The sequence below is a fragment of the Muntiacus reevesi genome, chromosome 1 (genome assembly GCF_963930625.1).
Source record: "Muntiacus reevesi chromosome 1, mMunRee1.1, whole genome shotgun sequence".
NCBI classification, from domain to species: Eukaryota; Metazoa; Chordata; class Mammalia; order Artiodactyla; family Cervidae; genus Muntiacus; species Muntiacus reevesi.
The window spans coordinates 204073177-204361534 of record NC_089249.1 but is presented as its reverse complement, the minus strand read 5'-3'; the positions used below and the strand labels follow the sequence as shown (position 1 = coordinate 204361534).

The 288358-nt window shown below is 38.4% G+C and overlaps 2 protein-coding genes and 1 pseudogene across 2 annotated transcripts in view; 1 reads left to right on the top strand and 2 right to left on the bottom strand.

Annotated features, from left to right (window-relative positions):
* The window catches only part of SLC12A2 (solute carrier family 12 member 2), a 92883-nt gene extending 84641 nt beyond the window's left edge, over nucleotides 1-8242 (top strand). The window contains exons 22-27 of the mRNA XM_065918177.1: nucleotides 52-174; nucleotides 1667-1778; nucleotides 2996-3082; nucleotides 4402-4537; nucleotides 4840-4907; nucleotides 7436-8242. Of these exons, the coding sequence (XP_065774249.1) occupies nucleotides 52-174; nucleotides 1667-1778; nucleotides 2996-3082; nucleotides 4402-4537; nucleotides 4840-4907; nucleotides 7436-7571 (662 nt within the window). The 3' untranslated portion in view covers nucleotides 7572-8242. The remainder of the gene's footprint in view (nucleotides 1-51; nucleotides 175-1666; nucleotides 1779-2995; nucleotides 3083-4401; nucleotides 4538-4839; nucleotides 4908-7435) is intronic.
* An 11979-nt stretch (nucleotides 8243-20221) lies between these two features.
* Nucleotides 20222-20317, bottom strand: LOC136156794 (U6 spliceosomal RNA; annotated as a pseudogene).
* A 35438-nt stretch (nucleotides 20318-55755) lies between these two features.
* Nucleotides 55756-274631, bottom strand: FBN2 (fibrillin 2). Its single transcript, XM_065934320.1, has 65 exons — nucleotides 274337-274631; nucleotides 273405-273487; nucleotides 267964-268062; nucleotides 264771-264866; nucleotides 260810-260905; nucleotides 217521-217718; nucleotides 207054-207179; nucleotides 176721-176846; nucleotides 162556-162708; nucleotides 160906-161139; nucleotides 159838-159975; nucleotides 157327-157446; nucleotides 155496-155621; nucleotides 154525-154647; nucleotides 152767-152889; nucleotides 146546-146698; nucleotides 144090-144143; nucleotides 142411-142536; nucleotides 139408-139533; nucleotides 134046-134165; nucleotides 128320-128457; nucleotides 127693-127743; nucleotides 127103-127228; nucleotides 123180-123407; nucleotides 122528-122653; nucleotides 118847-118975; nucleotides 117944-118069; nucleotides 115722-115847; nucleotides 115115-115237; nucleotides 114823-114948; nucleotides 114380-114505; nucleotides 113180-113302; nucleotides 110608-110730; nucleotides 108781-108906; nucleotides 103692-103814; nucleotides 103011-103133; nucleotides 100359-100520; nucleotides 99561-99629; nucleotides 98993-99118; nucleotides 97455-97580; nucleotides 96696-96848; nucleotides 93359-93427; nucleotides 92320-92445; nucleotides 92019-92144; nucleotides 91194-91319; nucleotides 88948-89064; nucleotides 87016-87144; nucleotides 86463-86582; nucleotides 83608-83733; nucleotides 82802-82954; nucleotides 81839-81904; nucleotides 81408-81533; nucleotides 80704-80823; nucleotides 79612-79734; nucleotides 79035-79166; nucleotides 76659-76784; nucleotides 74907-75113; nucleotides 73853-73978; nucleotides 72124-72246; nucleotides 71348-71464; nucleotides 70647-70775; nucleotides 68850-68969; nucleotides 61946-62177; nucleotides 59748-59919; nucleotides 55756-57651 (listed from the first exon to the last, which is right to left on the bottom strand). Exons 1-65 carry the CDS (start codon nucleotides 274588-274590, stop codon nucleotides 57277-57279), a joined length of 8739 nt encoding a protein of 2912 aa, XP_065790392.1. The 5' UTR covers nucleotides 274591-274631; the 3' UTR covers nucleotides 55756-57276.
* Between the last annotated feature and the right edge of the window lie 13727 nt (nucleotides 274632-288358).

The window sequence follows — 288358 nt, the reverse complement described above, 5'->3', positions numbered from 1 at the left end:
TACTTTAACATTTACCTCTCTTATATCTTATTTTTCTGCTTAATCCTTCAGAATCCAAAGGCCCTGCTGTGCCTTTAAATGTAGCTGACCAAAAGCTTCTTGAAGCTAGTACACAATTTCAGAAAAAACAGGGAAAGAATACTATTGACGTCTGGTGGCTTTTTGATGATGGAGGTAAGGTTGCTAAACCAGTTTTTTTTTAACAAGTTTAAATTTTTTGAGGTTGTGGGGTTGGTATTAGGAAATAGCGTGTACTCTTTACTCACTGACCCATTCCCCATTAGGCCGGCGTTCCCCAAAGCATTAGGATTAGTTCCAGAATCAGGCGTCACACTTAGTTGTCATATTTCTTCAGTATCCTTTGGTTTGAAAGTTGCTCAGCCCTTCCTTGAGCTTCATGACTTTAAAATTTTTAAAAAAACATTAGACCATTTTGTAGAATGTCACTCGATTTGAAGTGCTGTTTAATGATTCATAATAATTAGTTTCAAATTATGTATTTTGGGTAGAAATATCACAAGAGCGATGCTATGCCTTCTGTCTGCATCTCATCAGGTGGCTCATGATGTTGATTTGTCTCATCACTGGTGAAAGTAGCTTTGACCTTTGAGTAAGGTGGCTTTCACTATGTTTATATACTGAAAAGCTATTATTGCCGCCTTGTATAATTACAGGTATTTGGGACATGGGCAATTTCTTTGAAACCGTGTAAATATTCTATTGTTGTTGTGATTTTTGCCACCATCTTGAGCATCCATTGATATTTCCACCTGAATTTATTCTTGCTGTTGTTGTGTGTATGTGGTTTCCAAATGATGATTTTTCCAATCCCATCATTTCTTCCTTGTTGATTCGTTTTATCTGGTGTTTAACTGTAAAGAAGAGCTTTCTCTTCACTTCTATCTGTGTGGACTTAACAGTCTCCAATTTTATTCAGTGGGTTAGCATTTTTCATTTTTATAATTTATTTTGATGTCCCAGATTTGAGCAGCAGTATCCTCTTTAGGCTAATTTCTGTGTCCATTTGTTATGTCCCGATCATTCTTTATTTTATGATAAAATATGATGTTACAGGCTCAATTTTGTACTTTACCTGCACCAGCACTTGAATGACCCTTTATCCAAAGAGCCTTGATTCCTTTCAGTGAAGAACGGTATTTAGAAACATAGGTCAGAACATCAGACATGCCCGTTTCTACTACGGTGTCACTGCTCCCATGCCCTCTCAGTGGACAGATGTAGGAAACACACACAACACTTACTTGTACATACATGTGTAGATTGAAACCACTTCCATTGCCAGCACTGCAGGGTTTGCTCCAGCTTCTCCCTTTTCATGTTTCTCATTGTTGAGAAACATGACTCCCATTAGCTTCAGTGAACATTCTTTTTCTCAGTCCTGATATAATTAAATTTCCCTACCCTGCAAGGCCAGTACCTCATTTTTTGCTTTCATAACATGGGCCCTGTCTTCACTGGACCTCCCTCCTTATTCAGGTCTGCCAAGTGGATTTTTGACTGAATCATTATAGGCAGGAGAGAAAGAAAATATTTGTTGTATACTGAGGTGTGGTAAAGGAGTTTTTAGCAGCTAACTTGAATTAAAACTTTTTAACTGAGAAATCAATGTTAAATATAAATGATCTGTTCTATTTTTATGACTCAGGTTTGACTTTACTGATACCTTATCTTCTGACTACCAAGAAAAAGTGGAAAGACTGTAAGATCAGAGTATTCATTGGTGGAAAGATAAATAGAATAGACCATGACCGAAGAGCGTAAGTCTGTTTCAAACTGACGAGCTTCTATCTAGTAGTTTTCATTATTTCAGTATCGGTTTGGTAGGGTAACAATCAGACAGTACAGAAAATGTCAGTAATGTTGCTCTGTTCTGTAGTGAAGTTGAAGAGTCTAAAGTAAAACTTAATTCTCTTTAATTTAGCCTTAATGTTCAAGTTTAGATTCTTGGTTTTACTCACATGTAATATTTTTAATATGTTGACATTTTAGAACATCTTTAAATACTTGTAGCATAGAAGCATTAATCAGCCTTTTATGAAAAAAAATTAGGGTAGAAAGTGCACAAAAGTTACATATTTATATGTGTATTATACTTTTCAGACTTCTAGACAACAGAAATGCATGCTGGCATTGTCCATTCTCTGATTTCTGAGTGTCCTGTCACACAATTCTAGTACTGGTTTCAGTGCTTCTCTAAGTACCCTCTGTCTCATTTCTGATCATTTCATAATATATTGTACATACTGCTCCCAATTTCACGTTTGGAAAGAAAAGCTTTGATCATGTGATGTCTCTGCCCCAAGGATTTTTAACTTCTTCTCTGTTACATACCATAGAAAGCCTGTGTGACAGTCAGGGCCCTTTATAATCTGTCTTGTTTCCTTTCTGTCTTTATCTCCTGTTCCCCCAAATATGCCTTATACTTCAGTTTAATTTCTGCACCCACCCCAAACATACATATGATTTCAGACTTTTACTTCTTTGCCTTCTCTCATCTCTCTACTACAAATAGTTCTTCACTAGCCTCCCTTCTCTGTTAAAATAACTCCATTCTTTAAAACCTAGTACTTATTGTCACCTTCCTCATAAGCCTTCCCTGTTTCTTTCTAGTTGTTACAAATAACGGTTTACCAGTTTTTCTTGAAATCCATGTACTTACTAATACAGATTAACTAAAATTAAAAAACTAGGTGCCATTCAAATTTAATTATTGTCTTCCTCTGTCCATTGGATACTAAGGAAAAATTCAGAGAATTTAAAAGAATACAACATAAGTTTCTACTCAGAGAATTTAGACATCTACTTTGTGAATGAGTAGTATAAATTAAGTCAGATTGACTTTGCTCAGCACCTGATACACTTTTCCTGTAAATCATTCTTTTCCTATAAATCATATGGAGTCAGCCCTAAATAGAATAAAAATATTTCTATATATAGCCTTCACGTATCTCAGTGCTATTCACTTTTGTTCTAGGATGGCTACTTTGCTCAGCAAGTTCCGGATAGACTTCTCTGATATCATGGTCTTAGGAGATATCAATACTAAACCAAAGAAAGAAAAGTAAGTTACTAGTTATTATTAAAAGTATATTTTTAAATTATTATTAAAAGCAAGTTATTAGTTATATTAAAATATAAATTATTTTATATAAATTTCTGATTCTTTTATGGATGACCTACTCAGACACTGTAATAGATCATTTAACTTAATTACCTGGGGGTTTTGCCTGCTTTTAGTTACATGTGAAGTCAACATTTTTTTAAGCTAGCAGATAACTGACTGACATTGCAGATATTAAAGTAAGTCCAAAATGTTTTCGATAATTAGAGAAAAATCCAATTACTGATTTACAAGTAATTTCTGAAAATCGCTAGTGCCACAGAAATTCTAAGTGGTTCTTTAAATTTCCATTGTTCATTGTGACCACTCAATCCCTATTCCACATGTGTGTTACTTTCCACTATTTTATTACCAAAATGAGAAAAAAAAAATCTAAGAATCTGCCTATAGTTACTGCATTCAGAATTTATAAGAGTTAAGCAAAAGTAGATTTCATGGAATATCCTACTAAAAATGGTATATGGAAGTTGTTATAATTATATGTGTTTATACTACTGTACATAATTTTAGTTACTCTCAGTTTTATGTTGAGTATATGATGAAGTCGGAAAAAAGAATTCATTTTAAGTAGAAAACAGCAAGGTATACTTTGTAAGGTTGTAGTCATGGAGACTGTTTTTTCTCATAGAATTATATATACTAGGAGCTTTGTATGAGACTGATACTGAAAAATACAATTTTCACATTCATAGGGGGTTAGAATGCTATTCATGTTCTTTTACCATCTTTTGTCCTATTAAGTATCTTTGGATCTAGAGCTTAATTCTGCATCTTCTTAATTGTTTAATATCTCTCTTTTCCTCACTTCAAAATGTTATAGTACCTTTTCTTACACTGCTTTTATTCAGTGATACTGGAACTAGGAAAGCGATTGAGTGTTTTCAGTAAGGGAGTAACACAATTTGACTTATCTTTCATGGGTATCATTTTGGCTAATGTGATGAAATTTATTTAGGTTGAGGGAAGTGGGCATAGGAACAGGAACTGATATAAGGAAATCTGCATTAGCAGTTAAAATCGCAATTCTCTTATTATGACTATGGTTCTAAATTTCTAATCAGTTAGAGAAACTAGTGATTGCTATTTTCAAAATAAATTGCCAGAGTTAGGGTAAGGAAGGGAGCACAACAACTGGAAAACACTAACTTCTGAAGTTTATAATTACATTAACTTTTCAAGTTATAATTTAATGTTTAAGATCTTAACTGTTAAGTAATTCAACATAGGTTAACTGTCTGTATTCTTTTTTTTTTCTTAAGTATTGTAGCTTTTGATGAAATGATTGAGCCATACAGACTTCATGAAGATGATAAAGAACAAGATATTGCAGATAAAATGAAAGACGATGAACCATGGCGAATAACAGATAATGAGCTTGAACTTTATAAGACCAAGGTATTCTTTCTCTCCTGCTTCCTTTTCATTAATATTCCTTGTGGTTTTTTTAGAAAATACTTAAGAAATAAATATCAAGAACTACAGTTGGCTATGAAAAGAACTAGTTGTGTAAACTAAATCTACTTTAAGTTGTATATTTGGATAGTGCAAAGCACTGATTTTGCTTTTTTTTAAGTTTGGGAATAGATATTTTTATTATACCAAAATTGATTTTGGGCTTTTTTTATCTATAGTTTTATGTACCAGGGAAAATTCCAGTTTTCGAAAGGACTAAGAATGACTGTTATGTTTCATTTCAGACATACCGGCAGATCAGGTTAAATGAATTATTAAAGGAACATTCAAACACAGCTAATATCATTGTCATGTAAGTAATACCTATACTAAAATTTTCCTGGGTGTCCATTTTATGATAATTCAATTAGGATTCATTTCTTCTACAAAAAATATATCTATAACCATAATAAATTAGTGGTTATGAGAGAAAAACAAACTTTTAAAATATACTTTGCTTTAAGCATATGAAGAAATCATTTAAGATAGGAAAGATAAGCAAAAATATTAACCTTAAGCTTGTATAAATCTAAATAATTCCTTATCATAATAGCTTATTCTGGGATTTTTTTCCTTTATGTTTTTTCCCACTTTTAAAAAATTCCTTAGCTTTGGAAATACCACAGCATAACCATCAACATTTGTTGGGTAACAAGGCTGCAAGTTAAAATTTGGTTGCTAGACAGTTCTTCATAGAAATAATTCCATCAGGTTAGGTCGAGGATTAAATTTAAAACATGGTTCCTATCTCAATTCCCACTCCTAAGTTCCCACATACAAAATGTCATATAGACACAATGTCTTTGCATTGAATATAGATACTTATGCTCGCTCTGGCTTTTCCTTCACTAAACCAGGTTACCTAGATCTTTATTGAACCCAAATTTTCTATGTCCTGGAGCCTGGTCCTAGGTAAACAAGCCTCAGATCTCTGGAAGCATATCAAATTATGAAACTAAGTAATACCAAAAGATTTGTATTTTGACTAATAACAAATATTTAATACACCAGGAAATTTCAAGTTTTGTTTATGGTTACCAAGTATCTGTAATGGAAGTCACTAAAACATAGGAATCTAGAGAAAAACACTCTATGGAGCAACTGGACACACTTTCACTACCTACAAATGAAAATGAAACCTCAGAGATAGGTACAAGAAATTGAACATTAATATGTAAAATTAATTATGTTTGAATTTCATTCATCCGTATGTAGTTACCACTATCAAAATTCAGATAGAAATATCCCTTTCTCCTAAAACAATTTTAAGGAGAGATTTGAGGTTTAATTATAGATACTAACTCAGCAGTGGCCACAGGACTGGAAAAGGTCAGTTTTCATTCCAGTCCCAAAGAAAGGCAGTGCCAAAGAATGTTCAAACTACCACACAATTGCACTCATTTCACATGCTAGCAAAGTAATGCTCAAAATTCTGCAAGCTAGGCTTCAACAGTATGTGAACCAAGAACTTCCAGGTGTTCAGGCTGGATTTAGAAAAGGCAGAGGAACCAGAGATCAAATTGCCAACATCCACTGGGTCATAAAAAAGGCAAGAAAATTCCAGAGAAACATCTGCTTTATGGACTATGCTAAAGCATTTGACTGTGTGGATCACAACAAACAGGAAAATTCTTCAAGAGATGGGAGTACCAGACCACCTTACCTACCTCCTGAGAAACCTGTATGCAGGTTGAGTATCAACAGTTAGAACCAGACATGGAACAATAGACTGGTTCCAAATTGGGAAAGGAGTGCATCAAGGCTATATATTGTCACCCTGCTTTTTAAACTTATATGCAGAATATATCATGTGAAATGCCAGGCTGGATGAAGCACAAGCTGGAATCAAGATTGCTGGGAGAAATATCAGTAACTTCAGATATGCAGATGACACTACCCTTATGGCACAAAGTAAAGAAGAACTAAAGAGCCTTCTGATGAAGGTGAAAGAGGAGAGTGAAAAAGCTGGCTTAAAACTCAACATTCAGAACACTAAGATCATGCCATCCAGTCTTATCACTTCATGACGAATAGATGGGGAAACAATGGTAACCCTGACAGATTTCATTTTCTTGGGCTCCAAAATCACTGTAGATGGTGATTGCACCCATGAAGTTAAAAGACCCTTGCTCTTCGGAAGAAAAGCTATGACTAACCTACACAACATATTAAAAAGCAGAGACATTACTTTGCCAACAAAGGTCTGTATAGTCAAAGCTATGGCTTTTCCAGTAGTTATGTATGGATCTGAGTTGGACCATAAAGAAGGCTAAGCACCGAAGAATTGATGCTTTTGAACTGTGGTGTTGGAGAAGACTCTTGAGAGTCCTTTGGACTGCAAAGAGATCAAATCAGTCAATCCTAAAGGAAATCAATCCGAAATATTCATTGGAAGGCCTGATGGTGAAGCTAAAACTCCAATACTTCGGCCACCTGATGCAAAGAACTGACTCATTAGAAAAGACCCTGGTACCGGGAAAGATTGAAGGCGGGAGAAGAGGATGACAAAGGATGAGATGGTTGGATGGCATCCCTGACTCAACGAATACGAGTTTGAGCAAGCTGTGGGAGTTGGTGAAGGACAGGGAAGCAGTACATGGGATCACAAAGAGTCGGACACGATTGAGCGACTGAACAACAAAAATTTGCTATTCTTAAGATATTTTGTAAGAAATACTTTGTTCAAACTTGAAAAAAAAAAAGGGAATATATGGTATAGTAGTTGTTACAGCATATGCTGTAACTAGTAATTTTTAGTTACTATTTCTGTGACTTATAGTTTTTATCATTTTATTCTTAGCTTAAATACATTGTTTAATTTCCTGTTTTTTTGATAACTAGGAGTCTCCCAGTTGCACGAAAAGGTGCTGTGTCTAGTGCTCTCTACATGGCATGGTTAGAAGCTCTGTCCAAGGACCTGCCACCAATTCTCCTAGTCCGTGGGAATCATCAGAGTGTCCTTACCTTCTATTCTTAAGTGTTTTATCTACACAGTGGACAGCCCTCCAGACGGTACTTCAGTGCCTAGTGAAGTAACTATCACTGAAATCTTCAACATCACAATGGCGAACTGTGACTTTTTTTCACTATTTCATTAATTTGAAAGCACACAGGGAAGTTGCTCCATTGATCAGTGTATGGAGACTTCAGTTTTAGTCAGTTCTGTATTTCAGTCTCAGTGATTGATGATTCCTTGTTGGACTGAAGCTTGTGAGAGTCAAGTTTTTCCTTTGCTACTTGAATAGCAATAAAGGGGTGTTATTTTTTGATTGATGAAAGGAGTACAAAAAGCCTTTAGCCTTGAGGTGCCTTCTGAAATTAACCAAATTTCATCCATATATCCTCTTTTATAAATTTATAGAATGTCAAACTTTGCCTTCAGCTATTTTTATTTCTAATCGTTCCCACCTTAAAATGGACACCACTTTTCTTTTTCCATTGACCAATTAGTGTTGAGTACTGTATGTTTTCTATTACTTTTGTAAATGTGTTTGTTAGATATTTAAGGCAAGAATTAGGGCAAGTCAGTGAAAGTCAAGGAAAAAAAATGAGAACCGAAAAGTGACCCCAAGGTTAGGTTTGCATTAGGATGTATAATTGTAGATCTAGAAAAAAAGGCCCAATAAACCTTTTTTTTAAAATCTCTAATTGGCTGTTATTTATATATTTTTTGATTATTATTTCTTGAAACCTTAGGGGAGGTTGAAGATTTATCGAGTACTTCTATATATATACCATCCTGAAAAATCACGTATTGTCATTCTTTAAACAAAATCTTTAAGATCATTTATATTTATTAGAAGAAAGATCTGTGCTAATTTAGAGTTTTCCTCAAATCTGAGGGACTTTTACAAAATGCTAAAAGATTTTTCTGGTTAAAATTAGACAAAGCATTGTCATCTAATAGAATATTTCAATAAATATATGAAATATCACTATATCGTCCTTTTTATACATCATTAAAATATTTAATGTTTCATCAAATGGTTAAATGGACCACTGGTTTCTTAGTGAAATGTTTTTAGGCTTAATTCATTCAAGTACATAGTCTTAATTAATATACTCAGGTTTGAACAGATTATTCTGGACATTTAAATTTAATCCATTCTTAATACTTTAAAACTTTTGTGTTAAGAAAAACTGCCAGTTTGTGCTTTTGAAAAGTCTGTTTTGACATCATAGTCTACTAGTACAATTTTGACAGTGCGTATGTACTGTTACTAAAAGCTTTATATGCAATTATTAATGTGAAGTTTTTTTTGTTTTTTATTCAAGGAAGGATTTCCTAGAAACATTTCAAGGGATTATATGTCTACATATCTGTATGTGTGTGTGTGTGTGTGTATATGCATACACATATGCATATGTGTATTTATAATGACACGATGGTTTTTTGCATTTTAAAGTGATCAAGATTTATCATATTAAATTTTTTGTTTCAGTTATGAGTTCAGAGATTGAAAGACAGGTTTCATGGAGAACAAATGTGATTACTGGAAGGGCATGTAACTTCACACAGTTATCATTCAGTTAGGAAATGGAGAATGTTTCATCTAAAGTACTGTTCAATGTGTTCACTGGTGTAAGTTTCACTGGTGAAGAATTTATGTAGGTGTTCATGAATCTCGATAAAAATCTATAAAATTACTACTGTTGTTCAGTAGTGCAATATCTTTGCTGCATGAGTATGAACTAAGTTAATATCATAACAGATCTGACAGTAATTTTAAATTCAGAATGTTAAGAGAATAAGGTAATTGTTTTCCTAAAAACTTTTTTCTATGTTATAACTCACACCATTTTACCATTTTTTGGAGGTTTTGTAGTGTTTAAGAGGAAAGACAATAGAAATGTCATATTCAGTAAACAATATCATGTCTCAACTTTTTAAATGGATAATAGGGCATAACTGAGTGCTGCTATCTTGAAATGTGCACAGGTACACTTACTTTTTCTTAAGTTTTTCCCATTCAGGAAAACCTCGTTGTGATCTGTACTGCAGGAACCAAATGTCATGCATCATACATATGTGTATAAAGTACATAAAATATACCTAAATATACATAATGGGGGAGGGTAATATTATCTGTGAAATAATGTAAGAAGCTTTTCACTTAAAAATAAATGCATTACTTTTACTTAACACTAGATACCAGGTCAAATTTTTCAAGGTTGTTTTTGTGCTCTGATAAATTTCAACAATTAATTCTTAGAAATGTTAGCTAGTGTTGAAGCTATTCTACTCTATTTTATTTATGCTGAATTTGATTATTTTAATGCCAAAAATTTTAAGTTCTAATCATTGGTGATAACTTGGGAAGTAAACAGTTATGCAATGGCATATGACCGCTCATTATTTCTCTAGGTAAAACTTCAGTGGGTTTAGAGAATGGTGGTGTTAAGCTGATTATTAACAGTTAATTAAATCACATATTTATTTGTCACATTATTTCATTTGTATTTTAGGTTTCCTTTTACATTCTTTTTTTATGCTTTTCTGACATTACATATTTTTAAAGACTATGGAAAAATAATTTAAAGATTTGAGCTCTGGTGGATGTTTACTAAGTTTGAAAATGTAATATTTTGATAATACTGTACTATAGCTGTCACACAAATGCTTTTCTAATGTTTTAACGTTGAGTATTGCAGTTGCTGCTTTGTACAGAGGTTACTGCAATAAAGGAAGTGGATTCATTAAAACAATTTAATGTCTATTCATTTTATCCATTTTATAAATCTATGTAAACTTTGTGATTTTTACCTCATTTATACAACTTATTTCATGGATGTCTTGAGTTTTTTAAAATGGCTTTTACCCTACTATTCATGGTTTGGAAAAGTTGTTTGAAGTTGTTCACTCTCCTTAAACCTTTGGAGTAATCACTAATTTTCTTGACAGATTGAGCTTATTCAGACACAACTCATTTTGATATTTTGTAAATCATTTAACTTTTCTAATTCTGCTTTATTTGACTTTTGGTTAAATCATGTGTTTATGAGTGAAGAAAGTAGAATATTAAAATGGATTCACAGTCTCTTGAGTATAACCTGATTCATTTCTTCCTAAGATTTTTGGCAAAGCTAATTTAGTTTTACAAAGCATTTTCACTTTACTATTTGAACATTACAGTAGGTGTATTATATGTGCAGGACAGCAGTTTCTCTGTCTTCTACTCTTGAGAAAGTAGCTTGGAGAATTGTAGCGAGTTTCCCAAGATCATGTGATAAATCAACAAAGGATGCTGGTCTAGGGCACAGATCTTTCATCTTCATGCATATCACCATTTTGCAGTCACTGCTGCCTGATCAATAACTTAATTACTGGTTTAGAATGGTCATTTCCAAACTACTCATACTTACCTGCCCAGGAAGTTTGTGCTCAGGTAATACAAATTACAGTTACAAGTGTATATGGCCACAGGCTACCTAATAGATCTGAAACAAATGTAAGTGTCCATTATATGATCTTTGCTTTTTGCTTATTCTTCAATAAGCTGCTATTCAGGTTTATTCACTTCTTTGTGGAATAGGAGGGAGGGTTAAGAGAGAACTGAAAGGCAGCTATGATTGTGGCATTTACTATCAGAGCATCCAGTGGTTTTCAAAACAGGAATGTAATTAAGTCTTTGAGCCAGCAGAGTTTTTTGTTTTTATTTGGGGAATAAAAGAACAGTCTTTGTTTATGTGTCAACAGGATGTTTATAGGATTAGAGGAAATAGATGACAACTATTTGGGTAAACAAGTAGTTAAAACATTAAAATAATGGTTAAAACAGCACAAGTCTTAGGATATACTTATCAGAAAGTACTGTTTAGCTAGTTCAGAGAGTAGGTACATAAAAGGTGTTGATGGATTAACCAATCAGACATACTTTTGCTTCCCTGGTGGCTCAGAAGTTAAAGCATCTGCCCGCAATGCGGGAGACCCGGGTTCAATCCCTGGGTCAGGAAGATCCCCTGGAGAAGGAAATGGCAACCCACTCCAGTATTCTTGCCTGGAGAATCCCATGGACAGAGGAGTCTGGTAGGCTACAGTCCACGGGGTCGCAAAGAGTCAGACATGACCAAGTGACTTCACTTTCACTGAAATACCTGAAGAGCTCAGTCTCATTGCTCTTTATAGAACTGGAAGCAATGGTCATAGACCTATTTTACCTGTGGCATAGGAGTTTCAGGTAGGCTGTTAAATGGCAGCATTAAGGAGAACTTCAGCCCATTTTTTTCCTGTTGAAACTACCACTGAATTTTGTGTTGGACAAGGTTACTACTATCTCAGAGGAAAATGTGAATGTGTCTGAATTTGTCTCCTCCTGCAGCCTTACTTGTGGCTGTTTTCCTCAGATCAGGAGCTCATTCCCACAAATAATAGTTTACACATATCTTCTGTTCCTCTTTTCTATCATATGAATGCCAGTTAGCAAGATATTTCATCCAAAACTACAAATGAAAAAGAAATTTACTTTTCTGATCCACATGAAATGCAAAAACAGACACCTCAGACTCAGTACTTGTCAGAATTTCATTAGAATACTGCTAAATAAGCTTTGAAGGTAAAGAACTGTGGAGAGTTTATTCTAGAAACATTGAGTTTCTAGATAATTTCATATCCAGTTTATATCTAAGAACAGACAAACTAAGGCAGTGTGTTTTGATTTATATATAGTACACATAAGGCATATAACAACTACTGCTATAAGGTATGTTTGCTCTTTTACATTCTAAATAAAATTAAGTCCCAAGTAAGCCATTTTTAAAGGAGGTCATCACAGTTTGAAAAGGAGTACGTTTTAGGAGTTTGTCTGTATGACCAATATAACACAGGTTACTTTTATTTCAAGTGCACATTTTTGCTTACGCCATGAAAACTCCTTTGAGTTTCCTAGGAATGTTACTAGTCAAGATGTTTAAAAGATGGCAAGGACTATTTGGGAATTGGGGTGGAGAGTGGTAGGATGGAAAGTTACACTCCAAGAAAGGTTCATGGATTGAGAAAGACTGCTTTTATGGCTGAAAGTCTTGCATTCACTCTTCTTTCTGGGAAACTGAATTGTGAAGAATGGAAGTTAGCTTGTTTTTTGTTTTTTCTGAATTTTAAAATCTGTTGATTTTAATAAGCATCTCCTATTAGTTACATGGTACTAATCTCAGAAGTATGACCTATCGCTTTCAGGTAGTCTTTTTCTATGGCTGTTCCATCAATAAAGATAATCCTTTGTTTACTGTATACGCACCTGTGAATTTAACACTGTTGATGTAAACTTCACACTTGATGTTTTTCAGAGATTTGACAGTAGGGAATAACAGGTGTATTATATACTGAAACAGGTGTATTATGTATTGAGAACAGTGGTTCTCAAGCTTTAGTGTGTATTGGAATCACCTTAAGGGTTTGTTAAAATATAATTGTTCCTGCCAGTCTCTGTTCTGAGTGAAATTCCTCCCCTTCACAACACAGCTTTTCAGTATAACCCTCCCTTCTTTATGGTTCCCTTTATCCTTTACCCATGCCTATCGAGTTTCTTACAGAGTACACTTATTTCCATCTCCTCTTAGCTGTGAATTCAGATAATGACCATTCTTCCACATTGCTGAGTGTTTTCTATTTGTATTAGATCATCTTTAGTGGTAGGAATAGAACCCAAAGCATACTAACAGAAAAAGCAGTCCAGGAAGACAATTGAGATCAGGGATTCAAGTTTGTGTAAGCAGGGACTCAGTATCATTAGAATTCTGTCTCTACCTTTTCTTCTTTCTGGTTTGCCTCATTAGGCTTGACTTGATTCTTCAGGTGAGATTGTTAGGGCATATTGTGCTCTATGGCTTTGATATGGCTTTTTTGATTGGAAAAAAAAAAATCAGTCTCAGTAGTTCAACAACTGTAGTAAAAAAAAAAAAAAAAAAAGGTGGGGAGGGGGGCGGAGTGGGGGGCTATGTTGGCAACTAGTGCCCTGAGTTTCTTGGGTTTATGTAGTAGCTCAGAAAATTAAGGAAGGGCTGCTTCAGCTCTTTGATCTACACTGATCAATGACTGCCTACTTCAGGTGCTGGTGTGCCCAAGTTCCAGAGGTTGATTCAAAGGTGAACAGCTCTGTAGGCCAAACCCAAGCCACTGACACCTTGACTAGGCCCTCCAGCTTTGCAGCCAAATGCTCAATATCCACTCCATTCCTTGCTTTCCACCCTACTCCCCACCTTCCACCCTCCACTTCCCAGCTTTTTCCACTCCTCTCCCCACCTTCCACCCTCTCCCCACATTCCATCCCCCTACCCCCATGTTCCACACCCACTCTACCTTCCACCCCCATCCCTGACTTCCATCCACTCCCCACCTTCTACCCTAGCCCAGCAGTCCCACAGCCATCCCAGCCTCAAACTTTCTGTTCACAGGGTATCTGGCAGAGGATTCCTGATTCTCTAGTCTACAACAACTCCATTTGCACACCCCTCTTGTCCTTACTCCTTAGGCTAGTATCTCTCCAGAACTCCCACCCCAGTCCCTGCCCATTCCAGGGGGCAAAATCCCCCAACCCAGAACAAGAATAAGTCTTTCTTTCCCTTCCCCTTTTCCTGACAATGGGTCCTCATGGCTTGTGGGAAAATGCAGAAAAGCTGTTTTAATAGGCTCCACATCACAGAAGAGTCTGCTTTTCCTACAATATCAAGAAATATAATAGCCATTTAGAAATGCATTTAGAATGGCAACAGAATCTTCCCTCGCCAAAACAGAGTACTATACTTTTTCTAATTGAAGCAGTTTGGTTGATTTTTCCAACTATGTTGCACTAAATTCTCAGCAGATCACTCTGTTACCCTTGAACCATGCCCAGACAATGGTAAGCCCCCCAAAGTTTTAAAAAGTGTAACAGAATTAACTTCTCTAGAAGACATCCATTACCTTTGGGCTACAGTAGGGGAGCCAGTGGGCACTGGTGGTATCAGTATCAGATGGAAGGTCGTTAAAATAGTTCTAAAGAGAGATGTCAGGGATGAAGGAGGATTGAATCAAGTTGAGTAGCAGAAATAATTAAAAGGAGAGTTTAGATTCAGAAATTATATCGAGAAAGAATTAAAGGCAATAGGATTGTAATGAGGTTAGGTGGAGAGACTAGGGGATGAGATGATGAAGACATCAAGGTTTCCAGCTTAGGTTATGGGTGGATCTGAAATTGAAACAGGAAGCTGAGCAAGTTTGGGGAAAGGTATGCATGTGGCAGCAGAATAAAGGGGTTGTTTAGAACATGAGAGGATCTGGAACCCAACATGACAATTAGCTATTGATCCACTGAAATAATTTACCAAAAATATCACTGAGATTAGAATCTTCTTTAGAAGCAATATGTAAATTATGTTGATTTTATTTCACAGTTATAGTTTGTTTAGGTTTTCTATTTCTTGCTGTATCAATTTTAATAATCCTTCATTAAATGTTAATTCCTATGTATTGAAATTTATTAGCAATTTGAGCATGATTTTATAATTTCAAACTCTATTCACTTCATATATTCCTCTCCTTATCACATTTTTTCTCATTTCTTGATTGGATTTGTTTCTGATCCTTAGAAGAAACACACTTGAACTTACTTATCACCTTCATTAATTTTCACAGGTGTCATGGCTGAAGAAATAAAAAGAAAAACAATGCTCTCTACATTTAATTCTCCCCTTCCTAAATCACATGGAAATCACATGAAATATCTCTTAATCCCAGAAAAGTACACTCTAAGATATAAATCCATGAAAATATTCATTAATTTCCAAAAGGTATCACTATCTTGCAAATAGCAATATGGAGATAAAGGAAAAGTCACACTTCTATCTCCAACATGCTTAACTATTTCAAAACATCAAAGATACTCTTCTATTTCTAAAATCATGCCACAGAACTAGCTCTTTGGCAGAAAGCTGCACATTAGCTCAGGTTACACAGAGAGAGAGCTGACATGTTCTGTTGGATGAACTTGTAATACTGGAATAGCTGTTCAAGGAACTATTTAAGAAAGTCACCAGTATAGTACAGTGAAAGGAATATTATTTTCTGGTTACTACAGGAGGCCATATTTTTTTCAGGGAAGTTGAGTATAGATATACTGGAAGGTTGTCTGGTGAGAAGAAATCAAAATGTAGATGTGGCTTTCCAGGGAAACTGACCCTGGCCCCTGTTCCTGTCCTGACTGTTATTTACTGTGATCACAGCCCCTCTAAAGTCTTGCTCTTTAACTCTATTTGAGAATAATACTGTCCACTTCAGAGAGGGGTTATGAGATTTAAATAAATTATGTAAACAAGTGGCATATGGACAGTGTTCAGTTGATGTAAGCTCTTTCTCCCCCATTTCTCCTGAATTAGAAATAAAATGATACTCAGTTAATCACAGCACCATGAGTGACTATTTTCTTGCTCACCCCCTAGCACAATCCATCGCTTGATCTTATTGATGTTTTCCTTCTAAACAACTCAAATCTCTATCTCTGTTCTACCAATAGATTTGCTATGACTTCAGTTCTGATTTCCAACACTGGGAGCCGCACAACGTTAAGCCTGCTCTAACTCTAACATGATGAGAAGAAACCATTTGGGATTATAAAGCCAGGGCAGAGGAGTAATTCCCTCACCTGGTAGAGGTGGACTTCCTTGGGTATTGATGTGGACCAAGTTTTGGGGCTCCTCTCTACTGAAGGCTGTCTTCCTCCATATCCTCTGAACATGTTGGATACATTCCTGAGGAATTAAGACACCACTTTAGAGCTGCATTCCTTGACTCTGTATCTTTTGCACTGTTTCCTATGCTAATTCTTCAGCAAACCCATGCAAAGCCCACTTAAAACTAAGTCCAAATCTTTATTCTCTTCTAGTCCTCTAACTTTGGAGAAGGCAATGGCGCCCCACTCCAGCACTCTTGCCTGGAGAATCCCGTGGACGGAGGGCCTGGTAGGCTGCAGTCCATGGGGTCGCGAAGAGTCGGACATGACTGAGCAACTTCTCTTTCACTTTTCATTTTTATGCATCAGAAAAGGAAATGGCAACCCACTCCAGTGTCCTTGCCTGGAGAATCCCAGAGATGGGGTCGCACAGAGTCGAACACGACTGAAGTGATTTAACAGTCCTCTAACTTAGACCCAAACCTTGTGGACTGACCAAAAAGACAATATAAAAAGATTATATAGTTCTCACTTGTCTCTTTGCCTCCCATATTAATTACATCATTCTGAAAATGAACCTCTCCTTAAGTTCATTTTCAGCTCCCACTGTCCTGTGAGAGCGATCTACTTCTGCCAGACTAACCATCTGCAGAGGGCTTTTGCTTCCTTGCAGTTGAACATTCCAGTTTAACTGCCTGGTCTGTCCTTGACCTTACTCAAGATGATGCTCAGAATCATATGCTATGGGAAGTTTTCTGATTCCATAAGGCTACATTGGAGGTCCCTCCTCTGCTCTACCCCTCTATGCTAATCCACATGCCCCTGCCATAGCCTCGTTGCCTGCACTGGAGTTGCTTTCTTTGCTCTATGTTTTTCACACCAGTGTGGAAGCGCCCTGACCGCAGTGACTTTATGCAGGGCTTACAATTTAATGGGCACTTAGGCCTGGCGTGCTGCGATTCACAGGGTCACAAAGAGTTGGACACGACTGAGCGACTGAACTGAACTGAAGGTTGCTGAATGTCTAATTAAATGAAGAGAATGATAAGCAAAAGAACTGATTTGTTTTTTATCTTATGAACCCTATGGACCATGTAAATTGTTTTCCATTTAACCTTGACTGATAGGTACTATTAGGAATATATGGTGGACATTCTAAGTACCCACCTAAAATCTAAGGGATTTTCACATCCTTTCTCTTTCCCACTTTACTCCATTCTGACTTCTTCACTGATACTATGGTATCAGTACATTTTTGAACTAAATGAGAGTGCTGAGTTATTTTTAAAATTAACAAATTTGTTTGTCATTGTGAAACAGCATCTGCCATCAATGCCTTATCTTGTCAAGTATCTAAGGACCAAGTGTCTCCCAAATCCATGCTCTTATACAAACTTTATGAATGAGAAAAACATTTACATAAAACATTACAGATGACTTTTCCCAACTGGCAACATTTTGCTCTTTATGACACAACTTAAAAGACAGCTTCTTTGTGAAACTCCTCTGACATCCCATTGCCAAACCATTGCAGCCCTCCCATCTTTTTTCTTGGCTCATGGCATTGTTATATATTTGATTTTCCAATTAGATTAAGTAATTGATGTAATCAGTTTCTTATCTCCAGTGGCTTATCTTAGTTGTGAGCAGATAGAAGGTTTCACTACAGGATTTTTGAATGAGATAATTAATAAATTATATAAAGGGGAAGTCTGCTGATGACAGGACAATGGATGAAGTTATAGGCATGGAGCTTTGTTAGGACCGGAGCTTCCTGACGGGTGATTTGGTTTACCCCTAACAACTACAACTAATGGTAACAACTACACAGTAATAACATGCATAAGATGTTTCTTATATGTTTGAATTCTTGAGGCCGAACCTACAATAACTACTCTTTCGCATCAGTAATTTAGTCTCCTTCATAGTAATCGCTAGGATATAATTATTTGAAGAAGGGGTCATTTAATAAGTGGTTATTGGTTATTATATCTCTAATACTTTGGCTTCCATGCTGGCTCAGCAGTAAAGAATCCACCTGCAACGCAGCAGACACAGGTTCCATCCCTGGGTCAGGAATATCCCTTGGGGAAGGAAATGGGAACTCACTCCAGTATTCTTGCCTGGGAAATCCCAAGGATAAAGAAGCCTGGAGGGCTACAGTCCATGGGGCACAAAAGAGTTGGACACAACTCAGCAACTAAACAACAACAAATATAAATAAGAAGACTCATGAACAAGGGGAGGAAGCAGAGAATAGCGAGGGAGGATGATTGGGGCTGGGGAGCTGGGCAAAGTCACCCTCCTTAAACGTATTTTTAAAATGTCAACCCCAGCGATATAACACCCAAGCTCTGTGCCAGAAGTCATTTTGGGGGTGAGCGTGGAGGGGCAGCCCTGGGGCTCCAGCCCACTCTGATTGAGGGTGACAGAGTTAGGGTGAAAAGCTCAAGTCCAGAAGCAAAAGGAGCCAGTGTTTAGTTAGGTGCCAAAGTATTTGCTTAAGAAATTAGTCACCCCCTTGACCACGCCCAGGCACCGGCTGTTATCTTAACTGCGCTTTAAACGCTTCTCGGTGGCTTTTGTTCTTTGAGGATTATTGAACATTTCGGTCCCACAGGTGCCCTGTTTTGAGAAAACTGTGTCGAAAAATACACAAATAGAAGCAGATCCTCATTTGTTGTTAAACCTGCAGTCTTTCGAGAGGTTCTTTTCTAAGAGGTAAGACAGAGGGCTGACATAATCCCAGGATCCTAACTGAAGGGGATTTTCCTGCTTAACCTGAGTCACACTAAATTCAGGTGCAGACCAACTAAAGAAACCTTGACTCCACCCGCCTGCCTTCCTCTCCTCGTTCCCTCTTTCCTCTCTTCGGGTCCCCTCTCGTCCAGTCAATATAACTGTCATTGTGACTTAGGTCTTACCTTTTGGAAGTTCTCCAATTTCACCATTATTTGGTGAAGAGTGTCTTGGGAAAAAAAATAACGTAACCTGAACGTATTTTCTATTAATAGTTTAAAAAAGATCTTTCGTCCTTATTTTGACTTCAGTGTTATCAAACGCCAATCAGAGCGAACTGAAGACTGACTGGCTAGGATCTCGTCAGCTCTCTGCGGTTCAGGGGCGAAGCAAGGTGGATCTCCCCCTGGCCGCGAAGCAACCCCCTCCCACCAGGCAATGCGCTCCTCTTCCTCACGTGAGACCCAGCCCCAGAAGGCAACGCGAGCCTCTCCCTCACGCGGAGACCCAGACCCAGAAGGCAACGCGCGCCTCGCCCTCACGCGGAGACCCCGCCCCACCGGGCAATTGGTTCCTAGCTCACCTCACGTGGAGACCCTGTCTCACAAGGCAGCGAGCACCTCTCCCCCACGCGGAGGTTATATTTGAGCGGTGCGTGCCTTGCCCGCGAGAGGGTGTGTGAAACTGCAGGATGTGTGTTTTCTCTGACAGAGGCTCCCTCGTGTGGCTCCTGTCGACAATGACATCTGTGACTTCAACGTTTACTTCATTCTCTTTTGAGAAGGGAAGAAGTCTTGGATCCTGCCCTCAGGAGCGGAGATGATGCTTTTTTTTTCCTTAAGCACATTTTTGTCTCCCTCAGAATAGAAAACTTTGTTTTTCTTAGACTAACGTGGACTCTGGCGGAGTAACTAAACTGCCTGGGAAACAATTTGGGATAGAGTTATTGCAGGATACTCCAACTCTGCTCTTGTCACATAGATGAGAGAAAGGAGTCGCTGAGACCTCTGAATACCCACTAGATTTAAGGCTTTTTATGTCATTATTTAATCTTAGAGTATCTCAAGTAGGAATTGCCACTCCCACTTTTATAATTGAAGTATAGTTGATTTACAATTTTAGTTTCAGGTGTACAGCATTGTGATTCAGTATTTTTACAGATTATACTCCCATTAAAAGTTATTACAAGCTAATGGCTACAATTCCCTGTGCTGTACAATATATCCTTGTTGCTTATCTATTTTCCAAATAGAAGAATGTGTTTTCCTGACATCCTTGCACAGGGGCCTTGCTAATCTCTGTATTGGTCCAGTTTCAGTGTATGTGCTACCAAAGTGAGCGCTGTCATCCCCTTTTTATAGAAGAGGAAACTGAAGTTCTCAGAGGTCCAGGGTCTCAAAGTGGTGTAATGGGGGTGGGGGGCGGTTCAAGAACTTTGTCCAGAGCTAAGTCCAGAGCTTTGCACTAATGAGACCACCTACAAAAAGGTAAAATTTTATACTCAATTTCCTCTCCCTAGAGATGTTACATTCCAGAGAAACTTCCTTATGTTTCAAATCCAATAACCTCACATCTGAATATGTCACTTTTGGCTTTTGTAAAGTGTGCTACATTTGCACATTTAGTCTCAAGAATAGTTATAAGATTTTTTAAAATTTTCTTTTAATTTTATTTTATAATTATATATAATATATAGTATAATATTATTATATATTATATAATTATTATATTATATAATATATAAAATTATAATTTTATAATTTTAATTTATATTTTATTTTATTTTAATTTATTTTAATTTTCTTTTAATTAATTTTTTTAAATTTCAGTTTTACTGATGTATAATTGACAACCAAAATTGCAAGATATTTCAAATGTACTAGATTGTGATGGTGTAGTAAACATCGTGAAGGAATTCTCCCCAAGTAGTTAATTGTGCTGTTCTGTGCTTATTCGCTCAGTCAAGTCCCACTCTTTGCAACCCCATGGACTGTAGCCCACGAGGCTCCTCTGTCCATGAGGAGTCTCCAGGCAAGAATACTGGAATGGGTTGCCATGCCCTCCTCCAGGACATATTCCCAACTCAGGCATCAAACCCAGGTCTCCCGCTTGCAGGTGTATTCTTTATCATCTGAGCCAACAAGAAAGTCCATAGTTAACTAATACATCTGTTATTAGTAGTATTAGTATTATTGAGAGTTAACTTATAAAATGAGACCGAGGGAGATGAAGTGGTATGCTTAAAGTTATTACAATTAGCAAATAAATTTCTTTCTCAAGTCTAGTGATGTGAAAGCCATTTTGATTCTCATAGCAGGCTGTCTTACATCTTCTTTTAGAGTAGATCTTTTTTTTTTTAGTTTGTCAAATAAGAAGATCACTAAATTCCTTCCTAGCCCTCCAGTGCTGAGGGTTCTGATCATTAAGGGCTTTCACGTGTTGTCTCTCCTTGTCTTCAGTGCTTTGGTCTGGTGATGTTAAGGTCATAGAGAGGTTTAATGATTTACCCTTGCTTACGGAAGTGGTCTCTGCACCACCCAACCCTGGCATGCAGCCTCCCTGGCTTGTAGCCTTGCACTGTGGAGTAGGCATTAGCATTTGGCCTCACTCTGCCCCTTTTCTTTGATGAGAGTTTATAGTTTCTTTCTTGTCTTATCTTGTTTTGGTGGGACTAACCCACCTGAGGCTTTTGGGTTGGACACCTGACTCTGGCATAGCTAGTCAAAGTGTTAGAAAAACAAGCTTATGGTCGAAATTGGGCCAAGGATAGGCAGCCATAGGGTTTGCTAACCCCTTGGGGGAAAAGTGTGCTTTTCACCTGGGCTTGAAAAAGGAGTTTTTATGAACTGGATGCCTATGCCTCCCCCAAAATTCGTACGATGAAGTGCTAACTTCTAACGTATTTGAAGATTGGGCCTTTTGGAACGTAACTAAGGTTAAATAAGATGGACCTCAAATCCTGTAGGATTAGAGTCCTTATGAGAAGAGGAAGAGACATCAGAATGTGTTCTCCAAACCCCCAACATATGCACACACCAGAGAGTCCTTACTTGGAACTGAACCCTGTTGAAACTTTTCTCTTTGACTTCCCAACTTCTACAACCATGAGAAATAAAATTTTGTGTTTAAGCCACCCAGTCCATCATGTTTTGTTATGGCAGCCTGAGCTGGGAAAGGAAGTGGTAAAAGCCCAGCTGGGAGCCACTAGTTGTCATCTCTGCTGCCGAGTAAAGAAGCCGACAGATGGAGGAAGAGCTGTGAATGGGTGAGAGTGGGCCTGGACACTCGACTGATCAGTACATAAGCTATTATTTTTGTTTAAACAGCTATAAAGAGGCATAATTCAGATACCATACAATTCACCCATTTAGAGTGTATAATTCAGTGTACACTGAGAAATATGTACAACCATCACCAGAGTCAATTTCAGGATATTTTCATCACCTCAAAAAGAAACCCTATCCCATTTAGTTATCACTCCCCTTTCTCCCCTTCTCTCCAGTCCTAAGCAACCATGCTTAGCAACCATCTTTCTGTCTCTACAGAGTTGCCTATTCTGGTTATTTCTTATATATGGAATCATACAATTAATATATGGTATTCTGTGTCTTCTCACTCAGCCTAATGTTTTCAAGGGTAATTCATAATATGGCAGGTATAATTTCTTTCTATGGTGAAATAATATTCCATTGTACACAAAAACCACATTTTATTAACCCACTCGTCAACTGATAGATATTTGAGTTGTTCTCACTCTTGCTTATTGTTAGTTACACTTCTGTAAAATTCATATACATGTTTGGGGTAGATTTGTGCTTTTATTTATTTTGTGTATATATATATATATACATATATATATATAACGGGGTGGAACTTCTGGATCATGTGATAATTCTGTTTAATTGAATAACTGCCAAACTGTTTCCCAAAGTGGCCACACTGTTTTACATTCTCACCAGCAGCAAGTGTTCTCATTTCTTTGCCAGCACTTACTATTATTTGACATTTAAATTCTAGCCATGCTAGTGGGTGTGAAGTAATGTCTTATTGTGGTTTTGATTTGCATTTCTCTGGTGAATAATGATGTCAAGCATCTTTCCTTGTGCTTATTGGCTGCTTTCTTGGAGAAAATCTACTTAGATCCTTTGCCCATTTTTAAATTGAGATGTTTGTCATTTTATTATTGAGTTGTAAGAGTGTTTATAGCGTCACTAACTCAGTGAACATGAATTTGAACAAACTCCGGGAGACAGTGGAGGACAGAGGAGTCTGACATGCTGCAGTCCCTGGGGTCACAGAGCCGGGCACAACTTGGTGATTGAACAACAAAAAAGAGTGTTTATGTATCTCAGATACAAGTCCCTTATCCGATATAATAATAATGAAAAGTTTGAAATATTCAGTTCAGTTCAGTTGCTCAGTCGTGTCCAACTCTTTGCAACCCCATGAATCGCAGCACGCCAGGCCTCCCTGTCCATCATCAACTCCCAGAGTTTACTCAAACTCATGTCCATCGAGTTGGTGATGCCATCCAGCCATCTCATCCTCTGTCGTCCCTTTCTCCTGCCCCCAATCCCTCCCAGCATCAGGGTGTTTTCCAATGAGTCAACTCTTCGCATGAGGTGACCAAAGTATTGGAGTTTCAGTTACCAAATTATAGCACAGAGTCCCAAAGTGAGCAAATGCTGTTAGAAAAATGGCACTAATAGACTTGCTCAATTCAGTGTTGCCACAAACCTTCAATTTGTAAAAAGTCCAGAATCTACGAAGTACAATGAGGTGAAGCAGAATAAGACAAAGTATGCCTATATTTGAAATTCAGTTCATTTTTGCCTGTTGAGCCAATATATTTTTGTTAGTCTTAATCCTGCTTTTACTTTAAGTACTTGGAACTGAAAGAGCGCTAACCAATATTTTTCTCTAGACTACAACATAACTGGCTTCCCCAAAGATTGAGATTTAGAAATATATTTTAGTGTTTACAAAGCTATCACATGGTCTTATTTGGTCCTTGCTCACCTTGGGAGGTGTGAAAGTGGATATTTTCATCTACATCTTAAAGGTGAAGAAACTTGAGACTTGAGAGGCTACATGACCCAGGCTTTGACTTCGTAAGGGGCATATCTGGAACAGAACCCAGGTCTTCTGATCCATAGTTCAAAGCCCTTCATATAGTGTTGTCCTGAGAAGCTCACTGGGCTTCACAGATGTACTGTCCTGATGTGCCTGCGAGAAGCATGTGCAGGACAAAGAAATATTGCCCCAAACAATGACATAGAAGCAGGGTCTCAGAGAATGAGTCATGACTGAGTTAAAAACCAAGAAACTAAATTCTAGTGCCCATTCTAAGGGAAAACCACAGAAACTTTTTTTTAAGTCATAATTCTAAACCGTATGAAAAGTAAAACCTCATACGCCTGCCCCCCGCCAAATGGTTTGGGATATTTGTGGTAGATAATTTACACTATCTTAGGAACTATACAAACTCTTTAAACTGCAAGGCCAACATCTAAGGAAGCCAATTTGGCATTGATTTTTAAAATAAACATAATTATAATGAGAGTTGAAGCAAAGGAAATTAAGTAGAGTGTGTGCTGTACTTGGCATGTATCTAAAGGCTCAGTTAGGGCCAGTGAGGAAGGTCCATTACTTGGCTTGAGTGCTGAAAAATTTTTTTATAATTGCTCTCCGCTGTAGGTCATTATGTTTTTATTTAAAAACTGTTTCAACCACATTTTCACATTTCAGTAGGGTGCTGACAAACATAATTGTGCACATTAATAGTGTCAACTTAAAAGGAAGAACGGTTACAAAATTCTCCATCTTTCTCCAAACTGAGTCAAATTCAAATTGCTCCACTTAAAAGATAAATGCATTTCTTTTTCATTTCTTATTCATCTGTGCATGATAGGCAGTGATGGAGAATGAATAGTCAGTGCCAACAGTACTCTGTTTTGGTCATCAAATCGCCTGTTAAGGCCGCGGTTCACAACTGGAATGCAAGTTTCCTTGTGACTCAACTGAAGGAGGAGTGGTAGTGATGAAGGTGGAGGGCTGTAATCTGTTTTATAGTAATTTGTAGTAGGGAGGGGTTAGGAAATTTCTCATTCATTAACGTCCTCCCCTATTACAACTAAAAGCATTTTCTAATGACTCCACGTCTATTTGAGAACCAAAAATCCTATTTAGATTATGAATTATTGCATATGAAGATTACAAAAAGGAAAGCTTTTTGTATTATTTAGAAACATGTGCACATAGACATTAATCTATGAACCACTTATGATGACAGCAGAGATAAAAGTGTTAAACCCAAGTTGAAAGCCAAGCTGGTGTTCAGAGGGGCTATCTGCTAAGTGAAGAGGTCCAGAGATCAAAGCAGAAAGTTGAGGTAGGAAAAATAGCCCACACTTAGTCCACGAGCTGGCAAATACGGTAAATACTCATTACCATCACCAATCTATGTCACACAGACACTCAACCAAGTGGGTGCAAAGCTTCCAGGAAGGCCCCCAGACTGAAGCGCTTTCTTACAGCTTGCTGCCATCTGAAACTTCCGTGGAGGACAGTTCTACTGCTGGGTGTGGGTCAGAACAGCTCAGACACAAGTTACCAGCACTGCAGAATTCCCTTCTTCACTGGTTGTTAGGAGAGGCATCCAGCCCCCTCAGAGTAATAGTCAGTCTCCCTTTTACATTTCTATTGTCCTTCTGTCTTATGGGGCTGGGCAAAGAACCAGAAAGCAGTGTCTGTCTTTATTTTCCTTAGGCCATCCTCCTTTTTCTCCAGCCATACACTGAAGACTAAGTTCCTTATCTCCTCCTTGCCTCAGGACAGATGATTCCTGCTCAAAATTGATTCTCAGTGGATTTTGTTAAACTGAATTAAACCTGCAATCTGTTTTATTTCATTTGTGGCTCTGTTTACTTTACCTCAACAGTAATGACAATGCAGGGTGGTTTTGTAGTAGTTCTTTCTACTGAAGGGTCCGCCTCTGGTTTTTGCTTTTGGAAGTCGAGAAGTTATTTCTTGCTTCTTCTAGCTGAGGCCCTAAGTGTGTATTTGGCCATTGAGAAATAGTCAATTCAAGTAGAAGTGGCTGTTTTCTAGAAAGAGCACAAAAAGCTGAGCCAATATAAAGATCTCTTAAGAAATTTTAAATATCTTTTTATAACAAGAAAGGAAATGCAAATATTTATCCAGGAAAAATGTTCCTTCCAGTGCAAATTCCCAGTGCAAATTCAAAGAAATACAAATTAAAGCAAGTTTGAAGTGCCATTTAAAACTACTCAAATTAGAAAATATCTGAACATGATAATCAAATATGCTAATGTGTTTGTAGTGAGTCAGATTTACTTTTACAACTGTCTTAGAAAGCTATATGACAATATTAATCAAAATCTACCAAAAGGATCTTAGTGAACACAACTCTACAATGGAAATGGTGGCCCTAAACATAAAAATGTTTATCTTGTAAACTTTGCTCCTGGGTTTTTTTTTCCTCTGAAAGCATAATGGAAAAGAAATTAAAAACTGTATATGAAGATGCTGAGAACGTCTATTGCTAGTAGTATTACAGATCTGGTTACCTGAAAATCTTCTCACTATAGACATCTTGAAATGATAGGTAAAATATAATAAATCTAAGTTAAAATAACTGAATTAGAGTTACATGTATCAACATGACTAAATTTCAAAACTACAATATTATCAGAAAAACTCATATACAGTATGATGACATTTAGGAAAAAATTTAAAAGCTAAATAATGTTGCATATTGCTTTTTGATGCATACATCTATTTTTTAAAGTGTACATTCAGGAATAATATCAAATTCACATTACTGATCATCTTTTGGAGGGAGCTGGGAGTATTTTATCAAGAATGGGTCTGTTACCACATCTTTAAATTTTCTTTTTCTTAAAAGCAAAAGATCTGAAACAATGTCAAAAACTGTTAAGATTTGACAGTGGAACATTCATGTTAGAAATGTCTTATAATAAAAAATAGATGTTCACTCCAATATTTTAACAATTACAAACATTCTAAACGTTCAGTAAATTTTGGAATTATTAGATAAATTATGCCATTTGAATTTTATATATTATTTTATCATTAAAAATGAACACTTGTCAGGCACATGACATAATCAGAGTAAACCCAGGTAGTTTTGTAAAAGATTAAATGGAGAGAGTCATTTGAAGGAATATCATTCTGAAATCTAATAAATTTTTAGAGAATCAATTTAATTCTCTTCTAAGAGCTCTCAAGACTTTATTAGGAGTTCCTTCATTCTGAAAACACAGTAAAAGCTTTTAAGATTATCTTTCTGTATATCTTTTTATTACCTCAGAGGCTAGTTAGCTACCTGGGAAGCCTTTATTCCCCCTTTCTCCATATGTTTAACTTGACTCCAAGACCAATCCTACAAACTATATTTTCATCCCTTCTTTCTCAGATTTTGAATTTTTTTCTATTTCTAGTAACTCTGAGCCCTTTCCAATATAAACCACTCAAACATGTTTCAAAGCCTTTCATTCTTCCTTATTCATTGTCTCAATTTTGCAAATTTAAAGGTCCTAGAACTGAATTGGCAAAGAAGAAATTCTTAGCCAGTGGAGGAAAGGGAGTGGCTTTACTTACACTGCATTAATAATTTATTTTTCCTGCTAGTTAAAGCAAGTGAAACATTTGTATCTATTGTTGAGCAAAGAAACTTACCCTATAAAATTCATATTTACTATAACAACTATTGATTCAAACTGAAATGGTCCCTATTTCAATGAATAAGGTGGGCTAGGTATTTAAATCCACCTTTCCGGTGGAACAAAAGTAAAAATACACGATGAAATATGAAAAAGTATTTATGAAAGCAGCAAGATGCTGAATAGTAAGGAATTACTGGGCCAATATCTAAAAGAAGGTGGAGAATAAAAAAGTTGAAACCATAGTGCCCAGAAGGCATTTTTAGTATATTTTCAATATGCATTTCAGTTGTAGGACCTCAAAAGTCACATGGGACAGCAGGCAGTTCATGGCACACTCAGGGTGTGAGCAGAAACTCTTAGAAAATGCTGACAATCTTAGAGAGCTTCCCACTGTGAAGTAAAGGAGATCTGGAAGTTGATCTGTCCAAACTCCTGACTCCAGGTGAATATACTGACATAATGAGTAAAGGAAAACAAACAAAAAACAACCTATAACCAGAATTTGCAACTGGAATTGCTTTGGAGTCTAAAAAACTCTATCTATGAGCCTAATTTATAATTACCCCAGGATAGTAATACATAGAGTCTAAAGAAAACAAACCAAAACAAGACAAAAAACCCAAACAAACAAACAAAAACAACAAACTCATAGATACAGAGATCATTTATTAGCGGTTGCCCAAGGTGGAGGGTAGGCTAAGTGTGTTAGTCACTCAGTTGTGTCCAACTCTTTGAGATTCCATGAACTGTAGCCCTTCAGGCTCCTCTGTCCATGAAATTCTCCAGGCAAAAGTACTGGAGTGGGTTGCCGTTTCCTTCTTCAGGAGGGTGGGTTAAGGGATGGGATAAATGAGATAAGGGAATCAAAACTTAAGAAAAAAACTAAGTTGTGTTTTTAATTACATTTGAACCAGAATCAGAGGCGCTGAGGTGAGGCTTCTGTGGCTTCGTATGTTGAGGGACTATAGAAGTGGAGGTTACTTAGGCTGTTTGGGCTCCAAAATCACTGCAGACGGTGACTGCAGCCATGAAATTAAAAGACGCTTACATCTTGGAAGGAAAGTTATGACCAACCTAGATAGCATATTAAAAAGCAGAGACATTATATTGCCAACAAAGGTCCGTCTAGTCAAGGCTATGGTTTTTCCAGTGGTCATGTATGGATGTGAGAGTTGGACTGTGAAGAAAGCTGAGCACCGAAAAATTGATGCTTTTGAACTGTGGTGTTGGAGAAGACTCTTGAGAGTCCCTTGGACTGCAAGGAGATCCAACCAGTCCATCCTAAAGGAGATCAGTCCTGGGTGTTCATTGGAAGGACTGATGCTGAAACTGAAACTCCAATATTTTGGCCACCTGATGCGAAGAGTTGACTCATTGGAAAAGACCCTGATGCTGGGAGGGATTGGGGCAGGAGGAGAAGGGGACGACAGAGGATGAGATGGCTGGATGGCATCACCGACTTGATGGACATGAGTCTGAGTAAACTCCAGAAGTTGGTGATGGACAGGGAGGCCTGGTGTGCTGCGATTCATGGGGTCACAAAGAGTTGGACACGACTGAGCGACTGAACTGACTGACTAACTGAGGCTGTTCCTAAACATCTGTGAGTAACTGTGAGCAGCAGGGGAGGAGCTGGGGGAGAAGTGCACATCACGTGTTAACAGCATTTTTTTCTGAATGCTCTCCTTCCCTGCTTTTAGTTTTGGAAAACCCCTTGCCTGCTCTAAAGTGAACCAAGCCGCCTCCCCCAGGGGTGTACCCTGGCCAGGCCATGAGTTGTGTCTACTTTGATCCCAATTCCAGGAGGGAAACGACCCCAAAAAGAGCTGAAATCTGAGGGTTGGAATCCAGGCTGGCGGTGACGATGAATATACTTCCAAAGATGAGAAAAACCTTACTTGTTCTAAATCATCTTGCTTCCTGCCCAACATGCAAACTGGGGTCCTTGTTTTTTGTGAGGGGTGTGCAGTTTATCCTGGTAGGAGGTAAAGACACTTTATGTTTTATTGTTTGTGGAAAATTAACTGTCCCTTCCCACATTATTACACAGGAATCTTGCAGTCTTGGTGTCTGAGGAACACACCCAGGGGCAGAAACAGTTCACCAGAAACTGAACTAACACCAAAGTGTGGAAGAGAGCCATTCCAAGACAAAAGATGTTTCCCAGGGCCAAGTGAGGTGATGGAAAAATAAAATGCTAGACCAGTACATACATAAATGTAGAAAGGGTACCTCTTCTCCAGCTTCACACAGTACTTAGGGCTTGATTTTGCAAAGTGCCTTTCATACAAACTGTTTCCAAAACCACTTTACAGTTAATAAAAAGCTCTGTATTAGCCATTTGTTGGTATGCAGTAATAAATCATGGTAGAAGCACAGGAAAAAATGACATCCAGGAGATGACAGAGCTGTCAGCTGTCTGTGGGGTGGGACAGGTTGAGGGTCTGGGGTTGGGGTACCACAGAGCTGATCTACATAGCTGACTCCACTTTTCCCAGGTCTTAAGTAGCTCTGTCAAGCAAGGATAACTATTTTCTGAGCAGTAACCACAGGCTTGGCTTCTCAAAATTTCTCCAGCTTCTCCCACCTCCCAGTCCAATTTTCAAGGCAGAGGTATCAAACCACACATGATTTGCCATTTATTAGTCAGTTTTAAGTATAACTAAGTTGAGGGTGAAGGCTTGAAGACAGAGACACGTGGTACAAAATTCGAGAGAAGAAATTTAAAATTTTAGCCAAGATCCGCTGTCAATATCGAGCCACCGTCAGGCCCCAACAAAAGATTTTCAAACAGTGAATCTCGGGGAAATGGAGTTTATTCTGGAAATTGAAATAGAAACTGCTTTATTAGTTTTATAAGGTAGAGCAGTTTTCCCAGCTTTACATTGAGGAGAGCAAGCAATTTCTCTTCAGTGATTGTGAAATAGAAACAGTAGATGGCGATGTTGCCCTTATTTTGGGGGGAAAAAGGGCATTATGGACTCAATGGACAGGAGTTTGAGCAAACTCTGGGCGACAGTGAAGGACAGGGAAGCCTGGTGTGCTGCAGTCCATGGGGTCGCAAAGAGTTGGGGTACGACTGAGCGACTGAATGACGACAACAAAGAGGGGCTTGTTAGAAGCTGGTGAAATGTGAGGTGCTGCGTGCTAAGTCGCTTCAGGCCTGTCATTCTCTTTGCGGCCCCATGGACTGTAGTCCACCAGGCACCTCTGTCCATGGGATTCTCCAGGGTTTCCATTTCCTTCCCTAGAGGGTCTTCACAACCCAGGGATTGAACCCAGGGCTCCTGCACCTCCTGCATTGCAGGCAGATTCTTTACTGCTGAGTCACTAGGGAAAGCATTTAAAATCTGGAGTTAAAATGTTTCAGTTGTGTTAGAAACGCACACATTGTCCCACTAGAAGTTGAGAGCTTCTCTCAACTTCATATGAGCCTTTTATAGCTCTCTGCTGTTTTGAGGGTGTGCTTTTATATTCTAAGTTGTAGCCAGAAGAATAGGTACAGGCAAGGAACTTACACTAACCCTGGGCCATTGGTTCTGACCTCATCAGAGGAAGCAGTCAGAAGCTGACAAAATAAAGTTTTGAAATAAAGTACTCCAGATACTTGTTTGGAAGAAACTGGTAGACAAATTGTAGAATTGATATACTTCTACAAAAGTGAATTTCAGGAACTAATTAAAAAAAAACAATGGTAATAATTATATTACAAACACATCCATCATTTATTGAGCATTTGCTATGAGTCAGGTAGTAGGTCAAGTATTCTATGTGTCTGCTGTTATGTAGTTCTCAGAATAATCTATAAGGTAGTAATGATTATTATCATTACTCCCATTTTACAGATGAGGTTTTCAGCATATTGAAGGATTTTTCCTGGGCTTTATAGTTAGTCACTGGATTGGTCAGAATTCAGTTTTAAGCTTGTCTGACATTTTACCAGTTTCTCTGAACTATAAAATGAATATGTCTCACTGTGTCTAAAGTCAGTCAAGATTAAGGCAAGTTTCCTGTTTTCAGGATGAACCTTCAAAGCACATATATAATATATGTAAATATGTACATTTCATGAATGGGAAATAAAGAAGTCTGTGGGGCTGGAGGAAACACTTTTTTCTTAATTGTTAGATCTTTGAGTATCCTACCCAAAACATTCAGATCAAATTTGTGCATGGGTATAGGTGTGAATAAGTACTTTATATATATGACATTTAAGGGGAAGGAAATAGTAATCTACTCCAGTATTCTTGCCTGGGAAATCCCATGGACAGAGGAGCCTAGTGGGCTACAGTCCATGGGGTTGCACAGAGTTGGACACAACTGAAGCAGCTTAGCATGCGTGTGGACTGAAAATTCAGCCTGCTTATTTTTTAATGGTACTGTTGCCAACCTCAAAAAGCTATGTGGTGCAAAGTTTTTACAAATTGCCATCTCACAAATCAATAAAAATATTTCTTAACCATTCTACTCAAGTATAAATTCATGTCAAGGAAACACTTTTCCCACAGTGACACTGGGCAGTAACCTTTTCATATTATCAAACTGCTCTTTATTGTGAGTCCATCATGATGACTTAGCATTAGAGCTTAGCAAGTTCCACTTTCAGTATGGGGTTAAAGGCAACAGTGGATAAGCTCACAACCAGTACAGGGAAGTTCATTTAGAGTCTCCACAGTACAGAATATATGTACCTCCTTTGTGAAGTCAAGGAATTCGTCAGAACCAATCAAATCTTCCTGAAATACCGACGTGATAGTAAAGAATTCCTTAAGCGCGTCCTTGTGAAGTTAGTAGCACTTCAGATAAGCACAGTGAGCAAAATATTAAAAAGCCCTTTAAAATCTGCCTTTGGAATATCTTGACTTTGAGGGCTCAGGTTGGAAGAGTTGAAGAGGCAGAAAAAAAATGTGCCAATCTAATTCCAAGTTGGGATTTGCTCATGCCTCTTACTGTGTCATCAAGGCCAACCTAACCACTCCGCATATCTTTTATTTTCTTCAAGGCAGTTTATGAGTCTTCATAGGAAAGGAGATAAATCTGAGTGAATACAAACCCCACACATGATACTAGAGTCCAGGCCCACCCCCTCATATTTACAACGTTGGGGGCAAGAGGACAAATAGATTTGTTCCATATTATCTTCTTTTAGTTTTATACATCAAGCTGAAAGCTGTTGAATAAAATATGTTCTATCATCCTAAGTTGATAAGTATACCTTCCTAATGTCTTGGAAGGAGTCTGGATTCTCAGAGTCCCTGAGATCCTGCCCTAGAACACAAATACACAGGGAGAGCCAACTCCTGGCTGCTTAAGAGACCCTCTGGGCAAGTGTGTGAACACCTCAGTCCACATGTCCATGTTCTGTCCATTCTTCTCACAAACACCTTCCCCTTGCCCTCTACCCCCAGGGCCTCATGAATTTTGGAGGAAAGACACAGGGAAGCAGCTAGTGTGGGTTCTAGAAGCTGTCTGCAGCTAATGGAGTGGGAAATCCAGGGACCATGTTTGCAGTTGGTGGTTTGAGGGCTCTGGGTCATCATGCTCTCTTGACCTAGCAGACTGCCCACTGCATGGAGAAAAGCACAGCAGAGGATGATCAGGGCAAGACCCGCAAAGCGCAGGGCCTGACTGGGGCTCTCTGCTGTGGATCAAAATGCACCAAGTGCTAAGATGCTCCATAATTAAGTATGTGTAAAGGTGGGCATGCCAGGTGGCTCCGTGGGTAAAGAACCTGCCTGCAATGCAGGAGTCGCGAGAGATAAGGGTTCGATTTCTGAGTCAGGAAAATCCCCTGGAGGAGTGCACGGCAACCCACTCTAGTATTCTTGCCTGGAGAATCCCATGGACAGAGGAGCCTGGTGAACTGCAGTCCATTGGTTGCAAAGAGTCAGACATGATTGAAACAACTGAACACACACAGCACATTTGTAAAGGTGGGCTTCCCAGGTGGCGCTAGTGGTGAAGAACCCTCCTGCCAATGCAGGAGATGAACGAGACGCAGGTTCGATCCCTGGGTCGGGAAGATCCCCTGGAGAAGGACATGGCAACCTGTTCCAGTATTCTGGTCTGGAAAATCCCATGGACAGAGGAGCCTCGCAGGCTACGGTCCGTAGGGTCACGAAGAGTCAGACACAACTGAAGTGACTTAGCACACATATGTAAAGGTAAGCTTCCTCTGTAGAAAAAAAGGTCATGAGAGAGGACAGAAGGCAAAGAGTAGGAAAACAGGCAGGAAGCAGAGGCAGGAGATTGGCAAGGTGATGAGTGTGCATGCTCAAGCAGAGGAGAGCAGAGATGAGCCAAGTGAAGTGGTTTGAGGAATAGTATCATTTTAGAATTTGTCCCAGTGGTCTCCTTTGGGGGTGCACATTTCTGTGACTTGATTTCACACCCTGGCTGCAGTTTTGCCCCGTGGAGGTGAACACTGCGCATTCACTGATGATGCCGTAGCACTATTCCCATGCGGTAACAGCCTGCTCCGCTTTCATAACCCCCTTGGAGCGAGGCGTCACCTCCCTGTCCTCTTTCCTCTAAGAACTCAGTTGTTTGCCAGACCTCAGGAGGTCATTTCAAAATCCACATCTCAGGAAAAACACAGTCCTTTGGTGACCACAGTGTTGAGGGAGCCTGGCAGAGGCTTTGCCAGGAGGCAGGCTGTTGATCCTGGCAGGGCTTCTGCCCTGATGTGGACAGGGCACGGGAGACCAGCCTCCCCTCACTCTTGCTCTCCCTTCCTGCTCCCCTTGCTGTGCCGTAGGCTTGGGTTTCTGAGACTCCCAGTGGGTGCCAAACAGCTTGTCTCAAGCCCGGGGTTTGTGGTCTGTGCCCGTGGCCTTAATGTGCTCAGATAAACTTGACCACAGACCCACAGCTGGAAGATGACTCAGGGCCAGCTGCCATGGGACACTGAGCCATTCAGGTCTTAATGAAAACTGGAATATTGCAGATCACACCTAAGGTGTACGTCATATAAAATGAATGTGGTAAGAGGACGTGAAGTATTAACTGGGGTTTCCCACCTCTTTCCACCCTGATGCTTTTGCCAGCTGGCCTCAGACCAGAGTCTGGCATTGTCCCTCAGACCCGGGAGGAACGTCAGGAGGGATCTGGAGAACAAAGACTGCAAAGTCTCGGCTCTTACTTTCAAAAGCCTTGGGTTCAGTTCTTTAAGGAGCTTGAGAAAACCAACCACAACTAGTACCAACTCATCTCTGACTGTGGTTGAGAAGATTCTGAACCCAAGCCTATCCTTGCATTTTCTGGGTCAGACCTGGAGAGGAAATACCAATATCTCCTGTGGGTTTGGTGATCCCAGAGAAAAGAGACTCTGTGAGTTGATTCCCAGAGTTCAGACCCGGAAAGAATCTCCATGTCCAGGGTGTGCTCTGTGAGGCCAACAGACCCGGGGAAATTCATGGGGCCTCCAGCAGACCCAGCCTCATCCCTCAAAATACTATGACAGAGCACCCCAAAGTTTCAGGGGCTCTCTGATTAGGGTGTGGAAGAGAGTGGACAGACAGCCTACAGTCCCTGGGGACCATGGCTGTCAGGTTAGACAGCCACGGAGTAACTCCCATGGACCTGACAGATGGAGGCCAGGGGTCCCTGGAGATGTAGGTATCAGTGGGACAGCCAATCAGGCGGACTATTTTCCTCTCTGCATGCCATGGCCTTAGGTACCTTCCCCAGCTCTTCCCTCTCTTAGTGCCAGGGTTTTAGTGGTGAGTTTGTGTGGGTAGTCTTGTACTTATATGTGGATAATCTTGTACTTCATTTGCTTTATAACTTTTTGAAAATTATACTTTAGTATCCCTCTCCCAGACCTAATAACTCACTTGGCATAAACAAATAGGCAAACTTGTCTGCATCTGTCTAGCCTTTCTTATTAGACCGAGTTTGTTGGGGAGGGGGGTACTTGTTGCCATCTTTCCTTGGTTGCAGTTCCAAGAGAAAAACATCCCATTTTAATATCCTGTTTCAAGTAGGTGTTATTACTACCATAATACACACGAAGAAAGTGAGATTCAGAGAAGTAAGTTACCTTGCCCGAGGCCACTCAACCAGTGGTAGTAGAGATGGAATTCACACTTCAAGCTTTCATGTTTCCCATCTTTGCTTTTCCATCACACCACACAAAGTTCTCTACTGCTAGCCTGACTCAAACATCAATTTTTATAGAAAGAAATAGTCCAACATAAACATTCACTGTACCCATGTATGCATGCGCGCTCACACACACACACACACACACACACACAAAGAAAAGGGAATAGGAAGAAAAATCTCCACCCAATCCAAACCAAAACAAAACAAATTCAAACCTTGTAAAATAATAAGTGCTTCTTTCCATGCTTTCATCCAAAGGCATAATCCGCATTGAGCTCTTGCCCTTTCTTCCACCCCTGTCTGCTCTTCCTCTTGTGTTTCTGAACTTGGTTCATGGCAATACCACCGCGCAAACAAAAGCCCCCTCAACTTAGAAACCAGGTTGTCATTTTATTTTTTACTTCTTTCTTTCTTACTCTCCTCTGCTAGTGTCAAACTGTGAACTTTCAGAGTTGGAGTATTCCTCAGTAAAACCTTCCCTCTCTTTATTTCTTCTGCTGATACTTAAGAGAGGTCTTCAGAACTTTTTTTTCTTCTTCAATATTCCCTAAAATAATTTTGGAAAACTATGTAACCTCCACATATTATCACTCTTCCCTCTAAAATGTTTTTCATGATCTCAAATATTTGTGAAGAATCTAATCCAACATATTATGAATACTGACACGTGAAAAGAAAAGCATTTAATTCTTCACTATTACTCTTTAAATGTATCCAATAAAATCTAAATGCTAATGATTGATACTTGCCATCATTTATATTAAATAATATATATTTCAACAAATGGTGTTGCTACACTTGAATGTCCATATTAAAAAATCCGAAACTCAACCCATACCTTATGTTTACATAAGAATTAACTCAAAATTATCATAGGCCTAAATTTAAAACCTAAGACCACAAAACTTTTAGGAGAAAACATAGGACGATTGTAACACTGTAAACCTGGGTTAGTAAAGTGATTTCAGATGTCACAACAAAGCATAATGCATACAAGAAAAAAATTGATAAAGGAGACCTTACCAAATTAAAATTTTTTGCTCTGTGAAAGACACTCCAAAGAGGATGAAAAGACAAGTCGCTGACTGAGAAAAAAATATTTGCAAATCACATGTCTGGCAAAGGACTTGTACCTCTCCAAATAATAATAAAACAACCAATCCAATAACATTATGACAAACTATTTGGATACCATTAAATATATATATATATATTTGATAATATATTTGATATAAATATATTTTATATAAATAAATATATATATATGACAAGTACATGAAAAAATGCTCAATGTCTTTAAAAATGCAAACTGAAACTCTAATGTGATACCACTGAACACCTATTAAAATGACTGAAACTAAAAAGCAAAATGCAGAAAACAATACCAAGCACTGGTGAGGATGCATTGTTGGTAGGAATAGAAAATGGTACATTTTTCCATTGTGTTGGCTGGCCGCAATGGGAAATGGACAGCCAAAAGTGTGACAGTTTCTTTAAAGTTAATTACATACTTGCTGCTTGATCCAGCAACCCACTTCTAAGTATTTACCCAAGTGAGATGAAAACCTATGCTCACACAAATGTTTATAGCACCTTTATTCTAATGACCAGAAACTGGAAAAAACTCAAATATCTTTCAACTAGTGATGTATAAGCTATGATATATCCATATGATGGAATACTACTGAGCAATGAAAAGAAATGAACTGTTGGTGAGCATAGTAAAATAGTTGAAGTCAGACCTCCAAAGGTTGCATTATTTCATTTATATGATATTTTGGAAACGATTCTAATACTGTGTCAGCAATTACTGATCAGTAGTTACTGATGCTTGAAACTGGGGGAAGGATAGACTATAAAGGGTCAGTGTATGAGAATCTCGGGGCAGGGCAGCTGTTCTGCATTTTGGTTGTGATAGTGAATACATTTGCAAAAATCAGTAGAACAGTAAACTCCAGAGAGGAAATTTTATTGTATGTGAATTTCTAAAATTTATATATACATATATATGTATGAACTACATCTTTAATAATTATAGATTTCTACACCATTTCTTTTTATTTTTAAATTTATATTTCCATATTACCTCCCCAAGAATTTTATCCTAATGCAGTATATCTTCATACTTGAAAGTCTGTTATTGATAACCCCATTATACTTCTCTTCTGCAAAGTATATATAAGTTGAAAATTAATACATCAAAAGATTCCTTTTGATCATAAGTCTATAAGAAATTCTAAAATGCTGATTAGATAGAGTTATTTCTGTCATTTATAGTAGTTCAAAATGTACTGAAACAACAGAAATATATCTTAAATTTTGGTAATTAATGTATATAAATTTATATTAAATGACTTACATAAAAAGTAAAATTTAGGGGAAAATGTATTTGCCAATCAGATGGATGTTTATATTTTGAATTGTCCCTTTGTTTTCAACTTCTCTATCCCCACCCCAAGTCTTTTTACTCTGGGACATTACACCATAGTAAGATTCCTGGTGGTGAGAGAGGCCTTTCTTTCATTAAGCAAGAGAAGGGTGTGTTCTGGAAGAAGCAGCAGCCCAGACACCGCAGGCCTGTTTTCAGAATGACCAGTTTGAAGAAAGAAAACCTATGAGGGTGGAAGGTCTTCCTGGGTAGAACTTAGACTTGGAAACCTGCTGCCTTTGAGCTCAGACTTCCCCATCTCTGCCTTGGCCATTTCAGTAGCTTTAATCCCCCACCTCCCTTCTGTGCTGTTCCCCATTCAGTCATCAAGCTTATCTCTCAGAAGGACAAACTGGACCACTTTCCTCCTTGGATTAGAAAGTTCACTGCCCAAATCTTCCCTCTCCCTTCCCACCCTCCAGAAACAGTACCCTCTTTATCTGTCTACCATATCCAAACTCTTGAGCTGCTCCCTCCATGATCTGGGTCATGAACACCCCCATTGTATCCTTGTCTGGCCCCACCTTCTCTTATCCCCCTCTTTTCCATCCAGTCTGAGTGTTTTGAGAGCATGTTCCCTGCAACTCTCAGCTCTGAGCTCCTGAACCTTGCAGAGAGCCTGACATGTAACAGGCTCTGCGGGAGTAGCAGATCATTGAAATTCAGAGAAAGGCAAAGAAGCTTTCTGGTATTTCTTTCCAAATCACCATAAGATGTTGCAGTGTGGAATAAAAAGAGACAGAGAGAGCTTACACCTATCAGACATTAAGGTTTATAGGCCCATTTAAAAATGATTTGTTCATGCCTGTGTGGCATTTTAATATTTCTGTGAAAAGGACATGCCAGATGTGAGCCTTGCCTTTTTAGGCTGTAATATCTGATTGGGAAGGGCCACGTGTGTGTTCTCCCCATTTCTTCACACAGGGTGGGCTCTAAATATATATTAAATGACAATGAATTGCCAGAGGGTTAGACTGGTTTGTTAATCTTGGCACTGGGGTTAACCATGGTGATGTTAATAATGAAATTCCTGTTTTTGAACCCAGCCCCTTTTTATCCACAATATGACATAATGTGGCTTTGAAGTCGTTTTATGAAGAGGAGAATGAAAAAAATGTTAGTGTTATAAAGTCCCAGTACTGTGTTTCTCCTGAATCCATCTTTTAGCTGGATTTCCATTAAAAACCACTTGCTTTTGCAGCAGATGGGGGCCTCTTCTTTTCTTTCAAGAAGGAAACTTGAAAGTGGAGGGGGAAATTGAGTAGAAGGGAAAACATATAGAGTGGAGATTCTACAGCAGATTAAGCCTGCATGGAAAGACAGGACTCTGAATGAAATTTGTGCCACCAGAAAGGGCCAGATGAGTCTCGGAGGTAGGGCAATGTCATAGAGTCAAGCGACAGCATCAGTCACTACCCTTCACAGTGGGGCCAAGGTCCAACCACAGAATGCCTGTGGGCTCCCATGAGAGGCTGACTGGCATCCTTACACTATTTCAATTCTACTTATTGTAAAAATCCGTAAGTATTTATTCAGTTTGGCATCTCCATGGCCTTTCCAGATATGTGTAGTGGGCACATTTGATCCTTTGGGAAGCCCTGGGGCTTCCTGGCAAGGTAAGTAAAGAAAGCCATTAGCAGAAGCAGTGATAGGTCTGTGAGTTACTTACCATCCATTGTCAGCCTACTTTTTCCTATGGCTCCAGGCCAATAATTGCTCTATGGCACACAACTTTGTCAGATCTTCCCAATTACTAAGATTCCCAATAGCCTTAAAGAGTTCAATGAATAAAAGTATAAATTCTGTTGATGGAAAGGCTCTGAAAATACAACACCCCCCATTTGTGTGACTTCATCAAGACTCATTTCCTGAATGAGCAGGTGCAATCTATCAAAGAATTGGGTGATCTCAACCATCTTGTGCAAGAAGGTAGCCCCTGATTCTGGCATGGCAGAGTATCTCTCTGACAAACACACCAGGGAGATGGTGGTAATCAGAGCTAAGTCTGAGGCTGACTTCCATAGCCATGAGGTGAGTTCCCTGCTTACCAGAGCACGCATGTTGGGGTTAACTTTACCTTTTCTAAGTTGTGTCAAAGTATCTACTTAGATACTTTCTTTAGAACCGTTCCTTCAAATAATGTAATTTGCTCATCCTCCTAACACCTATAAAGCAGATCAACATGCTAAATTTTTAACTGAAAGAAGACAGTTCTATACACAGATGGGTAGAACCAGGAGAGATGGTAGGAGGGTCACAAAGAAATAGATGTGTTCAGCAATAGAAAAAAAATGGCCGCTTCCTTGTTTCCTGTAGCGAACTGGATATGGTGCAATCCTTAATTATTAAATGCCCTGAGAAGAAAGTGAAGGAAACTTGGAGGCTTTCTAGTGTCCTACTTTGACCTGGTGGCAGCTGGGAAGAAAGAGGTGGATTTAAAGGATGGGGGGTGGGGTGAGGAAAGTGAGAAGGAATTCCCAAGGGTGGAATTGCTGATGTTTTAGCTATTTGGGGCCCGGGTTCCTGGAAGTAGGGAGGACACTGCTTTTCTGGGAGAGGAAGTGTGCTGAAAAGGGCAGACGGGCCTAAATGTATGCCTAGGGGCTCACTGCCATGGAGAGGAGAGTGTGGAGTGTTTATTCTGAGGAGCTGGGACAGGAAGAGAACTGTGGCCCAGATCATATCTGTGTCTTCTCTACAATTTCCATCTCTGACCACCAAGGTTTCCTTGACTAAACATCGTGGCCCCTTGAAGAACCACAGTACCCTATGTATTGTATGTATTTCTTTAAGCTTCTTCCCTTATTCATTCTGAATATCATAGTAAGAGCTGGCGTGGTGAAGGAAGCTCTAAGAAGTTGTAAGCTTCTGAGTTAAAGAGTAGAAGACAAAACATGAATTGGGATGAGAAATAAACTCAGGTCAAATTGGGAGGGACCGCAGGGATGATCTGGATGCAACACTTTCACTGTAAGGAAAACAAAGCAACGGCAAAAAAGTTTCTTGCCTGAGTCACACAGCTAAAGTAGTAGGAAAATCAGAACAAGAATCCATGCTTAGCAATTGCTAATCCAGTACAATTTCTCCTCCACCAGGCTGTTTTAGCAATGGGTCCATACTAAACTCTCTGTGTGTGTGTGTGTGTGTGTGTGTGTGTCTGTGTGTGTGTCTGTGTGTGTGTGAGAGGGAGAGAGAGAAGGAAAGAGAAGTAGAGATCAGTACCCATGTGCCCACAGCATACTAACACATACTTTTATGCTGATCTATACTAATCCTCAGCAATGACACTCTTGGTCATTGCCCTTTCCTGGCTCTGGTGACGGACACATACAGCGATGCCTGCTCTTTTGGCTTCTTTGGTGAGGCTGACTCACTGACTTCATAAGTTGATGGGACTTGTAATACATTTTATGGCCACTGGACTGTTGATAGGAAAGACCCTCCCCAATCTGTGGCTAGGTGTTACATGGTCTTAAGGATGGGCAGCAATGCAAATTCCCACTCTGAATATGAGTGCACCTTTCTGAAGCCCTGTTAACCATCTTATTGCTCTGGCCCTACCAAATTTGTTGCAGCAACAGATCTCATTTAGCACCATTTTTAGGGTCTCATTATCCTCCATAGACAGACACCATAAAGAAAGATGTGAAATTAGCTTATTAAACAACAATTTCCTATTTAAAAAGACAATTTTAAAAAATCTCCTATGAGCAGTTATTAGAGATATTAATGCCAAACCAGGTACAATTAGCATGTGCAGGATCTCACCACACTGCATCTTCATTTGTGCCAAGGGACTGAGTTTGATTCTTTCTAAACTCCGCTATTGGCTGACCTTGCTGGGATTAGGTCATTAAACACCAGTAATTTTTACCCAGATTCTCTGCAGATGCTACACATCAGACCAATCATTTATTTTACTGTCCCTCTTTGCTAAAGCATCTGTTGTAGGTGGCATTGTTCCAATCCCACTAATCAACAATTAAGCTTTCCCAGGAACAAAGAGTAGTCCTTAAAATTTCTTGAACTTCCTTGGCTTCCTCTGGGTGCACTATACTGGGAAACACGGCCTAGTAAAATCTGAAGGGTGTCTAATGCTACCAAAAATGGGTGTGCTGAATCTTGCATGGTGGTCTCCCTGGTTTGCACCGAGGGCAGAATCCCACATACCACAAACAATGTGATATACAGATGGGGAATGCAAGCATGTCATGAGAAGGGCCAATTTGTGGGTACAGTTTGATAATGCAAGAAATGCTAGGAAAGCATAACCATTTAAACCTCACATTGTCCCACTGTTAATTGCTGGAATCCCATAGCAAGAACTTCTACTCCCTGCCAAAAAATCATTGTAGTTTCAATATTAACGAGTTAGCCATGATGTCTTTATAAAATATGCTTTTAAAATTAATCTCCCTTAGGCAATTTCTCTCCCTACTCTTTTTTTTTTTTTTTTAACCTAGAGTGTTTTCTGACTCCAGTTCATTAATAAAGTTCATATGACTGGCTTCATTCAATGACACCTCACTTTCCAAGCTGATTATGCTGCTCAGGTATTGTATAATACTTGGGCTTTTTATTGCATGTGCCTATTTCCCCCCACTGTATCAAGAGTGACAGGAAGAAAAATAACTCACAATTCTGAAACGTTACCCAAAATGAACTTTTGGAGAAGAAAGCCCGGACCATTCCTGGATCAGGGTAAAGCCCACAGGCTCCCAAGACTTATACTTTGCTTTCCTTTGATCAAGGTATGCTCTGGGTGTGTTCTTAAGAACTTTACTTTTTCTAGAAGGTTTATGGAGGGAGGGGCTGGTATGGCTAGAAAAAAAGAGCTGACATTTCTGGGTTGGCAGGGATTAAGTGCTCTTTGGCAGCTATCTGATGACTGAGGTATACAAAAAAAATCAGCCAAATCATTGAATAAATTAACTTTGACATGTAACACTACAGATAGTTGGAGGTCACACTGAAAGCATTTGTTCCACCTCTTCTAACCTAGACTTTCTCCATATGGAAAGAAGAGGAGAGACAAGCAGGCATTTGAGGTGGAGTGTTCATGGGGGAGTGTTTCCTGCAGGGAAGCCAGCACCAAGCAGGGAATGGACTAGACAGATGCTAAGCACCTCCTCTGTGCTGACTCTGTGCTCAGAGCTCTAAACGTCTTACTTCCTTTAAGCCCTGTGACACTTTGGGGTAGGTCAAGAGTAATTCCTACTTAGTCACTGAAGTGAGGCGATTTGCAGAACCATGGAGATAGCACACATCAGAGCAGGACATCAAACTCTAGTCTTTCAAACTCCCTTCATCTTTGTTCTTTGTTCATCTTTGTTCTTACCTGTTCTTTACAAGAAAGGTCTTTTCATGTTAGTTGATAGCAACTTTTTACTCAGGGATGAAGAGCATTTGAAACTCATGTTTTTTCCCCCTAGAATGTCCAGAATTTACTCACATGAAAACCACAAATCCAAATCAATCCCCCTCTCTATGAAACTGAAATAAACACTCAAAACAATCTCAAAAGCAGTTTTTATACTTAGAAATGATGATGAAATATTTCCTCAAGGGCACTGCTGTAGACTGAATTTTTGTGTCTACCTAATCCCTCTATCTGATGGCATTTGAAAGTGGGGCCTTGGGGAGATGAATAATAACCTTATAAAAAAGACCCCAGTGAGTTCCCTTGCCTCTCTGACCACGTGAGGACAGAGCAACAAAACAGCCGTCGATGAACCAGAAAGTGGAATCTCTGCTTGTGCCTTGAACTTGACCTTCTCAGCCTTCAGAATTGTGAGAAGTAGATTCCTGCTGTTGGTCAGCCACCCGGTCTGGAGTATTTTTCGTTTGTTGGTTTTTTTGGTTGTTGTTGTGGGGGCTTTGGTTTTTTAAGTTTTTATTGGAGTATGGCTGATTTACAATGTTGTGTTAATTTCAGGTGTATAGCATAGGGTCGCACAGCGTCGGACACGACTGAAGTGACTTAGCACACATGTACAGCAAAGTGAATCAGTTACACATACATATATATCCACTCTTTTTTAGATTCTGTTCCCATGTAGCTCATTACAGAGTACTGAATAGAGTTCCCTGTGCTATATAATAGGTCCTTATTAGTTATCTATGTTAGATAATAGTTGTGTATACAAGTCAGTCCCAGTCTTCCAATTTATCCCTACCACCCCCCACCCTTACCTCTGGTAACTGTGAATTTGTTTCCTTACATCTGGAACTCTATTTCTGTTTTGTAGATAAGTTCATTCATATACTTTTTAAAGATTCTACATATAAGCGGTATCACATGATATTTGTCTCTCTCTGTCTGACAGACTTCACTCCCTATGACAATCTCTAGGTACATCCATGTTGAGGGTATTTTTGTTGTAGCTACTCCAACAAACTAAGACAGGCCACATCAAATAAATTTTACCTTCCTCTGCCAATCAGGAGATAACATTCTTTTAGACCTTGTGATAGCTAAAGGGGAGCTATTAATATATCTTATTTCAGTCTCATGGTGACTTCTTCCAAGTTGCTAGGGAATTGTGCATCATTTTAAAACTGTTAACTCTGGAGGAAGAAAGAAAACCATAAAACCATCTAGGAGTCTTATGGCAGGTGTTCCACTACCTTAGGGATTACAATTTGCAAAGCTGATCCTCTAACCAAGCCTTAACAGAAGGTTTTCCCTCTGACTGTCCCCCAAAGTGTCTTCCCATGCCTTTGGGGGAATCCTTCATCGATGAGCTTAGAATGCGGTCAAATTGCTATATTAGTACATCAATCAATTGTTTCTCCCAGAGTTTGATGGATGTTTTCTACTGTTTTACACAGATAGAATGCACAAAGAAGTATGCAGAGCCCCATGTAAAATTCTTCCAGAACACAAAAACTCAAACCTTAAAAAAAAAAAGAAAAAGGCAATGCTACAACAGAAAATAACATTGTCATCTGTTTCTTGTTATTTTCTTATCTGTGTCTCATCCTTCATTTTGATAGGTGCAGTTTTGTTTTTAAACTCCTGTCTTTTGACTCGAGCACTTCTGCTGTGCTTTTCCATACCTTTTCACCACCATTCCCATCAGTAAGCTTTTAGCGGGGGATTGTTTGGATTATTCACCTGGCTGCTCGAGTCTAAGTGCCCCTGGCATTCACAGTGCTGAGTCTGTGCTTAGAGTACACGTGTGGAGAGTGCCGGGTTTGTAAGCAGAGTTTGGGGATTTGGTTGTTTCACTTAGCATTTCCCACGGGGAATGTTATTTGAATATTGTTAGTTTTTGAAGCATCCTGTGACAGGTCTGATTCATGACTATCAGAACCGGATTGAATTTTTCAACACCTCTTTTTGGAAGAGGTACCTTTTTATTTGGGAGCAGGTTGGAGGAGGGGTTCATTGTGCTGCTGGTTTCAGACCAGGATTGGAGAAGAGGCACAGAGGCTCTTAGGATGTCTATTAATTGCTTGCCAATGCATGTCCTTTCTCCTGAAGTTACCAGTACTGTTTCCCATAACTCATTCTGAATATTGTCAGATCTTTCTATTAGCTCTTTTCCTTTTCTTTTGTGAAAAGGAAACCACATGGTGGTGATGTTTTACTGATCCAGATTTCTTTTGAATCCAGATTTCTTTTTTGAATGTCTTTTTTTTTTCTCCTTGTACATATTTATAGGAGGATATGGGGAACCAGATGAGTTGTAGCACTGTTTCCAAGAGCCTGGTTCATGCTCTGCATGCGGAATGGACATGTAGAGCAGAGGAGGACTCAGAAAACAAAGTGATTCAGAAAAATCTTGTGTTTGGGTTAGCTTTTCTTTGCTTGACAAAGACCACGTGACTTCTAAATATTATGCATTTTCATTGGAGATGGAAATTAGGAGAAAATATATTTTTTTGGCCACTTTTTCAGATACTCTTGATGCCAAAGCAAGCCATACTCTGGGGCAACACTTTCTGAAGGGCAAATGCAGCCTAATGGGAGGACTTATATCAACCCGAGGAAAAGACAATGTAAACCTCTAGCTTGGAAGAAACACATGGTAGTTTAAAGAAATCCATGCCAACAAACTCTGTCTTTTATGGGGCTCCTACCAGAGCAATTAAAAAGGGATACACTGCAATTGTCTGGTATTTTCATGATGTCATTGGTTAAATGACAGCAAAGGCTATTCAACACCATGGAACCCGCCTGTCCTGGCACAGGACAGCAGTCTTTGTTAGGCTCAGTCATCATTCAGGGATGTTCCTATTTCAACATGATCATTAACTCCTATATTTTCCCTTTAATTCCATACCTATCTTGTCAATAAACTGTGTGGGCAGTACCTCAGACATACCGAGAAGCACTTCCTTCCTACTACCTCCACCACATCTTCCCTGGATTACGGCTGTGACCTACGTCCTCCAAAAGGTTGTCCATCATAACTTGTATTTTCCAAATATTCTATAGTGAATGTTTAAAATGATTTTTATTTAGAAATTTTAAAATGCTATTTAAAAAATAAAAGATTCTCAGACTGAGCTTGAAAAATGAGCCATAAAAACCTCTTCCCATGAAACATGTAATATTAATAAGCACCAACCATGAAATTACTGTTTCTTTGTTGACTGATTAATGTATATGAACATTAATTTTAATTACAGTGTTTTGGTTTACTTATTCATGCACAGAAATGTTAAGTTTATGAGAGCTGGTTATTATATTTGGCCAGGCATGTATTGCAAGATGTTTACTCGTGCTAATTTTATAAATTTTCTTTATTTACTTATAACTTCATTATAAGTAAAATACAGGTTTGGAGAAGTTATATTATCTTGAAATTACTTCAACCAGTGATAACTTTGGTTTTTATAAAGGTCACCTAATAAAGCTGTAGTTTTTTTTTTTTAAGGAAAATAAATTTAACAGATTAATTATTCCTGCAGTATGATATCATAAATGGAAGTTTCTCACAATCTTTTAAAGATGCTTTTTAAGAACCATTACAAAGTCAATATAATGAGTAATTTCTCTGTGAAGATCATGAATACACATCTATAGGATAGATGGAAATAATCAGTGGCCCTAACACCATGCAAATGAACACTTTTAGCTTGGGAAAAAATTTGCAGTAAAGTCTCACTTGAAAAGTACCATATCCCAAAACAGTTTATGTGACCTATATGAGAAAAGAATCTAAAAAAGAATGATTATACGTATATGTATAACTGAATCACCCTGCCATACACCTGGAACTAAAACAACATTGTAAATCAGCTATATGCCAATGAAATTAAAATAAAAAAGAAAGCAAAGCAAAAACAGTTTAGGTGACATTGGAGATAGCATGTTTTGGAAATCTGTGTTGAATGATTTAAAAAGTGCAGAACATACACAGGTTAAAAATGCACGAAAGGAATGTAAATAAAAATGGTTTATAAAATGTGAATGTAGAGAAATAAAATGGACTAAATCAATATACTTAGTTATGATATAATTTTTAAATAGAGTGACTAAATTGGAAAAATAGAAGTAAATATTATTGTTTTATACAGTTCCTAACATTTATAAATTCAACTTGGCCCCACACTCACACTCTCCTTTTAATAGTCTCAGTTTAGAAAATGGGAGCTCACACTTGGGATTGCCTCACATTCAGGCTCACAGGTCACACAGGAGACATGATTTGTTTGAGGATTTGTCAGGTGACAGCTATTGGATAGAATCAGGGCCAGGGCTTGGAAACACAACTCCTCATCCCGGCTTTTTCTGATTCCAACACAATTTGTTTCCTCTTTTGCAAAAGATCAAGTAACTGGGCAACTAGATTCCTTGAAGCAGAATTTACTGCTAGTATTAGGAGCACCTTGGAGAGACACTTACATGTCACTGGCTTTCCCTTCATTCATTAGCCCTCAAAAGAGACTTGAAGAAGTGAGGGAAGTGGATGTTTATAGTTTATGGACAAAATCTATGCTATAAAACAGAATTGCTTTTATGATTAACAGGAAAAGGGAACTTACAGATATATAAACCTTTGGGGACATGGTTGATATCTTTCCTCTATTTAGTTTTTGCTGTAAAACAAATACGAGGACAAAGTTAGAAACATAAAGTAGATCAAAACAAATTTAGAACAGACACCGGAAAGCATTTTTTTTTTCCTATTCTGAAAACCATTTGCATGTAGGATGGCCAAGCAGACCCAGGGTGAAGAATTAAATTGCTAGGTTGCTGGAGGAATAGTTAGCTGACATAACTGGTATATGGAGAAGATGGTCTTTTAAGATGTGAATTAGTTTTGTTAGGCCAAGTGCATTTACTCCTTCAAAAACATCTTGTGTAATTATTTATCCTACACAAAGCTTCACGTGCATGGACTCCTGCAGTTTAGCAGAATATTACAGAAAAAGCAGAGGATGACAGCCTGGAAAGAAACAATTAGAGTGGCTGACATAAAACTATGGCATTTGGTTTATCTCTTTTACTTAGTTGGGCTATTTCCACCCTTCTTGGGGCTGTTGGACATAATCCTTAGGGATGGTTAATGGTTCTTATTGCAGTTTTCCTTGGTCCTTTCTGAAATGTAAAAATCTACCTCCTGGGCAGAGGAGACCCCACCTTTCTCCAACATATGCTTCGGAAACAAAGAGGCCTGGCTGTGGTTTACCTCTCCTGGGACAGAGTCCAGTGTGTCCAACCCAACTCCACCCTGACCAAACTAAAGGGATGGAGAGGATGCAAGAAATAATGAATAAAAGTGGCAAAGCTCTGGTGAATGGCAGACCTGAGTTGGCTTAGATACTCATGATCAAAGAGGGCACCAGGGGTGAGAATGAGGAAAAGGGTTCCTTCTTCTTGACATCATTGAAGCAGCTGTTGGTAAATTGTATGCCCTACATTCTAGGTCCTGTGTTTGGAGAGTCCCACACTTTATTCTAATCCTTATAATAACCCCAAAGTGAAAGTCACTCAGTTATGTCTGACTTTTTGTGACCCCCTGGATGATACAGCCCATGGAATTCTCCAGGTCAGAATACTGGACTGGGTAGCCTATCCCTTCTCCAGCAGATTTTCCTGACCCAGGAATTGAACCAGGGTCTCCTGCATTGCAGGTAGATTCTTTACCTGCTGAGCTACTGGGGAAGCTCATGATAATCCTAACAGTAGGGTAAATATTAGCATTCTTAAAGTGCAAGCAACAACTTACTCTGACAATTAAAGTAACTGGTTGAAAGGAGAGCTCAGGGAAAACTGAAGAGCTTTGGGAAAACTGAAGAATTTGGCTTAGAAAGAAGATAGAAAGTAATAGCTCCCAGGATCTAGATTGCAGGTCTTTTCCAATGAGTCAGTTCTTCACACCAGGTGGCCAAAGTATTGGAGTTTCAGCTTCAACATCAGTCCTTCCAGTGAACACCCTGGACTGATCTCCTTTAGGATGGACTGGTTGGATCTCCTTGCAGTCCAAGGGACTCCCAAGAGTCTTCTCCGACACCACAGTTCAAAAGCATCAATTCTTTGGTGCTCAGCTTTCTTTATAGTCCAACTCTCAAATCCATACATGACTACTGGAAAAACCATAGCCTTGACTAGACGGACCTTTGTTGGCAAAGTAATGTCTCTGCTTTTTCATATGCGATCTAGGTTGGTCTGGAGAAGGAAATGGCAACCCACTCCAGTAATCTGGAGAATTCCATGAACAGAGGAGCCTGGCAGGCTATAGTCCATGGGGTTGCAAAGAGTCAGGCATGACTGAGCAAATATCACTCACTAGGTTGGTCATAACTTTCCATCCAAGGAGCAAGCGTCTTTTAATTTTGTGGCTGCAGTCACCATCTGCAGTGATTTTGGAGCCCCCCAAAATAAAATCTTCCACTGTTTCCACTGTTGCCCTGTCTATTTCACTTCACTGCCATGAAGTGATGGGACTGGATGCCATGATCTTAGTGTTCTAAATGTTGAGCTTTAAGCCAACTTTTTCACTCTCCTCTTTCACTTTCATCAAGAGGCTCTTTAATTCTTCTCTGCTCTGGCATAAAGGTGGTATCATCTGCATATCTGAGGTTATTGATATTTCTCCCGGCAATCTTGATTCCAGCTTTTGCTTCATCCAGCCCAGCATTTCTCATGATGTACTCTACATAGAAGTTAAATAAGCAGGGTGACAATATACAGCCTTGATGGACTCCTTTTCCTATTTGGAACCAGTCTGTTCTTCCATGTCCAGTTCTAACTGTTGCTTCCTAACTTGCATACAGATTTCTCAAGAGGCAGGTCAGGTGGTCTGGTATTTTCATCTCTTTCAGAATTTTCCATAGTTTGTTGTGATCCACACAGTCGAAGGCTTTGGCATAGTCAATAAAGCAGAAATAGATGTTTTTCTGGAACTCTCTTGCTTTTTCGATGATCCAGCAGGTGTTGGCAATTCGATCTCTGGTTCCTCTGCCTTTTCTAAATCAGCTTGAACATCTAGAAGTTCATAGTTTACGTATTGTTGAAGCCTGGCTTGGAGAATTTTGAACATTACTAGCATGTGAGATGAATGCAATTGTGCAGTAGTTTGAACATTCTTTGGCATTGCCTTTCTTTGGGATTGGAATGAAAACTGACCTCTTCCAGTCCTGTGGCCACTGCTGAGTTTTCCAAATTTGCTGGCATCAGTTTGTTTCAAAAATAAGAACTGTGTAATCTCCCTCTAAGAGGAGAAGTTACTGGGCCTCTGCTCCTACCCACAGCACTAGAGAAGAAACAGCAAGTTCAGTTCAGGTTTGGATGGGGGGCATCAGTGTGACAAATCCAAATTATAGTCAGTCCTCCCAAGAGTCTTCAATATATATATATGCTCTTATCTTGGGTAAGATCTATGAGGCAAAAAGGTGCAAAAAAGCAGCATGAGAAGAGAGATGAGAAGATACTGCCAGAGTGACCCACAGAAATCTGTTCAGAGGATTTCCAGTGATCATTACTGTGAAACAACCCACTCCTTAGATGAGGCCCAGCTCCTCTTGGGAGGCCCATGGTGTTTGTTGGTAGCCCACCGCTACCCAAGGTGGCAGATCCTATGGGGAGGCTCAGAATCCTCTCACTCCTTTCACTTACTCACTGAATATTTTCTGCTCCTGCTCTGTGAGTTACTAGAACTATTAAGATACAGATTCATCTAGGTTGAGTTCCCAGGTGCTGATACATGACTGTGGGTCTTAGGAGCCAGCCTCAGGCCTATTATCCATGAATGCACAGGCCTGAGGGGGTTTCCCAGGTGGTGCTACTGGTAAAGAACCCACTTGCCAATGCAGGAGACACAAGAGATCCATGGTCGGGAAGATCCCCTGGAAGAGGGCCTGGCAACCCACTCCAGTGTTCTTGTCTGGAGAATCCCATGGACAGAGTAGCCTGGCGGGCTACAGTCCATAGGATCGCAAGTTGTTGAGCACGGCTGAAGTGACTTACACACGCATGCATAGGCCTGAGGCTCCAATTTCACCACAGCATGAATGCGTTCCCTCAGTACAGGGGTGCTGGGGTCCGATAGGTGAAAGGAAGGTGGTAAATGCAAGAGCAGAAACCTAGGCAGCTTGCACAGGCCAAGGGGCTGCTTTTTTGACACATTTTCCAGGAATTAGCCATTCACAGCCTCCACTGCTATTTCATTAAAGGAACTCACACATGTAGCAGTAGTTGTCTGGGGAAGGCTATTAATGCTAACTCTCCCTATGGTTTGCTCTAAAAAGTCATGTAAAGCGTTTTCCTGTTTTCCTTTGGAAAATGTCTACACTACATCCTGACATTTAATCTGCAGCCCTAACGGGGGTGACTAATGTGAGCTGTTGGTTCTTGGCTCCTTCAAATGTAAGCCAGCTTAACCTAGTAATATCTTTTTTAGTCTCACAGGAAAAGGGAAAAAAATGACAATTAAGCAATACAAGCAACTAGCGTGCTTCCCCTAAGCATTCTTCATAAAACAAATGTGTATTTATTTTCTTTTTTGAAGTTTTGAAGGTCTGGTTTAAATAAAACATTTAACCCTTTGAAAGTCAGAGCTCTAGTATGCCTTTAAAGCAGTGTATGATTTAGATGGGGTTTGCTCTGTGGCAGCCGGTATCTTGGCATTCCAGTACGTATCCAAACCTCTGGTCTACAGGAGGTTGGGAGCAGTTGCACAGAGGGTGGGGTAGACAAAACAAAAAGCAGTGCTTGAGTCGTGCTTGGAAGACACTTTTGGATTCAATGGGAGCCAAAACCATGGGAACTGGCCTACATCCTCAGGGTTTAAAAGAGATCCAAGTAGGCTTACCATGGAGTGGAAATATGAATAGCACCAGACTCCAACCGTGCACTCAGGGTTCTGGTCTCACTTCGGTGGAAACTAGCAGTGAATTAGCTCAGTTACGACTCTGGACCTGAGTTTCCTCACACATGCACAAGTGGGTTTCCAAAGGCCTTTCCAGCTCTGACTTTCCATGACACTACATCATTCCAGAAAGGATTATCAGTGTCTGTCTGTGTTCCCCTTCACATTTGGTTTCCTAGGCATCTGTAGGTAAGAGGGCTCTAGCTGTTGGTGGCTTGAGCTTCAAGGGCTGTGGCCAGTGACTCCGATAAGTGAAGGCAGGGTGGAGATTATAAATGCTCTTGACTACGTCAGGACTTCTAAGGATACCCAAGGGGTACAGATCACTTATCCCATACAATTCAGGGGGAAGGTTGCAATTTCAGGGCCACACTTAGTAAGGAGATTTGTGTGAATATGGGGGTGCATTGTAGGAACAGTGGGAGGAGGAGGAGGAAGAGCAGGTGACAGCTACCAAGTGCTTGCTGTGTGCTGAGCTCTCCACCGGCAGCACTGCCTTGTAGTATCTCACTCCATCCTCTCAGACACTCTGCAGGGGAATATCATTTCAGGAAAGAAACCAAAGCTCAGGGATGTGATGTAGCTGGTTGGAGTGAGTCTTTTCTTTTATCTTTTGTTTACAACGAATTGGACATTCATGACCGAACAAAAGTGCCTTGCATGTCACACCAGGACACCCAAGAGACTTCTACCCATCCGTCCATCCAAAAGTGGGGTGGACAGGATCTCAGAGGGGACATATCCAGGAGAGTCAGTGAGCTTGTCCCATTTCCCACTTGATAAACTCAGGTCTGCCTGATCTGAAGATCTTTTTACCTGCAAAGTGATACTGCCTTAGTGGCTGAAATGCTGAATTTAGTGGCCTGTTCATTGTGCTTCAGAACTCCTGCTCTGTACATCAAATAGATTTTCAAAGAGAACTAAGGTCAGAAACACATACTTCTTATTAAGCAAGAAAACCATGACTTTGTATTTATTTGAGAAAGCAATCATACTAAAAAAAATAGAACCATAAGCTAGATATCAAAGGCAGGCTGGCTGAGATTGCAAAACAGATGTCACCTTCACTTCCTATGTGGTGTTAATGAATCACCATCTTTCCAGTCTCTTTAGAAGTAGGGATTTCTAAAGTTTCCCTCTTTTTTTAAAAAAGAAAAAACATTGGGCTATATTTAACTTTCCCCAATGGATTTGTCTCTGTCTTTAAACAGACTCCAGTAATGCCCTCAGGGTCCCAAAGACGTGTGATTCTTTCCAAAGTCTTTGGAGCATGGAAGAAAGTTGGTGTTTGAATAAATTATGTACATTCTCTTGTGGACTATCGTAAATTAGGAGCAGCATGGAAAGGAGTGAACAGAACTGATTCTTTCAAAGAGAAAGGAAGTTTTCAGATTTTCAGCCTATTCTTGAGAAACATGAGTATTTCTAAACTATTTATCAAACCATATGAAATTACCATTTTGTAGGTCAAACATGGCCAAATATTGGCAATTCCTCATGGTTCGGTTTAACATATAAATTAACTCATTTCTCTTGAAGCATCAAGGATATGAATCAAAGGTCTGTAGGTCTCAAACAGACAGATGCTCTGTAAACTTTGTGTTCCCCACTTTCCACCCTCAGCATTTATTCTTGAACCAAGAAGGCAAAAACAAAACCTCAGATGACAACAGATTGTATGAATTATCCTGTTTGATGTCCCAAGATAATGAAAAAGGGCAGATGTTAAAATATAGAGTAAATCCTTATATATTACTCTAAGTTATTTTCAAGGTTCATGTGCAAATGTAACTAAATTTCATCTACTACAAGTGAGGAACAAAGTCAAAAAGTACTAATGTGGACTAAGGTTTTAAAAGCTCCAAATCTAAATGCTAGTGGAAAAGGAATTTATGTCAAGTGAAGACCAAATTATTGCTTATTGTATTACTATTACATGTACTTGCTGGATTTGTTTTAATATGTCTGGGCTTACATTATTTGTCTTGCGTGAAGTTTTCTGTAACTTAGCCAAGGTAATTTCTGAGGAGACAGTTAATGAGAAAGACAAAATGGTACAGGATATATCATTAGCATTTAGTTACCAGAGAGGCACAAACTAATCATAGCTAGAATCAGTGCTCAGAATCAGAGAGTTGCAATAAAGCTATCAGAGGTGCCCCAAAAGGTTCTTCCCAGAAGGATCATCTTTAGGTAATCATTTCCTTCTAGTACAATCCTCTGAGTAAAGCATCCAATGGTCTTTTTTTTTTTTTTTTTTTTTAACCCCCTCTTTTGTGAGAAGCTCCCATTGGTGTGCATTCTGGAACTTCCTCAAGAGCAAGTTAAAGCTAAATTAAGAATGCTGTTGTTGCTCAACATCCAGAGTCAAACTTGGTTCCAGGTAATTTCATATTACAGCGTTCACGCTGTACTAGTAACAGATGCCAGATAAAACTGAAGATGCATGTTAAGTTTTACAGGATGCCCCAAGGCAAATACTTCCCTTATTCCATGCAGCTTAATTTCTGGTTGGCTAAGAACAGCATTAAAATCAGTCATAGTATTTCCTTGTTTTCTTATTCCTCAGATGAAGAATTTCAGCACACACATTCTTAAACTTTGTATTGAATTAACTTCGGGGACCTATCTGTGCTCATTTCAGCTGTGCTATCAGATGAGAGCCAAATGACTTCTCCTATCTAGACACTTGTCCACTGAGGACAGTATGCAAGACTGCAAGAGAGAGGAAGCTCTGGGTTATTTGCGGAGAAGGTACCATTTGGCCTGCGGGATGCCTGCTGTATACTTTTGCTTAAAAACTCAAGTTCAGAAAAACCCTAAGAAGGGAGACTCTTCGAATGTTTCACTTCATCTTGGGTGCTTTGACACGATGGCAGTCAAAGCACAGGTGAGGATGAAGTCAACAGAGTCTGGGGTCTCTAGGATGATGAGTCCTGGGCAGCCTAGTGTCCACACGGAGGTGAACAATTAACTGCCGTGACTGTGTGCTTCTGTTTGAATATCGCCTCAGCTCGTGAACTGTCAGCTGAACACTCCCGCTTGTTTTGTGTCACAGACTTGACAGCAGTCCCTTGTTTTCTTGTAAAAAATGTGCCTGGCTCTCCTTCTGATACTTGCATACAGGTCCCTCTGAGCAGAGCCCCCAGCCCCTCCCACAAACACAACAGGGGTCGTGGTCTCACAGAACTCTCAGCCACAAAGCTACCCCAAAATAAGCTTTATTGCAAGAAAAGTGTCATATTTGATACACAGACCTACGAAAAACAAACAAAACCAAAAGCCGTAAGTTTTTCCTCACAAACACTTGATTACAAATTTACACTGTTTGTTTTGTTTCAGTTATCAGGAAACAAAACAAAGTCCCGAACTGGGTATGACCGCTGACGAACCTTTGGTCAGCTCAGGTGTGAGAGGAACAACCCAGAGCCTGCATGTGCTTTGGCCGTTTCACAGATGAGGTTTGCTCACTGCTCCAGGGACAGGTTCCTGGGTTGGGAAGGATGCGGGGACGTACGCTTACTAGCACGTCCTAGTACAATATCTCTTTAAATGACTAAAAGCAAACTAAACATCAACTCATTGTACAAACATCTTTCATATACAATAGGCTATGATAAAACGAGACATATGGTGTATAACTACAGTATTAATGAAAATTCTAAAAAAAAAAAATGGATTAAAAAAAAAACAACATATATTCCTTGGCTGGACTGCATGGTTTGTTTGCACATATGGCAATCCTGAAATAGCTTGAATGTAATAAATGCACCATTAATCTAAGACAGCACCAAACACTACAGAATGCCAGGTGTTCCTTGCCGAAGGAACGGCAGTTCTTCAGCTGCCTACAGTACCACAAGTATGCAGCATGCCCTGGGTAAGAATGAGGTGTTGTGGGTAGCACATGTGCTTCCTTGAGGTTATGAGAAGGAAATACAGTACGGTTTGGCCTGCAACGCTACTGGTCTCACAAGCAGTCAAGGTATTTTGCTACAGTGGTTGTGCTTCATCCTCTGTTGCCTGGTGTGTCTGCTGATGTGGAGTATCATCACAGTGAGCTGCTCTGGCTTTGATCTCCTTTATAAAGGATCTAATGACACATTGATTACTGCCTATTCAGCTCTGTGAGGCTTCCTTTAAAATAATCAGATGTGTACCAGTTGGACGACTGGCAGAAAACCAAAGGAAACATCTCTTGAATCTACTGAATTTTTTTTTTTTTTAAAAAAGCACCTCTAAAAGAAATAGCTCAAATTTATAAATCTAAAGAAAAACAAGTGAGTTTCCCTTTTTGTTTACATAGTTTGTTCATTTCTCCATATATTACTGCATTAAAAATAAATAAACATCTATATTTTTTTAATTAGCAACTATAGCAAAATACCCAAAGTGTTACAGACTGCTAACAGGAAAAAAAAAAAAAGCTCACATTATTTTTGTGCATTTAGTGCCATATGCTGATCTCTTGAATATTTAGTTTTTTAATATACTTTAAAGTGAAGTTATATAAAAATACAGTAACCACGGTTGCCTTTGTACTCAAATCTTTGGCCACACCAGAGTCTACATTATCCCTCCCTGTGAGGGTCAACATTCTGAAGTCTGAGACAGGGAGGAAAGAAACAAAAGTCTTTTTTTTTTCTTTCCTCTTTAAAACTAGTCATTGATTTCTCAGAGGCTTCTGAAGGCTGGCTGTGCAGGGATTTGAGCCTGGAACCAAGTCTGCAAGGGGTTAATAGAGTTGAATCTGCAGCCTCATTCTGAGAGCCTCCCCCAGCTCCCCTAGGAGGTAGTCATCCTCATTGCTGTCTTCCAGTTTCTTAAGCTCCTTTTTCTTGTAGAGAGGGACGCTAGTGATTTCCAGTGTGTACATGCCAGGCACGAGCTTCCTCTTGGCTGTGTGCAAGTAGCTGAGCCCATTCCTTTGGTGAATGCGGAAGACGCCATCGTCATTCCCCTGCGAGATGACATAGCGGATGTGGTTGTTGAGCGGCTCGATGGCGGGCATGAATTCTACGATGTGCTCCTTCGCACCAAGGCCGGAGACGTTAAACTTCATCATCACCGGGCTGTCCATGTCGACGCTCTCCAGGCTGATCTGTTTAACCTGGAAGAAGAGCAGGAAACCGTGTGGGAAGAGCTTTGACTGCACAAACCGAGGACTTGCAGGAGCCGGCCATGGGGGGGTGCAGCCACAGTGACATACTGTCTCTGCCTGTCTGCTTGTAACTTACCCTCGGCTGGGAGAAAAGGTCACTTCCACCGAGTGTGCCCTGTAAATCTTTACGACTGTTCCCGCACCTTATCCAGGTAAAGTTACAGGGCTGAGTTGATGGGGAGCACTCATATTTCAAGTTTTTTTGGGGGGTTTATGAAATATCATGCTTATTAATAATAAACAAGAGACAACTTAGGAAATGATGGTAATTTTTTTGTTGTCGGAGTTGAACGAGAAGTGCAGTTGTTTTAACTGTGCTTAGAGGGATCTTCACTCTGAAAGCCCAGGTAGATTTTCTGGCCACAAACCACATGTGAGTGTGTTTGCTGGGAGCTGTCAGTGCGGGGTGGGTGGGGGGGGGAACTCCAGAGTCATCAGGGTTCAGGTTTGAACCAGCTTTGGTTAAAAGCCAATGGGGCAGGGCCCAGATATACCAAGTCTCCCTCGGTCAGACGTATGGGAGGTTTAAGAATGCTTATTTCAGTAAGACAGGGGCAAAAAAAAAAAAAAATCAATGCTTTGAGTGGGTGCCAGCCAAGAGCTTGGGGACTGTGGTACCAAGGTGTCCCCTTCAGCATGCAGCCCCCTAGAGCCACAACAGGAGGATTTTACAAGCAGAATTTCTGGATCTGTAGTTTGGCTTACTTAATGAATAGCTCAGCTGCCATATTTAAACATCAGCTTGGTACCTTAATCTATTTAAGATAAATGTAATGCTGGCCTATGTACTATTATAAAACAGAACCAGAGATTTTGTGGCTAGAGAAGTCTCATCTTACACACTTCTGAGGCCCAGAAAACTGAAGCAAGTTGCTCAATGCACACAGCCAGTTAGTTGCTGACTAGGTGTTTTGATGGGGAATTCTGCAGTGACACTAAATGACGAGGATGGTCTCCCTGATCTCTGGGGGAAAGCACCTCCAGATACTGGGTATTATTTGGAGAACATGCGTCAATATTTATGCCAGGCACCGTTTCAGAAGCTTCACAGTAATCACTCCATTAATCTTCTTGCCAGCCTTTGGAGGTAAATATTTTTATTTCCATTTTAACAGGTGAAGAAATTGAGGTAGAGAGAGGCTAAGTAAATATGCTCTGTGTAACATGGGTAGTAAGTACAGAGGGTCAGGGAATAAATTCAAAACCAAGAATCTGTGGCCCACCCATTTAACCACTCTGCTAAATACCACAAACAGAAAGAAATAGCAGCAGCAGGCAATTCAGATTTTCAGCTCCTTACAAAATACAAGTTATTTGGAGATAAAACTTTTATGGAAGGAACATCTGTCTTATAAATGTCACAAAATGTGACACATGGTTGGCTTACCTACAGAAAATTAAGATCAGCCCAGTATACTACATATGTATACAACAGAACTGCACAGATTCACAATAAATTCATTTTTTGAATCATTTCAAAGTAGTTATTTCCTAGAAGGACATCTTATTACCTCCTGGCACAAGTCAAAAGTGCCAACATGTGATCTGAAACTATGAGTCTTAAAGTCCCCCAGTCCTTTCTGTTAACTGCTAAGTCGCTTCAGTTGTGTCTGACTCTGTGCGACCCCATAGACGGCAGCCCACCAGGCTCCCCTGCCCCTGCGATTCTCCAGGCAAGAACACTGGAGTGGGGTGCCATTTCCTTCTCCAATGCATGAAAGTGAAAAGTGAAAGTGAAGTCTCTCAGTCATGTCCGACCCTCAGCCACCCCATGGACCAGCCTTCTAGGCTCCTCCGTCCATGTGGTTTTCCAGGCAAGAGTACTGGAGTGGGGTGCCATTGCCTTCTCCGGTTCTGAGTTAAAAACACCACTAATTTTAACTTACTTGTCTCTGCCATAGTTTGTCCATTAACTAAGCTGATGAATTTCACGAGGTGGAGGTTTAGCTCCACTGAGGCTGAAACCTACATAAAAGCTTGCTGCAATAGTATACATGACTCCATATGGAAAAAATCTGGTGACTAAATAAAGTGAAGTTACTCACAGTAATGTGTTTGGATTCATGAACACTTCTCTTCTGTCTGTTGTCCTTCTTAGAGTAGCCGTTGATTTTGCACTCATAGCACGCTTCCGGGGACAGAGCATTCTCTTCATCCACCTCTGTATCCATCGATAGGTACTGCCCTTTGTTAAATCCCATTCCTGAGACGCAGTGGCTATTTGCAACGAGATGCAAATTGATGTCAGACTTCATCATAACTCTACTGTTTTCCAGAGGTAGAGCAGAGGTTTTTCCGAAATAAGAAACCCACAAAGCAAACCATAAGATCATAAACATAAAAACCTAATAGCCTTGGTAACTTTTCTTCAGCACTTAATGCATGAGATTCTCCTTTATTTTAAACAGCAAAATTCTTCCAAGAGTGAGCCCCAAGTTTCCTCAATCTTCAATCCTGATTAGACTGAAGCACTCTGTGTAGTTAAATCGAGATGGTAAAAGTCAAGTATGAATTTTCAGAGAGTGTTAGAAGTTCTGTTGATTCCAAAGCCTGAAGCCTACATTTGCTGCTTACCAACTGACACTGCTGAACTCCTATTTTGATTAGTGAAAGAGTCAGCGAGCTGATGCTAAATGACCCTTGTCTACACCAAGATTTCTGCTTCAAGCATTACTATGTACCCACTGTGGACATACTAGTCCACAGCCCTCAGTGTCTGACTCACACACTGTTCCCTCTGAGGAAGATGACTCCTGAATTCCCATCTCCCATGCTGTGGAGCACTGGCTTCCTTGAAGGAAGGGGGCAGGTGGCCAGCACCTCAGCTGACAGGACTTGAGACGGCTGCACGTGGGAAAGTGGGACTAGCTGAGGGGACCCAGCCTTGAAGAGACAGTGTCACTCCAACCTGGCAAGTCCTCTCTGTGCAGCAAAAGGCCAGATGAGCGAAGAGAGGGACAGCTCCTTCCTCATGGAGCACGGGGCTGTGCTTCGTCACTCGGTCGTGTTCCACTCTTTGTGACCCCATGGACTGCACCCCGCCAGGCTCCTCTGTCTGTGGGATTCTCCAGGCAAGAACACTGGAGTGGGTTGCCATTTCCTTCTCCAATGTGTGAAAGTGAAAAGTGAAGTCGCTCAGTCGTGTCCGACTCTTAGCGACATCATGGACTGCAGCCCACCAGGCTCCTCCGTCCATGGGATTTTCCAGGCAAGAGTACTGGAGTGGGGTGCCATTGCCTTCTCTGAGCACAGGGCTAGTACCTGCCAAAATTCATTTAAGAATCTGGGTGAAGCCATTTCCATTTGTATCTCTTAGCCCAGATGTCTGTGATTGACACAGGAGCCACAGTATTTTTAAACATTTGTTGTCTCTGGCCTTAAGGGATTTATTCAGGCCATTTTTTTTTTAATTTCTTTTTTTTCCATTTATTTTTATTAGTTGGAGGCTAATTACTTTACAATATTGTAGTGGCTTTTGTCATACATTGACATGAATCAGCCATGGATTTACATGTATTCCCCATCCCAATCCCCCCTCCCACCTCTTTCTCCACCCCATCCCTCTGGGTCTTCCCAGTGCACCAGGCCCGAGCACTTGTCTCATGCATCCAGCCTGGGCTGGTGATCTATTTCACCCTAGATAATAAACATGTTTCGATGATGTTCTCTCGAAACATCCCATCCTCGCCGTCTCCCACAGAGTCCAAAAGTCTGTTCTGTACATCTGTGTCTCTTTTTCTGTTTTGCATATAGGGTTATCGTTACCATCTTTCTAAATTCCATATATATGTGTTAGTATACTGTATTGGTCTTTATCTTTCTGGCTTACTTCACTCTGTATAATGGGCTCCAGTTTCATCCATCTCATTAGAACTGATTCAAATGAATTCTTTTTTAATGGCTGAGTAATATTCCATGGTGTATATGTACCAGAGCTTCCTTATCCATTCGTCTACTGATGGGCATCTAGGTTGCTTCCATGTCCTGGTTTTTATAAACAGTGCTATTCAGGCCATTTTAAAAGGCAAGAGAATGATACCCATATACAAGTTCGAGTCCTATGCTCACCACAAAGCAGGGAATCCACACGCCTTCCTGGAGCTTCTTCCTCCCACACCCAAATGCTCTGATCAATGCTTTTCCCTAGTCAACTTTTAATCATCATTTACCTTCCCCGAGTGCCAGGCGGCCAGGCACTGGACCCCGCTCACTTTCCCGTGTGTGGGGAGGTGGAGGGCCTTACCCCTGTCCCACTCTGTAGTACCCAGGTGGGCAGCCGCAGAGGTAGCCCCCTTCTGTGTTGGAGCAGCCGTAATTGCACGGGTTCTTGGAAGATGAGCACTCATTCACATCGTGGCAGGCACTGGAGAACTGGTCGAAGGAGAACCCAGAGGGGCAGGCGCACTTGTAGCTCCCCAGGGTGTTGTAGCAGGAAGCGGAGCCACAGGCATTGGGATTGGAGCATTCATTCTCATCTAAGAACATAAAGCAAGAGACTTTTAGAAGTGGAGGGGAGGGAAGTGGGGCAAAGAAGAGCCCCAGTATCAAATATCTATGATTTTACAGGGGAAGTCGCTTTAGACCCATAGTTTTAAATGTTTACCATGATGTTTGATTTGCAAAGCATATGAAATTAAAAAAAAAACAAAAACAAGACCCGACAAATTCCCCTAAAATTATGGCTTAAACAAAAGCTCCCCCACGCTTTTATATTCTATTTGTACTAGGTTTTTCTGAATACCCTGGCAGCCTTTGGGCACAGATATTTGCAGTCTGACTCCTGAGTAACTCTTCTATTCACTTTTCAGAAGGTTACTTCAAAAGTCTGTGCCTCAGACAGACTCACAAGGACAGAAAGTAGATGACTAGTTGCCCGGAGCTGTGGGAAGGGAGAAACAGAGAATGACTTCTAAGGGCTACTGAGCTTCTTTTCAGGGTGAAGATGTTGTGTTGCTGACGGTTATACACTGCTGTAAGAATATACTTAAAAACCACTGAACTGGACATTTTAAAAGGCAAATTTTATGGTATATGAATTATATTTTAATGTTTAAAAAGCCTCAATTTATATCTGTATTTTTTATCCATTCTCCTAGCAATTTACAAAGCATTCATTATATACGTGGAGAGAAAAGTATATAAAAAAAAATCTAAATATTCTAAACGAAAATAACTGAAGTAAACATTAGTTGAACCTATTGAACCAATAGCCTCATACACTTTTAAACCACTTGAGAACCTATGGTGTACATACTTTGCCTTCTGATGTGGGTTTGTGCCAAGCCATCAGCTGACATGGGTTTTACTAGTTTAACGACGGATGCTACACCATAAATGCCTGACAGCAAGAGCATTTCAGGTTAACACTTTCAGCTACTCATCATTTTTACAAAATCAAAGTTTGACTGTGCTTTTACCTTTGGAGATGAGAGTTTTGCTCTTAACTGTCTGGTTGATACCTAGTCTGTGGCTTGACCCCTGTGGGCTTCATCATTATCCAAATTTCACCCTGGGCACCAGTCAAGTCTGGTCCATGAAATTCTTTCAGATTCTTGTGACTGTACTAGAGCATAATGTGCTTGTTTACCAAATACATGACAAGTCCATGTTTAGCTCACGTGGGGAAACAGGTCCATTTGCAATTAGGTGTGCTCTTGGGACACAGCAGCTGGAGCGAAGTGCTTATCTGCAGTAGCTCAGGGAGATTACGGAGGATGCAGATGGAGTCCCGCTGGAAAGGCCTCTCACACACGAAATTATACTTTATTAACTACGATACAGAGGTTGTTGAAAAGGCCAATATTATTAGGCACATTTCTGTCTCATGAGTACAGTTTCGGAATTAAACCAAACTGCCAAATACAGCATTCTTAATCACTGGATATGAAACATACCATGATTACCTAATACGCACAAACCCTCGGCCTTCATTTCACAGGGAAAAAGCATATGAATAAATTCTTAATAAGTAAGCTCGCTGTTGTTGCTCAGTTGCTAAGTCGAGTCCGACTCTTTGCGACCCCGTGGATTGCAGCCTGCCAGGTTCCTCTGTCCATGGGGTTCTCCCAGCAAGAATACTGGAGTGGGTTGCCATTTCCTTCCCCAGGGGATCTTCCCAGACCAGGGATCAAACCTGCTACTTACGACATAAATATAACTACTATTTTATTTCTATATATCAAAGATTTGGAATTCTGCCTCAAAGGTTCATCTGCTTTTATAATTAAATCTGACACAATTTTTATATGTGGTGTTTCTCTCCTGATACAGAATGTGAGTTAGGTTATAGTTTAACAAAATGATCCTGATATGAACATAGTATTCAGTTCAGTCGCTCAGACATGTCCGACTCTTTGTGACCCCATGAACCGCAGCACACCAGGCCTCCCTGTCCATCACCAACTCCTGGAGTTCACCCAAACCCACATCCATTGAGTCAGTGGTGCCATCCAACCATCTCATCCTATGTCATCCCCTTCTCCTCCTGCCCACAATCTTTCCCAGCATCAGGGTATTTTCAAATGAGTCAGCTCTTCGCATGAGGTGGCCAAAGTACTGGAGTTTCAGCTTCAACATCAGTCCTTCCAGTGAACACCCTGGACTGATCTCCTTTAGAATGGACTGGTTGGATCTCCTTGCAGTCCAAGGGACTCTCAAGAGTCCTCTCCAACACCACAGTTCAAAAGCATCAATTCTTTGGCACTAAGCTTTCTTTATAGTCCAACTGTCACATCCATACATGACCACTAGATAAACCATAGCCTTGACTAGACAGACCTTTGTTGGCAAAGTAATGTCTCTGCTTTTTAATATGTTGTCTAGGTTGGTCATAACTTTCCTTCCAAGGAGTAAGCGTCTTTTAATGTCATGGCTGCAATCACCATCTGCAGTGATTTTGGAGCCCAGAAAAATAAAGTCAGCCACTGTTTCCCCATCTATTTCCCATGAAGTTATGGGACCGGAAGCCATGATCTCAGTTTTCTGAATGTTGAGCTTTAAGCCAACTTTTTCACTCTCCTCTTTCACTTTCATCAAGAGGCTCTTTAGCTCCTCTTCACTTTCTGCCATAAGGGTGGTGTCATCTGCATATCTGAGGTTATTGATATTTTTCCCGACAATCTTGATTCCAGCTTGTGCTTCTTCCAGACCAGCATTTCTCATGATGTACTCTGCATAGAAGTTAAATAAGCAAGGTGACAATATACAGCCCTGACAGACTCCTTTTCCTATTTGGAACCAGTCTGTTCCATGTCCAGTTCTAACTGTTGCTTCTTGACCTGCATACAGATATCTCAGGAGGCAGGTCAGGTGGTCTGGTATTTTCATCTCTTTCAGAATTTTCCACAGTTTATTGTGATCCACACAGTCGAAGGTTTTGGCATAGCCAGTAAAGCAGAAATAGATGTTTTTCTGGAAATTTCTTGCTTTTTTGATGATCCAGTAGATATTGGCAATTAGATCTCTGGTTCCTCTGCCTTTCCTAAAACCAGCTTGAACATCTGGAAGTTCATGGTTCATGTATTGCTGAAGCCTGGCTTGGAGAATTTTAAGCATTACTTTACTAGCGTGTGAGATGAGTGCAGTTGTGTGGTAGTTTAAGCATTCTTTGGCATTGCCTTTCTTTGGGATTGGAATGAAAACTGACCTTTTCCAGTCCTGTGGCCACTGCTGAGTTTTCCAAATTTGCTGACATATTGAGTGCAGCACTTTCAAAGCATCATCTTTCAGGATTTGAAATAGGTCAACTGGAATTCCATCACCTCCACTAGCTTTGTTCATATGCTTTCTAAGGCCCACTTGACTTTACATTCCAGGATGTCTGGCTCTAGGTGAGTGATTACACCATCGTGATTATCTGAGTCATGAAGATCTTTTTTTGTACAGTTCTTCTGTGTCTTCTTGCCACCTCTTCTTAATATCTTCTGCTTCTGTTAGGTCCCTACCATTTCTCTCCTTTATTGTGCCCATCTTTGCATGAAATATTCCCCTGGTATCTCTAATTTTGTTGAGGAGATCTCTAGTCATTCCCATTCTATTGTTTTCCTCTATTTCTTTGCATTGATCGCTGAGGAGGGCTTTCTTATCTCTCCTTGCTACTCTTTGGAACTCTGCATTCAAATGGGTATATCTTTCCTTTTCTCCTTTGCTTTTCGCTTCTCTTCTTTTCACAGCTATTTGTAGGGCCTCCTCAGACAGACATTTTGCTTTTTTGCATTTCTTTTTCTTGGGGATGGTCTTGATTCCTGTCTCCTGTACAATGTCAAGAACTTCTATCCATAGTTCTTAGATATATGTATTGGAATCTTAGAACATAGTATTAGATACTGTGCTAATGTGGAAAAATTACCAAGAAAGGCAACTAATCGAATAAACTGCATTTAAACATACCACTGACAAGAACATTTTTATACAGTTAGAACTTTTGGAGGCACCATGACAGACGTCATATTTATATCCTATAAATGTACACCATAGCATAATTTTATAGGCATAGGTAATCTGAATGTGAAAATATGTTCCGGTTTGAAACCTACTTTGAGCTGACTCAAGTCTCACTAAGCTATGTTCAAATTATTTTGAAACGGACATAGAAGGAACTAGAAGTTGCTAACACCAAGTAAACCAAAGCTTCATATATTAAGATGTAATCATATGCAAATGTTAGTAATATTACCTTATTTTCAATTTAGAATAATTATAATGCTTGCATATGTTCCTAAATCTGTAAAATCTATGTTTCAGAATGGTATAAGTGTTCTGTGGTAACTGGCTGAACACTTCTTAAAGTATTCACTTGAATTTAAAGTGTTTTTCAATCCTAACACTTCAAATGCTGTCATTTTTCTCACACTGGCAGCAGTATTAACATCACTGAAGGTTTACAACTTACTATTACTTAAGTTATCTGATGTACTGTTTGTGTCCATTTACAATGGGACCCCGGTTAAATGTGTCTGAGATACTTCATGGGATATTCCTTCTTCAATCATATGAATAACTGAAGATATTCATTCTCATAGTGACAGATAAAAATGATTTGTGACCTTTCAATTTGCATTTTGTTATAATATTGCTATTTTGCTAACTTGTTGCTTTTATTAGTTCCTGATGGTTGTTTGATTCTATTGCTGAAATATATTTGAGTTATAATTATAATGTGCTGTGGGTTCAAAATTGCAAGAGAGTTAGAATTTATTAGTGATGAGCTGGATTGCTCAACCCCACACAGAAGAATCTCTAATATTTCAAAATAAATCCCTGCTTCATCTTACTTACCCGGAGGCTTGCGGCTTAAAGGTGCCCATTTTAGCAGAGCAAGCTAACATTTATTCTTCCAGTTGGGGTATCTGCTTATGTATCTTCAGCTTTTAATTCATCTCTGAAACCACTATCCCTCTGTCGATGGGGGTCTCTACTGATTAGAAGGTCCACTGGCTTCTGGCTGAATCCCAGCGTGAGTTGCTCTGGGGTGACTGCCTTGCTTAAGTACCTACTCCAAGGATCCCACCAAGAACAACTTGGGTACACCACACAGCCCTCACTTTAAGTCAGGCCGTATTCAGTGAAAACCCGTGTGTCTATTTTCACACTAAATGCTTACAGGCAGAAATTCCAGGAAACTTAAAAACTCAGAAATTGAGTTGATCCTCCATGCACATTCCAATTTCTACTTATGATTACTTTAAAAACAAGGATTTTATTTAAACTGATACATGTGAAATTTTACAGATCATTCTTCTGCTTTAAGTTCTGTAGAAGTAACCAAGAAGTCCATGGTATTAACTGAATAGGGGGGTGAGCCTCTCATTTTATAAACAACACAATATAATAAAAATCACTTTGCACACTTAAATTAGTTACCTAAAAAAGGACCATTTCCTATGTTCTGAAGAATGTCCCTATACTTTATCTGATGAATCAATACATTGGGGCATAATAACTTCTGCAACATCTTTTTTCTATGAAGAGAAAAGAAGGAAACTGAACTTATAAAGTCATTTTGATCGACAGCCTAAGTCATCATTTTGATAATCCTTTCAAACTCTATCCTTAACTCCCAGATCATCACTGGCTTTTGCATTTTCCCCATGAGAGTGTGTTGCTGATATAGCTAAGCATCTATCTTTGGACTGGCACAAAACCACAGCAGAGCTGCGCCAACTTTCAGAGTTGCTTTCCCACCTCTGAAATTTGTCTTGATTTTCTCAATTCACTAAACTGTCATTAGAAATTTCTTTTGAGAAGATCATCACGGATAAAATCAAATTAATTTACTTAGTGGCTCCAGTAGAGTAAAATGCTTGAAATACACGTGGGGTAATTTCAATCACTACAGAGAAACAGGAAGCAACCTGCTGCTTCTCAGCAGGCCCACTGTTCCCCCTTCTGCTCAAGCTGTGCCCATATCTACTGTCACACTGTTGGATGCTGCGTCTAGGAAGGGCATTCAAATGGAGCCAAGAAATTGGGCGTATGCTAAGTCAGCTGGCTATTCAAGTTGAGCGTACCAAACTCTCCTTAAAAGGAGAATTTCCATGACTCTATCAGTGCAAGAAAGAGAGTTGAGTGTCTACAGATTTTATTTTACAAATACTTTTTTTGTCTGGAGTTTTCAACAGTATTTGCTATAACTAGTTCCTTTTTCTACCTTAAAATTCTCTATATCCCCTTCATTAAATATGTGACTGGAGAGCACAGATGAACGATGCTCATTAATTTGATCTGATTCCTTTTAGATTTATATGAGCAGATGGATGGGCAACCCTTCAACCCCAAATCTAAAGATACTAAATTACTGATTAAAAAAAAGCCTTTGACCTTAGCAAATGAAGATGGTATAAATGAATCTTGACATCATCTTCAGAAACTTAAAATTATCAGCTAGCAGAAAATCAAAATTATCAAAGCTCTAACTGAGTTACCTTTTAGGTACTTAACATTTTAAGGTATATTATGTATATTTTCAAATACACACAAGTATACAAAGTAGTTTAATGAATTCCCATGCATCAGTCCTAAGTACTGGTTTTTTAAGTTCTAGGGTTTAAAGGCTACACTGAAAATGACAATCTTTATTGCTCATTTGTTTTAGTAAAAGATAGTTTCAGGCAAGAAAAGCAGATGCCATGTAACAAGCGAGTTCTCACCAACACACTGGTTCCACTGGTAATGCTGAATATATCCTTGCGGGCAGCCACACCTGTAGCCTCCCAGGATGTTCTGGCAGCCATGTTGGCACCTATGGTTTCCATCACATTCATCAACATCTGCAAAAACAATCCGGGCAAGATTTGTATGTCACCTTTCTTCTACTATTCTTAAATGTACTCCAAACACAACACGGGGTAATGATTACCAGAGGAACAAACAAACAAGACACCCCGAGGGGCTGTGATTTTTCCCAAGTCGCACGGTTATTAAGTCAGTGGTGGTACAGAGAATGGCTCTGAGATAAGAAACCACATCATTCTTATGCTATCCACCAGCCATGCCACGTCAGTGCTTCAAATAATATCTTAATTTCAGCAAATCAACCATAGCAACCACAAATGTTGTGCATTTTGGATGGATTAACTACATATGGTATGATTTATTTGGTAAATGATATAAATATATTTGCATCACATATTCCAGTAAGTTCAAAAGTGATTGATATGTTAATTCTCATTTTCGGGAAGATACAAGCATTACAGAAATACCTAAAGAAGTATGATGGTTGGGAATGCCAAAATATTTGTTACTTTTTGAGACTAATTAGATGCAAATTTAAAGTATTTAAAAACATTATTTTTAGACATGATATAGTATTGTGACACATATGGAATAATTTCTTTGTTCATACACGCAAACTCTTCTGGAATGACAACTGAGGCTTTGAAATTTACCCATAAAAAGAGAAATGAAATTGGCATGTCTGATATATGTGTAACAAATTTATAGGGATAATTAATAAATTGTATCTTATGTAGATAGTCACAAGCTGAACTCACACATGGCAAGCAGCTGTATGGTCAGAATACTTTCAAAGTCTCAATGACTTCAAATACAAAATATTAAAATAGAAATTTTTAAGTTGAATTTTTTTGGGGTTGAAGATTAGATACATGTAAAAGTCCTGTAGTTCTCAGACTATATTAAAACCTCTAAATCTATTTCTAGAGTTCGAAATCATGTATTTCTAAGAATAATTAATTCAAGGGTGACTAAAATCAGTAAGGATGTAAACTGCACTAGTATATAAAAATATAAAGGGGAAGTACATGATCTCAGAACCTCTGGCCTGAGTATTTTGTAAAAGCTACCAATCGTAGTATATTTATCTCATACGCTAGAATTTGCAATGAAAATACTGAAGAACATTTTATTGGTCATTGGCAAATTCCGATTTTATTCCCACTTAAATTTTCCCTTGGATTTAACAGGAAATATCTACTGTGATGAAGACTTTATAGGAAATGCCCTTTATAGAAAAGACAGTGAATCGGGACTCTCAGACAAATAAAACCGCCATCAGTTTTCCCCAGCGCTTTCTGTGATCTGCCCAGTTCTCTATAACTTGTTCTTCATCTTATACTTAACATTTATATATTTTACATTCAAGTATCATGGAACAAACATCTGATTTCTTTCTGGTTTACTGCAACTAAATTAGGTACAGAATTTGTTTTCAGTTCAATTCTTTTCTTAGATCAGTAACTAGGTAAACAGTTATTTCAGAAGTCCATGTGTACTCACAGAATTTTTCTTTCATCACATTAAGGTCTTCCTCTGTCCCCAAAATGATATGTGAAAATTTATAAGCAAAAAAAAAAAATCAACTTCTGGATTTTACTTTGTTAATCTTTGTTGTTTGAGATGATCTCAATTTCTCATTGAGTGGCTTAGAAATTAACAGAAAACAATTTGCTGTATTAGAATAAGAATATTTAAATAAATAAACTAACCTTCACAGTTCAGTCCAGTAGCATCAAGGGAGAACCCTCTTTGGCATTCGCAGCTGAAACTCCCAGGGGTGTTTTGACAGATTCCCTTTGCTCCACAAAGTGAAGGTTGCGACCCACATTCGTTGTTGTCTAGCAAAGGACAAAAGGGAAAGAGCATCAGGCTTTCCTATTATTACAGGATTCAAATCTTACTACATGAAGTAAAAAGTAAAGTATGAAAGCCTAAGTTTCACAATGCGAAAACAGAGTTTACAGAAAAGTATGCTACTATCCTTGGCCATACTAAAGACAAAAAAGTATTTCAAGAGGCTGGAAATCAGAGCATATTTTGGCTCAATTGAGGACATGGTTTTCGATAGCACAGACTGAAAGTTAAGGTTAAGACCTGTGTGTCTTCTAACATAAAAAAATCCCAGCATGTTCATTAGCATGTTCTAAATTATAGTGAGCCTTTTACTCATATTTTATCCGAACACACACTATATTTAGAATGCAAAGTAAAGGCACTGCTTGGACTACACAGGACTACTACACTTGGATATTGCTCTTGTGAAAAAATAAATTATTAACATTTTTAAACCACTAATTATGAGGGACTGATTTTAATATTAAGTACTGGGCCATTATTCTATCATTTTTAACTACAGTTTTAGGCTTCTACCAGTAGTGTGCAGAACTTCCCTTCTGTAGTTTTGTCTTACCAATACAAGCAGTGTGATGCTGTGTGAAACCAGGCGGACATTTACAGGTAAAACCTCCCAGAGTGTTGACACACAGGAACTGGCAATTGTGCTGTTTGGTTTGACATTCATCAAGGTCTGCAACGAAAGAGAAGCCAATGAAAATCAGAGCAGAGTTATCTGGCTATGCTTCCCTTCTCATGAAGCCATGGAGAGGTGTGCATGTTCTACCAGAAGTATTCTGTTTAGATTTTTGTTGGAAGCTTTATAGATTTCCATATGCATAAGGCAAGGAGTTTCTTTTCACATACTTAAGCAGCGTAAATACCATGAGCTACTAAGACAGGATGGTTAAGGTGATATATAACAAAAATTTTTTAAAAATAAAAAACTGAAAAGATGAATTATAGTGATGTTCATGAACTGTTTTCAAAGCTAATGTTCAAAGGTTATAATATTTATATTTAATGCACAGTTGAGTACATGGCTCGTTAGTTAATCCTAATTAAGTGAAAATGAAAATTGCTCAGTGTGCCTGACGCTTTGTAACCCCACGGACTATACAGTCCATGGAATTCTCCAGGTCAGAACACTGGAGTGGGTAGCCTTTCCCTTCTCCAAGGGATTTTCCTGTTCCAGAGATCTAACCCGGGTCTTCTGTATTGCAGGCAGATTCTTTACCATCTGAGTCACAAGGGAAGCCCCAGTAAAAGTGAGGCATATGGTAAGATCCCCAATAAACTGATTTTCAATCTGAAAAAAAAAGGAGAGGGTCCCACATTTAGACTCTTCATCACCTTTGCAGGTCTTCCCGTCCTCCTGCAGGACATAGCCCCGGGGACACGAGCACTGGTAACTCCCCTCCGCGTTCTTGCAGATGAAGTTGCAGGGTTTTGGGGACTGCGAACATTCATCGAGATCTGAGTAAAAGTGATGTGAGGATTAAATTACTGGTTAGAAGGAACGACCAGGCTCTTTCCTCCCTCCACATTCTCACTCATTGTTTTCCTCTTCAACTTAAAATGGAAAACAGCCAGAGAGAAACGAGGCACAGAACAATTTTCTCTAAAGTAATTTACTGGTTTAACTTTGTCAGGCGATTCTTGGGCAAATATTGAAAATATCCAGACAACTGGGTTCAAAAAAAGACACCAGATTTTTTAGATTGGTGCACTTCGGTTTACAGTTTGAGAGTCATAGAGTTTCTTCTCTTTGACATGTGGATGTGGCGAATGTTCTCAGAGTCTCTGGGCTGATACTTCCCCAGGAATTGCTTGGCATCACAGACTGTGCTGGAGACCGTGCGCTTCCCCTTCCAGCTGCAGTCCTCACCTTGGTCCACCCTGTTCTTGGGCCCGGGAGGCTGAACTGCACACAGATTCCATTAGCAGGCCCTCCTGCCCTCTGTCTTCAGTCTGGTCCTCAGTTTCTTGATTCCCTTCTCGCAAGATGGGCTGAGGCTGACTGAGTCATGGGGTCAGAGGTCACGGACGCTCTAAAGGCAGGCCTCTGGGAACAACTTTCTCCATCTTCTAGATTTCAGTAATCCTTCCCTCTTATCTTTGGCCCAGATGTGGAACAGCCCCAGAACTCAGCACTATTCCTAGTATTTCCTGCACACTCTGCTCACACCTTTATACACTGTCCTTTTGTTAAAAAAACAAGTCTCCTTAAACTGTCCTCATTTCAATATGCCACCTCTTTTCTGCTAGGACAGCGAACAATCTACATTTCCTCTCTAAAAGACATTGACTGATGCCCAAAGAATGTTAAAAGCTCATGACTGGTAGCCTAGTTTCTATTATCTTGCCCAAACAAGTGAGTTGAATGTTTACTAAGATTTAGATTGGTTCTTCTTACCCTTTTCATGCCAGACATGCTTGTTATTAAAACAAGTTGATATTAAGCTGATGAACTATGAAGGAGAAAAAATTTTTTTCTTTAATGAAAACTAAGTGTTTTGGAAAGACTCAATAAAGGCAAGCTACCACCCGCTCCGTGGATGAGACAGTAAAATAAATTAGAAAAAGAGATTGTAAAAATGTAGAAGGTTTTCTGTATTGAGACTGCTTTGCAACTGGAAATTTTAGATGATGCTTAATTGGTATATTTTATGCAAAAATAGCTGCAATGAGAAACAAGCAAAAAGCATTCTCTCCATATGCAAAAACATACTTTCACAATCAAAAGTCCTGGTCTTTCATTTAAAAAATGACAAAACAAATATGCCTTTATACATCTTAAACTAAATGTAAAATGTTGAAAGTACATTTTTTTATTATTTTAATATTTCCCTACTTTACAGACTTTTTGATAAATCTAATACTTCTGTGTCTCACATTACTAGACAAGGCCTTGGACAACTCCTATGATATTAAGGATCTCACTAATGAAAGGAATGGCATCACTTTAGCAAAATGTACAATCCAAACACCATAATAAAAGATATTCTACTGAGAGTAAAGGACTTGTAGAAAACAGCAGTTAACAACCACTCAGATGCAGAGATGCCTCGTCTTTCCTTACCTACACACGAGGTTCCGCTGATGTCTGTGGTGTAGCCAACCTTACAGAAACACCGGAAGGAGCCCATGGTATTGATGCACTGACCGTTGGTGCAGAGATTTGGCATAACTTTACATTCGTCAATATCTGTGCACCAAAAACCCCAAGGCAAAAACAAACAGAAGTTAATACAGATGCAAGAATAAAACTGGTTAGAAGCTAAAAGAAATTAAGGAATTGAGAGATAACTAAAAACCAATGTTCATAACTGTGCTGGTGTACCTTTTCATCATTCAACAGAGTGGCAACACAGAAGGGAGAGATAAAAAAAGAATCTGAAGTGATAGGAAGAGACAAACATAAGAAAGACTATGTTGAATTTGTTCTGCAATCTAAGCATGAATTTTGGGGGGGGGGATGCTATCAATAGAAAGCTACCCTTCTGAAGTTCCACTAATTTGGAATTTGTGATGGTATTCCATGAATTGGCTTTAAATTCAGTTGCATTAGACCCTAAGAAAGGGTTTCATTAACAATGTAATCAAGCGTAAGATCTAGAATCTTTATAGGAATAGAGGAAAATGTTATTTTTATGACATTAGCATATTGGTTGTACCAAAAAACCTGGAAACTATTAATCATTTGTGAGACTTGCTGGTTTGTAAATATACTGCAAACAGAATGAGTTCCTGTGCACAAACAAATAAGCAACCTTTACTTAAATGAAGCACGTATAGCTTGTGGGCTGCAGATGGCCTCTGGGGTCAGACAGATACATTCCATTCCTTGTTCCATTCCAACCTTTAAAAAGGCTGTGATCTTGGGAACACTTATTTATTGTTACTTAAGCTTCGTGCTTCAGTTTCTATCTGCTAAAATAGGAATAATAAGAGATTCTACTTCTTAGATTTGATATGAAGATTATGCCTCTTAAAGCTACTGAAGCATTAGTGAAAAGCATATATGACCACACACATATATACATATATTTTAGCTATTATCCTATTTCCTTCAAATTAATGTGAATTAATGTGCACTGTGTTGATAACATGCATGGATTTCCTCAACTCCTTACCTCGTCCATCAGTGGTATAGCCTGGGCCATGAGGACATATCTTCTTGTACTGGGCAGTTCCAGGGAGTGGGCAGAGTTCACACTGATGACCCCAGCCTCGCCCCCCATCGCAGCAGCATTCTGACTTTGTGACGAGGTTACGGCTGCTGGATGCCATCTGACACATGGTCTGCAACACCTCTGCAAAGCAGAGGCCCTGTCGATTGTCTGAAATGACAATGCAGTTAAAAAGCACCAGTGTCAAGGGACTGACACTTCGTTATCTGGGTCTTTACATTAAAAAGGACAGTCAGTGTTTTCCTTCATAACAATACTTTAAAAATACCAATTTATTCTGGTGGTGCGGCATCTTAGTTGTAGCATACAGAATCTTTAGCTGCCACATGTGGACTCTCGGTTGTGGCATGTGGGATCTAGCTCCCCAGTCAGGGATTGAACCTGGGCCCCCTGCAATTGGGAGGGGGGAGTCTTAGCCACTGGACCACCAGGAAGTCCCATGGCAATACCTTTTTAAAAGTTAAATATTCTTTTATGTGAAGAGTCATATTGCTTAAGACAATGATTGGAATGTTCTGCTGGAGGTTCCTTTCACAGTGCTCTTTTGCAACAGTTTATTAAATTTAATAACGGGTACTAAAGAAAGAGAGGTGAGTTTTTTCTTCTTTTCCTCAGCAGCTAAGTGACAGTAAACTACCATTTCTATAGAATCCAACTGAAAGGAAAAAATCAAAGAAAAATACTTCCCTTTAAATAAGCAAATGAGAAGAGGATTTGTTTTTGAAAAGCAAATTCTGGACTATGTTATCATCTTGGTACATATTCAATCTAATCTCCTGTATTTTAGACATCTAAAAGACTGTTTAAACATTGGATTAAGTAGTTTTTTAAATTATTATAAATAAAGGGATTTTACTGATATAAGTTGGCAAAGAGATCTTAAATGGGGTTTTAAGAACCATCCTAATGAACTGTTAGTTTTATGGGCAGAAAAGTACACTTTCTATGTAGGTCATCTTTTCTATTTCCAAAAAGACTGATGGTTAATGAAGATCCAGATTGAAGATAATAATAAACAAAATATGTTTTCATGACTAATAATTACCTAGGATTTGAAGCAGATGACATCATTCTGAGAACAATCTGATGTAGCTGAAATGTGCTGTTTTTGCATCAAAACCCATGATGAGTGCTATTTCTTGGTTTGCCTTAAATTTGACTACTTCATACTTTTACACCTGCTCATAATTAACTAAATGGTTTATGATATATGCATTTTATCATTAAAATGCCTGAGACTTATATTTTCCGCAAGAAAATATTTTGTAAAACACTTCTCTGTATCATAAAATAAAAATTAACTCTCACTGCATTTCTGAAATGTGGCATTTTCTTTAATATTATTAATACAGCAAAACTTACCTCACATAGCAAATATTTTCCTTTGGAATTAAATCATTCCCTGATGTAAGTTTTACTGGAGTCACATTTTCCATAGAGCTTAATTAATCTTAATTTTGGAAAGACTACTTAAGATGGTTATTTACATTAAGCATGGATGTATGTACTACACACACATGTACACATACATCATTTTAATAGATGTCTATCTTCAGGAAGAGGTACATGGATTACTCAGATTGGGGGATCTATTTTGCAGACAAGGATATATATATATATAGAACTCTCTTGTGATTACATCACAAAACACATGCTTTATTCACCAAGTAAAATATACTCTGTTTATCAACTTACCAAGGCACTCAGTGCCAGAAGAGCTGGACTGAAAGCCTTCATTACACTCACATCTATAGCTCCCAATAGTGTTAACACAACGCCCGTTTTCACAGATTCCTGGTTTGGTCCTGCATTCATTTTCATCTTTAGAAAAGCAAATAATATGAGTCATGAATAGACTGTAAAGTTTACAATTTACAAACGTATCTTCTAATGGTTTATATCTTGCTTAAAACTTCTTCATCAAAATACTAATATGATAGAATATGAATTATATGAATTATATTTAAATTTATAGTATTATATTAAAAATATAACATTACATTTAAATTTATCATATTTAAATTTACCTCATCCTTCCAAGATGGGTTCGAGGTTAACAAAGTGTCCCCCCCCCACCCTCTGTCGCTTTTCTCTCTTCCTCTTTTCGGGGAAGAGGTGACGCTTGATGGAAAATTGGAAAAGTGGCTCCAAAAAGGATTACCAAGCAGGAGAAAGAACTTTGGGAAAGAAGATACCAATTCACGTGACAGGAGAGAGAGGCTGAGGGCAGAGCGGTGGCAGGTGTTAGGGAGAGGCGGAGAGCACTCAGGCCAGGGATAAAGGACAAGCTCCTCCCCTGAGTTGAGTAAAAATCACAGGAGCCATGCAGAGTGTTAGGGCAGCTAGAGGGAGAAGGAATTTAGATAGCACTGCTCTTTTAGTTTCTGACAAATAATATATCAGAACAAAACTGTTACATTAAAATTCCTACATCTTTACTTACTGTGTTTATTTGACATTTTGTACATTTTGTTTGAGGTATGCTTCAAATCAATGTTGTCAGAGGCCTGAGAGCTCATGACAAATCCCTTTGATGAACTTCTCCTTTCATCTATATGCTTTTTAATCTTTAATTTATTAATATTTATTTTGCATGCACTTGCTTTTTATCAACATTTGCTGTGGATATCTTGTTCCACCCCTTTATCTTCCATCTATCTCACATTTTGATTTGGTACATTTCTTGTAAAAAGTACGAAGCTGCACTTTCAAAAGAATATTTTAAACTACATTTGCCGTTTAACCAGAAATTTAAACTATCTCTATCTATGGTGATTACTGATATGTTTGGAGTCTTGTCATGTTATGCTGTTTAATATTTACCAGGCTACTTGTCCCCTTCTCTCAATATTTCTTAGATCAGTCTAATTTTTTCTCTGCCCTACTGTCGTCCCCAACTCATGTCTAGAAATTGTAATCTTCTATTCTTCCAATGGTAGCCATGAGACAACTTCAACACACACTGCTAATAGACATTTTTCTATTAACATCAAGAAGTGTCTGTTTGAATAGCTTCTGGCCATAGCAAGTACCCTTGGTATGACTTTACTCCTTTCTTCTCTCTCCTTGTGCTAACTGCCATGCTGAAGCAGTCTAGAAATTCTGATTTGTTATATTTCTTTTATGGAACACCAGCATTTATTTATTTATTTATTTTATCAGCATTTATTTAAACCATATAACAAAGGTTACTGGTTTCTTGGCTTATCATTGCTTCCTCTCGAATTAACTTTAAAAAATATATTGGAGGATACAGTTTGGACATAAGATACAGAGGGTATGTGGGTGATAAGTGTTCTAAAACACGTCTGACAATGTGATATTTTTGTTTTATCACTAGATTGAATATAAAGTTGTAGTTCAAAATTATTTTCCCTTAGAATGCCTTGAAAAATATTGCTGCTCCATTGTTTTCTTCTACCCACTGTTAACTGTCACTTGTAGGAAATCTGGTTTTGCTCCCTGGGAAGCTTTAAGAATTCTCACTTTGCTCCTAGTGTTCTGACACATGGTTTTTCTTGTTAAAGGTATTTTTTTTTCTTTTAGGAAACTTTCTGCATAAATTTTAAAGTATATACAAAAGTATTAAGCAAAGTTATGGATTTAAAAAATTGTATAGTGTTTCTTGTTTCTAGAATATGAAGGTTTAAGTCCACCTTCTTGATCTAATCCTGTCCTACCTTTGATTAGTTTTTCAGCTGACTGCTTTGAATTCAAAGTGCATAACAGAAACGTATCTAAAAAGATCTGATTGCTACAAATCTTACATTTATTTTCTTTCTTTTTTAAAAAACTTTTCCTGACAATGGAAACAAATGTTGGAAAATTTCTCTTGATTGTAACATTTTCCAAGTTGCTACAGAAACCAATTAACAATAGAAAAGATTAATAATATTTTACCTTCCGCATTATTGTGTTAGGAACTTAACAGATTCTTGTAGTTTTTTATTTCTTTGGCTATTTGCACAGAAAACAATACACAGTATTTTCCACTGTGATAAGTAAAATTCCTATGCTTCTGACTGGGAGTAGGAGCGTTAAGCAAGCAGCCATCATCCCGAACAGCCTTACCTACACAGCCTTCTCCGTCAGGCCTGCGGGCCATCCCAGGCGGGCAGATGCACATGAAGGTGCCAATCAGATTCTTGCACATCATGCCCCTGGATTCACAGTCATGCAGCCCTTCAGCACATTCATCCAGGTCTAGAAAATATTTTCAATAGGAAAAACAGGAAAATAAGACAAATTCATGAACAGGCTATCAATGAGTATTTTGAAGTCATACGTTTGGTCTTCTGGCTCTCAAAATGTAATCTTCTTATGTGACAGAGAAAGGAGGAGCCCAGTCTCAACTGCTGGCTATATTCTAGAGTTATAAAAATTTCAGCACTGGTCCTCAAGATAAGAAGTTTAGGAAAGGGCTATCTTTGCTTTAGTAAGAGCTCAAGAATGTGACATCTTTATTCTTTACTTGACTGGACAGACTATCAAGTATCTTGTTATTTAGAATGGAAATCTACCAGCAATGCTGTAAAGAATACATTTCTGCACAGCTCTACAAGAAGACAGCTGAGAGCTACAAAATGATTAAAATATATTTCCAGCATTACGAATAATGAGCCTACTCCTCCCTGGTCTGGGGCCTTACCTTTGCACATCTTCTGGTCTTCCCTGAGAGCATAGCCAATCGGGCACGTGCATTCATAGGAGCCGAAGGTGTTCATGCAGCGGAAAGCACACAGCAGTGGGTTCTGGGCACACTCATTGATGTCTGATCAAGGAAACAGGCAGGTATGCACTCAGCCTAGAGTTCTAATTACTCGCTTAAATAAACACTGATGCATTTATTTGGCAGTCACACAGAAAGTAATAGGATAACAGAACTTCCACTTTTGGTAAGGAGAATTGGGCACCTAACTAACTCATCCGCCAACAAATAACAACTATAAACTCTGAAATAAATACAAAAACATCACCTGAAGTGGTTTCTAGCGGTGAGTTAAAACTCAGTAAATACACGGCAAAGTAAAGGTGCTCAGTTTTTTTTTTTTTCCTGCGGATCGCATCAGTCCTGGCACAGTAGCATCTGCCAGCTAAATCTCCAATAGGAACTCTCTGAGCTTCTGTCCTGAGAAATCAGGGGAGGGAGCCTTGGGGCAACCAAGGCTGCTGAGAAGTGTGGAGGAATCCCAGAAATGAGAGGGCCAGAGGGGGAGAAATACTTTTTTCATTTTTTTGCATAAACTCAGCACAAGTTGCTGACTTAACCATGCCATGTGTGGGCCAAAATCAAAGAAGCTAGCCACTAAGGTTTAAAGAGAATAATTTAAATGGGAACCACTGTCTTCCACAGACCTGACAGTCCACTTTGTGTAAATTAACTGCCTGCTAAGACAAAGACATCAATATTCTCTGAAATAATGTAACTGATTCCAGAAGATATCAGTCACAATAGCCAGCACATAATTCAAAATTAACCAACAGACTGAGGAACCAGGAAAATGTGACCTAATCTCAAGGGAAAAAATAAGCAATAGATGCCAATTCTGAGAGGGCGGAGATGCTGAATTATCAGACAAGGGCTACAGAGTAGCTTTCGTAACTGTGCTCATTGTGGTAAAGGAAAATAAGTTTGTGATGAATATAATCATCAGTAGAACATAAGAACAATATAAACAAAAGCTGAGGCATTAGAAACTCTTTCTATATCAAGAAGAAATGATACTAAAGTATCACTTGCCTTCACAATTCATCATGGGCCCTGGCTCAAAGCCCTCATTGCAGTTGCATTCAAAGCTCCCAATAACGTTGGTGCACGTCCCATTCCCACATGGGTTGCCAATTGAACATTCATCAGTATCTGAAAAAGAATAAGAAAGTGACACAAAATGTGGTGGTTTTTGTTTAATAAAAATATGCCCAGGAATATCCATCTGGCCCTCGCATGTGTCCCAGATCTGTGCAGGACACACAGGACTCTTGCACCCCCACCCTTGGTCTTGGCTGGCCAGCCTTTATGCAGGGCAGAGAACCCCGAGGGTCAAGTGTGAAATGCTCTGAACTTTCAGACAGCTGTGTTTGCCCTAAAAAAAAAAAAAATCACAAACCCAGGGAGGGATGTGATCTTCTGCTACAAGAGCAGAAGTGGAAAGTCATAAAGTAAAATAGACCTCTTTCCCAGTTAGTGGTTTTGGCAGCTATAAATCTCTAGACACATCAGAGTTTGTGTATCTGGTTGAAGGCAGAGATTGGGCAACTCACCCCATCTTCAAATAAACCCATGTTGCTGGAAAATGTAGAATGGGAGAAGAAAACGCAGTTATGGCTACTTATCTTGGCTTTGTAAATCCCACTGCCACCCAGAGTGCCGGAGAGACCTTCTGCTGAATATAAGAAAGAAAACAACCTTAAAAGTGTGAAATGTGACACTAACTCGGCACTTACCCACACAGCGCACTCCAGTGTAATCAAGGTTGTAACCCATTGGACATTCACAGCGAAAAGACCCATCTGTGTTGATACACTGACCGTTTGAACAAATGCCTGGGCTCTCAAGACATTCATTAACATCTAAAATACAGAATCATCCATGAACTTTCTTATATAAAAAGATATGCCAAAACTACATGTATCTATTCAAAAGAGGCTTAAAAAAGTGTTAAAACATATGAGCATTTCTTTTATCAGAGAAACATGTATTTCAAATGCTGCAACACAGTCCTATGATATAGTGCATATGATATACAATAAATATCATATATGTGCATTAAATGCAATACAAAATATGTTATACAGTAAAAATAGCATGATTATACAACAAACGTACAATATTGTATTTATGTAAGACTATAAAAATAAAATATATCAAACCACACCTTCACGGGTATCATGAAGACTAGGAACAGTTCCATGGCCATAGGGACACAAATCCTGGAATGCCACTACAGAGAAAAAGACAAATTCCTGATTATCAGAGAGTCTCAACCATCAGAGAACTTAAGAACTGATTAATGATATACATAAAATTAGACTTATTTTTCCTCTACAAAGCTATTTTTAGTAAGAGTCTTTATTTTGTAATTTATTTCAAAAGCAACACCGAGCATATTGAGAGAAGGTCACCTGAGCTTGGGGTGGCCACCTATGGGTACCACTCAGGGTGTCTGAGCCTGTCTGCTTGCTCATTTAATTCTGGGCAGCCAAAGAGCCTTATTCACTCCAGTATTGTTGCCTGGACAATTCCACGGTCAGAAGAGCCTGGTGGAATACAGTCTACAGAGTCGCAAAGAGCTGGACATGACTGAACAACTCAACAGAGCACTCTGCCCATCACACGCAGAAGCCACCTCTGACCTAGAGACCAGGCCAGTTCCGAGCCTGCTGGGAACAATCATACCGTTCAGCTATGCAAATAAAATCTGTGAGGCTCGTGGTCTCTTCTTGCAAAGGGCTACTGTGTTGACTCAGCTTCCAAGAATTTGATATAAGATTCTGGGAGCCCCAGCCTGTGATACAATACCCACGTGGGACTCCTGCAGCCAGCTGGAATGTAATTTTCACCCCCTCCTTGGATCTACTGCCCTTCACCCTTCAAATTCATTCCTTTCAAAGCAAGTAATGCTAACCTTGGGGGAAGCAATGAAATAATGGGGTAACATCCTGCATTTACACATTCTGAATATGAAAGCTGAAAGAAGTTCCTGATGCTATGGAGCTCACTGATCCATGAAGGTCTGTAAGTGAGGGGGTGCTTTCATCTTCAAAACATTCATAATTACTTGAGTTCTGCTAGACAGTCCAAAACTAGTACAAAGTGGCTTTTATCTCACTACTCTTACCTTCATCATCCTTGGGACACAGCTCACAGGGGTCCCCCCAGCCCTCTCCTGGCATCTTGCTACAGCAGCATTTTGCCTTCGTGGTGTTGAAAGCTTTGGGTACAGAACACTTTCCATTTTCAAAGTTTGTGAAACAGAAGCTCTGGCGGGTATCTAATCAAGAAAGCAAACATCACAGACCTCCTTACTGGTCATTTAAAAAGATGGAATAATTTACACATAGTTCTGTTACTGATAGAACATTTCTCATGGGTTGAACATGTGGTGCAGATTATATTCACAGTTAAAAGACAGGCCTGGAAATTCTTAATTGCTGATGTCATTTGCCAGTTTAAGTTGACCACTCTATAAAACTGCATTTAATTATATATCTTAATAATGTGCTTCAGAAATTTGAGAGATTACGCTCAATATTAAAGTGATTTCCATGTCTTCTTTACTCACTATTACATTATAGCCTAACAAAATAAACCTAGGTAGCTTTCAGTAAGTTACGTCATATCAGAAGCAACTCATCATCAATGTACAGAAAATTTATGCCAACAACAAAATGAAAATGATGAAATAAGACAACCATTTTTCTTTTAGTATGGAATTTTTTTAAAAAATGTAGAAACAGAGCGAATAATTCAAAGCACCTTAAAAATTGTCCAGTGCATATATACTCGGGACCTTATGTTTTAAACTTACAGATGATGCATCTGCCAGAGACATATTTTTAGTGACAAGCACTACACATCATGGCTTCCTGCCTAGCTCTGAAGTTTGAGGGCTGATGATGACAGAGAAGTCATTTCAAAACTTACCGAAGCACCTCCGTCCATTATCAGATAATACAAACCCAGGGGGACAGATGCACTGGAAGCCCCCAGGAGTATTGGTGCAGGAACCAAAAAGACAGATGTTGGGATCTTCATCACACTCATTTATATCTGCAGATCAGCAAGATAATTTACTGATTTAATCAAATCAATACACTGCTCAATATCTGAAAATAATTTGTCCACATTTTAACAGTTCACTAGCCATTGGATATTCAATGTGAAACAATATATTACACTGTCTATATGATTAGCTTATCTTTACAATAAACTGTTATTGCTTCAAATGTCAAAGGTTATATCCAGTTTCAATGATCCATGTGACCCAGACTTCTAAGTCGGTCTCCAGTTCTCTGGACTTAACTTAATACAGATACAGGAGGTGTCTGTATGTCCTGCAGGCCTGAGAGGACCACTTCCATGTCTCAGGGGCATCACATCCTCAGCCCTGGTCCTCTTCTCTGATACCCCTCGCCCTCAGCAACCCACAGTGGGGAGCTGGAGTCACATTCTTTCCTCTCCTTAATCGTTCAACTTTCACAATCAAGCAATATGTGGCCTTCTCATTATGTTCAAACTCAGCATCTGGATTATCTGCCACCCGGATTATCACATCTCCCAAATGGACTGCTACACTTCCTTCTCTCCCCTCCACACCGCCACAAGGGTTTGCTTTCTAAAACACGTACCTATTTGAGAATCTGTGCCTACAGAACCAGGGAGCTTAGATGTTGGGATGAGAATTTTATCATTTCCACCTCACCCCCAGAATGATTCCTTGAAACAGACAAAGATTCCTTACCAGTGATATCTGGCCCCTTTTCACTGGAAGTGCTTATTTAATGGGTCCTTTTTAACTAAATGAATGAACACTACACGATCCCAGGCACACGAGAACACAAGTTCCACGAGGACATTACGCGTCTGTCTAGATCACTGCTGTACCCTCAGCATGGTCTAGCTCAGGGTCTGGCACATACCGCGTTCTCAGTTTATACTGGCAGAATTTTAGTGAGTGAGTCATATCACTTCCTCTCTAAAAGAGCCTGCACTGCGCTCTGCCACCTGCAGGACTAAGAGCCATCTCCTGAGCTGGTCACGTCTGTTCTGCCTCTGTTTGCAGGCTGCCTCCCTGTTCCATTTCCCTGTTTGATTAGTAAACTTATCAAATTCAGGGACCCCTCAAATGTCGCCAATCCTCATGCTAGGCTTGCTGACCCGCTATCCTCTCACCACCACCACCATTATTCACAGCCTCCTACTGTGACCCCCATCCTGAACAGAGCCCACTGCAGTGTCTGTCACATTGGATTGTAAGGGCGGTTTTACAACATGGGGTCATTTACAAAATCTGTCTTTTCTCTTAGGCAGTAAGTTACCTTACTTACTGACAAAAGCTGCATTTCTGTATTTCCAGCATCTAAAAGATGCTGCATGTCCATAGTAATGTCCATGGAATGTCAGAATGGATGTGTGTGTGTGTGTGTGTGCGTGCATAGAATTCGTGGTAGGAAGCATTTCATCTAGAAAAACTGGTAGAAGAGATTCTAGGCTGAAAGAAATAGTCTTACAGTGAAGTAAGTTAATTGAAAACACATTTTTAAGACATGCGAAATAGTGGTGGTGTTTATCAGTGGATAAAGAAACTAAAATACTCCCAAGGTTAAAAAACATCTAATTGAATCACAGATTATTTTTTCACTAAGATAAAAGGTAGCCAAGTCTTTCTGATACAAAGAGGCACAAGTATTTTTATTTCTCTCCTAATGGCTCACACACTGCTATTATGCTTATTCCATAAAGAGATGGATCACAGAGGTGATGAAGATTAAGTATAAAGAAAGAAGATGAAAGAAAAGATCTTAAACTCTTCAAGAAAGTTTTTGTTAAGATGCTTCTAGTGTTATTATTATTATTTGTAAATATTAAAACACTAGAAAATCTTACAATGAACTATACAAATCAGACAAAAATGGGGAAAAGATATAAACACCAAATTAGAATGACTAACGATACCCATTATTTGTAATTATATGATCTGAAAAATAATTAAATTTACTATGTAAACTGTTTCCTTAGTTTCTGTCTATATAAGTCCTTTAAATGTGAACAGAAGAGCTATACAGAATATAAGAAACTGAGTAATTCAAAGGCAAAAAACTCTCAGCAATCATTTCATGTTAGAAGAACCACACTAAGATGCTGGTGCTTCTGAATTTCAACAAGACTGTTAAAAATAATTTGTACAAAAGTGAAATAAAGTAACTGTAAAAAGGTCAGTCTTCATCATGCCCACCAGGCAATTCTGGGACTCACTTTTGATGTGGTTACAAGATTTCTTGTACGCTGGGAGGGTTTCCACAAAGAAACATCTGTTATGACAAATGGATTAATATTTTCTGTTTTGACATGCGGCTTTCCCAAGGAAAAAAATGTCTCAGCAGCATTGTCAAGATTTTCTGCTTCACATTTCTAGGACTCTAGACACCTTTAATAACTGTTTTAAAATTGGTTGCCAAAGATTACAATTTTTGTAGACACTCTTTAAATTCAGTAGAAGGTCTCTATTGACATTTGGAAAAAAGATTAGAGTGCACTGAAAATTCTTTGACTAGTATAAGATTTCTGTTAATGAAAAAATCCCTCATCCTCAAATTCTTTATTCCCACCATTCCACCTTCAAATCATTTCTGATGGTTCAATAACACAGATGTAGGCAGCTAGGCATTTAACTCCCTGGGTCAGTATGCTTACAGTGGTCTAGGTTTAACATACACCCACAGAGTCTGTACCAGGTCTCATCATACTAAACGGTTCATGGGCTCAAACATCAGCCTTACCGATGCAGTTCTCGCTTTTCACTTCATAACCTGGGGGACAGATACATCTGAAAGACCCCTCCAAATTCTGACAGGTGCCAGGAGAACAAGAGCCGGGTAGGGCAACACACTCATTTGTATCTTTAAAGAGAAACAAGAAAAAAAAGATGACTTACAGATGACATCATTGTTGCCAAATGATAGTAACATGAATTCAACTCAAGCCCTCTGAACTGCCAGGTTACTATGGGGAAATGTGCCCTCAGAGATTTTTGACACCCTGAGTATTACTCATTAACAAAGGTTAATTTTCCTTTGTCTACTTTAATTGAGACACAGATAGCCTCGAGCTCTATCCCAACCAAAACATTGCATACAATTCCAAATCTTTGGTTTATACCTTTTACCAAAACTTCCCAAGAAACTTATCTTGGCCCACGTACTCAGATGACCAAATGAAATGCAAATGAGCCCCAAAGTTGGCTGTGCTGAGGGTAGGGGGAGTCACATCATTATTTTACAAAACAAAACAACAGAAAGACTTTATTTTATTGTTTGTTGTTTAGATACTTACCTATACAGTTCTTGCCATCTGGAGTAAGTTCGTAACCTTCATTACATAAACACTTGAAGGAGCCAACTTCATTAAAACACCGTCCATTTCTACACACCTGACCAAAAAAGGAACTGCACTCATCTATGTCTGTAAGTAATAAATAAGAGTTAGCTTTTCAGAGAGAGTTCTTACATATATTTTGTATCACAAGTTGCAACTTAAAAACATATTTATTGGTAGACATTTACAAAAACCCTACATTGCAATCCCTCATCAACAGAGAAAAATGTCTTGTATCGTAAGGATCAGGTGATCACATAGACCTCTCCTGCTGGTTTAAGCTTTCCGTTCTTTCCAACCAAAAAATAGCTCTTTTCCTGGATTTAAGAGGACACATGGATTTAACTGGATTGTCCAGTTTGTAGAGAACTGTATCTGGAGATAAGCTGACTGTATTCAAAGGACAAATAACAAAGCATATAAAATATAGAAAAATCAATTATATGAAAAACACTCTAGAAATTGCTGATATGTTTTGCTTACAAAAAACAGAATCTGAAAAAAAAATGTTCTTAACTGTTAGGTTTGCAGTTAAGCTTAGGGATGAGTAATTTTTTGTTTGTTTACAGATTGTACTTCAATCAGAGTATATCTTTGTATATATGTATCTTTCCTTCTCCTCAGCCGTATAAAGGGTCTGAGAAACTATAGACAACAAGGTGGTAGTTGAATAAAATGTCCAATCAGGTCTGAATTTTTCACAGGTGAAGAATTTTGAAAAACAAGGAAAATTAAGGAATATATATTGGAATAAATTAGGAGGTGGGTTTGACCTCCTAATGGTGATGCTTTTCCATAAAAGCAGGAAGAGCCTGAGTTACTTTCACATTAACTCATGGGATTATGTGAAGTAAGAGATTGTGAGAGAGATTAAGAGATTGTGAACTAAGAGATTAAGAGATATTGTGTTGGAAAGCACCCCTATAGAGTCTGTGTGCCGTGCTTAGCTGCTCAGTCATGTCTGACTCTCTGCGTCCCCATGGACTGTAGCCCACCAGGCTCCTCTGTCCATGGGATTCTCCAGGCAAGAATACAGGAGTGGGTCGCCATGCCCTCCCCTCCAGGGACTCTTTCCAACCCAGGGATCTAACCAAGGTCTTCTGCATTGCAGGTGGATTCTTTACCCTCTGAGCCACCAGGGAAGCCCTATAGAGTCTGGCACGTGGTAAATGAAATATCATTAATGCTTTTTGTCGTATCTTTTACTAACTTCTCCACCAACGATAGGATCCTCTTCCTCCTCCTCCAGTCACTTTCAATTTTTATTTCAATCACTGCCTGTTAGAGGCAAAGACTAAAATTCTGTGCCATGGAGAGAAGACAGTTTTATCTTCCACTGAGAATTTACAGTCCTTCACAGAGATTAAATAAGCTTCTAAGGCTGGTTCAGAAACCTAGTCACCATGCTTTCTTCCTGTGGGAAAAGGCAGCCCTGGATTCAAGCCCTGGATTCAAGAACTGGCTGAAAATAGTTTCAAGACACAATATGTTTCTAAGCTGGAGACTGTCAGTGTTTGAATATAAATCAAGAATGGATTATATGAAATACTTGTAATAAACCTGAAACCATAAGAGGTCTGCCTTTGATACCATCTAAGTGGTTAAAATAACCCCAAACCATAAATCAGTCCCAATAGTTTAAAGGCCATCTGCATGGCCTTTACCCTTGAATTGATTTGACTGACGTAAGTACTAAACCCAGCAGACTGTCTTGTGATTACTGGAGGCAATACTGTGACTTCAGTTAAGCAGAAGTTAGTCAATGATATTACATCTCTTATGGCACATGCTCGCAATTTGAATAATAAAAATTTATTCATTCTTTGCCTTTACTCTGTAAAGGATGTTCTGTAGACAAGAAACAGAAGCAATGAAGGACTGAGTACTTACCCATGCAATCATTATTATGAGTGAGTGCAAAGCCTGGGTAGCAGAGACAGTTATAGGATCCAACGGTGTTTTTACAGGTTCCATTTCCACATGGATGCCGCTCACACTCATCAACATCTAGGAAGAAAACATTCGCTCAAAGGAATTCAGTTTTTAACCAGAAAAATGTAGCCTATCAAACTTTTAGATATATTTTTTTAAACTACTGGCTTACTTAAATTTTTCTCATTCAATACTAAGAACCCACATTTATTTGAGGAAAGTAAGTATGAGGTAGAGAAAACTCTAAAGTAGAAAATTATTAAGAAAAATTGGCACTTGATAGCTTACAGGAACATATAAGACTCAGAAAAGAACTGCACTAATAAGCAAGTGAGATTAGTCTACATTTCCTTAGTGAGTTTTTTTAATGAATAAGTTTGCTTGTCAATTATGGGGAAATAAATCTTTTGAAACACTGAAACAATTTGTTCTATCAAGCATTATAAATGCTTCCACAGAAATTTTCATATCTTAATTTATCAGCACAACAAAGGTAAACTTTAACTTCCTAAATTTTATGAATCAGTGGACTCTAAATTGAAGAAGTCTACTAGAGTTCAATGTTATTAGCCTTCAAAAACATGGAATTAATATTTAGAAAGGTCACAGTCATATAAAGGAGGAGACTCCCTAGACTATGAATTCCAGGCTGCTAAAACTCTTCCATTGTGAAAAAAGGGGGTATTATTGTTCCTTCAGAAAGAAGCTTTGTTTAAGAGAGATATTACTAAGGAATCTAGCTGATTTTCATCATGGGTGAATTGTTAAAACTGAGGACAGATTTTCTCCATATGAATTTCTGAATCATAAATATCACAAATATATATATATATATATATATATATATATATATTAGCAAATCATATCCTCTTTCTCAGAAAGAACAGCCAGGAGAAACATATAAGCAAGCCATCTTAGACAGTTTATGCAAATAGGGCCACATCCTCCATGTGTCCTTTGCACAAGCATTCCCTAGAGAATTTTTCCTGCAACCACGGAAGATGTCTGCAGGGGATCTCTTAGGAGGCACTGGAAGAATGGAGACATTCTCCAGGGGGTGCTCGTGTACAGATATGCCATAAAGGAAACTAATTCTGCCGTTCTGCTGCACTGAAGTCTGTACGATTCAAAAAGATAGTGTATCTTGAATACCAAAAGAGTAGATGCACAACTTCAGCTTGTTCTACACTGAGAACATGCTAATTATAAATAGTCAACTTTTAAATTTAATTTTCCTCCTGCAAGTGCAGAGTGCTTCAGTAGAGATGAGCCAGTGGTTGACATCAGTTTAAGGAGTTAAGCTGAGTTCCAAGGTGAGTTCCGAAGTAAAGCTGAGTTCCAAAAGCCCATCTGCTTTTGAAATCTTATTAATCATCAGCTCAGCAAGTACTTACTGAACACAATTATTGCTTAACTAGCCATCACATTAGCTACTGTAATGGGGCTTTTCAAAGTTTCACCATCTTTGCTTCTAAAAACTGTTTTTAAGAGTTGAATCAGCCAAGCAAGCAGATATATCTCATATGTTCAGTGATCTGGGGGAAAGAAGCACATGTACATATGTGTGTGTGTATGTGTTCATTTCAACACTGTCACCGTTACTACTCCCTTGCATGCTAGCATTCCCAAAGGCTTTTCGGAGTGGAAATGTGCCTGTGTGCTAAGTCACTTGAGTCATGCCCAACTCTTTGTGACCCTGTGGACTGTGGCCTGCCAGGCTCCTCTGTCCATGGGGATTCTCCAGGCAAGAACACTGGAGTTGGTTGCCATACCCTCCTTCCAGGGGATCTTCCTGACCCAGGGATCAAACTCATGTCTCTTATATCTCCTGCATTGAGAGGTGGGTTCTTTACCACTAGCACCACCTGGGAAGCCCCTTGAGTGGGAACAAAGAGGGGTAAATGGAGACCTGGTACCACGGCGATTTCCATGTATCACTAGTGTCTGAAAGCTCAGGTTAATAAGCATGTGAAAGCCATCTGGGGAAGAAAGCTGTGACCACTGAACCCAAGAACATATTGTGGTGCGTCCTGCTTACAAATTTTACACTGACTAAAACCATAAACAGTTTCACATAGCTCATTTTTTGTTAAGACTCTTTCGGACAGAGAAAGGGTAGTTACTTGTGGCGGGTGACCGAATGGTAATCTCTTCTGGAGTCTCAGCTCCATGACACCCCCTGGAAATAATGTTCCCCTTCTTACCCATGCACATCGTCTGGTCCTGAGAAGCCTTAAAGCCATTGTGGCAGATGCACTGGTAACTTCCTTGTAAATCCACACATAGGCCATGACTGCAAACATTAGGAATTTCTAAACACTCATTGCGATCTAACACAAAAAAATAAAACACATGTTACACATATCTGATCTTTATTAAGATTCCTTCATTTTTTTCCCACAGGCATTGTTTCTATAGCCTGCTAGTAATTATTACAGATAGGCTGAAAACGAACCATAACAAGAGTTGAATAAAAATAAGGCAAGGCTTTAAAGTATACAAGCCTCTTTTTGAATCACGCAATCTTTTTACGTGTTGATTGGTATATCTCAAGGACATTATTTTATTTTAGTTCCAATTCTAGGAAAAATCCATTGAGAGTTTTCTTTTCCTAACAAAAGAATCTAAAAGATATGGTGAAATAGATTCAATATGAATGAACAGATTTACTTGGAAAATCTCCTCAAAATTATATTTGAAAATATCTTTTTTTTTTAATAGGAGAGCATAGGCAGTTCTTTAGTGCAGGAAGTAAGTATACAGAATGTGGTGAAAGTAGTCAAAGTGTTGGTCACTCAGTTGTGTCCAATTCTTTGCAATTTCATGGACTGTAGCCCGCCAGGCTTTTCTGTCCATGGACTCCAGGCAAGAATACTGGAGTGGGTTGCCATTCCCTCCTCCAAGGGATCCTCCCTACCTAGAGACTGAACCCAGGTCTCCTGCATTGCAGGCAGATTCTTTACCATCTGAGCCAGCACAGAGGCCTACAGTGGTGTTCAGTATCAAAGAATGAGTCATTCTCTTCTTACCTACACAGGCTCCGTTGGGCGAAAGTTTGAAACCTGCAGCACACTCGCACCGGTAGCTGCCTGGACTGTTGATGCAGTCTGCATTTCGCTGGCACAGGTTATCGCCATTGCTGCACTCATCGATATCTGAAAGAGCAACAATTCCATTTTTAAAACTTCATTATGGCATCAATATTACATTCACCTAATCAATTTGGTGATCAACTCCTAAATGTTGTAGTAGAAACAGTAAGTCAGAAAACTAAAAACCAGTTTTGTCTGCCGAACTTTCCTGGATAAGGTCACTCATTGCTCAGATTACCTTCGCAGACCAGCAGCAGGTCATTGTAGCTGAATCCCGTAGGGCATTCACAGCGGAAACTGCCAATCTGGTTAATGCACACACCATTTGCACAAATGCCTGGAATCTCTTTACATTCATCAATGTCTGCAATTGAACAGATTTGATCAAATATATGGTTCTGCTTAATGTATTTATCATAAAACATTGAATAATGCTAAACACACACTCAGTCTCAAAATTCAATCCTATACTGGTATGAGTGATTTTGTGGTTTACGAAAGCATATGGACTACAAAATATTATTTCCTTTCAACAGTAATGAAAGAATGGAAGCAGTTGATCAAATATACCGAGTGATACTAGTGTCAATAGAGCAAATGAACTTCCTAGGGAATCAAGCTTCCTCTTAAGTTACATGTCAGGCTTACCTAATTGTTATTACTCATTTGATAAAGCCAACTGTACTTTCCTAACTTTATGTCCTTTGCTATGTGTGCATTGATAATGGCCATTTAAAATTATATTGTTCATTTAATCTTTGAGGAAGAAAAGTAGACTGTGCAAGAGAAAGCACATTCAGAAGAAAGAAATTTATATAATGAATAATTCTGCAAATTCATAAGTAGATAGGGAGAAAAATACTGTAAAAATATATACAAAACTTAAACATATACTCATGAAAACAGACAATAAAGGTTAATAAAATAAAGTGGATTACTTAGAATCATGTATTGATAATACAATATTCATAATGAGAAAAACTAAAGCTTTAGCTTGATATGTATGTAATCTTGAGGTAGTCACATAACTATTGTATCATACTCAATCACAAGGATGGCAACCCACTCCAAGCTGATGAACTAATCCCACTATTAACACTTAACCAAGTAAACATGCTGTTTATCTGTAAACATGCTGTTTCTTTCTTGTCTAACTATATCAGATCCAAATCCAGAGTGTTATCTTGTATGATACTTTAAACTTAAAAACCACTGAACAAATTTTTACAAAATGCTACATATATGTATTAAAAGAAACATAATCTAGAAAAACTCACCAACAGCTTTTCCAGTGTGAATGTCAAAGGTGAATCCAGGGATATTTCCACATATGGTTTTAAAGTCAGCTTTAGAATATAAACAAAGCAAATACACTCTTAAAATTCTCATACTCCTTCAAAAAACCCTTTACATAGTATTACTTTAACTGACAAATATATTTTATATTATTCACAACAAGACACTTTAATTCAATTACATTTATTTGACTACAATATCAGTTTTTGCATGGAGTGAATGAGTCTAGGCATTCTTTTATCATTATTATTATTGCTGTTATCATCATTAACATTTTACTGCTCGGATACTAGAAAATAAGTAAATCATTATGAGTTCAAAATATCTACTTAAGGCATTTAAACTCTTTTTATTTTGATATGCAGGGCTTTAAAAATGGTCCAACGTATGTAAATTGAAAAATTAGGTTAGTGTACAATTTAAAAAGGAATTAGAATTGCACAAAGGCATAGGCATGCAAAGATAATTTTGTAGTGGTGAAACATGTTCACAATGAGTAATGAATGAACCATGACTTTTTTTTAACATAAACGTCTGTTTGTTGGAATGTGAAATTTGAGGCATCAAAAACAACGTCTCATGGAATAAAACAGAAACTGTGAGAGTCACTCGGAGAAGGCAATGGCACCCCACTCCAGTCCTCTCGCCTGGAAAATCCCATGGACGGAGGAGCCTGGTAGGCTGCAGTCCATGGGGTCGCTAAGAGTTGGACACGACTGAGCGACTTCTCTTTCACTTCTCACTTTCATGCATTGGAGAAGGAAATGGCAACCCACTCCTGTGTTCTTGCCTGGAGAATCCCAGGGACGGGGGAGCCTGGTGGGCTGCCGTCTATGGGGTTGCACAGAGTCGGACACGACTGAAGCGACGCAGCAGCAGCAGCATGAGCGTCACTACTACACGTAATTCACCAAACTAACAGGACCTTAAAAGAATTCTAATTTTTAAGTAGCATAATTCTTCGAACGCCCACTGCTACAAACAGGAATAAAACTCTGGAAAACAGTATCAGGTAACATACAGAAGACTATAATCTAAGTGCCATCTGAGAGCCCAGATTGTTAAGTGGGGAAAACACAATCCCTTCAATAAATAGTGCTGGGAAAACTGAGAGCCACTTGGCTAAGGCTGCAAGTGGCCACTTTCTTACACCATATAAAAAATAAAACTCTGAACAGATATAAGACTGAAAACCATAAAACTCCTAGTAGCAAACATAGGCAGGATGTTCTCCAACACTGGTCTTTGCAATATTTTTTTGAATCTTTCTCCTCAGGCAAGGGGGGAAAAAGCAAAAATAAACAAACAGGACTATATCAAACAAGAAAGCTTTTGCACAGTGAAGGAAACCATCTACAAAAGGAAAAGGCAATCTATTGAATAGAATGAGACGTCTGCAAATGATATATCCAACAGGGATTAATGTCAAAATATAAAGAATACTCACAACTCAATGTAAAAAATACAAATAATCCAGTTAAAAATGGGCAGACCACTTGAATAGACATTTTTCTAAGGAAGACATACAGATGGCCAACAGACACATGAAAAAATGCTCAACATCACCGATTTATCAGTGAAATGCAAATGAGGCATCACCTCATAGCTGTCAGAATGGCTGTTATCAAAAAGATCACAAATAACAAGTGCTGGTGAAGATGACAAGAAATGGCAACTCTTGTATACCACTGGTGGGAACGTAAATTGGTACAGTCACTATGGAAAACAGCATGGAGGTTTCTCAAAAATTAAAAATAAAACTGTCATAGTTCGGAAATTCCATCTCTGAGCATTTATCAGAAGAAAACAAAACACTAATTCAAAAAGACACATACATTCCTATGTTCTCTGTAGCATTATTTACAAGGGCCAAGATACGGAAGCAACCTAAGTGCCCACTGATATGCAAACAGATAAACAAGATGGTATACTGTATGTGTGCGTGTATATATATATATACACACACATATTATTACTCAGCCATGTTGTTGAAATCTTGCCGCTTTCCACAACATGGATGAATCTAGAGGGCATTCTGCTAAGTGAAGTGAGACCGAGAAAGACGAGCGATGTATGATTTCACTTATATGTGGAATCTAAAAAGCAAAACGAATGAACAGACAAAACAGAAATAAGAATCTTTGTTATGAAGAAAAACCTGGTGGCTGCCAGAGGGGAGGGGAGTAGGGGGTAGGGCAAAATAGATGTGAGGGATTGAGAGGTACATATTTCCAGCTATAATATAAATAAATCACAGCAAAGTAATGTACAGCAAAAGGAATACAGTCAATAAAATTGCAATAAAATTGTGCAAGGATATATGGTTACTAGACTTATCGTGGAGATAAATCCATAATATATATAAATGTCAAACCACTATGCTGTAATCCTGAAAGTAATATGATATTATTTATCAATTATACTTCAATACAAAAGAGAAAATCCATTTGCCCATTGAATTTGAGCCACTGAAAAAGGCCCTGTATGTCACTTTTCACCATCTCTCCTTAATTTCATCTCATCATGTTAAATGAAATATTTTAATAACTGTACCCTAAATAATACTATATTTGGTAACAAATGCATAATCATTGTTTCATATTTGTCCTATTGGTTCAACTCTTAGTATCTACAGCTATTAAGAGTGACTACTTTTCAGGTCATGAAAGAACCTGAGTGGGCAACAATTTTAAGATGATTCTGTTGCTCTGGTCTCTATAACCTTTCAGTTTTTCTTTCAAGAGAATCTGTGTTTGGAAAAAAATTTTATTGTGTAACGACCAGTTCTCTTTTCTGTCTAAAAATTTCATGTAAGTTTGAGGGAATGGATGCATAAGGAAAACTCTTATACTATGTTGCTTTTTACGTAAAGTTTGCTCATCAAATCCATTTTTTTTTTTTGCATATTTTCCAAGACCAAACTTAATGAGCATGTTGGAATCTAAATAATCACAATTTGTCAAAATGACACCTTCTAAGTATAACACAATGACACAAATAGATTCTCAATAAATACTTCTCTTATGAAGAGAAGAGTAATTAAAGCAGCATGTTTAAATGAACTGGTGTTATAAAATTCTAACTCTTCGGCAATGGGGCTTATTTTCAGGATCCAGATTTTACTCAAGGGACATCTCAGAAATTAGTGTTTGGACCTTAAAGAGGACTGGATGCCTGAGAAACAAACCAAGCACATGAGCTCTTGGATACCTGCAGAACTATGTCTGCTGTTAGTAGCCCTTTGCGTTCGCCCTGGTGTAGCGTACCTCCCTGCGTCACTAGCTCGGCCGCCTGCAGAAGCAGGAGCTGTGTGCTTACCCGTCCCCGGCGTTGGGCATGGTTCACAAGGTTTGTTCCAGGCTTTGCCCACGTTGTATGTGCAGCAGCACATCCTCTTTGTCACATTAAAAGGCAACTCATTCTCACAAGTGGTTCCATTATAGCTCCGGTAGCAGAAGCTTTTTCTCATGTCTACATAGAGAAAAACAAAAATGCCAACCCATCCTGCCAGCAAGCAGCTAATAAAAAACCCCATACACCTGGAGACACTAAAATTCCTCGACTAACTCTGAAAAGTTTCATGGTCATGTGTAAGTATCTTAAAATAATTCTGTAAGTTGAACACAAATCATTTTTAGTTAAGCGTCTTTCCTGTTTTTAAGTAAGGGATTTCACTTTTAATTTTCTTGGGGGACAAAGTTAATAGACATTTCTCTATTCAAATGCATTTATTTAATTTAAAAAGCACTACATATTAGATTTTAATTGTTCTCTTATTTGTAAAACAATGTTCAATTTATATGAATGGAAAATAAAAGTATTTAAGAATATATAATTATAATAGTTGTTAAAATTTTCTATCTTAGACTCATGCTTTATAACATGTAACCTTATAGCCAAAATATATTAAAAATATGATACACAGCCATAAGTTTATAAGACTTTGAAATACTTTACTATTCATAGAGATTTAACTTCCAAACTTTCTGAATAATTATGACACATTTGCCTCTGAGAGATAACTGATGACCAGAAAGCCAGCAACAGTGACCTCCTCAACTTCAGAGCTTTACCTACCCATGCAGTTGTGGCCTCCATTGACCTGCATGTATTCAGGTGGGCAAATGCAGGTGTAATTTCCCAGGGTGTTGTAGCAGGTCCCAGGTCCACACACACCAGGATGTGCAAAACACTCATCAATATCTACGGGATGCAAGAATATCCATTAATTAGTAAATATTTTCCCCATGAATTTAAGTGACTTAAACAACTGAACAAAGCATATGGCTGAGCCCCCCAATTTTTATTTTTATAGAATTCATCCTACTTTTTATAAAATTTAGAATTTAAACCAATTACATAGGAAACACCCCAAAAATACATTTATGTCACATACAAGATGGCCTTCTTCAGAAAAATAAAAATCTAACATTTAAAAATAAAGGTGATCAAAATAAATTATTCCAAAGTGGCAAAAAAATAACTTCAATGGTGCCTGTATTTTTAAACTGAAATTTCATACTCTTCAGATGGAATTGCTTTAAAGCTACTTTCCTCTTATGTCACTGAAATCAAATTTTAGTGCCAACTTTAAACTGAAGGCACTTAGAAAAGCCTTTTTCTTTATAGCTCCTTTCAAATTAACACCCATTCAGAGATTCTCAAAGTAGCACAGTTTCTGGTTATTCTCCTTATTAAAGCATATTTCTTCCAGATGCGCTTATCTAAAATGTTCCAATAGAAAAGTTATAATGGAAATAATTACACTACACGTTTAATGTTTATTTTTAGAAACATTCATTCATTCATTCCATAAACAAATACTGAGATTCTACTGTAAGTTAGAACTTATAGCTATAAAGATGAATTAGATGTGGCCCTTGTTTCAAGAAGCTTGCAGTCTAGTGGGAAGACCAGGCCCCTAAAGGATGATTACGCTTCCACAAGAGAAATGGGGGATGCAACCAAGAAAGGCATCTGCATAACCTTTGAACTGTTTCATGTGATGTGTTCAACATTAAAAAGTTACTGAAAGTATTAACCTAACGGTCCCACTTCAAACATACGTATTTTTCTTTATAAAATATAAAGTTAAAATATGAGTTAATTTGAGTTAAACTTACATTGAATGCTTTCATACTATTTCAGCTTTCTCCCTTTATCATCAACCCATTTACTCAGAGAAAAATAATAGTAAGTTACTGCAAATAATCTGTAAATTAATTTAGCTATCATCATACAGGGCTTCCCTGGTGGCTCAGATGGTAAAGAATCTGCCTGCAAGGCAGGAGACCCAGGTTCGATTCCTTGGTCAAGAAGAACCCCGGAGGAGGGCATGGCAACCCACTCCAGTATTCTTGTCTGGTGAATCCCCGTGGACAGAGGAGCCTGGCGGGCTACAGTCCATGGGGTCACAAAGAGCTGGACACAACTGAAGTGATCTGGCATGCATGCATCATTATACAACCTAGAAGCACTGACGGAAAAGAAAAAAACTATGAACCAGTCTCATCATATCCCTTGATAAAGCTTGAAGATGGACTCTTTTCTCCAGACTTGACCAGTAATTTTGTTTTAAATAGCACTAATAATTTTTAGGTATGAATTCACCTCACCTTCACAGATGCGGGTTTCCTCACTGAGGTAGTAGCCTTGAGGGCACTCACACTGGAAGCTACCGAAAGTGTTAATACAGTTTCCACCCTGGCAGAGTCCTGGTAACTCCTGGCATTCATCAATATCTGCAAAACGGGAGACAGCTCAGATACTGTCACGAAAGACAAGAGTCACTATGAGAGCTTTCAAATGCATGGTATTGTAAGACCTGCAGACTTCCATGCATCCAAGTGAATGCACACTTAAGACAGGAGGTTTATTGTGATCATGAATTCCCCTGGCTTAGTCATGGAACTCTGCTATAATCTGAAAAGAGGAATAACTAAATCTAACAATGATGAAAATTGGGGATAATTATAAAAAGAGTTTCCCTGCAGAACAATCACACACCACTGCAATGGATCAAGTCTTTCTGACTTACAAATGATTTTTCAGCAAACTGGCAACTGTCTACCTGTAATTTTGCAAAATCATCTTGTCTGGACTGTTGCACACTAACTTTTCTACCAGCATTTCTCTAAAAATAAGCTCTTGTTTAAATCTGGTGACCATCAGAGGTATACTCACCTTCTAAGATGATTGTAATGGGGTTAGGTCTGAAGCCTTCACCTCCAGGACACAAAGTGTAATATTCAGCTACAAAGTGAAGCAAAGAAAAAGAAATTTGATAACCTGTGTGCAAGAGGCTGAGACAATGAATTAGTACTTAACAACTGCCAAGCTCAAAGCACATATCCTAAGGGATGTATCTATGTTTTCCTAGGTGCCTTTTCAAACACAGTATCTTTAAAAGAATATTAACATCCTACTTGAAATATGATCATTACTTCATAAATTACAAGTAGAATAACAAAACCCATTTGTTTTTAATTAAAGAAAAAACTACTTTCAGACAATTTATATCAACAACTTATTTTGGCTAGTAAATGAAAACTCAAAAGATTCAACAATGTTAAGTTTCGCCTATGCTCATATCAGGACACACATTTCAATTTAAGATATAACCTGGTTGGATTTGAGGAATACAATGCATCTATGATCCTGAACTAAAACAACTCTGGAAAAGAAGCAGGAAAGGCCTTTATCTGTGATACCAGGGAGAACTGATATTATCATCCTTCACAGTGGATTGTGGTTAAAAATTGTTTTCTTTTCTCATCATATCAAGAAAAAAAAATAAGAAGAGAGGAATTCAGATTCCTTTTCTATGAAGGCTCCTTGGCTGGTTTCACCATAATCACTGAAAGTAGTCCAGATTCAAAGTTCGGACTCTCACTCCTCCCTCGTCCCCAGCACCAGAAGAATTCGGCAGCTAGCCTTCAGCTACCGGAGGGTCCCTGTCCTCTTCCTCGGCTTCATACTCACTGCTATTGACAGGCGGGCAGGTCTCGCAGGGGTTCCCCCAGGCCTTCCCCAGAGAGCAGCAGCAGGAGGAGCGGCTGACGCCCACCCCAATCTCAGTGTTGCAGGACAGGCTCCCGTCGCCCCGAGGACCGAACTTCAGGTAGCAGTTGCCTACGCGGTTGTCTGCAGAGCAACACAGGAGTTTACAACGGTCCTTACAGTAGTAAGAATGTCATTTTGGAGAAAGGTCACTCAAATGATCAAATTCAAATTCTGTACATCAACTCCCTGCGCGAAATCATCACGTGCTTTAGAGTTTTTCCAAGTTGTAGGAATTAAATCAACTACAACACTTTCCCATGTTTAGACATCCATATAGATCATGGGCTGAAGAGAGTAAGCAATTACTCACCTGGGACATTCTAGACCTTTAATAAAATGAATGCAAAAAAAGTTTCCTAATAATCAATCAGTCTATATCATGAGTTTATCAACAAAGGAAATGAAATCCAGTATAAGTTAAAACAATGTATCCTATTACAGAAAATAGTGATAATGTAACCTCCTTCCTCTCCTTCCCATACTCTTTATTCTCCCAAAGTTTCGCTTCAATTTGCACATCAAGTTTTGCAAGTTTTGGAAGAGTCAGTCTGTTACAAGTTTAGAAAGGATATTTAAGAGAATAAGTGACTCTCTAACTTTTTCTTGTCTCTGAGTATCATCTAGATCACCTCATTAGTTCCGTCACTCTAAACACGATCAAATTTGTGGTTCCATCTTTCACCTCTCTCTTGAACTCCAGATCTTTCTGCCAAGTGCCTAGTATTTTATTTCTCCTCTTAGATATCTAAGAGCTATTTTAACGTTACCGTGTCTAAAGTCAAACACTTGATACTTATGCTTCCACATAAAAAACCTGCTCCAATCCTCTCGCAGGCTTTTTTGCATTTTCAATAAACAGAAAACTCATTTTTTAAAAACTGCTCAGGCTCTAAACTTTGGAGTCAAACTTTGGCTCCTTATTCAATACAGTTAATATGATTTGGCAACACTACCTTCAAAATATACCTGGAATCTGATGACTTACCACTGCTTTCAACATCACCGCAACCTGAGTTCAACCCACCATCACCCTCACCTGGACTACTGCAACCGTTTCCTAACTCATCTCCTGACCCACCTACAGTCTGTTTTTCCTACCATAGCTTCCTTCAGAAGCATTACCTTGGGTCAGGCCACTTCCAAAGGCGTCCCATCTCAAATCAGAGTACAAGCCAAAGCTCTTTACAGTCTACCAAGTAGTTTTCATCTCCAGCTGCACATTATAATCACTTGGGCAGCTTTTTATTCTTTTACTTTCTTTTCTCAATTCTTTGAAGTTTTATTTCTGTTGCCAAATCTCAGGTGCTAACACAAGTGTTAACTCATGGTTCTGTTCTTACTGGGCTTGTATTCATTCATCCTTCCTTCTTTCCTCCCTACCACTCTTTCCCTTTTATCCCTGCTCTCCATTCTCCTTCCTCTTCCCCTACTCAAATACTGGAAAGTGCTTAATATTACTTTTTATGATCTGTGCTGTAGCAAAATTAGTATTTTAGGGGGGGGGGGTTTGGTGCACGTTTTAAATTTCTATGAATGGTATTTTGCCTCATTCTATCTTTATAACATGCTGTCAACTCCACAGTGCCCAACTGCCATTCTTTTTTTTTTTTTTTTTCATTTATTTTTATTAGTTGGAGGCTAATTACTTTACAATATTGTAGTGTGCCATTCTTTTTTAATCAATCCACTCTCCAAAAATGGTTTCTAAATTCTTGCCACCACAAATAACAAGGCACTGAACATGTTTCCTTGTGTTTCTGGAAGGGCCTGTGATGATATTACTTTCCTTGATATAAAGAGCCTCAAGAGGAACTGCTGGTTCTCCTCTTAGGAACTGTTATCTGCCATCTGTATCCAACAAACCTTTTTACTTTTCATATTTGTGAGTAATTTTGAAAATAATTTGCATAAGAAAAAGGCACAAACAACCTTATTAAAAATTTTAATGGGAATTTAATCATAACTAACAAATTTTATTCCATATTTTCCTGGTTTTGAAGAAATATATACCTATATAAATATAGGTTTTTCTTATACCTATAGAAAGACAGGTTTTTCTTATACCTATAGAAATACAGTTTCTTTCCCTTGGTTTTGAAGAATTATATAACTAATGGTATAAATACCATTAATTGCTTTGTCAACCGTCATGCATGAACCTGAAATATATTCATTTTGTAAAACTGAGTCCACATTTCAAAGGCATCTATCTGTCCTAGTCAATGCACTGGAGAGGGAGCCAGGCAACTTGGGGACACTGCTTCGGCTCTGCCATTTGCAAGCTCTGCGACCTTAAAACAAGTGACTGCACCTCTAGGGCTCCGGTTCCCAAGTCTGTGAGAGGAGGATGTGGGAGCAGATGTCTCAAAAATTCCTGTTTCAAAATATGACTTGGAAGATTAGCAGGATAAAAGTGACCATGTATTTTGGCAATCTAGTCCACTTAAGTTAGTAAAGTAGTACTATTTTAAGTTAATTGTAGCAAACGCTCATATCACAGTTCGTTACCAAGAGAGTGTGAGGATTTAACTCTGTGCTTCTATCTGTTGGTTTCATATTGCTTTTACTTACCAACACACCCCACACCGGTGGGGTTCAGCTGGAAATCGGGTGGACAGTTACACTCATAGCGACCAGGAGTGTTGACACACAGGCCGTTCACACAGTTTATTGGATCTGCACACTCATCAATATCTAGGAAAAACATTTAGAATGCCCACATCAACATCATTACTTTCCTTGTGCGTACTGCTGTTCCAAAGGATTTGGTGGAAATTCTGAAAGTCAGCAGACTAAAAATCTTTAGGAGGGACTCAGCACAATGAAATACTTGTACACACCTAAAGCCATTTCCATATATCAATCAGACAGTATTCACGATGGTGTCATTTAATATCTTTAATAAATAAATATATAAGTAAATTATATTGAAAAGTTGCAATTCTGAAGAAAATCACTGTATCATTTCTTGCTTGAATTAAAATTAAATATATGTATAACTGTACACATATGTGGGCATCATAAATATACACAGAGATATTTTACTAATTTCATGTTGCATATTTAAAATTAAGCTGTTTACATTACAATAAATCAATCTCACAGGTAGAAATAAATGTATCAGAATGTAATTCCCTTTTTCAATAACCTGAGGCATAGCAGTCTAGGCAGAAGTTTGGGGAACTTTTATGTCTAGCACAAAAAGTTTCATTTCAATTAATAACAAGACAATTAAGCCCTTAACTGGCATACCTGTACAGTTCCCTCCTGTTCTGTCCAATTCATAACCATCATCACAGATACAATGAAACATTCCAGGCAAATTATTACATGTTCCAAAGACACAAATATTTTGGAAGGAGCATTCATCAATATCTGGAGATTAAAAAAAAATAGTAATCTCTTGATTATAAAGATTTCAATTTACTGGATGACATTAATAAATTATTCCATCTCCTCAGATATTTTCATGGAGCAAAAAATTTTCTTTTACTTTGACCAGAGATGTCACGTAAATAGCAACCAACTAACATTCAGATGGAGCAGAGACATAAAAGGATATTATTTCATTTTATTGACGTATTTTAACTGTCTTGGGTTGCAAAATACTTAAGAAAAAATGGGCCTGGGGCTTAAACATTTTTTTTTTTAATTAAGTACAAACATGTGAAGGGAATAAGATTACAAAAAAATGAAAAATAAAAACAAATTCAAAGATTCCTATAATGAAAACATCAGAGGTTTTAGAAATATCTACAACATGAAAAATATATAACATTTTAAATATTAAATGTATCTTTTAAATTATTTAAGTTTAACTTATTTAAACTTTTTTATTCTGTAATCTGACCTGTTTTAATAAGGTCAGTTATAAACAGAAAAAGAATTTTTTCCCCAGTAGTGTGTAATAAGATCATCATTGCCCCACATTCCTTCAATTTCATTAAAACATCTCTGTTGGCCTGAAGTCATAAATCAGGTTATAAAAGTCTTCCATGAAGCTTTAACTCAAAATAAATGAGAAGTTATTACTCTTCATTCATATGAAAATGAAGGCATATGTATGCCTGTCCAGCTGTAGAAATAATCTGTATTTTTACTCATAGGAAGAGGATGGACATTTTTGTACACAAATAACCTCATATTCTGAGAATGCAGACCAGGCATGCCATTTCAGGCAAGACTAGACAAGTCATTCTAAAATGCTGTCTCAAGACAGCTATATCTTAAGTATAAAAGGGTCCTTCATGATAGTCAAAATAAAGCATTTCAGTTATCTTATATTTAAAGTATGGTTCAAGCTGTGTTTAGAAGTTCAACTGATGTGTAAAGTTGTCTTTACTTGTGTTGGAGCAATAAAGTTATTCTTTTTATATAAATGAGTAAAGACTCATTAAGTTAGTTTATAACTGAGTTGCATCAAGCTGTAAATGTAAATGTATTATCAGCCCTATGTGTATGCATTTTACTTTTAAATGAATTTTATTACAAATAACTTCCTTTGGAATAATGAAAAAGTTGTGTGAAATAAGGTTTTTTAAAAGAATATTGTCTTGGTTTTATAAAGTTGATGTATACTCAGAAATTTGAACAATATAGAAAAATATTGAAGAAACAGAAAAGATAGGAAACAATACAGAAAATAAGACAGCAAAAACAAAAATCACTCAAAAGTGCTTCTATCCAGACTTATCATCATTGGATGAACAATATTTCAAATACTGATATTTCTCAATGCATATTCAGAGAGAGTGAACCATGTTCAAACATCAAATCAATTTTTCACTATGTCAGTAGCTTCTGAAATACTAACAAAAAGAATTGATGAAAAACACTAAAACCTTATCACCTTTTGGATTTATGTTAAATTCAAATGATTTTAAGACAGTATTTAGTGGATTCTACACAACGATGATTAAAATTAGCATGAATATATATATATGCTTCCAACTCATTTTTGTTATTCATATTATTTTCACTTTTTAAATGTTCATGCCATTTACCATAATCTCTAAAGAATTTAGTACTAATTCTTTAAAATCAACAATGTTTTTATTGTCACTTCTCCAATTACTGCTTTCTCCCTCCCCATTTATATTCCTTGATTTGGCCATTTCATTGCTGATAAGTTGTGTTGTTTTCTTCCCCCAAGACATAAAAAGGAGAGCCCATAGGTGCTTTCTTTCTGAATTATTTCACATGTGAGGATACGTCTATTGTCTATATAATTAACTCTGAGGTATAATATTCTTGTCACATGTGTTCTTATAACTGGGAGGGCAGCATTCTAAAGTGTATTGGGTTGTCTTGTTCAAGGCTTGTCTTTTCTATCTGGAGTTTGAAGCATCTCTATGACTTAAGCTGACAAATACAATAAAGCTAAAAATTTGTCTTATGATTTACCCCTTCCTGTATATTCAGTTCTTTCTTCTATTTTAGGAAAATGTTTAGTTGTTCAATATGCTTTTCTATTCAACTTTTAGGAACTCTTCACTTCAGAAACACCCATTATACTTAAGCTTACGGCCTTCGCCTTTTCTTAATTTATTTCCCCCTTTTTTTTTCACTGTGATTATCTCACTGGTAATTACATTTTCATCTCCTCTATTCTTTGCTGGGTCTATTTAATAGTTCTCTTATTTTCCTTTGTTGGCCCGTATTTTTTGTTTCTGCTGATTCTGCAATGTCTTTTCTGTTCTTATAATTACTTTGAACTTGCACAATCATATGTTTTTATTAAGATTATCTGTAGTACAACACACCTACATGGAATCTGCTCTTGTTCCTTGACTAATTTTCTTCTACTCTGAATTGATTATGTATTTTGTATGTTCTTCTTCTGTTGTTATTTCCATAGACATAACAGCATAGTAGCTGTTGTTTCAGTTTACATATACTTTACTTGGTCAGCTCTTATAAGAGTTTTTATATACAGTCGGTGCTTGAACAACAGAGGTTTGAACTGCATGTGTCTACTTAAACATGGTTTTTTTTTTCCAGTAGTAAATATTGCAGTGTATGTAGTACAGCTACACTATCTGTGGTTGGTTAAATATGCGGATCCATGAAAACAGAGGAACGGGGAACACTGAGGACCAACTATAAATTGAACACAGATTGCCTACCAAGCTGAGGGTAGGCGTCACCAGCCCCCGCATTATTCAAGTGTCAACTGTACTCTGATATAGTTTCGATGGAACTTCTTGACATCTTCCCTTCTTTTGTAACCTTGGGATTTCTTGGGAAGATAGTTTGGGGTATGGGTTCACTAAAGCTTCTATTCTGTGGCCCAGGGTTTCACAAGGTGGGGGAAGGTGAGAAACACGGACGGGAAGACCTCTGCTGGGTTCTGTGTGGTCTTTGTTGATGAACCTGGCCCCTGATCTCTCTTCAGGCATCATGAGAAATGCTCTGTCTGGGTTCATTCCACCTGATGGGAGTCCTAACCTGTCCCTGAGGAGGTTCCTGCAGGTTTTGCATGCTTCTATTTCGGTGAAGAATACTGAGAAATGGCCAACTCTAGCAACCTTTTCAAGTCTATAGAAATTAGATGTAGATGCTGAGTGCACAATGTTGACCAGAGGATTAATTCAGAGGGGCATAAATTTATAGTAAGATGGAAAAATGTCAAGAAACTAAAGTATTAACTCAGGATAAACTGTCTAGATGTGCTAGGCCTCATAGAAGAAGAAATGACAAAACAAAGGAGAAAAAGGCAGAATCACAGAATTACATTTTGGGGATCTCAAAAGTTGACATCTATCTAAAATCTAAATGGAGCAGAGGGTGAGCTACGTGTGCGATACTCTCAGACGCCCTGGCAATTGGGATTTCTCTACATGGAAGTGACATATTTTGGGAAAGTCAACACAGGAAAAAAGTACAGTAAATAGAAACTATTTAGTATCACCTTGGGGGAGGTTCTGGGGAAAATTTTAGAAGGGCCTAGGCCACAGGTACTGGAATAGAACCACGAAGGGCAAATGTTGTCAAGTATAAAGGATTAATTTTGAAATTTTATGTTGGCAAAAGTGTCTGAATACTGCTAACTTGTTCCTTTTCCCACCAATTCTTGTCTAGCTGACGTGCATAATAAATCATGTAATTCCATGACCATACTGACTCACACTTTCTACTAACTGGCTTCAATGCTTAGAAAGAAGCAGGACTAAGGGAAAAAAAAGTTCATTCTACAGCTGCTCTGTATAAAATGGTTTCGATTCTGCTCAACCTAGTAGGTCAAAGTAGAAGCACAAAGGCTTTCAGTTTCTAGTATTTTCCCAGAGTCTACTACTTATTCTCTTGTTCTGATTCGATCCAAATTTGTAGATATTTATGGAAAATTCCATGATCTTTTAGGCACACTTTCTCTCTTGAGTGATGCTTCTGGTGGTGGGGCAGAGTCAGGCTCTAGTTCAAGCTGCCCCAGATTGTATAATTTTCATTTGGTTGGTGAAGTGTATGCCTGTGTGTGTGTGTAAGCTGGCATTTACTATTTCTGTTCATTTGACTAGGGACTCACGTAGGGAAAGCCTATAATCTGGTTTCATTTAAAAAATCTTTGCCTAGCAGCCAGCCTGAGTTATTTTTTTAAGGCTTTTTATGAATCACTAATTTCGTTAAAAACTTTATGGCATATGAATCGTTTTCAGTCCTCTCCTTTCTTTATTTACATTTTAATGTACTCTTGAGAACACAGTGATGACCCAAACTCGATGCAATGTGAATTGAGTCTCTAATGTAAAAGAAAATTCAACTTCTTTTACTTGGAAAGATATCACACTAGTTACAAAGTCCCATTTCCAGGAAAGGGGGTGATGTCATAACTTAAGAGGAAGGCAACATGACTATTCAGCAAAAGGTGTAGTTCTTGATGAGTTCCTGAAGAGGACCTCCAGTCCCAGACATGCAGATGGTCGACTCAGGTAAGAAGGTAACGCCAAAAATGAGCTACCTAGATTCTGACAAACACATTTACATAGCAGTGATTGAGGTACATAATGTATCATATTTTAAAAGCTGAACAGTTTATCCACATGTCATTCATTTAGTGATTAAAAACAAAAGAAAAAGTAAAAAAAAAAAAAGAAATAGTTAAAAAAAATTGAATAAGCCAAAGTTCCAACTATTGGCTCTTGGCCAGGAAAACTTCATAAGAGATGAAAGCCGCCTTCATCATTATTCATTCGGCAAAATAATCCATGCTTAAACAAATGACTTTTATATGTGCAGCATGTGCTGTGTATTCTGCTTCCAGGTGGAGCCCGTTCCAGCCCTTTTTGTGGTTTCATTTGTTGCAGTTGATCCAACTTGGAAATGAGTTGGAATCCTGGTGACCCACCTTGGCAGGACCTGCTGTCTGAGGCTGGCGTGAAGCCCATCTCACACTCGCAGCGATATGCGCCTGGGACATTGAGGCATTGTCCATTCTCACAGAGATTTATGTTTTCTGCACATTCATCAACATCTGTTGAAGGAGCAAATTACATCTCTATTAAAAGTTTCAAATCTCCTGACACATTTTTTTCTCTGTTCCATAACTACACCAATCTCACTGGCCTGAGTTAGTGTTCATTAACATCAAACAATTATCCATACACACCTAAATAAAGGTATGCCATTTGACAGTAAAGCTATTTAATCTATAACATGCAATTCCATCACAATAAACAGGAGGAATGAGATATGAGATGTTTCTCCCATCTGTCTCAGTTCTCTTTAAGGCTAATTTGATGCATCAGTGCTATAGCAACATCATTTAGAGATAGCCAAGAATGTTGGACTTAATCTTAAAATGGCATTAATTCATTTGAAAACATTAGAGTTAAAATGAACAACTCTTTCTTTCATTAATTCAAGCATTTCTATGCAAAGCATTTCTATTCCTCTATGGGAATGAGGAAAGTTTCTTTCATGCCATTACGATCTCATTAAATTTTAATTACACAAAGAAGAATCTCATTCTTATTTTAATTACACAAATGAGCATTATTCATAGATCTTAAAGACAATTCATTTGACTCTATCACATGGAAAAAGGGGTTGAGGGCAGAAACCAATGTTTATTGAGGGCCTAACACTTGCCAGGGAGTGTGCTAGTTCCCTGATATGCATGTTTTCATTTAGTTCACCAGCCCTGTGAGGTTTAGAAGAGGAAGGACCCGAGGCTAAGAGTAGCCGACTGAGCCGTGGGAGTCACAGTGAGCTAATGTGCGGTTGAGCCAGGGTCTGAGTGCAGCTGTGTCTGACTCCAAGGCCAGGCCCTTGCCTTCACACCACAGTGCAGACATGCTGAGAAAGACGCAGCACCCAAGGCTTAAAAGGAAGAAAGCTTTGCAACTGAATACACATCTTTTCTTAAAGAGGTATTAGAGAATTTTAATCTGAGTTCTTGACGTCAATAACCATAACAAAAAATTCTCTTTTAATTTGGGGTTAAATGCATGTACATTAAACTGAGAAACACTTATCTTTCAAGCTGAGAAGTATTGTTCTTTATGTCCAGCAAGATGATTCTAGCCTTTTACATGAATATAATGAATGGATGTTTTATCCTCAAAGAATGTAGTATGAATTTAGTCACATTTACTGAGCTCTTATGAGGCATGTTTCTAAGCTCTTTACTTATATCATTCCATTTAATCCTTTCAAAACCATATGATAAACTGAGATTTTTATAAACACAATAAATAACCGTGATCGGGTAGGTCATAGATTTTAAGAAGCTGAATAGTTTTCCCACATGTCGTTCATTCAGTGATATAAAAAAAAAGGGGGGAAATAGTATCATTATCGTTACTGCCACCGTGTCCATTCCAAAATGGAGAAACTAAGGACGCACAGGTTACGGAACTTGCTTAAGGCTCACAGCCAGTAAGCAGCGCAAACAAGCTCTGAGTCCAAGTGGTCTGAATCAGAACCTGTGTTTTTGGCCATCGTGTTAACTAATGAATAAAAGGAAATGACAGTCATTAAGACCACATAATAGTAATAAATGCCATTATTTTGAAAAATTTCCCGGTTTTTGTGTTTAATGTAAGCAAAAATACACATTCACCTACAAGTCAAGTCTAAAGACAGAGGTAGTGATTTCAACCTCCTTTAACTACAGTTTCTTCCAATGACAAAAACATATACAGTGCTCTGTGAAAATCAGGACCTCACCCACCTGAGCAGGTAAATCCATCTCCAGTGAACCCTTCGGAGCAGGCACATCGGTAGGAGCCTGGGGTATTAACACATTGAGCATTTATGCTGCACTGGTGGGTTCCATTAGAACATTCGTCCAGATCTGCATGTCAAGAGAACACAGCAGTGAAGTTCAGAAATGAAGGTGGAATATTTAAACACCTAGAAAGATCTTCATTTGCTTAATTTAAATGTAAAGTGGCCAAATGGAATATGTTTTAGTTGACTGGTAAAGTCACAGTTCTAATTTTCTAAGACCTCTGATCTATGATCCAGAATGTTCACGGTACAAGCATGAGCCAAAATAATTAGTTCAAGTGTTTTTTGAGCTATCTAATCAACTAGAATTATAATGTTTAAAAGAAAACCAGGGCTAGATTTCCTTCTGATTTCTACTTAGGGGGAATTTTATCATTGGCTACTTTGTCACTAAAAGTGTGGGTAATTTTCAAGATAATATTGAACTTCAGAGCAGGACAATTACCATAGAGTTTTCAAGTTCATTTTATAGATGAGGAAACCAAGATATGATTCTTGAGCTCACAGAGCCCCTGGTTTAGTCACTAAGTTGTGTCCGACTTCTTTGTGACCCCATGAACTGTAGCCTGCCAGGCTCCTCTCTCTATGGAATTTTCCTGTCAAGGTTACTGGGGTGGGTTGCCATTTCCTCCTCCAGGGGATCTTCCAGACCCAGGGATGATGGAACCCACATCTCTTGGGTCTCCTGAATTGGCAGGCGGATTCTTTACAGACTGAGCTGCTAGGGAAGCTCATGGAGCCCCTCGTCTAATGGAAAAGACACATGCTAAACACAGAAAATTAAATTAAGCACTGTTATACACATACCATGAAGAAATATGAGGAAATAAGAAAAGGAGTCTAATTTGGAATGCAGGAATTAGGAAAGTCCCACTGACAAATTATTTTTAGTTAACTTTGCACCTGAAGGATGAGCAAGAGTTGACGTGCTAAAGAGAAGTAGGGATGGGTCTTCCCTGCAGAGGGAACAGCACATATAATGACATTGAGAAGGAACAGCACTTGGTGTGACAATTAAAGGAGGTCAGAGTGATAAAGCACAATGTAGGAGACTCAGGATAATGGAAGGTGAAGCAGGAGAGATGGTAGCAAGATGACACAAGGTCTTCTAATCCATGTGAAGGAAGCTGAATTTTATCCGGAATTCAATGGGCTAAAATGATAATTATGAAGAAATCAGACCCATAGTTTAAAAAATTGGTCTGGCTGCTATGTGGAGAATGAATTGCAAGAGGACCAGAGAGGGAGCGAACAAACCTATGAGGAGGTATTTTAGCAACTAACAGAGAGGAAGCGGCTGGGGAGACAGACAGAACAGCTGCATCCAGAGCAGGGGGATGGAGTTGGAAAGAAGTAGGTGGATCTGGTGCCTGCACGTGGTTAAATCTCTTGTATTGAAGGCAGGCTATTTTCCAATAGTTGACCAAAGTGACAGATGGACAAGCAGCACCAAAAAAGGAGGCTAGAAAAGGAGAAAAACAGTGAACAAAGGGTACTAGAATAATGGGAATGGGGATATGGCTGAAAAATCACTGGATTAACGATAGAAAGATGTCCGGACTAGGATAGGGAGCTAGTGGACTTAATGATGCCACGATAGAATGTTCCTTAGCAAAGTTATTTAGAAACTATGGTAATTCAAATTCTAGTCAGCTACAAACATATGACAAGTATAAAACAACTGAGTGGATAAGAAAGTACATTCAAATAAACTAACATGTTTTTAATAAGAGATCTTAAAACTATCACCGAATCCTTACCGCAGGCTTATCAGGTTTTAATGAGGAATTATGGGGAGGCCAGTTTCACCTGCTTTAACTGGCATTTTGAATTGAGCTGGATAATTTTTATATGTTGGAACACACTTTATTGTTAAGCAGCACCATGAATGATACCAAGAGGAAAATCCAGTTCCCTGCCTCCCAGCTATAAAGGACTTAATAGCCTCTGGTCAAGAACCATAAAACTTGGAGAATGGCAACTGTCTTCCCATGCTCCTTCTAATCTGGCCTCTTGGAATCCAAAACATTTAGGTTTTCCTGGAAGAAGAATTCTATTTTCTATTAAGAAGTTTGCTATCAATCAGTTATTACAGACTTAGGTTATCTGAAAAAAAAAAAAAAAAAAAAAACCCTTTAGATTCCCTTCATTTATTTCACTGGATTTTATATTTTATGATTACTCTAGAAAAAGACTGAAAAAATATATGAGTCATTTTTCATCCTACAGCTGTTTGGATTTCTGGCTGCACATCAAGTAACTTAGTGAACAACAACACATTAAAATGCAGATGCCAAGGCATATTGTTGTAATTTGATCACTTATACAAAGGTTAAAGGAAACTCTTGGACAGGAATTATCTTGCAATGAAATACAGCCTTTGATTTTCAAGAGAATAAATGAAAATAAGAGGCATGTTCCTATTCAAGAATGTGGGTTAACAACTGTGCAAAGAACAGCCCCTAGGAATTTTGCGTCTTAGCAAAGCTTATTTACATTTGCAAACTACTCACCAATGCATTTGATGCCATTTCCAACCCAGCCTTCTCTGCAGCTACACTTGAAGCTTCCTGGGACGTTTAGACATGAGGCATGCATGTCACAGTTGTGGGCACCAATTTCACACTCATCCACATCTGAGAAACCACAATGAATGTGGAGACGATAAGAGACAACCTAATTAATTCTACTTTCAAGAGATGTCTGTACAGGCAACGTTTTAAAGCAAACACAGAGAAAATAACCTGACTTTTAATTTTTAATATGTTTAGGCTCCAACAGAATCTGGAAGTGCATGATCCAAGTCAAACAAGGCCTTCCCTGAAAGAAATTGCCAGCCACAATATACAAAAATATTCCCTGGAAATGTTATCTGGAAAACGACCAGATGCTTATCAGTACATGTATACAGTGCCTTGTGTGTGTTGTGTGTGTACACATATACATTTATGAACATGCAGAGTTCTTTCCTTATTTGCTCTTTTCTGTAGGTGTAGGCTTTAGGAAGGTCTGGGCTATAGTCTAAGTCACTTACCACCTGGCTTGAGCAAAATACCCCTACAAGAACCTTGAGCAGTGATGGACATCTGGCCCAAAGAACTGACCCTGGGACTTCAAGCCCCATCCCCTCTTTTAGAAGACTGAAATTATTTAGTAGAGAGAAAGAGATAAAGTGGGTGGGATGAACCAAGAACAAAGGCAAAAAGAGTAAACTTGGGTAGGGAGAAAAGAAGGCAAAAGCAAATGGAAAGAGAGGAGAAAAGAAGAAAGGAAAAGATGAGGCAAAGAAAGGAAGAAAAAGAGTCTAAATATAACATTTAGATTAATTTCTGTTAGTTTAAACCGAGCTTCCTCCAGGTCCTTTGGTGCTCCTTCTTTACATGTATCCCCTGTTGGGGCAGCAGGTTAATTAGGAAAGTGATTGCTGCCCCGAGAGCACGTGAGAACCATGGGGCCTGCACTCCACACCCACCCTCCCACTCTGCGTCCAAGCCCATTCACAGTGAGGTCTGTGGCTCGGCGGCTCAGATCATGCCCATCTACCACAGAGCAGGGCCAAACACATCACACGGGCTCTGGGCGTTTCTCATCACGTTACTGCTACAGCCCGACGTGGGTGAAAGCACAAGGCATCCCAGCGAACAAGCGGTTTTGCAGGTTAACCTCTGCAATGCAAGAAGCTGGAACGCAGGGGATACAAGCTTGACCCCTACCTGTGCATCCTGTGGTCCCTTTCTTCACCGAATACCCCAGCTGACAGTGGCAAATGAAGGAGCCCTTGGTGTTCTCACATTCCCCGAACATGCAGATGTTGGAATTTAAGTCACACTCATTCACGTCTAGAAAATTTTCAATACCGTGGTTAATACGTATTCATTCCATAGATTAAAAAGCTGTTTTAAAAAATGAATAGAATAATATTGAGATATACAAACAAAATTTCAAATATAATGTCTAATATCTGCAGGACCCAGTACTGCAGATAAGTATTCTGTCTTTAAGGCTTTTCTTTCAAACAATTCTTCCCTTTCCGCTTTTACACCTTCTAATACAACAGTTTGAATTTTGAAAATAACCAAAAAGCTTTGTCTTCGTATGTGTATATATTTGTGTGCATACTGTACATAAATATTTATCCCGCTCGCATGATACCCACCAATGCACGTTTTCATGTCCATGGAAGCCATGAAGCCATCATAGCACAGACAACGGTACTCTCCGGGAATGTTGGTGCACTGCCCACCATCACAGATATCAGGATTATTTTCACATTCATCAATATCTGATGACACAAATTCAACATCAAATGAAAACATGAACGGCTTTTACTAAGCTCACGCATCTTTTTTCCATCCAGTTTCACTCAAAATATCTGGAGCCAGATTCGTAAGATAAAATTAACCAGACACACACATGCACACACAGTCTGAGTATTTTCCTTTCTGTACCTGCGCATGACCTCCCATCTGGCATCAGGGCATACCCTTCGCTGCAGCTACATTCGTAGCTTCCTTCCGCATTAGTGCACTGCGTGTCGCAGCCTCCATTCATTATCATGCACTCATCAATATCTGTGAAAACATCACCACCACGTTACTTGTCAGAGCTACTTCCCCCCTTTTTTTTTTTAAAAGAAGAGTTTTTCTTTTTAAACAGATAAAGTTTAAATAGTTTTGGATTTTCTCTCCACACCCAGCCCCCCATTCATTCATACTGATTTATCACTGTACCATTAGTCTTTCTTAGTTCCTTCCATTTCCTTTTAGACAGTGTTTCATTTGACATTTATTTAGCTCTACTAACCTATGATTAAAAAACTCAGAAACACAACATGAGATGAAATATACACAGACAGAAATATACGACGTTTTCTAGGCTAAAAGCAGAGATTCTTCTGCAAAACCACCAAACCATGGCATCTTAGAGATCTGCCCCCATACTTGGATTCACTTTTAGGACAAAAGACTCCCATCGACTTCATTATATATTCAGTACCAGAAGCACTCCTAGGCTGACTTGAGGAATACAAGCTCCAGACCCGCTTGGCCGCCTTACCTGTACAGCCCTGCCGGTCTGGCGTGGCCTGGTACCCAGGATTGCAAGAGCACTGATAAGTTCCAATCATGTTTACACATTTCCCATTTCTACACAAATTGTCACTCAGAGAGCATTCATTAATATCTATAAAAAGATACACAGAATTAACGTTTATGAAATCACAGTGTCATTTTAAACTATCAAGAATATGCTGCATTGAAGCAATGGGCTTTATCATTATCCAAAGGGTTTTATTTATTAATACTTCAGGGGGAAGTGAGATGATCTCCTGGGGAAATTTAAAGAAAATGCTGCAATAATCTATATTTCTCTTAGTTCTATCTACAACAGTGCTGTCCGCTGGAAGTTTCTATGTTAACGGAACTGTTTCACATCCATGCTGCCCCATGTGTAGCTGTTACTGAGGGCTTGAAACGTGGAGAGTATGACTAAGGAACTGAATTTTTAATGTTATTCAATTTTAATCAAATTTAAATAGCCACATGTGGCTAGTGAGTACCACATTAGACCCCCTGCACTTAGCACATGCCAGAAATAAAGCTGGATGATACTTAATGTATGAATTCGCAAGCTCAGCTGGTCCTAACAGGATGGTCACTTGTCTAAATAACATGACGGCTCCGGAGGGAAGATGGCTGGTTCCCCAGAACAGAGGGGCTAGAAACAGGGCCCTCATTTTTCAAGTTTTCATGGCATTGTGTTTAGTGAGCCTGGACAGGTGGATTACAGATTATATTGACTGCTTTTAAATAAGATAACTATTATAAGATGGGCAGATATCTTGGAAAAAAAAAAAAAAACTCCTGAAAAGATCTGTGGAAGAAACTAGTACTAATAATGCAAAAATAGAAGAGCAAGAAAATGGTAGAGAGACATTCCTTGCACAAGTTACCTGTCAAACACGATCTAGGAAAAAAAATCAGATATACCAAGAAATTCACTTTGAATTCTCAAGATCACAAGGATGATGTGATAGATTTATGTTCATAGCCATGAAATATTTTATTGAACATGCAAAAATACATATCTTATAATGTACACTATAACATTGAGGGAAATTTTTCAGCTATAAAATCCAGTCATAAAAAATTCATTAAAAATATGAAAATTAATTAGCGAAATAAATTTCTGAACTAAGAAACAGATCTGAGTCACTAGTATCACAAATATGAATAAATATTCTGCAATTATCTGTGTGAAATACCTTTTTGTACTATTATTAATGTGGAATTTAAAATATTTAAAACCTTTAAATTCACCTTTTTATAATGACTTTGAAAAATGAAGCGACTCATAATTACAGAGAACAAACTAGTGGTTAGCAGTGGGGAGAAGAAAGACGGGAGGGGCAAAATAGGGGTGGGGTAAAAAAAAGAATTATTGTGGGATTATATGAAAGCGCATATGCAAAACTTTTAAAAATTGTAAAGCTCTATAAAATTTAAAGACTCTTTCCTTCAGTAAAAACATTAAAAGTTTAAAAAGTAAATAAAATGCCTGGTCTATGATTTAAGATTCACCTAATCATTAGCCCAGTGATATAAATATGGGTTACAAATAGACAGGTGTAGACAGGGATGTGTTCAAACGCTTTTATTTGGGAGTGTGGGATCTGTTTTATTTTAAACTGTTTAATTTGCTTACACCTTCAAGAAGATCTCCTGTGAAGAAAATGTTTCCTGGCTAAGGCAACGTTTTAAAGCCCGTGGACTGCTTCAGGACCAGCGGTGGTCTTCTCTTATCGCACCCCCTTCCCTGCTGCACTCAGGGCCAGGGAAGCCTCGGGGCTTCTGTGAGGAGCGGGCAGGAGGGAGCGCACGTGCTCACACGCAGGTGAGCAGACCAGGGCATAGGGTGGATTCTGTGCACAGGTATGCTCCCAGGGGAACTGTCAGGGAGCAGCCCCTCCAACAGGAGCTGCCGTCCCGTCCCAGCTGACCCGGAGGAGGGAACCACAAGGCCTGACACAGGGCAGGCTCCCTTCCAGAAAGCTGGTAACAAAAACGAGGGGAGCAGGGGGAATGCCACTCACTTGAGCGCGTCACCAAAGCATTCTCTAAAGACACACAGCCTGACTCCAGATGTGTGCGCTCCGAACTCCCAAATTTTAATCAGCTAGATTTCATATGCCCTGAACAAGTTCACTAGAAAAACCTCTGATCTTTATGATCTTTACAGGTTGATCTGGGAGGGTTTATGTGCCGAGGAGACAAACTTACCCACACAGTCCTCACGTGATGGTGACAGCTCGTGTCCCAGCGGGCAGTCACACTGAAAGCTGCCCTCAGTGTTCACGCAGGTGCCACCCCTACAAAGGAGAGGGTTACGTTCACATTCGTCAATGTCTGAAAGGTAAAAACGTGAGAGCCATTAAAGAACTCTGAGGAAACACTGTTCACGGACACAGACTGGGAGAAAGATTCGTTATCTCAGTCATGGTGATTCAAATGTAGGAGCTGGGTTAACACCAAATGGGATCAGGTTCTCCTCACTTTCTCTATGTTTAGTAGATTTAAGTATCACGTTCTCCTTTGAAAGACAGTGAGCTCTCAAGGCATTTACTTGTATGAAATGACCAGGCTCACAAGAGGTAAAAAATAAACAGTGTTTGCTTTTCATCAGTCTAAACTCCAGACATCCTATATCTCTATCTCTAATCAAAGTGATAGAAAAATCTTAAGACTGATCACTTTGTATATCCCATGAAATGAGTCCTAAAAGTTGCTAATAAATGCAACAGTGGGCTAAAAGGTGGGCAGTGCCAAGAGCTTGTGTAATGACACATAAGTCAGGAAAAGAAGATGGGATTCTCATAACAATAAATAAATTTGGGGTCAACATCCAACGTCATACATTTAAAGTGAATCCCTGCTCAGTAGTTAGTCTGTGGTGATTTCAGATTCTATAAATAAACAGAACTCAGTCTCAATATCTTACTGCCATTAAGGTGCCAAGAGGCTGGGGCTCCCTAAGAGTTAGAGAGGAGCAGATTTCCTGTCTGACATTTAGATCTGTGCTCTCTCGCCACAAACTTGCCAAACACACTGTTAACAGCTCGGAGACAAGCCATGGTCGCACTAACGAGTCTGTGCTAGACCTGTTTCCAAAACTGAGCGGCTTACCCATGCAGTTCTTCATCATCATGAACCCGCTCTCGTAGCCTTCGAAGCACTCGCACTCAAAGCTGCCCGGCGTGTTGACACAGATTCCGCTCCCACAGAGGTCAGGAGAAATCCTGCACTCGTCAATGTCTAATCCACAGGGTTTAAAAGAAATTCAAAAAAACCAGAGTGAGATGAGAAGGTGTTAAGGAACAGAGAGATTTGGCCTTCTAAGTGAAGGTGCTGGAGGAATCGGGTGAGCAGGAGGAGGATGTGTTTTCAGGAGATCCCCTAGATGGGGACAGGGCTGCAGGCACATTCCTTTCCCCAACTGCCAAAACTGTCACAGCCAACGGGCAGGTGCTGTCTTTTTGCCTTTAAGAACTCTGAAATTGTGGATTTCTCTTTACGGTTTAGAAATGGTAACAGAAGGATGAAACAAGCAACTACGGTATGAGAGGACCAAGGCAAGTGGCAAATGAGGAAGCAGTGGCCACATAGATGGAGTCCCATGCACAACCCAAAGGCCATGCTACTTCTGATGCACTAGCCATGTCCACCCCTGGTGGGGGCCTGTGGGGGCTTCTGCCTCTGAGCAGGGGTGGCTGGGCTGGCCCCAGGGACAGCTTCAGAGGTGGATGCAACTACTGAACTCTGAGCCAGAGAACACACATATATGGCAGGGTCATGGAACATACTCCGTGCTTTTGTGTAATATTCAGGTGGAAGAGCCTACTGATCTGATTTTAAAATCGAAAACAAAGGACAATGATGGGCTGTTCTGTTTGTCACTTTTTATACAGCACAGTGAATAAGAATCTTTAATAGTAGCACATGTATTCTCAAAAGCAGGATTCTCTGAGAAATCTCCCATTCCTAAAACTCAAGATTTTCAACAGAGCAGTCATATCTGTAAAATATAATTAAGAAAATATGACTTGTTTAACCATTTTTGTCACAGTGGGGAAAATGTGACTGCCAGCATATGTTTATTTTGGTGAATTTTAAAGTTTTTCTCTCACAGGATTTTATAAATGACTAATTTGCACATGCTTCCTTGGGCAGAGGGTGGTCTCAGTCCCAGCTTCCTCCCGGCTTTTGGTGTTTCTCTATTGATTTTCCCAATTGCAGGACATATATCCTGAAAATCCAGGTACCTTCTTTTGAACAAAAGTCTTAACAAAATCAATTGATTCAATTAAGCAGGTAAATAATGTGCATGCTAATTACCATATTTTTTATCTATCAGTATCTAGGAACTGGTAATGAGAACCATATGAAAACACAGAACAAGTTCAATGGCAGAGGAGGGACAAATTCTGGCTGCTGTCATGTGGTGAGAGCTGCACAGTGCAGATTTTGAGCTCTGGAACCAGAGAGCTGGACACAGATCCCACTACTGTCATTTTCTGGGTGCAGGGTCTTGGAAAAATCATTTAATTTCTCTGGGCCTTAGTTTGTTTATCTGTAAAATGGGGCGTGTGTCAGAACCTGTCTCATAGGAGTAAGTGAATTGACATTTCTTTGTCTTATAAAGAGTGCTGTACATATGATAAGCTCTTCTCTGTTAATAATTAGTATTCTGAAGGGGGTGGTTTTTTAATTGATCCTGGAAGATCTGCACAGAAAATCTAACTTTAAAGATGTAGAACAAATAGAAAGTCAAGAGATAAAATGCCTAGGTAAAGAAAATTAATGCACTTCAGAGAACAGAGTTCTCTGAAGAGAGAACAGGGTTACAGAGAGGCTGATGATGAATGCAAGTATAGGCAAGACAGGAATGGTTACTCTGGTGACAATGTGGGGAGCAGTAGATGGGCCTTCCGTGCTATGAAGAAGGGCAGCCACCCATGTCCTACTGTCCTTTCACACTATAGCCCACAGCCGCGCAGTACTGTTAATAAACTTCTCTCTTGAACAATTTAAACAAGGCAAGTTTCAGAGTCATTAAATGATGCGGCTGATTTCACACCAAGAACAGAGCAGTCAGAACTGGAGAAGCTTCTTTATCCAGGTCTAGGGTGGTCTGAGTCAATGGAAGTTACACAATCTAAGCCCTACTTTTTAGCATGAAAAACCTGGTGGGTGTGAAACTGAAGGATCTGACTGGGGGAAATTACGGGGTGGGGGGTGAAAGATGCTGGAGGAATCCGCAGTGTAGGAGAGACTATGATATGCTGCCCAGATCCTGCTTCAGGAAGGAAGTATTCACACATCCTTGCCCTCTGCTTGTGGGACTGTGGCTGCCAGAAAGTCCCGAGGTGGGGGCTACCTTCAGGAGAAACCTCAGCTAATAGGACAGCTCCCCACATTCACAGCCTCCACCGGGTAGATGTACCCAAGTATTCATCATGCAGCTATGTCAACGCCAAGCCCCTATGTCCTAATTCAAGACAATTCTGATGTGAAAGGTCTTCCAGAAAGATGCAGAGCTTCGCCACTGGGGGTGCTGAGAACCACACTGGGACCGCATCACAGCCTAACTTTTCCTTCAGGCCCCTTCTGCTTCCTTTCCCTTCCTCCCCAGGTCGTTGACCCCAAAACCAATTCCTAATAAGATTCCAGCATGCTCATCTCTGCTCAGAGTCTGTGCCCTGAACAGCTGAACCTGCATCAGGGATAGTGTAGAAGAAATACTTGCAACAGTCAAATGACTGTGGAAGAATATACAAAACCTTGTCACTTATCTGTTGGGAGAGGGAGGGGTCAAAATTAAGTCTTAGGTTGCAATCCTGAGTGACACGGTAATATTAATACATGTAAAGAAGACCCTAGACAGAGGAAGCGGGGTGGGAGAAAGGGAGATGAAAAAATAAACTGTCTAGATCAAAGTCAGAAATTTGAGAGTGGAACTCAGGAGGAACAGAGGGCTAGAGACAGCACCTTGGAGTCAGCTCGACAGAGGCCATTCAAAAAGACATGGTGGCAGACGCAATTCTGAGAGGCAGATTGTGGAGAGAGCTGACGACTCTGGAAAATGCCAAAGGCAAGAAGACTCTGTGAAGATTAGAAAAGGAACATCACCATCATGACAGGACAATTGAGAGAGGGAAACAGCATGAAAAGAAAGAGGGACGAAAATCACGGAGAAGGTTTGGCCGGAGATCAAGGAGAAGAGGCACCAGGAGAAATAATTTTTGAACCTAGCAAAGGTGACTTGCAAGAGTATATATATATATAAAACATATATATATATATATATAAATACACACACACTCAAGAAATTCTGATGTGCCTTCCAGATGCAGAGTGGTGAGGGGCACTGAGAACCACACTGAGACTGTGTGATCCGTGTGTATGTGTGTGTGTGTGTGTGTGTGTGTGTGATATGTGTGTGTGTGTGTGAGATATATATGTGTGTGTGTGTATATACATATATATATGCAGCAGAAGAAGGGAGAACAGCATTCAAAAGTGCACGAGGCTACAAAGCAAATGGGAAAGGAGAGGGTGGGATGAATTCAGAGGGTAGCACTGGCATCTATACACTGTCACGTGTGGAATAAATAGCTCATGGGAAGTTGCTATATGGCACAGGAGCTCAGCTCGGGGCTCCGCGATGAACTAGAGAGGTGGGATGGGGCGGTGGGTGGGAGGGAGGCTTCCGAGGGAGGGATGTACGTACGCATGTAGCAGTACTTTCAAAACGGCAAAAGAAAAGAGAGCCAGGGTTTACCTAACACAACAGAGGAACAGGCTTACCTGTGCAGTTCCTTTCCTCCATGTCTAGAGCAAAGCCACTGTTGCAACGGCACTTGAAGCTGCCGATCGTATTCCTGCACTTCCCATAGGTGCACATCCCGGGAAACGCTTTGCACTCATTGATATCTACAAGCAGAACAGAGCTGGAATCAAGAGCCGGTCGAAACCAAAGAGGAGGTCCATCATTTTAAATTAAGAACCTACCTTGATGGAAATTAATGTACTCAAGTGAAAGTGGGGTGGTGGTGGTAAATTTTTAAGTGATTACACGGACGCCACACAGAAAGTTTCAGTTGTGAAAAAGAGTTTGTATTTGTAATGAAGCGTTCTGATCCCTTTACTTCTGACCACTTGTTTTGTAAAGTTTAGGGGGGACAGAGAACTTTTGGCAACAGGGCTGCACCTCATCAGGTTGTGCTGAGAAAAGCAGTGGTACAGTAGAAGGATGTAAGAAAAGTGTTATCAGCTGTCCCAGTGTCTTCATTTCAGTAGCAACTTGCATAGGGGATTTATGCTTCTGGGCCATAGGCTGGTTCTATGTTCTAACAGAGAAAAGAAAGTGGGGAACCAAACATTTAAAGCAAAATCAAGCCTCAGAAAACGTGGAAGGTGAGCTTTCGTGTGGAGGGGCCCATGCGCTGCTGACGGTTACCTTTGTAAAACGGCCTCCCGGTCAGGACATCCCCTCTGTTCGCAAAGCCGGGCCCTCGCGGGCACAGGGTCTCGTACTCCTTGGTGCCAGGTTTGGGGCACTCCTCACACTCTGTGCCCCAAGCTGCCCCGACCGCACAGCAGCAGGCGTCCATGCGGAACTTCCCAGGCACAGGATGGATGCATTCGTCCTCATCCCACTTCAAGTAACACTGCTCCATGCGGATATCTACAGGGAGGGGGAACCACAGACTGAGGTTAAGCTGTCAAGAGTCACTGAACATTCACATACTGATCACCTGCTTAGTCCCTCCCTGGCAGGACTGGTATCAATTCTATCAGAGCAGCTTATCTCTTTTGTTTGCAGAACATTTCCCATTTGCCTATACAAGTCTTTTCCTGAAACTATCTTACATCCACAGCCACAGTGAATTACTGTAGCAAAATTGAAATAGTGACAAAATGTATTTAACCAAGGTATAAGGATGAAGAAAATCCAATACATCCTCTTAGAATGTTACAAAGGTATCATTTGCAGTGATATTACCACTAAAAATTTATTTTAGTAACTGAAAATCAATGATATAAATTCATACATAGCATCATTTAGTTACTGAAGGCAATTTGATTTCATTAGTTATTTGATCATACTGTTGCTGCTGTTCAGTAGCTCGGTTGTATCAAACTATGCAACCCCATGGACTGCAGCACACCAGGCCTCCCTATCTCTCACCATCTCCCAGAGCTTGCTCAAACTCATGTCCACTGAGTCAGTGATGCCATCCAACCATCTTGTCCTCTGTCGTCCCCTTCCCCTCCTGCCCTCAATAGTTCCCGGCATCAGGACCTTTTCTAATGAGTCAGCACCTTGCATCAGGTGGCCAAAGTATTGGAGCTTCAGCTTCAGCATCAGTCCTTCCAATGAATATTCAGGACGGATTCTCTTTAGGATTGACCCATTGATTCTCCCTGCAGTCCAAGGGACTCTCAAGAGTCTTCTCCAACATCACAGATCAAAAGCTTCGATTCTTTGGTGCTCAGCTTTCCTTATGGTCCAACTCTCACATCCATACATGACTACTGGAAAAACCAAAGCTTTGACTAAATGGACACTTGTTGGCAAAGCGATGTCTCTGCTTTTTAATATGCTATCTAAGTTTGTCACAGCTTCTCTTTCAAGGAGTAAGCGTCTTTTAATTTCATGGTTGCAGTTACCAACTGCAGTGATTTTGCAGCCCAAGAAAATAGCCTGTCACTGTTTCCATTGTTTCCCTATCTATACGTCATGAAGTGATAGGACCGGATGCCATGATCTCAGTTTTTGAATGTTGAGTTTTAAGCCATACTGGTACTACTATATTGTCATCTTCAAAAGGTACTTTACTTTTTTCTAAACTTTGGAGATAATTTAAAATTTCAAAAATAACTTTTTTTTATTATTGGACTTTGAATATTTCTAAACAATTCCATATGATTTTACAGTCATACTTTGTATCAAATTTAAATATGCTGTCAAAAATTAACTTAAAATAAAATCTGTGTTATTATAATAACTAAACTGTATGATATTGCAAACTTTTTACTTACTGCTAATTTTAAAAACAACATATTAAAAAGCAGAGACATTACTTTGTCAACAAAGATCCATTTAGTCAAGGTTATGGCTTTTCCAGTGGTCATGTATGGATATGAGAGCTGGACTATAAAGAAAGCTGAGCGCCGAAGAATTGATGCTCTTGAACTTTGGTGTTGGAGAAGACCCTTGAGAGTCCCTTGGACTGCAAGGAGATTCAACCAGTCCATCTTAAAGGCGATCAGTCCTGGATGTTCATTGGAAGGACTGATGTTGAAGATGAAACTCTAATACTTTGGCCACCTCATGCGAAGAGCTGACTCATTGGAAAAGACCCTGATGCTGGGAAAGATCGAGGGCAGGAGGAGAAGGGGACAACGGAGGATGAGACGGTTGGATGGCATCATCGACTTGATGGGCATGGGTTTGGGTGGACTACGGGAGTAGGTGATGGACAGGGAGGCCTGGCATGCTGAGGTTCACGGGGTCGCAAAGAGTTAGACACGACTGAGTGACTGAAGTGAACTGAATTCTAAAAATCTTCTTTTAAAATACTTTAAAGATCTTCAAATATAATAATTTAAAAATATTTACTATATAGCTTTCTGAATATTTTTAAATATATAATTATTTGAACACTTATTTAATTTATAATTTTAAAATACCTACTTAAAGACCTTGAAGATCTTGGATTATAATACTACCATTGATCACAATTTGTCTACAAACTCAATTTCAAATATGAGCCTATGTAAAGCTATTTTACAAACTAAAAAGTTATTGTTTCATAACACATTGGGAAAAAATTCCTTAGGTAAATAAAAAATTGTTCAGAGACAACATAGAATTATTAGAAGTTTCTTTTTCAATCATAAAGCTTAACTTTAGTCAAGGATGACACTGATAAATAAAGTCAACTAGGTATTTCTATAATACAATGTTGATAGAGTTGCTTTATTTACAATCTTTTAAAAAATGGAGCATTAAGAAAATTTTAAATTCTGAAGACGGTAAAGGAAGGGACAGGATCAGTCGGTGTTTGCACACAGAAGCCACATAACTTTGCCACGACTTTCCCCACTGTCTTGTCTAGAAGCATAGCTGCAAGGGACTGGTGAATGTTAACTTCAAATACGAGTCTCCAATTTTTCTTCTATGTTTAACATGTAAGTTCTCTTATTATGTTGACTCAGTATAAAAGATTAAACAGAAATAAAACATCTGATTAAAAAACTTAAAAATTTTTTTTGTGCGCGTAAGTTTTTTTTTTTTAAATACACCAGGCTCACAGAAGTCACTCAGGAGTGAGCAGCTCACTGGATGTGTGCTGCATGTGCGCTCAGTCACTCAGTCAGGTGGGACTCTCTGTGACCCCAGGGACTGTATCCCACCAGGCTCCTCTGCCCATGGAATTTTCTAGGCAAGAATACTAGAGCGGGTCGCCATTGCCTCCTCAGGGGATTTTCCTGACCCAAGAATTGAACCCACATCTCCTTTATTGCCTGCACTGGCAGGTGGATTCTTTACCATTTGAGCCATCTGGCAAGGCCAGGTGTGTGAAAGTAGAAACTTGTAAATATATTGGTATTTGTACACCCATGCTCATAGATGCCTTATTCACAACAGCCAAAAGGTAGATGCCACCCAAGTATCCATTGATAGCTAAGCAGACAAAAAAAGTGTGGTACATACATACAATGGAACACCACTCAGTCTGAGAAAGTAGAGAAATACTGATACATGCTACAACATGGATGGACTCTGGAGACACCACACAAGTGAAACAAGCTAGACACAGAAGGACAAACATCATCTGATTCCTTTCATATGAGGCATTTAGAGCTGTCAAGTCCACAGAGACAGAAAGCAGAAGTATAGATACCAGGGGCTGGGAGAGGGGATAAATGGAAGTTAGTATTTAATAGGTTCAGAGTTTTCAGTTGGGGAAGAGGAATTTTGGAGATTAATTTCTGAGCAGTATCAATTTTCTGTATTACACAGAAACCATTTCATTGAAAAGTGAAAGTGAAAGTCGCTCAGTCATGTTAGACTCTTTGCGACCCCATGGACTACCCATGGAATTCTCTAGGCCAGAATACTGGAGTGGGTAGCCCTTCCCTTCTGCAGGGTACCTTCCCAACCCAGGAATTGAACTGGGGTCTCCTGCATTGCAGGCAGATTCTTAACCAATGGAGCTATCGAGGAAGCCCAAATTCATCTATTTGAAAAATATTCTCTAGTGAGTTCCTCCAAAATACTTCATTTAAAGCAAGTTTTCCAGCTACCAACCTAATAGATTTGGTCAGGCCACCCCAAAATAAGAAAATGTATGCTTGGTTCATGAATCTTACCCAAACACACACGGCCAGTTCCATCCAATGTAAGGCCTTCAGGGCACTCACAATGAAAAGATCCTTTGCTGTTGATGCAGCGTCCATTTGGGCAAACGCCAGGAAACACCTCACACTCATTAACGTCTGCAGGGAAATGAAGCAAGCAGAGGAATAAAGATGTCACGGATAGAAAAAGCAGGTGTAATCTTACTTCCTGTATAGCATATTCATTCTGCAATAATGTGGATTATTACCTCAGTTAAGCAGATACATTTCACAACGAAGCTACCGGGTCTCCTGGGTACCAGCTGTGAAAACTACCACAGCCTTGCTCGTCCATAAAACACAGCCAAGACAAGCTCTTTGCCAGCTGCTCTATGCCTTAAAGGCGAGGGATGAAAATTTACCCCAGTGCATAAAGAGGAGAAGTGGGAAACTCAAAGCTGTTTCCTAAGAGTATTATTCTAAAACATTTGTTGACAATATAAGAGTATTTTTATTAAAATTCCAAGGTTTTTGAGAATGATAACTATCTCCAAAGTATGGGAGAGAATGTCAATTTTAAATACTTTCCTAAAGATTCAAGATGTTTTCAAAAACCTACTCACCTTCACAAGTAACACCTTTTATCCTGGCAAACCCTCTTGGGCAAGCTGTATCTGTGAGAATGAAGGACACATTTTTTTCCACATTACAAAAGAAAATACAACTGTCCTAAGCACAACAAACAGAATAATGGAATCAAAACTGAACTAAACAAAAACCACAATCCGGGTTTCAGAGGCAAAGGACTCCAGCTGCCTTTGTTCAATTCAGTGGAGCTGTGGTAACTCTCATCAGTTTTGACCCATATTTGAGATTCTCATAATTTTCCCTACAATTCCTTTTTTTTAATTTTCATGCTGTCAACTGAATCATAAGTAAACAAAAGATTTAAAGGAAGAAGAGATCATTTTCTACTGGGACACACGCAAACAAGAATACTGGAGGATACGGACAGTCATCCAGCCGCTAAATTCTAGTTGACTTCCTTCCTTGTCTAAAATATTCAGAAGGTCTGCTTATAGTAAGAGGATAAACCCAACACATATTTCAAGAAGTGAATACACTTTACCAGAAAAGATACCATATTAGGGAGGGTAATGATCTTACGGTCTTCCTCATTAGGTAAATATATAGAGAAAGAGGTGCTCAGCTGAGGAGGAAGCCCAGAATCCCCCTGGGCAGGCTCCTACCTAGCTCACAGCGCTCGCAGGGGCTGCCCCAGGCGGCCCCGAGCGTGGCGCAGCATTCGGACTTAAGAGTAGCTCCGTTGATGTTCACCTCACAGCGGTTGTCCTGGATGTTGAGCCAACAGGTCCCTTTCAGGCTGTCTGAAAAGGAATAGCAAACAGTGGGGAGTTCTCATCTCTGAAGAAAATATAACCCAGTTCTATACACCAGAAACATTATCTGATACTATTAAACACCAAAACAGTTATCTTCAAAACTTTCATATATCCTAGACACATGTACATGCATTTAAATGCATATTACATACATGTAAAGTTCACATGATATGGGAATTAATACAATTATATATCTGGGTATTCTAGGAGCAGCTGCTACTGCCCAAGACTTCATACTGGGATTTGCAAATAACAGCCCATGACTGTTATAAGATCGTTACTCGTACGAAAAATACTGGTTAGATTTATTCTTTATGGCAAATACTTTGATATTTAAGATTTTATCCAATGGCACTCTGCAAATAATCTCCTTCTCTCCCAATTCCCTACCAAATAAACCACACACAATGGTTCTTCTATTACAGAGAAAACTTCTGTACAGTTTTTCTCTGACTGAAGATAATCATTTGATGAATAATTTGAAAGAAATAAATCTTAAAGTTAGAAAAGAAAATAAAACCTCTAAAATCACCATTAAGACCCACCATGGATATATTTGATGTATTTTCTTTCAGGATTTTTTCTATGGTATGTATGTACAGTTTTATCTCTAGTTCAAAACGTAATACATATTAATGATAAACTATTTGAAGAAATAGCAGAGAAAATTAAAAAACTACCTATAATGCTACCATCCAGATGCAACTACTCCTAACTTTTTAGACTATGTTTCCACACCAAATTTAAGTTCCTCCTTAAATGATGGTTTAAAAAAAAAAAAAAGATTTTGAAGCAGAGAAAAGGAATCCCAAGTTAACAAACCAAGTATTAACTGGGTAAAATAAGTCCTGTGATGATTTCCTTGCAGTACTGTGGATCTCAGTTTCGAGTGTGTAACATTACCAAGTTTCTTACTAAAATGCAGATTCATAAGACTCCAGGCACGTGGCCTAGGAGACAGCATGTGAAAAGCTCTGAGATGGTCTCTCTGCAGGTTATCAGTAAAATGATTGAACAAAAAGCTTAATAGCATATTACAGTCATAGACTTGGAAAACAATAAAGTAAAAACATATTCCTACAGCATTTACTTTATTTAAAACTCATTTAATAATAAGGACAAATAAGGTTTTACAATAAAAACAATATAACCAGAAACACAGGAGGATTCTTTACCATATGAGCTAGAGAAGCCCAAGAATACTGGAGTGGATTCCTTCTCTAGGGGATCTTCCCGACCAAGTAATCAAATCTCAAGGGTAAAACAAAGGAAACACCTCTGTCCTTGACTGAATATAAAAGCGATGGGGCAAGGATGCGGAGAAGAGATGGGTAGTCTGTTTGCTTTTTTCTATTTTGAGATTTAATTTGGATAATAACTGCACAAATCAAAGAGATTTGCTCATGTGCATTTGTATCAGCTATCAAATTATAAGTTTTTCATAGGTTTAAACCAGCAAATTCCACAGCATAGAGGAAACAGAGATGATAGTTTAAGGCTACTGTGTATTTAAATGGTCTTTTAAGAAGTGGGTTATTACTGATTTATCATCTTGACTGTAGTCATTTTAAGATATACTGTGATAAATATTTACTAATATTTACTGAGGCAGCAACAAGCACTATTAAAGGCTTTCCACATGTTAGTTTATTTACCCGTTAAAACAACCCTATAAGATATAGACAACTTGCAGATGAGAAAAGTGAGGCACAGGGGTCAACTAATTTACCAGAAGAAGGTCACCCAGCCAGGAGAGGGTCAGCATCAAGATTCAGGCTTGCACTGTATGATTTTAGAGGTCTCATTCCGCAACACAGTGCTTCTTTAGACTGGTATTGTATCAACACTGAAAACTCACAAAATCAATAGACATACATACACACCCAATCCATCTCTCCTTGTTGCTTTTTCTTGTGTGTGTGTGTGTAGGTACATATGTAACTACACACACATGCAGTCACAATATAGATGTAGTTATATAGTCAGAGGTTGGTTAAGCTCTCCAAAAAAATAAAGCAGGGTAAGCAGATAAGCTAGAGGCTATAGGAATAGTCAATAATAATAATAATAATAATGGTGGCTTGGCTTGGGGGTTGTTGAAATTGATGGTGAGAAGGGGTTGAAATATGGAAAAACTTTGAGTACAATCAACAGGATTTAGATGGATTCAACCTGCTGCTTGAGAGAAAGGCATCAAGAATGACTCTAATTATAAAAATAGAGTTACAATTTGTCAAGACAGAACTGCTTCTAGGAGACCCAGATTTAAGCTTAAAGACAGAAATTTGGTCTCAGACATGCTGTTTGATATGCCAATTAGACACCCCAGTGGAGATACCATGCAGATAATCAGAAAGACAAGTCTGAAACTGGTGGAGAGATTAAGGCTAGAGAGAGAACTAACTGTGAGAGTTAATGTAGAGGCCATCTAAGCATGCATGTAAAACAGAGAAGCAAAAATATCCCAGGACCCCAGGACTGACCTGTGAGACATTTCCAATTGGATAGCAGGAGAAAATGAAAGATTTAACAAAGGAAACTGAGGAAAGAGGCCAGGAAAGTGAAAGGAGAAAAAGAGAATGCCAAAAGGAAAAACTTGAGAGGGGATGAGTGGTGAACTGTGTTAAATACTGCTAATAGACTAAGATGAGGGACAAGAACTGACCATTGGATTTTACAACAGAGAGGTCACTGCCCCTGTTGTGTCTATGAAATGTGAGGACAGAACTCAGATCTAAGCCAAAGATGAGGGAAATGGTATGGATTATGCAGAGCCATCAGATGGAAGCAGTGTAATGCAGGAAAAATTAATCAAATATATTGTTCTGTTATATTTCATCACTTCAATCAGAAAATAACAGTCTCTTCAAGCAGTCTATAGAACAGCTGAAGACTAGTTTATGTTTACGAAGCTTGCAGAATATGTTCTAAATCCTGAAATATTCTTTGTACCTACAGACTTAATTTTGGGGATCTCCAAAATCACTGCAGATGGTGATTATAGCCACGAAATTAAAAGACACTTACTCCTTGGAAGGAAAATTATGACCAACCTAGATAACATATTAAAAAGCAGAGACATTACATTGCCAACAAAGGCCCATCTAGTCAAGGCTATGGTTTTTCCAGAGGTCATGGATGGATGTGAGAGTTGGACTGTGAAGAAAGCTGAGCACCGAAAAATTGATGCTTTTGAACTGTGGTGTTGGAGGAGACTCTTGAGAGTCCCTTGGACTGCAAGGAGATCCAACCAGTCCATCCTAAAGGAGATCAGTCCTGGGTGTTCACTGGAAGGATTGACACTGAAGCTGAAACTCCAATCCTTTGGCCACCTCATGCGAAGAGTTGACTCATTGGAAAAGACCCTGATGCTGGGAGGGATTGGGGGCAGGAGGAGAAGGAGACGACAGAGGATGAGATGGTTGGATGGCATCACCGACTCAATGGACATGAGTTTGAGTAAAACCCGGGAGTTGGTGATGGACAGGGAGGCCTGTCATGCTGCGATTCACGGGGTCGCAAAGAGTTGGATACGACTGAGTGACTGAACTGAACTGAACTGAATTCATTTATATTCTGATTAATTTTAAATTTGTAATCACATCAGGGGATTTTTATTCAGTTCTAAATATAGAGATTTAGTTCCTACCAAGGGGCAATTTGCAGGCTAAACTCCGATTAAAGCCATTTGACAGTCTTATGTAAAAAGTACATTCATAATATTTTTTATGTATATTTTACTATTTAGTTTATTTTTAAAACTTGAATTTTTAATGAAAAAAGCAGATAAAATGAAGTCTAAAATGTAAACATTAAGTAAATTTCTCTCAGAGCAGTTTTTGGCTGAGATGCTCAAATCTTATCACAACGAATGAACACACATAACACACTGGCTTAGAAAAATACTGTGGGGTTTAGGTGTCCAACATAATAACTTGGAAATAAAATGTCTTTGTTTTTTTAAATTAATAATTAACTATAAGAGTAAGAGGCCAAAATCCTAGAAGTGTTTATGTTGAAGCAAAAACTCTAAGGTATCTTTGATGCCCAAGTGGCATACAGATTTAGGTTTCTGAGACATTAATTGACTAATGCTGAGTTTATTTCCTTTGCATAATAAAATGATTCTATCTCAGTTGGAAACTGTGGCTTAGCAAAAATATTTCTGCCTTACCAGATCCAATCCATATGCCCTCCCCCCACCCCCAACCAGGAATTCTGTGAGAAAAAAAGTAATGCCCTAGGCAGATGGCAGTCTATTTTCTAGTATGCAGAGTGGAGCAAGGCTCAAATTTCACCAGCTGTACCTCATTGGGAAATTGAGTGCTCGAATTTCCAAAGGGAAGGTTTTCATTGAAACTTTGGACTTCGTCATTTCTCCTTCCTGTGACAAACAGGTACTCTAAGTATCCAGCTAAATACTGTTAGCATCAGATATAATATGGAAAATACTACTGTCTTTGGCAAATACTAAACTGAAAATTCATATTGAATAGATAACAAACAAAAACTGCCAATTTATTTGACACTATGTAAAACTGTAACACCTCCCTAACTATTTGGAAATATATATTTAGTTCACTTTGAGATCCCACGGACAGAGCAGCCTGGAAGGTTATAGTCCATAGGGTCTCAAGGGTTGAACCCGACCTAGCAACTGAACCACCACCAAAAGTGGATACTAGGTAAAAATGTGAAGTATGTATATCTAGTCAGTGTAGCCTTAGACACTAGAAGCAGGAAAGAACTGCTGAGATCGTTTTTTTCTCTTACATAAGCCGAAGAGTTGCTTATAGTAACATTATAATAGACCTGACTATTTCATTTTATTTATGTCCTACTGCCTTTATCAATGGAGATGGAAATGGCAACCCACTCCAGTACTCTTGCCTGGAGAATCCCATAGATGGAGGAGCCTGGTAGGCTACATACAATCCTACGGGGTCGCAGAGTCGGACACAATGGAAGTGAATGAGCATGCACGCCCGCCTTTATCAAGAACTGACCTTCTATGTTTTGAGATACATTGAAACATGTTAGTTCTGGGGTTTTCAAATCTTTCTCTCTTAGAGATTTTCCAAAGCAAGAATTCTTTGGCATTCATAAAGTTATGATTGATAGAAGAAATTAAAAAAAAATCCAACAAATTCTATTTGTTTAAAGTTTCAACTCCTCAAGTTCTTGTCCTGTTAACTAAGTCCAAATGCGATCACATTTGTGTTTACCATTGAAGGTTGTTTATAAAAAGTATGCAGTAAGGATTTGATTGTATTGCTGCCTAAGGCATTCCTGGGGAATGAATATAAATATGTGTGTGGTATGGAAACGCTTATAACTTATGGTGTAATATATATATACACTTACACAAAAGGAACGCTTCCTAGAATCTAACAAAATTTAAGAGTCTGTCTAGTTTATACTATCATGTCTTACTCCTACCTGGATAACAAGAGAAAACAACTGAAGTAACTCCTGAATTATTAGCTTCCTGTGATCATGTACTGTTTAAGTCTTGGCGTCTCTGCTTATCTTTGGAGTGAAACGGAAACACCAGCACCACGCACAGATCTTACCAATACAGATCAATCCTGTCGAGCTGAGTTTGCTGCCAGGAGAACATTCACAATTGAAAGATCCAAGGTTGTTCCTGCAGGCCCCATTGACACATGGGTTGCTTTCACATTCATTTATATCTACAATCCAGAAGGAAAAGATTCTGTTAGAGTTGCCATGTGTTTCTGGAAAATATTATTCCAACAAGCCATGCTATGCCAGAACGTCTGGTAAACTTGGCTCTTGTAATTTTAATATGGATCTATGAGGCATAAAGTGAATGGGGAATGGAGACGTGCATTTTACAGTGTGGATACACATGTGCACAGCTGGGGGACTCAGCGGGACTACAGGAATCAGCCTGTTTTGAAAGGGTTCAGTATCTTTACTGTTTCACTACAACTTTACATAAATTGGATTAATTTTCTCTGGTAATGAGATATAATTTTCCTGTGGGAAATTCGATCTGACTCCAGGAAAGCAACATATTCCCAGGTGCAATGTGTGCTGCGCCCGAAGGTGACTGTTTCCTTCATTGCTGATTCCACGAGGTTTTGGAAGAATTTAAAAAGCCTATAGTAGAGACAACACATCGCAATCCTGGCTTTAATTCCAAACTCCTGGATACAAATCAGGAAATAAGGGATGAAACTTTAACACCAGGTGTAGCCTTCTCTTCTAGCTCTTATTATCCACCTTCCTGTTCACATTTCCATGCTTGGTTTGAGACATTTCAAAAAGTATTTATTTATTTGGTTGCTTTGGGTCTTATCTGCAGTTCATGGACTTAGATGCTTTGTTGCATGTGAGAACTTAGTTCCCTCAGTGGGGATGGAACTCACATCCCCTGCATTGCAAGGCAATAGATTCTTAACCACTGGACCACCAGGGAAGTCCTGGGGTGAGACATTTTAAAGCACAACTGATTGTGCTAAAATAAAAAAAAAGGAAAAATAAACTTTTAATTGTATTAAATAGATTTTTACTATCATTGATTTGAGTCTGAAGTCAAATTGCATATCATAATCTAAACAATTCCTGTTGATGGTCAGAAGTATGACAGAATTAGAGTAAGACTATATTCTCAAGTAGTGACTAAACAGGATGTTAAACCAATAAAATTAAGTAGTTTAACTCAAGTTAATTAAAAATAAATATAAGATTTAGCTAAACTACTAAAAACAACATCAAAGACTGACTTTCAGTATAAATTAAACAATTTAAGGAAAAGATACTCAGATTTCTTTCTATAACTGGTTAATTATCTGAAACAGGTCAACATACTTTAAGACACCCTTTTGTTGAACGCTATAGTTTCTGAATTCACCACAGTATTTATTTATTTTTCCTAAACACCTCTTTAAATTAAACAGTAATATTATATTGAGGAAAACATGCAAATAACTAGAAGATCATAACATTTACTCTTGAACATCTCAAGTCAAATATAAACTAAATTGGTTCTGAAAAGGAAGAGCTCACTGCTGATTTTCAAGTCTGTAGACTTGAAATGCAAACTTAAAAATCCATGTGGAAAAAAAAAAAAAAATCCATGTGGAAAACAGTTATGTTTCCTCTTTGCTATTTCAAAACTACTAAATAAATACCCAGGTATTTAATGGATTCTTGAAATAGAAATTGTTTTTAAGAAATATATGGCATTTTTCTTTCAGGTCCTTTGTAGCAAGAAAGCCTCTTAAAAATACAATAACAGGTTTTGTAAATACAGCACAGATTTGGAATAAAAACATCTACTCCAGAGTACTAAATTAAAAAAAAAAAAAAACCCACAAAGTAAAAAACAAATCAGATAGCCAAAAAAGAAGCAGATACCTAATCTGAAGACAGACTATATATCACCTATTAATTTCATCTGTTAAGAACCTCCCCCCCAAAGAAAAATGTCAATATCATCAATGTGCAAAATCCCTACTTTATATTAAGCAATTATGAACTCAAAAGCTATAAACACATGCAATGACAGCTACAGATATCAACTGTTTAATTTTTCTTTAAATACATTGTTTTTATGTTATAAATGTCATGGAACCAGGAACTGAAACAGTTCACTGTACATTCCTGGAAATAAACTTCAAAGCACATCTGGTTTACATTTAACTAGTTATGTCACTGGAAACACAATCTAAACCGCAGTGCTTGCTGTAAAAATTTTAACTTAGACTCTCAGGGCTCAAACAAAAAAAGTAAAATAAATTTTTGTAACTTCGGTTTGAAATATCAGAGAAACTTGATTACTGCTTTTTAATACATACTTAAAAAGACTGTTGAAAATATGAAGACAAGTAAAATTAGTGCATATAGCAAATACATAGAGAGAAAGCTAGAAGTGACAATGAATTGGCTAATGACTCCCTGCCTAGTCTTTGGAAATTAGTTTAGAAAGAATGGCATGCAGAGAACTGCTTCAGGCACACAAATTTATTGTGTGAGTGCAAGGCTGGAAATAAGGAGGACACCCAAGGGAAAAAGACTTCCATGGCCTTCAGGTCTACTTCTTTTTTGCAAAACACTTAACAAAATGCAAATAACTTAATAGTGGGAAGAAAGTACAGAAATAACACTTACCTGGTTGAGTTTTTCACAATAAATAATTTTTATTTCCACCAATGTCATAAGGCTAGAACCCAAATATTTCTCTATCATTTCTCTTCTATTTATATAACATGAACTTCTTTCTTATGAATGACAGATATAAAACATCTTTCATGTTAAAGAAAAGGCTAGCTTATCAGGAACAATTATTCTTTGGCAAAATAAGTAAAGACCACACTTTTAAACCATCACTGCTCCTTGATTTGGTATTACTATGCATTAATATTTATGTAATCATCTAATGTCATACTGGGGCTACCCTGGTAGCTCAGCTGGTGAAGAATCCACCTGCAATGCAGGAGACCCCAGTTTGATTCCTGGGTTGGGAAAATCCCTGGAGAAGGGATAGGCTACCCACTCCAGTATTCTTGGGCTTCCCTGGTAGCTCAGATGGTGAAGAATCTGCCTGTAGAGTGGGAGACCTGGGTTTGATCCCTGGTTTAGGAAGATTCCCCTGGAGGAGGGCATGACAACCCACTCCAGTATTCTTACTTGGAAAATCACCATGGATAGAGAAGCCTGCAAGGCTACAGTCCACGGGGTCACAAAGAGTCAGACACAACTGAGCGATTAAACACAGTAATATCATACTATTAAACACCATGCTTCACTTTTTCACCTAAGTAGGTGAATCCCTTTTATTTATGCTTTGATATTTCACCTCTTAGTATGCTTCAACTTCATCTTACTTGTCAAAATGGAAGCAATATGCTATAAATATTGACAACCTGGTATTCAAACCAAACTGACCAAACTGAGTCAGACACCATCCATGTAGCTCCCTGTTCTGTCTCCCTCACAATGGCACAAAAGGGTACTGTCATTGTGGACAGGGAAACCAGTTCTAATAATCATCAGCTTCTCAGTTAAATGAAGATGATATCCTAAGTTATTATTGCTTTCAGAGCTTCCTGACATTTAACAATAGATAACTCCAATAGGCAATAGATAAAACTGAAAAAGGGCAGAGGGAAGGAGGTGTAGAAAGTCAGGAATAAAAACAAAAGGAAACACAATTGTTGAAATCCCTTCTCCTCCCCTCCCAAAAAACTCACAGAGTAAACTCATGGCTTGGAATATTTTTTCTTTTACAAAATGCATTTCTCATGGCAATTCTGAAGGATAAAAGGTGTTGAGGGGCGGGGGCTCATGTTCAGTCACGTCCTACTCTTTGCAACCCTTTGGATTGCAGCCCACCAGGCCCCCCTGTCCATAGGATTTTTAGGCTAAAGTACTGGAGTGGCTTGCCACTTCCTACTCCGGGGGATCTTCCTGACCCAGGAATAGAACCCGTATTTCCCGTGTCTGTTGTATTACAGGCAGATTCTTTACCACTAAGCCATCGGAGAAGCCCAAGGAAAGTGGGTATGGGAGCTAAAAGATAAAAACTCTGGATGCATACACTTGGGAAGCTTGCACTAATGAAAAAAGATACTGAGAGAAAAAAAATACTAGCAGATGTCTCTGTTCATCTATGGATAAGACGAATGAATCTTTAAGTACTTTAGTCAGGAATGGAAAGTATGCTTCTCTTTGAGGAGCTCCTGAAAAAGGTGTGGACAGGAGGGGAACTCAACAGTTATGAGAACTAAGTTTAGAAAAACTGCATTTTATACTGAGGTTTTCATTTCTCTTTCCTTTTTTTTCTCTCTTCAGGCTAATTACTGCTTTTCACTGGTCCCTCAAATTCAATCCAAACTTAGAATTGCACTTTGTAATTGTATTTCATTGACTTCAGCTGAGTCGTTTGTATTTTGGCATCTTGTTTGAGTCCTAACTTGTTTCTGTTCATAAGAATGCTTTGAAGTTAAACAATAAGAAGAGAATGTTAACATCTTTTTGCATAATATTACTATTGCAGTTTTCTTGGCTATGAAGTTACCAGGAAACAAATACTTTAACAGATAAAAAAGGGTTATTCCAAATAACTAAAGATGAAATTTTTTATTTTTAAGTTACTATTCAGAAGTAGTTATTGGATTTGAGAATGTCATGGGATACTTCTGTAGGCCCACACAGTGCAACTGAAAAGGAAAAATGACCAGTAGTCATATACTAAATTATCCTGAAATACACAGTACTCTGATCAAGGAACAAAAATATAATTGAAGATACTTATAGCTTAAGCTAGTATCTCACTGAAAATGGGGCCTTTCTGAAGCATTTAACTTATTCATTTAACTTCCACTGCATAAAAATGAGCTTAAGAGAAAAGGAAGGTTTTTAAACAGTAATTCATGAGCCTTAAATTCAAGCTGTAACTTAAAGTTTCAAAGGGAAAGGAGAATTTTCTTGGACTATAAATTTAATTTAGGTGACCATTTTTACTCAGGCCTCAAATATAGGTTGGCCTATTTTCTGGGCCAACCTCTGAGGTCTGTCAGTCATTTCATAACTAAAATGCATAAGAGCAGACTTTGTCGTGAGTTCAGGTTCTCCTAGGCTAATGTGTTACATTGGTTTTAAAAAGGGAAAACCAAACAAACAAAAATCTGATATTTTATCAGCAAGTGAAACAAACTGGCTTCTTTCATTTATTTTCATTAACTTCAAAATGTGTGTTGATACTTCTCCTGAATGGAACAAAGCTGATGGTATTTATAAGCCGGGCTAGATGCATGCTACTTCTAAAACTGGCAGATTAGCTGAGATTGTAAAATTTAGAACATATTCAAGCAACATTCTCTTTGCTCTATTGCTTCATAATGTATTTAAGGCTCATGCATATTAAGATGCTTACCACTCACAGTGAAGAAGAGCGGCTCTTACCTTCACACGTCTCCGTCTCCGTCCTGAACACATAGCCAGGCGGGCAGGTGCAGCTGTAGCTCCCAGGCGTGTTCCGGCACAGGCCGTTGTCGCACAGCAGTCTGTTCACCAGGCACTCGTCGATGTCTGGAAGCCACCGTGAGAAGACAGGAGACACAGGGTGAAACGGACAGTACACTGTTCAAAACGTTTCATTTTGTTGTTTGCTTTTCTTCCTCATCCCATACCTTACTCTGTCTCCTTGTACCCAAAGCACATTCCTTGACCCTAAGCAAAACACATTTTACTCAAATGGGACCATCTTGTGCTTACTTTTTTTTTTTTCATTTATTTTTATTAGTTGGAGGCTAATTACTTCACAACATTTCAGTGGGTTTTGTCATATATTGACATGAATCAGCCATGGAGTTACATGTATTCCCCATCCCGATCCCCCCTCCCACCTCCCTCTCTACCCGATCCCTCTGGGTCTTCCCAGCCCACCAGCCCTGAGCACTTGTCTCATGCATCCCACCTAGGCTGGCGATCTGTTTCACCATAGATAATATACATGTTTCGATGCTGTTCTCTTGAAACATCCCACCCTCGCCTTCTCCCACAGAGTCCAAAAGTCTGTTCTGTACATCTGTGTCTCTTTTTCTGTTTTGCATATACGGTTATCATTACCATCTTTCTAAATTCCATATATATGTGTCAGTATACTGTAATGGTCTTTATCTTTCTGGCTTACTTCACTCTGTATAATGGGTTCCAGTTTCATCCATCTCATTAAAACTGATTCAAATGAATTCTTTTTAATGGCTGAGTAATATTCCATGGTGTATATGTACCACAGCTTCCTTATCCATTCGTCTGCTGATGGGCATCTAGGTTGCTTCATTGCAGCACTGTTTATAATAGCCAGGACATGGAAGCAACCTAGATGTGCTTACTTTTAAGATGTTCTAAAGTCCCTGGGACATGTGTTAATGCTTTGGAAAAGGCACATGACTACTTTGTTCTTCATTTACTTGTTGACCTGCAGTAGTATGACATTTTAAGCATTGCTATAGTCTCCCCCAAGATTATACACTTAAACAAGAGGCCAAATCACAATTTATTTATCCATCAGGCCATGCTGTGGGTTGAAATGTGTCTCTCCACAGAAGTACAGAACAGACTTTTGAACTCTGGGGGAGAACGTGAGGGTGGGATGTTTTGAAAGAACAGCATGTATACTATCTATGGTGAAACGGACCACCAGCCCAGGTGGGATACATGAGTCAGGTGCTCGGGCCTGGTGCACTGGGAGGACCCTGAGGAGTCGGGTGCGGAGGGAGGTGGGAGGGGGGATCGGGATGGGGAATACGTGTAACTCTATGGCTGATTCATGTCAATGTATGACAAAACCCACTGAAATGTTGTAAAGTGATTGGCCTCCAACTAATAAAATAATATTAAAAAAAAAAAAAAAAAGAAATGTGTCTCTCAAAAAAGTATTTTGAAACCCTAACCCCCAGTACCTCAGAATGTGACCTAAATTAGAAACAGGATTCTTAAATAGAGTAATCAAGTTAAAATAAGATCCTTTGGGTAGGCTGTATTCCAGTACAGGTGTGGACACCAACGACTGCAATCAAGGGGAAATTATGACCCAGGGACAGACACACACAGAGGGAAGTTGATGCGGAGATGCACGGGGGGAAGACAGACGTGTGGCTTGAGTGACACATCTAAAAACTGAGCAATGCTCAAGACTACCTGCAAACACCTGAGGCTGGAGGAGGAAAAGAAGGATTCTCCCACCGAGCCCTTTTCTCCTAGAAGAGGAAAGGAAGGATTCTCCCCTAGAGAGAGCATGGCCCCACTGACACCTCAATTTTGGACTTTCGACTCCCAAACTGTAACATCAATTCCCACTGTTTTAAGCAACCCCATTTTGGGTACTTTGTTAGGGCAGACCTAAGTAAAATTGAAATTTGGCTTTTTATTTTCAAAATCTAGTTTTAATTTTACTAAAATTATGCATGTACCTACTTTAAAGAGTTGAGCATTGCCATGAACCATGTTCAGTGTGTGAATGTTCATTGAATTTCCTTGTTTTCAGTAGGGTACCCATGCGCTCAGCTGTACTTAGATGCTATACTGGAAATGACTTTGCTTTTAGGGAATAAAAGCTAGGTGGTTTGCATATTTTTATAAGTGTTCAACAATCTCTGGCTGGGGCCCTTGCCAGTAGGTATCAATATCTATTGTTAAGTACATGATATTTAATATAGTTTTATACATCCATTATATGTGTATCTTCAACCCAAGGTGAGATGGATATATAGTAACATATATCAATAATAAAACTCAAAACCATAGACATGGAAAAATATATTTTTTCTAATCATAATCATCAAGACTTGTATTTGAGTCATTAGTGGTAGATGTAAAAATTATAATATATAATGAAGGATCAATTAACATTCATTTTTATAAAAGTGGACTCAAGTGCTCAGTCGGAAAATCTAGATTTTTCACAAATTCTTGAATATATGAACTATGCACTTGAGGTTTTTCAAACATTCCCTTATAAATTACAAAAAGAAGCACCCATCTCATTTATCATATTTGGATATGTTGCAGCAATTGATTGTTTCTTTCCAAGTCAACCTGTAATATTTAATTTTCTTAACATAGTATTTTTCATACATACCACCTTGTTAATTTTTGAATCCCACTTCCTAGTAAAATATTATAGGATTAAGATATATGCAGATAAAGCATATAATTGACTATATGTCCATTCATCTGGGGAAAAAACCTAATTTAAATATTAATACTAAATTGTGCCACTAAAAAGTCTGTTACTGTGTAACAGTATTTGATTCCAACATTTTTATATCTCTATACTAAAAAGGAAACAAGAGAAACTGTAAGACCTCTAGTTTTACTCACTTACTTATAGTTTGATTCCTCCTATAATCCATGGAACTAAACTATACAAAAGCCTCCTGTATAATAAAACAAATAACTTACCAATACAATTTCTTCCAGAGGCATCTGGTTCATAGCCACTGTTGCAATTACACCGGTAACTACCACGTAGATTTTCACAAATTCCATTGGCACATATATCCGGATCCAGAGCACACTCATTGATATCTGCATTAAATATTAAAGTTTAATGCTCACAGTTGATACATGTATGTCCAGTAAAGATCATTCAAAATACATAGTGTTTAACCCTGCAGCCCTCCAATTTGCTGTTGTTCAGAAAGAGAAAGGCAATAAAAAAAGGAGTGAGAATAAAATCAAGAGATATGGGACACTTCCCTGGTAAAAATGAAAAGTGAAGGGAACTGGCAGAAATTCAAAGAATTAAGCCATGTAATGTGCTGGCATTTATGATAAAATTAATAAAGAAATTTATAGGCTGTTGGCTCAAAACCCAAAGGAAAACTCAACTTGATAGGTACTCTAACCATCTAATTAAAAGGCAAAGATTTATTAGGATTTCTATATAGTTTTATGGTTCCAAAGGCATGGAATATTTCTATTTTATTATCATTTTTTATAGTCAACTAAGTAATATGATACTTAGTAAATGTTTCTCCTTGTTGATAAGTTGAAATTGATGGGAGAGGTCAGTTCAAATGTGGATATTTGAGAACACAATGTTTTACAATAAGCCATGAACAGGACTACTCTCTGTCATGATAGGAAGTGGGACTTGAGGAATGATGTGCTTGTATGAGAAGCCGCTAAGTTCCAACAGGGCAGCTGGCTCTTCTGGGGAGGCAATGATGAAAGAGAATAAAAAATGGTGTAAAACAAAATTTTGGTCACCATGCTCAAATTTTAATAGTAACTATTGTTTTCTAGAATTTAGGAAGCCTTAAATACTCCAGAAATGTCAGTCTTTTGGTTTTTGAGAGAAGTATCTTGGTAAAAGTTTGCTTTTTTACTCTGATTTCTGATGTTCTTGCAAAGACGTGATATTTACTGTCAATTAATCTATAATTTTTCTAAAGTCTCATCAAATATGAAAATAGAGGAATATTTATGCAAACTAAAGGTGAATAGCACCTATAGTTTATTTAAAAAAACAAAGGACACTATATTAACATAAAAAAGAACTTTAAAATTATAAACACATATGTATTTAATATTTAAGTTCTATATTGGAATTTTGTTAATCATAGTACTAAATTTAAAAGAAGAAAACTTCATTGAAACTTTGTACTTCTATAGATGGTTAGAAACATTTTAGCAAATTCCTAGCCATAAATAGTCAATTTATTTTTAGGGCAGTATATCTCAAATATTTCTTAAAGATCCATATCAAATAACAGATTATTTTTGTTTTAACTACGTCAGTGCCATTATTTTACATTTTTTCTTCAAACTGACTCCCCTTTTTTTTTGACCAACGGCAGCTTCTTCTTAAGCAAGGTATCCATAAAATCATGGCAGTAGTTTGTTAGTGACATTTTTAACAACACATATTTAACAGATAATTATTTATCTACTAAGCATAAAAATGAACATCTACATACTACTTAATATCATCTAGCTTTTAACCACTCTTCTAGAAGAAAATTTATCTTGCTACATTACACAGATATATTTTATAATATAAATATATCACATCTATAATATTATAATAAAGATATGTAATTATATAATTATTATAAGATTTAGAATTGAATAGTTACCTCTTCCATCCACTGTGATGCCTACCCCACTACTACAAAGGCCATGGAATTCAGCTGTAAGATAAAAACAAACAGAGAAATCAAAAACTCTAAATTGCATCAGTTTCATACACAAGTCACTTTCATAACTTCAAAACTATCATTAAAAAGAATTACCTGAAATAACTTAAAATTGAAAACAAATCACAATTTTTAGCACATAATTATTTTAAGAGTTCCAAAATCAGAGATAAGCATAAAAAAGTAAAAAAAAAAAAACAAAAAACTGTGATTATCACCTTAAATATCATTAATATATTGATAAACATTACAAATATTTTTTACTTATGGAGACTTTAAAAAAATCTAAATTGTATTACAGAGGTTGATTTTAAGCTTTTTTTTTCTTCTCTCAATAATAACAGGAAACATATGTAATAAGTAGCATTTACTATGTGATACGCCTGATACTGTTCTAACATTTTGAATCTAATAATTTATTTAATCCTCCCAATACCACTAACTAGATACTGTTATTTTCTCTCTTTTATAGCTAAGAAAGTTGGAATAGAGATGGGAAGCAATATGCTCAGGTCACAGAGGTTATAAGTAGGGGAGTAGGCTTAGACCCTTTATATTCTAAAACAAACATTTCACATAATAGCCCATTTAATAGATTAATACTTTTTCTCAGTTATGTGGATGTACTACACTCATTCAATCTCTTATTGATGAGATTAGGTTTGTCCAACTTTTGGCTATTACTGATACAATAAATAATAAAAATTTCAAGATATCACTAGGTTAATCTCTTAGAAGTAAAACTGCTCAAAGTTCGTTTCTTTTAAGGTTTTTGATAGTCTTCCTCTCCCAAAATATCCCAGGTTACACTTTCAGCAGCAGTGTAAGAGAATACCCATATTGGTATAACCTTCCCAACACTGGGGAGAATCAATCATTTTTACCAATCTATAAACAAAATGGCACTTTAAAAAATTTTCTTTTAATTTTAAACAGATTAGGCATCTTTTTATGTGGTACTCTATCATTTGTACTTCTGCTTTGTGAAGTTTTGTGTACATTGTACTTTTTTCTATAGAGGATTTCAACTTTGCCTATTGATTAATGTAAATTCCTTATAAATTAAGGAAAATATTTTTCTAATTCATACACGTATTTTAGTCTTTGGAGCCTGTGTTGAGAGTCCTTTATCATTACAAGATAACAAAAAGTTTGCATCTTCTACAAAAAAGTTATTTTGCAACATTTAATGTAGGGAGTTACCTTCATATTTTTTCCAATATTTATCAACAATATTCATTACTTTTAGTTCAATTTGTTCTTACTGATCTAAATGTCACCTTTATTGTATTCTATAATCTCATTTATATTTATAATTGTTCCTAGACTCATTTTATTAGTTCACTGATCCTTTTATCTAGTCTAGCTATCAATTTTTATATTTCTTTCATAATATGCATAATTCACTTAGATACATTAAGATACTTCATTAACTCTTTTTTTTAAAAAACATCATACTCAGTAATTCTTCCAGAGGGATGTGAACCAATTTTCTGAGGTTTGAACAGTCCATTCAGTATTTTTTAACAGAATTACTAGCCATTTCCTTTGCTAGAATGCATTTCTTTCATTTTCTACCTGGGAAATTCTTACTTTTTTTTTTTGAGACCAAAGTAAGTATGCATTCTTCTTTGCAGTCTTTCCCAGTCTCCCTAGGAACTAACTGCTCCTTCCTTTGTGCTCTCCTGGCTCCTTAGGTTTCTTTTCAAGGCAGCAATCATACTAAATTGTAATTTATATATTTGCCTACCTATATTTTCAACTCTTCTTGACTTTAAAGGAAAAAAAAAAAAGATTGTGTTTGAGTCCCTGCTGTACTTACATCTGTTCAATACAGTTTTCATAAAAGTATGAATAACAAGTCACAGAATAGTCAAATTAAACTGTTTAATGTGCCTGTAACATATGGTAACATTCAGAAAGAAATTTATTACTTTCTGGAACTACTGATAGATTCCTCATAGACCAAACTTCTGATAGAGTGCATCCTAATACCTTTCTGCATAAAAATTAAAAATAAATAAATAAAATCAGGTTCTCATGAACTTATCATAACCTTGGAAATGGTTAAGTAAATTTTATGCTATTTATCTTCAGAATGATGAGAGATGAAAGACTTTGATGCTAGCATATTCATGTAAAGAATCTGGTTTAACGGTCATAATTGGACCATAAGATAAATTTTCCTATTCACTATGTGTTCTCTTTCCCTAGAGATCATAAGTAAATATAAGCTAGATCTTACTATATGCCTCACATAACAAGACAGATTTGGATTTCTTTCCTTTCAATAAAGATAGACAAAACACTTCAGAGGCGAGGTACTCTTTGACCAACTATCTGATGTTAGGTTAGATAGATTCCTTTTCAGGTACGGAACTGGCAAAGGTGTCTACCTGAATTTTTAGCAGGGCATGGCTGGCAGGGTTCTCCAAAACCATAGTCTGGATTGGCACAGCAGCATTCGGACTTGGTCACTGCGCCGGGGAAGGGCCGGACACACACTCCCTTCTTGATCCCGCCGTAGCACGTGCTGCGCATGTGAGTGTCTGGAGTGAGAACAAAGACTTGAGATAGTGATACGGAGACAAAGAGATTTCACAACAGCAGGCTTCTTCAAACTTAAGTGGCCACTATATGGGAAGCTTCTGGGTAGCATCTGCCACTTGTGTTTTTCTTTGAATCTTCAGCATCTCATAGCATTAGGGGATCAACAAATGTTTATTGTGAGAGGAAAAGAATAAATGCATATGAACAATTTCTTTCTCCAATAATTTTTATGTGTTACACAAGCATCAGTTATCCCACTTATCTTCACAGGCCCCTCATTGACTCAGGTATATTTCCACAGCTATAAACAGGACTTAGACCTCTAATCACTGACTATACTTATGCTATTTCTATTCTAATATTATTCTAATATGATTATTATTCTAACACTATTTCTACTCTAATATTATTTCTAGAAGTTCTTATGAACAATGAAATGCTGTGCAGTTCAACCATCTTGAGATGACACTGTTGGGTATGAAATTTCTCTCTTCAAATTTCTGAGATAGGAAGCCTATCTTTTCAACCCCCAGTTGACTGCTGCAGCTATGATTTATTTTTCTTTTTTTGGCTATGCTGGGTCTTCATTGCTGTGTGGGCTTTTCTCTAGTTATGGAGAGTGAGGGCTTCACGTTTGTAGAGGTTTCTCTTGTTGCAGAGCTCGGATTCTAGGGCACTCAGGCTTTAGTAGTTGCAACACAGAGGCTCAACAGCTGAGGCTCCTGGGCTTCAGAGAACAGACTCAGTAGCTGCGGTGTGTGCTTAGCTGTTCCAGGGCATGTGGGATCTTCATGGACCAGGGATCGAACCTGTGTCTCCTGCATTGGCAGGCGGCTTCTTTACCACTAAGCCACCAGGGAAGCCCTGTTATGACTATGTTTTAATCTCTGCCTCTCAAAAAACCCAGTTCTATAAATAATTACTATGTGTCTGTGGTATTGTGCCTGTTGCTTTATAGACATTATGTCATTGAACATTCAACAACTCCACAGGGTAGTGATCATTATCCACTTTTCATAGATGAGGAAGGTGAGGTTCAGAGGCATTACGCAAGTACCTCCAAGTCCTAGACTATCCACTGCCTGAGCTGAAATTCAGACACAGGCTTATATGACCTCCAAAGCAATTCTTCTTTCTACTATGTCAGATTATACCCTGAAGACACATAACCTGCTTACTGAGCTCATCTAAATTCTCATAAAATACAACAGAACTTTATGAGATGGTAAATGGTGAACTATTAAAAAAAAACTCAGACCATCATACAGGCCAGAGAAGCAGTAGAGCTTTTTTTTTTTTTTTATTTTATTTATTTATTTTTTGCAGTAGAGCTTTTAAGCAGTCTATTATATAGTAATTCCATCAAAGAGATAATTATTATAAATATTCATAATTATTCACAACTTGTTGTAAATAATTAATTTTATCTGCTTGCTATGCAAAGTACTTACGTCCTGCGATCTGGTGTTTTTTTCTGGTTGAAACAATGAGATGGATGTGTGGCTGCATGAAGCAGAGATGTGTGTATGCTCAAGTGGAAGAGGTTTTACCATAATGACCCTGGGGAGCAGAGTTGCTATTCCTTTCTGCCTTTGCTATGACCTAGTTTGGGAGGGTCAGCTCTGAGTTACAGACAAGTATAGGACTCAATACCATGATGAATACATGCAAATACAACATAATTCATAACTTGCAGTAAGATTTTTGTGAGTTCTTAGGATGATACCACTTATCTCAAAAGGCATCCCAGAATGGTCAAAGTTATTTCTGTTTTCATGCTGGGAACGTAAGCCGGGGCAATTTTTAGACGCAAGTCTATCAAAAGCCTATGGCATTCACTTCTACCTTTGATAAAAACTGTTGAGTTTTCCCTTTTCAAAGACCCCAGATTGGACCCCTGGTTCATTTTATTCTCTTCCCTGTAACCAAGCCAACGTTCACAGGAGATAAGATCAGAGACACGGATAGCAGCAGAACCATCAGTACAAGCCCACATGAATGTTTTGGTTGGTGACTGGACTTAAATCCTACACTATGCCTTTTCCACATGTTGTCAAATTTCTCCATGCCTTTTCTTTCTTAAAGACTGGAATTGCTGAAGGGTTTTCTCAGATAATTAGCATACTTTATATTTACCAAAGGTAAAGTATGTATGGACACAAATGCTACTTTTACTTTATTCATTTTTCAGTATCAACTTTTCTTTATAGCTCAAAGCAGCAACTCTTAAGACTATGTTTAATGTAACACTACTATTCTGATTTAACAAAACAGTAATAATTGTAACAGTTTACTTATTATGTGTTATGTGCCAGACAGCATTCAAGATTTATACCAATAAATCTAATATTAACCTATTTAATCCTCAAAAACAACCAGTGAGGAAAGGATGCACAAAGAGGTAATGTATCTTGCCTAAGGCCACACAGCTAATATAAAGGGCAGAACTAGGGTAAAGAAAAAAAATTAACCTTTTAGCTGACAGAACTGTCAAAGAGTGTTCATGAAGATGCTGAAATACTCTTAAGCTAACATAACAGGATGTTAAAAATGAAATTTAAGCTGAAATCTCATGGTGCTAAATAACATATAACGAGGTGAATTTTGAGACTCCATCCTGAAGGAAGTAGAAATGGAAAATTCATTGCCAGATTCTTAAACCCCTCCCAATATCCAGGATACAATTTAGAGAGAGGCAATTAATGAGTTTTTGAGGAGGATTTTTTGGGGGGCAAGAGCCAGCTTACAAATTGGGCATGCTTCCATCTTCACCCCTAGGCAAGAGAAAAGAGCTCCACAGGGAACAGCTTGAAGAATTGGTACCAAACTCTATCAGGGGCCCCTAGTGCACAGAGGAGAGTGGCTGCTATTCCCACTGCAGAATCAAAGGACACAGGCAAGAGCAATCTCTTCCCTTGGTTCACAGGGCAAAGGGTGGCATGTCGTGTGGATTAGATGACGGCCACACCAACTGGAGTCTCTAAAATGAATGCGCAGAGAGGAGATGAGACACCACGAGAGTCTAAAGTGGACTGCAGAAAGACCTGGGGTTGGGCCAGGAACAGCCACCAGGAGAAAAATGCAGCGTCTGCATCTCGTCACAGGCAGGCCAAGGCCGTTGACACCCTCATGAAATCACTCACAAGGATGAAGCTGGCTTAAACTTGTGTCAAGCCCAGAAATCTTGATGCAACCCTAGGAGGGTGTCAGTGCTTCTGGCTTCTTTCCTGACGCCTTGTGCTTAGATGGCTCTGGTGGAGCCAGAAACATCCTGCTCATGAAGGTGTAAGCTTGGGAAGGGAAGTCATAACTTCAAATCAAGTTCAGAATATTGGCTATTATACATCACTGGACATTCTAACTGCTAAATCCAGATTATTTTCATTAGCTCAAGGAGTCTTATAAATTTCTGCCATCTAAAAACTCTAAAGTTGGGGGTGCCTAAGTTTTCTTCCTTATTAGATAAACTGCTCCCACTGAATAACTAAAAATATGTTTTGAAAGGATTGAGAAAAACAAAATACAGTTGCCTTTTGTTCATATCCTGTCTGTGAATCATGCTTCTTCAATATCCTGGTTACAACAGTAGTTTAATTTTCTGAAAATAAAAAACCCCATCTCAGTATATAGGTAAACAAAAATGAACAAACAAATGAAATCTAAAGTTAAGTGCTAACTCTAATAATAATTCACAGTAATGATTCATCTCTAACCTCAACAATTAATGCATCTAAAAGCATCTCAAAAGGCAGAAGACATGAAGAAAACATGTTAAAGGAATAGCTGTATAATTTTACACACAGAATAAATGGTGTTTTTATTTTAAGAAGTTTAAGTAATTACAACTGTGAAAAACTGTAGAGGGTTTCCCAAAAAATTCTAATGCTTTTTCTGTATGTAGACAAGAGAATGAATATTTGTGTTTGAACACTGAATTCCTAACAACTATTCATATGTCAGTTACTTAAAAGAAAAATCATTTCTCCCTCCAAAACTGGTTTTGAACTAATCATAGATTTCAGCAAAACCATTTAGATAAAGGAAAAAAGCAATGAAAATATTTTAGCTCTTTAAGCAGAAAGGAGCTACATTCTTCTAGTTACTGTATTTGAAATAGTCCTGAACGAAGTGCTGACAATCGTGTAAGCTGAAATAAATCCTAGCCTGGATAGAGTGGATGAAACTTTAAGTGGACAGATTATTTCCATCTGCTGTTGCTTCTTCCTTTTTTTTTTTTTAACATAACCTTCAGAACCCAAATGTTTTGATTCCCATAGGTTAAGAGTAAAGTATAACCAGCTATGTCTGAGAAAGAATTTCATTTCTCTCAAATAATACTTTTAAACCACTGAGTGTGTCTGTCTCTTACTCTATGACCTGAGAAATAGATGGTGCACAACGGCTAATTCACTTTCATGGAAGTGCTTTGGAGAGAATATGGCATTCGATGTATTTTCACTACTCCCTCTGCTCTTGATATCATTAGGACATAGTGGTTGGGTTGCTGAATGCCAAAGATATTATCGTTTTGCCTGCCTCTTTAAATCTGATGCCTGTTAACTCAAAAGTAGGAATTATTCCCAAGAGGAATGATGAATGGTTTCAAATAAAACATTCTCTCTCAGATTCTTTCCTCGTTTCTATCATTACACAGCACTGAATGACTATTTAGAAACATTTCCAACTTTTGATATAAGTTGAAGTTCTAACACATAAATTATTTACATTTAAAATTTTGTTTGGGAAAAGCAGCAGACTCACAGATATAAGAGAACAACCTGGTGCTTACCAGTGGGGATGGGAGGAGGGGCAACATAGGGATGGGGGAGTAGGAGACACAAACTACCAGGTGTAAGACAGGCTTAAGGACGTGTTATACAATGAGGAATATAGCCAATATTCTGCAATAACTGTAAATGAAAATTAACCTTTAAGATTGTATAAAAATAAAATTTAAAAGGCTTTCCTGGTGGCTCCGACAGTGAAGAACCTGCCTGCAGTGCAGAAGACCCGGGTTCCATCCCTGGGTCGGGAAGATCTCCTGAAGAAGGAAATGGCAACTCACTCCAGTATTCTTGCCTGGAGAATTCAATGGACAGAGGACCCTGGTGGGTTACAGTCCATGGGGTCGTAAAGAGCCGACATAGCTGAGCAACTAACACACATAACATTTTTAAAAAATGTTATAGCTCAGATGACAAAAATTAATATTGTTTGGGTAAAAATAAGAGTTTATTTAAATACAACTGCTGTCCCTGTTTCATGTCTCATTGATTATAAAATATATATCCAATGTATGTAGTGTGTTAATCTCTTGGTTGTGTCCAACTCTTTGCGGCCCCAGCGATTATAGCCTCCCAGGCTCCTCTATCCACGATATTCTCCAAGCAAGAATACTGGGGTGGGTTGCCATTTCCTTCTCCAGGGGATCTTCCTGACCCAGGGATCGAACCCGGGTCTCCCTCATTGCGGGCAGATGCTTTAACTTCTGAGCCACCAGAGAGACATGGTTATCTAACAATACGAAGGACACTGGTAAAGGACAATTTTTTTTTCCTTCTCTAGCATTTCTGTCTCATCAGAGGCTGCTACTGAAGGGAGCTAGCTGGGCTCTTTGTCCCTTTTTTAAAACTGCCTTACTAAGATATAATTCACAAACAAAGAATGCACCCATTTAAAGTAAATACATTCAATAGCTTTTAGCATATTCATAGAGTTGGACAATCGTTATTCTAGCTGATATTAGAACATTTCATCATCTCATAAACACCTTTAACAATCACCTTCTTCTCCCACCACCCTCAAATTATCTGCTCTAAGTAACCATTAATCTGTTTAGTCTCTACAAATTTGACCTTCACAGACATTTCATTTGGAATCGTATATTATGTTGTCTTGTGTGGCTTCTTTCACTTAGCATGATGTTTTCAAGCTTATCCATGCTTTCACATATATTAGAATTTTGTTCCTTTTTATGGCTGAATATTATTCTATTGTATAGATATACCTGTATCCCGTTTTCAAAGATCATTTGGTCACTGGGGCCACTACAGAATGTTTCACTTACCAACACACACGCGTCCGTCCACACCCACAGCCAGACCTGGGGGACAGTCACAGCGAAAGGACCCTTCATTATTGATGCAATGCCCATTCATGCAGATTCCTGGGGTCTGGCACTCATCAACATCTGCCCAGAGAAGGGAACACAAGCCGGGCCATTACTCTGACTTCATTACAGAGTGGACCTGCTGCCACCACTGTACATTTTCAACATTTGGTTTTCAATTTTATAGCTTGTGCAAGAATACACAAATGTGACAACAAATCTTTTACATAAATGCAACTCTTTCAAACACATTTTTAGAAAGATTGAGTGAAACTAGATCATTTTACCCATTAGAAGAGTATGACAAATTAATTTTTCATTATTTATTTGGCAATTCTGTTTAATATTATTCAACTCAAATTAGTTGTGAAACAAATTCTTACAACCAAGGTAAATGTTTGTAATTAACTTCCATTTACACATACATAAAATTCTAAGATGTTGTTTTAATTCAGTCAGTTCACAGTAACAAAATAATTTGAAGTCTCTTGTAGTTTTCAAAGCGCTTAAATTTATGAAATGTAACCCACCATTAAATGGCTTCCCCTTAAAGGGGAACAGCCTTCAAAACACAGAGCTGCCAAATCATGAGCATTTCAAAATTTATGGATTATAGCATTTGTAATAAAAAATTAATAAAAGTTTCAATAAAGCATGAACTGGTGAGATTTAGGTCATCTTTTTATGCATATTTAAGTTTCTTAAGAAATGCTGAAAAAGTTACGGGCTGTAATGTAATGCTACACACTGGAACAGAATGCTAATCTCATATCCTGTGATTAATCCAAGTTAGCTAACCTTGAGATGACATTCCAGTCATAAGTTCAATCAGCAAAGCCACAATACTTCTATTTAATACTGAAGTTCCTTTTCATGAATAGTCAAGAAACTACTTTCATTCAGAAATACAAGAATCAGTCTTGATTTTTCTCTGTCCACTGTCCCTGGAATTTCACTGACATTATAGGGTTTGGGTATGAGTATTATTTGCTATTCATATCAATTTATCAATTTGTGTGATCGAAGGCAGGAAGGATCCATGGAGTTAATTTTGTCCAAAAGGAGGAAACTGGAATAAAGTTTGTTTTTTTTTTTTTAGTAGAACTACAAAATTTGTTCCATCTTATTAAATTCCAACAATGAATATAAACATAATGTAGTCCTATTTATTTCCAAGAGTTATCTTTAGCTTAGTAAAACTACCACTAGAGCTTGGGCTTCAAAATGGTTTTATAAACAAAACAGTTGCTAGAAATATTCAAATTACTTCTTCCCAAAATCAGTGCAAAGCTTTTAGATATGGATATGGTAACAAATGATATGTGAATTAGCTTATGGAAAAGATATAGTGCAGAACGAGCAGTGAATGACAGTGGAAAATCTAGTTCTGAGAATACAATATTTTTCTTCCTCTTTTTTTATGTAAAAAGTTGAGAGAACTTATTTCTTCATTGTCTTTTCCAGATTTGCTAGAACCAATCTGTCATTCCCTTAATTCTTCCTATGCCATTATTATTTTTGTAAAGACACTGGTGTTCCACAGACCACAAAGTATGTTTTTCTAGGAAGCTTTAGACACCTGCTGAACTGAATTAGTGAGAGATGTGAATAATACAAAATCCACATGAAGAAACTGAAGTAATTCTTGCATGATTCATTCAGATAAAAAAGATGGTTTCAATCATGGTTACTTTCCTATCTCAGAGCCATACATACCAGTGCAGTAACGCCCATTTGGAGCCAAGATAAATCCTGGTTTGCAGATGCACTTGAAGCTGCCATCTTCATTAATGCACATCCCGTTCAAACACATGTTGGTAGTCGTACATTCATCATGGTCTACAGAAGGAGAGAGTGACTTACACAACTGGCCTTGAGGAGACCGGTTCCCCCTCTTCCTACAAGCAACTGCCAGGCATATTCTGTTGCATAAATGAGCCAAGTGGTCACAGACATTTTTCTTTCCTTACAAATGCCAACTGAGTGAGAGCAAATAGTGCGGAAAAAGTGAAGGACCTTTAGTGTAAGGGACATAGAGGAAAAGCATCAAGGAAATTGTATGCGTAGTTTCTATTAAAATCACATGAATAGTGTTTTATTTTGATTACCAAAACGTTACTATTTCTTTCATCAGATGTTTATATTGTATGAGAGAATAAAGCAATGACAAAGCTCACTGCACATGAAATGATCTGGACTTTGATTAGTGAGTGAAATATGTGTTTTTGTACAAATAGAATATTTCTGTGGCATATTGGTGTTTACTACACTGCCAGACATCACCAGCACCACAAATTTGGAGATCTGATTATCACATACATCAGATGTTTTTGTGCTTCCCTAAACTGGAGGTGGGCCTTTTCTGTATCATCAGTGTTGTAACCCCAACAGCCAAAATACAGTAGGTGCTAAAAATTACAAAGAATAATCATTGCTTTAATTAAACATATGCCACACAAGAAATTTCCAGAAGCAATGAACTATTCATTTATTACAATATTTCCAAAAATTCTGTCCCTTCACTTCAACAGTCTTTTGTTAAATGTATTTATATTTTACCTAAGTCATCTGAATGATTCTCATATATGTGCTGTATGAGCTTTCATGGTAACAGTCTATATGGTTCTAAATAAAAGTGTATATATTCCTTAAAAAGTCTTTTGCAAGGGAGCAGGCACTTTCCATACCAACACAGTTTTTTCCATCTGTAGTTAATTCAAAGCCAGCATTGCAAATGCACTGGAAACTTCCATCTGTGTTCACACATCGACCATTCTTACAAAGAACCCCATTCTGGATGCATTCATCAATATCTGGGGAAATTAACAATATTAGTCTTTTAAAATAATCACAAAAGCAATAAGACAATCCATGTAATATCCAGGTCATGGTGCTACTTTAGAAAAATGTTCATCTCTCACCAGGTTTTTTCCCTTGGATAGGTAGGTGTAAGCAGTTCTACAACCCTGACTTATAACAGCTGAAGGAGGGAGAAAAAAGAAAAATGAAATGGTGTGTACAGTGAATGTAGAAGAGGGTGGACAGTGCAGCTAGAATGTAGCTGCTTCTGACACAGTGGCTGAAGACCTTAAAAGTCAGAGCAAGTGAAACTGCTTATATGTGGAATCCAAAAAAAAAAAAAAAAAAAGGCACAAAACAACTTATTTACAAAACAGATACAGAAAACAAACCTATGGTGACCAATGGGGTGAGGTGGGGAGGTATAAACTGGGAGATTGGAATCGACACATGCACACTACTACATATAAAACAAAAAACTCACAAGGACCTATTCTGGGCTTCTCTGGTGGCTCAGCTGGTAAAGAATCTGCCTGCAACGCAGGAGACCCTGGTTCGATTCCTGGGTCGAGGCGATCCCCTGGAGAAGGGAACAGCTACCCACTCCAGTATTCTTGCCCAGAGAATCCCATGGACAGAGGAGCCTGCCAGGTTACAGTCCATGGGGTCGCAAAGAGCCGGACACAACTGAGCGACCTTCACTTCACTTCAAGGACGTATGTCATAGCACAGGGAACTCTACTCAATACTCTGTAATGACCTATATGAGAACAGAATGTAAAACGAGTGGATATATGGATGGTGGTGCTGGTTTAGTCACTAAGTGGGGTACAGTTCTGTGACCCCACAGACTGGAGTCCGCCAGGCTCCTCTGTCCATGGGATTTCCCAGGCAAGAACCTTAGAGTGGGTTCCCATTTCCTTCCCCAGGGGATCTTCCTGACCCAGGAATCAAACCTGTGTCTCCCGCACTGCAGGTGGACTCTTTACCACTGAGCCACCAGGGAAATCTGGATATATGTAAAAGCATAACTAAATCACTTTGCTGTACACTGAAATTAACACAACACGGAAAATCAACTATAGTCCATCAAAAATTAATTTTCAAAAAGACAAAGCAAGGAGCTGAATAAGAATGAAATAACTAAGGAATATCTGGATTAAGAGCAACATGACAAAAATTGCTGGAATAAAGTGATTCAAGCAACTGCCAGTGGATGAATAGGAAATGAAAAAAGGAAAAGAAGGATTATCTTCTAAAAGAATTCTGGGATGAATCAGCAGTGAGGTACAGCATTTGGACCAGGATGGTGGGTGTAGCAATGGAACTGCATTAAGAGCAGTCATGATGTGCGTATTGGACTACGTGTGAGGTTCAAAGAAAACAGTAGCTGAGAACAACAATAAATCTTAAACTCCGTTAATCAGAGAGCAGTAATGCTACTGATGTTACTTGGAGAAAGGAAGCTGTGATCTAGGGAAGGAAGATAAACCAGGTTTTTTCTTGTGAGGCCAGATACCACACTGCCTGTGTTACATATGCAAAAAAGTATTTATGTTTGAAGAGAGCACTTTGAGGGTGACATACAGTAAATCTGTAATAATGTAACAGCACTTATTTCATTCCATGTCTCTCTTGAATAAATTCACTTTTAACCTCAACAGCCTGGGTCACTATATTTCATGGAACATTTTCATATGTGAAAGCAAGCTGCCTTACCAATGCATGCTTGCTTGGTAGGAGTCCGCTGGAATCCGGCGTGACATTTACAATAATAGGATCCAGGTGTGTTAACACAATCTCCATTAGTGCAGGGATTTGATGTGCATTCATCAACATCTGTGAGCAGCAAAAGAAACCATTACAGACTTCACTCTATTTCTAGAAATGTTTGTTTAAAATACATTTAGGCCTCCCAAATTTGAGAGAAGGCCAGTCAGTGCTAATAGTCTAAATAGCAGAGTATTTATAAATGAATAAAAATTCCTTTCTTCAACTACAGAGGCCCGTCTGGAGAGTCACAAAAATATCACCTATTGGAGAACACAAGAGAATTTGCTTTAACCAAGAAATAATGGTTTTTCAATTTGAATAATGTACAATGATCAAAAGCATGAGCTTGGGGAAGACACAGCCATGAGTTCCCAGAGGCTAGAAAATGTTTATTATCTAAGTAATCTGGGCAAGTTAATAGCCTCTTTAAGGCTTACTACAGAGTTAGAAGATTAACTAAAAGATTTTTAAAAGATATATATTTATATTATATGCTGTCACTTCTATTAGTTTTTAAAAAGACAGACAAATTATGGAATTTTTTGTTAACTATTTTTTGTGAACTCAACTATATATGTAATTATATATCAAGGCTTGGATAATATTTTGAAGCAAAAAACACGGGATGGGGTAAAAATGGAAATTAAGTGGGAAAAAAGTCTATTATATTTTTCTGGTTTCTCTAGGATCTTAAAATCGGCACAGGGATTTTTTTTTTTTTAATAAAACCAAGTTTTATGGAAATACTGATTCTGATCCTAAGGGTGAGAAACCTCACTGCTCTCTCTTTAAATTCTCCAAGTCTTGATCAAATACAAATTTATCACAGAATTCAAGGACTGTGCAACCAAATGACAAAGTGGACAGCAAGAATTAGTTAAATCCTAGAGAAATCATGTTTGTGTTAGAAAAAGCAATGCCCACTAAGTATTATTTTGAATGCCGGTGAATTAAAAGCCTGGCTGACTGGTTAGGGCATAATGATTTGCCCTTTCATAGACATAAAGAAGCCATTAACATATACAATTTCAGCTAAATTGGTGAACACAACAATAAAATCAATTCACAGTTTAACCATTTTTGTAAACAGATTGCTTCTTTCACAGATATTCTTAAAAGAGTAACTGTACTCTACCAAACTCACCAACTTCATTAATATAAATACCTTGGCTGAAAGCAATTAAACTTTCTCTGGTAACAGAGTGGGGAAAAAACACTCATGGCAAATAAAATTAAAAACAACAAAGAAAAACAGAAATAAATACTTTTTCAATTCATCCAAAGATGCGTGGCATCCAAAGATGCCTTCATTGAGACTCACATTTAAGCTTTTAGTTGATAATAGCAATTCACTGAGCCAAAGGAATGAAGCAAAAAGAGAGAAGACAAGAGTTTAGAGTGTTAGTAAGCATATCAAGCATGACTAATGGTCTGTGCAACAGGCCATATCACCTTCAGTAGACAGTGCTGCAGGTTGTGTCTGACTCTTTGCAGGACTATACAGTCCATGGAATTCTCCAGGCCAAAATATTGGAGTGGGTAGCCTTTCCCTTCTTCTGGGGATCTTCCCAACCCAGGGATCCAACCCAGGTCTCTGGCATTGCAGGCAGATTTTTTACCAGCTGAGTCACAAGGGAAGCCCCACGGTCCTAAATCTATCCTTAAAAGATCATCAAAACTCTCTTCATTGCCAAATACAGCAGTGTTGTTCTCCTCTTTGTATTTCATTTTTTGGCTGTACTTAACACTCCTTTTCTCTTGAAGGCATACCTTTTCAAGGCTTCAGTGATACATATTTTCTAGATTATTTTGCCATCTCACCAACATTATTACTAATGTTGCTAGTCCCCACGGTTCTAGCTGTACTACTCCGGCTATCTTTTAACTCTTCCTGTTGTTCAGCCTGGCTGCAACAATCACCTATATGTTGCTGACTCCTAAATTTTTAACTCAAGTCCTGAACACTCCTCTTAGCTTTAGACCTCTACAGGTCAATACCCAAGACACCTAAAACTCAACATGCCCCAGAGAGATTCATCAACCACTTCTTCCCAATCTCTGCCTTACAGCTCATGTTAATGATGCCACCATACGTCCAGTGTTACTCAGCGGAGAAGGAAGAAAAGGGGGAGGCAGAGACAGAAATAGCATTTAGAACCAGAAAGGACAGGGGATTCTTTTTTTTTCTTTTCCTTTCTGGCCATGTCATGCAGTATGTAGGGTCTTAGACCAGGGGACAGAACCTGCACCCCCTGCAGTGGAAGTGGGAAGTCCCAGGCAGGGATTCTTGAAATAGTCCAGTTCAGCAGTAGGTTAAGGAAGCACATGGACGCGTAAGCATACAGCAAAGACAACTTGGAAATTAGCTTTACTTCAAAATAATATTCAGCCCTACTTGTTCCTCTAATCTAAAAGCTATTTAAAAAGTTAAGAATAATGAAAGACTCATGAACTTACCTATGCAATCCCCGTTTGCATCCTGCTTATAACCCATGTTGCATTCACATCGGTAGCTAGAAACAGTAGGTATGCAGCGTCCATTTAAACAGAGATTAGCATGGTGCTTACAGATATCTATTGTCTGGTTCAGAATAGCTATGAAAAATTAGAGCACAAATGATATTCCATCACTCCAACATGGATTACTTTCTTTAAAGTTGATTGTTAAAAGGATATTTAAGTACATTATTTAGGTGTACATATCAAAAGCCTACATTATTCTGTAGTTTACTAAAACTTTAATGTTGAAATTTAAAAACTGTTCTTGAGACACATGGTTATAACTTGCATTTGTTAAGTTATATATCTGGAAACTTTGCCCATAATGTCGTCTTTTTAAAATGTCAGGAATGTTCTACTGTACATTTGAATGCTTCCCACTTTTTTTTTTTTTGTAACCATGCTGAATATCCAGATATAGTAAACAGGCAATATGCCAAAAAGAACAAACATAACACTGTAAGACATCATTAAATATTATTAGCAAGAGCAGTTATTTTAAAAAAGAATGAACTTAAATGTCAAACACGCCAATGCTAATTCTGGCTAGAAGCCCACAGTTCTCAATTTCTTAAGTTATTCAACAAAAGAGGGCGAGGAAAAGAAAAGCTATTTCATTATAATATTTGTTTAGGCACAAGCAAGACATACTCAATTTATCTCAGTTGAGAAAAGGTTCTGGAAAATAATTCAAGGAGTGTATGATTGAGACAGCTACAAGTAGCCAAATGAAATACTGGAACCAAAAAGAATGCTCTTTAATGGCATCATCTGGTCTTGGAATATTACCCCACTCTCACCTCTATTTTCAAAGAGAACCTGGGTCACTCAGTCTTTTCTCCAACTTAGAAAGTTTATGGAACATAAAAATAACACTTTACTAAGGCTGTTTTACCATATTATGTTTTAGACTTCAAAGTAGGATTCTGCACATACATACACATACCTTTTGGGAAAAATGATTAGATATTATAATATTTTTTAAGGGGGAAAACTAGAGAGTCTACACACAAAGCAAACACTCACTCAGTCCAGTGATGATGGGCCCCTGCCCCCCGGCCCCTACGCCAGCTCCCCCAACGCCAGGAGAAAAGCCGTTGCCTCCAGGGATGGGGATGAAGCCTGCTCCTCCGGGGCCATAGCCATTGCCGTTGCCACTTGGGGCAAAGCCATTCCCCCCAGCGCCTCCAGGCCTGGAGCCAGCACTCCCTGGAATCCCTCCTATTGGAAGTCCATCCAAGCAAAGTCTGCGATATTCCTCTAAAAGACAAGAAAGTTCAGTCAAACACAAATTTGTGTATTGTAATAATCATTTTAGGTTATCTATGCTTCATGATATGAATGAGTCAGTTATTAGCTTGATAAATGTTTTCGATGCTAGCAGTAGCAGGAAAAATACAGGTGCTTCAGGAAAAAATTGAAATCTATAAGCCATATTTTAACTGAGTTGCATACCCAAAGAATTGTCTGTACATATACTTTGATTTTATGTCTCTAAGTGCAACTCATTAAATTCCAGATATAACTGTAAATGCAAGAATTTCACTTGAATGGATGGATATTAAACCTTTAAGTAATTCATTCTATATTGGGTTTTACTTAAATCTCCATCAGTAACATACCTACACATTTTTCCTCTTTTCTTTTTTTAAGGGATTAATATGATTTAGAATAATGTTTTTTCTAACGTGAACTCTTAACAGAATACAGCATTTAGTAAGCTTTTAAATCTGCTGATTGTTTGTCCAAGTATCAAAGTTGATGGAGAAAAGTATAATTGCCTTCTTTTCTTAACTGTTCTCAGAATTAGGGCACCATATAAGAAGAAATGAAAACTGTTTAACTCAAGTAATTGTTTGAGTATTAATATGACTAGGATGATGAGTTTTCAAAATTATACACTATACATTATCTATGGTTTTAAAAAAAATTTTACTACTCAATTTTGGAATTATAAGGATTAGAAACTTAGGAAGAAAGGCCCTTATTTTTTTTCCTCCACAACAGAACATACAGATGCATATCTTTATAAGCATATTTCAAAAAGCTGAATTATTTTTCATACTTAGAACATGGAGGCAATATAATAACATATTATCGATATACTTTTATGTGATGAACACTACACTTTACTATGCATGTTATATTAACAAGAGGAACTACTTCTCATTCATCTTAGAGTAATTTTCTGGTATAGCCTCAACCACACGGCAGTTAATATAGCAAAGTAAATGACAGTGAATTCTGAATACAAAATTCAGTGTATTCTGAATTTTCAAGGTCATTAGAAAAGGGAGGAAATATCTCTTAAGGACTGAAACACAATAAGCTGAGGGTATTCCTAAAATAAAATAAATGAAGGCCAAACTTTGTTACTCAAGCTTCAAATGGAAGATTAGGTTTTAAAACTGAACTTAAACACTGACATTCAAAATAATTATTAAAATTCTTGCTTAAAGTTAATACATGATAGGTGGTTAGGGTTTTTTCTAATATTAACAAAAAGAATAGAATGAATACTGATCCCAATAAACAATGTCATCCTAACCCCCTGTTAGTGAAGACAGTAACAGGAATGCAAGATGATCTGTCTTTAAGGAAAACACCAGAGCACATCACTGTTACTAGTCTCCCTGACTCGGCGCGTCCCAGGCACATGAGCGGCCGACAGCTCACCGGAGCCCCTGACGGGACAGGCTTCAGGGATGGTCCCAAGGCCCCAGCAGCGGCCGGGTTCACAGCAGCACTGCATTCGGGTCATCCTGCCCGGAAGCTCTTGCGCACAGCGACCGTTCACCAGGCCTGAGAAACATGTGCCTGTTCTCTGATCTAAACACGGGAAAAGAAAATAGAAGACACGGCAGAATCACCCTGAGTCCTCACATCATTTACTGCACCCGTTAGGAGATGCTAAGTTAAGGGGATTATCTTACTTAATTTCTAGTACATCTCATTCTTTCAAGTTCTATCACATCTATTCATGCTTTTGTCTATTTACAAGCAGATACTCACTGAGCATCTATGCGATGCCATACCCCCAGTGTGCAAAAACGAGAGGCATGAAGAGCTGTGAGCCCACAATGCAGTAAGAAGTCACGCCCAGACAGACGCAGAGCTCAAACGAGGGAAAGCGACAAACCCATCTCAGCCTAAACAGTCAGTCAGTCACCCAGCAGACCTGCAGATGTATATTGTTGTTCACTACAAAAATTTTATGGTTATTTATTACACAGCAATACAAAACTGACACAAGTACTATTTTAGAAAGACTGATTAGAACAGCTCCTTTGAGGCAGTGACATCTGAGCAGACGTTAATAAGGTGAGAGCATGAGTCACACAAGTAACCTGAAAGAAGAGAAGTTCAAAGAGAAAGAAGAAGATGTGTTTCACGTGCGTAAAAAAAAAGGAGTCAACGTGACTGGAGAAGAGAAGGCAGAAGGGAGGTGGAAGATTCTGAGCTCAGAGGCGTACAGAGGGCAAGAGCACGAACAGCCCCCAAAACCACAAGGGAAGTACTTTCTGCCTTTATTTGGAGCACCAGAAAGAGCGAGTCCAGTTTTACTACATATTATTTAACTTTTAATAAGATGCTTCCAAGAAGTTCTCTCTGTGACCACAAGAAACACATACCACAACCATCAGGAGCTACATGTCACTGATGCAGATGAAACTATTAACTATAAATAATGCTATTGATAGGGAAGGCCTAATTTTTTACACTAGATACTGAGTTTATAAATAAATATGTTATTTCCTTGAATGGTCCAAAGCTTACCTCAGGTTGCTTCCAAACTATTGTTAAATAAAAGAATAGGCTTTAGTTAGGTATTATTCCATGTAAGAATCAGACTGCCTATCAGTCCCCAAAAGAAACCCAGTATGACCAAGAGAAAGTACAGAATTCGACACATGCAGGCTTCCTTAAAGGCACTGCAGACACTTTATAAATGTCACTTTTTAAAAAATTTATTTAATTGGAGACTAATTACTTTACAATATTGTAGTGGTTTTTGCCATACATTGACATGAATCAGCCATGGGTGTACAAGTGTTCCCCATCCCGATTCCCCCTCCCACCTCCTTCCCCATCCCATCCCTCTGGGTCATCCCAATGCACCAACCCTGAGCACCCTGTCTCATGCATCGAACCTGGACTGGTGATCAGTTTCACATATGATAATATACATGTTTCAATGCTATTCTCTTAAGTCATCCCACCCTCGCCTTCTCCCATAGAGTCCAAAAGTCTGTTCTATACATCTGTGTCTCTTTAGCTGTATCACATATAAGGTCATCATTACCATCTTTCTAAATTCCATATATATGCGTTAGTATACTGTATTGGTGTTTTTCTTTCTGACTTACTTTACTCTGTATAACAGGCTCCAGTTTCATCCACCTCATTAGAACTGATTCAAATGTATTCTTTTTAATGGCTGAGTAATATTCCATTGTGTATATGTACCCTAGCTTTTTTATTCATTCATCTGCCGATGGACATCTAGGTTGCTTCCATGTCCTAGCTATTATAAACAGTGCTGTGATGAACACTGGGGTACACATGTCTCTTTCAGATCTGCTTTCCTCGGTGTGTATGCCCAGCAGTGGGATTGCTGGGTCACCAGTTGAGTGTGGACAGGCTGCCTGTCATTGGGAATAATTTCACAGACAGATTTCGACTCCCAAGAATGATCCAGGAAAATCGTTTTTAGAATATTCATTTTAGAAACCTAAAGTATTATATTCTTAAATTTACTTGATTTACTCATCATGAATAGGATGAAAATTAAGATATGGAACTTCTAAACTCTTCACAGTAACCATTGTTACAAAATACATTCAGTGCTACACAGTATGCTGATCGTATTTGTCTCTTCAAGGATCTCTGAGGAGGAGGTTGAACCATAAGATTTGGGAAGAAAAAGAAGAGTCATGACCTTGAGTCAGGATACCTAGGTTTACATCAAAATATTATTAATTGTTTTATTCTGTAACCATATCTACCTACTTCTTATTCATGAAGTAGGGTTAATGGGAGGATTAAACAAAACAATATATGTTCTGTTTCTAGCAGAACGATGTATTAGATACCCTGAGTATCCCTCCCAATGGAAACATTCTTGATAAAACATGAAAAACAACTTTAAAAAATCATCTCACTGACATGAAAAAGGGGAAAAACTGAATCTCAAAATGAAGTGAAAACAGGAATCTTTGGAGGTTAAGTGCACCCACGTTTCAGCTTTTGCGCTTCTGTAAACTCTGAAGACTCTGGTTTTCAACTCTGATAGTTTTACAGGGGCCAGAACCTAAGAGATAAAAGCCCAGATTCACCTCTCTAATACAAAACATAACAGGACACTCCCTCATAAAGTAGGGATCCCAAGCAGCTATATCCTTGTTATATGACTAATGCAGAGAAAAGCTAAGAGACTTGCCTGTTTCTACCTTCGTGCTGGATGGAGAGAAAAAAAAAAAGAAGACTCTTCCTAAGAATGTGAAACCACAAGCTCTTTCTCACATAGATGGCTTTGTTGTCAAAATATTAGGTTTGTGTTCTGAAAATTTCAAAGGAGGAATATTACATAAAGAGGTCTCCAGGCAGGGATATTCAAAGTACCTCACAAAAACCAACACAACTGAGGACTTAATACTGACATAGGTCTCAAAGAATTTCCACATATAAAGTTCCAGGAAAAGAGTAGATAACAGTAAAGTAACTAAACAAGTAGGTAAATAAATAATACACAGGAAAACAAAGCTCAATGAAAGTTAGCTGAATAAATAGCAGGTTTCAGATACTGGAATGGTCAGATCAATTTTGAAAAATCATTAATAGTTTTTAATTAATGATAATTCATTATATATTAATAACTAACCTTTAATCTATTTAAGCAATTAAAAAACTAAAAATGTGAACAGAGAAAACAAGTCCACAAACAATGAAAGAACAGACTTAAAAACATTCAATGAGGTGTCTATAAATAAAACAATCATAACTGAAATAAAACACTTAGTGACTATATTAAGCAGTGTACTGCACATAGTACAGTTAATGGACATGAGTTTGAGTAAGCTCCAGGAGTTAGTGATGGAAAGGGAAGCCTGCTGTGCTGCAGTCCATGGGTCGCAAAGAGCTGGACACGGCTGAGTGACTGAACTAACTAACTGCATGCAGATGAAGAGAGAATTCCTGAGCTGGAAGATATAGCTGAATATATCATGGTAGTGTAGCTCAGAGTCAAAGAGATGGAAACTCTTGGAAAGAGGTTAAGAACTATGGGGGTGAGTGTGAAAAGGTAATTTACATCTAATAAGACTAACAAGAGCATTAGAAAGTGTCAAAAGCAGACAGTAGGGCAAGAGGCCATAGTGAACAGATATTAGCTTACAACTTTCTAATGATGTTGCAAGATAAGTTCAGATCTAGGTAGTCCAATAAATCCAATAAATAGCTAAAGTAAGTAGTAATACTTACTTTAAATAATAGTAAGAGTTACTAAATAAGTCCAATAAATAAATAAATAAGAGTGGGAAAGCTAAAAAGAAATCCAGAGTTTGCGCCACATCACTCTGAAACTGCAGAACAACAAAGAAAAGGTGAAGATCTTAAAAATAGCTAGAAAAAAAAGACAGATTACCTGATAAGGAATTATATTTAAATCAATCACTGACTTCTTAATAGCACCAGTGGATGCTAGAACACAACAGAATATTATCTTCATATGCTGTGATAAAATAACTGTCAACCTAAAATTCTGTACCCCAAGAAACCATCTTCCAGAGGGAAATAAATTAAGGCCATTTTCAGGAAAACATAAATTGAATTTTCTACAAAAAGGTTCTTGCCAAACTAAATTTTAGAAGAGGTGTTTTAGGTAAAAGGGAAAACAATTCCAGGGGAAGGTTTAAAATATATGAATAAATAAAGAGGGAAAACACTATTAAGATACATGGACAAGTAATAAAATATCAAATGACAATAATAATAATGATTAATTTGTTGCAAATGGGGGGTGGAAATTGGTTGGATTTTTTTACCTTGGAAGGGAGAGATCAAAGTATAACCATTCTAATATTCTTTTGCTGTTTATATGTGGGTAAAAATACAGGCAATTTTAGGCTTTAAGTTATTATATATGTATCCTCAAACAGCCAGGATAATCACTAAAGCCACAGAAATAAAGTTATATATTTCTAAACAACAGATGAAAAAGATGGGCTGTGGAAGAATGGAAGGAGGGAATGAAAGGATGAAAGCCAGAATAAATCCAAAAAATAAAGTGATAAACAGAAAATAACAAAAAAGAGGAAGTACAAGAAAAGCACAATAAATGAGAAGCAAAAAATGATTATAACAGAAATAAAACAAATGCATCAGTTACTGTAATAAACACAAATGAATTTAAATATCAATTTAAAAGATAAAGATTTTGAGACCATATGCCCCAAAATTTAGAGTTAGGCTCTTTGAAGAAACATATTTAAAATAAAAGGAAGCAGAAAGATTGAGAGAAAAAATATTCAAATAGCATATATTTAAATCTTCCTCTCCAATTCACAAAATGCGATGCAAAAAGACATTAGATAAAACATATCAAAAGAAAATATTTAGAAACATATCAAGAGGAAAAGAAAGAAAACTTTAGAGAGTCAATACATATCAAAAAAGGTGCAATTCACTATGAAAATATAACACTTTTAAGCAGTCATTACCTTATAACGTAGCATCAAAACATTAAAGCAAAAGCTTAAAAGGCCACATGGAGAAATTGAGAAATCTCCTACAAAGGTGGAACATTTATACACCTCTGTCGGTAACTGATAGACACAGCAGATAAAATCTAGTAGTTCTAGAGAACATTTGAACAGTACAGTTAACAAGTTTGATCTAAAAGATATAGCTATCCAACAGGAAAACAAAACTTTTTCAAGCCCACACAGAAGATTTTCAAATCAGGGGAACCCCTGACACTTCTAAACCACTCATGTGTCAAATACACCAACACACTGGAAATAAGGCAGTATGTTTAAAAAAAAAAAAAAAAAAAAAGAGTAGGAGTGGAACAGGAATCTGTACTAATCTCAGAATCTGGAAGTCTTCAATGATATTGTGAGAGGTCCACGAATGTGTACTTACACTGAATACTGCAATGCAAATAAAAATGCCTCGTAATATATAGGCACTACTACAATTCCCACTAATGGATATTCCACTGTGACTAGTAAAGTAAAAATTCATTTAAAATTATTACTAAATATCCAGTAGTTGGTTTCATTATGTATTTTTCTCAAAGATATTGGGTTATCATCATGCATGGATCTGAAAACACTTTTGATGTTAAGGAGGAGGTCTTCAAATTCAGTAAACATAATTAACTACTATCCTATAGTTTGAAAACCTCTCATCAGTCCTATAAGATATTCTGGAGGAAACCATGTCACTGTTGAAAGGACTGAGGGACAGAAAGAGAGGACTGGCAAGTAAATCATAACTAATTTTCATAAATTCTATAAATAGTCTCTTCAAGGAGAGCAAACCAGTCCATCCTAAAGGAAATCAACCCTGAAAAGTTGGAAGGATGGTGCTGAATTTGAAGCTCAACACTCTGGCCACATGATGCAAAGAACTGACTCTCTGGAAAAGACCCTGATGCTAGGAAAGACTGAGGGCAAGAGGAGAAGGGGGCGATAGAGGATGAGATGATTGGATGGCATCACTGACTCAATGGACAAGAGTTTGAGCAAATTCAGGGAGACAGTGAAGGACAGGGAAGCCTTGCATGCTGCAGCTCATGGTGTCACCAAGTCGGACATGACTTAACAACTGAAAAACAGCAATAACATCGGAGAGGTAAACAATCTACTTTGAATCCTTTGCATCAAAAACATGAAAATGTGATACAGACACTGTAGCGTGATGTTTCATAGTTAAGATCTCTCCAAAAATACATTACAAAAGGAAAACAGTGCCTGGGAGCTTGGTTATTTCCTTTGTCTCTCTGAACTGCAAGATCCTTAGAAAGTACTGTGTTGAAAATGTGCCATATGGAAGAATAAAAAGGAACATCCTATACAACTAAAAGTTGTCAAGACAGGCCATTCCTTCAAATATGGAATTATTAGGGGCAAAGAAAGATGAAGCTTGTTTATAACACCATTAGAACAAATTCTTCTAGTGCTTGGTATGTGTTTAACTGCAGAACTGATATGTTGTAAGTAATGAAAACATATCTATTCCTCTAATAAACTCCTATCACCCTTGCTATACTCCCAGAAGGTTTACATCAAGTCTTATTTAAAGCTACACTGAGAAAGAGGAAGCAATCCATCTCCTTTGATTAAAACATAAATCTACCTTGAAACAAAATATGGTACTCTTATCAGGGTTTGTTTCATGGCTTGACATTTAGTCTAAACTTGATTTAAAAGAACTAATAGTTAATTATACAATGTGATGAAAACTTGGTAAAAGATGGGGGAGGTTGTACCTTGAAAAAACACATCTCTTGTTGAATAAGCTTTGCTCGTTAAAAATAAACGATAACCCTATATGAAAACCAGAAAAAGAGACACAGAAGTACAGAACAGACTTTTGAACTCTGTGGGAGAATATGAGGGTGGGATGTTTCGAAAGAACAGCATGTATATTATCTATGGTGAAACAGATCACCAGCCCAGGTGGGATGCATGAGTCAAGTGCTCGGGCCTGGTGGGCTGGGAAGACCCAGAGGAATCGGGTGGAGAGGGAGGTGGGAGGGGGGATCGGGATGGGGAATACGTGTAACTCTATGGCTGATTCATATCAATGTATGACAAAACCCACTGAAAAATTTTAAAAAAATAAATAAATAAAGGGGTCAACCAGAAAGCCATGATGAGGTGAGTTCAAGTCAGAAGACTAGTGACAGTATATGTTCGGTAGATAAAAATCATGGCCTCAGACTTTATCCATTGATTCTGCAGGCCTGCACTTGCCCTCTGAGGGTCTGGCATCAATCTGAGTTCCATTTGACTAATTCTGCAGATTCTTGCTATTTCTAAAATACTTGCATGTTGCTTTCGTGTTTCCATCATCCACGACTAACTAGAACTAGGAAGAATGAATGAGAAAACCACTGCGGCTCCTTGGTTTACTTCTTCCTTTAAAGCAGAGAAGTTTTTCTTCCTCATTACCTAACTTTCTCTTTCAAGGACATTCTTTATTAATTAAAACTATGCCCCCTGACTCACCAGTCACTTTTATATGATTATTCTGATTAAAATTAAAATGCTATACAGTGTTTGGTTTCAGCCCTGTCTCCTCTACACTCTTTCAGTTGAGTTCAGTCGCTCAGTCGTGTCAGACTCTTTGTGACCCCGTGGACTGCAGCACACCAGGCCTCCCTGTCCATCACCAACTCCCGGAGTTTACTCCAGCTCATGTCCATTAAGTCAGCGACGTCATCCAACCATCTCATCCTCTGTTGATCCCTTCTCCTCCTGTGATCTTTCCCAGCATCAGGGTCTTCAAATGAGTCAGTTCTTTACTTCAGGTAGCCAAAGTATTGAAGTTTCAGCTTCAGCATCAGTCCTTCCAATGAATATTCAGGACTGATTTCCTTTAGGATGGACTTGTTGGATCTCCTTGATGTCCAAGGCACTCGCAAGAGTCTTCTCCAACATCACAGTTCAAAAGCATTTATTCTTTGGCACTCAGCTTTTTTTATAGAGTCCAACTCTCACATCCATACATGACTATGGACCTTTGTTGGCAAAGTAATGTCTCTGTTTTTTAATAAGTTGTCTAGGTTGGTCATAGCTCTTCTTCCAAGGAGCAAGCCTCTTTTAATTTCATGACTGCAGTCACCATCTGCACTGATTTTGGAACCCCAAAAAATAAAGTTTCTCATTGTTTCCTCATCTATTTGCCATGAAGTGATGGGACCCAGATGCCATGATCTTGGTTTTCTGAATGTTGAGTTTTAAGCCAACTTTTTCACTCTCTTCTTTCACTTTCATCAAGAGGCTCTTTAGTTCTTCTTTGCTTCCTGCCATAAGGATGGTGTCATCTGCATATCTGAGATTACTGATATTTCTCCTGGCAATCTTGATTCCAGCCTGTGCTTCATCCAGTCCAGCATGTCTCATGATGTATTCTGCATATAGGAGAAGGCAATGGCAACCCACTCCAGTACTCTTGCCTGGGAAATCCCAAGGATGGAGGAGCCTGGTAGGCTGCAGTCCATGGGGTTGTGAAGAGTCAGACATGACTGAGTGACTTCTCTTTCACTTTTCACTTTCCTGCACTGGAGAAGGAAATGGCAACCCACTCCAGTGTTCTTGCCTGGAGAATCCCAGGGATGACGGAGCCTGGTGGGCTGCCGTCTATGGGTTTGCACAGAGTTGGACACGACTGAAGTGACTTAGCATCAGCAACAGCATTCTGCATATAAGTTAAATAAGCAGGGTGACAATATACAGCCTGGATGTACTCCTTTCCTGATTTGGAACCAGTCTGTTGTTCCATGTCCAGTTCTAACTGTTGCTTCTTGACCTGCATACAGATTTCTCAGGAGGCAGGTAAGGTGGTCTGGTATTCCCATCTCTTGAAGAATTTTCCACAGTTTATTGTGATCCACACAGTCAAAGGCTTTGGCATAGTCAATAAAGCAGAAGTCGATATTTTTCTGGAACTCTCCTGCTTTTTCAATGACCCAGCGGATGTTGGCAATTTGATCTCTGGTCCCTCTGCTTTTTCTAAAACCAGCTTGAACATCTGGAAGTTCATGGTTCACGTACTGTTAAAGCCTGGCTTGGAGAATTTTGAGCATTATTTTGCTAGCGTGTGAAATAAGTGCAATTGTGTGGTAGTTTGAGCATTCTTTGGCATTGCCTTTCTTCGGGATTGGAATGAAAACTGACCTTTTTCAGTTCTGTGGCCACTGCCGAGTTTTCCAAATTGTTGGCATATTGAGGGCAGCACTTTTATAGTATCATCTTTTAGCATTTGAAACAGCCCAACTGGAATTCCATCACCTTCACTAGCTTTGTTCATAGTGATGCTTCCTAAGGCCCATTTGACCTCACATTTCAGAATGTCTGGCTCTAGGTGAGTGATCACACCATTATGATTATCTGCGTTGTGAATATCTTTTTTGTACAGTTCTTCTGTGTATTCTTGTCACCTCTTCTTGATATCTTCTGCTTCTGTCAGGTCCATACCGTTTCTGTTCTTTATTGTCCCATCTTTGCATGAAAAGTTCCCTTGGTATCTCTAATTTTCTTGAAGAGATCTCTAGTCTTTCCAATTCTATTGTTTTCCTCTATTTCTTTGCTTTGATCACTGGGGAAGGCTTTTTATCTCTCCTTGCTATATGGAACTCTGCATTCAAATGGTATATCTCCCCTTTTCTCTTTTGTCTTTCGCTTCTCTTCTTTTCAGAGTTGTTTGTAAGGCCTCCTCAGACCATTCTGCCTTTTTGCATTTCTTTTTCTTGGGGATGGTCTTGATCACTGCCTCCTGTACAATGTCACGAACCTGCATCCATAGTTCTTCAGGCACTCTGTCTATCAGATCTAGTCCTGTAAATCTCTTTCTCACTTCCACTGTATAATTGTACTGAAACTTCTGTAAAGCTCAAGGAAACACACTAGGGTATTGTGGCAACATCACATTACCTTAAGGACTTTTAAATGCTTACTCTCCATTGTCTGAACTTTGCTTGTTGCTGACTGGCAATTCTGCGTTACCCAGGTTTCCTGCTAGTCTTGTGGGCACAGCAGTAGCTGGCACATTAACTTGGATAAGAGTCTGTTCACTGCTGCCTGTCAACCAGGCTTTCCTGGTGGTTCTGATGGTAAAGAATCTGCCTGCAATGCATGAGACACAGATGTGGGTTAGATAACTGGGTTGGGAAGATCTCCTGGAGAAGGGAATGGTATTCCAGTATTCTTGCCTGGAGAATTCCATAGACAGAGGAGCCTGGCAGGCTCCATGGGGTTGAAAAGAGCTGCAAAGAGCCTGTCAATCACTACTGACTCAATGTTGACTGCCAGTCACTCTTCTTGACTCCACTGCAACGTGGAAATGAAGTATTAATAATGTCATGAACATCAAAATGATATAAGGGTAATTAAGTTGTGCTATGAAAAATGCTTCACTGTCTTCTTCCATTGCATTTTAACATTATAATTAATTTCAATTTCATTGACTAATAAATAGATAGCATGAAATTTTCAAAAAAAAATTATGTATGGGTCTACTTTTTAAAGAAATGATATCTCTTAGTAATCTTTGTTGAAAAAGAGGGCTGTTTCCCAGACATTTTTAAAAACTTGATGGAAAACATAAAATAAAAACAAATTAAGGATTTCATTTTTATATTTAGCATAAAACAAAATGAGAAAAGTATCCCATTATAAATGACCATTAAACTCTCCTGCCATATGAAGCTATTTCTTATACATAAGAGAAAAAGGAAGCTTACTGTTGCCTTATGATGTTGTAAATATTCAGGGTGTTTTGAATAACTAAGGAATCAGGGCAGCATTCAGTATGTGCCACCCTTAGAATAAAGCTGCAGATAACATGCAGCTTCCTGCTCAAGAAAAAAATTTTGAGAGTATCCAGCTCATTATTGTTAGCATATATATGGTTACAAAACAAATAGCATGGAAATACTTATGACATATATAATTCAATCATAAATAAATTCCATCTAACAAAATACAGACTCAGATTTTAAAAAAAATCAAAATCAAAGATCTCTTACCTATTAAAATTCTAGGCTTATTTTTTTCTTATGTGGAAAACATATACTTATTCCAAATGAAACATAGTTAAATTCAAAAAATTTTTCAGCTGCTTACTTAATTTTAACATTGGTTTTGCAATTTTGGAATGTCATTCTTCCCTCCTTAGGGCTTTCCTCTGTTTCTGGGTCAGGATATTGATACTGAAATGAGTGGAAACTCCTGGTTAGCATGGGACTCATGTGCCACAGCTCCTGGAGCTCAAGCAGGCTCTCTCACATTCTAAGCATTGGAGACCATAACTGAGTGCCATCCCATCATCCCCAGCAGTCAAAGGATGCAAAGCAGCTATTAATTAATATTAATGAAATTCTTATGTTCAATCCAATCTCATTCATTCATTTGCTGGTTTGCCTCTTCATTCAGAAAAAGATTTACTGAGCCCAAACTTCTGTGGAAAGGACTGTATCAAGTACCGAGGACAGAAAGCTGCGTAAGGCAGGACCTAATGGTGCTTAGTCTGGCCAATGAGTAAAGCAAAAATACTTGCAACACTGTGATAAACCCAGAAATGAAAGAAAGTAAAAAATATTATGGGAAGGGCTGACTGACTTTGTCTAGGAAGTAAATGTGGGTTAAGCAGGGATGGCTGTAAAAGTAGTGATGTCTAAGTGGGGATTTAAAGGATGAGTTGGGTTTTAATGAGCAAAGTAGGGGGAAGTCAAGATGCTTCAGGCAGAGGAAATACCGTGAGCAATGTACTTATGTACCACAATAAGAGAAATGTGTGAGGTGGTAAGTGGTTAGAAATGAGTCCTGAATACAGGCTGGGTCAGGCTCTAAAGGGCTTTGAAAGTTCAGGTAATACAGGCTTAGAACTTTATATAAGAAGCAAGAGATAGAGTTTATCATGATTTAATGGTAAACCAAATATCTGACACTGAAGAAAACAACCTCAGTAAATTGTTGGGGATCTTCATCATGATTATTTCAACATGATGAAGTTTATGACTTAAAAAAGGACTTAGAAACTTAAGAAATAAGGGAGAAAGAAGTAACTTAGAAATCTGATCTAAAACACTAACACTTGTTATGGCAAATTCTGCCTTCTCACTAGTTGGTCTAGTTGTACAACTCATTCTCAAAGGCCTTCAATTCCTCCACACTGTCTACCAAATAAAACACATGCATCTTATTTGGCATTTTCAGAACTTCACAGTAATAACCTCACTTATGTCTCCAGGTACATTTCTTCTGGTTATTTCAAGAATATAAGTTTCCTAAAGTCAGAGTCTACGGCATCCAGCCAAGGATGTTCATTGATGACTCCTAAACTGACATTTTCCCTATAGGGTTGAGTTCATGCCTGTTTCAACTGGAAGACTGCATGTGTGTGTGTGTGTGTGTGTGTGCATGCATGCACATTCTTTTGCTATATAGTTTAAGAAAATTAAGCCAAGTGTAGGTGGTTCTGCTAATTTTCAATTCTGTTAAATTATGTTGAATGAATCAGACTTTGTATGCAGTGAGTCAACTGACAGTACTGACCCTAAAAACAGATCATTTGCTCAGTTTTACAGACTTAACATCTATAATGTATTACCAAGTGTAAGACAGAACTCTGATTCATTCGTAAAGAATAGATAATCATCATTCAAATCTTTTCAAAGCCAACTGTCCATGTGTTGGGAGAGAAACCACTCATGCTGGAGGCCCTGAGATCTAGGCAGAGGGTCTCTGTTATCTTAAAGTATCTAAGGAGACAGTGTAGAACCAGAGTAACACAGATGCATGGAGACCTGGATTTAAACCCCGGCTCCATGGACCAGCCCTGATACATCATATAAGTCACTTAACCTCTCTAAACCTCAATGTCTTCATCTACAAATCAGAATACTTATGCCTTTCACACAGGGCTATTAGAAGGATGACATCCTCATTCTCCTATACCTCTTCCTCCCCCTAATGATAATAAGTAGAAGGAATGAGGAATATTTTATTACATATTTACTAGAAGGAACTGAAGTACAGAGGTCAGTAGCTTACCCAAGGCCCTACCACTATGTGATGGTAAGGTGTAGACGGCCAGGGCCTTACACGTGGTGCGTGTTTGATAACTGGCAGCTGGCAATTTTAACACTGCCACCACAGTCTCTTCTTTGACTGCTACTTTTCAACCACTGTCTAGGATGACAACATAGTATTCTGAAGGCCGGATCTTCTCTCTCATCTCTTTGCTGTTGGATGGCCACAGCCTGGTGTTTGGCGTCTCAACAAGTGAACTCAAGCCTTTTTATTGGTAGCCTGTGACCTCTAGCTTACATCTTAAACTCTCTGTAACCTCCACCCCATCAACCCAGTTCATGCATGCATCATTTGGATATACAAAGTCCCTGGTGCTTAGGGACTCACACACCCTCCCAACGGGGATGGGAGATGGTCACTGCCCAGACAGTCATCTCTAGAGAACCAAGCAACTACAGTCTTTGGGTGCTGGCTTGATTTCCCTAATTCAATTCCTGTGCTACATGAGTCTTTAGTGATCTTAAAGTCTAAAGCTTATTCAAAAACAGATGACCTACACATGACTGAGAGCACTGTTTTATCTTTCTAAATCAAAGAGAACATGCAAATATATCTGGTTTTAGTTAAAATATGCTTAAAACACAAAATTAAAGGTACCGATTTCTTTTTTGTAATAACTATCTTCACTAGAATAAACACATGCTAAGTAAATAAGACACTGACTACAATCATGATTCCTAACAATGAAAGAACTGTTAATTACTACACTTTGTTTCTCAAAGCAGATTTTTAAAAACCTTTCTCGGGCCTTTGTGTCTGTAACACTCAGCAATGTTTTGAGGAACTCTTTCTTCATTTCAAAAATGACTCTGACAACATAAAGCAACTCAAATGACTTCTGATACTGAAGTTTGTGACATGAGCACCTGGCTGATCAATCCCTCGATAGCGGTACCGTAAACAACCCTTCCAGTCACTTTCCCAAAGGTTTTATAACTGTTGCCATCTCCATACCTGTTTGGGCGGTTCTGTCATTAGAAAGAAGCAGTGCATTGTGCTTCTCAAAACCAAGAGGCTTACCGATACACCGAGAGCCATCTGTTGAGGTTACATATCCACGTGGACACACGCAAAAATAGCTTCCCACGGTGTTGGAACATTCGCCACTTTCACATATCCCAGGAATGATGCTGCACTCGTCAATGTCTAATAGGGAAGAAGGAGAAGATGACTGAGAAAAGCCTTCACTAAATAGCCTTTAAAAAGGACCTTTAAAAAAAAGTGTATGAGAGCACTTATGGTTGATTAGGTCGGATCGTATAACCTTGAAGATACTCTTGTTTCAGGCCCTAAAGAATTTCTCACACTATCTATGGGAACGGAGATGAAAGTAAACTCCCATGGCAGTAAAACAAGGCCAACGAAAGCAAAACTCCATATCCTCTTTTTCCTCCTCAAATGCAATTTAAATTGGAAATAAGTAAAGACGTAAATGTTTTAGTTTCCATTCTACATCATTTAGGGACTTATCCTACTAGAGACTTTAAAAACACACACACACACACACACACACACACATGCAAGGGATACATTTTAAAATATGAAATAAGTACATTTAAAATTTATAGCTAATTTTCACATTAATTATCTGAACCAATGGAGGGTGGCAAACACCTTTTTTTTTTTTTTCTATTTGGCTTCAGGATATGTTTTTGTACTTACATCTGAATATGGGTATATCTGGCATTCTGGGAATTAACTTCAAACCTAAAATAATACAGTAAAATGGCAAAGGGCAAACGTGGGTGGCTTTGGGAGTTATCCAGTTTTCCTATTGTGCCTCCCTAAATTTATCCATTCAGCTTACTCAGAGCTGGGACTAGTCTACTCCCTTTCACATTAATGAAAGGTCTGCTTTCTTTTAAATTTTCCCAAAACCAGAAAACCTTGCCATTTATATAAGCTTTAATGTACTTTTCTTTTCAATAAGCACAGAGAGGTGGAAAGTCAAACAAAGCTACAATTAGGTACACTGGGAGCGACTTGCTAATATACTGAAAAGGAAATGAGCCAGTGTTAAGAGAATCCAGTCAGAGATGCCTGGGAATTAGCTGTCCTCTCTAAGCAACACAGCTAGCAAAGACCAAGTGAATACAGTGAACAATTATAAAAGCTATAAGCCTAGATGATTACCGAAAAGTAAACCTGAGCTTTCAGTTTTTTAAAAGATGTGTGTATATATATATATTTATGTATATAAACATATATATGTATGTATATTCAGTCGCTCCAGTCAATTTTGATTCTTTGTGACCCCATGGACTGTAGCCCACCAGGCTCTTCCATACATGGGATTCTCCAGGCAAGAATACTGGAGTGGGTCGCCATGCCCTCCTCCAGGAGATCTTCCCCATCCAGGGATCAAACCCACGTTATCTCCTGCGTCTCCTGCATTGCAGGCACATTCTTTTACTGCTGAGCCAACAGGGAAGTCCCATATACATATGTGTATGTATATACACACATATATACATACATGTACATATGTATATAAAGACATATACACATAAACACACATATATATGCTTAAATGCATTGATAAAAAGCACAGAAAAATTATATTCTAATTATAAATACAAGGAAATAAATTTTAAAGCCCACAATTTAAAAATGGTTGGCAATGCCTTAAATTTCTTTCTTCTATTGCTCTATGTGATCCAACCAGTCCATCCTAAAGGAAATCAGTCCTGAATATTCATTGGAACGACTGACATTGAAGCTGAAACTCCAATACTTTGGCCACCTGATGCAAAGAGCTGACTCATTTGAAAAGGCCCTGATGCTGGGAAAGATTGAAGGAGGGGGGAGAAGGGGACGACAGAGGATGAGATGGTTGGATGGCATCACTGACTCAATGGACATGAGTTTGTGTAAACTCTGGGACTTGGGGATGGACAGGGAGGCCTGGTGTGCTTTAGTCCATGCGGTTGCAAAGAGTTGGACACGACTGAGCAATTGAACTGAACTGAACTGAATTACTCTATTCATTCTTTTTTTCACCACCATTTATTCTGACAAGTCATTCGTGCCTATAAGCGGTATCATGAAATAACTATATGCCTATGTCTTCTTGGAATGTTCAAAAATATTACCAGATTCAGACAGTCTCTAAAATAGTCTCTACATTAGAGGCTTAACAGTTAGCCAAATCCTAATCTATCAATTCCCCTAGAGAGTCCAGAATTCTAACATGAATTGGTTATAAGAGGACCAAACATACAGTGTGGTGAAGGAGTTACCATCAGATTTAATCCAACAAAGTAAAACCACATGTGCAAAATTAGGGATCTGTTGCATCTTGTGTTGCTATCTTAGTGCGGGGCATCTTAATAAAACTGAACGTAGATTCAGAAGAGAAAGGAAACTAGAAAGCTATACTGTGATAACCAGATAAATTGAGAATCACTTCTAGATAAGGAAGACAGAAAAAGCAAACCACACACAGTAAAGCAGGAAGCACTACAGAAGCGAAGGACCAAAATTTTCTTTCTGATTCTCCTTCGTCTAAAGGTACGCCAGCAACCAAGGCACTTATGGAGCCTAGGACTAAGCCAAATTCTTAAAAATCAGGAACCTTAAAGTCTTTCATTTAAGCATTTACTCTTATTTTCAGGCATTTCCTTTCATAATAAAGTACTTCTTTGTGCGGTACTTCCAAATAGCCTTTCTGACAACAGAAAGAGTAGAAATTGAAAGATGTTTGACTTTTCTTTCAAGGAGAGAGAAAAAACTCTGGAACACAGAAGAACACATGGAATAAGATTAAATCTGTGAGTTCTGTGTTAAATATTTTATTTTACAAAAACATGTTTCTTCCTTAGAATTAAGTAAGAACCTTAAAAGGTCAGCTTCAAAATAATTATATGTAAAAAGGCTCTCAGTAAAGTAGTTAAGAGTTCTATATGAAAAATAGATCTGCTCACCTACGCTCTCCTCTGGCTGTGACCACATCCTTAAGGCTGTCTTCCCTGATGGGAGCAAAATGGTTATAGCAGTTCTAGGCTAGATCTTTAACTAGGACATCTAGAGTAAGAGAAGTTATCTCTTCCAGTGGCTCACTCCTAAGAGGAAGAGAATGTCCCCCAGGAGCCCTCAGCAAATCTTTCCTTTTCTCCTATGTCCTGAATTGAGTCACATACTAACACTTTTTTTTATTTTTTATTTTTAAAATTTTTAATTTATTTATATTTTTTCATTTATTTTTATTAGGTGGAGGCTAATTACTTTACGATACTAACACTTTTGAATTACTCCTATAGCCAGGAAAATGGGCTCATAAGGCCCAGAGTCCTGAACTAATTACTATAGCAAGTGGAATACAGTTTTGGGTGTGTGTGGCTGCTCAGTTGCTCAGTCATGTCCGACTCTTTGCAATCCCGTGGACTGTAGCCTGCCAGGCTCCTCTGTCCATGGAATTCTCCAGGCAAGAACACTGGAGTGGGTTGCCATTGCCTACTTCTGGGGATCTTCCCAACCCAGGGACTGAACCTGAGTCTCCTGCACTGCAGGTGGATTCTTTACCACGGTGCCACCTGGGAAGCCCGGAATATAGTTAGCCTTAGACTAATAAAAGGTAACAACAATCTGAAAGTGCAGCACAGTCAAAGAATGGGAAGTGTACCAGCGTGATTGGGAAAACGACAAATACAAACTTTGCTAGTTAGCCATATGCTGAGCCCTGGAGAGCCTTCCCAAAAACTTAGGCTTTTTTCCTGAAATAATTTATGGTATTTATGAAGAGGTTTAAATTAAATAAGAACATTACATAAGCAAATTGATATATCAGAAAGACAATCCTCATGTTTAATGTACATAGATAATAAATAACCCAGTGATAAATGATGAGAGCCTTAAGTAAGCTTTATGATGAGTGAGAGAGCACATATTCAAGAGATTCTAGCAGAATTCAGCAGGACTTTGTCCCTGGATAAGTTTCTCAGACTTATAGCTTGATTGAGAACGGAGCTAATCGTAGTGCTATTAACAGAAAACAGGACACATTTTGAGGTTCAGTTGAGTTTGGGACACTCTGAATATGAAATGTTTGAAAGAAACAAGCAGAAATTCCAACTATGCAGCTAAAAATTTGAAACTCGGTAAAAAAGGGGTCAATATGTATACTTGTGGTTTATCACCAAGTCTGAACATTGCTTTTGAAGTTGCAGCAATAAATGAGATTTCCAAAGAAGACACATATATGAAAAGAATTGAGTTTGAGGCGGGAACTCTGAGAACCACCACCATCCAAGCGAAAGTCGAAAGAAGAGAAGCCAGCACAGGAGACTGGGAGCAAGGATCAGGGAGGTCAGAGTGAGAGCATGATGATGGGAGGAGGGTAAGGAAGAACTCTGTCAAAAAGGAGGGGACTTGAAGTGTGCCATGGGAGGATAAAGAAAAAGAAGGATTGGAAAGTGTTTGGTAGTTTAAATGGAACACAGACTTCTTCTTCTTCTTTTTTTTTTTAAGAAAATTAGATCTAAGCAAAACCATCTGACGGATTTCTGACTGCCAAGCCACATAACCTCGTATTTGTCAACCAACATTTACAACATTTACTGTAAATCTTACTCTGAGCAGAATATAATGAATAATTTGGTAAGCAGTGCTAAGTGTGAGCTCAGATATCACTGAATTCTAAGAACACTGCCCTAGAGATTCTGTCAGTTCCAATATGTACATGTCATACATAAAAGCAGAATCCATTTAACAATTATGCTACAGAGAACTTAGAGCAAATAAAACAATAAATTGTTTTTAAAAAGTGCTTAAACAATATTTTCTTTCCATCCATGCCAAGGAACCACATGTATTTGGCTTAATTCCATATAATTTTTGTTTTAGTATAGAAAAAAGGTAAATATTATTTCTCTTATGCATGCATTGAATTTTTATTTAACATACTATTTGAAACTAGGAAAGTGAAGTGAAAAGAGTCTCATCATGTACGGCTCTTTGTGACCCCATGGACTATACAGTCCATGGAATTCTCCAGGTCAGAATACTGAACTGGGTAGCCTTTCCCTTCTCCAGGGGATCTTCCCAACTCAGGGATCAAACCCAGGTCTCCCACATTGCAGGCAGATTCTTTACCATCTGATCCACCAGGGAAGCCCAAGAATACTGGAGTGGGTAGCCTATCCCTTCTCTGGCAGATCTTCCTGACCCAAGAATCAAATGGAGGTTTGATAGCAGGCAGATTCTTTACCAAATTTTACACAGAATAAATTGCTATTTCAAGTTTTTACAGGGACAAAGGGCGTTTTCAAAATGATAAAATAAAAATTAATTGGGTACTGAAAGGATGAAACATATCAATTCTCAAAATTTCACTGGATATTAATAAACAGCTTTAGTGAAATTTAATAATTGGATGGTAACTCATCCAGTTAAAGTACAAAATTCAACAGTTTTTGGTATTTACATGATTGTACAACCATCACTACAATTTAATTTTAGAGTAATTCATTCTTGCCAAAGTAATTCTACCCCTTTAGTAGGCACTCTCCCTATCTCACTCCAAGACCTAGGCAATATCTAATCTATAACTATCAGATCTATAACAATTAATTAATAAGCTATTTCTATATACTTGCCTATTCTGGGCATTTCATATAAAAGAACCATGAAATAAAGGGTCTCTCATGACTGGCTTCTTTCACTTAGCATCATGTTTTCAAATTTCAACTATATTGTGGGATACACCAGAACTTCATTCTTTTTAATTGCAAATAATATTCTACTATATGGATATACCACATTTTATGTATTAATCCATCAGTTGATGGATATTTTAATTAATTTCATTTTTTGACTATTACAAGCAAAGTTACTATGAACATTTCAGTATTACTTCTTTGTGGACATATGATTTAATCTCACGTGGTATTGCTGAGTCATATGATAATTCTATGTTTAACTTATTAAGGAACTGTCAAATTGCTTTCCAAAGCAGCTGGAATATTTTACACTCTCACTTGCAATGTATGAGGACTCTCATTTCTCCACATCCTTGCCAACACTCATTATTACCTTTACTATTTTAAGGATGTGAGATGGTATCACATCATACTTTTGGTTTGCATTTCTTTAATGACTAATAATGTCAAACACACTTTAACGTGCTTATTGCTTTTATGTACCTACTTTGGAGAAATATCTATTCTATTACTTTGCCCAGTTTTAAGTGAGGTTATTTGTTTTTTAATAGTTGAGTTGTATGAGTTCTTCATATATATATCCCATATCTGATACATGATTTGCATATAAGTTTCCATATGAACCTGAGGATTAGACTGTGTATTTAAAATAAGTTGGAATTTTGACAGTAATTGTGTTACATCTATGTATCAATTTTAGGAATATTGTCATCTTAATATTTAGTCTTCCAATCTACAAACATGGAATATCTTTCCTTTTATTTAGATTTTAACATCTTTCAACAAGGTTTTGTAGTTTTAAGTGTACGAGTCTTTCACTTAATTATATTTGTTCCTGAGCATTTAGTCTTTTGATCCTATAATAAGTGAATTTTTGGTTTCATTTTCATAATGTTCACTGCTAATGTATGGAAGCACAATTCATTTTTAAATGTTGATATTCTATAACAACAACCTTGCAGACCATTGTGTTTAAAGAATTTTTAGAGGATATCTTCTCCACTTTAGTGTATACTTCACTCATTTTAGTTGATCCTTTATCCACTAAACACATGTCAGCTGCAAATATATAGTTCTACTTCTTCCTTTCCAACCTGGATACTTTTATTTCCTTTTCTTTCCTAACTGCCCTGGTTAGAACCTCCATCACAAAGTTGAACAGAAGTTGTGAGAATAAACATCTGCTTTATTTCTGGTCTTCGGGGAAATACTGGCTCTTTTGCCAGTTAGTATGATGTTAGCTGTAGTTTTTTTATATATGCCTTTTATCAGGTTAAGAATGTTCCCTTTTATTCCAAATTTGTTGATCATTTTTATCACGAAAGGGTGTCAGATTTTTTCAAATACTTTCCCTGCATGTATTGAGATAATCATATGGCTTTTGTCCTTTATTCTACTTGCATTTTATTACTTGATTTTCAGATGCTGAATCAACTTGCATTCTTGGGATAAATTCTAACTGATAATAATGTATAATCATTTTTATATGTGACTGGATTTAGTGTGCTGACAGTGTCTGGAAGATATCTGCATCTATATTCATAAGAGATTCTAATGAAAATGGTATTCATTCTTTGAAACCCTCAATTTTCTCTCTTTAAACCAAATAGATTTTGAGCATCTACCATTCATTCGTGAACTTATCAAGTAATTGCTGATTAAAGGCCTTTGATTTGTCACATGTATGTTATACATAATCTCTAACCATCATGAATTAATGATTTATTAAGCAGATAAATTTAAAACAAGGCACAATCTCACCAGAGAAGATTAACAATATACTCTCTCAATTTAATTATGAGAAACAAGTTACTGGAGGACATAGTAGTTGATAAAGGATCCTAAAGAATGGGACAAAGTTGAAACATGCAGAGGAGATGGGAAAAACTGTGAGCCAAAAATTACGAATGAGTTTCCCAAGGGTAGAGGGAATTTATAAGGAGTAGAAGATACAATTAGAAGGTTCTACTATATACCAGGCTACAGTCCAGGGGGTCGCAAAGAGCTGGACACAACTGAGCACAAATGAACAGTGAAAAAACTCAGAATAAAAATGGCATAGTGAGAGGTGACCAAAGAGATGGAAGAGAGAGGTTTGTGTTAATGATGTATGTAGGATGGACTTCATCATAGGTAAGAGGAAGAGTTGGGAAAAAGAAGGGATAAAAGCTAGAAAAATGAACTTACATATTAATAGTAAGAGTTAGAAAGGTGACGGAAATAGGTGTGGAGCAAGAACATTTTACTCTGGAAAAGAAGGGAAGACACTTCAACAAATGCAGGGGAAATGGAAAATGAGGATGTAGTAATAGAGGGAATCTGAGGTTGAGTAAATTCATGTCAAGCAGCTTCAGTCTTCTTGATAGGATAAAATAGCGAGTGCAGATGTTACAAAACTTAAATGTGCAGAAAAATCACCTGGACAGCTTATTAAACATGCAGATTTTGACCTCTAGTCAGGATGTTTTGGTATGCCCCTTCTGTTCCAAACACGGAACAGTGACAGATCACATTTTAAAAGAAAAAAAATAAAAAAAAGAAAGAAAAGAAAACCAGAAAGAGCCAGCTGGTTTCAAAATACAAGATGAACATTTCCTTGGACCAGAAATAGAATCGCTAAGCTGTGAGTACAGCTGAAACCAAGTGTTTGCTGGACTCCTTCCCCAAAGGCTGGCTGTGATGGCCAGGAGATCACAATTACCCCTGATGAAGATACGGTGTGATAAATATTAGGGCAGGCACTAGATAACATGGAATGCGCAGGAAAAAATGGGTCAGGAGAGTTACACAGGAAAGTGACAGACTGAAACGTTAACAGACAAATAGGTCTAAACCAGGCTATGAAAATGAAAGGGAGTACTGTTGTCCAAGCAGAGGGAGATGACACAAGGAAAAGGCAACAAAGAGCACGATTTATTTGGGAAACAAGTAAATGTTAATGTGTCTGCATCACAGTGTGGAGATGCAAGCAGAGGGTGATATGAGAAACTATGTCCCCAGAACAGGACACTCGGGAGGAACATGACCAAATCTGTGTTCTAGAAAGATCCCTGTGGTTGCAACATGGAAAAAAGATGGAGTAGAACAAGTGTCTTGGGTAGAACAAGACATCAAAGAAAGATGTCTCAGTAACCCAGAAAAGAAACCAAGATAAAGAAAAGTGGATAGATTCAAAATACATTTAAGATGTAGTATCCATCCAAATTCTTGGTGATAAAATGGCTGTATCAGGAAAGGGCGGTATTAAAAATGCTATCCAGATTTACACTTTGGGCTAGAAAATGGATAGTGGGGCCAATCACTGAGATAAGCTATTTGAGAAATGCCGGTACACATCGAGTAAGCGCAGAGGAACTAGAGACTCGGTCTGTGCGTGCTGAGCTTAAGCCAACTGTGGGGCATCCAAAGCATACATGCCTGGTACGCAGCTCCACAGGAGCCTCCCAGGTGGAGCGAGTGGTAAAGAACCCGCCTGCCAATACAGGAGATGTCAGAGACACAGGTTCGATCCCTGGGTGGGGAGGATCCCCTGGAGGGGGGCACGGCAACCCACTCCAGTATTCTTGCCTGGAGAACCCCATGGAAAGAGGAGCCCGGCGGGCTACAGTCCATAGGCTCGCAGAGTCAGACATGCATGGAGTGACTTAGCATGCAGGCCTGCAGCTGCAGAAAAAGGTGGTCTAGGTTCCACTTCTGGAAGCCAAGTGCATACAGGCGCTGTTGTTCTTTTCTCTTTTTTTGGCAGGAATGGCAGGTTACATAAGGAATGAGAAAAGTCCACCTACTGAGCTGGTTGAAATACAGTTTCAGTTGACTAGGTTACAATGGGTTCCAGAGTAAGTCAGAAGAAAGAAAGGACAGAATGACTGTAGATAATTCCAAAGTGTGAGGTGAAAGGAAGGAAAAGAGCGCAGTGGCTTAAGGGAAAGATGGAGAGGAAAGGATATTTTTTAGGATAGTGGAAAACACCACGATCCACTGTTTATCCAATGTACAGAGGATGGAAGCCTGTTATCTACTATACAATATCAGTATTTTTATTTTAATTCAGTGTTTTACCATAGTATGATTATATATACTTTCTTTGTATCTTTTCCTCTAGTTATTTACATAGAGAAGTATATTGAAAATACTCTGTGTGATAACATTAAAAGGCAGCAAAGGAAACTTTTATATATTAAAAGAGCTTTTTTGTCCACTTAGGTAAAATAATAGCATTGTCTTCTACTACTGTAGCAATGTAATCCATGGTGCCTTTTTGGCCTGAAACCAATACTGCATCTTTCTAAATATTAATACTAATTTGGAGTAACTCAGGCACGAAGTAATAGTGGCAAGAGGCAATTCCATCATAGTGTTTTTAAAACTGACACAACAATTGGAAAGCTATTTCTATTTCAAAATATATAAAAAACTTCTGGTAACAGAGTCAAACAACACGAGTCTAAACTTTTGGTCTGCATCCCCAAATTTCTTGGGAAGTTTAACTATTTACCAGCAGTACTTTTTCCTTTACTTTCTCTTTCTTTTTTTATTTACTCAGGGTGTAAATATTTTGTTACCTTTTAATAGTCCAAGACAAAGAAGACCAAATTATTTACAAGTTGCTAAATACTGAAGGTTTAAAGGATGACACTGAGCTTCTATTAAAATATATATATATATATATCTAACAATTGAAGGATGAACTGTTTAAACCATGTCTTCTAGAATCTTTCTTCCAATTCTCTGCCCTCCACAACTACCTTAAAGATTTTTTAATATAGGAAAATTAAATTGAAAGACTCCTTTAATGTTGAGTAAAATCTATAATTTTAATAACATAAAAGTCAGGAAATTCCAAAGTTAACTTTACTATAATAACCATTTGGACTTGGCAAAGATGCAAGCATTTAATATTTTCTGTTACCATTTTTCTTTTTAAACTTCAGTATGTTAAGATGTAATCATAAAACCCTTAGGATTTTTAAATGTACTTTGGCATATGCAGTAGGAACTTTAAGAAATCTTGATTTCATCATAAATTTAATGATGCATCAAAGTACTTATTCCATGTTTTCTAAATAAATGGCATTAAGTGAAAATGTCTTACTTTCCATTACAGAATTATCATATAAATATTCATTAGTCTCTGTGCTTTTCATACTTATTACCATAAAAGGAAATAAATTAAACAAAAATGGTACTCCCAGTTACTAAGACACACACTATATGCAATTCTACTAAAGAAAGTTAATCTTTGAATTGTTACAGTTGTATTTTCCTGAGTTTCGTTGATTTCCTTATTGACCTGACAGATAACATTCAAATATTAATATATCCAGTTTAAATTCAATATGTATCTGTACGTACACTGAATTGCACAGACATACCTGTGTACATGCACAATGGGGTTGTGCAGATGAGTACCCAGGGTTCATTCCTAAGAGTCATTTAGCCTGTGAAGCACACACAGTTTGATTTGCTTAAGGAGGTGATGGAGTTGCATAAAGGCAACAACTCATCCGCTAGCATCCTCTGTGTAAAGTGCCAAATTCAAGACGGCTAACTGGGAAAACTCACCAAGACTGAGTGGACCTCACTGGGCTCACACCCTAACAGGGCTGACAGAGCACAGACACATGGACACAATGTATCTGAATGCTACAGGGCAGAGCCTTGCTTATCCACAGGGAGCAACCTGGAGAATTCTCAAGGACACTAACGCACCTCAGGGGTCTTTGCTGAGACTTGGAAAGATCTTCACGTTTGAAACTCCCTTTTCTGTAAATTATAGCATCTGTCTGATGATTTATGCAAAAGTTGAACTTTTGCATGCAGACTTAGGCCTATAAGTCATGAAGTTGGAAATGTTTTCAAATAAACTGAGAATATGTGGTAATGAGATTTGAAACCATAAGGGTGCAAGCAGAAAGCAACTTTATTATTCCTCCTACTGCCATTGTGCATATTTTCTTTTGACCAGTTCTTTCTTGACCCTAGAAAATTTCAGGCAGGGCCCTCAGGCTTTCCTATCACTTTCAGATGAATAAAGAATCCACTCAAATCCAACAACCCTGTAGTTGTAATCTCTCATCCAGTCAAAGCTTCTCCTCCCCCTTAGTTTGAGTCTGGTGAGGCTGAGAACTTTCAGCAGTGGAGATGTGGTTGTCTTTTTTCCTTCTTCAATTCCTTCCTCCCTAGACAGCACCTACCACGAGACTTTCAATGCCATGATGGGGAGGAGAGGATGGGTACTGGTAACAAGGATTTTACCTGGTTGGTGGAGATGTGACCTTACAGATTTTTCCTTCTCAGTCTCCTCTACTGGTTCTCTCTCATCTCCTGGAACTCTAAGTGTTGAAGTGTTCCAGGGGTCAGCTGTTGGGTTCTTCTCTATCAGAACGATCCCTTCATGATCTCGTTTATTCTCATGGCTTCAAATATCAGCTATAAGCCAAAGACTCTCAAATTGACATTGTCAGCTTCAACCTTGCCCTGGAACTTAACCCATATAAGCAACTCCAAATGGCTACCTGAGTGTCTAATAGGGGTCTCAAATTAAACATCTGAAGCTGAGCTCCTGGTATCTACCCCTCAACTCAACTATGTTCCACCCACAGATGTTCTCCATCTCAGTTAATGGCAACTTTGCAATCTGCGTTCCAAAAACCTTGGAACTACTTGATTCTTTTCTTATCCTGCCGCACAAGAGACTGTCAACAAATTCTGCTGGTTCAGCCTTCAAAATACATGGAATTCAGTCACTTCTTCAATCAGATTTACCAATAAACTGCTCTGAGCTATCGTCAAACCTCAATGACATTATTGCAGGAGCATTTTACTTGGTCTCTCTGCTTTTATATTTGTTCCCTTCTCATCTTTTTACCACCCAGCAGCCAGAGCAAATATTTTTTTTTTTTTTTTTTTTTTTTGCAAATCTTTTTTAAATGGAGGGCAGAATATGTCACTCCTCTGCTCAAAATTCTCCATTGTCTCCCTTTTTGAGAACTCTAAAGTCCAAAGATAATCACAATGGTGTGATCACTCACCCAGAGCCAGACATCCTGGAATGCAAAGTCAACTGGGCCTGAGGAAGCATCACTATGAACAAAACTAGTGGAAGTGATGGAATTCCAGTTGAGCTATTTCAAATCCTATAAGATGATGTTGTGAAAGTGCTACACTCAGTACGCCAGCAAATTTGGAAAACTCAGCAGTGGCCACAGGACTGGAAAAGGTCAATTTTCATTCCAATCACAAAGAAAGGCAATGCCAAAGAAAGCTCAAACTATTGCACAACTGCACTCATCTCACACACTAGCAAATTAATGCTCAAAATCCTCTAAGCCAGACTGCAACAGTACGTGGACCAGAACTTCCAGATGTTCAAGCTGGATTTAGAAAAGGCAGAGGAACCAGGGATCAAATTGCCAACACACATTGGATCATCAAAAAAGCAAGGAGAGTTCCAGAAAAACACCTACTTCTGCTTTATGACTATACCAAAACCTTTGACTCTGTGGATCACAACAAACTGGAAAATTTATAAAGAGATGGGAATATCAGACCACCTGACCTGCCTCCTGAGAATCTGTATGCAGGTCAAGAAGCAATAGTTAGAACTGGACATGGAACAATAGACCGATTCCAAATCGGGAAAGGAGTACATCAAGGCTGTACATTGTCAACCCTGCTTATTTAACTTATATGCAGAGTACATCACGAGAAACGCTGGGCTAGATGAAGCACATGCTGTAATCAAGATTGCCGGGAGAAATACCAATAACCTCAGATATGCAGATGACACCACCCTTATGGCAGAAAGTGAAGAAGAACTAAAGAGCCTCTTGATGAAAGTGAAGGAGGAGAGTGAAAAAGTTGGCTTAAAGCACAACATTCAGAAACCCAAGATCATGGCATCTGGTCCCAGCACTTCATGGGAAATAGATGGGGAAACAGTGGAAACAGTGAGAGACTTTATTTTCTTGGTCTCCAAAATCACTGCAGATGGTGACTGCAGCCATGAAATTAAAAGACACTTGCTCCTTGGAAGAAAAGCCATGACCAACTCAGACAGCATATTAAAAAGCAGAGACCTTACTCTGACAACAAAGGTCCATCTGGTCAAGGCTATGGTTTTTCCAGTGGTCATGTATGGATATGAGAGTTGGACTGTGGAGAAAGCTGAGCGCCGAAGAAATGATGCTTTTGAACTGTGGTTTGGAGAAGACTCTTGAGAGTCTCTTGGATTGCAAGGAGATCCAACCAGTCCATCCTAAAGGAAATCAGTCCTGAATATTCGTTGGAAGGACCGATGCTGAAGCTGAAACTCCAATACTTTGGCCACCTGATGCAAAGAACTGACTCATTGGAAAAGACCCTGATGCTGGGAAATATTGAGGGCAGGAGGAGAAGGGGACGACAGAGGATGAGATGGTTGGATGGCATTAACCTACTGGATGGACATGAGTTTAAATAAACTCCGGGAGTTGGTGATGGACAGGAAGCCTGGCATGCTGCAGTCCATGGGGTTGCAAAGAGTCAAATACAACTGAGCTACTGAACTGTGAGTGAATGAGAAAGTCCAAATTACTTGCTGTGCAAAGCCCCGCAGAGTATGGCACCAGACTGCATCTCTAAATCCGTCATTTCCCAGTTAGTGTCCCCCCTACCACTGTGCACCAGCCACACTGTCCTCTTTAATGTTCTCTCCATCCCTCAGGCACGCCCCTGCTTCAGAGCCTCTCACTGGCGGTCCCTATCAGGAATTTGCCTCCCCAGACAGCCATGGTTTCCGCCTCAGCTCCTTCATACTTTCATTCTCACCCTGCCTTGATTTTCTGATTGATTTTTTCACATCTGACAGACTAATAGATTTTTATTTGTTTCTTGTTTGTCCCTTGTTTTTATAATGTAACCTGTGTGAGAGAAAAGATTTTTATCTGTTTGTTCACTACGCTATCCCCAGGGTCTAGCAATGTGCTCAGTTCAGTCAGTTCAGTTCAGTCACTCAGTCGTGCCCGACCCCACGAATCGCAGCACACCAGGCCTCCCTGTCCATCACCAACTCCCGGAGTTTACTCAAACTCATGCCCATCGAGTCAGTGATGCCATCCAGCCATCTCATCCTCTGTCGTCCCCTTCTCCTTCTGCCCCCAATCACTTCCAGCATCAGGGTCTTTTCCAATGAGTCAACTCTTCGCATGAGGTGGCCAAATTATTGGAGTTTCAGCTTCAGCATCGGTCCTTCCAACGAATATTCAGGACTGATCTTCACGATGGACTGGTTGGATCTCCTTGCAGTCCAAAAGACTCTCAAGAGTCTTCTCCAACACCATAGTTCAAAAGCATCAATTCTTCGGCGCTCAGCTTTCTCCACAGTCCAACTCTCATATCCATACATGACCACTGGAAAAACCATAGCCTTGACCAGATGGACTTTTGCTGGCAAAGTAATGTCTCTGCTTTTTAATATGCTATCTAGGTTGATCGTAACTTTCTTTCCAAGGAGTAAGCATCTTTTAATTTCATGGCTGCAGTCACCATCTGCAGTGAATTTGGAGCCCAAAAAAATAGTCTGACACTGTTTCCACTGTCTCCCCATCTATTTCCCATGAGGTGATGGGACCAGATGCCATGATCTTAGTTTTCTGAATGTTAAGCTTTAATTCAACTTTTTCACTCCCCTCTTTCACTTTCATCAAGACGCTTTTTAGTTCCTCTTCACTTTCTGCCATAAGGGTGGTGTCATCTGCATATCTGAGGTTCTTGATATTTCTCCTGGCAATCTTGATTCCAGCTTGTGCTTCTTCCAGCTAGGAACCCAATAAATACTTTTCTGAATGAATGATTCTGGCATCAGGGCCCTCTGGGCATGGCAGCTCTAAAGCCTAATTCTTCTGCTGATATTTTGGGACACCTCTCAGTGCTGAGGCTCTCTCATTTTTCACCCTTGATCCCAGAGATACCTCTTCTCTCTGACCAGCTGTAACTCTCTCATCAGTCCCAGCTTTCTGACAGTTCATCCCCAGGCTAGGATCACCTACCCTACAGGAATCTGTGTGGCAGGAGCCCTTTTCAAGACCACTCAGCACATCTCCTTTATGTGGGGTCCTCACCTAGGTGGTAGGAAACTCATGTATCCTTTGCCCTTCAAACTCTGGAAATGCAATTTTTCAGACAAATCAAGTTCACCATCCCATCTCCCTTTTTACACAGCCTGGTGGTGAGGGATGAAGACTGAAGGCAGAACAGCTTTCCTTTCTTCCTCATCTCATCCCTACTGTTCACAAGTTACGCAAATAATAAAGACAATTGTGAGGCATAATACAGCAATAGTCCCAAAAGGAAAACACAATGAATTTTAATTAACTTCTTAAAGAGGAACATATTCTAGAACACATTTTACTCATGAAATCCACATACTTTCTTGATTCCAGAGAGAAATATTAACAATTAAATAGCCATTACAAATAGAGTGTCCATAGTAGTATACAGGATTTATATGTAAAATGCAACATTATATTCTTTTGGGAAAAAACCCAACTTATCAAAAAATCCCATCTTCCATCTTGAAGCTATAGGAAATATTTTAAAATGTAAAATCAAGTTGCAAACAAAGGCTGGAATGCTATACTTCCTGCTTTTCTTTGTTAGTTGATTATAAAAAATATTTTTTTTTCTATCATGGTAAATTAAGGAAAAATATTTCATGTGGGAGAAAAAAAATTATGATAACCTAATTTGTGAATAGTTGTATTCTGAGTTTGTTAAGCAGAATTGATTTTCTAAGTCTACTACTAAATATTCACAACATGGTTTTACTAAAGTATTAGATGAGAAATTTTCAGCAAACTTCAAATGTTTTCTATTAAAAAAGATCTTCAATGGTTTCAAATCTGTTCTGCTTAGAATCTGACAAAACAAGAAAGCAAACTTTGACATTTTTTTCCAGCATCATTGAAAGCATTTTCTTATACATCTTCATGTTAAAACAGAACCAATTTATGTATAAGCATATAGCAGCAGTTTTAGAAAAAGTTTGATTACATTTTCGTTTAAATAATTTTATTTTAAAAATAAAATACTGACTGCCACAGCACACACAACCCTTCTTTTTAAAGTGCTGCATTGATTCATAGACCATCTACAGACAGATGTATAAGAACAGAATGACCTGGGATGATATTAATGATGTCAACAATGATTTTCTTCCTTCTGTTTTCAGGAATGACAGGTTATAGTCTAGGTGAAAACAGAGGAGAATAGAAAATAAGAAAGGGTGGAAGAACCGGAGATGATAAATGGAGATAAGATAGACCTAGAATAAAAGATAATAGAGCTAAATTTATTATGATCTTATTAGCAGCTCACTCCTTTTCCTTTGGAATTCTTTGGCAAACATCATAGTGGCCCTGAGTTCCAGTTTGGCAAACACCTATCTTTGAAAGTAAAATAGCTCTGTAACTATAGTGATAATAAAAAAAAATGATGATGATAATAATAATAAATCTTACAATATCATTTCTAAGAAGTCAAAGTCACTCAATTGTGTCTGACTCTTTATGACCCTGGAATTCTCCAGGCCAGAATACTGGAGGGGGTAGCCGTTTCCTTCTCCAGGGGATCTTCCCAACCCAGGGATTGAACCCAGGTCTCCCACATTGCAGGCAGACTCTTTAGCAGCTGAGCTACAAGGGGGAAGTCCAAGAATACTGGAATGGGTAGCCTATCCCTTCTCCAGGGGATCTTTCTGACCCAGGAATCGAACCGGGGTCTCCTGCATAGAAGGCAGATTCTTTCCCAACTGAGCTATCAGGGAAGCCCATCGTTTCTAAAGTTCTAGTCATTAAAATCACATCTCCATACTCTGCTATATCCTTGAATCACTTATATTACTTTTTACTTAATATATTTCTAACATACATACTCATTTAAAAAATTTAAATGAGAAGATTTTTAGGGAACTGAAAATAGTCTTTACGCTAAATGATGGATATATGTTAATTTTCACTTGTCCAAATAAATGGAATGTGAAACAACAAGAGTGAACCCTAAGGTAAACTATAGACTTCGGGTGTCTATGATGCACCAATACAGGTTCCTCAATGGAACGAACGTACCACTGTGGTGGGAGATATTGATATAGAGGGAGGCTCTGCATGTGCAGGGTCAGGTAGTACAGGGAAACCTCTGTACCTTCCTCCCAATTTTGCTATGGACTTTAAACTGCTCCAAAAAATAAAGTCTTTATAAAAATTTAATATGAACTTTGTATAGATGAGAAACATATACACTGAAATAGGATAAAATTATGCTGAAAGAAAAAGAGTGATTCCTAACTTGGGACTAAGAAAAAAGACAGCTCAAGCATTATCACATCTTTCTTTATTTATATCTTGACTAAAATGGGAGCATCTAAAATAAATGAGGAGCCCTCCATAGATTTTCCCATACCTAGATGGTGAATGAAGTATACACACAGTCAGTAACTGACAACACTTATAAGAAATGCAGTCAGGGATCATGATATTATATTTCAAATTTTGCTGCATTTTTACCTAACTCCAGCATGATATTTCCTTAGAGTAGACTAATTTTCTTCAGGCAATGAGCCATGGTAATTTGTGAGACAGTTTTTCTTTCTTTCTCTCTCACTTAGTTGAAGCTACAGATAAATCAACAATATCATAAAACCAGCATTTTTGTTTATTTTGGTCTCTAATATTGCTTTTACATTTCACTATCCAGCAGCAATGATTTTATAAGTAAAATGAAGAAATAAGGGAGTATATCTGAGTTTATATCTTCTCCTTATGTCAAAGTTCAAAACATTCATCTGGTTCTTTCACTCCAGGGTAGAATAGATTTTTCTATCACTAACAAACACCTAATTTTTAGTCTCTGAGAAAGATGTTTTGGAGGCTCTCAATTTTTCCAGTGATCTTCAGTAGAAACTGAACTATAAGAATTTTGTGAATTACTTCACTATGTTTTTTTTTTTTTTTTTTAGTATTTTTTAAAGGGGTTTAAATATTCAATGGCACTGGGGAAACAACACTGGTTCTCAGCATTTGGGAAAATGTCCCTGAATCTACTAAAATGCAATTTCCTGACCACTGTGTTATGCTAAATAAATCAAATCCTCTTGGTCTCAAACATCCATTTCTATAATTTGGGTGAAGCTGGGGCTGGAGGAGTAAAAACAGGCTGAGACTCGTCAGGAATTAACAGATAATCTTAAATCCCCAGTTCCACGTTTCTTCATCAAGATGATGAATTCGGGTCCCTTTCTTTGCTCGCTAATACTTTGGTTGGAGTAGGCAAATACATGCTCCAGTAGGTCAATTTTGTTTGTTTAAGATTAAAAGAGTTTATTTATAGGAAACTGTACTACAAGTCATAATTGAAATGTTATGTTAGAACTCTTTTATAATTATTTTTTTAAGATCTCAAATCACATGACTTATTGAATATTTCATTATTAAATTGTCTGTGATATATATCCCTGCCTTCTTTAATGAAGATCTAGAAGGGCCAAATGCTTTTCTTATATAATACTCATAAAACCTTTATATAGAAAAGACCATTCTTATCTCTACTGTTAAAAACACAGGCATTCATTTATTTGCTTGAGATCATGCAATCCCCACACGTACCTACAGCACAGACCCTGACATGTGGGTCCCAAACCTGGGACTTCTGGCCACAATGTGCTCTTCTTGCTCCACATTTATTCTCTGAATTGTACTTGAAACTTAAAATTGTCATTTCTCTCTACAATTTCCCTCTTATTCTCAGAATGAAAACTAAAAACTAAATTCTTTTAAATAAAAGCTAAGACAAGATCTGAATATTCCTAATTTTGATCCCAAACCCAGAACACAAACTACAGAATCTCTTTTTATTAAATAATTTTCTTTTGGAATACATATTTTTCACAGACTTCATGTTTATGATGATGCTGTTACCCACCATGCCTCAAATAAAGAACTCTTTTTCCTCCCAGCTCTCATAGAAAACTCCATGTGCAACTTTCCATGAAAACCATTTTGTTTAGGTTGAAATTAAGGGAGCGATGTCACTTCAGTAACTCGTATGAAATATTGCTGGGAGTTGACTAAGATTGCCAAGGTAGCGCCCGTTACTGAATGTGTGCATTTTAACAGTGGAAGCCATTTGCGGGAAGAAACTAAAAGTTTAGACTGGCAACTTCTGATAAATACACTAGAAAGTGATATGTGCTAATTTTGCCTCAGATGTCAGCTCCCGGTTGCTGTTTGGTTGATCCTCTAGATGTGCTTCCCAGCTGGCCTCACTTTCCTGGATGTGTCACCTGGGCAGCTTCTAAAAGGCAAACTTGAAAAACCCCACTGCTAACCTGGGTCCATGTGCCCTTCCCAAATGACTTATTTTAGATTTCCATTTTAGATTTCAACTCTTTAATACACATGCAACAAATTTCTAAGCTACTCAATGCTCTGCTTCCCAAGAAAAATGCATCATCAAGATCATGTTCCTTAGAGCAAAATAAATTTTACAATCAATTCGTCTGATTACAAGTCACTGTCTATCTTATATGGGGAGAGAGAGAGAGAGGAGAGAAAGAGATAAAAACATATTGACCCGGCTGGGTGTCATTTTTGCTCAGCACACACAGGAACCCATGGCAAGTTGAGTCAGGCTTTGATTCTCAAAGCTAGTAGTACTAGTTAAGTTTCCATTATTGTCTCTGTGTTTTAAAATTCAAATTTTCCTTCCAGGGAGAGGGTCTGGGGAACTAGGAAGAAGGAGGTTTGGAACTAAGAGCAGATTAATTGAGGAAGATGAGCTTTAGCAATCTTTGCAAGGATGATGGCCTCGCCCAGAATTAATCCTGTTCTCAGAAGGAGTTTCAATTGTTATAGGCTCATCTCTTTTATTAATGTGCCTTAAAAATGAGACTGAACATTGAAGGCTGTTACCAGGAAAATACTGCGCTTAAAAATGAGGTAATGCCAAGATATGGAAGAAACACCAAGTGTCCATCAACATACTGTGGACAAAGAAGATGTGACATGTGCATGTGTGTGTGTGTGTATGAATAATACCCAGACATAAAAAATAAGCTTTTACCATTTGCAACAACACGAATGGACCTAGAGAGTATTATGCTTAATGAAACTAGTCAGAGAAAGACAAACATTGTATGTTATCATTTAAATGTGGAATCTAAAAAATCTCCTGCATTGCAAGCAGATTCTCTACAGTCTGAGCCACCAGGGAATCCCAAAATTAAATGAATGTATATGCAAAACAGACTCACAGATATAGAAAACAAATGAGTGGATAGCGATGGGGAGAGGGAAGGTGGCAGAGGCAATATAAAGGAATGGAACTAAGATATACAAACCGAGATGGCTGGATGGCATCACCGACTCGATGGGCATGAGTTTGAGTAAACTCCAGGAGTTGGTGATGGAAAGGGAGGCCTCGCGTGCTGCAATTCACGGGGTCGCAAAGAGTCAGACACGACTGAGTGACTGAACTGAACTGAACTGATGTATAAAAATACATAAGAAACATGGATATATTGTACATTATAGGGAAATACAGTCATTATTTTGTAATAACTTTAAGCGGAATATAAATGATAAAAATACAGAATCACTATGCTGTACACCTAAAACTAATATAATACTGTAAGCCAACTGTATGTAGCTTAATTAAAGAGTAGGTAATTCTTAATGCTTTTGGAAAATGTATATAAACTGCGATAGTTGAAAACAAAAACAAGCAAAAAAGATACGGAAATGTTTGCAATATCTCTATTTCTCCTGTATGATTTCTGAATCTGTATCATGAGCCCAAAGCTCCATGGAGAAGACAAAGGGTACTCTAGAAGAAGGAGTCTAGTCCTGCGAGCCAGGACGGCTCACTGATCACTCAGTAGATGCTCCTCCCCCAATCTGGAGGAGGGCAGGGCAGCTCACGGGCCTGGAATGAGGGAGAGGCACCCTAACGACAGTGTCAGCCTCTCTGTTCCCCAATTAGGCATCAAGCCACAGCAGGTGGAATTACGGTTCAGCCTGCTAACGTCAGCGTGACCCAAGCTGCCTAGACAGACATCAATCCTAGTTGAAACGTGAATGCATCACACTTTGGGAAATAAAGGGATCAAAAAGAGGATAAATATCCCTCCAGGAAATCAGAGTTTGTGTGTCTATAAGTATGTAACCAGTACCCATAACAGGAAGAACCAGGAAATGATGTCCATCAGTGAGAAAGTTGATAAACACATGAAGGTAAATCCACATACTGGAATATTACATCTCATTCTAAAGAATGAACTAGAACAACATGCAAACATTAATATTTATAATATTATATTTATATATATATATTTATATTTAAATATATATATATATTTAATAAATATATATATATATTTATATTTATATAATATTAATATTTATAGATAAATCATTTCATTGAAATAAAAGGTTCACACATATCAAATTGTTTTTGTACAATTTAAAAGACTGCAATAATCAATAATAATAATAAAAATGAAATATCTATAGGTGCAATAAAACTATCTAAAAAAAGGCAAGAAAATGCAGCATACTGAATACAAAGTGGTTGAGGGGGCACCATGATACATACAGATTATTATCCTGGCCTTGGTGTTTGTTTCTGGTAGTTTCATGAGTGCTTATTACATTGTTTAAAGCAACTAAATAAAAGCAGGCTATGGTACCCAAATACAGGGTGGTGGTGGCAACTGTTGGTGGCATCATGGTCCCACATTAGTATGAGGATGCAGAAGAGCCAGGCAATTAACGGAGCTTAGGACCAGGGTCAGGTCACAGTGGGTCCACTGCGTGCATGGACCCACCCAGTGTTTACTTCCCAAGATCCCAAATGTATAATGAGCCTGAACATCCCTCTAAGTTGACACAACTGACAGATAGCACTTGGCCTGTAGGGCAATAGCTGCCATAGTTGGGAAGAACAAGTGGAAGCCTCGGACACTGCTTCAAGCTTTAAGCTAAGATAATGAAACAAAGAGAAAAAAAGAAAGCAGGGTATGGGTGGAATAATAATGAGATTATGCCGTGAAACAAATACGGTGATGAATACAATTCTATGCACCTGAGAGAGGCAGCATGGACATACAGATAGATGTGCGTATATGTGTGTAGAGAGGGAGAAGAAATCCTGAAACAAATGCAATCACCAAGAAATATAGATAGATTGACCTGTTTCCTACTTTAAAAGTTCTATATTTGCAAAGGACCAGGCAATGGCAACCCACTCCAGTACTCTTGCCTGGAAAATCCATGGAAGAGTCTGACACGACTGAGTGACTTCACTTTCACTTTTCACTTTCATGCACTGGAGAAGGAAATGGCAACCCACTCCAGTGTTCTTGCCTGGAGAATCCCAGGGATGGGGGAGCCTGGTGGGCTGCCGTCTATGGGGTCGCACAGCATCGGACACAACTGAAGCGACTTAGCAGCAGCAGCAGTAGCAGCCTGTGTTTTGACATCTACATCAGTTGTGATTTCACCAGGCCATGCAGTTTATTTGCAGTTGATGACCAGGATTCTCTGAGCTTTTTGTTTAAAGATGATTTAAGAACATCTTTCTTCACATTAATTACTGACAGCTCACAGTAAAGACTCTGCCTGCAAGGCAGAAGTCCTGGGTTTGATCCCTGGGTTGGGAAGATCCTTTGGAGTAGTGAATGGCTACCCACTCCCGTATCTTTGCCTGGAGAATTCCATGGACAGAGGAGCCTGGTGGACTACAGTCCATAAGGTTGTACAGAGTCAGACATGATTGAGGGATTAACACTTTCATCACAATACAATACCACATACACTCTTTTAAATACTATCTATGTTTTTGCCAAAAGCAAATTACAATCCACTTCACCATAATTATCACCCTGACCTCTTCCTCTTTAACTTTAGACCTCTGCTGCTGACTCCCTTCTATGAATGAAGACAAAATTAGTTTAGTTCCATCTTTCACTACTCCCATTCTCCTTCACCTGCAATTTCAATTCTCAAGTCATAGAGGGTGGATTATTTTTAGCACAGTGGTACAGAATAAGCTTTCATTTTAATAAGTAGAAAATACAGCAAAAACTCTACAGGTGGTGCCAGGATCACCGAAATGGATCTAACTCTGGCCTTTCTGGATCACAGGGCACAGAACGGTACTCCTGTCGCTGCAGATATAAATACATTTCCCTATAAATGCAATGCGTGGGTTGGAATGTATGCTACGTGGTCACCGACCCTTGCTTGCTCAACATCGCTTGTTGAGAGTGAAAGCTCTGGAATAAATCTAACAGGTTGGAATCCTGGCCCCATGGTTTCATATCCATTAAAACTTGCAAGATTACTTAAGACTCTCTGTGTCTCAGCCTCTTCTGTAAAGCGAGTTAATAAGAGTAACCAGTAAGCAGGCGTGATAAAGAATACGCCTGCTAATACAGGAGACAGGTTCAATCCCTGATTTACAAAGATCTCATATGCCACAGAGCACCTAAGCCCGTTCTCTAGAGCCCAAGAGCTGCAACAACTGAAGCTCACACGCCCTAGAGCCTGCTCTCCACAACAAGAGAAGCCCCTGAAATAAGAAGCCCACTCACAAGCCACAACTAGAGAGCAGCCCCTGCTCATCGCCAACTACAGGAAAGCCCTGGCAGCAACGAAGACCCAGTACAGCCAAAAATAAATAAATAAAAAACTTAAAAAAACAGTAACCAAACTCACAGCACTGTATTATGACTTAATAAGAAAACCTATGCAAAGTGGTTTAAGTGTAGCTGAGAGCACATTAAGTGCTCCATATAAATATTAGTTTTTATTAATGCTATTTTGGTGCATCACTTACAGGCAGATGAAAGCAAAAAATTACTTATAAAGCAAAATAAAACGTGCTTATTTGTTATGAGAGCAGAAAGTAAGCTTGGGTTTAGGAGCCTGGTCTTTCTTACTTAAGGTAGTGAAATGAAAATGAAAGTGGCACAGTTGTGTCCGACTCTTTGCAACTCCATGGACTATACAGTTCATGGAATTCTCCAGGCCAGAACACTGGAGTGGGTAGCTTATCCCTTCTCCAGAGGATCTTCCTGACCCAGGAATAGAACTGGGATCTCCTGCATTGCAGGCAGATTCTGTAAGAGGGAGTTCGTTTATATTTTAATTACAGTGCTCCAAATTTCATTTTAAGAAGATTCAAAAGATTATAGCTTTGTGTTTTTAAATTAATGACCTAAAACATTTCCCAAAATTTATGGTTCTCTTACTTGAATCTCAATTTTTAATATGTAGTGTTCTTTTTGGGAAATAGTCAATGAGCTTATTTATTATTTATTTTAAAGTTAATACACTTTTGGAAATATGAGTAAAAGCAAGTGCTTTTCAGTTTAGCACAGACGTTTATTTTCCATGGTTTATCAAAGCAGAGTTGGAACAGCTACTAAGGACACTGTGCCAGCAACTTTCATGAGTTTCCTGAGTATAAATAAACATATTTGTTGTCAGAAATCCCAAACAACTAAACACTGTGGTAATGGAACAAGGCTGAAGACTCTTCAGAATAAATTGCAAACAACTATTTGACATGTGAAGGGCCATTGAAGGGAAACTTTCCAATATAATGATGCTATTTTTCTGCCTTCCATTTAAGCCAGGAAAGAATAACTCAAGGAATGTCAGAGAAGGTATAGTCTAGAAGAGGAGATCATGTAAGGACATCTGGTACCTAGCTGTGCTTTATCCAAGTGGAATGAAGTTCAAATTAACATTTTTTGTTACATAAAAAAATTGTGGACAATCTTCTGATATACCCTTTCATATTATATTGATGTGTTCTGCTTTTCTTAATTTAAATTAGATAGATTTAGATGAATAAATCTTTGAAAAGAGTAAATAACTGAAACAACCTTCTTTTTGGATGTGAATAGTTTACTACACCAAAGAATCACTTTGGCCATTTTATGACAGACTTAGGAAAAGATATCGTAGCCAAACTGGCCCAGGAGAAATAAAACATGACTTTAGTGAACATAAGAGGTTTTACTGAATCTGGGGTAGTAAGTTACTGATGGGAAAAGGTAAGGGATTCTTTTAGACAAACATGCACATACACACACAGACAAACATATATTTATATTCCTCTCTGCCTGGACAGGAGCCTACATCTAAACATGAAAAAATAATCCCACAAGAGAATCCTCCTAATGATATGAAACAAAACAAACCTTAATGATAGACATTGACTGACAGGTTTCAAATGTTAAATCAGGAGATGAATGCTCCCTCATCATTTTTTTCATGTTAGTATAAATTATATACATTCAAATGCAAAGATTCAGTAGAACAAGCCTTTTGGAGAAGATTTTAGTTAAGAAGATATCCCAAAGCAGAAGACAGTTCTTTCTTTTAAATAGACAGTGAAGGTCCCTGACCTCTGTTTATTGTCACCCTGTTTATTTAACTTCTATGCAGAGTACATCATGAGAAACGCTGGGCTGGATAAAGCACAAGCTGGAATCAAGATTGGCAGAAGAAATATCAATAACCTCAGATATGTAGATGACATCACCTTTATGGCAGAAAGCAAAGAATTAAAGAGCCTCTTGATGAAAGTGAAAGAAGGGAGTGAAAAAGTTGGCTTAAAACTCAACATTTAGAAACCCAAGATCATGGCATCTGGTCCCATCACCTCATGGCAAACAGATGGGGAAACAGTGGAAATAGTGACAGACTTTATATTTTAGGGCTTCAAAATCACTGCAGATGGTGGCTGCAGTCATGAAATTAAAAGACACTTGCTCCTTGGAAGAAATGTTATGACCCAACCTAGACAGCATATTAAAAAGCAGAGACATTGCTTTGCCAACAAAGGTCCATCTATTCAAAGCTATGGTTTTTCCACTAGTTACGTAAGGATGTAAGAGTTGGACTATAAAAGCTGAGCACTGAAGAACTGATGCTTTTGAACTGTGGTGTTGGAGAAGACTCTTTAGAGTTCCTTGAACTGCAAGGAGATCCAACCAGTCCATCCTAAAGGAAATCAGTCCTGAATATTCATTGGAAGGACTGATGCTGAAGCTGAAGCTCCAATACTTTGGCCATCTGATGTGAAGAACTGACTCATTGGAAAAGACCCTGATGCTGGGAAAGATTGAAGGTGGGAGGGGAAAGGGACGACAGAAGATGAGATGGTTGAATGGCCTCACCAACTCAATGGACATGAGCTCTGGGAGTTGGTGATGGATAGGGTGGCCTGGCATGCTGTGGGGTCGCAAAGAGTTGGACATGGCTGAGTGACTGAACTGAACTGAAAGAGGGACAATGACACAAAAATCTAAAAATGCTGAACTGCACTTAATGTTTATGCTCTTAGCCTTTGAATTACAACCAAAGTGCAATAAGATTATTAAGGAAGTGAAAAAAGTCGGATAAAGCAAAAATTCCCATGATGATCACTGGCCTCTTTCCAAATACAATCTCAACTCTGGTCCCATATTTTCTTTTCATTTGGACATTCAACCCAAGTAAACGAACTTAACTTACTATACACCCTGTTCCCAATGAATCAGTGTAGCTTACACTATATCAAGAACTGTTTCAGGCTCTGTAATAAATGAAATTTCTCAACATGAAATAAGACAGAGTTTTTGTCCTCAATGACCTTACTCAAATGTTGAAGTGAGATGGTCAATAAACAAGTAACACACAAAACCAATAAGACAATTTCTCAAAGTTATTAAGTTGACTTTGCAATTTCTTTTAATGCTTCCACCATATTCCTAATCACAGGAAAATGTGATGGAGTCACCTTTCTTATTTCTGAATAGATCTAGTAACTTACAGATTAAAAAAGATTTCTTTGGAGAATTTCACTGCCATATGAACAGAAATACAAAATGTGCTACAACAGAAATAGGAAGGGCATCATTTAAAACTATCTCTTTTAGTTCTACTATATTTTAACATTCATTGTAATCCATAAAAAAAATATCTTACCTTCAACAGTTGGTTAAAAGTAATTGATATCATTGTATTTTTATTTAGAATAAACACTAACTTTAAATTTATGGCACCACTTTTTACATTGATACTATATAAACTGACTATAATTTAAAACCTGTAACTGAGTGTAACAACAGTTTGCAGTCTTTCCAGATACATTATGCCACCAATTACATTAAATAAATTTATGTAAGGAAATACCACTTGTTCTTTTACATAAAGAAACAGTATAACCCAAAGAAAATTGATAATAGTCACTTTTAAGACCTATCCAAATAAATATGACTTAAGACACAAAGTCAAGGCTTCATAAAACCTTCAGTTTTCAAGTTCTAATCACCACTTCTTCTAATTCTGCTATTCCCCACCAATACCAAACATTAAATCATATAATTTTTTCTGGGCATTGGTTAAAGAGATTTGGCTGCCTGGGCAGGAAATAAGGAAAGAGACGTCTGGATGCAGGGCTCTGGGTGGTGCCTACATTACATCAATAGCCCCCTTTCCTAAAGAACATAGACAACTGCGAATAAAGAGTCGCACTGTCTTTAGCCAAACTCTGCCTTGGCTCTACATGTTGTTTTGATGAAATGTGATGTAGAAAACGCTCATTCCGTTTTCAACTAAGAAGTAATACATTGTTGGATGATTAATGGAACTGTCACAACCACTCTCATCAGTTGGTGGCTGTACCTTCTCACCTATAATCAAACTCTCTTTGTTCCTAAGTCCACCACCCTTGGATCTAGTTTGTGTGTGACTCCAGAAGTAAAAAAGTAAAGGGGGAGGGGTGATAAAAGGTTGAGCAACAGAATCATCCCCAAAAGAGGGGGGAAGAAAAACACAGAACATAGCAAGGAAATAGCGGTCCAATCTAGACTTCCTGCAGATCCCTAACTCTCTAGTCCAATTGCTTGTATACACATACTCTACTTCTCATCTAGGAAATAGTTCCTCTTCCTATTTGTCCTCCATCATTATACTCTAGATTTTACTTTTCCCACTTCTTTGTTGACAGAGAGGGACACAATTTTTATAACCAAGTAACAGAAACAGAGACATTACTTTTTCAACAAAGGTCTGTCTAGTCAAGGCTATGGTTTTTCCAGTAGTCATGTATGGATGTGAGAGTAGGAATATAATGAAAGCAGAGCGTCAAAGAATTGATGCTTTTGAACTGTGGTGCTGAAGAAGACTCTTGAGAGTCCCTTGGACTGCAAGGAGATCCAACCAGTCCATCCTAAAGATCACTCCTGGGTGTTCATTGGAAGGACTGACGCTGAAGCTGAAACTCCAATACTTTGGCCACCTGATGCGAAGAACTGACTCATTGGAAAAGACCCTGATGCTGGGAAAGATTGAGGGCAGGAGAAGAAGGGGACAACAAAGGATGAGATGGTTGGATGACATCACCGACTCAATGGACATGGGTTTGGGTGGACTCTGGGAGTTGGTGATGGACAAGGAGGCCTGGCGTGCTGCAGTTCATGGGGTCACAAGGAGTCAGACACAACTGAGCGACTGAACTGAACTGAACAGAAACAATCCCAAATACTGCCTTCTGGAAAGGGGAAAAAACCAAAAGACTTAATTATATATACCAGGTATTGAAGGTAAAAGGTCTAAATGAACTTGTGATAATATTTTCACCAGAAGTAATTAGGATATATGTTTGGCACTACTGAATCAAAAAAAAAATGCTCTTAGTTAATATCCTAGTAGGCATAAGGAATAAGTTCAGATTACTGAATTTTCCATATATATTTTTCCACCTCAGAAAAGTTAGACGAGCAAAAACTCCAAAATAATTTTTTGGAACTCTGAATAGATAAAAACACTTACATAACAAAATGAGAAAAGATATACTCTATTAAAGTTTTTAGAAAATGAGTTGTTAACAATAAATTGATTTAAGTATTTCAATAACTGAAAAGACAAACATTATACTTTAATAGTACCAGAAGCATCATAATTTCCTAAACCTCTATATTAATTAAAACTAGACACACATAGAAGCTTCCTGAATTTCATAATTTTGATAAAGTTTTCTAAGATACATATAACAAGTGAATTTATTTTATCTGAGGAATGCTGATAAAATTTACATTTCAATATTATAGTCCCAAACTCATATTCCAGAAAAGTATTAGTCTTTTTTTAAGATCTTTACTTGACTAAGCTATTTTCTAGGAGATTACCTGCTGTGATAATTTCCAAACCCTCCTTGAGTCAATTACGCTTGTCTTTTACTAGATGGTCAGTTACATACAATATCCAATACAAAACTTAGTCTTTATTTATAACATATGACAGAGTACCTCTAATGCATTGCTTTAGTATATTCCACTTGAACTTATCTTTACCTAATTTTAATGTTTGATATAATTTCCTAAGTGAAACAGAAAACTATTAACGAAAAATAAAAATTGTTGGATTGCTACCATTCTCACTACAATATAGAAACTGGGATGAACCAAATGTAAAATGATACTGGTTCTTTTTTCCAAATGAAATCCATTAAATACACAAACCAACACAAAACTACTCTAAGGTTATTCTTTCACTTTCATATTAAAATAAATCATCATAATTGTACTTAAATTCTCCAAAACTCAAAACGAAGTCATAGTTTTCTCAGATTCAGAGTCAGACATGTCCCTTGAAAGGGAGATACTCACCTTCACATTTCTGAGTAGTTTCACTCTGCTTGTGACCAGCAGGACATTTGCATTCAAAAGAGCCCACTGTATTGATACAGTTTCCTCCCTGGCATATCCCAGGAATAGCCTGGCATTCATCAACATCTGTAAGAAGAAAGTATTTTCGATATAGATCTCACTAATTTTCAGAATATCTATCTACACATGCATATTTTTTTAATGTATAGCAGAAATCCACTATTCTCAAAGAAACAGTGTGAGGGGAGTCAGGATCCCTTTGTATGACTGTATTTTAATTTAGATAAATGCTATATGTTAAAGACCTCATTTTTTTCTCTTGGTTTTGACTTTTAGAATTTTGTTTCTAAAATCCATCCACACTGTTTTGTGGACAACCAATCCCTTGCTTTGATTTGCTGCAGAAGACATCCTTTTGTTTTTAATTGGAATATAGCTGCTTTCCAATGTTGTTTTAGCACCCGCTGGAGCCTCCCTCCCCACTCGCCTCCCCCACCTCACCCATCCCTCTAGGTCGTTTCCCAGCACCGAGCTGAGCTCCCTGCGTTATATGCAGCAGTTTCCCACTAGCTATTTCACACATGATCATCTATATATGTCAAGGCTGCTTTCTCAATTTGTCCACTCTCCTGATGATGAATATTCAGCATCCTCTAACTTTTCATCACCTCAGGAGAACAGACATATAATCTGAAAAGACTGATATCTATTAAAGTAACTTAAGTCTTAGTTTAAAATCTTTGCCAGAAGAAAATTTCAGGTCTAGGTGGCTTTGCTATTAAATTCTTTCAAACATTTAAGAAAGAAATATACACAATGTCACACAGAAAAGAGAAGAGAGGACACCACCCAAGCCATTTCACTGAGTTGGCATCACCCTGAAGCCAGAGCCAGACGAAGAATAGGTACAAGAAGGAATTGATATAAGGAGGAAAACACGATGAATAACATCTTCTGGGGATGAGCATGCAAAAAATTATTAGCAAGTCAACTTTAGCAATATATAAAATACAGAAATCTTTAGCAATATGTAAAAAGTTAATATATCATGACTAAGTAAAACATTTATTCCAGGAATTTAAGGTTTCCACATTCAGACATAAATCAATTCATCAAACAGATTAAGGAAGAGACAACATATGAATATCTCTTGGATGTGAAAAAAGCAATGGCAAAGTTCAACACTCATTCATGATCACTAATAGATTTTTAAAAATCTCAGTTAGCCAGAAATACAAGGGAATGTCCTCCACCTGATAAAGATCCTATATAAAAAAACTACAGCTAACACATTATAGGAGATTGGGAAACTTTTCTTTATTTAGAGTTTCTGAGTCTTTCATTTTATATCTAAACTCACCTTAATTTCTCTCTGTGTAAAAGATAATTCAGTATATTGTTATGAAGAACATGGTATATAAAAGGACATACAATATATAAGCTTATGCAGATTTACATTAGCCATCCAAGTCGACAGGCCAACATAACTGATTTATTAAAATTATATCTTTATATAACAATTGATATACTCATTGTAAGAAACATTAAAGATGCAGAAAAACAGAACATTAAAAGAGATAACCACTGATACATTAGTAGTTTGTTCTTTTAGAATTATTCATACACAAATTCAGAGTGGTGGTCCGTTAATTTAATCAGAATAAGATCACACTATACGTGTTGTTTTGCCTCTTATCTTTTTCCATTAAAATACTTTATTGATACCTTTCTATGTCAGTGTATATTGACTTATCTTGTTATTTTTTTTGGTAAACCCACAAGTTTGGTGTATCTTACTGTGTAAACCAGGGCTTCCCCAGTGGCTTAGCAGTAAAGAATCCATCTGCAATGCAGGAGAGTCAGGAGACAGGGTTTGATCTCTGGGTTGGGATGATCCCCTAGAAAAGGAAATGGCAACCCATTCCAGTATTCGTGCCTGGAAAATCCCATGGACAGAGGAACCTGGCAGGCTACAGTCCACAAGGTCACAAAACAGTCAGACACGACTGGGCACAGCACACAAAATATTTTGATCCTGAGATGAAAATAGGTATCACTGTCTTATTAAAGGATATCTGATCCAAACAAAAAGCAACTAAAATGAATTATATGACAAGAAGTTTATATACTGAACAGTTTAATTTACAACATTTCAAACTGCATTATTTTAAAAGTGTACTACATTTCTACCCTCATTACAGTGTGGTAAAAAACATCCGTAGAAACCGCTTTTTTCCTGGTAGATAAATCACAGAAAGAATATTTTGGTATAAAATGCAAAATGAGGCCAAACCTATAAATCCCTTAATACTGTTCATAAAAACTTTGACTACATATTTAGTAGATTCAGTAATTTTTCAAAGGAAAAAGCATTCTGACTTTACAGGGTTTATTTTGCAATTGCCTGAAAAGTACTTTTCCTAGAAAAAATAAATAGAACTTTTATTTTTGAAATATCCTACACAGCTATACAGAATTAATTTCTTTTAGGCAGATCATTAATCACTAAAATAAAAAAGAAAGTTTTAAAGAAATCTTATTGGAATAATCAACAGGAACCTAGCAGCACACACAAGTGCTCCCTATAAAAACAAAAGCACCAAGCCTCAGACCTTCAAATTATGCAAGAGTTTCTGCATCTTCCAAGCTAGCATAAGGAACCACTAATGTCTGATGGGTTTTCCACTGTACAAATTATACAGATGTGTTTCTGTTCTTCCCTTCAATTCAGGCAGAGGCTTATTATTTCTTTAAATGTTGGATAACTTCAAATCACATATAAGAATTTTACAGAATAAAATTAAATCTTTTGAAACTTAAACCTTATACAATCACTTCAGTCTATGTCTACTAAGGTTATAAATAATGTGACAAAGCAATAGTAATTTTAGTTTATGAACTTGGTTATTCTCCAACTTCTCCAAATAAACTTGCCTTAAGAGATAATAAACTGATTTTATTATATAAATTAGTGTTAGATGGTATATTATTTTTAGTTGACATTAAAATGTGAAAAACATGTGCCAGTGCTACAGGCATTAAAAAAATGGTTCATTTAATTTATATCTGTGGGAACTAAGGACTAATTCCCATTACTGTACTAATAGTGCATGATTTTTTAACTTGGTCTGTCCCCAAATAAGATTCACTTTTAAAATGTAAGTTATTTCTATATCCCATAGATATTCATACACAGTACTTATATTTCTACAAAAACAAATACCAGTCTTTAAGTACAGCAATTGAAAAATAGTCCTGTCTCTATCTGGGGCCGAAGACATACAGGCTGTCTTGGCAACTGTTCAGTGTGGTTTGATTCGGCCAGAATATCTGTTCATGCATTCACAAAATTCCAATGCTGAATAAATGATCATCCCAATAAGTAAATACTGGTAACTTACTACCTGTAGGACTTCAAACTTGAAATAAAAAAAAAAAAACCAAAAAACAGATCATGGTTCTGTCTCAATCCTCTTTGTCTCAACAAATGTCATCATTGTTTATCCCAATGTCAAAATCAGAAACCTAAGAGAGAAACTGGGCGTCCTCTTACTTGTCTCACTTCTTCCCATCAGTAACAAGTGCTTGCTTCCCAAATATATCTCAAATCTTGGCTCTCTGCCTCTACTCTGGTCTCAAGCTTCATCATACATCACCTGTACTATCACAGGAAGCTTCTGAGGTTTTTTTCTCCCACTCTGGTCCCCCCTAGAGTTGATTCTTTGCAAAGCAACTAAAATACCTCTATTTACAAAAGTATGCATCAAAGCCAGAAGTCTGTAGACTCTACCACACTGTTTTCTGGTCTATGAGTTGCTTGAGAGAAGTTTGAGACCCCTTAGGGTATTCCCTTTAAAAAAGATACTTGCTTATTCTGTCTTATTATGCCCACAAGATTCTCCTTTATCTTCTCTTTCTTGGTGAACTGCTATACTTTCCAAACTGCAAACTGAAACTTCTATCTATTTTAGAAAGTTTTTCTGTTGTTTCCAGTTCATTGCTTCAGCTTTCTTTACTACTTTTCTGCTTCTTTACAATCATTATTTATTGTCCTCTGACAGTTCACTTTGTGATTTCCTCAAGCTTATCAACCTTTTTCATGATTTTTTCAGTTTTATGTTAAGTCTGTGTGTGTATATGTAATATTTGCCTTTCATTAGGTAAAGTTTTTATTCCTTCAGTTTCTTTTTTGAGTATGATCAGTATGCACTACGCATCTCTGACTGTCTTTACTGAACTCTTAGAATGCTTCTTCGAGCACCTGTTAAGAATAGAAACACATTATTTTTCATTCCCATGAGATAAAAGAGTACATGATATCTGTGTTCATTTAGATAATTCTTCCATGAAGCATGTTCTTCTATCTTTTCCTCATGTTCATTCTCTCTTTTTTTCAGGTTTTACATGTAAGCCTTTACTCTTTAGTACTCATCTTTATATGGAGCCATTTTCTCCTGAAGCAAGAGTAGAGAGTGTTAAGAAGAATCAGGTTGATTTGAAAACTTCTACAAGGAATATTGCCTGCAGCAGCTTCATATCAAACTCTCTGCACTTTCTTTAAAATTTTAAGTTTACACTATCTGAAAATCTCAAAGACCCAAAGTCAAGTATTAATCTTAAATAAAATCTCCTTCTAATTAGTGAACTTGTAAGTCAGTAAAGATTTAAAAAGAACTTAATTGTAAAAAAAAAATAATAATACAACATATGCAAGTGACAGTTCATGACATATTTATTTGAAGTTTACAAATATTCTTGAAAAACAGCTTAATGCCACTTTTTTATACCTTTAATTCACTCATTTTATGCTAGCTTAAATTTTAAGGCCTATGTGAGGCAACTTTAGTTCCTTTGTGTTTAATAAAATGAAGAATATACAAGCTTAAGTATAGATTAGACTTAGGCTTATGGACTAGAACTGAAACAATCTAAACATGGAAGGAGTCAAGAATCATTATGACTGACCTCACAGCACCCTAGGAAGGGGTTTCTTCTGACACCGCTTATTTAAGTCCAGAAAGTCATGACAGCAACAGTGAAAAGTAAAAAAAAAAAAAAAAATTTACTAGTTTCCTCACAGCTTAATGTTTTTTTAAGTATCATTTTAATTTCATACTGGATCTCATTTTTGATAGTTACCTTTTTTGATTATAAGATCCCCTTTCATTCCCTCCTAGGCTACAGATAAAGTAATTCACTAATTGCATCAGTTACCGGATAGTATTATACTTAGAACTTCAGCAATGTCCTCCCTTGGCTAATATAAACCATATTTTAAAACCAATACTAAGCTATTTACTGTTATCATCTACGCAGCTAAATGTTTTCAACTCTACAAAAATTTTCAAATACCCCTTAAAAAAGAACACTATTATAAAAAAGTATGACATGTATCATGTTTTATTGTCTTATTGTTTCCCATTCTATTACCTTCCAAATTAATTTGGCAGAGTATTTGGGAAACAGTCTAGGAATTTAAAGGGGAAAATGAAATCACAGTTAAGATGCAGTCTTAAAATAGCCTGAACTGAAGATTAGTGTTTAATTGAGAGCCTTCTGACGATGCCATGATTTTGAAACAAAGCAGAACTTGTTTTTCCAGACATTTTAACCATGTGGCAAATTTCATTTTGCTCCTGTAGCTGTATTAATCCATTATATTTTTAGGCAAATGGAGTCCAAAACTTATCTTTGCTGCATAAACAAAATCAAACAAATAAGCTTTCAGACATTACTCAATCCTGAAGGACATTCAGGAAGTTTGAGATCAGATGACACATTTTCCATAATTGTGTTCAGAAAAACTAGGCCTCTTTGACAAAATATCAATGTAAAAAAGTCTAACTACAGATACAAAAGATGAGGAGAGTTGGTAATTTGTGATCTTTTTTTTTTTTTGGTAGAAATTGAGGGTTTTTTCAACCAGGACTATTTCTATGAAACAGTGGTTTTTGAAAGTATTTTAATATCAATTCCATTTATTAACTCAAAAGTTATTTACCGAGTATCTACTGCGTGTGAGACACTATTCTAAATGTCTCAGAAACATTAATGAATAAAATAGATTTTTGCCCAAATGGAGCTTACATTCTAGTTGGGGGAGAGTAAAAGCAAAAAGGGGCTTAACCTGGTGGCTCAGAAGGTAAAGAATCCGCCTGCCAATGTAGAAGACACAGGTTTGATCCCTGGACGGGATGATGCCCTGGAGAAGGGAATAGCAACCACTCCAGTATTCTTGCCTGGAGAATTCCCTGGACAGAGAAGCCTGGTGGGCTACAGTCCATGGGGTCGCAAAGAGTCGGACACAGCTGAGCAACTAACACTTTCACTTTCACTTTCAAAACCAAAAAAGACAATAAACAGGCAAGTGCATTAGAAGGTGAAAAATGCCAGAGAATAAACAAAAGCTTTTACTCTAGTAAATCCAGTCAGTGTTAATCTAGTAGATCTATGCAGTATTTTATCTTTAATAGTAATCTATTAAATTATATAAATTATACAGTAGTCTATATCTAATCTAGGAATTCTATGTAGTACAGTAAATAAATACTATATACTATATATTAATAGCATAGTATATATTCTGTAGAAAAAAATGTTGCTTTATTAGGAACTCTATAATCATACCATTAGTCACATCAATGATTTAGAATTTTATTATCCCCAGTAAATAACAGATTAAAAATGATATTTAACTTGATTTTCATATTTGTTGTGGTTGGTACTAATTCAAGAGACAAAACATTCACAAAACCATTCTAAGGCCACAGCTGACCAGGCTTTTACATGCATTAAATATAAAGCTGATAATTTGTAGGGTTGTACAGTCACCCTTGGGGCTTCCTAGGTGGCAGAGTGGTAAAGAATCCGCCTGTCAATACAGGAGACCCAAGACATGCAGGTTTAATTCCTGGGTTGGGAAGGTTCCCTGGAGGAGGAAATGGCAACAACTTCAGTATTCTTGTCTGGGAAATCTCATGGACAGAGAAGTTCGGCGTGCTACAGTCCAGGGGGTCACAAAAGAGTGGGAGAGGACTTAGCGGCTAAACAACAACAGGGTCATCCCTTGGGTACCCCTGCAGTTCTGATTTGAAAAGAGTTTAGATGCATTTTTAACACTACCTTTTATAAACCTACAAAACTAAGAAAAACCTTTGGAGGCCACTGTCAGAAATATACTTACCAAATTATGCAGAGCACTCAGATTTTATAATTCAATGGACTGAGGTTATGTACAGGCTCGGCAATCTACCAATTCTCGTTTGGGGTTTGGACGGACACTGGCCTGGCTTTCCACAATATACCATTTACATAGGCTGGATAAAAAACCTCTCTACTTCCGACACTGGTTCAGTTCAATTCAGTCGCTCAGGCATGTCCGACTCTTTGCGACCCCATGAACCGCAGCACGCCAGGCCTCCCTGTTCATCACCAACTCCAGGAGTCCACCCAAACCCAAATCCATTGTGTCGGTGAGGCCATCCAAGCATCTCATCCTCTATTGTCTCCTCCTCCTGCCCTCAATCTTTCCCAGCATCAGGGTCTTTTCCAATGAGTCAGATCTTCACATCAGGTGGCCAAAGTATTGGAGTTTCAGCTTCAACATCAGTCCTTCCAATGAACACCCAGGATTGATCTCCTTTAGGGTGGACTGGTTGGATCTCCTTGCAGCCCAAGGGACTCTCAAGAGTCTTCTCCAACACCACAGTTCAAAAGCATCAATTCTTTGGTGCTCAGCTTTCTATCTGGTCCAACTCTCACATCCATACATGATTACTGGAAAAACCATAGCCTTGACTAGATGGACCTTGTTGACAAAGTAATGTCTCTGCTTTTTAATATGCTGTCTAGGTTGGTCAGTCATAACTTTCCTTCCAGGGAGTAAGCGTCTTTTAATTTCATGGCTGCAACACCATCTGCAGTGATTTTGAGCCCAGAAAAATATAGTCAGTCACTGTTTCCACTGTTTTCCCATCTATGTGCCATGAAGTGATGGGACCAGATGCCATGATATTAGTTTTCTGAATGTTGAGTTTTAAGCAAACTTTTTCACTCTCCTCTTTCACTGTCATCAAGAGGTTCTTTAGTTCTTCGCTTTCTGCCATAAGGGTGGTGTCATCTGCATATCTGACGTTATTCATATTTTTCCCGACAATCTTGATTCCAGCTTGTGCTTCCTCCAGCCCAGCGTTTCTCATGATGTTCTCTGCATATAATTTAAATAAGCAGGGTGACAACACACAGTCTTGATGTACTCTTTTTCCTATTTGGAACCAGTCTGTTGTTCCATGTCCAGTTCTAACTGTTGCTTCCTGATCTGCATACGGGTTTCTCAAGAGGCAGGTCAGGTGGTCTGGTATTCCCATCTCTTGAAGAATTTTCCAGAGTTTATTGTGATCCACACAGTCAAAGGCTTTGGCATAGTCAATAAAGCAGAAATAGATGTTTTTCTGGAACTCTCTTGCTTTTTCGATGATCCAGCAGATGTTGGCAATTTGATCTCTGGTTCCTCTGCCTTTCCTGAAACCAGCTTGAACATCTGGAAGTTCATGGCTCACATATTGCTGAAGCCTGGCTTAGAGAATTTTGAGCATCCCTTTACTAGCGTGTGAGATGAGTGCAATTGTGTGGTAGTTTGAGCATTCTTTGGCATTGCCTTTCTTTGGGATTGGAATGAAAACTGACCTTTTCCAGTCCTGTGGCCACTGCTGAGTTTTTCAAATTTGCTGGCATATTGAATGTAGCACTTTGACAGCATCATCTTTCAGGATTTGAAATAGCTCAACTGGAATTCCATCACCTCCACTAGTTTCGTTCATAGTGATGCTTCCTAAGGTCCACTTGACTTCACATTCCAGGATGTCTGGCTCTAGGTGAGTGATCACACCATCATGGTTATCTGCATCATGAAGATCTTTTTTGTACAGTACTTCTGTGTAGAATACAGAAGTATTCTGTATAGTATGCCACCTCTTCTAAATATCTTTTGCTTCTGTTAGGTCCATACCATTTCTGTCCTTTATTGAGCCCATCTTTGCATGAAATGTTCCCTTGATATCTCTAATTTTCTTGAAGAGATCTCTAGTCTTCCCATTCTATTGTTTTCCTCTATTTCTTTGCACTGATCACTGAGGAAGGCTTTCTTATCTTTCCTTCCTATTCTTTGGAACTCTGCATTCAAATAGGTATATCTTTCCTTTCTCCTTTGCTTTTCACTTCTCTTCTTTTCACAGCTATTTGTAAGGCCTCCTCAGACAGCCATTTTGCTTTTTTGCATTTCTTTTTCTTGGGATGGTCTTGATTCCTGTCTCCTGTGCAATGTCATGAATCTCCGTCCATAGTTCATTAGGCACTCTGTCAGATTAGTCCCTTAAATCTATTTCTCACTTCCACTGTATAGTCATAAGGGATTTTATTTAGGTCATACCTGAATGGTCTAGTGGTTTTCTCCACTTTCTTCAATTTCAGTCTGAATTTGGCAATAAGGAGTTCATGCTCTGAGCCACGGTCAGCTCCTGGTCTTGTTTTTGCTGACTGTATAGAGCTTCTCCATCTTTGGCTGCTGACACTGGTTACTAACATCAATTTGAAAGAATTCACATCTAACTTTGTATATGATTTAGTTGTAACAAAGTCTAACTAACTCCCATGTCTTATAATGAATAACATCATTTCTGTCAATAATACAAAAGTACTTTCCACTTTCCTTTCACCCTACTACCACTTGAAAGCTCATTACAGCACCCTGTTCCAAGCTTTAAATATGCACTTAATCCATACATCAGAGAAGTTGTTAACAAGACTAAGAATCATAGTGGCTGAAAATTAATAAATTATTCAGTAAGTATACGACAATTTCCACTATTTGGGTTAAAGTTGATGGTTGTAGCATCCTCAGGGCCCAGATATAGCCCTGATACATATACATCGGGATGTGATTGGGAAGATTGCCTGGAGACAAGATTGTAACCGACTGATTAATAAGCTCAGAGTAACTGCAGTCACGGTCTGGGTTACTGCTTTGTCTCTGAAGACCCTGTTGATAATCTCAGATGGCTCACTTTTCCCCTATCACCTGAGTTCGGGTTTTCATGTCTTTAACAAGATTGGAAAGACAGAAAAAATGTGTCTCCTGGGTATTTACATAGGCATAGTTTGATGGGCTGTAGTAGGGAACATATAACGCCATGGAATGGCTCATCTTCTGACTGTATTAAATATTATTTAAATTTCCCCCAATTTTTCATATCTCTTTTCTCCCTCTCTGTCAGTTAACACTAATTTGCTAAGTGGACAGAAGATAAGCCATCTGTAGCCAGGCCCCTCATCGTCAGAGATGATAAGGCCCCTCTTGGAAACCGCTTTGGGTTAAAGGCTCCCATCCACCGAGGCAGATGCCCCCAGTGCAGTGAGCGGAGCCCAGACAACGTGGGAGATTCGGCGCACACGGGCTGAAGGCTCACTCACCTTGGCAAGCTCCAGTGCGAATGTTGGGGATGAAGCCCCGTCGGCAGGGCTGAGGCTGGGCTGGACACATCTCGCAGGGGTGGCCCCAGGCCCGTCCAATGGTGGCACAGCACAGCGTCTTCGTACACACAATGCCTGTAAGCTGCCCCTGGCACATCTGGTTGTTGACCTGAGTGAAACACGGACCTGTCCTGTAATCTGGAATGTGAGAGGCAGAGAGACAGCTTTTATAGCCACACACCAATCTCAAAACCAGCTCCTCCAAATACAAAAAACAAGAGACTTTCTTCCGATCAAAATCCTGAGTGACAAAAGGCCAGAGAATTTCATCGTGAAAACTCAGAATGTGTCGATAATGAGAAGTGCATTACAAGACTTCAATGTATTCTACCCTAGACGTGGTAAATAGGTGGCTCAGGGCTGTGTCTGGGACACAGATGTGTTTTCTTGGCCCGTCTAATGTTTTAAATGAGTAGCCAACAATGTAAATTGGGAAATTTCACATGAAATTTCTATTTCTGGCCTTTCTTAAAAAGTTGGATGTTCTGGCCATGCTAGGCCTGTCACGTTGCATGGCAGTGGTGAAGAGTCCCCTTGATGACACCACGGCCCAGCCGCCCGGCCCTCCCCACTCATGGGTTTCGCCACCTGCGCCCTTATGACACCAGCTCTAATGACTCCTCTGCACCTGTCAATACTCTGAAGTCCCGTTTTGCATATAGGGTTTTCAGAATATTGACAGGTGCAGAGGAGTCATTAGAGCAGGTGCCATAAGGGCGCAGGTGGCCGAAAAAAGTTCAGAAAATCAAGACAGAACCAACGAAGACACACCCTTCCATACTGCAAATATATATACATTTAGGTGGTCTAGGTTGATTATAATCATTTAGTACTAACAGTTTGGTTTCTGATTCCATGTCAGTCTGTTTAGTTCTCTGTGGAGCTCACCTAGAAAGATGGTACTAATGAGGCCTATGATCATGGACTCTTTCCAAGTTAATATTATATGATCTCTGATTTCTAGAAGATGCTTCTACCATTGTCCAGCTCTGTTACATGACAATAAAAACTTTAGCAAATGTACGTCACATATGATCTATAGGCAGGCTTTCTTCTATGAATAGTAAGGATAGTCTACTATGACCCTGGCATCTCAAAGTGGTTCATGGGCCAGCAACACATGCATCACTTGAGAACTGGTTAGAAATAAACTCGGCTGTCATCCCAGACTCACTGAACTAGGATACGCATTTCCCAAGATATTTGGAGATCCACTGTTGCTATTGTTTTAATTGCTCAGCTGTGTCTGACTCTTTGCCACCCCATGGACTGATAGCCCGCCAGGCTCCTCTGTCCGTGGGGATTCTCCAAGCAAGAATACCAGAGTGGGTTGCCATTTCCTCCTTTGGGAAATCTTCATGGCCCAGGGATTTAACCCATGTCTCCCGCATTGGCAGGTAAATTCTTTACCACTGAGTCATCTAGGAGATTCACAGGCACCTTAGAGTTTAAGAAGGACAGATCTAGACTATAAGCAACTTGAAAGCTGGGCATTTCTATCTTTACATTACAGTTTACTCAAATGACCTTATAAGATGATCAGTACATATATACACACACATACATAAATATGTATTATTTTAAGCAGATCTGAACCATTAATAAGTCTTTAATTTTATTGCTTGTACTTTGAAAGACACAAGAAATCAGAGAAACATCAGTTTCCTAAAGACTGACAAGTTAAATGACTAACATTTACAGAACTACAACAAAATTCGCAAAAAAGTTTCCCCCCCTTTAAATAGAGGTTGTACGCACAGTTTATTAACTCTTGGGAATGTAAGGTGATATTCAGGATTTCCTGATAAACCTTTATGCAAACAACTAATTCTATGTGAAGGGGAAAGCCAGAACAAGTTTACTTCAGATTTTTGTAAAAACAAAACAACGTTACATTCAATGGAAAAACAGTCAATAATGTTGGTAACATTTTTATGAAAAACTGCTCCTAGGGGGGAGAAAATAAAATTGGGGTCTAATTTAACACTCAAAATGCTAAACTAGAACAACTTAGATGTCATCTGAATCCTGTAGCATGACAAAAATACAACTTAAAGTCGCAAAATATTTCTGTTTTTTAATGAAGAATGAGGCTTTGTCAGATAGAGAAAAAAAACATTTTAAAAGTTCAATACAAAGGAAACAAAATCCAAAATAGGTAACCTTTGTAGCAAGTTGGTTTAACATTCTGTTACTCTGCAGCTAAACTTCAACAAAAATAGCTCATTTTAATCCCTTACATAAGAACAACAGATGTGCTGGCTACAAATCACGTTTTTGAAGAAGACAATCTTTGTATTATACTTGTAGATATGTCAACCTTGTACATGCTCCCTCCCCACATCACACATTGCCAGGTTGTAAATTTTTTAAACCTACTCTATTGTCCTTCAGACAACACATTATTTTCCCCTTTTAAATAAATATCAGACTTATGATAAACTATATCCAGTCCTGAACAAGTAGGGAAAAGTCCATTCTTCACCAAAAATCTAACACACTTTTTGATAGATTTGTTCATATATACCTATGTTCACATTCTGTACACTTTCAGGATTCCCACAGAGAAGACTGAATAGAGCCATAATTTCATTCTTAAGTAAACCAATTTGTCAAAAATTCTTTTCTTCTAACTACAACACCTTCTTAAAATTATCTCCTCTTCGCTCTTTTTGGAGACGAGGACTATCTAGATAAGAACACCCTCTGCAACGAAACTTTCCAGGTGAAGGCCCTCATTAATCAACCCCAGACCCCCCTTTCCAGGAACAGAGTTATTAACCATTCCTTATTTCTTTTGCTTGTATTTCCCTTCTTTAAGACTGCACTGAATCTACTTTCTTCTCTGGTTACATTTTGCTTTCAAACTTACAATGTAACCTACTTCTCCCAGAAATACTAACAAGGAAAATGTGAACAAATATTAGATAGCGAAAAGAGATTTAAATTGCCTGATCAGATTAAAAACATTCTGTCCCAGACTTTACTAGCATTTTAACTATGGTCAAAGAGTACTGAGCGGCCTTAATTAAATGTTATGGCTGGCTATACGTTCATCACAGTTTCCCTGTGGGTAAAATGTTCCTGTAGACCATGCTAACCATTCATAGTGAAGGTCATACGTGCAGTGAAGTAACGAAGGGCAGAACGGGGCAAGCTGCTTAACAACTGGTATGCCGGATTCAGTGAGCTGTAAACAGATATTTTCCTCATTACCATACGACGAAGAGAATTTTGTTAAAAATTATCCTATGAAACATAAATATTGCTATTTTGATTTTCTAATATAATTCCACTTTTATTCACATTAACCAATGGGCACAATTAGCAATCTCATCAAAAATTAAGTTCCTTTAAGTTTAACTTACACAGCACATATTCACCCATCTTACATATAAGATTCAATAATTTTCCATAAATGTTATTGAATTGTGCAACCATCACCACAACCCAATTTTAGAACACTTGCATAATCCCAAGACGACTCCTTGTGCTCATCCTCAGCCCCTGTCAACTACTGGTCTTTCTGTCACTATAAAGCTGCCTTTTCTGGAAAATTTCATAGAAATGAAGTCAAATAGTATGTGATTTTTTTTTTTCTGTCCAACTTCTTTTAGTTAGCATAATGTACTTGAGGACTATCCATACTTGCTATGTGGCATGAGTCAGCACTTCAATTCTTTTTACTGCTGAATAATATTCCACTATATGGATATTATATCAGTTGCTCAGTTGTGTCCAACTCTTTGCAACCCTATGGACTGTAGCCTGTCAGGCTCCTCTGTCCATGGGATTCAAGGGGCAATAATACTGAAGTGTGTAGCCATTTTCTTCTCCAACTGTATGGATGTATCACATCTGATAACCAAGTATTGGTCTTTTGCTGGGCTGTATGGAGAATATATGTTTCATTGTTAAATAAAGTGTCAAACTGTTTATCAAAATAACTTCATGATTTTACATTCCTACCAGTAATGAATGAGATTCTAATTCCTCCACATCCTTGCTAATAGTTTCTGCTTTCTATTATTATTATAGCCTATGTTACCATTTTATTTCAGATGAATACAATTCAATATATTTGAGAATTCTGCTATATTTCTCAAGTCCTCTTAGTATAATTGGAGATGCTAAACAGTGCTAGATAACAATAGGTGAGCATTATCATCATGTGGACAACCAGACAACCTTTGGAAAGGTTTCTGGGAGGTAAAGACAAAAATAGATCTGTAGGGGATTTGGGATTGAGAGAAAAAATTTTCTTGTTTTCGTTTTTTGCTTATTTATTCTTTTGTTTGTCTTCTTTTGTGGAAGAGACAAGGATTTCTAAAAGATAATAATTTCTAGTGCGAGACCCCTAAGGAATCAGGCTGAGAGTGAAACCAGAATTTGTGTAGAGGAGCTATCCTTAGACAGAAGAACAAAAACCCTGTTCTTGTAACCCAAGGGAAGAAGGGCAAATTACACAGAGAGGTCGGCATGTTTATACAGCCGAGTAGAAGGAGTCATGACCTCTTGGATACCTTTTCCTTGTGAAACAGGAGGTGGACACTAGGTCTCTGGCAGAGGTTGCTGGAGCGTCAGATCATGGAGGCTAATTGAGATGGACACCGAAGATACCTCTCAGGGGATGAAGCTGTCCTAAGAATCCACAGAGGATTCCCAGGGAACATCCAACACGTCTCTGTGGTGGATGAATAAGATCGAATTTAGAGTGGGCTCCACCTGTCTGTGTTGTGACTTTTTCCAATAGCTCTAGGCAGCAGAGAAGCTCTCTGAGAGATAAGGGTGCATCCAGGACTAGAGTTTTGTCTGTCAGAGAAGAAAAAGGTTCAGAACAGCAAATGTGTTAGGACACATTTATAGACTGTGGGATCCACAATGGATGAGATGGGGAGTGAGAAAAGGAACAGATGGACAGATAAGAAGTGAGAGAAAGCAGTAAGGTCAACAGATGAGGTGTCCCCAAGAAGCCCCACAAGCGAAGGGAAATGAGTCATAGTGATAGCCGTACATCACCTGTCCATGTGGTTACAGTATTATTTATTTAACTCTCAGTAGAATGCAATTATGGTCCACAGCTGCACAGATGGACACTGCATATAATTCAGGAAAGCTACCCACAACTACTCTAATGTAAATGACATCCCCTGGAGTTGTGCAGTCAAATAATGCCCTAAAGATATTCAAAACTCCATTCATCCCCACTTTAGTATACAAAGAATTCCCTGATCCCAGACAGTGTATGAAAATATGTTAAGATTTCCCATCAAGTTCCACAGTCTTTGAACTTAAGCAAGAAGGCAGCATTACCATTCTCAGGAACCAAAGAAACACGACATGCAATCCAGCAATCGCCCTGTGTGGGAGCTGCAGACAGGAGTGAGTACAATGCAGATCTCTGGAATGTGTGAAACCTAAGTCAAATGATCCTGGCGACACGACCGCCTCCTTTGAGTAATGGAGCTGTTGACAGAGCAATGACAATAAAGTTGACTGCATCCCATTATGGTTCTAACTGAGAATCTATCTAGTCAGTCTGCCAGCTGAAATCTCTGATCACAGATATAACTGGAGCATGCAGGGAAGGCAACACCTCAAATTATATAGTTTCCTTAGTCTCAATAAAATTCACCTGAATGTCTGCAAGTCCAGACTTCATGGTGGGTCTAAATATTTAACTCAGATAAATGAGACAGCAATTATCTTCCATGATGGACAAACAACTGCCAACATCAGGAAATTTTAGAATTAAGTACAGAAATGTTGAAGAGAATCAAAGTCATTAAATTAAGAACCTGTGCAAAATGTATGCACCTGTAACGTTTCCTCGGGCTTTCCTGGTGGCTCAGTGGTAAAGAATCCATCTGCAATGCAGGAGACTTGGGTTCAATCCCTGGCTTGGGAAGATCCCCTGGAGAAGGAAATGGCAATCCACTCCGGTATTCTGGCCTGGAGAATTCCATGGACAGAGGAACCTGGCAGGTTATAGTCCATGGGGTCACAAAGGTTCAGACACCACTCAGAGACTAACACTTTCACTTTCAATATTCCTGGTGGCTCAGTGGTAAAGAATCCGCCGCCAAGCAGGAGACACGGGTTCAATCCCTTGCTCAGGAAATGGAAACCAATACCAAAATGTTCTTGTCTAGAAAATTCCATGGACAGAGGAACCTGGCAGGTTACAGTCCAGGGCGTTGCAAAAGAGTTAGACACGACTTAGCAACTAAACGATGTTTAATGGCATCTGGTTCACTCTATTAGATTGCCCTGTAAGCACAATTCAAAGTAAATAATTAGGTAACTTATTTAGAGTTGTGATTTTTCATGTTAAAATGTGACTATGCTTACATACAGAACTGGATCATTTATGTGAACTTCAGATTTTTATAAATTTGTTTGAGTATTTAGACATTCAAATTTTAATTAGGTTTATGAGAGCTATTTGAGTACTTAAAAAGGTTTTTAAATTGTATAATTTAAGTACTTAAGGGAGATATTAAGTGAAGTGAAGTTGCTCAGTCGTGTCCAACTCTATGCAACCCCATGGACAGTAGCCTACCAGAATCCTCAGTCCATGGGATTTTCCAGGCAAGAATACTTAGGTGTATTCAATATATTATAGCAGTTTAAAAGGTAGGGAGGTGTTCCATTAACAACATATGAAAATGGAACCAAATACTATTTAAAGGCCTCTTAGAGTGACTATTAAAATCTGCCAGACTTATTAATAGATGAGTGATATTTACAAGCTAAATTTAAAAGTTCAAGGAATATACCCTAAAGAACTGAAAGCAGGAATCTGAAGAGATATTTGGACAACCATGTATACAACAGCATTATTCACAACACTAAGAAGTGAACACAACTTACATGTCCATTGACTGAGGAATGAATAAACAAAATACATACAATGGAATATTATTCAGCCTTTAAACAGAAAGACATTCTGACACATGCTACAACATGGATGAACCTTAAGGAAGTTATTCTGAGTAAAATAAGCCAGTTACAAAAGGAAAAAATACTGAACGATTCCACCTATATAAAATGCCTATGTCTATGAATGTAACCATATTCATAGATACAGAAAGTAGAACAGACTTATCAGGGGTTGGGGGATAGGTGGGGAATTAGTGTTTAATGGGTTCAGAGTTTCAGTTTTGTGGATGAATGGTGATGATAGCTGCACAAAACTGTGAATGAATTTAATGCCATTGGAACTGTACATTTAAAAATGGTCATGATGATAAATTTCACATTATATGTTCTACACAATTAAACAAAATTTTTTTAAAATTCCTAAAATAACCAGTACTTTGAAATCACTTTTAAGTAAAACAAACGAGTTTTTAACACCAAAATAAAAAACCTTGAGTCTTTTTTTATATAGAGAGTCACCACTGAGGACTCTGAAACATCCCCTTTTCCACACTGCCCACCTTCTTTGGGATGGATATTTATGTTGTTCACAACTGCCCACAAAGGCGCAGAATGCTGCATGGGTCTTTACTACATAGCTTGACAGGTGTTCTATAAGGTGAATTCCTAGCACTGGAATTGTTGGCTCAACTAGCCAGTTTGAAAAATATTACAGAATTGCTCTCTGAAGAAGTGGTAACCATATATACTCTCAGCAGTAGTCCACTCCTTCCAACACTGAGTAGAAGCAAATGGTTTGTGTTCATTCAATGAGTGAAAAACGGCATCTCTGACAGGGCAACTCATTGTCCCTACATACTAGCAAGCAAGAGAAGAAAATTAAGTCTTTAAGGTAGGCACTTTATAATGATTCTTTCTATAAACTATCTCAATTTATTTTGAAGTGCTAAAAAAAAAAGTGTGTGTCATTTTTACACATGAAAAAACTAAAAATCATACTCTAAGTAATATGTGGAGAATCAAAGAGCTGATAAAAAGTGAAGTGGCACTGGACTTGGCCATCTACCTCACACCTGCTGCATTTGCTAGGCCCCAAGACACAGAATATTCAGTCTCAACTTTTGGTAACTTTGCCATCTCCTAACAGAACAAACCCCTTTACCATTTAAGTGAATACTGTCACAGTTCAACAAATGCCTCCTCCCAGCCCAAGTACAATCTCCTAATTCCCAATGAGCAAGTCCAGTCTTGCTTTGTTTCTGATTTTTCCCAAAGATGAGTCTCCATCTAGCCAGATTACGTTAGGGAGAAATTCTCTAACAGAGAAACATTAAAGACCCTGCTTCTGCAAATAGATGAGTAATTACTTTAAAGACCACAGTTGTATTGCATTTTGTTTGTAACATAATACTGTTACTTAATATTTCAGCAGAACGTGGACTCAGCAAATAAGAACCTCTTTCACCATTCTCTGGTCTTTCAAAGCACAAGGCTACTGCTGACATCAAAGGGCACTTGAAGAATGAAGAGGGAGGAAAGATAATTAGGTGCTGGCCAATGATGCAAACAAGATTGCTATCTTTGATGACACATTTCATAAGGAGGAGGGCCATCAGAGATGTAGTCCTAAAACTCACTGCCTGTGAACTTAAAGTGCACTCTCCCAAGAGCAAAACCAATTAACTTACTTTAAGGATGACAGAAATTGCATAAGATTATAGACTTATTTAAGCAGATTATTTAAGCAGACAGATACTGTCACTTCTGAAGCAAAAAGTTAAAATGATGAAAATACCAGAGACTCACAGATATAAATGATTCACACACAAGATGGATAATATGCAAGTCAAATCAATAAAGTATCAATTTTATGGCATCTAAGAAAAACAAAGGTCCATCTAGTCAAGGCTATGGTTTTTCCAGTCGTCGTGTACAGATGTGAGAGTTGGACTGTGAAGAAAGCCGAGTGTCGAAGAATTGATGCTTTTGAAGTGTGGTGTTGGAGAAGACTCTTGAGAGTCCCTTGGACTACAAGGCAATCCAACCAGTCCATCCTAAAGGAGATCAGTCCTGGGTGTTCATTGGAAGGACTGATGCTGAAGCTGAAACTCCAATACTTGGGTCACATCATGTGAAGAGTTGACTCATTGGAAAAGACCCTGACGCTGGGAGGGATTGGGGGCAGGAGGAGAAGGGGACGACAGAGGATGAGATGGCTGGATGGCATCACCAACTTGATGGGCATGAGTTTGAGTAAACTCTGGGAGTTGGTGATGGACAGGGAGACCTGGCATGCTGCGATTCATGGGATCGCAAAGAGTCAGACACAGCTGAGTGACTGAACTGAAGTGAACTGAAGAAAAACCTATTATATAATTAAGTAAGCCTGAATAATTTCAGGGAAAAGTAATACAGGATCACAAAACATTTACCCATTATCAACGAAGTCACAAACAGTCAATGGAAACCAATATCTGAATGGACCTTATACATTCCTTGAATCAAATACAATGAGATCACAAGACTGGATTAAAGCATCAGTGAATAAAATATTAGGCACAATTTAATGACAGACAGTTTATATAATAATATAGATGCAATAATATGCATGCAATTGCTTTCTTTCTGAAATTTCTGTCTAAATCATCTCCTCCTGAGTCACACAGACAGCTACATATATATATTGAGTCAACCAAACCTCGTAAACCATAGCTTTCCCTGGAAATGTGATACACTATACGGCTGGAAAACAAAAGCCCTTCTCTGTGATTCTGTCCTGACACAGAACTTCCAATATAACATCTAACTAGCAGGGTGGGGCTGAGATTTCTCCTGAGAAGACAGTACATGCCATGTGATCCTTTAACTGAGGTTTTAGCTTTTTGGGAGTGTTAAGGAAATGCAGAAGAGCAAAAAATACCATAGGTCATTAGGACTTCTAAAAAGACACAGGTAGCATCCATCATTGGCTCTACTTGACTTGCAAAGGGTAGATTTGCCTCTGTGACTTGCCACATCAAGACCAGCAGGTAGTCACCAGGTCCTCCTGGCAGGGGTGGTGGCCTATACTAGTGAAATGACTCATTTCTGGCTCTCCGGTTGGAGCCGTATACCTGTTCCTCACACATAAGCACCAGCAGAGGCTCGACAGCAAAAGATGCCCCTGTGACCACTCAGCAGGAAGGTTACAGTACTACCATACCAGCTCAGTAGAATAAAAAAGACTTTATCTTACAAAGATGGCAAGTTTGTAACTGCTAGAGAAACCCAGGGAGCCTGACTAGCCTAGGTACTAAGGGGATTCGCTTCATGAATAGACAAACACATATTAAAAGACTAAAGCCATTTTTTTTTTGGCTTAAGAAAGTAAACCCTTTCAATATTCAAACAACAGAAAAACAAATGGTCACTGCTTCAAGCTAAATTAGCTGTCTAGAAGATCAGATGGAAGAAACAGCTTGGAGCACAGAGCAAAATTCCTGAGAAATTAATAAGTAAAAGGTGAGACTTGTTAGAGACTGAAGACCAGAATATCCTAGACAAGAATAATGGGGAAAAGATATATTTTTTAAAAAAGAGCCCCATGAAATCTCTAGTATTTGAACCTTAAGACCAGAAAGAGAAGAATCTTTCCATTTCCAGAAAGAAAGAACAGGCTATCTACAATGAAGACAGACTAGCCTAGCATTAGTTTTCTCATTCATAGTGTCGAGTTTTAAAATAGAGTGAAAAAATATTTATAGGTTATTAATTTATAATTTTTGAGAAAGGATTCTTACAACAAAAGAGCCTACATGGTAAGACAGTAGCCTAAAATGATGATGTCAGGAACTGAAGAACAGGGGAGATACTTGCCATAATGAGGACTCAGAAAAAATTTATTTCTAAGATCTCAACTTCGGACTGGGAGATGTGAAAAAGTAAAATGTCTAGGAATGAGAGGAATAGGCATTATTTAATTTCTACACTGCTGAACAGGTGTAAGAGAAGAAAAAAGGTTTCAATACAATGGTAATCATTAGTTTAATGAAGAATACAGAATTTCTTAGGGCTACCCTGGTGACTCAAATGGTAAAGAATCTGCCTGCAATGCAGGAGACCCGGGTTTGAAGCCTGGGTTGGGTTGGATTGGGAAGATTCCCTGGAGAAGGGAATGGCTCCTCACTCCAGTATTCTGGCCTGGAGAATTCCATGGACAGAAGAACCTGTCGGGCTACAGTCCATGGAGTCACAAAGAGTCAGACATGATTGAGCGACTAACCTTTCACTTCACAGAATTACTTAATTAGGGAAGAATAGCGGTGAAGGCAGAGGCTTGAAATGTAAGTGATTAAGCCAAAATGTTGGGCAGAGGAGGAAAGGAAAACTACAAAATATAGTGATCTTTATATATAAAGCAAAATAATGAGAATAAACCAAACATACTGAAATCACAATAAACACAAACATAAGCAGTTTTTAATCAAAGAAAAAAACATTTGTCGATCTGATTACAGTAACAAAACTTAGCTCTGTTCTGTCTATAAGAAAACCATCAAAATAAAATGACAAGAGCAGAAAACAAGACAGAGAAAAATCAGGGAAAACATAAATGATATAAAAGAGAAGTAGTAATAGTATCAAATAGAATGGAATTCAAGTACAGAAAGCAATCACTGAGTCAAAACAAGTATCACATAAGGTTAAAAAATTACAATTCATTAAGATATAAGATCTATACAGTAAAACTACAATGAAATATTAAGAGCAAAGTTTCAGAAAAGAAAGAAAAGCTTAGAGTTATGAGAGGGATCTTTTCACATTTGACAGAGCAAGTAGACAAAAAAATCTACTCCAAGTCATTCAAGAATGCTTTTCAGAAATTAACAATTTCTGCAGCAATTAACAAAAATCTACCTAAGAATGCCTTTGGTCAGCAGCTCTCAAACTTCTTTGGTTTTCAAGATCCTTAAATTAATGAGTTTCTCTGAAAGCTTTTACTCACGTGGGTTATATCTATCAACATCTACTGCATTATAAGTTAAAATTGAGAAAATCTAAAAATTTGTATTCATTTAAAAATAAGTTATAAAGCCCACTGCATATTAACATAAATAGTACATTTTAGTGAAAAATATCTCTATGCTCCAAAACAAAACCAAATATAAATAAATAAATAGGGATACAATCAAAAAGCTTGCCTCCACAGATGGATTCACAATTTTGTACCATATAAACGAAGACTGTGGTATTGTTTTATTACAGGACCCTGATTAAGATAATCAAATACCTGATCATAAGCACATCATTATTTCAGTGAAATTCAAAAGATCCCATGGTATTTCTACTGAATATTTTTTCTTCCACAGTATGGAGGCTTCTTTGCATAGAAAAATTCTAAGTAATATGACTGATGACATTCACCAGGAAAGAATACCTTGCTGTTTTTTTTAAGGGACCACAACCAACTTTTTAAACTGTAGAATTTGTCTGTGACATGAAATAGTATTTTAAGAGAAAGAAACTTCAGCAGTTGCAAATTTCACACCAATGTGGTTTGTTATAATCTATAACCATGCTGTCCAAAACAGTAGCCACTAGCCACATGTGGCTTTCTAAATTTAAACTTTAAATTTAAATTAAATATAGCAAACATTCAGTTCCTCAGTCACACTAGCCACAGGTCAAGTGCTTAAGACCCACATGCGGTTAGTGGCTACCACACTGGCAGCACAGAGAACATTTCCATCATCCCAGAAAGTTGCACTGATGTTCACTGAAGTAGCTGTCTTCCAGCACCATGAGGAAACAGAGAAGGAGACAGACAGCCTTTCCCGTTAGGGCAAGAGTTCTTTAAGAGGTTATGTTTGATGCTATAAAGCATCCCTATCCTTTTTCAGTGCCTAAAACGAAGTCTGTGCAGTGCAACATTTAAAGTTATCTATACAACAACTTTATTTGGATGGCATGAATAGCTTTTCTATACAGATGATGGTAGGCCTGCACTTCCATGCAGGCTCAGTCACTTCCATGTCCGACTCTTTGCAACCCCATGGACTATACCCTGCCAGACTCCGTGGGATTTCCCAGGCAAGAATACTGGAATGGGTTACCATGCCCTCCTCTAGGGGATCCCAACCCTGGGATCAAACCTGCATTGCAAGCGGATTCTTTACCCACTGAGCAACCTGGGACGCCCCAGGAGTAGGCTTTGGTGAGTTAAATAAAATAAAAATCAAATTGCCCAGAGAGCCAAAATGGCGCATAACAAAGCCAGAATTTAAATGACAAATGTATACAACTCCCAAACTTGTGTTCTTAGCCATCACAATCTGCTACCTCACAGTGGCATGATCACTGGGGGGCAGTGTCCTGTGTCTGTTTAACGGTTCTTACTCTGCATTAAATACTCTTTACTGAACACATTTATTCTTTCCCTGGTTTCAAGACTGGAACCCCTTTATTCAGCTAATAAATGAAGTCCAGCTTATCAGAATCAATGGCCGCTTAGATATGCCTCCAAAGGGAGCCACCATGTCTCAGATGGCTGCGTATCCAACTGGATTTAGAATTTCCACTACTCCCAGGGCGCAAGTACTCCTCAGCTATGGGAATTCTCTTTCAGCAGGCACTCTGAGGCATGATGATCCAGCTGACTTCAAGTCATACCAGCAGCTTTTCTTCCACTCTCTGAGTAGGTGAACTATGAAGAGTCATTACTTCAATACTGGGAGGGGCTGCAGTGTTGGAACTGTAGACAATGCTGGCCAAGTGCTGAAGAAGCCAGAAACACTATCTACAGAAGGCAAAACTCACTGTTCTGTCAACTTCCAAACTAATCTGCACTGCTAGGTAGGTGGTGCGCTTTGCCGCCAAGTTCCCAAAAGGTTTCCAGGCCGTTCTAGAGGAGGCATAGCAAAGCATGTTGAGAACTGTATAGCATTATTTAAATTTCAACTATTTTCAGTAACAGCTTTTAAAGATGGAACACCCTTAGAGATTATCTGACCATGTGATGAAAAGATCAGGAAATAAAGTCCAGAGAGTTTCAGCAACTGGCCCTAAGTCAAAAGGATTTGATGGAACAGCTTGACCTCCTGAGTCATTCTCCCGTAGTAATCAAGATCAAATCAGAGGCTTACAGCTGATGGAGTCTGGGGTGTCAAGGGCTTTTCACGCCAAAATACACCCACTGAGTTGAGATCCAGAAATATGTTCTAACTCAGTAATTCCCAAGATGTGGTCAATGGAACACCAGTTCCACAGAGTATTGAGTATTATGTCAAAAAAAGGATTCTGTGATCAAATACATTTGAGTTTAAAAAAAAAAAAGGAAGAGTGTGCGTGTGTGCATGTGACGGTGAAAACTCCATGACTTTCAGGAGCCCTCAGCGTACCTGTGTGCATTATTAACTGCCAAGAGGAGACCATCATAGGCAGTGTTCAAAACTTACTTGCTCATAAAATATTTTCATTCAATAGCATTCCTCAAGATTAGTGTGGGATGAAATGCACTTTGGCAAACACTTATCTAACTTTATCAGCAGATGAGTCCCTCGTATCCTCAAACATGGCTGCCTGGAATAGATTTAATAAAATGGTATCTTTTGTGTAATTGGCCTTCCTCCAGATGACATCACTATTATCATAAATATCATGAAGAACTTCAGAAACTTATGACATGCTTGCAGCATTCAAGTTTTATTAGCAGCTGCCAAACTATTGCCTAAATTGCTAATAATATTGAAAATATCTGTAAGTGATCATAATTCAGAGATTCTTCCGTGTTTCCTTGTGTTGTTCTTCTATATATTGAAGATCACATCTATTCTTTTAAAGCCTAAAATCTGATGTTCCATAATTAGTGACAGAAAGTATATAGTACCATATCCCTGGAGAACGAAATGGCAACCCACTCCAGTGTTCTTGCCTGGAGAATTCCACGGACAGAGGAGCCTGGAGGGGTGCAATCCATGGGGTCGCAAAGAGTCAGACATGACTGAACAACTAACACACACACACACATCCTAGTCCTGTGTAGGATTTTGTCAGCAATGCAAGGAAATAAGACATGTAAATTGTGGCATGTATAGAAGTAGAGATAGAGTAATATACCACTACTGTAAATACATTACATAATTTTTTTCACTTTTCTGACCATCAAAATAAAATGATGACTCAAGCACTATTATGCCCATTTGAGGGATGAGAAAACTGAGGCACAATGAAGTTAGGTAACTTGCCCAAGATCACAAAGATGGTTGAACCAGGGGAAAAAAAGAGGTGAAAGTCACAGGATTAGCTTTCTCAAGATTTCTTCTTAAAGTGACCCATGATAATGAGATATATACAATTAGGGGTGCATACAAAAAGGAATATATAATTATTCCACACAGTACTGAGATTTTTCAAGCAGTTTATCTTCTACCTTGAAATCGTCACAGGTAAACTGTCATTGTTTGGGGATCTAGTATTATATGCAGATAGAGGAACTTTGCATGATAATGAAGAGCACAGGATTGTAGTCAGACAATTCTGGATTCACAACCATTCATCTATGCTTCACAACTTACTCAACCATGGCCTTGAGTGAGGCTCTGTAACTCAGTTTCCTTATAGGTAAAATGGGTATAAAACAAGAACTTTACTTAGAGCTTGGGCTTTCCTTGTAGCTCGGTTGGTAAAGAATCTGTCTGCAGTGCTGGGTTAACATAGCGTCTGGCTGTTAATGAACGCTCAGCTGCTGGTGGCATGACTGAAGCTATTGTGGCTATTAATAAACAATTTTAGAGCATTCTCTATTTCATAGCATACTTTCCTATGCTTTTATTTCATCACAGCCATTACAGTGAGATTGCAAGGTGAAGGATGAGGGAGGGAGAAAAGCCTCCATCTACTTCACCATAGCTTTGTTCCTCATAATTATATATGGAGACAATTTTCCTGGATGTGAAAGCTGGAAGAAACCACTTGAATGGATAGCAGGATCCTTCCAAGAAATAATATACTTCCTTACAGAGTTATTTTCTCTATTATTCAAGCTCCCTCTTTCCCAAAGATCTGTTTCGAATCAAAGCCAGGTTTCACAGCCTGAAAATTAATACTGTGCAGCCAGAAATAAATTATTTTGCAAAGAGAAATACCAGACCCACATAATTTTTACTTGGTGGAAAAAAAAAAAAACCAAAAACCTCCCTTTTTACCTCGCCAGAAAGTACAATGGACAGATATAAAAGCACAATGTTTATCCATTAATGTGGTCTGTAAAAGGAAGCACCCCTTCTGATTCATGACTCCTAGCCTTTATTCCAGCACTACTTCTCCAGCCTGGCAACAAAAGCACCATCATCAATTTGTGATTAACCATGACATTATCTGGTTTTCAGATTATCTATTTCTACCTTCAGACTCCTGGACAGGAGCCTATGCCTCGTGCCACCGAGGGCAGGCCCTCAGCAGAGAGGGCTCATGGCACGGAAGACAAAGGGAATGTCAGCATCTGAGCTTATGGGAGAGGCTCCAACTGCCTCACCATGAACATCAAAGAAAACCCCAGTTCAACGTCCACATGTTTAAAAACTTCACTAACATTCCAGATATAGAAAAACATCCTGACACTGAAGTTAAATTTTTAAATTTTCAAGCAGATGTTTCCCTAGGTTAAGTATGTTGTCTCTGACTGACTTCAAAAATTAGAGGATTATGATTCTTATATTGTCCATTTATATCTTCTGTCACTAATTAGTAAAATAAATCAAACTTGCAATTTCCTACAGAGAAAACATCTTCCTCCAGTACCTATAAATATACTCATATTTTTCATGCTATCTTTTTTTTGGTATATAATATAAGCACTGTGCTTATCAGATTTCTACTCAGTAAGCAAGTTTTCCTAATTCCTTGGTCATTACAGAATGCTGGTCATGATACAGAGACCAAGTAATAAACCCCACAGGGTTTCCTTAATCAATGATACATTTTAAGGGCAACTAAACTGTTTAACAGAAAGGCCTCTATTTTAATTCCTCATGTTTGAATAGTTGAGATCCACAGGACTGCTATAACACCATGTTCAATATTGTTTTATTCTGAAGCTGGACTCTCAACAAAAACGGATTTATATAGTTCATGAAAATCACGGCCAAAAGATATGATGAGTTATGTAGAGAAAATGTGAACATATTTGCCTTGTTCTCCATCCAAACCCATTTCCCATTTAAGAGAAAGCTCCATTGTGTGAGTTTTGGTGGAAGAAATGATGCAAAGGCATATATTCAAAAATCTGTCTCAACAGCAAGAGGACAGAGAAATGATGTAAAGGCATATGTATTCAGAAATCCGTCTCAACAGCAAGAGGACGGAAGAAGACACCTAGTTAGTACCTAGTTAAACTAACTAGGTGCTAACCAGTGAAGACCTCAGCTGATTTTTCTGCTATCAGCTTCCCTTGGCTCTTACCTCTTCTCCAAGTTTGCCTCTCCAGACTGCTTATACATTCTAGATCTACCCTTTCCATGACATACAATTTATTATTTTTAAATCAATGAGTCAAATTTGGTTTTCATGTTTTACAATTAAGACCTCTGTTTTAGGTATTGTGAAAATATTAAAGTTAAAACTGTTTTGAAGTTTAAGACTCTATATAATTTTTTCCATATAATTTGGACTCTGGTAGGTCGGATGTGAAGTTCATAGGTAGCTATCATTCTTTGCAAGAATATCTGTGCTCTGATTAGAATTTTAGAACATTGATATATTAATTATATGCCCTGGAGTTTCAATTTTTAATCTTTCCCATGCCACCTGCAAATGTTAAGATATTTAACTGATGCTTAACTCTTAAGAGGCACCCATAGTTGTTTTAGTAAAGATTCTTCATAATCATTAGAATGTGAAAACCTGCTCTTGCCTAATTTACACAAACTTGCCCAAGATGTGGGACCACCTAAGAGGTTTTTAAAAGATATGAACGAGAAATTAGACGGTCTGAACTGATTTAGGGTTGACATGAATAAAAAACACTTCATGAAAATAACATCTAACAAGTCATAGAGAGAAAGAATATCAGTTGAAAATGAGATCCAGCCTTTTGGAAAAAACTACCTGAGACCAGCTGACGCTTTACCTTATCTTGGAAGAGACATAACAGTCTCCAAGCAAACTGTTACCTTTAGGGCTGCAGCCTTAGGAAAGCTTAAAGTCCACCTGCTCCCAAGTGCTGGATTTTCACTAACTCTGTTAACATTTTAATGAACAACCCTCAACAGGCAAGCCTGTGGGATACAGAAAATACAATGACTCTGAACCCATAAATGTATCCCAAGCATTGAAAAATAAGTTGCCTGGGGGAAATGCATCAGGAATCTTTATAATATTTTGAACAAATCGATGGTTTTTAAACCATTCTGTCTTAATTGATAATAGCTGGAAAAATTTTCAAGTATATAATAATTCTCTTCAATAATATAATTCTTTTCATAGAGCAGATGAATCTGGCTGCCAGTAGAGGCTACTTAACAGCATTTTCTGCCGGGTATGGTTTGGCTGCTATGAGGTAACATTTTCCACCACATATGTGATGGAAGCCTGTGAGTGATTGGGCTGTCTAATATACTCCCAGAAACTGAACTGCATATGGAATGGGCAAGGTAGAGGCATGTGAGAAAAACTAATTGTTAATGTAAAATTTCACTCAATTTTTAAAATATTTTCATAAACAGGTTTTTTTTTCATGCCATTATAATATCTAAACTTGAGCACATTCGTTCTTGTTCATATTCTCTCTATGCATGTATTCTAGATCCTTTAAAGTTACTATTACTCAAGCATGAAACAGATGCAGAATATTAAATATTTTAATATGGCTACATATTAGATGGTAGCTCAGATGGTAAAGAATTTGCCTGCAATGCAGGAGACCCAGTTTCAATCCCTAGATTGAGGATTCTCTGGAGAAGGGAATGGCAACCTACTCCAGTATTTTTGCCTGGATAATTCCATAGACAGAGTCTAGTGGGCTACAGTCCATGGCACTACAAAGTTTCAGACATGACGGAGTGACTAACATAGTAGATACTTCGAAGCAAAAATCGTAAGAGAAGAAATTAGTAAAAGATAATTAGTTAAAACTAAAAGCTTGTTTAGTCAAGAGAAACTCTTGTACATATGCACAAGGAAACACTTTAATAGAAGTTCATCATAGCATTTTTTATTAAGGAAAAATGAGAAATACTTATCATCTAAATACTTATCAGTGAAAGTATAAGTAAATTGCTTTATAGTTATGCAGTGGAATACTGCAGAGTAGTTTAAATGAATAAGCTAGTTCTGTATGCATGAATGGAAAGAACTCAAAAGCAACGCTGAATAAAAATAAGATAGAAAATACATAGAGGCTGATAGCATTTATGTTCATGAAAAATATAAAACAATTTTATATATATATATAGTTTATGGAAACACTAAATGTAGTAAATATATAAAATGAATGAGGTAAATGTATTATAACTTCATGATAGTGATTATCTCTGGAAAAGCAGGAGAAAAAGAAATAAAAAGAACAAAGGGGATTTCAATTTACCTGTATTCTTTTTTTAACAAAAGAAAGAGCAAGAAGTGATCTGGCACAATTTTTTAAAAGTTAGTTTTCTTTTCATTTGGTGGTATGCACATGAAAGACTTCCTGAAATGTCTTTTGTTACATTCCAGACTTTAAAAATTATCCATAGTATTACACTTAAAAAGACCACTTAATTAAGAACAGAGCATTCCTAACTAGCTGAGTGATCAGACAGAATTTTGTCCCATTTTCCAGGACTAAATCAAACATCATTTAAATAGAGAATTTACTTAGAGGTATTTCTCAGGGTTTATTTAACTGCAAGAGATCAGATATATCCCACTATATGAAAATATATATGAAAATAACTTTAGGGTGAGAATGTTATATTATCTGCCCTATATTCTTTTACCCTACAATTTTAATCCTTAAGACTTCTCTTCTGAGGAGTATTTGAGACAAGTTAAATAACAAAAAGAAAAATACAGTTGTTCTTATAAACCAAGAAGACTTAACATTAAATTCAAGTCTTCTAAAGGAAAATCAGCATATCGTGACTTTTTATTCCAACAACTGTACACCTACAATAAATGGAATACAGTAGGAAAATCTTTCATGATCCTAAGAAAACCCTACAGAAAGGGAATGAAAAAGTTAATGATAAATAATTAGGAAAAATATTTCCTAATTGGAAAAATAATTGGTCACTATTAACACATTAATATTTTTTAATAGAAGACAGATTATTAGTCAAAACAACAGCTCTCCTAATCAATATTTAATCATATAAAAATTACTGTTCACAAAACTACAGGTTCCACTGTTCTTTTATCTTCAAAACACTTGCCTCTTTCTCATCTCGGGGCTTTTTCCAAGGCAATCTCCTTTTCCAAGAACTTTATTCCTTCAGTTCTTAAATGGCTAGTTCCTGTTCATCCTTGAGGTCTGTGCAAGTCATTAGTTCTGATCATCAAAATCCATTTTTTCTCTTTTCTGGCACATAGAAAACTATATAAACCTGTATTTTTAAAAATTAGGTATAGCCATGACATGTGACCTGTTCTGGCCAATCATATGAAAACATATGTCACTTCCAGGCAAAAGCCTTTAAGAGTCAGTGTGCAAGTCATCTTCCCCTTCATTGCTTTGGTGACCACGGAGGCATATGTTGCAAGAGTCACTTTGATTCTGACTCCCTGAGAAAACATGATGAACAAAGTTCCCTGACACCTTATGCTAGACACTTGGTTATATAGTGTGAAGAGAAATTAAGCTTTGTTTATTAAGTAAACAGGTTTCCCTTGTGGCTCAGTTGTTAAAGAATCCATCTGCAATGAGGAGACCAGGGTTTGATGTCTGGGTTGAAAAGATCCCCTGGAAAAGGGAAAGGTTACCCACTCCAGTATTCTGGCCTAGAGAATTCAATGGACTGTACAGTCTATAGGGCTGCAAAGAGTCAGACACGACTGAGCAACTTTCATTCACTTGACATTAAGTAAACAAACCAGAGACTTCATATTTGTTCCGGTAGCATAACCTAGACCATCCTGACTAATCCAAGGTCTCAGATTAAATGCTATCTCTTCCGCGTGGAATTTCTTACACAATTATTGAAATTTCTGTAATCCAGAAAACACTCTTTCAGAGCATTTATCACAGTGTATTTTTTTAGTGTATTAGTTTGTGTTTTACATTCTCCCCCCCCAAAATTATAAGCAACATACAAAAGGGATTTCAAATATCTTGATTACAGAGGTTTCCCTAATATATAGCACAATGACCAGTAGATGCTATCTTCTTAGTAAATATTTGTTAAATGAATGACTTATCCACTTTATTTTATTAAAAATAATATGTTAGGTACTTTAGAAATTTTGATATACAGTTAACATGCTTGGGCAAGAAATTCCAATGACAACAAAGAGATAAAATGCACCATAAATTTTCATGACACATAATTCAGAAAGTTCTGAATTTGAATATCCTATGACTTAGAAACTATTTTACATTTGGGACACCACTGCTCCAATTTAGACAACATCAATTAGAGAAGATTTCTTGATTTATCATAAAAAAATAATTCCAGTTAAACTCAGATGCAGTGCATGTAAACACAGTACAGACTTAAACTTTCCCAACATATAAAAAGTCATAAAAGTTACAAAAATGATATTTCATTGAAGCTGTAAAGAACACATATACTGAGCTGGAGTCCTTATTCTCCTGCTAGCAATTTAATAAATGTTTCAGTCATATTTATGACCATTTCATTTTCCACATATCTTTTGTTGCCAGGATAAAACCTTAGGAGTTCATGCTTCAATAAACTCAGACTCAAGAATCTATTACAAAAAATGAATTTCAGGCTGGCATCCACTAAAGTCCTAAATCTTCTCCTTCAACTGCCAGGATGTAAGGTAAAAACGGTGGCTGTACTAAGAGTCTTTGTCAGCTGCCGCACTTTTGCCAATGACTATATATCAAGCACGGATTGCTGGTGAGCTACAATCCATCACGTATTTTGTGGGAGACTTGAGCATGCCTGGAGATCTCAGCTCAATAACATTTCAAGATCTAGCTTCAGACAAGGCAAGATGCCACTGCTAGGAAGCAAACTGAGATGAAATATGGTAAAAATTAGTACTTCTATACAGTCATGCTAGATCAGAGTCAACAATGGCAATTACACCTGTGGCAATTTAATTGGATTTCTACTCATTATTATCTAACTTATCAAGGTAGCTCGCAAAACACCCATCCAAATTTTAGTTTGAATATTTGTTCTTACAGAAATTAATGAGCAATACTTTCCTCTGTCTGGATTTGCTTTCCTCTTTTATGTGCTTTTATACTGATGCTTTCACATTTTTGCATTTAAAATATTTCTTTCTATTCTCCACAAGAAATGCACTCAGGCAATGTATCTAATACCATAATGAAGTTAAAAACCCTGGCTTTCTCCTAAATGTGTTTGTATCTCTGCCTTGTAATCATGATTCATAAATAACAGATGAATTCATTTTTAACAGGAAAATAATTATGATTCTTCATAATATTAAAAATAGTAGCAAATTGACTCAGTAGAGTGAGGTAGATATGATTTCTATACTCAACAGACACTTGAGGAAACAGGTTCTAAGAGGTGAGGTACTATATCCAAAGCAATATAGCCACATAAAAAACAGTAAGTGCATGTATGTTATTAGTTATAATGCATAAACTGGAAAACAATATAGTATATGTTGAGTTGGCCAATAAGTTTGTTCAGGCTTTGCCATAAGATGTAATAGAAAAACTTGAACGAACTTTTTGGCCAACACAATAGAATAGTAGAATGACAGAATATGCATTAGAGTCAGACAGATGTGGATTTCAATCTCAATGCCGTTATTTACTAACTTCCTGACAAAAATTTAGTGAAAAAAAATAATGGAAAGAGTATTACCACAAGTAGGTGCTCATTAAAAAATAGCCATTTACCATATTATTATTTAGACATGACTTCAATAATTTTCTTTTAATGGTCAGCACTGCCCTAGCTTTGTATGATAAGCATGTATTATTATTATTTCTATAAACAGAAAAAATAAATCATATAAAAAGTAATTTTTAATGTTGACAATTTGAGATTAGAGTGGTATCAGATCAAGTATTAAAAAGAAAGCTGATCAATTTTGTATCAACTTTATCTCAACATACGTTAGCTATATTGACGGTGAGAAAAGTTTGTGAAAAAGCATCAAGTATCGGTTATAAGAACTTTCATTGGCATTTCTACTGAAGACAAAACCCCCAAAAGGGTGAGATGAATCATGGAAACCACAGCAAATGCAAAAAGAGACAAAATTAGAGAATAACAAAAATTTCCAACCCATTCCTTTAGGTTCCACAACTTATTCTCTTAAACAAACTGAAAAACTAGAGTTTACTCCTCAGACTTGCAGCTGTTTTATGTACGGTGGAGTGGAGATACCAATGCTGGTACCCACATGGAGGCATGAAGGACAGACAGTAACACACACGCAGTCCCGCGGTTTATGTACGCAGGGAACATGGGTCACTTTGAAGTTCAACCATTTATACCCAGATATGCAAGTTTATATTAATAGTAACAAGCACATAAACAATAACTTGCAATTTTTCTACTTCACCGATTACTGGCTTCTATGAAAAGCAAACAGGTTACTCATCAATTCCTTAACCACTAATGATGCAGAAATTTTAGAATGCATTTTTTCCTTCCAAGTACAGAGTGCTCCTGAGTTTTTGCTGATCTATTTCCATAATTGTGATTTGATTCAATACTCATAAGAACATTCATTGCATGTAATTTCTTCTAATGTTTAATTGCTGAGGTAGGTAACACCCTATATTCAAAGAAAATGGTAACATGAGAGAAACAGAGATAAGCTCATGTTATAAATTTTGAGTTAAGTAAAGGAGAAAAAATTACTTTCAAAAACCAGAGAGGCCTCCTTTTCATGGGATAATTTAAAAGGATACATACAGAATGTACTAGTTTTAAAACTGGCTTTTATCAGCCCGAATAACCTTTCAAAAGGACACTTACTAAAATATAATCAGAATTTTCTTAATAAAACACTTAATTTTTCTGCAATGCAATCAAATGGTTCTTAGGACACTGAAAACCATGCTTCAGGCAGGGACAGACCTTGAGATTCTGGGATTTACTGAGAACAAATTCAGTTTACTGGCAAAAGCCCTGCTGGCACGCTTCCCTGCACGATCGAGTAGTAATGGAAATATCAGGAAATAATCCCATTCTGTCCACACAAGAACTGGGGCAACCGAAGGCTCCTAGGGCTGCCATGTCACAATGCTCCCAGAGCCCAGTACAAGCCACAAGTCTAATGACTTTGGCACAATACTGGCATTTATTTCATAGACAGCCTTCTTACTCTCTAATAATGCTGAAGTTGTTTCTTCCAAAATCATTCCAACATCTGAAGGGGGTAATTTTCTAATGTGAAACACAGAGGGGAAAATCCAACAACAATAACAAATCAAGAAAAAGTCCATCTTGATGAATAAAGAAATTTTGCCACCAATTTCAAAGGTAAAAAAATCTAATCTCTGAATGAACAGCATTTTTTTAACCCAATTCTAATTAAATGATAATTAAATTCTATTGTTGGAGACAATGCCAACTTTTTAGGAATTCTTTGATCCATTCTCTGTTACAACCACTTCTAATAACACCATCATCATTTTTAATTTTGATCCATGACCTACAAATTCTCTGCAATTATTTCATAATTTGAATGAAGTTTCTCCTCTCCTAACATCCGTTAAAGATACTGAGACTTATTCATAAATAACAGCCAATGTTTTCACTCCATCTCATTTCGTCAAACTCAGAATGCTCAGAAACTTCAAATGGTTGCTTTGCTTTTGAAAATATTTTTGAACAGTTCTGGTTGTTATAAAATAATGCTGAGGACCAGATTAAAAAGCTCTTTGGCCTTTCATTAGAGAAATGTGTCTTATTAACATTTTATTTTCTAATTTATCAGCTTTCTTCCTTTCTGGCCACTTTTTAAAGAAAGCTTATTTATCCATTAGACATCATTATTCCCTCTCTGATTCTTTTCTTGGGCTAATTTCTTCCACTCAGCAATGTTACTCCATTCCTAGGCTTTACTTTTCACCTATTCTTCTGAAATTAGACCACATTTGCTAGTGTTTACTGGACACGGTTACCTGACTGTCCCATGGGTGCCTGTGCTGTGATATGTCTTACCCTGAATCCATCATTTCCGAGAACTCTGGCTTTCTCTCTTGTGATTATCACATCAGATTACAGTCATTGGCATTCACACAGTCATCCAAGCTAAGACCTTTACAGTAATTCTTGACACTTCTCACTCCAGTCTCCCAGATATGTCACTAAGTCTTATCCATTCTGCCTTTGAAATACCACTAGAATGCATAACTTCCCCTAAATATAATTTCAATGCCTTAGCTCAGTTCCTCTCTCTTTACTAGACTATTTCAGCAGCATCCTTATTCCAGTGTTACAGTCTTTAGGGGTTACTTTCTTCCACATCTCTCTAAGTTAGTATTTTCAAAGTGTTTAGTTGATAAGTTGTGTCCAACCCTTTGCAATCCTTTGGACTGTAGCGCACCAGACTTCTCTGTCCATGGGATTTCCCAGACAAGAATACTAGAGTGGTTGCCATATCCTTCTCCAGGGGATCTTCCCAACCCAGGGACTGAACTCACGTCTCCTGTGTCTCCTGCAGGCAGATTCTTTACCCACTGAGCCATCAGGGAATCCCAACACCAACCTAACAAAATATTTTTGCTGGCTTCCTAATAATATATGATGAAGTCCACCTTTCTTAACTTGACAGAGAAGGTCCTTTATATATATCTGCACACCATTAATGTTTCTGAACCTGAGATCATGAGAGGATACTACTCATTAGAGGATCTGTGAAGTTTCAATGACAAGTTGAATGTCAAGTGTTTACCCAGTGTCTGAGAACTACTGAGTGCTCAAAAATTGTTAGCTGTTATTTTTATCATTATTATTACCCATTTCCCTTCATAAGGATAAACTCTTCAACCTCCTATTACCAAATTATACCTACTCTAGGGATGGTAGACCAGTTTTCTCTTCTCTTCCCAAAGATGCTCTTCATTTTCACCGTTGTGTCTTGGTACTTGATACTCTCTCTGCCTGAATTTCCCACTGCAGAGCTTCATGACTAGAATTTAGGGTTGACACCCAGTTCCCGCTTTCTTATTCTCCCATTGCATTTACTACGTACTATATACACTGGAAATACTGTCAGCTACCCTTCTGGGAAGATAGCACAGCTACTGACTCAGAACTGAGGGGAGGAGCGAGCCCCACTTCACAGACCAGACACTGTGCTGAGGGGTGAGGATGGAGGAAGTGACATAGGCCCTTGTTTATCTAGATTTAACAGGTCTTCTTGGATAAGTGTGTCTTTGTGCTGTGTTCATAAGACACTTCAAAATCAGGAACAAAGCTCCAGTATCTAAGGAGAAATACAGAAACGGGAAATGCAGGCATTTTTCACCATTCAGACTCTTAAGGGTTACACACTCCTTTTAAAACAATTTCATTAAAATGACTGAATCAGTAAGGAAGTGGCCTTGCTTGTTTAAAAGGAATAATTAAGTATTTGATCAAGGAGATGGTTCTTCTTACTCTACCAAAGCCAACAGTTGACATCCACTGGAAATTCTGCTATTTTTTCCTCTGTCTCTTTTCTTCTTTTTTTTTACTAAGACTTTCAATCTATTAAAATGTTAATACCTCTAAAAAAAAAAAAAAGCTGATGCTGTATGTATTCAGGGATGTTGTATGAGGCAGGAAACCTGCTGCAGGCCATCGACAAAAACCCACTGCTACATCATACTTAATGGGGAAAACTGGTTCCTTTCTTTCTCCTTGATGTGAGGAGTGAGATGAAAGTGTCTGTTCTTTTCATTTCTGTTCAGCGTCATAGTGGAGGTTCTAGGCAGAGCAATCAGGCAAGAGAAGAAAATAAAAGGCATGTGTATTAGAAAGAAAGAAGGGAGGACTTCCCTGGAGGTACAGTGGATGGGAATCAGCCTGCCCGTGCTGGAGACAGGTTCCAACCCTGGTCCAGGAAGATTCCACCCCCCATGAAGCAATGAAGCCTGTGTGCTGCAACTACTGAAGCCTATGCGCTCGAGTGCTCTGCAACAAGAGAAGCCCACACACCGCAATGAGAGCAGCCCTCACTCTCTGCAACTAGAGAGTAGCCCGCATGCAGAAACGAAGACCCAGTGCAACCAAAAATAAAATGAATTTTAAAAAAGAATACATACAACATCAGTCAGTCGTGTCAGACTCTTTGCGACCCCAGGGACTAAACAGTCCATGGAATTCTCTAGGCCAGAATACTGGAGTGGGTAGCCTTTCCCTTCTCCAGATCTTCTCAACCCAGGAAGTGAACCCAGGTCTCGTGCATTTCAGGCAGATTCTTTACCAGGTGAGCCATAAGGGAAGCCCTATCCACTAAAAAAGGAGGAACTAATTAACAAGTCCTTTAAGGTGGCAGAACACAAGATCGATACACAAAAGTTAGTTATATTTCTACAGGCCAGCAGTGAACAATGAAAAAGTGAAATTAAAACAAATTCAATTACATAGTGTCAGAGAAAAAAATACTTAGGAACAATTTTAACAAAATTTGACTCAGGAAATATAAAAACCATATTCTCAAAATACAAAGCATTGTTAAAGAAGGTATAAAATAAAAAGATATTCTATAAAAGGAAGAAGAAAAAAGAACAAATTAAACAATTATCTTAACATTTCGAGATACCCTTTCCTAAATGTAGCCCACCAATGAGCGTACGGTACGGAAGGAGAATCCTTGCTTTGATTTATGCAGATTAACAGCTTGATGGGCAGGATTTCCTGGGCCGTCTGATGTCAGCACCTACAACGCCGAACGCCAGGCATGAAAACTTAACGTATGACACGTGTGCGTGTGTTACAGATGAGCACACTCGAGAAATTCCAGATTCTCAGAGATTTGTGAGCCAGATTTCCCTGGACTGCTATGAATTGTGAGTGGAATTTCCTAGATTTGCTTTGGCAGTCACCATAAATCTAACCCAAAATGAACGAGGAATAAAGGAAGGGTCAGAGAGTTCACGCCAAACTTCTCAGAAATGCCCTGAATCAGAAACTACTGTGCTTAACGAGTTAAGTAACTACCTTATTCAAGGTTTCGCTTGTGTCATCCTAGCAGGCAGTAAGAGAGCTGTTATATCCAGGGCTACTTACTCTACACCAGACAAGGAAACCGCAGTACCTAGGCAGGGTAATTCACAGTGCAGTAATCTAGAATTCTACATTTATCATTACAAATTTTCTTCCAGAAAGAGATATGTTTTCTAGTTCATTACTGTGTCTTTGGGCTAGCAAATAGGGTTAGAGCTATATTTCAAGATCCTTTGTAATGTGATATTTAATAAAATAAGTAACACAGAATCTCCTAATAGCTTTTAAATGAATGATTAGATTGATTTCTTTCATAAGTCTAGTAATTAAATAACAGAAAATATTTTTAGACATTTGTACCAAGCAATGTGCTTCCCTGGTGGCTCAGAGGTAAAGAACCTGCCTGCCAATGCTGGAGATACAGGTTCGATCCCTGGGCCGGGACGATTCCCTGGAGAAGGGAATGGTACCCCACTCCAGTATTCTTGCCTGGGAAATCCCATGGGCAGAGGTGCCTGATGGGCTACAGTCCATGGGATCGCAAAAGAGTTCAACACGACTTACTGGCTAAAACCAACAAACCCAACAATGTACCAAGTTCTTTATGTATCAGGGTATATTTTGTGAACTAATCCACAATTCAGAGCCCCTTTACTCCTAGATCAATCTCTCCATTCCCAGCATTCATCGGCACCAAATTGGCCATGCAGCTAGCATTCAAGGGAGAGGATAAGACTTGACAAAGTCCTGTGAGGAAAAAAAAGCCAAAGGAAGGGATGACTCCTCTGTGCTGTGGCGTTCTCTCAGAGGGAGGCTGGAGAAGCAATGCGTGAGAATCCCGGAGCGGGGACGGGGTATCAGATACAGTGATGGGAAGGCCAAGAACACAGCACATCTGCCTCCTCTGGGGACTCCAGGAAGAAACCACCTCAGAAACCCACCCCAACTGGAAGAGAACCAAAATGGTTCCTGCATGTCCCCACAAGGACCACGAGACTGCTAGAAGGTTTGGTCAGGACGTTTGCAAAATACTACACCACTGTTCGTACCTAACAGATAAGCAAAAACGCTTTACAAACATCAGGCCACAGAGTTGTGAGTTTAACTGGGATTCCCCAAAGTCCTTTCCTCACCCCCTCAGCTCCTTAGCCATCATCTGCTCAGTGGCTCTTTGATCTTGTCTGATTCCAGTGCCAGGTTTTTCCCTCAAACGCCCCGTGCCTGAAAAATGCTGCTTGGTATTCTCTGGCCTCCATCAAGCCCTCACAACTGTCTGATCATCAAACGGCTTTTCAGATACCACCTCCTTCACAAATCATTCCTGAAACAATTACATGAAAGAGGTCAAGTTCCTTGGCTCCCATACAAATACAAAGGCATAAACTATACTTTTTAGTTTTGCAGAGTCATAAGCAAAAGAAGGTACATAATTCTGCAGTCAGAAATACTTATAAACATCAGCAATTATTTTTAAAAAGTATCACAAAGTAATACAAAAATTACATGATGTTGTGTCTCTGTATATCTTACTATACTCTAAACTGCTAAGATCTCACTATGATCTCCAAAACTATAAAATGTTATCGTTGAATAAGCTACAGAGTTTAAGGAAGATATTTTAAAAGAGATTTTCCTTTTAAAAAGGCCTAGATAATGCTTTCCATTTTCTACTTATGATTTCTAAGATATAGTGGGTTTATTTCTTAGGTTACCACTAGTAACCAAGCCACGATTTGAAACCATTATAAACATTGTTGACTCAATCTTGCCCCCTACAGGGAATGTTAACTTTTTATTGAAGTCACTGGGATTTAAAAATTTGTAATATGGAGAAAACTTTAAGATAAAATTGACTCTTTTTAAATCCAATTTTGCCACCTCAGAGAGAGGCAAAGTCTATTATAATAATGTTAAAACATCATAAATCTGTTCAAAATGACCCAACAGTAAATTTTATTTAGAATGGCTTCATCTGGGGCTCTAAATGTCAAAATTAAATCACTGATAAAATCCTGAGATACTTTAATAAATGATTTCTCAGACTTGTCCAATTATAAGAATATCCTGGGATATTTTGTAACAATCTCATGCAAGACTGGCATTTCACAAACTTTGTTTTACAGTGAAAAAACTTTGGGGGCTTTAAGAATTAAATGCCAAGGCTCAGGTGTGGGTCCCACTGCTCAAGATTCTTGTTTAATCGATCTGGATGAAGCTTCCTGGAAATGATAATATACAACCATGGCTGAAATTCATTGTATTTGGAACACTCAATTTGGGCATCTAGGTTATAGGAATAAGAACTGGTATTTTGGACCAAAAAAACCCAGGTGATTCTTATGACCAAAGACAGGTAAAGAGTGATCTAGCCCAGTGACCTTATTTTTCAAACAAGAGATTGCTTATGAGCTGACCTGATCTGGTGGCTCAGTCGGTAAAGAATCTGAACGTAATGCAGGAGACGAAGGTTCAATCCCTGAGTCAGGAAGATCCCCTGGAGAAGGAAATGGCAGCCCACTCCAGTATTCTTGCCTGGGAAATCCCACGGACAGAGGAATGGTGGGCTACAATCCATGGGGTCGCAACAGCTGGACACGACTTAGTGACTAATCTACCACCACCACCTAAAGCGTACTTAATCTGTCAAATTCTAATTAAAATTTCTCTGTGACATTGAGAACTTAATTTTTCTTAAGACAAAATCAATGTTCAAAATTTGGAATGTGCCTTGTATGCTATTTCTAAATCAGAGGAAGATATTCACAAACATTCAGCTTTACCCATATGGAAGAATTTTGCATGCATTAAACCATGACATTAAGTATGGTCATGGGAAACATAGTTTTTAATCCACAGAAGATGAGGCACCCATAGAACCAATGTTTCTTGGTACCATAATAAGCCACCACAATCTTACTTGTCAATGTTAACTGCAGTATCACAAATCATAGCATCTTCCATGAGGAATGCCTATACCTGGCTTTCTGTGTGACTTTAGATTGATTTCAGGTCAAAATGTGGTATCAACTTCCTGGAAAACACAGGAGATTGAAACCATATCACAGAAACTCCCTTTCCCACAACAAACAAGAACAGCAACAAAGAAGAAAAATGCTAACAACAAAAAAATTCACTCTTAGCGCCTAAAGTAGTAAACAGTTAACAAACTCCTGCCCCAGTATTTGAAAATGGCAGCAAGGAATGAAATATTGAATAGAAGACTGCTCCCCAAATAATATACAAAATAAGAACAATTCATCAGTATCCTGGGAAGTCTCACCAATTATCCCTGGGGAGCTAATGTGAGCTCAGTTTATGGGGAAATCAGGGAAAATTTGAAAGAATGAAAGTCCCTACTTACCAACATAATATCTCACCAGAAAGCAGAAAAACAGGAATAGCCACTGTGATCTCTACCATATGGGAGGAAACCAGAGAGTGAAGACAGGAGGCTCCTTGCCACCCAGGGTAATTATCCCCTATACTCAAAAGGAGAAGAGGAGACCCAGGGAGACGATTAGGAAGAAAGATTCTCAGGGAGCAGGAGGCTGAACTGAAGCCCCTTATGATGACAGCGGGGAAGAGAAACTACTGCTGAAGAATAATCGGGGCATAGCGGAGAAATCAGTACCAAGCACGACTCTCTGAAATCAAAGGTGCACCAGGGACTGTAGCTGAAATGGGTAGAATCACCCAACTTTCAAGGATATCCTCTTTGAAAAGAAAATAATCCTCAGACCATACAGAGTGATCCAGGCACACACCATGCGAAGAATATCCAGAGAAAGTACAGAGCACAGATCTTTTCCTTGAAGCTGCCCAACCCCCAGCTGAGATCTTCCGCTCCTCTTCTGGGCTCAGAACACCAAGTACTTAAATCCCTGGTTCTCAAACAGGAGCAAATACAGGAAGACAACTCTTAGGTAATCTGAAGTGAAGTCGCTCAGTCATGTCCGACTCTTTGCGAGCCCATGGACTGTAGCCCGCCAGGCTCCTCTGTCCATGGGATTCTCCAGGCAAGAAGACTGGAGTGGGTTGCCATTTCCTTCTCCAGGGGATCTTCCCAACCCAGGGAACGAACCTGGGTCTCCCGCATTGCAGGCAGACGCTTTATCCTCTGAACCACCAGGGAAGCAACGGAGAAAAGGAAAATTCACTTTTACCAAATTAGTGCAAATAGAAGCTCTGGACAGAGCTGCCCATTTTAAGCAAACATAAGACAAAAAGATACTGGGCAGGAACTACCTATTATTTTTTTTTTTTAAGGCACAGAGCAGATTAAGAAAACAAGAATGCTCCATTATAGGAAGAAAGAATAATCAAGGAAATGGAAAATAATTATACATCATTAGCATAATGTTTTTAGGGACTTTTAGGAAATGCCCCTTTATCACACTGAGGAAGATCTGTTTTATTCTCCAGTTTGTTGACAGTTTCAGGAATGGATTCTGTCAAATGTTTTTCCTGCATCTATCTGGATAATCATGTGATCTTTAAAATTTGCTGATATGGTGATTTACACTGATTTTTTTATTCTGGGATTAATATGGGGGCTTCCCTGATGGCTCAGCAGATAAAGAATCCAATTGCAATGCGGGACACACAGGAGATGCAAGTTCGATTCCTGGGTCTGGAAAATTCCCTGGAGTAAGAAGTGGCAACCACTCCAGGATTCTTGCCTGGAGAATTCCATGGACAGAGGAGTCTGGCGGGCTACAGGGCATGGAGTTGCAAAGAGTCGGACATGACTGGGCAACTGAGCACAAATATCCTGGGATAACATACACTCTTTCAATATACTGTTGGTGTGCTTTGCTAAAATTGGGACATTTTGCCTCAAGAAAAATATTTGTATGCCATTTTCTTTTTCTTGAAATGCCATTTTCCAGTTTTGATCTCAAGATAATTTGGTTTCCTAGAATGAATTGGTAAGTTTTAACTCCTGTTCCTTTTCTAGAAAAATCTGCCTTTAGGATTGACATTATTTCCTTCTTAAATGTTCAGTAGAATTGACCAATGAAGTTGAGTCAGGATTTTTCTTTATAAGAAGGTTTTTAACTACATATTCAATTTCTTTAATTGGTATAGGGATATCTGTGCTATTTTTTCTCAAGTGAACTTTGTTGATTTACACCTTTCAAGAAATTGTCCATTTCATTTTTATTAGCCTGAAGTTGTTCATGGTATTGCCTCATTGTTCACTTTTTAGCAAAATCTGTATTGATGCTACCTCTCCAATTCTTGATAGTGATAATTTGTGTCTTTCCTTTTTCCTTGTTAGTGTAGATAGTGGCCTCTCAACTTTATTGATTTTTCAATGAACCAGCTTTTGGTTTCAATGATTTCCTCACTTTTTTTTTTTCTACTTCATTTGCTTTTACTCTGCCCTTTATTATTTCTTTTCCTCTGCTTTCCTTTGGTTTAATTTGTTATTCTTTTTCTAATTTTTTAATGAAAAAGTTGACACCACTGATTTAAGACCTCTCCTTCTTCTAACGTAGACCTTTAGAACTGTACAATTCCCTCTAAATATTTCTCCAATGGCATCTCATAAAATTTGATATTGTTTTCATTTTTATTCAATTCAAAATGCTTTCTAATTTTCCCTTTGATTTCTTCTTCAATCCATGGATACTAGAAATGGGTTTACACAGCTTCTGAATGTTTCGGTATTTTCCAGAGATCTTTTTGTTATTGCTTTCTGATTCAATTCTGCTGTGAACTGAGAAGACACTTTGAATACACTTAAAGAATCTGTCAGGCTATGCCTGGGTTTTTTCTGCCCACAGCACAGCCTGGAAAAAACTCTTGAGCAGCAAGCTGGGGAAATCTAGCAGAGTCCTTCTTTCAAGGATCACCTTCTGTTGTTACCTGAGATCCAGTATCTTGAAACCCATTGTTTCATATATTTTACTCTATTTTTCAATTCTTCTCAGGCAGGAGGGTGAATCTGAATCCTGTCAGTCCATCTTGGCTAGAAACAGAAGCCTCAAATTTGTTTGAAGTATTATGAGTTTTGAATGAACATTTTAGCAGATCACACACATGGAGAAATTCTGGGTATAAACATTCAGAGGTATAATCAAAAATGTACATATCAAAAAGATTTCCCTAGGCCAAAAGAATATAAAATAACAAGCCATCTCTTTCATTCAACTGGAATCGTGTACCTAACATTCTCATGAACTGATACAATATATTCCTAAAGAGTAGAATCACATTACTTCTGAAATTTTGTGTTTCCCTTGAAATAAAGTTGTGATTAAGTGTGTGAGTTGTGTTGGTATACCATTGTGTTCAAATCTGACTTTCTTCAATTGATTTTCTGAGTGAATTTCAGCAAGTTGTTTTACCTCCTTGTGCCTCAGTTTTCTCTTGTAATATGATGTTTAAAAATATCTTTGCGTTGGTGTAAGTATTAATTCTTCTAGAGAACTTATCACAATCCCCAATATTACATAATTTTCCATTTCAAACTAATACTAATTTAACTTATGCTGATATAAATCATAATCTGACTGAAAAGACTACGAAAAAGTAATAGATTCATAGCTATTATCTAACTGACATGCAAGCAATGAGTTCTACTGAATGATGTCTCTGCCTTCAGCTTCTCAAACTTCCATTTCTTTTAGTTTGCCACTTGAGGTTGACCTTTACAGAGCACTTCTTTTAAATTTAGAAGTCCTTTACAATCTCTCTCCCCTGAATAGAGGGCAACCTCTTGACTTTGGCATTCCAGACTTCATACATTAAGGTTCAAGCCTATTTTTCCAGCCTCATCTTCTCCTCATCCCTTTCACCGTGGTCTTAGAGCCATACTGAAAAAAAAGCATCCATGAACATTCAAAGACCTCTACTACGTCTGTACTTTTTTTCATCCTATTTCTTCTACTTGGAACCGCTGTGTTTATGTAGTCACACACACAGTCTGCCTATTATATACTGCACTATGTGGAGCAGACGGAACACAAAGCCAACTTAAGATAAAAAGCTTTGCTCTCAAAAAAGCTCACAGCTAAGAAAGCAAGCAGGCACAACCCAAAGATGAAGAGAGCTAGTCTAAAGGAATGGGACATACAACAGGTCTAGTCAAAAAAAAGAGCAAGCCTAATTATTCCAAGAAAAGTAAGGTAAGGCAGGGAGGCAGGTGGTGGTCAAAGAAAGCTTCACAGAGAAACTGTCTCTGCGCTGTTTGAAGACCCTTCTGACCTATTCCTATTAGATTTAGCAATGTACAATCCCACTGATTACAAGTACCTTGAGTGAAATAAACTCTATTAAGTATGAGTTAACACTGTGAAATGCTTGGAACAAGACCTTGTGCATGGGGAAGGCTGAAACGAAGACTGAAGAGACCAATACGACAGTAACTACTAATAGTAACACGGATATTTACAGTAGAAATACTTCAAAACAAGATGAGCAGGGTCTACAAATTCAACCACCTAGCATGCATGACCTGGAGGAGGGCGTGGCAACCCACTCCAGTCTTCTTGCCTGGAGAATCCCATGGACAGAGGAGCCCGGCGGGCTGCGGTCCACGGGGTCGCAAAGAGTCGGGACACGACTGATCGACTAACCACAGCACAGCATGAAAGGCAGTGATGACGACATATGATATTTTTCATTTGATATGTATTATTAGAAAAAAATCCACTCAAAAATTCAAACAGTGAAACTTAACGCTATTCACAACTGATGTACTCTGATCTGAGACACTTCTAGTAATGCTGGAACAATCTCCCTCATCCATAAAGACTATTTTGTCTAGGAGAGCATATCATATCTTGGCTTTATTTCTCATAATTTTAGCTTGTTATTTATTAAGGCCTTACTCTATGCCAGACACTGGCTAGGCACTTTATCTTTCACTTAATGCTCATCCCGGGAACGTGAGCCACTCTTAAAATATGCTGTTTATTCTGAGTCCTTACTCTTTCAATAAAAACAGCATTAAACTTTATTTGTATGACTTAAATTCCTTTATTCCCTATTTGCAATCCCATGTTCAATACTGAATTGTTACCTTTTTGATAACTAGGTAGTTCATTTAAAAGAGATTAGCATCAATAATTATCATTTATTGGGTACTGGGTATTATATTATTAAGTCTTAAAAATATTTCAAGGTTGAAAGAGGAGACATCTATTACATATGCAGAAACACAGATCAGAGAGGGCAACCACATTTTCAAGGTCACACAGGTCTTAACATTAAGGTTCTATTTTGGCTATAGACTGTGTTCCTAAAACACAGGAAATGTCACTCAATAGATATCTACCATGTGTCACACACCCTACCTGTTAGGTAATAGGAGCTTAACACAGTATTGCTTTTAATCTTCCCAACAACTCTATGAGGTAACTGCAAGTTCACAATCCTTTATTTGAAACCCTTGGAAACAGGTGTTGTTTAAGAACTTTTAGTATTTGGAATTTTTAAAAAATATACAATGATATAACATAAACCCCTCTCCCCACACATGCACATTTTTTTTATTGCTTTTGGCTAACTCCTATGTATTTAACCTTTCATTATATTTCACTCGTGTGTGTGTGTGTGTGTGTGTGTGTGTGTGGCAGCTTCATCTAGTTTTCATACTAGAACTCTAATGTCTCTGGTCTTGATGGTGAAATAGAAAAATATTTATGAAGTTACACAAATATAAAATATTTGAATATTTTTATTTTGCATTGCAGGTTCCTCTGCCTCTAGATAGATAAAGCGATAAACATATAAGGGCACACAGAGATGGAATAAATGAAAATACTCACTGATTTAACTTAAAGGAATTTTATAAATAAAGCAACAAGGTCTAACAGGTTGCCAGCACAGTCAATCTAGCTGCATAGAGCGACAGAGCGCAGGCTTAAACTGGACAATGAGAAGTGGGAGGCCTGGCCTCTCCCAGATCAGATCAGTCAATGAGCTGTTCTTCTCCCAAACTTACAGCCAATCTTTATACAGCCTGGCATCTCCACTCTGAGTTTCAGCTTCCCATCTCCCTGTGCTATCATTCTTCATTCTTCTTTTCTTTTCCTTCCACTTCCCACTGCCTGCTCTTTTTTCCCTTCCTCATTTTCCTTCCCTTGTGTTCTTAGCGGCATTCAAGATAAGGATGTCATCTGAGCTACTGCCAAAAAGTTAAGTTCCCACAGATCTTCTGGTATTTCTCTGATGCCCATTTAAGGCTACGTTTAGCTTAGTGAGTGCAAGGTTATAAAATGTTCAGGAGTGCATAACTCTGTGTGTGTGTGTGTTTGTGTGTGAGTGCAGGAGCATGTGAGTTTGACATGTGCAGTTGGTAATGTTCTCCCTCTGTTCATTACAATTTCATTCTCACTAAATCCCCTGAGATTTAGGAAAAGGGAGACCTCTTATTTCTATAAAACAACATCAGTTCAGTAACTGTGATAACTGGTATTCATTATGGAGTTTAAATAACGTTATTCAGCATGCGATTCCACCATGCGCTATGGTATAATATCAACATAAGCGTTAGTCTGATACTGGTTTTTTCCATTATAATGGGTTGGGGTTTTTTTCATTCAGATTAACTGCAAGAAGACTTCTGTAATTCTCCTTTAATCAGAAACCATTTCTGAGCTCTCTCACATAAATTTGTTCCTACTCCTATTATAGTATTTACTATGTCGTATTTTACTTTAATATTTAAATAAATGATTAGGCTTATTCTTTACATAGATAATTTGCTCCTCATTAACAGGGAGTATGTATTATTTGTATTTGTAACTCAAGTACTTTGCCTAATACTTAATAAATACTCAATATGTGACAAATATTTATAAATAAATTTAGTCCCCCTCCTGTACATTCTAACTTGTAGTTAAAAAAGGGAAAAATTCCAAAAGCACTAGGAAAAAACTATAGATATCTGCAAGATTTGGAAATGGGGAAGACTTTTTAAACATAAGGAATAAATCATAAAAAGTCTTTTCAGAAGGAAATGAACAGAACATATGAAAAGGTTTAAATTTTCACATATTCAATGACCCAGCGATTACATTTCTAGGATATAGTCTAAGACTAAAATCAAAGGTAAATACTTACCTACACAAATTTTTATCACAGCTTTGCTAACATACAAACCAACCAACTAACAAACTGAAAAGAAAACCTGAAAATGACCTTAAACGCTAAACATTAACTAATAGGAAACATAACTACAGTAGGCAGCTATATCACCATAACTGAGTTTAAGGTCTGAAATCAAATTGTTTGAGGTCCTCCTTCCATTCTAATATCCCCAATGCTACCAGAAATTTGAAGTGGGCAAAATATCCTCATCTGAGATAGAGAAAATAACTTTACAAATATCATGTGGTTGTTTAGGATGAAGAAACCTAGCCCTCATTATTACAACATGCAGTGCAACTATTACAATTCATATCTAATGTAATGCAGTTCATAACCTAAAAGGAGAAGCAAGATATAAGTATGGTTCATGTTATAGATCATGGAATATTCTTACAGTCGATTCCAGTAAGAATGGAAATGGAATGGAAAGATCCCACTCTTTGTAAGCAATATATGTGAAGTAGAATAAAGGACTCAAAGTATAACCCGAATCTTAAAAGTAACTAATTCTGAGAGAAATCATAAATAACTGCAGTTCTTATTTCTCCTTGTCTTATTTTCTAAATTATCTTACAATGAACACACATCACCTTTAGATAAGAATGAGACCATGGGAGGAATTTTTTCTAAAAATACCGCCTATACATTTCTTTAAAGCCTCAAGTCCACTGCATATTTAATTCCAAAGAGAATTCCACCTCTTTCACTATACTTAAATTCCAAGATCATGGAATAAACACTGATAAATTATTTCTGAACAAATTTGAGTCTGGTCTACAGAATCCCCAGAATTCTAGAAAACCCTAATTTGTCCATTTCCACTGCTGTTCTTAGAGAATCTGGATAAGGTCTGAGTGGGTTTAACAAGAGTCACAATTACTTTACCAACTGAAATATGGGTGGATGACCAAAAATGTACAGAATTATTCAAGAGGTTATAATTAGACCTCAAGGTGTCATCACACAATACTGGGCAGTAAGTTATAACTGATGCCTTTAGGGAAGTCACCATCATCACATTCCTCCTGAATGAGACAGTAAGAGATGCACTGTATGTCTGTCAAATGTCCACTTAAACAGGAGCGTAATAATGAACAACCAGGACCCTGACAATTAAATACTGTTTCATGATGGAGGGAGGGAGTGAGCACCCTTGACAGGAAGTATTAGAGAAGAAGCTGAGTTGACTCCTCCTGGACATGTTTTTAGACACTGAATTCATGCGTTAACTGCGTGATTTTATGAAAGTTACCCTGAAGGTAAAATCCATCCATTTTACATCAGGACGTGAAAGTTTAGATTTTGCAAACTTAAACAATTGCAACTTGATCTCACTTTTTCTTCCAATGCAGATTAAGATTAACAAAAGGAATTTTTCTTTAAAATGTTGAAAAGTTAAAAAGTAAATTTCCAATCCTTCTCTTTAAGGCATCATTTACTGAAAGACGTACGTTTCAATGGAAATGTCACTAAGCATAAGGATATTTGAAATGTTACCAAATTTACACACTTTTCAAAAGGAGTTCATGTTTATATGCTAAAAAAACAATTTGTAGCAGTAATTTATAATATATCAGAGACCCATAATTTAAAAGGGTCTCTGATATATTTCTAACAGATGGTCTTATATAAGCTTCAAGGAAAATTCAATTACAAAACATGATTTCAACAGTCACTCAAGGTAAAGAAGCTGAAACAGGGACCTTGAGCAGGCCACATTTATTATCAAGTAAGCACTGTTTTTAGTCTAGAAATCCTTCAGGTATATTCGTTTCTTGCCTGCCTGCCCCCTCCAAGTTTCTACCAACAAATAAAAAAATACACATTAAGTGTTAAGAGGAAAAAAACGCCGAGTCTTCATATATAATAATGATTTCATTTCTATGTATTCTCAGGTGTACATTAAATACAATATTTATCTTTTTCAAATGCCATCTGTTTGAAGAGAGAAGCAAAAAGAATTAAGTATCTTCATGTGCCTTGGACACAGCTAAGCTGTCTGCATTTTGTAATCAGCATGAGACCACAGGAACTCTTTCTTTAAGGCTAAGTATAAAAGGTCATTGTACGTATCAGCAAGAGTGGCGAGAAAACTCCAAAGAGGTTCAGCTTACACAGCACCAAGATTCAGGTTAAACACTACAATCATGCCAGTCATTAACTACCACCCAGTCTCTATCTCCAGGCAGGAAACCAGTCTGCCAGAAGCCCAGATAGCTGGAAAAACTGCCAGGTTTATCATACTACTGGATCCCAGGAGACCAATTTAAAGGGAAATTATGTGTTCTACACTAAGAAGAAAAGTATGCCTAATTTTACAAAAGTCTTTTTTTTTTAGGAGAACAAAGAACATATGTTTTTAAATTTAGTAATTGAAAACTAGGGCTTCCCAGGTGGCGCTAGTGGTAAAGAAGCACCTACCAATGCAGGAGACATTAGAGACGCTGGTTTGATCCCCGGGCCGGGAAGATCCCCTGGAGGAGGGCATGGCAACCCACTCCAGTATTCTTGCCTGGAGAATCCCATGGACAGAGGAGCCTGGCAGGCTGCAGTCCATAGGGTCACAAAGAGTCGGACACGACTGAAGCAACTTCGCACGCACGCAAATTGAAAAAGACAGTATGAATCTTAAATGTGAACTGGGCACACAGGGCTATTCCCTAACCTCAACATAAGTAAGTTCTTCTTTTTGTAGCAAATTCAGACAATGTTTCTTGAGAAAAATTATGAACTCCACTCTCAGTGGGATTAGCTATCACACATTGAAAATTCAATTAAAAATATATTTTAAGGACATTAAAGTTCACAGTTGCAATCTAAGATTGGAAATTGCTAATTCCTTCTTTGGAAGAAATGGAGTTTTAGAATTTTCATCTGAAGGTGGATACTTAAAAAGATTTTTAAGCAAACCCATGTTAAAAAAGAAATACTTCAGGACAATTCGTTACTTAGTTCTGCAGTGCTTCTGAAAACATGCTACTGTACATGTAAAATATATTTTAATGTCTTTATTAAGTTTCCATAAATTTAGTAAGGACTAACAAACCCAATGAATGAATAACTGTTGCAGACAGAATAATGATGTAATGCCTGGAAGCCTCTTTGTCAAAAAAACTACCCAATTCCTCTGCCAATTAGGAATTGAATTTGAAATCTGCTTTAGGATGAAAGTACTGAAAAGTTTACATGATCTCTAGAAAAATGAACATCATCTCCACCAATTATAACTATGTTTGAAATTTTAAATTTTACTATTTTTCCATTCTATGGTGTTTAAATAAACATCATCTCAGAAATTTGTTTTATTCCATTCTCAACAACTTATCACTTTATGCTAACATTTCATAATTAATTTTTCTTCCCCAAATAAAAGCATCTGGTGAAGACATTTAAATTTCTCCTAAGTATAACTATAAACTCTGTCATCTGTGGAATGTACTTCAGTCCCAAGAAATCTCAATTACCCCAGAAATAATATAAATATCTTAATGTACATATACATACAAGTGTATGTTAAAAGGCTGCATACATCTTACTTTTCAAACTTTACCATATAATTCTAATTTCTCAGCTTCTTCTTGAGCTTTAACCTGAATGCCAGGATTAAGTTTTGTCAGTGTAATGGATATAATTTGAAAAACATAAGGTTTCTTTGCAATTCAAAGCCTCTGTACATACATAAACCATCACCACTATTTATCTCTAACATTTCAATGACATAACTTCATATACTCAAAGTTTCACAACAGAGAAAGCACTATACAACTTTAGATGCTATGACAAGTCCTAGAAAAGTAAATTGAGCATGTATGTAATTATGAAAGATTATGTAATACTGATTTTAGCTTAAGCTTATTTTACTTTTATGGTTCAGTGGTAAATAGCTGTTTATCACATTTTATAAAACTGATCTTTGATATGCCCTTTTGCAATAATGAGCATTACTAATAGTTCACGTATTGCATCAACACTGGGGATTTTCAGTACTCTACAGGTCACAAGCTTTCCTGCTACTTAAATTATGATAAACTGGTTTCAAATGGGCTTGACTAACAGTTTACACAAATAAGGTGGACAAAGATTTAAACCTAGCCAGCACCCATTCTCTACCCCCTTTCTCCTGCCCACCACAACTTCCACTGGGTTGAGATCAAACTCCCCCTTTCAGGTGACTCTGGGACGCTTTCATCATCTCCTGCTCCAAACACAGGTCCTGGTAAGTTTACATGGAACATATTAATACCATTCCTCTTATCAGGGATTAGTTCAAAAACTCAAGATTAAGCCGATCAGCATAGAAATAACTCTGAAGGCTATTACTGGCCCATAGTTAGAGGAGAGGTTTTCTCTCTCTAGATGTCAACAAGGAAGCACGTTGCATTAGTTATAGCTGACAGTCATTTTACAACCATACAGAACTGGCGGGTAGGGCAAAACCGACACACAAAGGAAGGCAGAGCTGAGAAAAGTAGAACAACTGAATGAGTCTTGATCATGTCCTACCTGAAGCCCACTGACTCTGGGCATTGTGTTATGCAATGTAATACATTTCCTTGTTGGTTAGGTTCATTTATTTCAGGTTTTTGCTGGTCTTGCAACCAAGAACATATTACATCTTTACATCTTTTTTTAACAGAGTCAATGCTCCCAACAGTGACTCCTAATTTGAATTAACTCCAAATTATTAGAATTTGCCATTCAGTCACTCACTCAAAATCAGCCCACAGCCATAGTGCCAGAGCTGGCCTTCTAAACTGAGGTTGCTCTGGTGGAAAAAACCGAGATACTTCAGCTGCCATTAGCTACATCACAAAATCTGACCATGCAAGTTACAGACATAATCAAAGAGTGAAAATATTGTTTCATTAGAAGAATTTTCATTGGGTAATAAAAATATTACACATATTTACAATAAGATAGACTTCTCCAAAGGGGCGTTCTCTTTTCTCTTCTTACCTCTTTCACACTGTGGACCAGTGAATCCATAAACACAAGCACAGCGGTTAGGTCCGATACAACGTCCACCATTCTGACATCCATTTTCACAGACAGCTGCATGCAAACACAGCAAGAAGCTCATTACACAGCAAAAGTCCAAGAATAATGTAGGAGTGTAGATATGTAGCCAGTAATGGATCTTACTTCTAAAACATGTCACATCATGCATTTAAATAAATATATCTCATTGTATATTGAGACTAAAATCTCCACAATTCACATAAATCACATGGTTATGCAATCATTCAGTAAGGTTTTTTTTTTTTCTATAAATCAGAATCACAAGAATTGGCTGACTCTGATCATACAGTCAGAATACAATGATTTAATCCTCTATTTCAGTTCTATGAACCCTACAATCTACTTTCATAGGTTAAAGGTGATTAAAATATGAAAGAAGATTGCAGACTCTAGACAACAGACAGAGGGAGAAAACTCTCCACAGGGTATAATTTCACAGAAACAGCTGTTTAAGTATTCAAATATTTTGACTTCTAAAGATATACTGCAAATGAGTAACACTCACCTAATGTAATTAATCAAAAGGAAAGGAATTTTCTTTAAATACTATGAAGGTGTAAGAGATGTACATGAAAGTCACTGTTCCAGACATGGTCCCTCATTAAACATATGCTAGCCCTTATACCATGAATGGGAAAACGCATCCATGACTGACCCTCAGGATCTATCCCTGGGGAGGCGGAAGGAGGACGTCTCTCAGGGTTTTCTAAGACAGAGCTTCCAAATGCTTCTCCAGGGGGAAGAAGAGGGCTGGATAAGCCTGGAGCATGTCCTGAGAGAGCTCGTTCAGTAGAGATGAATACTAGGCTCACCTACACGGTCAGATTAACAATGCCTCTCTTCTCACGAAATTTTTATATTGGTGTGGAAAACATAGTTATTATTCATAAAAATTATGTTAACAGGTAACATGGCTTTCTGTTATTTGAAAGGAAATAATTATTTTTTAATTTCTCAATTTTAATTTTTAATACAGCAAATATCAGCAGGTATAACCCATTTAAACAAAAGGTCCTTGGCATCTTCAGTAATTGAAGAAAGTATCAAGAGCTTCTCTGAACAAGAATGAGGCAGGCCAATACAGCCATTGCTTCTATTCCTGCTCTCTCATGAGAGAGCATGCTTCCAGGAGAGTGACCGCAGGGAGGGTGTCTTCGTATCCCTTCATTTGCTATAGTATTTGATATACTGAAGATTCTCAAAACCTCCTGCAATATGTCAAAATCTTGCAGCCTTCTTCCCACTTTTTGGAGAGGTGGAACAACACAGTGAACAGATCAAGGAGTTCTGCTGTGTTCAGCATATCTCAATCACATCATCTTTCAATTCTCAGCTTCCCTGCCTGTAAAGTAGAGCTAATAGTTTGAAGACAAAATGGTATAAAAAACAAAATGCACAGTGGCTACACATTAAGGTGTTCTACAATCTTAATTCCCCTTCCTTTTTATACTGAAAAGGATCTGTGTGGAAAACATGAGTTGCTCTATAGCAACCAAAGTTTACACTGAAGAGCAGCAGCCAAGAAGGGAAGCAGACAATACAGATAAAAGTGGACCAAAGGGGATAAAAGAAGCAATTCCTTTTTTTTGAATGAATTATGATGGAAGTTGCTTTAAAAAGTAATTTTTTGGTAACAAAACAAGACAGAAACAAACATACCTCTCAACTGGAGTTGAAAAGAAACTTGTATAAGCCTAAATTTCCACCATGGAAAGAATGCTGACCACACAGGAAGAGGAAAAAGTACTTACACCTAGTGTGGGACAAAGCAAAACGCAGGGGAGAAAAAGAAGACTATGGAAAGAAGTATGAACTGCCTACCGTGATTTGGGGAAAAGGGAGAAGCAAGCTCTATTTCAAGATGGTCAGACTGTGAAACAGAACCCTGATCATGACTGCTGAAGTCTGAGTATTTTTATTCAGTAAATATTTACTGAGCACCTACTCTACTCAGAAATATGACAAGTGTCTGTTTTTATCAGACAGACTCTTGGACCACTCAACATAGGTACAAACAGTCTGACCTAAGTCAAATCTGAAATTATCATTACTTCAGTTCAGTTCAGTTCAGTCGCTCAGTCGTGTCCAAATCTGCGACCCCATGAATCGCAGCACGCCAGGCCTCCCTGTCCATCACCAAGTCCCGGAGTTTACTCAGACTCATGTCCATCGAGTCAGTGGTGCCATCCAACCATCTCATCCTCTGGCGTCCCCTTCTCCTCCTGCCCCCAATCCGTCCCAGCATCAGGGTCTTTTCCAGTGAGTCAGCTCTTCGCATTACTTACTACTACACAAACATATCAGATATAAAAAAAGACAAAAATAAATGGAAAAAAAAAAAGATGCTGCACCAGATTTGCTGTTCAGTCTGTTAGACATGTTCAACTCTTCGTGACCCCATGAACACCAGGCTTCCCTATCCTTCATTATCTCCTGGAGTTTGCTCAAATTCACGTCCACTGAGTCAGTAATGCCACCCAACCATCTACTCCTGTCGCCCCCTTCTCTTCTTACTCTCAATCTTTCTCAGCATCCGGATCAAAATGTTAAAAAAAAGAAAGAAGAGCTGTTGTTTCTACACAAGACAATATAAATCTCTACTCCTGGTGTTACCTTTTTCCTTTGTCTTCCAGGTTATCACGCTCTCCCAGTTTTCCTCCTGTCTCGCTATCTACTCGTTTTCACACTTTGCTGGCTCCTCCTTCCTCGTCTCCACCTCAAAAGGCTAGGCAACAATCAGGGTTCTGGCTTCAGTCCACTTCTCTTCTCTACCTGCACCAACTTCCTAGAGATCTTTGTCCAGGCCCACGATGAAAATGTTAGACATATCAAAATTCAATCTATATGCTCCCAAACTCGTATATCTATCCCTGACCTCTCGCCTAAGGGCTGAGCTCATAGATCTTTTCACTTAGAAGTCTAACAGACTTCATCAAATCCAAAACAAAAACTCTTGACACCCCACGCGCTGAGCCCCACCCGGCCCCCATCCCACCTAATCCCCACTCAGTCTTTTGCATATCAGAAAATGGCATCACTATTCAGCCCAGAGCTCAGCTCAAGTCTTCTAGTCGTCACTACGGATTTCGGCTTTTCCTTTCAGTCTCATGCATCACACCCATTCCATCAGTACACACCTTCTTCCATATATTCCACCTCGAATGACAGCTCAATCTAAGCAAAAATCACATCCTGAGTTACTGCAGCATCATCTACCAGAATCACTGGTCTCGCCTCCTAACTGGCCCTTCTATAATTTTTCTTGCTCTTTCTACAATCCAGTTTCAACACAGCAGCCAAAGTGGTTCTTTTTAAATGTTAATCAGGTTGTCTCACTCTACTGCTTAAACTGTACCAATAGCTTCACATGATATTTAGAGTACGGTCCAAATTTTTTCCCTTGGTTTACAAGGCTTGACACCCCTGTCTCTGAACTCCCCTATTTATTGAAAAATCATTTCATAGCTTTTTACTGTGGTATTACAATAGATTTGAGTAATAAAATATATTTGAGCAAAAGAATTTATAAGCTTGGCTCTCTAGGGTTAAATTTGGGATATCCTAAAGAGAGAGAAAGATCACAGCAAACATTACCATTTCTTCAGAAAGGCATCCATGTTTTATGGAACTAGATAAATGAAAATCAAGTAAAGATTTAATTGTAATATATGTCAAATTTGCTAAAGCCCTAGTGATATTCAACAACATCAATACTCTAAAACAAAAATTTTTTAAGAGCTGGAAAAAATTATCTATTCAGCTGTAAGGTATGTCTTTTCTACATAAAAATATTTTTTGAAGGATCACAGGCTTTACAAGACCTTAATTATGACTTGGTATGAAATACCCATTCAATCAAATTATTCAAATAAATCGAGTTTATTCTCATGTTGCTTACGTTGTCCACAGTAAGTTCCAATATAGCCCTTCTGGCACTGGCAATGGTCATCTGCACAGGTCCCGCCATTCATGCACCTAACGCTGCACTGCTGAACTGCAAAGAACAAAACACATAAAATTATCAATCACCAAAACTATAGTATCTGTGAGAGTTATAAAACTATAATAAATGCCCAATTAGTGAAGTAAATGTTATGACCCAAGCATACATCTATTTATTTGTAAGTACACAGATGAGCGTATCTGTGACAACATGTTATTTAGTATGTATTTAAAATCTATTACACTTTTAATGTTAAAGGAAGGACATCTAAGGTGACTAGAAGTGTAAGTTCTAGGTTCCAGGAGGCACTCAAGTATCCATTCAGAATGCCGTGGCTGAGTGCCAGGCACTGCCATTCATCCAGTGCTTAAGCAGCTGCTTCTCTTTCTCTCAAATCAAGTCTTTTAACAAGGTCTGTAGGTTCCACTGGAAAATACATGTCAAATCCTTCTCCTTTCTGTCACCACTGACATTTATTGTGTGGTTCAGCTACCCTCATCTCTTACCTGGATTGCTGCAGTCACCTCCTGATTAGTTCCCTAGCTTCTACTTTTGCCCTTTTCAAATTCCTTCTCTGCGGAGCAACTACAGTCTTCTTGTAATAATACAAATAGCACTGCTTCCCTGTCTTATTTAAACCCTTTTAATGCTGCATTTGGGATATAACGCAAATCCCTCCATGACGGAGGCGGCCATGTATAATCTATCTGGATTTGCCCGCTTCTCTGAGATCTTCTCTTCCCAACCTGTCTCTTTGTCATCACATGAATCTTTTAGTTTCTCAAGCGGAAGAAGGATGTTTTGATTTGCTACTTCCTCTCCCTGTGAGGATCCCTCCCTGGTTCATCCTAGTCCTTCTGAACTCAGCTTCAGCGTCACGTTGCACGGATCAGCCCAATTTTGCCTAGCTGTCATGTCTATGTTCTCCCTTGGTTCCAGCCTCTTCTTCACAGCCAGGTTTCCTTCCAAGAACTACTCACAATCTATAATGACACTGTGGTGTTTGTTTACTTGTGTTTTGTCTGTCTCTCTACAGGAATGTAAGCTCCGTGACAGTGGATACCAAGCCCATCATGATAGCAAGGCACTGAGTTCAGTGCTATTTGCTGGGACCATGGCAACTGTGGAAGAAACAGACCGTTGTCAGCCACGGATCAAGAGTCTCATGCCACAGTTTTGGATGCCTACTACCCATTCAAGTGGAGATGTCCAGTAGGAAATGGGACACGTGAATATGAAGCCCAGTGGCTGGATCTGCTCTAGAGATAATCGTTATAAGTTAGCAACACATTGGTTAGTGCTTGCCCAGTCACTCAGTCGTGTACAACTCTTTGTGACTTCAGGGACAGAGGACGTGCCAGGCTCCTCTGTCCATGAGGATTCTCCAGGCAAGAATACTGGAGTAGGTTCCCATTTCCTTCTCCAGGTATCTTCCTCACCCAAGGATCGAACCCAAGTCTCTTGCATCTCCTGCATCGGCAGGTGGATTACCACTGCATCACCTAGGAAGGCCCATATTAGCAGTAGTTGAAGACATATATGTAAATGAGTTCACCTAGGGAGGACAGAACTTTGGGAATACTTAACTGTGAATGTAAGGCTAATAAAGGGGATACAGAAAGGACACTAAGAAAAAATGATCAAGAAAAGGAGTGTTGGGAGCCATTACTTTCATATAAGCGAAGGGAAAAGAGAGCATTTCAAGAAATAGTGATTAATGGTGCTAAATGCTTTGTGAAGGTGGAGCACCAGGAGAACTAGAGAGAAGAAAAAAGTTCCTGATGGAAAAGCAGCCAGTATAACTCAAGGCCAAATGACTCAGGGATTCTCCTATTAAATTATACACCACAAACTGAAGGTCAGCCAATGATTCTTCAGCTGTCCCACTGGAGGAATAAAAAAACTGAATTATAAAAAGTTTCTCCAGGATTGGGTGTTTTGCTGAGGGTATATTTGAGAAAACTAAGAGAAGAGAATAACGAAGATATGGGGAATGGTATCTTCTAGGCAGTCAGAGGGAAGGATAGGACAGTAGTGGAGGAAAACGGTATTCAGAGAGGTCAAGAAAGTCTTGAGAAATTCTACATAATGGGTTTTGGAAGATTTAAACAATTGCATGATATTTTAAAAGAAAATGAAACTAGAGCGCTAATCAAAGTTTCATCATGAGACAATGACATTTGTCGTATGAATCTTGAATCTTATATTCCTCAATCAGACAGATTATCTATTACTTTTACTTAGGAAAAATTTATAGAAAGAAATGTTAAAAATATAACAACTTCATATTAGTTTGAGGTAGCTAAGTATTAATTACTGAGCAATTACACAAATATTAACTTTTTCTACTTGGCTATAAAACATTACCTTAAATACTGTCCTAAAAGACTGATCTTGGACCTTAAAGACCCAACAATTCCTCCTTAGGTCATGTAAAGCACAATTTTAGTCTACTGTTACAGTGATCTTACAGAGCTGTTGGGAGTTAGTATGTGTAAAGCAAAATAAGTTAATATATGTAAAACATCTGATCAGTACACAGTAAGTATTTGTTATCATCTCAGTGCTCTTCTCCTTCCCCTTTAGTTAACCCACAAAACAGTATACGAGACATAGGAGTTAAGCAGAGGCAATAAATAAAGCTGAGGATTTGTGTCTACGAACTTGGGCATCAGAATCCCTGGATTCAAATCTATCTTACTTTGGGTGGTTTAAAACTTATGTGGGCCTCAATCTCCTTCTCTGACAATAGGGTAATAATAGTATCTCATTGTAGTCATGTGAGGCTTAATTAAATACAATGATATAGTCAAACACTTAGTACCTGTAATAAGTACCGGTAAAAACACAGTAAATTCCAGCTATTACAAAAAATTACTTCTCACTAAATCCAGGCTCTTTCACTCAGTAGACGTGTATCTTCTGGACCAGTACGAAATCGTTTTTCTTCATCACCACCCCATTAGCCCCTAGTTGTTGGTGGCAACAGCTAAGCCACCAAAGATTTTTACTCCAAAGATTAGTACTGACCTAGTTAGTGCAGAAAATAATCATGGGTCCACAGCCTCATTGAAAAGGACATTTACCATTTATTCAAAAGATAACCTACAGATAACGCAGTTAATAAGGTCACATATGAAAAACGTACTTGATTTTGATCCACAGGTTGGTGATATTTGGCCGCTGGAACAAGTACACATGTTAGGACGTGAACAAAATCCATCTCCGCAACTATTTCTACAAATTGCTGTGGAAAGCACAACAGGGAAACGTGTAAACAATAAGGTAATGAGCCAGTGACTACAAACCAAGGAAGCTATAGCTAAAAACAATAAAGCTGAAAAACTAAGATATAAAAATACGTGCTATATATAATGCCTAATTGCAGATATGCAACAAAAGTACCCACTGTAGACAAGTGAATGAGTCTCTGAAGTATCCTTATGATAAAAATGCACACAAATAAAGCTACTTTAATTTCCATAATCTTAACTGTTCAACTCTTTATCAGTATGGGTCATCTTTTCCATTCAAGGCAGAGGGTTTATATTCAGAATTCACCATGAGAAGACAGACTTGATCCTAGGAAGCGAGGAGGGTTGAGGAAACCCAGATGTCTGTGTACCCTCAGAAAACACAGCCCACTCTGTAAAGGACCTTCACAGGAGACAGAGAAAGTGAAATTGGCTGAGCTGGAGACTCCACGCTCTAACGACTTGGCCAAGCCCCAGGGGTTCCATACACATTCCTTCCCGGCTGGTATCTGACCTGCCCCATCATCAATCTTTGTTCCCCTTAATAATTCTCTTTCTCCTTCCTCCAGCCGTTCTTCTCCTGTATTACCTCCACAACCTAGCCTATTCCTGCTGCTCAGAAAAGCTGCTGCGACATTTTGATGAAGGGAGAGTCAAACCTCCTGCAGCTGTGACCTCGAAGGTATGAGGGTCATCAGAGCAAAGAATGTTAGGCTCACTGACACAGCACATACCACAGATCTTCAAAATCAGTAGCCTTCAAATGGGAAGTCTCTCCCATACAGAGTCAGTTTCATTTAGGAGCTGATTTATCTCTATACCCACAACTGAATTCTCTCTCTGCAAAGCATTAGGCAAGTGTTTTAATGCTCCATTAATGCTCTATGAATGGATGGATGAAGACGGGAAGAGGAGAGTATGGGAATGTCCTGAAACTAGCTGTACATATGTATGTAAATGTGTGTACCTATCTTCTGCTAGCGAGGAGTCTCACAATTTTCAAAGAGATATGAGACCCCCTCAGTACATATTGTAAAGGGTGTGTTTTATAGAAGTAAACTAACTCAATAATTGTTTTGTTTCTCCAAATTGCCTTTGACACCCACATAATACGGCCTGCATCTCCATTAGTATAATGAGGATGTCATAGATCACAGCGTAAAAGCAAAAACGATTTTAGGCACAAACAAGGCTCCTGCCGTGGAGTTGACTATTCTTAAAATGTACTGGACTTACTGATCACCAATAACTTTCCAATGACAAAAGTTTATTGAAATACTGTTTTATCTCAAAGCCCCCTCATTCGCAGCAAGGAGACAGTTAGTTTTGTTGTTCAGTCGCTAAGTTGTGTCCGACTCTTTGCGATGCCATGGACTACAGCACACCAGTCTTCCCTATCCTTCACTATCTCTCACAGTTTGCTCCAGAGACATTTAGTTTAGGCTTAGGTTGTATACCAAGTGCCCCTTCCCAGGTCCTAAACCCAAAGAAGATCTGATGGCCTGGAGACTGGTCATCTTCAGACAGATCCCTATCGTGGCCCCAGGTCTACCCACTACATCTGTGAACCCGTGAAAAGCAGAATGCTTAGGCTCTTTCTCTTCACACTCATATAAAACTATAGTATACCTTATCTAAGTATTTGTCCCTACCACAATTGGGGGGAAAAAATGAGGCCCAGAAATACCAGAGAGGGATGTAGAGAGGACCCGGGTGTTGGGACTTCAGTGATGCTGGGAGAAGACTCAAGTCAACAGTGGAGAGTAAATGAATGGTACTAAGCAAGAGGTCTGAGGTTGAGCTCCCGCTCTGCCATTGACCCACTGCAAGCTTGGAGAAAACCCACAGCTTCTCTGGGTTTAGTGCTCTCATTGGTAAAATAAAACAAAGGGATTATATTGGAATGTTCTGATGTCTCTTCAGGTCTCAAACGGTATGGTTCTGGGCCAACCCCTTCCCACTGTTTTTCCACTGATCAACATGCTCTCTTCATAGCACAATTTCACAACAACAACGAAAAATTAATAAGCAAACTTTTCCATTGCTTCATGTCCTAACAAGAATTTAAAGAAAAAAACAAATGGAAACTAAGTCAATTTCATCGTTTTGGAAACAAATATTTCGAAGTTTGGAAATACTTCAGTGATCTTCGCAGGCCGTAATTAAGAACAATAACAACAAAACACAAACTCAACTCAAAATGCATTAGGTTTCCAGTAGTTTGAGAAATATATTTTTACTTTAATATCTTCTCATGAAGCCTGGTCAAGGCCAACCAGATTAAAATTCTAGGAGTTGATTATTACAATATTTTTCTATAAAGAAAAAATGTTGATGTACAAATATATGAGGAAATTAATCTTTGGTTCTCCTTTTCTATTTGTGTTTTATTCTCTTTTTCTAAGTCCCCTCAGAGCTCTTCTGCTATATGGTGGAAAGTCAATAAATATAATAAATAATTTGCTATCGTAAGAAAGTCATGGGATGAAAATTCTTTTTTTTACTGAAGTCTAATTAATTACCGATATTATACTAGTTTCAGGCGTATAGTACAGTGGTTCAGTATTTTTGCAGATTACACTCCATTATCCATCATGTTATTACAAGATAATGACTAAAATTCCCTTTGCTGTATAACATACCCTTATTTCTTACTTCCCACATAACATCTTGTATGTGCTAATCCCATACACTTAATTTGCCCCTTCCCCTCTTCTCCCCTTTGTAACCACTGTGGGGTGTGTGCCTGCATGCTCAGGGCCCAACTCTTTGGGACCCCATGAACTGTAGCCCACCAGGCTCTTCTGTCCATGGGATTCTCCAGGCAAGAATATTGGAGTGGGTTGCCATTTCCTACTTCAGGCAATCTTCCCTATCCAGGGATCAAACCTGCAGCTCCTGCAATGCAGGCAGATTTTTTTACCGCTGAGTTACCAGGGAAGCCAACCATGTTTTCTGTATCTGTGAGTCTGGTTTTTATTTTGCACATACATTTATTTGTATTATTTTTTCTATTCCACATATAAGTGATATCATATAGTATTTGTCTTTTTATGTCTGACATTTCACAAAGCATAATATTCTGTAGGCCCATTCACATTGCTGCAAATGGCAGAATTTCATGGAATGAAAACTCCTAATTTTGACTTTATGATGTTTTCAATTCTGTTATTATCCCTATATACTTTAGTTTTCAATATCAAAATAATTGAGCTACTGAATTCAATGCAAAATATTATGCTAAAATTTAGATGAGACACACCCAAGAGAATATAAGTGCATTACATTCTCCCTCTCTTTTGGACACTGTTTTAGTCTTGGGTATTTGAATTACCATTTAAATGTGCTAATAGATATTTTTTTAGATATCTCTTGACACAAGTACTATAAATATTTCTTGGAGAGATAAAGATAATTTCAAAGTTATGCTTTTATAGAGTTATGGTACTTGTACATTCCAATGTATTTCATAAGCATCCAAATACCATAAGTTGTAGAAATGAAGGCTACAATATTCACTGTTACTTTGAGATTTCCAAAGCTGATCTTCTAAACAGTTACAGGGCACAATGTTACTCAAAGACCAAAAGTATTTAAGGCTGACACTCAGCGGATTATATATATATATATAATATATATATATATATATATATATTATATATATACACACACACACACAGACACACACACACAGACACACACACAGACACATATATATATATACACATTTTTTTTCCTACTGCAAATATTCTAGAAGGCTCTGTTCTCTGGAATTCCCATTCCACACTGATCCAATAAAATCTGACTTTACAGATTTTCAACACGTACCATAAACCAATCCTTTCTCCTCGGCTGCTCTCCAACTCAATAATGGCAGCCACATTCATTACATTCAGTGAGTCAGAATTTCCGCAGTGCCTAAGTCACTCCCGGCTAGTATGGCAGGTGTGTGGTGAGTGACGTTAGCTGTTTCAGGATTCTGGGAGCCACGTAAGTTTAAAGCAGGCACGGTAACGCCCTACTGATCTGAAAAAGTAAATGCACCCTCCACATATGACTTCTGTGCTGGAGGGAAAGGAATCCAATACCCTCCCACTCCTTTTAATAAAAGGAAAGGCTTATAATCAGAGGATTTATTTAATATGCTTATGAATCATCCTAAAGAACACAGTTGTTGCTTCCTATTTTTGCCTCATTACCAGGTACTGTGAGACTTTTAGGGTAGAAAAAATAAGAAGCTAATATTCACAACACTTATCATGCCTTTTAAAAAACTGCACAGAAATAACATTAAGGGTCTATCTGAACCCACAAAACCAGTAACTATAGAGTCAGAGATGCCACTACATCCTTATTATCCCTTGGGTAGTGTGGCTTGCCCTCTTTCTCTGTTCATATGGCATCATTATCTTCTCCCTGGAAAACATCGAGGTCAATCTAAAGTCAAGATTGGCTCTAAATAAACGTGCTGTCTACCATACCTGGCTCTCCTCCCAACAAGACAAATGTGGCTATGCTATATAAATACACAAGAAAAGGCCAGTCACACTTTAACTCACAATTTCACAGGCATGTGAAATAAGACATCTCATAGTCCACCACAGTGAAGCTGGTAACTAATGACTTCTCCAATTAAAACGTGGAGAACTGGTTACACACTTTGGAAACGGAATAAAATAATCAAAATAGCAAAGGTCAGACACGCAAAATTTCTGAAGTTCTAAGGCTCACACTTTGGAAATCTGTACTTGATGAGATCTGGGGTCTGGAAATCCTAAATGTAAAGGTCTTAAAAGTCAAGCCATGTGGAAGAGTTCTCTCTTTTAAAACTTCTGTTAACCTGGGTCAACGCCAAATCTCTGAGAGGGCTCCTTTCTTATCTATGTTATGTGGCTGCTAAGATGAAACCAGAGATAAGACCTAAGAAAGCCTGATCTTCAGAAGGTCTACACCTCCTGCGGAGTCAAAAGGCAGATCATTTACATAATCACCTTGTGGTCTTATCTGAGAACTTTCAGGAAAAAGTGGTTTGGGGTTATCTGGGGAATTGCTGCGCTCTCCCTTGAGTTTGTATTAATAGACATAGAAAGATAAAACTTTCAAGTTACCTCTGAAACCTTTATCATTATTGCCCTTCAACAGTCTAGAAGTGAAGTCTAAACTGATGCAAATCCGCTGCTTCTTCCCCACCATTCAAATGGGGTCACCCCTAATCATTACTAGTGGCCACCGGATTATAAACGCGACTCTGTGTCCAAACCACTGAATGCAAAAGGTCCGCCCTGGGATGGGGCCAAGCGGCCGCCCCAAGCTGCGATCCCAGCCTAGCACTCACGGACAATGCACTGGTTTCCTCCCGGGAGCGTCTTCCATCCGGGGCAGCAGTACGAGTGGAACCTGGATCCGCATACGTTGGGCCTGCGAGACACAAGTGAAATCACACACACTGAGACAGGGATATGGTAATACATTAGAGGTTTTCCTAAGCTTTACGGAGGACCAAAACTACACGTCAAACTGCTGTGGCTTGGGGCTCAGACGTGGAAGTGAATGGGCTAGACACTGAAATGGGGAAGGATCAGAAACGTCTAAACACTGCCTTTCATCTACCCTCTGTTGCTGCTCTTTAAAAAGGGCGAAAAGAAACAGGGAAACATATAATTTGCTACCATTCTAGCCTCCGGATGTAGAGAACAAAGGGAACACTCCGTTTCAAAAATCCTTGCCCCCGTCCCCAAATCCATCCCTCCTTGATCGACTATTACTTTGGCCCCGACGTGTCAAGGATGGCTTGTCAGAAGGTGGAGCGCTGGGCCTGATGATTAGACGGAGCTGAAAGTAAGCCCCGCGCCACGTCCTCAAACAAAAGGCTCGGAGCTGCGCCCCCGACGGTGGGGAGCGGGCAGGCTCCACCGGCCCCCGCGCGGCGCGGGGCGCACCGAAGCGCGCCTTCCGCCAGACATTCGGCTTGTTCCCGCAGAGCTGGCTCCGCAGGCGCTCAGCGATCCTCACCCAGAGGCCTCCAACTCACCCGCCGACAAACCCCCGAGGGAGGGTTTTTCTTGTTTTTTTTTTTTTTTTTTTTTTTTGCCGGCAGGAGGAAGAGGAGGAGGCGCTTCGTGGACTCTTCGGGGTCTACTGGTGGAAGGGGGTCCCGGCTCTAGCCACAGAACTAGGTTCTGGGAGGGATGGAAACTAGGTTCTGGGATGGAAAGCTGCCAAGCCGAGGTCCCCCCCCTCCCGCCCCCGCGTCGCCTGTCCACCTACCCTCGGAGCACGTCCTGCTGTCCTCGCCTGCGGACGCGGCTAGCCGCCGCGACGCCCTCCTCCCGGTACTCCGGCACCGCGAACCCGCCTTCAGAGCCCGCCGCTGCGGGCCGGACCTGTTGCGGTGGCGGCTGGGGCCGGGGCGCCTTGGGCGGCGGGGGCTGGGGCTGGCCGGCCGTGCACTGCGCCCAAAGCGCCACGCAGCCCAGCCACACGAAGTAGGGCTGGGGACACAGCCGCCGCCGTCTCCCCATCGCGCGCGCTACGGGCGCGCGGACCTTGGTCCGCTGAGAGGGAGCGCTCAAAGACAAAATCTGCGCGGCCCGAAAAAAGTCAGGTCTAACAAGCCCTTCGTCGGCCCCGGAGACTCGCGTGCGTTCGGGCTCCCTGCTCTAGCGGGAGCCCGGGACCCAGCGCCGGCGCCCTGGCTGCCAGCGGGGTGCGGGTTCTAGCGCAGCGGGCGGCGAGGCGCGGCGGCAGAGCGGCCGGCAGCCCCGCGCGGTCCACGTTGCATCCCCCGGGCCGCTGCCCCGAGCGACTCCAGGACCGCCAGCGGGTGGGGGCGGGAAATTACAAAAGTAACCCGAGCAGCCGCGGCGTAAAGTTACAAAGAAAGCGGACCTCAAAAGGAAAAAAAAAAAAAAGGCCTGAACGCAGCGACTCTGCGGATTCCCGTGCGCTCCGGGCACAGATCGTGGAAAGCTGCAGAAGTCGCCAGAAAGAAGCCGGAAAGCAAACAAAAGTCGCGCCCCAAACAAGTGGGGGTCCTTTCGGGGCGCTCCCGTAGTCCCCCGGGACAGCGACGCGCCGGCGGCGGCCAAAGAGCCGGGCGGAGGTGCGCGGGGCCGGGGCGAGCCGCCGGTGAGAGGGAGGGCGGGAGACTGGACGCCGGAGAAGATGCGGCGGGCCGGGGCGCGGCGCGGGGGTTTTGAGGCCCGGCGGGGCGCTGGGCGGGCCGGCGGGCGGCGGCTGTCAGTGGGGGCTGGAGCGCCGCCGTCCACACGTGGGGCGCAGCCCTGACCGAGGGGCTGGCGCAGAGTGGGCGGAGACAGAGTCAGGGGGCGACCGGGTGGGGAGGAACAAGGGGAGCCAGGGGCTGGGGGAGGGGAAGAGGAAGGAAGGGGGGAGGGAGGGGAGAGGACTGGGATTGGGGAGAGGGAGTGGGGGGCGAGCCGGAGAGGCAGGTCCGGGTTTGGAAAGGGGGCTTGGAAAGAGAGATTGGCGAGCTTGGGTGCGAGAGGAAATGAGCGGGGGATGGGGGCGAGGTTAGGGCGAGCCGAGAAGTGGGAAAGGGGGGGAGGGCCGGGGGGCCCGGGAGGAGGGGGCGAGGCGCTAGTCGGCTTTGCTTCCCGTCCCCCTCAATTGGCCGCTAGCTCTGTTTTGACTGCCTGTACAAAGCGAGCAGACGACGGGGAGGGGGCGGTTAGGGACCGGATTTGGGAAAGAAGGCGGCAGCCCCTTCCCTCCTCCTCCGCCCTCGCCGGGCCACGGACCGGGGACTGGGGTCTCTAAATGCGCCTGGTTTGGCTGGACCCGCAGCTGAACTTCCCCGCCGGGCAGAGGCCCCAAGGTTGAGGATGAGAACCGGTCCTGCTTTAGGGACCCGGACCCAGGCCCGGGTAGAAGGAGTCTCAGTCAAGCAGGAATAGACTTGCGCGGGAGTTGGCTGCAACCTCAATCCGAGCGGGAGGCCGAGCTCTCCCCATCGCCCTCCTACCCCCACCTCCCCACCGGGAGCGGCGTCAGTCTGCGGAACCCGCTGAGGGGCTGGGCGTTTCCGGATTGAAAGGCGCCCTCCGCCTCCAAGAGGGAGCTCGAGCTGCCGCGGGGGACCTCGGCAGCTTGCAGGCGCCGCGGTCCTGGGGAGTCCGTGCCGGGGGTGTGCTTCGGGTTGAGCCCTGCCAGGACTCTGCGTGAGTTTGCAGCCAGAGACAAGTTAGAGCCCCTGAAATGTGTTTAGGGGGAACAGGCATGGTGGGTAAATGAGTCTTGGGGCATATCCCCGGTTCCCGGTTTGGACTCTTGATTAATGATTAAACTCTAACAATTGATGCATCCAGACTGGCTGGCCACTTGCCCTCTGGACCTGTAGACGTGCCTCTAAGCTCACCCGATTTGGGGGTCTTCCTTTGTGGCTCTGCTTTTATGGTATTTATGTGACGCTCCAGTCGTCTGTCATCATTTCATAATTAAAAATCAAACATCCCTGAAAACTGGGACTGACCATCCAAGTATGGTTTAGGAAACAGTACGAGAGAGCAAAGTCTGGATTATTCAGGCCTAGAGAAAATAACTTTAAAGATTTTTGTACCTAAACAATTTTTTTCCTGGCCCAAATTGCCCAGATGTACTATTTGGCGGCCAGAATTCTTTGAGAATTGGTATAACCCCCTCCTTTTTTCCCCCACTGTAGTCAGGCAAAGAGTTTTAACTTAGTATCATTTCTTAACAGTGTTCTCATAAGGCATAAGAAAAACTAGAGGCAACACCAATCTATTCAAATCCAAAGACCCTAAAGACAGCAATAGAGGATTCATCATGCGCGGTCCTTCAAACAAATTCATTTTAACTAAAAGAACTAAATAAAGTATCTCGGGTTATAGCAGTTTTAATCATACTTTCTAAACATTTAACCCCGTTAAATGGGTTTCTAATTAATACTGAAATAGTTCTGTGGTTTATTTGTGTCTATCATATCAAATCCAAATGTTCTAAAATTGCATATGCATTTATCCTTAGACTTGCCAGTTCCACATTTAGAAATGTATTTAAAAGATAAACGTGAAAAAATTAAATGGTGAATGCTGTAGTCTGCTCATTGAAACACTATTTATAATGGTAAAAGTTTAGAAATACAAAGTTTCCATCCATAAGGAACTGGATGAATATAGTTTATTCAGTAGAATACTATACAGCTTTAAAAAATGAATGAGGGTCACTCTAAACACCTATGAGTGACCCCTAGATATACAATCCAACAAAAAACAAACAAAAGTGCAGATTGATAGGGAAATCAATTGAGACAGAATAATAAAAGGTTACCAAGGACTGAGGTGGGAGAAGGGAATAAGGAATCATTATTTAATAGGTATTCAGTTCAGTTCAGTCACTCAGTCGTGTCCGACTCTTCGTGACCCCAGGAACCTCAGCATGCCAGGCCTCCCTGTCCATCACCAACTCCAGGAGTTCACCCAAACCCATGTCCACTGAGTCGGTGATACCATTCAATCATCTCATCATCTGTCGTCCCCTTCTCCTCCTGCCCCCAATCCCTCCCAGCATCAGGGTCTTTTCCAATGAGTCAGCTCTTCACATCAGGTGGCCAAAGTATTGGAGTTTCAGCTTCAACATCAGTCCTTCCAATGAACACCCAGGACTGATCTCCTTTAGGATGGACTGGTTGGATCTCCTTGCAGTCCAAGGGACTCTCAAGAGTCTTCTCCAACACCACAGTTCAAAAGCATCAATTCTTCAGCGCTCACCTTTCTTTATAGTCCAACTCTCACATTCATACATGACCACTGGAAAAACCATAGCCTTGACTAGACAGACCTTTGTTGGCAAAGTAATGTCTCTGCTTTTTAATATGCTGTCTAGGTTGGTCATAACTTTCCTTCAAAGGAGTAAGCATCTTTCAGTTTCATGGTTGCAATCACCATCTGCAGTGATTTTGGAGCCCCCAAAAATAAAGCCAGCCACTGTTTCCACTGTTTCCCCATCTATTTCCCATGAAGTGATGGGACCAGATGCCATGATCTTAGTTTTCTGAATGTTGAGCTTTAAGCCAACTTTTTCACTCCCCTCTTTCACTTTCATCAAGAGGCTCTTTAGTTCTTCGCTTTCTGCCATAAGGGTGGTGTCATCTGCATATCTGAGGTTATTGATATTTCTCCTGGAAATCTTGATTTCAGCTTGTGGTTCTTCCAGCCAGGCGTTTCTCATGATGTGCTCTGCATATAAGTTAAATAAGCAGGGTTACAATATACAGCCTTGATGTACCCCTTTTCCTATTTGGAACCAGTCTGTTGTTCCATGTCCAGTTTAACTGTTGCTTCCTGACCTGCATACAGGTTTCTCAAGAGGCAGGTCAGGTGGTCTGGTATTCTCATCTCTTTCAGAATTTTCCACAGTTTATTGTGATCCACACAGTCAAAGGCTTTGGCATAGACAATAAAGCAGAAATAGATGTTTTTTTGGAACTCTCTTGCTTTTTCAATGATCCACCGGATATTGGCAATTTGATCTCTGGTTCCTCTGCCTTTTCTAAAACCAGCTTGAGCATCTGGAATGTTATGGTTCACATATTACTGAAGCCTTCCTTGGAGAATTTTAAGCATCACTTTACTAACATCTGAGATGAGTGCAATTGTGTGGTAGTTTGAGCATTCTTTGACATTGCCTTTCTTTGGGATTGGAATGAAAACTGACCTTTTCCAATCAGGTGGCCACTGCTGAGTTTTCCAAATTTGTTGGCATATTGAGTGCAGCACTTTCACAGCATCATCTTTTAGGATTGGAAAGAGCTCAGCTGAAATTCTATCACCTCCACTAGCTTTGTTTGCAGTGATGCTTCCTAAGGCCCACTTGACTTCATAGAGTTTCCATATAAGATGATGACAATGTTCTGAAAATTAATAGTGTGATAATGATTGCACAACATTGTGAATGCACTTAATGCCACTGAATTGTATTCTTAAATATGGCTAAAATAAGTTTCATATGTATATTTTACTACAATAAAAAATTTTAATGTCAGGTGCAGGGTATTGCATGCTGTTTGCTACCTTTTTGGGGTACACATGTGCATGTATGTATGTGTGCACTTTTTATAAACTAGAAGTAAACACCAAATCTAATAAAATTAGTTATCTTAGAGAAGGAAGAGGATATGAAGGGTTAAATAATGGTGGAACCTAGATCTTTCCAATATGCCTTGTTTTATAGTTCTAAGTTTGGAGCCATGTATATATTTTATTAGTGGCATATGTGATTATCCACAAAAATGGGGAGAATACGTATTTAAACTCACATTTAAACACAATGTTTGAACTGTACATCTTCAGTAAGATATAACCTAAGGATGAAATGAGCACAAAGAAGTTTGAAATTCTATTTCATAATGGTAATGTGAGAGAGAGAGAGATTGAAAGGGGGAAAAGAGAAAGAGGGAGAAAGTTATTATAAAGCATGATTTCAGCAAAAGAGAAAAGAGATTAAATATAAAAGTAAAAACACTAGGTTAAATTTAGTTAACATGCCAATATATATAATCAGAACTTATTTTATCATTCTAAAATACACATTTCCTAGTCCCATGCATTGAAAGACCTGTAGTGACAACCCGATAACAATAAACACCTATTGTGCCCAGATCGTGGTCCCTATGTACCATTTCCCATTAAAAAGAATGAGGGTTTCTTGAGTAGGTAGCTGATTTCAGGTCTGGGGCAAGAGCCATGTAAAATTAATCTGGACTATCTATTTTGTCATATTGGAAAGCAAGGAAATTACAAACAATTTGGGGTCATGTTGAAAGGAAACTGGACCTAACTTGAAAAAGATTCCACTGACCAAAGGTGGGAAAACCTGAACGTCAAAAAGGAAAATGACTGCAAGGGACTTAAACATTATGAGATGTATAAATGTTCAAGAATTACAAATGATACTCCAAACAAAAGTTAATTTGTCACTTTGGAGATTGTTAGAGAACAGCTTATTCTAGAAACATCAATCAATAAAATAATCAAGCACTTATTCTGCCTTTGCTGGATAGTCTAAGAGTTTCTCTTAAAAAATTATAGTTGTAAACACAGGCATGATGGAATTTTTTAAAAATCACAACTTTGCAAACTTTAATGAAGTAATAATCCACGCAGCAGTTATTAATGTTTGCTAAAACTGTTAAGTCAAGGTTCTCAACTGGGGGCCATTTTCTCTTTGGGATACATTTAGCAATATCTGGAGACATTTTTTATTGTCTCATATACCAATAAGATGGTGTGTACGGGGCAAGAGTGTTGAGAGTACCAGGTATCCCACTAAATATCCTATAGTTTATAGGACAGTCCCCCATAACAAAGTATTCTCTGGTCCAAAATAGCAATTTATTTGAGAATCCTTCCATTAGGTGAACAGTCATTGGGGAACTTTTTAATGAATAATTCAAGCTATTACCCCCAGAACCTACTGATTATTGCCAACTTCTGAAAATTATGATAATCAGATAGTATGTGTCTGCTTAAGTGGCACAACTGAAGGCACACAGAACTGCCTATGGGATATCTTTGTAAAAAACAATTGACCCTAAATGTAATCATAACTTTATATTTAACTACCAGTTTCTAGGCTTCCATTGTGCCTAAGCCGGTGAAGAATCTGCCTGCAATGCGGGAGACCTGAGTTCGATCTCTTTGTTTGAAAGAGCCTCTGGAGAAAGGAAAGGCTAGCCACTCCAGTATTCTGGCCTAGAGAATTCCATGAACTGTATATAGGCCATGGGATCTAGGCAGAGTTGGACACGACTAAGCGACTTTTATATGCAAGTTAAGAAGCAACAGTTAAACTGGACATGGAACAACAGACTGGTTCCAAATAGGAAAAGGAGTACATCAAGGTTGTATATTGTCACCCTGCTTATTTGACTTATATGCAGAGTACATCATGAGAAATGCTGGGCTGGAAGAAGCACAAGCTGGAATCAAGATTGTCGGGAGAAATGTCAATAACCTCAGATATCCAGATGACACCACCGTTATGGAAGAAAGTGAAGAGGAACTAAAAAGCCTCTTTATGACAATGAAAGAGGAGAGTGAAAAAGTTGGCTTAAGACTCAACATTCAGAAAACTAAGATCATGGCATCTGGTCCCATCACTTCATGGGAAATGGATGGGGAAACAGTGGAAACAGTGTCAGACTTTATTTTTTTGGGCTCCAAAATCACTGCAGAAGGTGATTGCAGCCATGAAATTAAAAGATGCTTACTCCTTTGAAGGAAAGTTATGACCAACCTAGACAGCATATTAAAAAGCTGAGTCATCAGGATGGGGAACACATGTAAATCCATGGCTGATTCATGTCAATGTATGGCAAAAACCACTACAATATTGTAAAGTAATTTAGCCCCCAACTAACAAAAATAAATGGAAAAAAAAAATAAAATTGGACTAGTAAACAAAAAAATAAATAAATAAAAATCAGAGACATTACTTTTCCAACAAAGGTCCATCTAGTCAGGCTATGGTTTTTCCAGTGGTCATGTATGGATGTGAGAGTTGGACTATAAAGCAAGGTGAGCGCCGAAGAATTGATGCTTTTGAACTGTGGTGTTGGAGAAGACTCTTGAGAGTCCCTTGGACTGCAAGGAGATCCAACCAGTCCATCCTAAAGGAGATCAGTCCTGGGTGTTCATTGGAAGGACTGATGTTGAAGCTGAAACTCCAATACTTTGGCCACCTGATGTGAAGAGCTGACTCATTGGAAAAGACCCTGATGCTGGGAGGGATTGGGGGCAGGAGGAGATGGGGATGACAGAGGATGAGATGACTGGATGGCATCACTGACTCTATGGACCTGAGTTTGAGTAAACTCCTGGAGTTGGTGATGGACAGGGAGTCCTGGCGTGCTGCGATTCATGGGGTCGCAAAGAGTCGGACACGATTGAGCCACTGAACTGAACTGACTGAAGTGACTTTTACTTTCACTTTCACCAGTTTCTAAGAACTATGGAGGATATAGTAGAACACATTAAATGATACCTCAGGAATGTATTCAACCAGATCTAGAATGTAGGGAATACCACAGGATCAATTTTTTTTTTTTTTTTCAAATAAGTGACATGAGTAGAGAAAAGGGAGGGGAACTCTTTTGATCCAACAGTTGCACCTTATCTGGGATAGTTATTTGAACACAGGTGTAAAATGAGATTTCGAGGCAATCTGCAGAGGTTTGGGTGTAAGTTGATTATTAGCTAGTATATTTTCAATTATTTTTAATTTTAGGAAGTGTGAAAATGATATCATGGCTATATTTTTAAATAATGTTCTCCAATACTGACTAAATTCTTTATGGGTAAAATGATATGATTCCTGGGATTTGACTTAAATACTACAGGAAAAAGATGAAGTAGATCAGCTTTCTTTTATTTCTTTTGCTAAGTATACTTAGCTGAACATACTAGACATTATGTATAGAAACAAGAACAAGGGGACTCTGAATAGTGTAGAGAAAATTGCAGATTGGCCAGGGACCTGAGTCACAACATTGAAATGAGTCCCTTGAGGTTTTTGTTTGTTACTTATTTATTTTTTTGCTTTATACATTGTGGACTGAGTGCAGGGATAGGTGGCAGAGAAGTGTCAGAGAAGAAGGAAGAGTATCAGACAAGATCAGGTAAGGGACCGCTGCATCCCCCATGGGGCCACCCCCAGAGTGCCAGGGGAGAACCTGGACTTCCACTGCCACCTCACAGTAATGAGGTGCCCCTTCTGCTGGGATGGTATGAGCGGAGTCCTGTAGAGAGTTAGGACTCCTATCATTGCCCATCCCCATGGGAAGCTAAGGGAAGGTACATGGGGAGCAATAGTGAAGCATGTCTCTCCCTCCCAGCCAGGGTGGTTTAGCAGAAATTTAGTGGGAAGCTAGTACTCCCACCCCTGCTCAACAGGAACAAAATGCTCCTCACACCTCCATGGTGTAAAGAGAGACAGAGCGTGAACTTTTACTGTCATCTAGTAGTAACGAGGCAACACCCTTCTCTCCTCACCCCCAAACCCACGCAGCATCAGAAGAGGCTGCTAAGACATGACTTACATAGGATCCAAAGTCTCATAACACCCAAAATGCCCGGGATTTGTGAGAAAATTATTCCTCATACCAAGAACCAGGAAAATCTCAATGAGAAAAGGAAAGTAATACTCACCAACACTGAGATGATGCAGGTGTTAGAACTATTGGACCATGCCTTTAAAGCAGACGTGATAAAAGTATTTCAAAGAGTATCTGTGAACATACTTGAAACAAAAGAAAAAGAAAAGAAAGAAAGCCTCAACAAAGTAATAGAAGATATAATCAAGAATTAATTGGAAATTTTAGAAGTAAAAAATACAGTAATTAAAATTGAAAAGCTTGATACATGGATTTAACAGGAAAATAGGACAGCAGGAACTTGAAGATGGAATAATAGAAATTACCCACACTGAACAAAAAGAGAAACTAGATTGAAAAAACAAACAACCAGAGTTGCAGGGACCTGTGAGACTATAACAAAATTATTTAACATTTACTTATCAGAATCTCAAAGAGAAGGAGTGCTGCTAAAAAAAACTACTTGAAGAAACAATGATTGAATATTTGCCAAATTTAGCAGAAGACATAAACATACAGATTCAAGAGACTGAGTGAATCTCAAACACTATAAACCCAAAGGAATTCACATTGAAATTCCTCATAGACAAACTTAACGAAAATTAAAGACAAAGCAGCAAGAGAAATGACACCATACTCAGAGAAGAAAACAACTGAAATGACTGCAGATTACTCATTAGAAACCATGGAGGCAAGAAGGAAGTGGCACGCTTTTCTCAAGTGCTGAAAAAAAGTTGTCAGCACAGAATTCTATCCCCAGTGACAGTATTTTTCAGAAAGGAAAGGGGAATCAAGATGTCAGATGAAGGAAACAAAAAGGAGTTATCTCCAGCAGAGAGAGGATGGTCCCCTCTTACCACTCCTGTTCAGTATTGTACTGGAATAAGATAAGAGAAGGAAATGAAAGCTATACAAATAGGGAAGGGAGAAATAAAACTGTCCTTAGTTGCAGATGATATAATTGTCTATATAGAAGATTCCAAAAAACCAACAAAAAATTCCTGGAACTAACACGTAATTATAGTTTGCAGGATACAAGTTTGCAGGATACAAGGTCAATATAGACAAATTGATTTGCTTTCCTATATTTCAATAAACTATTGGCAAAAAATTAGGTATACATATAACAAAATATGTACAAGATCTATACATGTAAGGGAAACTACACAATTCTGAAGAAAGAAAAGAAGGTCTAAATAAATGGAGAGATGTTGTTTGTTTATGGGTAAAAAGACTCAATATTGTTAAGATGTCAGTTCTTCTTGACTTGATTTACAGATTCAACACAATGCCAATTAAAATACCAGCAAGTTATTTAGTAGATACTGACAAACTGATTTGAAAGATTATACGAAGAAGGAAAGGACCCAGAATATCCTAAATAATATTGAAGAATAGGGGATTCACACTATCTGACTTCAAGAATTAACTACTGTAATCAAGACAGTGTGATTATTGGATACATGAGAGTTTATTATATTTCTCTCTCTAATTTTCTGTATATTTGAAGGTTTTCATAATGAAAAGATATTTTAAAATACTACACACTTGCTCCTTAGAACCTTTTTCATCTGCCCTTATATCCGTGTTTTCTCCCTTCCCCTAATAAACAAAACTTTATCCACACTCTAGGTTTTATCATTTTTCCTCATTTTCTGTTTCTTAAATACAGAAATTTCCGCTTTAATCATTATTATCTTTTTCCTTATGTTTTCCTTCAAAAAAATACATGATTTAATTCTGTAACCCTTACTCAGACTTTTTCAGTCCAATGCTTAATTTGCTTACTTAGACTCCTTTTTAATAGCATAAATGTGTAAAACCATGCATTCTCAACTTCAGGTAATCCCTAATTTTTTTGCATTCTTTATCGGTATTTTATAAATTTTCCTCATTTTTCATTCTGAATTTGAAGTGTTTAAAATAAAGGCATACCGTTTTCTGTGGCTAGAGTGTTTTTCTATTTGTGATTACTAATTTCTAGTTTTATTTTAGTATATGTATATTCATGGCTCATGGTCTCTTCTTCATGTATTTGTGTAAATATTTGGAAATCATCTGTGTTCTTTATACAGCTCTGATTTTGAAAATTTTCCTTGAAAAGAAATGTTAAATTTTCCATGAAAAGAAAATATATAATCTTTCATGTTGTAGAGTTTGAGGCATATCAGTTAACTGGAGCATAATTATATCATTAAAATTCTCTGTATGCTTATTTTGATGAGTAGTCAGTCAGTCATAAGCCTACAGAAGCAAGTTAAAATCTACTGCCAATACTGTGTTTCCATCCATTTCTTTTTCTGCAGCTTGTGTTTTCATCTCTTATTATAAATGTATTTAATTATGGCAGTTCTATTTTCCTTGTAATTATATACCTTGTATTTATAAAATGAAACTCTATCTGACATTTGTTTGGGTTTAGTCTTTGTAATATATTTTCACTTGAGATTTCTTTTTATTACTACAACATATTTGTCTATTATGTCTTCTTTTTCCATATAATCTGTATCTTATAGCTCTGGATGCTTCTTGTGTATTTAACATATTGCTTGGTATGACTAAAAATCAAATCGGATCATCTTTGTGTGAATATATCCCTTTTATATTTGATGTCAAAACAATACATTTTGTTTTAATTTTTATCTAGTTTTATGTTTTATTTTTGTGTCAAATGCTTCCTTTGTCTTTTGCCTTCTTGTACATGGATTTTCTTACTGTTACTTGGGTTAAATGTATACATTATATACTTCCTTGTTATCATTTGAAAGGCTTATATCCTCTTTTTAGATATTGCCCCTGAAACATCTGTAAATTTATATATTTTGTAAAATCTAACCACCGTGTGCTGTGCTTAAGTCCCTCAGGCATGTCCGACGCTGTGACTCATGGACGACAGCCATGGGGATGCAATACTGGAGTGAGTAGCAATGCCCTCCTCCAGGGGATTGTCTCAACCCAGGGATCGAACCCACGTCTCCCACACTGCAGGAAGATTCTCTAACATCTGAGCCACCAGGGAAGCCCATCTAACTACTACTTGATATAGCAAATTTAAACAGTATTTGTTGATGTTCTCTGAGATTTTAGATAATTAGCACACTGCACTCTCTCCTTGTTGTTCAGTGTCCCAGTCATGACTGACTCTTCACGACCCCACGGACTGCAGCACGCCAGGCCTCCCTGTCCCTCACCATCTCTGAGTTTGCCCAAGTTCATGTTCATTGCATCGGTGATGCCATCCAGCCATCTCATCCTCTAACACTCTCTTCTCCTTCTCTTTCTCCTACCCTTTCTCTTTCTCACTTTCTGCTTTGTCAGTTATACTGTTACTTTAATTCTGGTGATTCCTGTTCTATAAATAATATACTTACACTATTACTTGTCAGTTTGCTGACTTTGATAAGTTTATTGATTTATCATCATGAAAGATGAGAAGTGAATACATTTTCTTTCCCCCAGTTTTTTTATTTTTACAACTTATGCCAGTTTAACATTTCTGTCCCCTAATTATGCATCCTATAATAAGTTCTTTTTTTTTTTTTTTGGCCTGCACCACATATTTTATGGGAGCTCAGTTCCTTGACCAAGGATCTAACTTGGGCCACAAAAGTGAATGCGCCAAGTTCTAACTACCGAACCACCAGGGAACTCCCAAGTCATTGTTATATATTTAAAATAACCAATATTTGCTATGATTTCTCCTATTATTTCTAACAGGTAAAATATTTCAATGTTGTCATTTTTTAAAGATTTAAAAATATATATTCTATGATTTGTTTATTTTTAAATCTGCCTACTGTCTGAGAATGTCTTTATATTTTATATTTGGATAATTACTCAGCTTGGCACAAGGCATAACATTTTGGAGTCATGTATCCCTTTCATTCATTAGCTCTTTGTAGATTATTGATGCATTTTTTAATGACATTGAATGCGGTTGTGGATCAGTTTGTGGTCAACCTGATTCTCCCCTCCCACTTCCACTTCACATTCAGCCTGATTTTTCTCCCTGGAAAATACTTCCATTACTTTTGAAGTTTTATGAACTTACTTAAGACATACTTCAGAATATATCATCATTTATGATTTTTTTCTTGGAACACGTTATAATATTTTTCTACAGACTCATGCTATTTTCTGTAAATTCTCTGTTGTTTTATCTTTGACCATCTTTTCCATTCTGAATGTTGAATCCCTGAATTCAGTGACAGATGTTATTTTTGTTTTTGTCTATTGTCCACATAATTTTTTATTATTATTAAAACACATTTGGTGGACAGTATTATGTTAGTTTCAGTTGTACTACATAGTGAGTTGACATTTGCATACATAGTGAAATGTTCACTATAAGTCTAGTAACCATCCATCCCAATACAAAGTTATTACTATAGTATTGACCATATTCCTTATGCTGTATATTACATCCCCATGGATGGAGGTTTGCAGCTTTTAGTCCCCTCCACCTATACGGCCCACTCCCCTACTCCATTCTCTATGGCAACTACCCATTTGTTCTAAGTATCTATGAGCCTGTTCCTGTTTTATTTTGCTTGTTTTTAGCTTCCACTGTAAGTGAAATCATAATGGAGCTTGTCTTTCTGTGTCTCACTATTTCCTTAGCATAATACCCTTTAGGTCCATCCATATTATCACAAATGGTGAAAATTTATTTTTTAATGACTGAGTTGGAGAAGACTCTTGAGAGTCCCTTGGACTGCAAGGAGATCCAACCAGTCCATCCTAAAGGAGATCAGTCCTGGGTGTTCATTGGAAGGACTGATGCTGAAGCTGAACCTCCAATACTTTGGCCACCTCATGTGAAGAGTTGAATCATTGGAAAAGACCCTGATGCTGGGAGGGATTGGGGGCAGGCGGAGAAGGGGACGACAGAGGATGAGATGGCTGGATGGCATCACCGACTCGACGGACATGAGTTTGAGTAAACTCCAGGAGTTGGTGATGGACAGGGAGGCCTGGTGTGCTGCGATTCATGGGGTTGCAGAGAGTCGGACACAACTGAGCGACTGAACTGAACTGAACTGAAGAATCTATTATGTACGTATGTATGTGTGTGTGTGTGTGTGTGTGTGTGCCTGTGTGTATGTATACCACATCTTTATCCATTCTTCCACTGACGTACACTTAGATTGCTTCCGTAT

What these genes read in the sequence shown, in the direction of transcription:
- FBN2 (XM_065934320.1), bottom strand. Translation starts at nt 274,590, where the DNA reads ATGGGGAGACGGCGGCGGCTGTGTCCCCAGCCCTACTTCGTGTGGCTG. An exon ending in AACAGGAGGGAACTGTACAG is followed by an intron (nt 103,134 to 103,691) that starts GTATGCCAGTTA and finishes TGTTTTTCCTAG; the next exon opens with ATATTGATGAGTGTGCAGAT. An exon ending in TAATGGACGGAGGTGCTTCG is followed by an intron (nt 82,955 to 83,607) that starts GTAAGTTTTGAA and finishes TTTCTTGATTAG; the next exon opens with ATACCCGCCAGAGCTTCTGT.